The 288358-nt window shown below is 32.9% G+C and overlaps 20 protein-coding genes and 1 long non-coding RNA gene across 45 annotated transcripts; 11 read left to right on the top strand and 10 right to left on the bottom strand.

Annotated features, from left to right (window-relative positions):
• Positions 1-80926: 80926 nt before the first annotated feature.
• Positions 80927-82606, bottom strand: LOC135842606 (natterin-4-like). Of its 3 annotated transcripts, none has more exons than XM_065360153.1 (4): positions 82279-82606; positions 81528-81751; positions 81299-81442; positions 80927-81179 (listed from the first exon to the last, which is right to left on the bottom strand). In XM_065360153.1, exons 2-4 carry the CDS (start codon positions 81729-81731, stop codon positions 81093-81095), a joined length of 435 nt encoding a protein of 144 aa, XP_065216225.1. In that variant the 5' UTR covers positions 81732-81751; positions 82279-82606; the 3' UTR covers positions 80927-81092. The 3 variants fall into 3 exon arrangements, with proteins under 3 accessions (XP_065216225.1, XP_065216224.1, XP_065216223.1); XM_065360152.1 differs by having other exon boundaries at positions 82283-82604; XM_065360151.1 differs by lacking the exon at positions 82279-82606 and adding an exon at positions 81927-82173.
• Positions 82607-83962: 1356 nt separating this feature from the next.
• Positions 83963-85958, top strand: LOC135842604 (uncharacterized). Of its 3 annotated transcripts, none has more exons than XM_065360148.1 (6): positions 83963-84112; positions 84215-84328; positions 84402-84593; positions 84790-84899; positions 84978-85104; positions 85182-85958. In XM_065360148.1, the coding sequence occupies exons 3-6, from the start codon at positions 84463-84465 to the stop codon at positions 85675-85677; spliced, it is 864 nt and encodes a 287-aa protein (XP_065216220.1). In that variant the 5' UTR covers positions 83963-84112; positions 84215-84328; positions 84402-84462; the 3' UTR covers positions 85678-85958. The 3 variants fall into 3 exon arrangements, with proteins under 3 accessions (XP_065216220.1, XP_065216219.1, XP_065216218.1); XM_065360147.1 differs by having other exon boundaries at positions 83963-84133; XM_065360146.1 differs by having other exon boundaries at positions 83963-84328.
• Positions 85959-86878: 920 nt separating this feature from the next.
• Sod1 (Superoxide dismutase 1) lies at positions 86879-88660 on the bottom strand. Its single transcript, XM_065360149.1, has 4 exons — positions 88405-88660; positions 87741-87837; positions 87214-87401; positions 86879-87136 (listed from the first exon to the last, which is right to left on the bottom strand). Exons 1-4 carry the CDS (start codon positions 88471-88473, stop codon positions 87029-87031), a joined length of 462 nt encoding a protein of 153 aa, XP_065216221.1. The 5' UTR covers positions 88474-88660; the 3' UTR covers positions 86879-87028.
• A 428-nt stretch (positions 88661-89088) lies between these two features.
• On the top strand, positions 89089-132045 carry LOC135842599 (uncharacterized). 5 transcript variants are annotated; one of them, XM_065360138.1, is made up of 23 exons: positions 89089-89269; positions 90951-91000; positions 114132-114351; positions 118005-118203; positions 118481-118576; positions 122986-123211; positions 123304-123515; positions 123607-123754; positions 124591-125204; positions 125385-125622; positions 125705-126071; positions 126158-126251; positions 127509-127676; positions 127778-127876; positions 127958-128075; positions 128157-128360; positions 128439-128544; positions 128620-128848; positions 128927-129020; positions 129109-129283; positions 129367-129603; positions 129678-129866; positions 130020-132045. In XM_065360138.1, the coding sequence occupies exons 2-23, from the start codon at positions 90988-90990 to the stop codon at positions 130429-130431; spliced, it is 4458 nt and encodes a 1485-aa protein (XP_065216210.1). In that variant the 5' UTR covers positions 89089-89269; positions 90951-90987; the 3' UTR covers positions 130432-132045. The 5 variants fall into 5 exon arrangements, with proteins under 5 accessions (XP_065216210.1, XP_065216211.1, XP_065216207.1 ...); XM_065360139.1 differs by lacking the exon at positions 89089-89269 and adding an exon at positions 90436-90588; XM_065360135.1 differs by lacking the exons at positions 89089-89269; positions 90951-91000 and adding exons at positions 92068-92190; positions 94162-94440.
• A 4802-nt stretch (positions 132046-136847) lies between these two features.
• LOC135842602 (activin receptor type-2A-like) lies at positions 136848-140141 on the bottom strand. Its single transcript, XM_065360145.1, has 12 exons — positions 139850-140141; positions 139702-139766; positions 139508-139625; positions 139319-139433; positions 139001-139163; positions 138795-138925; positions 138552-138716; positions 138258-138478; positions 137964-138150; positions 137753-137890; positions 137545-137676; positions 136848-137477 (listed from the first exon to the last, which is right to left on the bottom strand). Exons 2-12 carry the CDS (start codon positions 139748-139750, stop codon positions 137322-137324), a joined length of 1575 nt encoding a protein of 524 aa, XP_065216217.1. The 5' UTR covers positions 139751-139766; positions 139850-140141; the 3' UTR covers positions 136848-137321.
• Positions 140142-140298: 157 nt separating this feature from the next.
• On the top strand, positions 140299-144020 carry Taf3 (TBP-associated factor 3). Of its 3 annotated transcripts, none has more exons than XM_065360143.1 (3): positions 140299-140389; positions 140865-140934; positions 141007-144020. In XM_065360143.1, the coding sequence occupies exon 3, from the start codon at positions 141073-141075 to the stop codon at positions 143557-143559; it is 2487 nt and encodes an 828-aa protein (XP_065216215.1). In that variant the 5' UTR covers positions 140299-140389; positions 140865-140934; positions 141007-141072; the 3' UTR covers positions 143560-144020. The 3 variants fall into 3 exon arrangements, with proteins under 3 accessions (XP_065216215.1, XP_065216214.1, XP_065216213.1); XM_065360142.1 differs by having other exon boundaries at positions 140354-140530; XM_065360141.1 differs by having other exon boundaries at positions 140354-140678.
• A 1034-nt stretch (positions 144021-145054) lies between these two features.
• LOC135842607 (uncharacterized) lies at positions 145055-146118 on the bottom strand. 2 transcript variants are annotated; one of them, XR_010558154.1, is made up of 4 exons: positions 145979-146118; positions 145763-145886; positions 145488-145660; positions 145055-145352 (listed from the first exon to the last, which is right to left on the bottom strand). It is a non-coding gene; the product is annotated as an uncharacterized LOC135842607 (long non-coding RNA). The 2 variants fall into 2 exon arrangements; XR_010558153.1 differs by having other exon boundaries at positions 145488-145652.
• On the top strand, positions 145197-149778 carry LOC135842601 (maltase 2-like). The gene is made up of 10 exons (XM_065360144.1): positions 145197-145359; positions 145465-145644; positions 145736-145890; positions 145988-146113; positions 146343-146578; positions 146685-146883; positions 146974-147229; positions 147344-147551; positions 149274-149417; positions 149511-149778. The coding sequence occupies exons 1-10, from the start codon at positions 145197-145199 to the stop codon at positions 149611-149613; spliced, it is 1770 nt and encodes a 589-aa protein (XP_065216216.1). The 3' UTR covers positions 149614-149778.
• A 6502-nt stretch (positions 149779-156280) lies between these two features.
• Positions 156281-159358, top strand: LOC135843214 (maltase 2-like). Its single transcript, XM_065361011.1, has 10 exons — positions 156281-156524; positions 156618-156797; positions 156873-157027; positions 157125-157250; positions 157400-157635; positions 157727-157925; positions 158026-158281; positions 158408-158618; positions 158781-158924; positions 159014-159358. The coding sequence occupies exons 1-10, from the start codon at positions 156362-156364 to the stop codon at positions 159189-159191; spliced, it is 1848 nt and encodes a 615-aa protein (XP_065217083.1). The 5' UTR covers positions 156281-156361; the 3' UTR covers positions 159192-159358.
• Positions 159359-159833: 475 nt separating this feature from the next.
• Positions 159834-163566, top strand: LOC135843446 (zinc finger protein 12-like). The gene is made up of 7 exons (XM_065361332.1): positions 159834-160120; positions 160308-160539; positions 160608-160680; positions 160748-160857; positions 160949-161003; positions 161096-161352; positions 161912-163566. Exons 2-7 carry the CDS (start codon positions 160363-160365, stop codon positions 162296-162298), a joined length of 1059 nt encoding a protein of 352 aa, XP_065217404.1. The 5' UTR covers positions 159834-160120; positions 160308-160362; the 3' UTR covers positions 162299-163566.
• Positions 163567-164424: 858 nt separating this feature from the next.
• Positions 164425-176204, bottom strand: Wdr81 (WD repeat domain 81). 2 transcript variants are annotated; one of them, XM_065361327.1, is made up of 28 exons: positions 176074-176204; positions 175709-175912; positions 175493-175619; positions 175253-175409; positions 174953-175179; positions 174684-174875; positions 174196-174609; positions 173930-174130; positions 173717-173862; positions 173473-173642; positions 173291-173400; positions 172978-173196; positions 172270-172895; positions 171914-172192; positions 171701-171840; positions 171394-171626; positions 171149-171323; positions 170893-171071; positions 170589-170821; positions 170388-170511; positions 170125-170302; positions 169909-169988; positions 169774-169826; positions 169483-169690; positions 169114-169401; positions 168885-169034; positions 165097-165203; positions 164425-165000 (listed from the first exon to the last, which is right to left on the bottom strand). In XM_065361327.1, the coding sequence occupies exons 2-28, from the start codon at positions 175813-175815 to the stop codon at positions 164769-164771; spliced, it is 5355 nt and encodes a 1784-aa protein (XP_065217399.1). In that variant the 5' UTR covers positions 175816-175912; positions 176074-176204; the 3' UTR covers positions 164425-164768. The 2 variants fall into 2 exon arrangements, with proteins under 2 accessions (XP_065217399.1, XP_065217400.1); XM_065361328.1 differs by having other exon boundaries at positions 176040-176189.
• Positions 166570-168560, top strand: LOC135843448 (uncharacterized). 4 transcript variants are annotated; one of them, XM_065361343.1, is made up of 6 exons: positions 166570-166842; positions 167347-167459; positions 167774-167919; positions 167993-168082; positions 168160-168289; positions 168409-168560. In XM_065361343.1, the coding sequence occupies exons 2-6, from the start codon at positions 167406-167408 to the stop codon at positions 168484-168486; spliced, it is 498 nt and encodes a 165-aa protein (XP_065217415.1). In that variant the 5' UTR covers positions 166570-166842; positions 167347-167405; the 3' UTR covers positions 168487-168560. The 4 variants fall into 4 exon arrangements, with proteins under 4 accessions (XP_065217415.1, XP_065217414.1, XP_065217413.1 ...); XM_065361342.1 differs by having other exon boundaries at positions 166572-166842; positions 167771-167919; XM_065361341.1 differs by lacking the exon at positions 166570-166842 and having other exon boundaries at positions 166897-167459.
• Positions 176205-177533: 1329 nt separating the features above from the next.
• On the top strand, positions 177534-184130 carry LOC135843444 (anoctamin-8-like). The gene is made up of 16 exons (XM_065361330.1): positions 177534-178004; positions 178098-178183; positions 178256-178410; positions 178492-178727; positions 178797-178913; positions 178981-179090; positions 179160-179345; positions 179426-179578; positions 179657-179792; positions 179936-179991; positions 180335-180409; positions 180481-180720; positions 180795-180992; positions 181067-181198; positions 181274-181530; positions 181607-184130. The coding sequence occupies exons 1-16, from the start codon at positions 177935-177937 to the stop codon at positions 182487-182489; spliced, it is 3090 nt and encodes a 1029-aa protein (XP_065217402.1). The 5' UTR covers positions 177534-177934; the 3' UTR covers positions 182490-184130.
• A 334-nt stretch (positions 184131-184464) lies between these two features.
• LOC135843447 (receptor expression-enhancing protein 5-like) lies at positions 184465-190710 on the top strand. 6 transcript variants are annotated; one of them, XM_065361337.1, is made up of 6 exons: positions 184465-184621; positions 188284-188394; positions 188466-188698; positions 188938-189070; positions 189942-190083; positions 190476-190710. In XM_065361337.1, the coding sequence occupies exons 1-5, from the start codon at positions 184543-184545 to the stop codon at positions 190073-190075; spliced, it is 690 nt and encodes a 229-aa protein (XP_065217409.1). In that variant the 5' UTR covers positions 184465-184542; the 3' UTR covers positions 190076-190083; positions 190476-190710. The 6 variants fall into 6 exon arrangements, with proteins under 6 accessions (XP_065217409.1, XP_065217406.1, XP_065217405.1 ...); XM_065361334.1 differs by lacking the exon at positions 184465-184621 and adding an exon at positions 185019-185293 and having other exon boundaries at positions 189942-190079; XM_065361333.1 differs by lacking the exon at positions 184465-184621 and adding an exon at positions 185019-185293.
• LOC135843449 (uncharacterized) lies at positions 190706-191569 on the bottom strand. Its single transcript, XM_065361344.1, has 2 exons — positions 191239-191569; positions 190706-191167 (listed from the first exon to the last, which is right to left on the bottom strand). Exons 1-2 carry the CDS (start codon positions 191386-191388, stop codon positions 190772-190774), a joined length of 546 nt encoding a protein of 181 aa, XP_065217416.1. The 5' UTR covers positions 191389-191569; the 3' UTR covers positions 190706-190771.
• A 151-nt stretch (positions 191570-191720) lies between these two features.
• On the top strand, positions 191721-195610 carry LOC135843445 (uncharacterized). Its single transcript, XM_065361331.1, has 5 exons — positions 191721-193071; positions 193151-193310; positions 193388-193693; positions 193772-195234; positions 195320-195610. Exons 1-5 carry the CDS (start codon positions 192848-192850, stop codon positions 195426-195428), a joined length of 2262 nt encoding a protein of 753 aa, XP_065217403.1. The 5' UTR covers positions 191721-192847; the 3' UTR covers positions 195429-195610.
• Positions 195611-195892: 282 nt separating this feature from the next.
• Positions 195893-229517, bottom strand: LOC135843450 (uncharacterized). 2 transcript variants are annotated; one of them, XM_065361345.1, is made up of 4 exons: positions 229320-229517; positions 213459-213644; positions 201770-201862; positions 195893-196571 (listed from the first exon to the last, which is right to left on the bottom strand). In XM_065361345.1, exons 1-4 carry the CDS (start codon positions 229378-229380, stop codon positions 196396-196398), a joined length of 516 nt encoding a protein of 171 aa, XP_065217417.1. In that variant the 5' UTR covers positions 229381-229517; the 3' UTR covers positions 195893-196395. The 2 variants fall into 2 exon arrangements, with proteins under 2 accessions (XP_065217417.1, XP_065217418.1); XM_065361346.1 differs by having other exon boundaries at positions 213501-213644; positions 229320-229516.
• Positions 229518-235842: 6325 nt separating this feature from the next.
• LOC135842229 (ubiquitin-protein ligase E3C) lies at positions 235843-241476 on the bottom strand. Its single transcript, XM_065359578.1, has 17 exons — positions 240764-241476; positions 240449-240670; positions 240145-240378; positions 239878-240056; positions 239591-239805; positions 239344-239522; positions 239095-239264; positions 238775-239016; positions 238495-238697; positions 238212-238401; positions 237899-238132; positions 237583-237827; positions 237295-237507; positions 237100-237228; positions 236897-237023; positions 236691-236821; positions 235843-236604 (listed from the first exon to the last, which is right to left on the bottom strand). Exons 1-17 carry the CDS (start codon positions 240881-240883, stop codon positions 236437-236439), a joined length of 3201 nt encoding a protein of 1066 aa, XP_065215650.1. The 5' UTR covers positions 240884-241476; the 3' UTR covers positions 235843-236436.
• Positions 241477-242080: 604 nt separating this feature from the next.
• On the top strand, positions 242081-244976 carry LOC135842230 (uncharacterized). 3 transcript variants are annotated; one of them, XM_065359580.1, is made up of 6 exons: positions 242081-242302; positions 242670-242699; positions 242817-243090; positions 243161-243387; positions 243459-243576; positions 244734-244976. In XM_065359580.1, the coding sequence occupies exons 2-6, from the start codon at positions 242672-242674 to the stop codon at positions 244738-244740; spliced, it is 654 nt and encodes a 217-aa protein (XP_065215652.1). In that variant the 5' UTR covers positions 242081-242302; positions 242670-242671; the 3' UTR covers positions 244741-244976. The 3 variants fall into 3 exon arrangements, with proteins under 3 accessions (XP_065215652.1, XP_065215651.1, XP_065215654.1); XM_065359579.1 differs by lacking the exon at positions 244734-244976 and adding an exon at positions 243649-244173 and having other exon boundaries at positions 242087-242302; XM_065359582.1 differs by lacking the exons at positions 242670-242699; positions 244734-244976 and adding an exon at positions 243649-244173 and having other exon boundaries at positions 242091-242302.
• On the bottom strand, positions 243893-245709 carry LOC135842231 (uncharacterized). Its single transcript, XM_065359583.1, has 3 exons — positions 245005-245709; positions 244755-244826; positions 243893-244538 (listed from the first exon to the last, which is right to left on the bottom strand). The coding sequence occupies exons 1-3, from the start codon at positions 245701-245703 to the stop codon at positions 244416-244418; spliced, it is 894 nt and encodes a 297-aa protein (XP_065215655.1). The 5' UTR covers positions 245704-245709; the 3' UTR covers positions 243893-244415.
• Positions 245710-247010: 1301 nt separating this feature from the next.
• Positions 247011-288154, bottom strand: LOC135842574 (protein patched-like). 2 transcript variants are annotated; one of them, XM_065360095.1, is made up of 20 exons: positions 287856-288154; positions 268440-268632; positions 258600-258789; positions 257805-257874; positions 257239-257336; positions 256485-256602; positions 254843-254935; positions 253683-253804; positions 253402-253549; positions 251107-251250; positions 250867-251025; positions 250689-250787; positions 250400-250608; positions 250118-250304; positions 249566-250040; positions 248709-249445; positions 248480-248622; positions 248288-248387; positions 247940-248200; positions 247011-247850 (listed from the first exon to the last, which is right to left on the bottom strand). In XM_065360095.1, the coding sequence occupies exons 1-20, from the start codon at positions 287910-287912 to the stop codon at positions 247578-247580; spliced, it is 3876 nt and encodes a 1291-aa protein (XP_065216167.1). In that variant the 5' UTR covers positions 287913-288154; the 3' UTR covers positions 247011-247577. The 2 variants fall into 2 exon arrangements, with proteins under 2 accessions (XP_065216167.1, XP_065216166.1); XM_065360094.1 differs by lacking the exon at positions 287856-288154 and adding an exon at positions 276868-277308.
• Between the last annotated feature and the right edge of the window lie 204 nt (positions 288155-288358).

Raw genomic sequence — 288358 nt, 5'->3', positions numbered from 1 at the left:
AAATATGTACCTATGGCCATTTTAATTGAAAAAGACAAATTTTTTTGTAAAAACAGGTACCTGGTGAAGACGTGATATACATTTTTGGCTGCCAGCACTTTATAAAAAATAATAAACAAATGCAATGTTTCTGATATTTAATTACCTACACGTAGATGTTGATATGTCCATATATATCAGTTACGTTTTTTATATTTTGATTAAAAATTGAATTATGGGTGGGTGTAAATTTTCACACAAACCAAAAAATTTGAGGGGAGAGAGGGGCGGCAAATTTGTTTCTGCCTAGGGTGGCCTAATGTTAAATCCGGCCCTGGTCTACAAGTTATCAATATTTTCATGGTCCTCTACAAACTGGATAAAATCAGTTTCAATGTCTGAATCTGCTGAAAGACACAGCAATCCTGCTAATGACGACGACAACGACGATGTTTTTCTCGACGATGACATTTTAATTGACGATGAGTAGTTCCTTGACTTTGACTTCAGCAAATACATATAAATAATAGAAACATACTAAACATCTTGCTCAGCAATCTTTGAAAGCTTGACATTGGTTCAGTTGCACCAATCCTAGAAATCATCGATGAGGAACTGTGCGACATACACGACTTGAAAATCAAATTCGATGAGGTTGCCAGAAATTTATTAGCACGCTCCGGAGCAGACGATAACATTGAAGATATTGGAATCCAACTTCAATGCAGTATATCAAAATATAAGAAATTCGCTAATTCAGAAAAAACATGACTATCTTCAAGATTTAAAATTACCAAAGCTCAATATACCTGAGTTCAACAGCGATGATAAAGATCGGCTAAATTTCTAAAATGTCTACGTAAAGAACATCCACAACAATGAATGTTAGTGAGAAATGTCAGTTTTCATTTTTATAAGAAGGCCACAAAAAACAACAACAAAAAATAAAAAATTCTGTCTTTTTAAAGAAAATGTTTTGCAGGGTGCCCAGAAATATCGAGTACCCCTAAAAAAGTTTTCCAATAAAATACTTCGGTTGGTCACAGTTAATGATAATAATGATAGCACATGATTGGTTGTTGGACTGGAGAGATAACATTCCACCAATCATATGCATCTATTTCACGTTGCCAATCTATATTTTTAATGAGAAAAACTTTCTTAGGGGAACTCGATATTTCTGGGCACCTTGTATTTTGTTAATCAATCAATTTTGGCCAATTTCACCTCAATTTTTACCAAAAGTTTACCAGTTTTTAGCAATTTTTAGAATTTTTAGTCATTTTTATGCTCATTTTACAGTTTTTCTATGATAAGTACTTTATTTTGCAATTTTTGTAAAATCCATCAAAATTTCATTAAGTTTCTGCCAATTTTTTTTACTGTGATATTATGGATAATTTTAGTAACATTTCATTCAATTTTAATAATACTTATTTCATAAATTTTTCGTAATTTACCCAATTTATTTTGATATTTTTGATACTTATTTGGTATTTTTAGGATATTTTACTCGAATTTCAAAGTGCCTATTAAGTACAATATACGTATTTTATCAACTTTCAGTTATTAATTTTCAACTATTTTCATGACACTAGCAAATTTTTAGCAGTTTGAGCAAAATTAACTTAATTATGATAATTTTTCATTAGTTTATGGTAATTTCAATTGTCAGTTGAGAAGTCAGGCTGACAACCTATTTTCTAAAATTTTGACAAATTTTCAGTAGGAATATTACTTAATAATTTTACTGATTAACTTTCGAAAATTAATGCTACTTTTGCAAAATTTCACTCAAATTTTGAGATATTTTATGATGCTTTTCTCACTTCCAAGTATTCTTATATCATTCTAGCAAAATTTGTTCAAAGTAACCTATTCTCTTAGATATTTCCAAAATTACAATCATTTTTTCAAAATCCATAAGCTCTTTTCAATTCCCAGTTTGGACAAAAAGTAAAGTTCAATCTTTTCAATTTATTTTTCTCTGAAGATTAAAAAAAATCTCTTAAAAATGAGCTTGATGAAAAATAAAAGATGGTTCACAAAAAATTATATAGAAAATATTTCAGTTCATCTACAATATTTACAAGGCAGAAATGTACTTTGGTACATACGTAGGTAAGTATGGATACATACATATAACGAGTTCTACAGTTATTCGATCAATTCCAGTAGTTTGAAATGGAATCGAGATTACCTGCCAAACCTCATCGAAGCTATTGCCTTTAATACTGAAAATGAATCAAGTAGGTAATAAGCAAGTATGTATAATAGAAAAATCTGCATTTTTATCTCGGATGTTCTAAAATTAAATGCAATCAACTTTATGATCTTGTTTTTTAACAGAATCAATTTCATAAAAATGTGTAGATAGATGTCGTTGATAAGTATTTAAACTCATATAGGCTGAATTTATTTCTCAGTGAATCTGCCAATAGAACGTTCCACGAAAATTGAAAATAATCAACAAATGTGAATGTGCATTAGCTATACCTACATTGGAAAGGCAGGTATATTCACTTACGAAGCGTTTCAATTTGGAATTGGTCCAAATTGGGTTAGTACAAAAATGCCAACATTTCTAAGCACATTCAACCATTTCCCAGATAGAAGTCTATTCCAAATCGTATGTCACCATTTGCTGTTAGGTAGGTAGGTATAGGTGTACATATGTACTTAATTGCGTGCACAGAATAATAAAAAATCATGTTGCATTAAAAATTGATTTTTATTTCAAGATGAGGCATTTTTACCAACTACTCACTCATTCCTCCCCCCCACCCTCTCTATATAACGTAAATGTGATAGGCATGTACTTTCTTCAAAAAGTTGTGCACCCAACTTTAAATTTTCAAAAAATGCAACCAAATGAAAGGCTATACCTACCTACCAAAGAAGCCACAGATCAAGCAGAATCGACATTGAAAACAACTACAAATATAGATGAAAACATTACTGAACCTTCCTGCTCGCAAAAATTATAATCTTCGGTATTTTAAAAACGCATATCTTCGCAAAAACCATATGCGAAATATAGGTAAACTTATTTTTATTTCATCTGCAATGCGGGCTCATGGTGGAATACCGTTCGGAAACACACATTCGCACGTCATAAATCATAAAAAATGTTGAGATAATTCCATTCCGAAAGGCACATTCGATAGGAAATTACCTATTCGAGTATTCGGTGGTTTAAAATAGGAAAGGAAAAAAAAACCTCATCGAAGGTTAATAAAGTCATTTCGAGCTAAGTAGCGTGTTACTTTCGCGGTCAAAAATAATGGGTCTGGAGACTGTATTCGAAACAGGTTTTTATATTTTAAATTCAATGTAAAATTAGCTAAATGCATTGGATTCCGTCTATATGTTATGGTACCTACCTACCTATAGCCAGAGCGCAGCGGTTAATATAAATGAGTAGGAATTTTTCAACCGGTCGATAATGATTTTTTTCTGCTTTTTTCTAACTTAATCAGCCAACGACGAGGTAATATATTACGCTTATACATTTGTCGTCGAAGTAGGGATAAACTTAAACTCCTACCTGTTGTCGGTCCCCATGCCATATACATGTACGACAACCACATCGTAAACCAATCGTTGTGCATGTGGGTAATCAAAGATCCAATAAAGCTTTTATACATAATCGCTAACCTAGCGTAGATAGATACACAGGCTATATGCAATACTTACACATGTTATAAAAGGGTAAAACCAGCACCCTTAACTTATTAAATAGTCTATTTGTATTCAAGCATTCTCCCGTATATTTTTTCTTCCTCCTTCTTATATGCAGCCATGTATGGTATAAGATAATATTATATACTTAATCCTTTCTGCGCATACAACGTCTTGTTTAAAAATGTAACCCTATGGTTTCCAAAAAAAAATCTAATCTCCTCGGGAGTCGTATGCATATACAAATAAGATGGGAAAACTTAGCCTTTAAATCTTTCCCGCATCTAACCCCGAGCGTTTTAAATTTATTATAAAGTCGCCTCATAATGCTATAATTGTGAATTTAGTATTTCATATTTGGATGTTGCTGGTATAGTCTAAAGAATTATGAATTATAAATTTGACTACATGGGATGGTGTATAATCTACCTATATGCTATATTTGGTACACTTTCATAAGCCTTTGGCACATCTCAAAACCCTCCCATAAGTAAAAAAAATTATTCATTTGCAGATGCACTCTCTGCTATATTATGCTTCGTTGACAGTTTCGATTTAAAAAAAAAACACTGTACGTATTCAAAAGAAGAAACCAAAAAGGATACATATAAGTAAGTAGGTAGGTATGTTTAGTGTTATGCAACTATGTATAGCTATAGTGACTGGCTTTACAGATGATGAGTCTCAAGTGCGGTTTACCGGATATTGGAATTTTTTATGTATACAACATGCCAACGAATATTAACATGGTGGAGAGATATTTTTAGAGATTCCTATCGAGACGTGAAAAAAATACTTTTTTTATGTAGGAAGATAATATTACAGTAATACATTGTGTTGAAGATACCGCAAAAGGAGAGAGAAATGCGACCATTTTTTTCTGAATACCTACCAATTTTAGCTGTAAAATTGCACTAGCTCAGTAATTTGCCAGGATGGTCTAATTATCTTAAGAAAAAAATTGAAAATCATAATCGCGATTTTTTTCAAAGTAAACTGAGTGACTTTAAAATGGGTACCATATTTAAATATCTTACGCTCGATGTGACCCCCCTCGCCCCCCTCATTTTAACACAAGAAGCATTCCAGATAGCTGATATTTTTTGGATCAAACAAAAAAAATCGAAAGAGAACAAAAAATAAATCATCAAGCCAAATTCAGAAACTGATTTTCATTCATAATTCAAATTCAAAGGCTCAGTTTCTATTTTTGAAAAATCAAAACTGATTAAATTGAAGTTGGAACGCTGTTATTCGGTTTACCTACTTGGATACTTAGAATCTTATTTTTCACCTTTGAATTATATACTTAGATTGATGATTGTTTCGAATCAGTTTGAAGCCTTTAAATAATTTTTGGATTTGTTTGTTTTGAAAAAATGCTGAATTTTGAATCTCATTCTCATAGCTACTTTTTATGACAAAATTTTTCAAAACTGGACAATCTGAAAATTTGCTGAAGGCTTCAAAAAGACACAAAGCCATCACCAATCTATTCAGAAAATCAAGAGTGAAGCATGAACTAAATTTCACATTATTACTACCTCACTTGCACTTCCTTCAATTTTCATCTTTTTTATTAAAAAAGCCCAAACCATTATATTTTCACAAATTCGTTGAAAATCTACGAAATGAAATTCAACACCAGGAATTGGGTTTTGAGGTAGCCTACATGTTTTTGGATGCACTTTCAACATTTTTCTTTATTTGGCCTGAAAAAATTCTGTACATGAAAAAAATAGATAAATAAAAAAATACAAAAAATGAACACAATTTAAAGAAAGTTCAAAAAAGGCCCCAGGAGTGCCCAAAGTTTCTCAGTTTTGCTGTCGAAAGACCTCAAACACTTTTTACCGTCTCATGAAGAAATATTTTATGCAGATAATTCAAAATTGTTTATTCCAAAATTCGATTTTTGGCTGCAAAATTCGCACAGGACATTTTTCTTTCCCCCCTCCACTTGAAAAAATCAAAAATTTTTGAACTGCGTTTTCAACAACTCAAGTAACAATTACATGGAAATGCTTTCCTTTCATTTAAGATTTTGCTACCAACTTCTAGTGGAAAAAAAATCGTTTTACCTCACATTCTGTCCTCATCCTCAAGGACCACTTGAGCGTAAGAAAATATGAATCTCATCCCACGAGGTCTCAATCTGGCCTTAAGTACAGTAATTTCAAATGCCAATACCAAATTTCCAGTAGATACCTAAATTGGGTTAAATTTTACTTTATTTTTTTTTTTTAAACGTACTTACCTAGTTTTATAATTTTTTGCACGATTTTTTCATTAGGTAAACGAAATTTTGATTCATGCACGAAGCGTGTCAAAAAATGCTTTGAATAAAATTCTTGATTCTCAAGTTTAACTTTTCTAAATTTTTAATTATTTTTTTCGGTATGGGTATATAGACAAAATGCTGATGAAAATTCAAAAAAAAAAAAAAAAATTGAAATCGTTCCCATTCAAGGAAAATTTTTCTCCAAAATATTACCTCCCCCTCACCCCAATTTCATCTCCAAACATTTTTCAAATTTTCTGGGTTATTTTGTCGTTCTGGAGCCCTCAAGAAAAATTGATTTTTTTGATATAAGTTTTTAATTTCTTCAAGATCCTTATGAATTTCGTCCCAATGATTTTTATGAAAAAGTGGTTCAAGCGGTTGCCTCTGGGATACACATTTTGCCACCAAAATTTAGTTCACGGTTTTTGAGTTTGGGGCTTGCAGTGAGAAGTGTAATTTGGAAATTTTGAAACCATAAATGTAAGTAGGCTACGTGCCTATTAATTTCCTCTTCAAAATTTACAAAAAAAAATGTACCTAATAATAATTATTGTACTGGATTCTTTGAGTTGGAGCCAGTAAAAAATGAGATTTCAGTTTTTTGACTACATATCATCAAAATGGAAGGGGCTAAAAAGATTTTCGTTTCCATTTCCAACGCTAAAACTATGCTAAAACTTATGATGAAACGAATTACTCGTATATGTTAAAAAGCACGAATAAATTATTCATGCTCCTCCCCCTAAACTCCTTCTTCATCGTTTCTACTTTTTATTACTTTTTTTCAATATCTAATTTTTCAATTTATTTTCAATAAGAAAATTCGTCTAATAATTAGCTGTGATACACAGCTCAAATTTTTCTTACCTAATTAGTTTGTATTTGTATCTAACAACAAAAATATTTATAACCAGATTGGCTTTCTGAGCATTAAAAACTGAACGAGAATTTCACATAAACAGTTGAAACTTGGAAGAGCTACCAACGCGATAATTTCTTTTGAATAGCCTTATTTTTAAAGGGAGCGTTGACCCGTTCACAGTTATTTCATTAAAAGCAACGATAAATTTCTACTGTTTTCCATTTGAGGCGACAGTTGCACGACTAAGTATATTCGTTGAATTTGTATTCTAGAATGACAAAATGTCGTTTACAATACATATATCTATCCACCATCTTTAGATGCATGTAAGTATAAATATGCGGAGATTACCACAGCATTTTAACCGCTAAAGAAATTATTCGTTTTAAAATGAAACACAATGGGACATAGAATATGGTAAAACGTGGCTGTCTCGCGAGAAAATAGGAAATGTGACATAATAGTGGTCGCATCCTATATGGTAAAATATATGCTATATTTTATAATTTGAAATAAGTACGTGTAAGTCTAGGTATGTTGTGGCGATGAGTAACGTTACTTTGGTTTTAAAATGGCATAGTTATAGTCCCTTAAACGGATAGAGCTCTCATTTTCTGATCTAGATTTTTCTAAAAAGGTGGACAAATAAGAAACTTCTCAATGGTAAAGAAAGAATTATTATACTCGGACTGTACCCTGTACCGTGTACCTAGTGTACCATTGACTGCATTTCGATATTATATCCAACGACTCGTAAATTTTAATGGCGAAACGGATTTCATACAATTTATAATCTCGAGCAATAAAACTCGATGCTTGTTAAGTTTATAACAAATACAAACAAACAATTAATCCTGTAATCATAACGTGTGTAAAAATTTACACCAAGGAAACTGAAGTTGGTATGTTAATTCTGTATTAATGTATGGGGGCAGTGAATGGGCGCTACTGAAAGTGCATTGGGGGAGGGGGTGACTGTTTTGCGATTTGGGAAAATTTTGAATCGAAGGGGGTGGAAAAGTTGGTCCTCAATCTGAACTGAAAACTGAGAAAGAGGAAATGGATCAACTGGACAATTTGAACATACTCTTGCCCCTGCCATCTGAAGGTTGAGCAACCATATCTGCGTAGATTCAGTGAGTGTTGCATAATCATTGAATGAAAGGCTTACTTTCAGCATGAAACAGTCTGTATATCATTTTTTTTTTCAAAATTCATTTCGTCATTTGAAACTAATCATGAAGAAATGAAGGCTATGGAGCTCTATGGTCTCTTGGCATAGTTGATGAAAAGAAAATGTATCCTAGTAATATGATAAATGCAATACAAATGGATGCAAAAAATGTAGACGGAATTTTTGAAAACCTTGATTCTTCGTCAAAGACGTGTACCTATTCAAGATTTCCACATTGTATGAAATTCAATTAGTCTACCTACTGCAAAAACACGTATAAAAATTATACCTATTCGATTCATCGATACGCATAATTAGCGATTTTAATTAACGTAGCGTAGATTCGAGTAGGTAAACAAGCAATAATTTAAGTGTATCGATTATTAAACCATCGGCGAGTTGTATATTTTTCGAAATCTCGTACTTGAAAAATTTCATTTCCACAAGGTAAATGTACATAAGGTTAAATAGTGATGCAACTTTGTATATATATCGTAGGTACCTACGAATAGGTGCTCTTAACGATAGCTCATACATTGTTTACTTTGGTGTATAATTTTGCAACCGTGTATTCCGTGGTGTGTTTACTTTTCGCATCAGGAAATGACCGGAAATTAATATTAAACGTCCGAAGATACTATTATCACGTCATTACGTACGATTTACGGTCTCGTAAAAAGATATTTGATATCTGATATAAACTGACAATAAAAATTATATATTATTAATTTAATTGCATTTTAATTGGCAGTTTACCTTTTAGTGCCTGTTATACTGTTATAAATGCGTTAAATTGTCAGAGAGCAAGTTTTATGACTTCTTTCTGTGTATTTCTGAGCGAAATTATTACCGGGCACGTAAGCCATACTGTATATGATAGTTGAAGTCTAGGTACTCCTGGTCTACGTAGTGAACCGGTACCATTCGTATATTCAAAACGCTACCTTTTTCCTTCAATTACAAAGTAAAAAAAATTTCTGCAGCTCTGATAGGTATGACTGACCACTCACGTAATTACGAAAAGTTTTTTTCCCTATTAACTAGCGTGCTTTGATCGGATCTTTAATTATCTAAAAATCTCTGGCCGCGATGAACAAAGTTTTCCTTGCAAGTTGGTGGCAAATGAAGACACGCGATGTTATTATACTTTCAATGTGGCACGCGGACGAATAAATATGTATATTTGAATTTCAAGTACCTACTCACTACCTTCAGTAGCCACTCATGTAATAGGGAAATAAGTACCTGGGTTAGGTGATGCATTTGAAGTAAAAATTAACCACAGGTGGAGGAATATGTTTTCACCCAATTTCTTTCGAGCAGGTTGTTTGGCTTCGAATAATTTTTCAGCTTCGTGTAATCGAGTTTTTGTATATTGTGATTATGTTCTATCGTGCCTAGAAAAAGGTGTGCTTTTACATAGTAAATTTTCAAATGAGGGTTCATGAGTATCGCGTGATCGTAATACATGCTGCATGGAGCGCTAAAACCTGAAAAAAGGGCGACTGGTGCTCACTAAGACACTGGTTAGGCAATTTCGAGATTGTGTGTAGGATAAGTTGCATACGAGCGCCTTGAAAGTAACGATCTATTTTGAAAAAAATGAAGAACCGAGTTAGGTACCTACCTACCTGCCATTACCCATTCATGTGAATTTTATTTCTGGATAAATTATTTTGTTATGCAATATTGTCTGTTACTCTAGTCTAAGGAGAATTCTGCCGGAAATTACCTACTCGTATTATGGGAATCAACTGAATCTGAAGGAAAACTTGAAAATGTCTCAAAGAGTACAAAGATTGTTGATAAAATAATAATTTAAAAAAGAAATGAAGTCTAAATAAATTTACTACTGAAAATTTTTAAAATACCAAATGAATGGGAAAGGGTAAAATTTCTGTTTCTTAATCTGACGGAGCATTCTCCTTAAATTTTGAACACTAGACCCCTCTACCACCTGTTAATTTGTTTCTTTTTCAGAAAAATTTAATCAACTCTTACCCATTTCTAACCTGCCTAATTCTGAAAAAATTTCCGAACAACAAAAAATGTAGAAAAAAGTAAAAATGTTCAGCATGCTTACATGTTTCATTAATGAACATGAACTTTTCAGGAATAGGTATTTTTGGTATTTTGGTAGAAAATGGCTCCAAGAAATGGTACCTTTGTTGAAAAAAAATTCTAATTAGGTAATTAGAATTAACATTTTTTATTTTAGTGCCTATTGTTCATTGGAAAAAAAATTATTAGCTTGGTATTTTTTTTAAGGAGAAAGAGATTACCTACATAATTTTTCAAAGTTCATTCGATTTATTAGAGATTTTGTTGAAAAATTTGCAATAAAACGTTCATAAAATTAAAAACACTTATTTTTATTGACTTTTTTTATTTCTAAAAAATTTGAAGATAAACTGAAGTCGCGTCATCCCCCCCCCCTCCAAGAAATCTAGAGATTTTCAAAAATTGAGAGAATGCAATGAAGAAAGACGAAGGGTGTTTGATAGAAAATATTTTCACAGGAGAGAATCATATTTTCAGGGGTAGAAATGGAGTAATTTTAGTGAAAAGTTTCCTAAAAATGTACAGATAAAAACAGAGTGAACACGAATGGCTCATTCCATTTTTATTTTTTTGTTTTCTGTCGTTCTCTTCCTTTTCAATTCGACTGATAGGCAACATGTTCGTCAAACTGTGAGGCTATTTTCTTTTCCTGCCTTACTTGGAGAAAGAGTTGATTCTTTTTTCTGTGATAATTGTAGGATGAAGGAGGGGGAGAGTGGACTCATGAAAACATCTTCTACAAATGAATTTTCACGAGAAAAAAAAATCCTTGAGGTTTGGGCCTCGTTTCCAACTGAAAATCTAATCGTGTGGAAAAGCCCTTAAAGTTGAAAGCATTCAGAAAACAATGTGATAAACACATTTAACGAAAAATTCCTAATTTCTGCTTCAGAATTTCGCTGAATAACTCCTCTTAAAATAAATTACCCTCCTATCCTCCCCGGTTCCCAAATTTATGTTGATCTTCCTGCATATATGAGACCCCCCCCCCCACCATCTGAAAAAATGAATGGCTTGGAGAAAGCTGTTTTTAAAAAATATAAATTTCAGTGTCCTTATCCATCAGAAAACTTTATTAGAAAGGATAAGAAGAGTTTCTTTTTAAAAAAGGGGTTAGATACTTGAAGAAATAATTAACTTAATCAACTTTTTTTCATTTAATTTTCTGATTTTTTTCAACTTCTGGAAGAGTGCTCCGAAAAAGTTTTAAATTTTTGTAAAAAAAAAATTATATTTAATTTTTTGAAGACTCCCAATAGATTTTTTTTTTGCACTTGCACTTTTATAGAAAACAATTTTGAAAGTAGGGAATTATTTTCTCATACAATTATTCGATTTGAAGAGATGGGATTTTCCAAACCATAACTTCAAAATACTTACATATGTAAATAAGACTACCGTAGCAGAGCTGGGAAAGAGGCAATTGTTGTTTAACACGTAATGCTGTGAATAGAAAGAGAGTTACAGAATATTAAAAATATTACTTACCTAATTAATATGTACCTACATATTTTGATGGAATTTGAAATTTTCAAAAATCTAGTAGGTAAAAATGTTTCAAAACGGCCAAGAGTCTAAAAAATTTTGAAATATTCATATGATTCCAAAATCATTGGAGTAAAAATGAATAAAACTGTTAGAACAAAAATTTTCTTGTATACTAATAGATGAAAAAATTGATAAAATTGTGATTGGATCATTGAAATTAATGTAAACAGTGCAAAAATTGGCAAATTATTAAAGATAAGAGTAATTGACTATTAATCGAATTCTCAAAAATTTTCAAAGTCGCTGCAGAAACTTGGCGTTCAAAAAACTTTACAACACTTTTTTTAATGAACTGAAAAATTTGCTATTGAGTTTTCAGTGAAATTTGAAATTTTTTTACAAATTATTCACATGCAATTTTACTATTTTTTCATGAGGAAATTTTCATGCTAGATTTCCAATTCAATTGACAACTTTTTTGCAATTTGAAAATTTTCACATTTTGGCTATTATTATTGATTGTGACATTTTATTATTTACGAGTACATTTTTCAGACTTTAGCCACCAATTTTCAACGCATCTATTTGAAATGTTCGAGCGCTTTAGAGCAAGGTTTTTTGAAAAAATTGACCTAAGATTTTTCAAGTCTATGGCTCTATGCTGAATTATTTAGCATCTAGCCAGACTGATTTTTGGAAATTTTCATTTCTTTCCATCATGAAAATTTCAACAATAAGGTAATTCAGAGTTCAAATGTTTTAGAAATGGGAAATGCTCATTCACAATAAAAAATGGTATTAACACCCCCACCCACCATCTATACCTCTCTCCTTCGCTTCCAATTCAATCAAATATTCTCCACAAAACCAAAAAAAAATCCACCAACTGCCATATTTTTTCATCGATATATAGGCACATCCGGAGACATTCAACTTTCAACTGTTTGGACAGCGCATTCCAGTGGCCGTTCATGGACGACCAATTTACTCGTCAACTCAAAACTCACCATCCTGATTTTTCTGGTCGTCTCCAAACATCGATAAAACTAAATAAACTCTCCAATTAAAATATCCGAAACACATCTCTCTATAGCCAGACGCCATCTCTTCTAAAAAAAAAACTCGATTCGATCTCCATCTATTCGCTATACAGCATCTTTTAATCGTGTTTTAGCTTCAACATATATACTCAAATAGAAGGTGTCCTAATGCTGGGTACGGGTATATTAGCAACAACCATAGAAAAAAAAATAAGCAGAAATAAGACGATGGTGAAAAAAAATCACAGCGAAAGACTGCGGATGAGATGAAGAGGCAGGGATTCGGATAAGTGTATAAATCAGTTAAATGCCTACTCATCTTATTTAATCCGTACAAAATTATAATACCTGATTACCAGAGTCCTAAAAGTATTAACATTGTTTTTTTACGACTTTCAATTGGTTGATACGCGATGCGTTGGTTGGTCCGGTGGTCGGACGTAAGCGTGTGTTTAAATGAAGAATGTAGGTAGGAAAGGTCATTAAAATCGGACAATTACCGAAATAATAAATACAATATATCGACCCGTCTATAAAACTCGGACCGGTTAATCGGTTTACATTACGTTTTTTTTCTCCTCCTCATCTCGAGCTCTTCTTCATCTGTGACGCTGAATAATATACGAATACTGGGGGACAGAAGACTCGAAAACCTGCGAGAGTAAGTATTTGATTTCTGAATCCTTTGATCGCATGGCGCAGATAATTGAAGTTTCTCATGGGCGCAATTAATTCAAAATTAATGGACCTGCGCTTCGAATGTCAGAGGAAAAAAGTTCATTTAACGATCTCGTAAATTGCGAAGTGTATAATCGTTAAAAAACAAACCAAAAAAAAAAAGATACATTTATCGTCCACGCAGTCGTGTCTTGTATATATTTTTTTGCTAAATTGAGACAACGAGCTGAGATTTTCAGGCATTTGACCGGAAACTGGTTCTCGCATACGACCAGAATCTGTGACCGATACAGCTTCATTTAGGTGGTACGAACAATGTAAAATCATGGACGATTGTACCCATAAAAAAATATACACGTATAGATAGGTTACCTACCTATAGCTGTATTATAATTGGCAAAACCGTATGCACCCCTTCTTAATATGCATCAAATGAACTTTATATTCTAGGAAAGCTTTTAAACTTTATGATTAATCCGAAGCTGCGAAAGCTTCTTCATTTCACCGTTTTTACGATCGTATTAAGGATACGGGATTTCCTCGGCGTTTTGAATTACGTACATTGAGCCTTGTGAGCCTTTGCACCCCCAATGCGCGAATATACAGCGTGAAATCTCGTTCTTCTCTCTCTCTAGATGGTAGGATCCTATTAAGGCTGATTTTAATATACAATTTAAATCAGCCGCGGCTGGTGGTGCGCGTATAAAATATTTAATTTCGCGAATTTCTCCATCTAGTAGGATTTTAATTACCGCCGAGGGCGGCCTCATCTAGCGGATTTTTACCAAAACCAAACCCGGCATTCATTGGTCGTAAAATGCGTGATCTTGCATAGTGCGAAATTCCCTTCGTAGTTCCATGTTATATGCTTAAAAAGAACCGCTGTAGGCTGATTTATCGCAGCTGTATTTTCTTGCGGTTGCGGAAATGACATTTAGTATTTTGGATGTATTTGTTATATACTGCGAATACCATGGTGCGGAATATTGTAGTCGATTTATGAATGAAATTGGAAGATTATTTCATCAATTTTACGAGTATGAAGACTGAAGAGTCGAATGTGTTGCATAAATGGCGCCTTACTTACGATGCTCTTTGCAGGGGTAAATGTAGGCAACTTATTGAACATCAATATCAGATCTTCCCTTGAAGATCACTCCAAAAATCTTGTAATGGAATAATTGAAATGAAATTATAGAGGAAAGTATTTTAGTTTTTGATTGAAGATTCAAGATTTCAGATTCCATAATTATGGTTTTTTTTTCAGTTTTGAATTTTATTTTCTGAATTTTTGGTTTCATTTTCGGTTTTTAATTCTATTTTTGATTTTTGAGTTTTTAATTTTATTGTATGTTTCCGATTGAATCAGATTGAATATTTTTTGAGCTCAAAATACAAACCATGGGTATTTTTGATTTATTTCAGTAGGTCCAAGCTGAAATAATAGTTCAAAAAAATGAAAATCATTCAAAAAAAATTGCAAAATTGCAAAAATTAAATTTTTTTATATACAATGGCAAATTACTCATTGTTGTTTTGCTATATTTTCAAAAAAAGTGAAAAAAAATCAAAAAAAAATTGGCATCAGAAAATGCAAAAAAATTGTGAAAATAAAAAAATTAAAAATTATTATTTTTTCAAATTGAAACAAAAATTATTTGGTAAACAAAATTATAATGGAAAAAAAGTATTCAAAATATTTCCAGGAATTGAAGCGTTTTTGTGGTATTGAGAAGTGAACAAAATAATGGAATTTTTTCCTTTCAATCGTCTTTTTGGTAAGTAAGAAAAAATTCAATTATAGTTGCACGTTCTGCAATTCTGCATAATACAAAGACATTTTTTCGCTATGAATTAAAGCGTGAGTAAATATAACCCGACGACAATATTTTTACGACTGTTTCCATTATTTTTTACGTCATTGTCAGTTGGCGTTGATAATGCAGCGTGTGTATTTGTAAATTAAAAATCTGTCATATCTTCCGATATTTTAAGGCGCGAAAATACCCACGAAGAGTTATTAAATGAACACGAGCGTTAATAATTAGCAACGCATAAAAATGGCAGAACATCTTCGACGTGAATTTAATCCGACGAGATGGCATGACCATAAGAGTCTGAGACTAGCTCAAATTGTTGTTCGCATAGAGAATTAATTTTCAAAATGTATTTTTTTTCAGAAACCAGAAAAAAAATACGAAATATGTCGACGAATACCAGGAAGACCACGCATAAGCAGAATTGTAGAGAGAACTGGGGAAAAAAATCGCAACGATTTTATGATCTAAATAAATAACAAAACTGTTTTCGCAAACTTTGCAAAGTTTTTATGTTACGTATAAAATAAAATTGAATTGTACCCGAAGTGCAATAAAGAGGAAAAAGTCCAAGTCATTGCTTCTCCAATGGCTCCGGAAACATATGAATGGGGTAACTCTGGCAGCGAGTAAATTTAGTCAGCTGGAAGCGTTAAAAATTTCCCGAAATAAATTTCACCCGAACGTTTAAAAGTCAAACTGGAAAAAAGGCGATAAAAAAGTTACCCAAATTGAATTGGGGAGGGTGAGAATGCTGAGATTTTTTGCGTTGGTTTCCAGTATTTCTTGTCGTGCCATTCGATTATGCAGACTGACTTAATTGCTGAGGGAAAATTAATTTTTCGGATTAATTTTTTGTTTTTCGGTTTATGGTTGTTTGATTTTTTTATAGAAATCTCGAGGGTGTGATAAGATGAAATAAGCTGTAGCATATTTGTAAGTATTTTTTTGCCATGCTGAAAAATTAAAAATTATTGATCGAGTTGAGAGCACGAAAATACTGAAAATTGAGGATGAAAAAATCACCAGGAAGTTGAAAGAGAAAGTAAGTATTCAGAAACTTAGAAAGTTGTAGGTTATGAATATCTCCCCATCTAGGGTAGGTACCTACTTCTTTAGACCAACACGTATAAATAATTGTATTTTCTATTTTAGAAAATTGATCTCATCAGTAAGTTTCAATGACTGATTTTCAACTTAATTCGAAAAATAATTGAGTAGTTCAAATTAATTTCAAAATAATTATTTGTACTTTGAAACAAAAATATTTTTGGAACCATCCTATCAAAGAATTGCCAAAAACGTATTAGAAACCGATCAATTGATGTTATGTTTCATGATTATTCCAGTGACTTGGAGTTGAGAAATCTTACCCACGAATGAGTTTGTCGTGTTCAAAAATAATACCTCCTGTACAGCGTGAAGCAGCTACGAGTATCGGAAAACTTGGGAACTTGAATTCCAAAGAAGGGACAGCTGTGAAGTATAGATACCGCGAGTTATACTATTTTTACGTCTGTTTTATGGAGGTTCTCTTTTCTACGCCAAACTATTTCATGCCAATGTACGTCGAATAGATGGCGTTGGTAAACTGCCCTAAAATAAGCAACTTCTGCAGTACAAGTTATGTAGAGAGCGGCACTACTAGCTCTATAGACATTAAAAATACCCTCGACACATTCGTATCCAGATTGTTCAAAATTGAAACATTATTTTTATATTTTATTTTTGAGCTCAAACCATCGTTCAAACAGTATTTCATACAATAATTTTGTTTTAAATTAGGCTCTCTGATTATCTTAGAGATCATCCGAATGGTACTGCTAGAAAGTAAATTCAAAAAATTTATTTCCAGATTTAATTATTTTCGATTTTTTTTTTTTGTGTTTGAAATTACCTAAAGTAACTTTCAGATCAGTTACCTAGTCATTTTTTGAAAAACATTTTATGAATGCTGAAGCCCATAAATAAGTCAATTGACTTAAAGTGGGTGTAGGTAAGCCTAAGTAATTAGGGACAGCTTTTTCTGTAATTATCGTACTTATAACTTAGATACCTATTCAGGGGCCAAACAGAAAAATAACTACTGCCTGCTAAAAATTTAGTCCTTAGCTTATGCTTGTGATACATTTTCGGACGTTTTTTTCGATTTTTTGCTGTGTCCATTTAAATTTTTTTTTCGTGATTTTGGTGTTTTTTTCAGTCATTAATTTCTCAAAAAATTGAGATAGTGGATCAAGGCTCGGTCTGTGTTGCTTTCAGGGTTTGAAAACACTTATTTAACAATTCATTTTACACAAGAATAATGAGGTAAGTTGATCATCACTTCATCAGAAATTTTAAAATAATTTAATCAAAATTCTAGACAATATAGAATTATTTAAAATTCAAATTTTAGATCTTCATTACGTGAAAAAATTGAATGTCGTGAAACTGGAGTGGAAAATGGGTGAGAATCAATCCTTTCTAAAATGAATGTAGGCAACCTCATTTACAAGAGTAATAGAAGGGTTGCCAACGCTATAGATAGCAGGGTAAAGCAAGTAGATTTGGATAATTTCCTTTTCCTCAGCCGATGTTTGTTGGAAAATTGAAAATAATGTCATTTTTCTGATGAATCCAAAACAGTGATTTTCTCGTCTTTCGATGGTTTAAGATTTTCAAAATTCCTGAAGTTATTACATCTTTCTCTGAATTTTCAATCACTAATAAACTTCGAATATTTTATGGAATTTAAAAAAAAAAATAGCCATCATTTTTTACAAAAAATTTTCTAAAAATCGAATGCGGATTTTTATACTAAGGTATCCATTTAGGAACATAAAATGTGAGTATTTTTCATTGCTTCTTACAAATGATTGGATTTTTTATGACAAGGCTCACTCAGAGCTGTGCAACCTTTTTTCTACCTCTACGAAGTCCATGAATGAGATTTAGACACTTGAATTAATGATCAATAAATTTTGATAGACCTAATTGGGCTACACATTTAATGAATCAATCTCAATACTCGTTAAACGCTTTTTTATTTGCATTATTTCTACTCATTGTATGTACCTGAGTCTAATCAAGAATTAAGCAATCAAATTAATCTCATATTTACAAATATATTATCATGAAAATGATTAAAAGAGTTTACGATGGATCAGAAAACAAAAATTTTTGGAGAATTTTGACCAAATTCAGTAGAAACAGGTTATTTTGAACTGAAAGGCGATCAGAAAAATTTTTAGCTTTGGATATGCCCCTGGAGGGAGGTTATAAATAAGTCCAGAAAAGAGGGCATTTTCAAAAAAATCGTGGTATTTTCGCTTGTATAGTTCTATATAACCAGTTTTTATGGCTTCGCTCTGTTCCAAAAAATGTTATTGAGATTCGGGGTCAACTGTCAACCTATAGGTCATTGACTTCAAAATCCATAAGGCCACTTTTAGAGTTGTTCTACTGAACAATTAAAAATTTGCAAATCTGGGCAAAATCATGTTTCTAAAATTTTTTCTTCTCAAATATTACGCATTTAATTATGCAAAAACATTCATCATTTCTGAGATTGAGAAATATTTTGCAACACCATGGTGACAATTTTTTGGTCACTGTTGCCAATCTCAGAAAATTCAGAAAAATAGCCAAAAATAATATCAAATGTTTTCAAATTTTTGAAATTGACAATTCCAAGGGCATCTTTGGAAGTGAAATTTTTTCTGTCAGACCCTCAACTCAAAAATGAATGTGACCACTTATTTGCAATTTAGTAGGAATCCTTTGTTGAAATGAAATTTTTCATCAGAAAAAGTGGTCGAATTTTTCATTGAGATTGGAGTAAAAAATTACCACTTTGGGTAGCATAAAAAGCTTCCACGATCGTGTAGGTATAGGATTCAATTTTTTCATTTTTATACAGTGACATGATTAGTAAAATTACCCACCATTTTGATTCTTATGAAATTTAGCACAGAAAATCACCGAAAAGGGAAAAAAGTTGGTTCAATTAACAATAACTACAAAACTTCAAAACTCAAAAAACATTAAATTTTCACAAGTGATCAATTTCAACCTGAAGGGGTTATAGCTAATCAATGGAGGAAAAACGCAAATTCTAAAATATTGTAAAAATAATCGAAACCAAAATTTGCTTAAAGATCTCTTATGACTGGCTCCTCGAATTCCAAAATTTAACCCTGTAGGTGAGGCTTGAATGTTAAAATTTTTTGAAGATTTGCATCAAAATTTTCGCTGACTCTCTAAAGGGAGAATTTTTAGCTAAAAAAAGAAAATGAATAATTTTCAGACAGTTGAGGCTGTGAAGATACCTGAGGTGACCTCAATTTTGGAAGTTATTCCATTCTCTCTCAAAAAACCTTCAGTTTTATTGAGTTTCAAAACCCAAAACATATCCATAATTTGAGTCCCATCCCCTCCCTCCCCTCAAAAAGTGAACATTATACCTTAGTTCTTTATTGCCAACTCCAAAAAAAATACGTATTTTTAAAGCAATATCAAGAGTTTTTGAAAAAATTCCAATCAATACAGAAATTTTATTTATAGTCCAGTCGGTAAAGCACTTTATGGGGGCAAACCCAAACAAAACTGCTAACAAAGATTTTTTTGCTTCAAGACCTCTAGGAGGGTGTCCTAAACAACATATCTCGACCCGTCCCCGATCCGCGTGGAGCTTTCCCCCCCACAGTGGATTTTAGCCCCCCAAAACACGTTTTTCGCCATTTACTCCCCCGCATTGCATTTTAGCGAAAAATATGTGGTTAGATAAAAGAATCTACGTCAAATTTCCGATCTAATGATGTATCAACTTTCCTTGTACGTTCAAGGGGGGTGGAACTATAGCCACTTAAAAAGGGGGGTTTCCTGAAAAATACATATAAGGCTATAGGCGCCCAAGAGGGGTGAAATGGTCTCCGAAAGCGTTCGAGTTGATATTAGCATGTAAGGTGAGTACCATAGAGAAACTTCCGCAAGAAAAATTTTAGACCCACACCCCCTCCCCTTTTTGGAGAGCCCCCCTTTCCTGAAATTTCAATAACACTTTTCTCAGCCCCATGTCGACCGATTTTGAAAATTTTTCAGTATGTTATGTATATCCTTAGTACGTATCCCCACAAAAATTTTCAACCCCCTCCCCTCATATTTACCCCTCAAAATAGCGTTTTTAAATTTTTTTATGCTTTTCAACAATAGTGAAAATTGAAGGGACTTAGGTGCTCTGGAGAGAGCTAGATGAGGGTAGCAAACAATTTGACGTCATATTCGTGCTCAGTGGTATCGAATCATGAGAAAAGGACACCCTACTCATTGATACTTGGTGATTTTCCCCAAAATTCCCATTTTCGCCAACCCTCCCTAAGACACATTTTTACACCATTTTGAGGGGTAAATATGAGGGGAGGGGGTTGAAAATTTTTGTGGGGATACGTACTAAGGATATACATAACATACTGAAAAATTTTCAAAATCGGTCGACATGGGGCTGAGAAAAGTGTTATTGAAATTTCAGGAAAGGGGGGCTCTCCAAAAAGGGGAGGGGGTGTGGGTCTAAAATTTTTCTTGCGGAAGTTTCTCTATGGTACTCACCTTACATGCTAATATCAACTCGAACGCTTTCGGAGACCATTTCACCCCTCTTGGGCGCCTATAGCCTTATATGTATTTTTCAGGAAACCCCCCTTTTTAAGTGGCTATAGTTCCACCCCCCTTGAACGTACAAGGAAAGTTGATACATCATTAGATCGGATGATCGGAAATTTGACGTAGATTCTTTTATCTAACCACATATTTTTCGCTAAAATGCAATGCGGGGGAGTAAATGGCGAAAAACGTGTTTTGGGGGGCTAAAATCCACTGTGGGGGGGAAAGCTCCACGCGGATCGGGGACGGGTCGAGATATGTTGTTTAGGACACCCTCCTAGAGATCTTAAAGCAAAAAAACCTTTGTTAGCAATTTTGTTTGGGTCCAACTCCTTACCGACTGGACTATTATTTGAACTACCTTTCGTGACATTTTTTTGAATCTTAGTTCCTATTTTTCGAAAGATAAAAAAGTGTTTTATAGCTCAGCTGAATCAAGCAAAGTGAAACAATTTTCATTTAGATAGGTACCTACCTAATAATAAATTTGTTCGTCATTTTAAAAAAAATGAAGGATGATCCTTGAGCATGGCATCCTGAAATGAATTTTTCAGTTTTCTCTTACCTATTTAACTACTCTACCTATGAGATGTATCAGAATTTAGTTGCCCAAAAAATGAATGATAAGATTTTAAAAATATTTTGAATATTTTTTAGACTTCAGGTAGGTCTCTACGACGTAACTTTTTGCGCTAGCATCGTATGTCATGATAACTGTTACACCTATGTTACCAGATATTCATCCTATCACTTTTGCCAGGCCATATCTGGGCAGTAAAAAAATATTTAAAAAACACGACACCATTAACACTCGTTCAAAGTTCTAACAAGTCATGAAGTCAAGCCTTTTTTTTTTTTTTTTTGATTAGCCTAACGTTCCTATTCGTTAGTACGTTATCTCTTAAATTTTGATTTTGAAATCAACGTCCAATAAACAGGTTTTTTCTTAAGTATAAAAAAACCAATCTTTGTTCGTTGCAGTAAAGTTGACAAAAACACGTATTTTTCAAAAAGCACATAAGTAGGTATAGGTAAGATAAAGTTACAGAGTTGAACACTTGATGCGGTCGACTTGGTGTAAGTACGAGTATAAGAACGATATTATCTTACAAAATTTTTCATCCTAATCCGAAGACATAAAAACTTTTTTACGTCCGCGAACAGATTAAATCCTTCTAGTCGTTAATTTTGTTTTTATTACGATTTCAAATGGAATTTGAAAGCCGGAGTATTTCCATAAAATGTAACCATCCAAGTGGCGATACTTTTACAGTAGTTGTTACCAACAGGAGTTTTCAGTGTTAATAAGCACGAGCATTATAATAGGTAGATACTAGTTACACTTTGTTGGGATAATTTAAAATGTATTTTACAACTCGATGACTTTTTTATACGAACGACCATAGCAACCTGCGGCTGGATCTACTCGTACTTACGTTAGTGTTGTTAAAAGGCTACATTGTTGTTGCTTTGGAAATCGAACGTCGAACGAATCACACATTTACCCTTTTTAATATGCTAATGAGGGATGATCGAATTCCTTAAACATTGTGGATATCTAACAAGGTCATTGGGGTAGAGAGATAAACCTTTTTTTAAAAAGTGAAAGCAACACTTTATCAAGGCTAAGAGCGACTATTTTGCACCTTTAGATAAAAAATTAGTTCTCTGTTGAACGATCAAAAGTAACGTTCTGCAGTTATCTGTAGCTGTAGGTTTACGAGACCTACTCGTTATTTGATATTTTTTCTCTCGTTTTGTTGTATGTGGCTGTTGGATCGGATATCTTGAAAATCTACCCTAAAATGTAAGTAGAGTTTTCCATCTTAAACGTAGTTTTATAATTAAAGCCGGAAACAGTAACGATAAATTGTAGATACGAAAACCGAACCGTTTCTAAATACTCACCAACGTTATAAGAGTGTATAGTGTATTTTTTCCCTACAGTGAGTGAGAGACTTTTATGTGGTACCCTGTCACCAAGCGAAAGATATTCGGTTAATTTTTCTTTGAAATAGTTTTCGTCATGGTTCGCTCCATATGTTTGATATATTTTCTGGTTCGTGCTACGCTCGACGGTTAGTTTATTTTGGTAATGTAACACTATTTTAAAACTTACGCCATCCCCGCAGCAGCACACGGTAGGCTAAAAATATGTAAGGGCGAGTTGACGTCTCACTCTCGAGTCTCGAAAGAAATTGAAAATTACGTTTCGCCCTGCCCACTTCTCGAAAGATTTTGACGCTTTTAAAATTAACGAAGCCGGTTTTTCGACTTTAACGATGGCGAGATGCGGTTATTAAGCTTGTTGATGGATGTTAAAATTAAAGCTTACCTTTTATAATCACATAACGCGATTGCCTTTTACATTTCTTCTTGACTTGTGGTATCGTCGTAAAATCCTGTAAAGAAATACTCGTGTTAGAATATAGGTAGGTATAGTCAGGCTTTGTAAAAATTGTGAAAAAAAAATTCTCGATTGTGGGTTCGAGAGTAGGAATAAGGTAACCATGACACTGCACGCTCGTGTGTTCCTAGTTAGTGGAACTGGTAATCATAATTACACCATACACGATGTTTATATGAATTAAAATTTACGATAGGCTAATTTAATGATAGGTTTGTGACGCCAATGTCCGTGTATTTAAAGGTTTCGAGGCAGAAAAAAGTAATCGATAATTTGGCTGTAAACGTAAAAGGTTCGTCTGCGTAAAAGGTTTTCAAATTAAGTTAATTTCTTAATTTTCTGGATTTTTCTAATTCTATGGTTGGTACCTCGTAAATTTCAGAAATAGATTAGGTGCCGTTCAAAAGAAACGTATTTTTTTCTATACAATTCCATCTACATTCTATGTACAAAGTATCAAACTATTGTTTAACTTATTTAGGTACCCAAAATGAGGTTTAAACTTTAAACAATCTTATTACAAGTGCAAAATAATGAAATTTTTTTAGATACCTATGATGAAACTCAATCTTCCAACACCAGAAGAATGAAGAAAGTTTATTTTTATGGCCATTTTGATTTTCATTTCAAACTAAAAATTCAACTTTTCCCATTTTTTCGATACTCAAAATAAAATCAAAATGAAAATTTCCAATTTTATTAAATCAAATTAAATTCTAATGAAAATTGGCGATTTTTTGAAAATATCATGAATTTAGCTAGGTACCAAAAGTTGTTTTTTTTCACATTATTTTTTGATTTTTGAGAACCAAATTTAGCCATTTTTAATCAATTTAAAACTTCTTGCAAGATTTTAATTTTTTCCATCAAGTTTTGAAATTTTATGGCAAGATTTTTTTTCGACCAGTTTCAATAAATAGGTATTTTGGGTTTTTTCGGAATTTCAATTCCGATTAATTTGGTTAGAAAATCATTCTTGAAGTGTCCCACTGGAATTCACAGGAATTGTGAATTTTTGAGTTGTATGTCTCAAGGGTATGTTCCGAATACGATTTTGAAAATAGTAATATGGATGGAGAAGAAACATCGAAAATTTCTTAGAGACTCTAGATCAGTTGAAAATGATAAAATTTTGTTTTAGGGAACAAATTTTGTAAATTTTACGAAAAATATACTGAATTCTATGTAAGTATACCTTACATCGCACTTTACTTTTAAAATGACTACTTTCAATAAGTATAGACCTATGTCCATTCTCAGTGACATTTGAGGAACATCAAAACGCATCAAAAAATTGAGAAATTAATTTCAGTAACTTTAACTTTATATAGAAAGAGTTTGAAACGTGTGCTCAATTTCCAACAATTTATCTTTCAATAAAATTTGAGCCGAACAACTAAGTACCTATTGTAATTTTTTCATAGGAAAAATACTATTTTTTACAAATAAAATTTTATAACCAGGATTCAATTCTTTCAAATTGACAAACAAGTGTTTTTCAACTGTCTTTGATAGAAAAGCATTATCTATCCACCTCACAACTCAGTTTAGCTCAACTTAGATGACTTGCATTTTATTTCTTTTAAAATTCATAAATTGAATAGGTAATTCTCTTTCATTCAAAAGGAATTTTCATTTCAACAAACTGACTCAAAATTTCAAATAAAACCGAGATCTGTGTAAAAGTGAGAGAGAAAGAGAGTTTGTTTCAATAAAACACGTAATGAATACTCGATTGTATTTGGGGGGAAGGGGTAGGATTTTCAATCCATTTTTTCAATCATTGAAAATCAATGTGATTTATCCAATCAAAACGTGCATGATCCCCTAATGAAATACAAAAACAATCAACAGCAGTAAAAAAACTAAAGTGGAAAAAAATTTCCTCCATCTCCAATTCTCCATGCAATTGTAATCCAGACTTTTTTATTACTTACAATTTTTGATTTTGTCCAATGATTTTTTTTTTAATTTCTGAATCCCAGGCCAAACTGCACACTATTGATAAATTAAAAAAAAAATACTCAAAATGACAAAATTATCAAAGTAATCCTATACCTACCTACTTTTATTTTTTTCGTTTTGAAATGTTTTTCTGGGTATGATAATGTAGGTGGATATAATTGGTACCTACATATAGGTATCCGAAATAGAGAATGCAATAAAAATCGAAAATAAAATTGCCATTAAAACTCGATTTTTTGTTCAAATCAAATAATTTGTGAGAGTTTCACTATCTCTATGCGAAATGCTGCAGTTCTTTTAAGAAAAAAATTGCAATATCCTCGTGATAGTGGGAGGAGAAGATATGAGATCCGAATGTCAATTCTGAAGGTGCCTGTGTAAGATTCATTTAAATTCTAAAAAATTCTGGTTAAAAAAAATACAGATTCATTGCAAGAAAAGACATCTGGATTATCTATGAAAAATGCATTCATTTTCAATACGTTTGGTAGGTCTTCATTATTGGAATTACCTATTTTAAATTGAATAAGAATTAAAATTTTCTTAGGTTTACTGCGGTCAACATTTTCAAATGAACTGACTACCTAGATAATCACTCACAAAATTTTATATTTACTCCTCAAGAGCAATAAATTTTAGATTAGATATACCTACAGTCTTTCGCAAAATAATGCAAAGTTAACAAAAAATAAATAAATAAAAATAAATAAAAAAATAACCACTTTTTTTCTCCTACGATGCATTATAAATCAAAAAAATATAGTTTAGCTAATACGAGTAGGGCAATTTTTGCCTAAAGTGAAACATACCTAACTGACTCATCTTTTTTTAGCATCATTTACATTTTTTTAAAAATTCATACAGATGGTATTATTATTTAGGTGTTGCACTTAAAATAAAATTGGCCCTGAGAAATTTTACGGCATTATAAAAAATTCAAATAAATGTCACGTTCATTGTTCGTAGGCATTATTATAATTTTTTCGCGGAAAACTGGCAGCAGGTACTCTAAATTGGACAAACATTTTGGAATAAGCAATTATGTATTTTAAGAGTTATGGGTCCAGATAAAAAGTTTGAATCAACTTATGTACAAGCTAGACCATAAATTTCAATGTCTCTAAATTGTGAAAATTTCCATAAGTAGATATACTTTTCTTCATGAGTGTACGCGTGCCTTCTACATTCTACAGAAAAAAAGGGGAAATCAAATAGGTACTCATTTTTTTTAACGTTAAGTATACCAAAAAATCGCATTTAAATCCGAGGCGAAATAATATTTTTGCAAAAAAAAAGTAGCAAAAAATACGCTACCAAGACAGAATAAAATGATCTAAAAATTGAGAAATGACATTCGAAATGGCCCTCAAGGTTTACTTATTTATTTTTTAGCCAAATTTTTTCTAGAATGTGTCATAAGTTTGAAACACTTTCAGATGTAGGTAGGTACTTTACTAAATTTGGATTAAATATGTACCTAAGTAGGTAATTTAAAATCCAGCTGACTTACTACACCTACATACGTACCTACGTGGTTATAAATTGAAGTACATATTTTCTCATCAACCAAGTATTTCAGTGCAGAAATTTAAATCAAGCTCACAATTTTTTTATTGTACACTTCCAAAGAAGCCATAGGCTACCCACATTAATATTTTTAAAAATTTCCTCCCTTGTTAGACGAACCATAGAACAGTCCTTGGTGAAAATTTCTGCTGCATAATTTGTGAAATTCTAGGTACAAAAATTTTAAAGTTCTTGGAGTAAAAGTTTTCATGTTGACCAATTTTGTGAAAGAAAAAAAGATCAAATCAAAGAATTCTATTGAATAATTCAAACTTTGTAGGCAGTATCTTTCCCATCAAATAATAAGCTTACTTATTCCTGACATTTTGAGAACCTTTTTCAATACCTACAATTGATCAAAAAATTCTGAAATCCAATTGTTTTTTTAATGCAAAATTATGAAAAATATTTAAGAAAACCCTAGTAGAGAAAATAAAATGGGCATCTCCAGTTTTTGATCGTTATTTCAAATCATTATTTTATTTTTATTTTTTCTTTGAGAACAAATAAGTAAGCAACCTGTCTATTTGCCTTTGGGAGTGTTTTTTTCTCCTTTTTTTTTTTTTTTTTTTTGAAAATCTGTTAAAAATGAAGTGAACAAATCTGTCATCTGGGAACATATCTGTTTACTTCAATTTGATTTACGTATGTTTTTTTGTTTTTAAATACCTACCTAGATATGCTAAAAATGAAGTGAATGAGTATAGGTACCTAAGTATATGACCAGGAAATTAATCTGTGTGCTTTAACTTGAGATTTTTTTTTTCAAAAAATCTGCTAGGTACTTGTATAAAATGAAGTAAACAAATCTGCTACGAGGAGACAGAACATGTTCATTCAAAATTTGAGTTCAAGTACCTAAGTAGGTATTTTTTTATTTTTTTTTTTTTTTCAAAAAAATGAGATTGAAATGAAGTAGACAAACGTGTTACCCGGATAAGACAAATTTTAATACTTCGACTTTTTTTTAAAAAAATGGGTAAAATGAAAGAAACATATCTGTAACTTGGAAACAGGTTTATAATTATGTATTTTACTTCATATTATTGGAGATATAGAAACCATAAGCAGAGAAAATCTAAATTTAGGAGGGGTTTTCCAATTTCCGTTCGTCATATCAATTCATCATTTTATTTTTCTCGAGGGTGTGTCTTTTTCCCTTGGACCAATTTACGGGCCCCTGAAAAAGTGCGGACTTCGGGAAACTCGACCTTTTCCCCCTCTACCTGGCAGAGTCTTTTTTTTCTTTCATAAATTCAAATTCTCATGCTCTTACTGTTGTAATATACTTATAATAAGTAAGTCACAATTTGTTCAATAAATTTTGTTGATGTTTTTCTTTGCCAAATTAAGTTGAAGTGAAAATTTTAAAAATTCGTAGAAGTCTGAATTTTACAATTGAGCATGTGGAATTTTCATCGTGAACTACCAAATGAGCGTCTTGGTTTCCAAAGAAAATTAGTACTAATTTTCAGTAATATTTTTCCATTTTTTATGGGGGTCAAGTTGAATAAGTATATTCCTAGAACTAGAATTGGGGATTCTGTGAGTGAAAAAATATTCACATCTTTCTACTCATTCAACTTGTAATTCGAGGCAATAAAAGACACTCGATGAAAATCGCAATTTTTGAAGGACAAAAAAACGTTTCGAATTCACGAGAACTAAGTATTTCTCCCAAAATACTCAAGAAACGTAATGTTGACCTTAAAATTAACAAAATCCATATTCATCGTTACTCGCAAACTTGTACGAAATCCAAAACAAAGTATAAATACCTAACTTGAGTAAATTTTATGCCAAGGTCTACCAAATTAAAATAGCTGTTTCAAAACCATCTATAGTCCAAACAAGACCGCAACCCTCGACGTAATAACGATTAATTAACAAGTAATTCAAACGATTCGTAAAATTAATCCGACAAAGTATCGAAATAACAAAATATTTAAGCAGGCTATTCGTTGGGAAACTTGGTTTTGAAAATATTATACCTACCTAATTAAAGCTTCAAGTACCATTTTGTTAATTTAGACCCTATATTTTTAATTAGGTTATTATACTTCGTCGATAAATATCTAATTGAAGCGTGAAAAACTCCATTTCTAAGCATTTTTTTTTTACGATTCGAGTTTTTCAACATCCACGTTAGGTATACGTATCTATCGACATGGCTCCATTATAAAATAGGTAGGTATTGCGACTTTGACCTGTTGAAAAGTACCAGAAAACCGGAATACGTCTGCGGATAGGCTATCCAGATGGATATAATTGCCAGTATTTGTAGACTGTCGACGTATAAAAAGTGATGGCTGCTTTTCGAGACACGTTCGTAGGGTGTGGTCTACACAGAGAGTGAAATAGCCGCGAATATATCGAGAAACACTCGCTCACGATGGAAATGATCCAAATTTCACGGTTGACAGAATAATCATTTTAGGTAAAAGTGAAATTCAGACGGTTATTTACGTATTTGAAATCTTTTTCCGAGTAAAAGATCTTTGATGGGTAGAAATTTACAACGTTAAAAAAATCTTTTAAAATAGACAACGTCGGTCATCATCGTCGTGATCGCAGTGTAGGAGTAATGCGCGGTCTTTACAGAGAGAATGATGCTTTTAATCCATTGAGATTTTTTTTTAACAGGTCAGGAATCGAGATCTCTTTAGAAAAGATACTGACTGCGAAATGAGTTTTTTTTATACGATTGTAAAGGCATTCGAACATTCGATGCGAAGGATTGAATAGATCAGTTTTACTTTTTATATTCAAATTAGGGTCTGCGTGAATTGTTTAGGCGATTAATGGTGTTTTATTGGGGCAAGTTAATTTCCCTAAACAACTCTCGGTTTCGACTGCATCGACCTTGATGATTAACAACCCTCTAGAGGACTGAAAAGGATTCTCGATGTGATTTTTTGTCCACACACACGATTGCCAAGAAAGTGAGAAAAAACGTATGTCTTATCTGGACTTGTGTATCTTTTATAAAATTCTCCAACGACGTCGTTGTCGTCGTCATAGGGGGTGAAAATACATAATTTTTGCATCTGCGTTTTTACCAGATGTCTCCAGCAGACATCTTTTGTCAAATAAAGCATATGTACTGGAATATGGCGAATGGGTGATCATTCCTCGATATTTTCGAGCAAAAATGAAAGAAAAATATTCGACGTGTAGGTAGGTAAAAAGATAAGAATCCCGCGAATGTATCGACTATTTAATTAAATGATAGCATCGTTATTAGATAATGAAACGACACGCCCAGATAATTTTTATATCGCGTTTGCGTATATTTATTCGCGTCGAGGGCAATAATTTTTTTTAATGTACCAAACGCATAATTTTCGAACGTTAAACGGCGTCATTCGAACCGGAAAAATAAACTCTGCTTTTATAATGAGCTAATTTCGGCATTAGACCAATTACGTGCCTAAAGGTGATGGAATTTTAACAATAGAAAAGCTTTTGAAAAAATTAATATTCGGGGTAGGTTGCTTTTTTTTTTATTAGCGTCTTAATGGCGGCCAAATTTCAATGCACGAAATGACGATCGCGTGGAAAATAATTTCGCATTAAATTCCTCGCGAGTTGTCGAATAGTACATTCGAGAGTTGGCCTTCGGCCCTTTATTAATAATACGAGTGTGTTCGTCGTTTTTCAAATTGGAGAATTCATTCTGCAGCTTTTATTGAATGCTCGAGTGAGCAATAATAAAGAGGTATCATCCGAATCTGCTGAATACCTTCACACTTCCAAGTACCTACTTAGAGTTGAGAATCGAATAAAAATACTAATAGTGGAGTTGTAGAAATCTACATTGATTAGGTACCTATACGATGTGATTAATTTTTTACAATAGATGTAGGTCCAAGTATCATTTTTATATCGCTGATAAACGATTTATTTTGAGCAAATAAACCAATATTGACCATATTCGAACAAATTACCTATCGTGCAACAAAAGAGATGCACTCAAGATGAAAAAAAAAAACATCCTTTTTGAAATTTATTTATGGATGGACTCAAACTGAGCAATTCGAAGTTTGTGATTTGTTAAATGATTTTCGCTATAGTATAGTTTTCACGTGTAGTAGGTAGGTGTGGTGTAGAAATAAGTAGGTATTTTATCGCCAATGCATGCCCAATTGCCCATGTGACGATGGTGTTATGAATTTTCACGAGATTTATTTCTAGCTGTTTGAGTTTACTCATTGAATTAGTCAACTGCTTCTTTACAGTTTAATTTACTATACTTACAATTCGTTGCTCTATTAGGAAAAGGTCGTAACTACATGAAAGTTGATTTCTCAGAAAACGCATTTTAATTTTTAAGAGCATTCTATCAAGTACACTTGATAGTTTTAGATGAGGTAAGAGAACATTTGGTTATTGCAATAATTTTCCTGCTAATTTTCAAAATAAACATCCTGGTAGCACTGATTTTTCATTTTTTTATTTGAGGAACTCTGAACTGAAAAAAGTAAAATTCAACAAAGGAACTTTCACCTTAAGTCAAGCTTTTTTCATCAAAAGCCCATAAGAAATACACAGGAACAATATCCTTAAGGTGATGAGGTTGATTTTCTGCAATTTGTCAGTGAAATGACGTGAAATTATTTGTTTATAATGACTTTTCTTACCAACAAATTACAAAAATCAAAAGAAATATGTTCAATCTGAGAAAAAATATCATTTAGAACCTTTTCATTGTAACGGTTTTGAAAACGTGTATTTAAAACCATTTGTTTTCGGCTATTACGAGAACAAAAAACATCGAAATTCAATTTCAAGTGTTGCATCATGTAGAGGACAAAATTCTCTTTCCAATGATACCACTATCTCATTTTTTATAAAAATTGTAGTTACGACCTTTTCCTAATAAAGCAACGAATTACACGCCCCTATATCTTTTGTCAAGTTCCGGAATGTTGTAAATTGAAGAATTTAACTTATACAGTGTCTTATATCATCACTAAAATGCCGGCATTTCGTTTATTATTGGTTTATGTAACGTATAAGGAGTAGGTACGTTTTAAGCACATATGTTTTTAGAGCCAGCATAGGGTGGACGAAAGAGGAGGAACGAAAGATATACCGGTGGGCTTTTGAGAGCTGCAGACAGACATTTGTACGTAATTCATTTTGACAGATTTTCCTATAGCTAGCTATTTTGGACAAGCGACTTATTTATAGTGGTGCTCATTTTTAGAATCCATTGGCGGATAAGTGTCGACATTTTTGAGGACTGAAATATTATTTTGAAATTATTTTTTTGAGGTTTTCGCAATGTTGATTAGGAATATTTTCACCCAATGTAAGTAGTGAGTAGATATATTGGCAGGAACTTGGCAGGCCATTTTCAGACGACGAGAAAATGAAAAGGTACCAACGTATGCGATGTATTTCGAGGGACAATTGAACAAGGTTTCCTCCAATTTTTATGGAAAAATTCAATTCAATTCAAGATAGGATTCCTCAGAAATTTTAAGGATGCTCACTGCTCAGTTCAATTTGCACTATTTTGAAAACGAAAGAAGAAAAGTAAAAATTTATAAGGAGCTCGCCAACTCTTTTGCACCGTGGTCCTTGCTCCCTGCTCCCCCCTTGCTGATCCTATCAATCTCATAAGCTGTCGATAGGTATCATACGAATTGAAAAATTGTATGTACCTACCTACCTACTTAATTATTTTTTTTAAATTTGTTTTTTGCCTCTTATTCTGAAAGTAGAAATTTTAGCTTTCTGTTCAACCATACCTATATGTACTCATAGAGATGAGAGATGAATGATTTCAGTGCTCAAAATATCCAATTTGGTTTCCTCAGATCATTTTTGAAACAATTTTCTTAGTTTGTGTACAGTTTATTAAGTAGGAAAGGTATGGCCATTTGAAAAAAAAAAGTGATGGTTTGTACCTACTAGATCAGAGTTTTGTGGGGGAAAAAAGAACAGCTCGGGAAAGTTGAACAGAAATCGGTGAATAAAAGTTCCAACATAATAAGTAAGTACGTATATAGGCACTCATTTATAGTAAATGATGTCAATTCAATAGAACACATCTGTACTTAAAGACAGCAGGTTCCAAACCTAATTCTGATCTCATTCAAACAAATTGATATTATTCATCAATTAAAATAAGCACCTAACTAAATATCTAAATTGATGAGTAAGTATAATATACATGAGGAATTTTACTCACAGAAGAAATTCATACAACAACTAATCAACTCCGATCAAGCTAGAATTTAGCTCACTACACCTGAAGGGCAAGTCATTGAAACCTCAGAACCAAGTTTTGAGCTGTCGAAGTTGAATTTTCGATTTTTGGTGTTTTTTTGAAACTTGCAAAAATAGCACATTTTACAAAAAAGAAGAAAAATTGAAATTTGAAAAGTGGCTTTTTAGACCAAAGAGACTCCCTTCCCTTCCTCAAAATCAACTGAAAATTCCGAACTGATTTGAAGAATTCTTTCACAAAAGTCAAATTTTCTTCATCTATTCAGAAAAAACGTAATCAACTTTATTTTTGCTGGAGGCTGAAGTTTGGTTTGAGAGTAATTAAATTGATGAAGGGGACTTTACTAAAGGGGCAGTGGAAACTTCGAGAAATTCCTTCATCTTCTACAGAAAGTGTTCGATTTTGGAATTTTTTAATGAAATCGAAAATGTCAAACATGACCAAAAAAAGACCTTCTGGAAGAATTCCAGTTTCAAAAAGTCATCTTTTTGTGGAGGTTTGAACTCAGCTCAAAAGAAGTGGTTGCAAAAACCAACTTTGACATTTTTATTTCAAAATCAACCTACAAATACCAAAAAATATATTCCTACAATTTTCAAAAAATGTTCAAAAATTGGAAAATTATTTTCGAAAGCTCAAAATTTGGTGATGAGGTGTGGATGGCATGTTTTGCCATTTTTACATTAATTTTTTAATTTTTTGAAGTGGATGAAAGAGCAGAGCATTGAGATTGAGTCTGTAACTCATAACTTTTCTTTTAGAATATTTTTTGTCATAATTTAGCAATTAGAAAAGGTATTTATCCGGTACCTACTCCGTCTCTACCATATGTACATTTTAACAAATGCCATTGAAATGGTTTCAAAAATAAAAACTGAGTAAACAATTACCCTTTGGAATGAAACAAAAACGAAAACTTGTGAATTTTTTCAACTATACTCGTACAGCAATTTACAGCTCCAATAATATGAAAAGTCACTTTTTCAAAATAGTTCAAATGGAAAAATTAATTTTCAGCTGAGAAAACTATAGAGAAAATTTCAACATATATAAATTGATGCAAAAATTGAAAAAAATGAAGTTCCAGAAAAAAAAAAGAAAATTCAAATGCATTATGTACAACCTAATAGGCAATCATCATTTTTCTGTTTTTCGTCTTTCGTTCAAGATTTGAAAAAACAAGTAACAATTTTAAAAGGGTTCAGAACTTTAAAATGTATAGCATTTTAAATTTATTACTTCAAAATTTTCTAAAAAGTAACTAACTAATTCAAACTAAAATCGTTGATTGATTCTTGCTTTCCTGGAAGAAGAGGGCATGTAATTGAGTTGATGGGTAAGAATTGTGGGGAAGAGGCAAGAAGATGCTCGGCTTCACCATGTTTTGTAAATTGAACCAATAAAATTATAATAATTTCGTTAATTTTTTGACAGAAGCCAGTAAAATAGGCCATTTCTAGAGATATAATTTTGAACTTTCGATTAAAATATTTCTCTGTAGTAGGTATTCATGATCGTGTATTACTCCTTTCTGAAAATCTTCCTATGTTCTAGATCACCATACCAATACATTTGCTCTAGGTTTGTTTAAAACATTAATCAAATGCCCATATCTTATTCAATTTCAACATTCATTTTGAAAATTTCGTTTTTGGAATATTAAAAACTGTATGGATTCATCAGATTTGAGATCTATGTGGATGTGATGTTAAGTAATAGGTGAGTATTTTATTAACTGAAAAAAATATCAGCTCTGAACTGAACATTTTAAATTATACATTGAAAATTAATCCAAATTTGAGGTTTCTACTGCCTAAAGCATGTAAAAAAATTATTTCAGTTATAGTAAGAAACAGAATGGTCAATTCTAGGTAACCTGGGAATTGCATGACGCACGAGAAATGTTTCTAAAAATTATGAACTCATTTTGAAAACATAACCGTCAAATTATGTATTGTTTACAACTGGCTTTCAGACGTTATCATGAAAAGTATAGCATTATGTATTTATGGTTAAAAATAATTATAATGTATCTAGGTAAGTAGAGTAAATTTTTCAGGAAGTAGTCGGTCATAAAAGCCTTGAGTAAGTAAATCTAGCTCTTTTATTTTTTTCAATGTCGTATTTATGCAATATTGATTAGGTAAAAAATACATTTCAAAAAGAAAGAAGAATTTTCCACATTTTTTAGAAAAATCTTAGGAGAATACTTGAAAAAATTGTCAATATAGAATAAGACAATACACGAGGGAAAGGGAAAAACCAATACCTCACTACTTATCTACTCATGAAAAAAGCACTCGACACATTTTTTTAAAAAAAACTATTTGAACAACTTGATCACTGCATTTTTTTTAAACTAATTTTTTCATACAACAAAATCAAAAAAGCTGACTATAAAAATAAAAATCATTATACCAGGGGGGCATATCATGAAAAATACGTACCTACATGTTTAGATATAATTAATCTCAACATTATGTTCTCTAGTAACCCCCTATGATTCAATACAACCAACCCCAAGCACACGAGAAAATGCTTTTTCATTACGATGCTTTCATTCAACAGTAATTTGTGAGCATTTAAACACGTAACCTCAGCAGGTCCGACTTACACTTAACCACAATATTTACCGATGCAAAATACTTCTATGAAAAAAAAAAAAACACACAGATTATTCCTACATTATCCATTTAGTTAATTCTCTTTCAACTTATGCACAAAAAACCACCCTCTTGCTCATAAAAGAGCAGAAAAAAACGTCCTTGATAGTTTGTTTCGAAGACAATAATTCTAAGAAAGCGCTCGACTCAAAGGGTAGGCAGGTAGTCTGGTATTTAGATCGGATCGAAAAAAGCAAACATCGTTTGAATAAATTAACATACCCACTATATCTACGAATAAAAAAAAGAGAATAGCTAAATCCATAGGTTAATTTTGTGAAAGGGTAACATGTGTCGACTTTGCTATAACGTAAACAATACTCAACACATTAAGTAATGAATAGACACACAGTTTAAGAGCAAATAAACATAATAAGTAAATAAACACTTGAAACATTACCTGAAAATATAGTCGGATAAACAATCAATTATTTATGTCGGTCTCGGTGTATGTAAGTAGATAAACGCGGCACAGTTATAATAAAAAAAATCTCGTAACAGTATAAAAAATTACGCGACGAAAAATTTGACCAATGTTTTAATAATTATAAAAGAAGAAGAAAAAATAAATAAAGAAAATAAAAAGATAAAAATTATCTTTTAAATTTAATTACAAATTTATTAAGCAATTAACGTCATATACGAGTGAATTTATTAAACGCGAAACGACTTTATAAAAATTTTACAAGAGTCGATCAAAACGTCATAAAATTGCACAAACTAATATTGCACTGAGTATAAAAATATTTTCTATGAACCGTGCTCTGCAGAAGTTAATAAAAAGATTATGCGGTAAATCCGTCCCCGCGGTTAGGTCGGTTTGCGGGGGCAACATGGCGGCCAATCGTGGACCAATCCGTATTAGAACAACGGGTGACGTCATAAGCTGTGACATGTAATCTTAACATTTTTTATTTCAAACTTCACCTTATTACCTTATAAACACGACAACCAGCTACTTTATACCGAAATTGCTTTCTTATTTGTAAAAGGGTCTTGATCTCGCACCGCTTTATTTTATTTAGACTGTACAACGACCGCGTCGTCGTTCTGGCGTGTTGTTAGCGTTTTTATCGAAAATTCCTCGAGGAAATTCGAGAGTGGGGTGAGGAGAAGGAAGAAGAGATGTAATTTGTAATGTATCGTCGTTGTGGGACTTGATTATACTCGTATAGTTGTGGGTAGATTGGTGATACGTGTACTCTCTTTATTTTAAAAAGGGGTATTTTGTGGTTGAATTTTTGAATGGGCGGTTTGTGAAACAATGAACTCAGATTATTGGTTTTTTTTCTTTCTATTGGATAATAAGCTTAGAATTGATTGGGAGTTTCTGAGAAAAAATCGATTAGAGATGCGGGGACGACGAAAGGTACGAACCAAGGTGCAAGAGAGTTGAAAGAGCCCCTGTGCATTCAACCCTTCTTCCTCCTATTTTCGAGACAATGCAAATTGAACTGAACATAATTTTTGAGGGGCTCTATACTCTTCTTCCTCCTCCTCTTCCTCATAATTTTTTTAAAATTCCAATTTCAAAATTGAAGCCTGTACAATTTTGAGATAGAAATTCAGATATTTCAGAGCCTCAAATTACTTAAATAATATAACTTTTCAGAATAAATAAGTACTTACAAAAATGAACAGAAACCTATCTTCGTCACCTTAGAGTGCAACGAATTGTGATATGAAGCTGAGAAATTATGCCTGGTCTTATAAATCATCCTCTATAAATTCATCAAAATGGGAGGGAGGGGAAGTTTAACTACCAACGAATAAAACGTAATCGCTAAATATAAATTTTTTATTCATCATAATTTTTTAAAATTTAAATTGTTTGGTTAACAAAACATTGGTTACACTTTTTTCAATTTTTTTAATATATATTTTAAAGCTAGCTTTTAAATCATACATATTTCTAATGGGTATTTGAGCTTAAAGACAAAATAGGTACATACCCACCATGGTAACTGAAAGTCGGACAAAACTGAGATCGAAAACGAAATTATGAAAATCGACACAACAATGTTGAATTTTTTCTCATATTTTTCTTGTTTTTATGAATTTTTTCCTTCAAACTATCTATTTTTCATAAACGTGAGGAGTAAAAGTTTGGAAATTCAACATCAGGGATTTTGATAGTTCAAAAGGATTCTTGAAATTTTATTTCACTGCTCTTAAACTGGACTCTTTGATTTAGTAAGCACATTATTCTTTTCAACTTGGTATCTATGACAGTGGCGTAGCCAGAGCATATCTGGAGGGGGGGTTGGTTTTGTGAGAAAGGTCCATCTTATGATGCTAGGAAGAGGGAAAAAATTAGCCCGAGCGTAGCGAGGACAAAAGCTTTTGAAAATTCTCATTTTAATATGTGAAAGGACAATGTTTTTGGGTATGATTTATCGTTACGACAAAAAAGGGGGAATGCACGACAAAAATAAAGGGTTTAAGCGACAGAAAAAATAAATACCACGGCCCACAAAAAACACGACAAAAAAATTACTTCAACGACAGGCATTTTATATTGCACGGTAAAAAAATGCATTCAACGACAAATAATTATTTTACACGACAACCGGATAAGCGAAATTCACGACACAATAGTATCTAGGAACGACTAATTTTATGATTAAAAAACGGCAATTTATACAATTAAAAACAGACTACACAGACTACACATTTGCAAATTGATAGAAAAAAAAAGTTTCATTGCACCAATAGTGCCCTTTTGGATTTAGCTGGCCTCCCACGTTTGCGTTTTTGGCCGAAGGAAATGGATTTCGCCTCGAGGGGGGGGGGTCCCGAACCCATTTCTGACAACTTTGCATTCCATGTACATGTTTACATGTTGTTTTTTTCATGAAATAAGGGCATGAGCAAGTTGATAATTTCAAATTGTTCAATACAATGCTGATTTTCCAAATTCCATGCGTGAGTTTGAAGAATTCATCAAAAGTTTTCCAATGTTTGTCTGCAGATTTGAAGGTTTTGATCAATTTGGGAACAATTGAGTGTTTGGCTGCGCTGGAGATAATGAAAAAAAAGGAAGCAGTGCTGGAATCGCCTGGAATTTGAATCACTTTTTTGTTTTGAGCAGCCCATTGATACCCAGAGATCCACTCCTTTAAAGACACATCTGGAGAAGTGGCAAAATGTAGACAGTTTTGAATTACAACTTCATCATATTCCATTGAACCAATTATGTGCAGTTCAAACACTATACCCAAGTACAGATGTAGTTGTCGCTGAAAATCATACTTTGTCGTTCTAACGCTCATACCTGTCGGGAGAAGTAGTCGTGATTCATAAACAAAAATAGTCGTGATGACTACCTGTTTAGTCGTTTAAAAGCTTCTGTTTTTAGCACCTAATTTGTCGTTAATACCCCTCTTATTGTCGTAAGACTTGCCTGTCGTTCAAACCACCTTTTTTGTCGTTCGATTAAATATTTCCCAATGTTTTTTAATAAGAAAAGATTGATTGTTTTGGCTTCAAAATTTTGGAATATGAATGATTTTTTTTTAGAAACTTCAAATCTGAAATAGAAAAGCAAAAATGCCCAAACAAAGTGACCGCAAAAGCTCACAAAATTTCGTTTATTGAGAACAGTAAAAAAACATTTTTTTTTCGATCTCAGGAGTTTATTTTTGGATTTACATGCACATTTTTTTGTGTTTGAACATCAATTTTCAGAAAGTTTGATTTTGAAAAAGAAATATCAACAGGTCTGAGCGAAGCGAGGGCCGAAGTTTTTGAAAATCAATTATAATCCATGTAGTTACCCAGTAAGTTATGGATTTTTTTTTACAAGAAGTCAATTTTGTAATTCCATTCGACATTTTCAAGAGTTAGGTACCTCTACCTACCTTGAACAGGTGCAGTAATTTAGAAATAGAAAAACTGTACTTAGCTTGAGCAAAGCGAAGGCAAAATATTTCAAAAATATGCTTTCAAGTTTCAAAAAAGTCGGCATATAAGTCTTTTTCTAGACCGAAAATTTTCAAAATTTATCAATAACGTTATATTTCTACCAGAGCTGTGGGTCCGAAACAATTTTGGGATTGAGTTTCGGTTTTGGGATCAAAATTTCCTCATTTCGGGATTGGATTTGTTTTAGTATTGTTCTTCTAGATTTTTATTTCAGTTTCGGGATTGGAAAAAATTTTTTGGTTCTGAGAAAAATCGGTTCTGGTTTCGGGATTTTCATTTCAACCAATTTTAAGCCCAAATTGACTAGGTAATAGACTCTTCATGGAGTCTAAAAAATGAGAGTTTTTGAATCCATGTGTAGTGGAGCAATTTTATTCGTCAAATTTTAACGTTGACCCTGAGCTCAAGGGGGGGGGGGTCCGAGACCCTCCCCTCCCCAACCCCCCACCTTGGCTATGCCTCTGATCTATGAAGGTATTTCTTAATTCTTTTGAACTTCAATTTCATTCTTATTTTTAGCATGGGGAGATAAACTGAGATATTTTATGCATAGGAAGAATAAAAAAAGGTACCTACCTATTCCTCAGCACCACAGGTTAATTTTTTCTAATTCTTAAAAAAAATTAAATTGGCTCAAAAATGAGGAAAAAAAACAAAATCTTACCAAAATGACCTAAAAAACTGAAATTTGGTACGTATCCTATTTTCAACCTTCCGAATCGATTGGAAGCGGTTTTGAGCCGTTTCGACCAGTTTTGGAGCCTCCAGCATATTTTTGAAAGTTGAAATTTCCAAAAAAAAATTTACCTAATAAAGTTGGAATACTGAAATTTACTTTGTAGTCTCATTTTAACAGGCTGGATCGATTGAACGTAGGTTCGAGCGCGTATAGAGCCTCCCAGGGCATGCAGAGAAAATCGGGGCCCGAGGGATATGTAAAAAATGGGTAACTAAAAGCAAAAAAAAACATGTTTCATTAGATATTTAACTATGCTATTCTCAATTCTTTTTCACGGACCCTTGGTGGACCCTCAAAAAAAGCTCGGGACTGGTGGAACCCCCCTCCCCCCTCTGCACAGGCCTGAAGCCTCCTTTCAACCACATTTTGGAAACTCTGGATTTTCAAAAAGTGCTATAAGAACAATTACACATACCTTTTTTTAAAAATCGATTTCTGTTGGCTTTATTCATTATCTAGCATTCTAACGTTGGTTTAGGTACACAATTTTCATAAGACTATCCACCTATTTGAAAATCTAGAACTTTTAAAATAAGACTGGAGGCTCCAGAATGGTTTGAAATCCCTTCAACCGACTCAGCAGATAAATATAAATTAAGGCATAAAAAAAATTTTAGATTTCCAACTTCATTGAGTGCAATATAGTGGAAATTTCAGGTTTCAAAAATCTGACGGAGTCTCCAGAATTGCTCAAAATGGCTCCAAACCGTTCTCAATAGATTCGAGAAAAGGCCGAGAAAGGGATGAATTCTAGATTACAGCTTTTTGAGTACCTACCTAATTTTTGCGACATTTGAATTTTTTCAGATTCTTTGTGCCCTTGTTTGATTTTCAAAATTCACCAAAAATCGAGAAATGCACTTGAGCACCTGAAATTTCAGGTAATGTATTTCTGCATACTCTTTTAATTTAGCCTTATAGTTTGAGATACCTACCTTGTTAGCACAAAAATTGCATGTTAATCATTTGTTTTTAAAACAAAAACAAAAAAAACTGGTGGTAAAAAAATGTTTGCAATTTAGGTACCTATTTTTCAGAAGTTTTTCTCTGTTATTAGATTCGCTCACAATCACGCCATCAAAACAATAATTTTTTGTGATTTTTTTTTCAAATTTCTTTATGTAAATGTATGCTCTAAAATCTTAAGACCCAACAATTTTGCTTATTCAGTGTCTTTACGTCACGTATTAGGTATACCTACAACCTTTTTCTTGGATGTCAAAACAGATGATTTTAGTCCTTTATTTTTCACACTGATATAAGGTACATATTTTTTCATGGATAGTTTCTATGATCCATTGGGATCGTATCATATATTTAACGGGGAAAATTTTCATTCTGAAAATGCATTATTACTCCGATCAAGAAATTTTCGAGTTGATGAAATTTTTCAATTTTTCCAAAAAAATTAATGTTTACAATTTTAAAATTTGACTCAATTGATTTAAAAGATAGAGTTCCCCGTTCGAGAATTCCGAGTAGAAAAAAATCTTATCATATTTCACTTCTAAAAATTCTAACCAAACTTGACCCATAAACCATATCTACCCACGTTCGCTCGCTTCTACATATACAAATCCTCCAACTTGTTAAAATATTCTCACACTTGTTTAGTCTTTAGTGCATAAGTGAAAATTAAATCTGAAAGATTGTATCGAACCCGTTACATTGGAATTGAATATCGGATACCTTATAGGTTGGTTTTTATACGTACGAGTGGATAACTCGGTGTAAAGATTACCTATAGGTATAGGTATAACTCATGTAGTATGGTATAAAAATATACAACCTGAACTGGAAACAGAGTTACATTTCAAATAAGGCAGTAAAATTAACAGTGTAGATGATAAGCCCTTGGACGCAGAGTCGAGAACGTGCTGGAGGAAGAATAATAAAATGGAATTTGAGAAGTGGTTTTAAGTAAAAACTGGAAAGAGAAAAATATACTATAGGTAGGTATCTGGTGTGAGAAATGGAGTTTTTCGTGTCTTTTTGATAATACAACGAGCGAGAAAAGACGATGATGATGAAGGTAAAACGTTCGAGTTAGGTATTTGGACTAAGTAGAGATTTTTTTTCTAAAACCTCTCGAAGGTTAATGCACGATGAAGAACCTTCGATTAGTTTATTATGGATTTTACAACACGTTCGATGAAAGTTTTTCACATAAGTCTCGAGATGAAATCTACCTACATAGTAGGTAATTTTGATATTATATGTACTTCATAATACAGAGTGCTGTGTGTGGAGCTCATTTCTATGAGGGTTTTGGGGTAAACATCCATACACGAATGTATATAAGTACGTTAGGCTGTACAAAATCATTAGATTTGAGATATTGTACCCAGACATAGTCGTCTGCAAGTCGGACATGTGTTCAGGACTTGAAATTAAGACTGTGTTCACGGTTCCGGCGATTTTACTTTCAAGTGAACATAAATAATTTCGAATATCCCGCAGGAAGACTTTTCCCTATATAGGGATGTAACACGATACACTGTAAAATATCGAGAAAACTGGCGGGTACCATACTTTGGCTGTTATTTGTCATCTAAAAATATCACCCATCTTTACTCTCTTAGACCTCTCGGTACTCGATCAATTCTCACTTACGAAGTAGGTATATATCGAGTGAGCGAGTGAGCTGTATAGATTTAAGGCATTATGTAACGAAATTTAAGCATCGTCGTCTGTTTGAATTGAATGAGGAGAGAAAAAAAAGATTTATAATAAGGCGTTTAAAGCGCTCGTCGTCGAAAACACGCGAAACGTTATTGCGGTTTTAATGCAATAAACAGTGCGGTTGTTGAAATTGATCTTGAACGTATTGAAAACGTTCGAAGCTATTAAATTTAATACAAAGAAATAACAGAAAAAGTTATAATGGTGTTTTATTACTCGATTGGCGGAGGTAAGGACTAAACACTTCATAAAGTTTTTAATTTCTATGTATGTATGTAGGTATCAGCACAATATACTTATAGTTGGACGTACCAGTACAATATTATGCTGGCTGATCGGTGGAGGAAATTTAAACACCTACCTATAGTAAGGTACCCTAACGGAGATTGTACGCGTAGGTAGGTAGCAAAATAAAAATGCTCGAGAATAAAATACCCTCCGTTCTCTTCATACGCGGTACCGATCTAAAAATGGAAAATTTCCAAAAAAAAATGTCAAATTCTGTCGTCTAAAGGGTTAATAAACACATCGATAAAAGCCTATAGGAAAAAAGCGAAAGTTAAAAGCGTGTAATTGCTTTGTAAAAATAAGCTCTATGAGACATAACACGTACTGTTCAAATATACAAGGCGGATGATAAAAATATCATAAAATTTATTTATAGGCGATAAAGCATCGGACCTTTTATTTATTACAAACTTAAAAACAAATAAAATGGCGTTCATAATTCGCACGTACATTTAGCTCAGTTGCTAATGAGGTTTTTCTCTGCGTTTGTAGGCTATGTGTATGTATTTATTAAGTTTGAGCAGAGAGGTAGGTAGGTACCATACATACCGCGTGTATGAACTATAGCAACGAATCGACCTTTCCTCGTAAATTTTATTGAACTTACTAAATATAATTTCTTACAAGACGGATCGATAATAGAATTATTTTCGGGCGTCAGGCGATGAACGGAATGTGGTAATTTTGAACCTGGTACGTTGAACGTAATTCGTTTTTTTGTGCAGTGCTAATAGCGTGTTTAGTGTTGTATGTATTTAAGACAACTTCGCTATATATCAGTATCCTATCGTATATTTGTACTTATGAGGCTATATAAGTATAAGTGTGTGTAATATGCTTCCCCTCAAGTATAGTGTAATGGTAACATTCGGTCGTCAATTACTTAGGTACCTACGCTGCTCTGTTTGAACTTTAATTGGTGCTTTTTGTGGTGCGTTTTGTTTTTCTTTTTTTTTTTTTTTGGTAATTATAAGACTGACTTTTTGATGAATTGACTTGGTTGTTTATATACCTACTAGACTTGATATCATAACGTCTTACGAAATACCTGCAAATGTTTTGATGAATTTGTTTACTATTGTGGCGGAGTCATTAAGTAGCCTATTCGCGGTTTAATTTGGCGAAAATATGAATCAAAATTCTAATAAGGATTTCCGCGTTGCAAATTCATCACGTGCATTAGTGAAATGAGAGAATATACCTACCTACGTCACATGGTTATTATGTACTTGAAGTAATTTTTCATGCTTGAAAGGAGTAACCTAAACTTGTATATGAAATTCCTAAACAAGATTATTATAAAAAGCCCCTACTTAATCCAAAAAAATAAGACTTATCGACTTTAAAAACTTTACGAATTTAAAATTTTGAATAATATTCGTTTGAAAGATGTGCATAATCGCTGAAAAAATAGACTAGCTATCCAATGAATAACACATTTTACACTTGAGTAAATTTGATTCAGTGATTCTTGCTTAAATCGAAAAAATCAGCGAAGAAAAATACTCATGAGCGTGTGCCACTTCTGGATAAAACACTGCGAAATGAATGCACATATTCCGTAATGACTATTCTGTTGCCTAATACCAAAGTTGAAGGAGCTATAACATTCAGTTGATTAAACTTCTGATTTTTTTTTATTTACCTATGCTGAATAGTGATATGTACTAAAATGTACCTAAATATGTAGATAGATATACTGGTGGAACTTTTTTATCCTGGCAACTAATTATAGACATCTCCCAATCAGCGGAGAAAATTTTTTTCTACCAGACAGTTGAAAAAATTGAAAAATTAAAAAAATTAAAATGCAGCACAAGAGACAATTTTAAGAGCTAATTTTTTTTTGATTTTTGACGAATTCTTGACATTTTAATTCAAAATATGAAAGGATCTAAATTAAATAAAATTGAGATGTACAACTGGAATTTCATTTATATCCTATATTATCTGCCTCACAAATCAGAGTAACAAGTGGTTTCAAGCTATATTCCAGAGTTTTCCAGCGGATGGCTTGGATTTCGCAAACAATACCTTGATTTCACCAGATCTAATCAGATTATGGTTTTGATTAGATTGTGGGTACTTATAACCGTTCATACTAGAGGAGGATAGGACGAAGAGGGATTTCCCCTGGGCTTCTGAGGTTTGAAGCTTTGTATGTATGGATTCGCAGATTTTTTTTTCGTCGTTTCCATTTTCAAAATACTGTAGTAGGTTATGAAGAAATACTTTTAAATTATAATAAATCAATAGGTACCTTTTGAAAACATTTTCTGTAGGTATTTAAAATGAAGAACTTAGAGCCTGGAGGGGCTCTCAGTCATGGGAACCATAAAATGCCCCAGAGGCCACTGACCAGACTTTCATGACCTGAGCTCTTGAGATTTATGATCTGAGATTCCCAGCCTCCTAAAATCCTACCCATTTTTTCTGCTCATGAGAAATTGTAACTTGATATACCTCGTACTTTTGAATCTTACCATATACTTAAACTAGAGTGTTATTTCTATTTTTTAAATTAAAAATCTGAAAAATAGTATTCGAGGAGAAAATGATTGAGCCTTATCAGGTCTGCGAAGATCTAATCTAGGTAATTAAAATTCTGATCTAATTAAGTCTGGTCAGATCTGATTGGATCCGGAAAATGTTTGGATCTGATCAGATCATGATCTGGTCTCATCGAAAAGGTCTACCCTATTGGATTCAATCAGATCTGAACTGATCTAATCCGATTAAAATTCTGTTTTTACTAGACAGATTTGATCAGGTAAAATCAAATCCAAGAAATGCGCGGATCTGATAACATCTGATCAGAGTACGGTTATCATTTTCCGCTGGGTTCAGACGAATGATTTAAATTTAAAGAAAATTCCTTCTTACAATAAATTCCCAAAGTAAATATTTCCCTATTTCTTTTTTCTGTGAAGACGAGGTAGGATTAATTTTTAGTCAATTCCAGATTTAAATTTTTAATGTTTGGACACTAGAGAGATCTGTTGGCAATTTTGGATAGATTTCAACGACTTCGTATAGAAATCATTTTCATGATAAAAAAAATATGAAACATACCAAAAGGACTGATTCTGCCAAAAACTCTATTTCATATTTTCTTCAATCGGAATGGGCTGCAAACTGCTTTGAAAATTTCAAAATTTATATGCCCAAAGGCCCATTTTTTTCTTCGTCCAAATTTTCAACTGGTTGTTATCGCAAAAATTTATGGCATGGCACTTGGCACCGACTTCAAAAGTGAATTTTTGATCAATTTCAAAGTTCCAGAATAAGTGAAAAAAATCAAATTTTTAAAAAAGGTACCTATATCACGAACGACTTTTTCAGAAATATTTTGTCCGGCGTTTCGACACGATCTTAGGGCTTGGAAACAATCGCAATTTGACCTTTTTGGAGCCTCCAGCAAGTTTTGGAATTCCTCCAGAAATTTCAAATCTCTTATTGGAAGGTCCAAAAATGAACTTTGAGACATATAGCTTTGGACGGTGCTTATTGGACGCCCTCTCAACTGTTTTAGGCGGTTATCGCGAAATTCCAAGGGGGTGAGCTCAAAAGTGAATTTCTGACCAATTTGAAAATTCCAGAAAAAGTGAAAAAATCAAATTTTCAAAGAAGGTATAACACGAGCGAATTTTTCGGCAGTACATATTTCGTCTGACGTGTCGACACGATCATAGTACTCGAAAACAATCCCAATTTGACTTTTTTGTAGCCTCCCTCGAGTCAAGAGGGTGCCCAATAAGCACCGACTAAAGTTATAAGTTATGACGTTTATTTTTGGAATTTTCAGAGAGATTTGAAATTCCTTGAAAAATTTCAGAACTAGCTGGAGCCTCCAGCATGGTTCAAAACTACATACTTGTTGGATGAGTGAGAATTGTACTGAATGATTTATTCACATTGGCTCACTTTGCTTTTCAAAAAAAATTGAAACTCGCTTTCAAAATAGTTTTTTAAAGTTTTTTCAAATTTTCAAAAATTTGCCAAAGGTCCAAAAAGTAACTTTTAAATCTGAAATGTTGGTTATGGCAGTTTTAGAACGTGCTCTTTCGATCTAGTTTGGCTTCATTCAAATCAGAGATGGCGAGTTCTAAACGTTCCCTTGTGAGATTTCATCAATGTTTTAATTTTTACTGATTTTTTATATTTACATGTAGGTACCCATGCCAATTTTACAGTCTTTGTAATTTTTGAGAAATTTTATATTTTGATAATGGGTATTTGATCGATTAGAAAATTCATAGGTAGGTCATTTTTTATGATGCTTTATGTACATATTTGTAATTTTGGTTGACAGCCCAATAGCAAACTCTTTCAATTTGAAAATCACAAGAAAAAGTAAGATCTGTTTGATTATTGCTTATTGTTTTCTAAAATTCCATTTTAATGGTAACATAAGCCTTGTTTTGACCTAATTCGGTGAAGATCTTCATTTTAATTTGAATTTTGCCCTGGAAAATTTTTAGCCTGGAGGGTGTCTCTTGAGAGAAGAGACCCTTAATCTGAAAATATTTTTGAAAAAAATCTTCGTTTTTTTTTGCTCCAGCCTGTACTTAATAACTTTAAACCTGCTTTTGAGAGAATGGACCAGTTCCAAAATACAGTATTTACTGTCGAAGGGTATTTGATATTTCTGCGTCGACCTAGGCTGTTTCTGTCGAAATCCTAGATCACTTTTTGAGTTCTGCTGAGTTATAGAAAATTTGAAAATAATTAATTTCATAGGGAAAATTCGTTTAGGTATATTTTTTTCTCATCTCTACTTTTCATAATTGGAAAAAAATTTAACGACACCATTTTTTCGAAATAGATTAAGTGGGAGCTACACCGAAAAAACCACGATTTTTTTCAAAAATGCCATTTCTTTGAAAGCCTGTGCCTTCCTTCCAGAGACATCTTCTGACGTGTGAGAAGTCTTCTTGTGTTAAAGCTCTTTTTTTATTAATGCTCATCAAATTTTTCAGTTCATATCTCCATTCTATCTACTTGGAAAATTTCAAAACAAGAAATCCCTAAATCCCTCTGCATCGTCGAATACACATATTTTACATCCAAGTTGTTTATATCTTTTTGAAATTTTAATACGGCTAAAATTGATGTATTATTCAAGATCACTTAAGCCACGAGTCAAATTGAGCCAATAAAAAAGCCTGCTCGATTTATATTACAATGTAAAATGTATCTTAAGGGTATAGACAAATATTGTTGGAGCTGTATAATACCTAGAAGAACATAATATAACGATGGTGGTAATTTTTTTCTCATTTTTACAAAACTTTTTGCTTCGGGGGAATAAAATAGTTATACGAGAACATTTAACCTTTGAGGTTCGCCTTAATATAAAACATTTTGAATTTTACTACGGCGATAAAATGGCTTAGAGCTGAGACGAAGCGAGGGGAGCACTTGAAAAAGCGTGTTAAATATTTAAAAGAGAGCTAATGAATAAAAATGAGCGTTTTCAAAGGGTGAAAAGTTTAGCAATTTAGCGTCGCTGTTGCGGTTTTACGAGTTAGTGGTACCTAGTCATTTTTATAACAAAAAGGAGAAAAAACCTAGTCTTTTGATTGGCTTTTATGGATTTTCATCCATGGCAACGAGTACACTACACTACACGTTCGCGAAAGATTCATTTTCATCGTGACTCGGTGTAATTCTCACGACAAAACGTGTGCTGTGTGCGGTCTAGGCGGTCTATTACGATGAGGCGAAATGCGAATGCATTCTTAGAACGTCGATAGTATAATAACATTATAGAAATTATTTTGACTTGGTGAATTTCAAAAGTTAACACGTCATTGGTTAATTTAACGTTCGACTGGGCGAGAATTATAATTTATGGATTTTTGGACGGACGTACGAACGTCTCTGGCGAGCTTCCCCCAGCACATTATGCCAAAACGAGTCGCACAAAGGGAGAATAAATAAAAAAAAAACCAACGGGGTTATTTTTTTGAAAGACTTAATTTGATCAAAAGTCGCCATACGAATTTTTTCGATGGTTTTTTTCGATAAAGACGCTGGACTTGTCCCTGCGATCTATTTTTTTTATTGGGCTTCCGTGCAGGATCGTCGTCGTCTTTTTTTATGTTATTCGCAGACAAATTAATTCGATCAGAAATTCCCGGCGTCCGGGTTTATGAGCTAATTTCGCCTATGCCAGCGACTTTTGATGGCCGGCCCAAAGGGCACTTTGCGTTGAAAATATATCCACAGCGAAAGACATTACACGATGGCAATATATTTTATGGGCAATAATGTCAGAAACGATGTACTTTGCAACAATGAAAACATATATTACCAGAACTCGTGCGGTATTAATCTTTAAGCCGTAAATTTTCCTACGAAATAGCTTCAAATAATAGCAAACTTTGAACTTTTTTTCCTTATGTACACTTCTTACTCGGAGAGTACGAGATAGGGAGGAGAAAAAAACACAACGCACGACTGGATTGGCGATCGTTTCGCGAATGCGGAAAATTTTCGATTGTCTATATAGTAATCGCGAATGAAGATATCTCATTTTACGAGTTTCTTTTTTAAGGCTTATGAAAACAAACATAATAGTAAAAATAATCGCGCTTAAAAGTATTACACATAAACTAACCTGAAAGGATGGTATTAAAAACCGCATCGGTTGTTTGCGCGCAACCAAATTCACAACTAAATGTAAGTCATGGTTAATGCTTCTGCTGGCGTTACAAAGTTTAAACAATGTAATATGCAGAGGTATCCTAAGTACCTACTAAGTATTGATAATCTGCGGACTCGTTTATGATAATGCTTCGAGTTGTGTTTTTGATAAAGAACTGTTGCAAATTGTGTCGGAAAAAATATAGTAGGTACTGGCGGATAGGTAGGTAAATATGTAGCTCGGTACACATAGCTGGGTGCTTTTGCAAACATGACGAATAAATCATTCAAATAATGGTCTAAACATGCGCACCTATACGAGAATTCGAAAACAAATTATCATAACTCAGCATGATCCTCCCTTCTTTTTTCCTCGCCTTGTCAATTTTTTTTTTTATCAAAACGGACGATTGACGTTCGAAAAGCCTGATTCACCTTCTATACGAAAAAGAGGCACCTATTTTATATAGCTAAAAGCCACCCACTAAGTAGGACAATGTAAATTTTTATTTTGAGCCAAATTTTCCTTTCTAAAGAACTTTCAAAACATCTTAAAGGAGATTAAATTAACTCGTTCATGATAAGTTTTGAAGTGGCGCAACCAACATTTTTCCAAGAAGAGGACAAAAGAAGATTATCAAGTGTTGGGACTCCCGTTCCCCTGCTTAAGCAACTGATGTTTGAAAAACCCCCAGCCTTTTCTTACTTCTTTTGGGTAAGTAGGTATTAAGTAGGGTGAATCATAAAAAAAAGGTCGGTGGATTTTGACCAAATTCAGCAGAGACCATAATTTTGAGTTTAAAGTACTCAGAAAAATGTTTCGCTCCGGAGGTGCCCTTGAAGAGGAGAAATGGGGCTTCATGAGGGGGTGTATTTGGAAAAATCGCAGTTTTTTCGTTTCTGTCGCTACTTAACTTGGAAAAATATCTAAATTTTTTACGATTTTTTGAAAGTGACAGTAAAATGACCAAAAAATTGCACCCCTGCGTTCCAAAATATTTCCTCAGTTTCAGGAATGAAATCTTTCAATATTTTTGCTAAATTAATACGAAATATTTGCGAAGAAAAAATTTTCAATGCACGAAATTATCTAAAAACGAGCGATTTGCAGATTTTCAACTACTCAGTAGACGAGTAGAACCCTAAAAGTAGTCTTGGATTTTGACGACAATAGCATAGATCGACGTAGAATCTCAAATACTTTCATTTGGGGCTGGGCCACGTTTCTCAAAACAGGTTAGGTGACAGGAGCAAAAAACCCACAATTTTTTTCAAAAATATGTACCTCCTCTTTGAGGGCTAATTTCTTCCCTTCAGGGGCACCTCCGGAACTAAAAATTTTTCTGAGTAACTTTCAACTTGAAATAAAGGTCTCCTACTAAATTTGGTCAAAATCAGCCGTTTTTTCTTTGAGGGGGAGGAGGGGGTGATCCGCCGTAGTATTTGAAGACCACGCAGAAAGAACCAGACAAGTCAAACATTTTCAAAAATGAGTTTAGGGTCGAATTAAATTCACACCGAAGAGTAAAAAAACGTAGTCTTTTTGAATTTTGAAAAAATTCGGTTTTTTGTAGTAAAAATAGCTTTTAAAAAATAGAGGAGCCAGGAGGGGAGAGAAATGTGCTGAGACCAAATCTGAGGCAAAAGGAAGAAAATTTCAACATTAATAAGTATTTGAAAGCAAACATTTTTCATTATGTCGTCAGGAGATCGATTTTCATCAAATTCAAGTTGTTGCAAAACACTAATTTTTCGGGTTTTTTGCTTGATTTTGGCAGTCTCTCATAACTTTTTTTAAAAAAAATTTAAAGCAGAGGGGATGGTCTAATAGACTGCCAAATTCTGAAAATACACGAGGTAGAGAATTCATACAAAATTTAAGATGCTCTAAATTTTTTGATATTTATCTGAATCGTAAGGTTTAGAATGATTGAATCTAATATGCTTTGACCAAATTCGGACATTCCATGAATTCAATTTGACCTGATCAGATCTGCTCACTGGTCAGATCAGAATTTTATTCGAATTAGATCTATTCTGAACTGATCAGATTGATCAGATCCAATAGGAGAGACCCTGATTGGATATGGCTAGATCTAAATAGACGTGACCCCAGATCTGAATATATCTAATCTGATTAAATCATATCTCAGAATAGATCAGACCTCATCAGATCAGATCAGATCCGCATTCAATTAGGGGAAAGTCCCCTAAAAGTGCGCAGTCTCCTAATAGTGCGCAGCGCCATATCTCGCGATTGGCACCACTGAAAAATTCGTGAGGTAGCTCATTTGAAAGAGCGTGTCGTGACGATCATTTTGATGTATCATACAAGCCATTTGGCTAAATTTTACGCGCGCAAAGTCAAAAAATGTGAATTTTCAATTTCTGATGTAATTTTTTTTTGTGAAAAGTTAACAATTTGTATTGCTCTCGTTGAATTGCAAAAATTTATGAGATAACTTATATTATATCATTTTGTAGGGAATTTTATCCTCTTTAATATTGTTGTAAAAGTTTGAAAATTCATCCTTTCGTTTTCTTGAAAATAATTTTTAAAGAAATAGAGGATATTTTTGAACCATGGATTCCCAATAGTGCGCATCCTAGAAAATCTGTAAAATTGCTTGTGTTTTTCACTACCTGACTTTTGTTTTGATAGAATGGAGTGTTAAATACCTGTAAAAGGCTAAAGGGTGTTTGTTTTCAGTGAAGAAACATTCCTAAGAGTGAAAGAATACTTGAACAATGGGCTTTCTATGCAGAAATAAGCTCACACATAACCCCTACTCATAGTAAAACATATTTTCGCAATTTTCGTCAAGTACTCATGTTTTTTATATCTGTTCTCAGTGTTCTCGTGATAATGAAACGTATTATTGCGATTTTTGTCAAGAATTAATTTTTTTGAAGTAAATTTACACATCGCGCACTATTAGGAACCCTACTGCGCACTTTGAAGGAGCCCATGGCTCCTAATAGTGCGCATTTGACATTTTTTACTCAAGGTAGGATTTCTCAGTCAGTTATCAATGAAAAATTTTGAAACTCTGGAATTATGTAGCTGAATGATACAGCTACAACATATCAAAAAATCACGATCCTAGGTAACTTTGCGGCGGAATGACAGCGATTTTGGTACTAAGTGCGCACTATTGGGAGACTTTCCCCTAGATCTGATCAAATGTGTTCAGATCATAGTTTGTGGATCGAATTACATCTGCTTTGTTCAAACCTGATCATATCCAATCATTTTCCTGTGCTCGATGAAGTTTAAATGTCTAACCAACTTATCCCTCTGTTATATGAGAAATAGGTGTGTACAGAGGGTGAGCTAGTTGGATGAGTCAGAATTCAAGGAATAGGTTGAGAAGTGAGAGAATTAAAGTAGGACACTCAAACATGACATTTTCATACGGTTTTATTTAGTTAGTACATAGCAAGCTGGACCATAAGTATGTACTGAGACAGTTGAATATTGTACATTGGAGAATACATCGTTTTGATAAAAAATCAGCCTATATTTCATATGACAGAATTGGCGCCCAACATGGGGCGCCAATTAAAACAATTTCAGTCTTTTTACATAAATGAAAATAATAGGGAACTAGCTAACATAATAAATATTAAGAGTGATATTCCAAAACTCGCTTTGTCCATTTTTATCAAAAGTTGGGTTTTCAGCAGTACCTGGTAGATGAAGTATTAACTCACATTCCTACATCATCAACCTACCAAAATGAGGTGTTAAACTCACCTAAATAGCCAATTCACTAAAAAAATTAAAAAAAAATAATGTTCCAAAACGCGCTTTGTCCATTTTTATTGAAATTTTTTTCACCAGTATTTAGTGGATGAAGTGTATACCTACACTCCTACATCATAAATCCACCCAAATAAAGTCCTAAACTCGCCTAAAAAGCCAATTTACACTTTTGAAGGGAAACTGTTTTTCCTCTTTCCTGAAAAGTTGTGAAAATGGACAAAGCGAGTTTTGGAATATCACTCTTCAATTAATGAATAAGTTTTTCTTATCAGTTCCTCTCATAAAATTTTTTGTGAGGAGATATATTTGTCATTTTAAGAAAAAATGAATTTTTTCCTCTTCTTTGATAGTATGGTGAAAAGCTACAAAAGAATTGTAGAGCAATTTTCAAATTTCAAAGAAGGATTTTGATGAAAAAAATTCTCTCTGTAGTTTTTGTTTTTGAAAACACTTAGCCAATTTGACACCCTAAAGTAAAACTGAATGCTTCCTCCATTGCCTGGGTACCTACCTACTAATTAAAGGATGATACCTACACCTGTGTGGAAAATTTCTCATAGCAATTTTCTCAGACTATTATGCACAGAAAGTGTTCGAAAGATTTCAAATTTTATTTCAAGTACAAAGAAAATTTGCTCATCAGCATAAATCTTCATAATGAAGATGGAATTTTCTAACAGGAGTGACTTATATAGGACTACAAAATGGCTGAAAATGTTCTAAAAAGCTGTGGTAATTGGAAAAGGGTTCCACAACATTAAAAGGTTTGACCAACTTAACCTCAATTCTTATCTTATATAAACTTTTGCAAAAACTGAATTTTGACGCCATCACTTGTCTAAACCGTAAAAACTTTGTTTTTTTGTGGGTAGGTATAGCTACTTAACAAATTGTGTTTTTTTTTCAATTTTTCACTGTTGAGACATAAGTACCTTTTACTTATCTTTGAAGCATAAAGATATACATAGGTAGATAGGTATGTACCAACATAAAAATTATTTATCAATGGAAAAATTGGTGTTACTATTTTATGGTGCAAAATAATTTTCGCGATGGAAAATTTAGGTAAGGAGGACTGAAGGTTTTTTGCGTAAATTTAGTTGGTAGGTACTTTTCCATAACCTTTTATATTTAAGTGAAACCCCTGCTTTAGTTTCTGAAAACGAAAAAGGTTGTATTTCGAATTTTTGATTGGTTTTTTTCCAAACGTCCAAATTCTATATCTTCACCAGGACTTTTCAATTTAAATTTTTCAAAATTACCACAAATATTGGTAATTTATATTTTCGACCATTTTCTATAATAAATCACATGATTAGGTACCTATCTATACCTTATCTACGTAATTCATTTCGGTATTTTCAAAAATCGATAATTTTTAATAGGTAATAAATATTTGGCAACTCATTAAAAAATATATCATTTACATAATGAAGAGTTTACGACTTTGAAGGTATTCAATGACAATAAAACGTCCCTTCAAAAAAATACGTTCGTATTATCATACTGTAAAAATGCCTGTTTTCATTAGCAACACGACATGGTTACAGTTTACTGACTGTGTGCACTCCATAAGTGATAAAAAGGTACAGAATAATATTTCTTATCATACCTATATAGCAAAAACCTACACCTAACCTATCTGAACTATAACGGTGACATGTTCGAGGTTATACCGCGAAAACTTTTCATTTCTATCGTATGATATTATTTTCTTCTACTAAAGTAAAGAAAAAAAATAGTCAACTTGTACTTTTTTTTACCTACTCATGTGTTTATTTTGTTACACTTTTTCACGAGTCACAGGTTTAGGTAGGTATAAGTTTTTAACCGAAATCGTTATACTGTTTCGCAGGAGTGGTGGCTTGTGTAACATAGATATACACGTATGTGTATTTTTGTTTATGGTTTTGGAAAAAAAAAATTAAAAAAACTTATACGCGCGTTTATATTTTTTTAACATTTCAGAACACACGATATCACTATACCTATACCAGATGGAGGAGGGAGAGAAAAACAACTCGACTACATTTTTTCCAGCTCATTACAATACCATTTATATGCGAGATGTATTCAATGAGTAGGTATCTGGTTGGAGGATTATACAACGACCATAAATTCTGATTCATTATGGTTTCTATGAAAACCTCTCCGTGAGCCGACAATCTTGTTACTGCCAAAGTACCGATATATCTTATTTGTCCGGTTTCTCAACTTTAAACCGGATAGGTCAAATGGCTAAAATATTCCAGTATTTAAATTAAACCTGCCGCAGCCGCGCGTTTGGGTTCGATTTAAATAAACGTTTTTCTGTGTATTTTTTAGGCTTTACATGGTTGAGATTTTTATTGCTTTGTTGGCGATGTGGATGTGGTTTTTTTTTCTTCAAGATGTCGTCCTGTGGCTGCGGCTGGCTATTAAGAATTTTTCTTCGCGATCGCCGAGTCCAGTTTGAGAAGTGATTGGTATGTATGAGATTGAGGCGTATGGGAGGAGGAACGTGGATGCTGGAAGTGGGCCAATTTTTTTTCGGAAAATGGAATCATATACTGAGGTATATGTTTCTATGCTGAATTTTTTGGCCTATTTATTTTTTGTAGATCGAAGAATGATGTGAAATTTATTAAAGGAAAATCGGTACGACGATTTTTGAAACAAAAATGAAAATATCGTCAAATCATGGAAATCAAAAGTCATAAATTTATGAAAGTTCAGTCAATAAATCATTTACTTTCATCTTTTAATATTTTTACTGACTCGAAATATCATTAAAGCAACTGATTATTCATTTCTATTGTCATGTGGGTAATACTCAACGTTTTTATAAAAAATTATACCTACTAAAGTAAAATAAAATTCAAGAATTTTCAAATGAAACGATTTTTTTTTTTGAAAGTGGAAACTAAGTACAGCACAAGTGAGAGCCTAAAGAGGGAGGACAAAGAGAAAATTCACCTCAAGACCCGATTTCCTAAACTTTCTGAGGGCCAAATTTATGACCAGATGCAGATAATTGGCCAAAAATGTATAATGCTTTATTCAAAATAAGTACCTACATATCTATTTGAAGGTGCAGCTAAGTTCAAATATTCTCTCAATTTTTGAATACGACCCTCAATGCTTCTCAACATCCAAATTTCGAAAAAAAAATTCTAGTAAAATATTTCTTAAATTAGATAGATTGGGGCTTCGCTTCTTTGGTATTTTTTGTGATTTTTTAGAACGTTATTCATTTTCTGGATTTTCAAGCTCAAAATACTAATTTTTAACATTTTTTCGCCTCACTTCCCACTGGAAAGAAATTTTGCGCTTCCCTGACATTTTATGTGACTCTTCAAAAATTCATCTTTTTTGAATGTTCAAACCCAAAACATATCATTCAAAATGTTCTGATTGTTTTATGAATTGACGAAAAATTGAACGACAAATTTCAAGTACCTAAGTATTTTAATCATTGTTTTACATTTTTTATTCACTTATTTTTGAAACTTTAAAATACTTTTTTTAAAATTTTATTTTAAATTTAAATTTTTTTTGGGATACCTAAATATAGGTACAGATGTTGACAAATGAGCACCCTGAATTCTTTTCCTTAAATCCTTCTTTGAAACATTTTTTCGTTAAATCCCACCTGTACCTCCTTCCCTTCACCCCACTCTCCCATCTCTTCCTCTCCCCATACTTCAATTAAAGATAGATACGGTTTTTCTTCTTTCGTATTCCTCTCTTTCTTCTTCCTTTTTTGTTCAGCATATTTATTTATTTCTTCTGACGAGGTAACTTTTACAACCCATCTACTCCGATTGAGTTGAAATTTGGATCAATGAATAAAAATAAGTCGGCCGAATCTCAGATAGTCGGGGGACTGCATATAAGGATTAATTGCACCCCCCTGTCGATCCTCCGGGAGAACTTTTTTCTTAAAGGGGGAGTCCTAAGGAACATTTCTAGCCCTTGTCCACAAACAAAAGTGGCCCTACTTACAAAATGGTGGCCATTTTAATTGACAGGTCAGCCGAAATCGCAGATTTTGAGTTCCAACATAGGACTAGCATAAATTTTTTAATCCGTACAAGGGTAGATCGAAACAGCAGACAAAAATTCATCACCTGTCAAAATTTCAAGTGCTAAAGTGCCTTTTTCGATTTTTGGAGAATTTTCAAAAATCAAATTTTGGCCAAAATGTGAGAAAAAATCAAAATGTTACCAAATTGAGCTAGAAAACTGAAATTTGGGATACACCCTATTTTCGACCTGCCAAATCGATTGCAAGCTATTTCAAACTGTTTTGAGCAGTTCTGGAGCCTCCGGCAGATTTTTGAAACTCGAAATTCCCACAAAATTTCATCAAATGGAGTTGGAAAGCCGAAATTAATTCTGCAAACTAATTTCAATACGCTATGAAGTCGACTGCAGGTGAATTTCAAGTCGTTTTGGAGCCTTCAGCGATTTTTTGAAAATTACTGGAGCCTCCAGTAGATTTTTGAAACTTGAAATTTCCCAAAAATTTCATCAAATATGGAGATGGAAAACTGAAATTAATTATGCACTCCAATTTTAACACCCTCTGAAGACGATTTCAGGTGGGTTCAAGTAATTTTGGAGCTTCAAGCGATCTGAAACCTTCGACAAAATTTGGCTTTTCTCCAGAAATTTCAAAAAATACACTTTTGAACTCGTCACTTCAGATTTGCAATTGACTGGCCTCAGTTGATTCAGAATGTCGAGGTTATGATAAGATTAAATTTCCAGCAGCTGAAATTATTGTCACAACACCATCTGAGCAATTTGAAATTACTGGAGAAAAGTCAATTTTTGTTGAATTCCATCACCAAATTCAAGAATTTGCCAAATATCGAAAAATCAACTTCGGCAGCTCAGAATTCGGGTTTGAACTGGTGGATCGACATACCTACGTACTTTTTCATTGAGTGAAATTTTAGTTTAATCGGAGCTGAAGGGTTGTAAAGGTTCTCTTATGAAGACAACAGTCCAGAATTACTTATAATTTACTGGCTACCTATATTTTCAAGTCAGATAGAATGCTTTTGGACATCCTTTCTTTTTGAAAATCATCATTTTTATAAAGGGAAGTGGAACTTATTTTTAGGGGATGGGAAAATTATGGAATTGATTCGGCTCATTGGTTACAATGGACTTGTGTATTTGTTGCTTCAATTGATTTCAATTTCACAAATGATAAAATTTATCAATTATTTGTTATTATTTTTTATGTTTTCAGCACTGACGAGTAGGTTAGGTACCCACATATAAAACTTGGAATCCTGTCAAACGAAGTGATTTGCTCAAACAAATCTGTGATGGGTGAAAGACCTGCAGTCTACACTTAAAATAATTTTGAGTAAATTTAAGTTAAGTTACACGTAACTATACAACTCTCTGCCTTGATCCAGTCCAGTCTCTCATTGAAATTGTTCTGCATCATTTTACTTGATTTTCCAGCAAAACGCCAAAAACTCATTAAGTAATTGGTTTCCGCATCACATTTAAAATGAACCCATTATCAATCCAATCCAGGTGGATAAAATTCATCCAGAGTCTCAATGAAACAAAGACATTAATAAGAAACCGCGTCCTCGTCATAATCACAATGATGAAGCAAAATCGACAAAAAATGCCTTTTCACCACAGAGTACTTAATTAGCCGGTTAAAAAATCATCCTACATTCGATCCAATCACCACAGGCTCTGACGCCTTTTTTTCTCGGCAGCCATTAAATTCTATTAAAATCGTGATCTCTCGAGTAAAAAAGAAAAAAAAATAACCGCTTGGAAAAGGTTAAAACGCCTAATCGATTTTAATGTTATTTTAAAAGGCGAGTTTTTTTTTCATTGCGAGACGAACGCGCAGCAGTTGTATATAATGTAAGTGACATCAAATAAATAATGGAATCTCGCTGTTATCCTATAGCCTTACGTTAGCCTATACGATTCAGCGGATAGAGATAGAAAACAAAGATAAAAAATAAAAACGCCGAGGAGTGTAAGATATATATATGTATTCGAACTGTGGTATTATTTCGTAATTGCTTCCATAGTATAGGTATAGGTATACCTGATCCTCCAATCCTCCATCGTATACAAACCGTGGACAGACGATAAACTTCATAATTTTATAGCCATGTATTTTGAAACGTTTAATGAAGACATATTCAAGGGAATCTGCGCGGCATCGAGTCGAGTCCACCATCATGAGAGCCGTCCGGTTCACCCGATGAAATTAGGTATCGTCTTCGCAATATCAATTAATTCCATCTTGGAAACGGGAAAAAATTCTAGACTTTTGTAATTAATGTTCTTCGTGCCTTTTGCGCGCTCGAATCGCGTTTAAGAAATCTAGAAAAATTTTTACGACTCGATCTCGTGCTGTTGTTAATATTATTTTTTTTTCTTTTAGGTAAATAAAATTTTTAAAAAATACCGATGTTTTAATTTCGAAGAGTGAGGCGAACTCTGTGTGACGATTTCAGTGGCATGAGGCATGGCATAGATTCGTATGGAGACGAATAGTTATAAATATTAATTTGTTTGTATTTTACAATAAATTATGTGTTTCTAGGCACACCTATCATCTAGATCTGAGGAACCAGTTCGTGAAATTTTCACCCAAAAAAAAGTAGGTACCAAAAAAGACGGAAATTTCTCGCGGCATGGCAGATTCTTCTCATTGGAGTTGATAAGTTTCAACAAACGTGTTCACTCATAATGCAGCGATTGTTTATAAATAATTTTTTATTACTTTTACACGCATGCCGAAAAGCACTTCAATTTATCAACAAGTGATAAAAGCCCCGAAGTAAGAACTTATTGGAGTTATGTTCGTTTCATTGCCAAGGGTGCTATGTAAGTTATATGTATTTTCAAACTAATGGTTATAAAATTAAAAGGATTTACTAGCCAAATTATCTGTTACAATGTTTTGCTTTTTCTTATTCTTTCTTCTTTCTATCTTCTTGAGAAGGCACGCTTGGCACCAATACAATTAGGGATATACGAGATTTTTACTTTTTAGGAAAAATATCAGCTTAACCAGAGATAAGTGTGTACTTAAGTATTAGGTGAGATAATGTCCCAATGTCCCAGATTTTTTTATGGAGCCGGAGAGGATTAAAAACCATATAGGTTGGAATGATTGTTTGATTCTTATTAGGTGTCTGAAAAATGTGACGTTGTTTCGATGAATACCTATCTTATCGGAATTTTTATTTAAGTAGAAAAATACGAGTAGGTAGACTCAAATTGAGCTAATTTTTAGGGAAAGTGCGATCTAAAAATTCTACATAAGGTATGTAAAATAAGAATGGATTTTTAAAATTTTGACAGGATGATTTCTTGAGGTAGGTAGGTTGGTATAAAGCTCATTAGGTTGTGAACAAATATAGAAATAGTTACCTACATTTTTTTAAAAATTGTCCTTCGTTATAATTAGTATTCGACTCTAACAAACATTAAAAATAGGTACATTAAATTTAAGAAAAAAACAAGTAAGTATTTTTCAGTGGTTCTAAAAATGGGTGCTTAGTGCTTATCTTTTAGGTACCTACCTAATTATAAATTTGAAAATCGTCATGAGTGTTCCACTCAATCTGCATGACGTCACTTTGAGGTAAAAATGGGATGGGGGGGGGGGGGGAATAAAGCATAAATTTTTATGAAGATGTCCCTTATGTAGGTGTTTACAAAATCTAGGTACAAAATTGAAGAAATCGATGGTCCTCAAATCGCTGGGAAAACGAAAGGTCTACGTAAAAATTACACTTAGATGGTCTTGACTGGTGCAGCAAAAAATGAAGAAAAATTTTATTTTGAAAATTGATATTTCAGAGTACCTTATGGATTTTGAATTAAATGGCACCGACATTTACTTGAGCTGCTTGAAAATTATGATCCATCAAAAAAACGAGGTTAAGTATAGGTAAGCATTAGAAAATAAATAAAATAAAATAATTTTAGCTACTGAATGCAAGCCACGTTTTCATTGTATTTTAATCACTATTTCAAGAATTTATTTCAAGAAGAAAGTAAAAAAAAGTTGAAATTTTAGAGGCTCGTGAGCTTGAAAAATTGGGAAAAATTGATCTTGGAGCAAAATTACATTTTTAGTTTAAACCTCGTTTCCTAGATTAAACACATTAATTCATAGTTTTTTTCTCATTTGGTATAGGGTTAAGATCTCGTATAAGCTTCCCCATATTAATCTTGGAAATTTTCTACATAGTAAAAAAGGGAATGAAGTGGGGGGAAAAATCACAAGTATGCTAGTGATCTTGAAAAATTGAGTAATACATACTTTGGTATGGGGTCATTCGTTCATTGAATATTATATACTTGCACTTTGATTTATTCTTCATATTGAATTGATACATAACCTGAGTGATTTTATTATAAGAAAAAAATCTCCAATTTTGAACTCATGGAATTGGAAATAATTCGCTGTTGAGTATGCAAAAGAACAAACTAGGACAATCAATGGATTTTTGGTTACAAAAGTTTTTCGTTAGGAACAATATGAAAGGAGAAGCAGGGCCAAGACCAATGTTACTTCAGAGCATTCTTGTTGCATTCTTTTAAAAATAAGGCTCTTTTGTTAACGTTAAAATGCATCGTTCAGCTGCGACCTCTGAAAAAATAATGTGGAACTATTCTTGTTTCGGAATACTCATTGTGTTAATCAGACTGCGCTAGTGCTTAAAACTTGACGATTTTTTTCTGTTTGAATTTTTGAAAAACTGTGCAATAAAATTTTTTAACGAGAGTATTTTTTGAACGTATGTTTTTTAAAAGGATAGAATTGAATTTAGAATATTTTTAACGACGATGAACTTGGATTTCAATATGTTGATTTCAAAACTTGACGTATTTTCAATAAATAGGTAGTTAGGTACCTATTTAAAAATAAATTTTTCATTAAATTTATTGCAATTTGTAGCAAAAAATTCCAATAAATTTAGTGTCGAGTTTTAGCTTCTCAATGTCTGACAACAGTTAAGTAGTAAATATACCTAATTAATTTTCATCAAAAATTGAACACAAAAATGTTATCAAGTAATCTATGAGTGAATTTCGTTCAATTTCCGAACAGAGTAGTAAGGTAAGTAAGTACTTAATAAACATTAAATAAATTTCTTCAGTACAGGTAGTAGGCTATAGGTACATGCTACAGGTATAAGTACCTATCTAATGTAAGTACATACATACGTATGTACTTATACGAAAGCATAAATCAAAATTGACTTGTACTACCTCACTAATGACAAATTTACGCTCAATAAATCTTTTTATGTGTACTTTTTTTTTATTCGCCAGTAATGTATAAGACCTCTGAATGAGAACGCACGTCGAAGAAGAATTTTTACGACTCATTCAATGGCATAATTATGATTAACGTTCACAATTAAAAACCCAGTCTAGAAAATTTTTCGATCAGTATACTTAAGTAATGGAGACTTGACAAAAAAGGCCACTCCAGAAGGTTGAAATATTCCTATATAGAGCGCATTTCGAATACGTAAGTATAAATGGGCTATAGGATAGGTTTAAAAACGAAGCAATATATTATCGTTTGTCAACGAAACCCAGAAGCCATACTGCCATTGCCATGGTAACCTGCGCGAAAACCTCGTTCAAAGGGAAGCAGACCACCCGAAAAAGTCAAATCGATGAAATATTATTTTCGTAGTACGAGCTGTAGCTGGTTATGGAGTTATGGCGGTGACGAAAAAAGTTATGGTTACCGAGTTATAGGCGGTCGAGTTGCCATAGCGACGGCAGCTGCGCTCTGTATCTCGGCCCAAAAGAACAAATCTAACGTAACAGTTGGCTGAAGCGAGCCGATGACGTAATGAGGAAAAAAACCAGCGCCTGGTTCATTGATACGAGTACCTACGAGGGAGAAAACTTGGCACTAAGGATGGCTGAATGGTGAATACGATAAGTAGGAAAATTGGATAGAAAAAATAATATGTAGGTAGGTAAGTCTAGAGATGGTAAGATTTCGTGATTAGGACCTGTTCCCCACAGAAGGGGGAGAACAAGGGGTCAGTCATCTCCCTCCTCGAAATTTTTGGGGTATGAAAATAAGGGTTGAGCTGTATTCGTTAAAGCTATAAAACATTCTTCTCCCATCCCCCCTTCAAAAAAAAAGTATCAAGTAGATACCCAATGTTACAATATTTGCAGTATATCAAGGTCGGAAATTGGTGATTTTTCCCTGCGGAAGTACCTACCTTAGTAAAGTAAATTAAATCCTCCTCACCCTTCTTATAAGAAAACTACTTCAATTGATTGTTCCAATTCAAACGAAAACGAAATTCTGATTTAGATATGATAATTATTTCAAAATTAAAATTAAAAGATCGTCAAGCCTATTTTTTCTGCAAAAATACTTCATAATTTTTATGAAATTTTGTTTCATTTCCTGTCTGCTATCATCACCTGCCCAAACCAAATTTGTTTAGAAAGTAGGTAGTGAAATCAAAGTTTCAGGTACCCCAATTTTGAAAATCATGAAAATAATCAGGTATCTCACAAAATGCTCCAATATTGATTGAAAAATTTGGTTTTGTCAAGTACTTAATTGAAAACTCCATAGTCCCTAAAATTTGTTAGGAAGATTCTGAAAATTAAAAAAAAAATCAACCCGCAGTTCTACAATGAATTATTTTTAAAACTGCTCAAAATTATTGAAACCCGTGGACGAAAACAGAATAAACGTAAAATTTATAAAAATTCACCTGTTTCAAGTGTGATCTTTTTAGAGGAGATTTGTTTTGCAGAAACGATAATCCAGATGTAGGTACCTACCTATGTAAAAATGAAAAATGAATAAAATAATTTGACGTTGATCTTTGCTTGCTTGTAAGAACGATAATTTCAAATGGAATAGATGACAATTTTAAGGCAGAAGGTATGCAATTTTATTAACATACTTATTTCAATTTGAACTATATGTATACTCAGTAAAATGAAGGCGCAACTTGGTTCGAATTATTGAAATCGAACGCGTCGATACGATATGAATGTGGGCATTATTTTTGTACAATCATGTAGGTTGAGTAACCTTACTCATCGTTTCCCTTTTTAGGCAAGTTTAACACGTCGCTCGTACTGTTCATTATTTATTTTTTCAATTCACTCAGAATTTTGATTTTTTGCAATAAGTTCATTTCATCGAGTGAAAGGGGGTTTTCAACTTTTTCAACAGATACGTAAAAATAGAGGTTAAATGGGTCAACTTCACCAATCAAAACTTTTTTTCATGGTTTAAATCAAAAAATAGAATTTTTTCGCGAACTTTTAATTTTTTAAATCGACTTTACGAAATAATGCCATCCCAATTTTTTAATATGTTGTTCAGCATGAAGAGTTATCCATAATATATTTTTTTCGGAATTTTTGAAAGTCGGAACGATATAAAAACTACGTTTCGAAACTTTTCGAGCCAATTTTTTGTACGAAAAAAAGTGGGAACTTTGATTTTTATGATATCCCTCATCAATTGCCTGTCAAAACCCGTAACTATTGAAAAAAGTTCCATTTTGGTAGTTATCGCGGTTATCGAGTAACCAACTGCTGAAATGGATGATATTTCAATAAGTTCACTGAAAACGTTGACGCCCCCTAGCAGTTTTTAAAAAAGGGCTAGAGGACTGCGATTTGCGCCATTGGTCATCCCTTCAAAAGGTCTTTCCACAGGAAAAATTTCAAAAAAATCGCTTACCCCCCCCCTCCCATAAAATTTCTTGGTCGAATTGATGTAGGATGACCCCGTATAGACCATCCAAAAAACATCGAGTTCATTAGGATATTATCGTATCTATTAAAAAGTTCTCATTTTAATTTGTTCCTTCAAAATAAGAGCCAAAAATTTCAAAGTTTTTTATGCGTCTTTTTCAAGTTATTTGACGATCATTTTTCGCTATCTGTGATTGTGAAAAATATCAGAATTTGATCTTATTCTCATAGAAAGCTAAAACACAGGGTTTTTTCGACCACCTGCATCGGTTTAAGTATGGCAAGGAGTAGACCAAATATTCAGCCCTGATTTGATATTACTTAAAGTGCACGTTATGGGGTATTTTTGGATGGTTTCTTGTTTTTTAGACTCAATTTAAAATTTTCACGGACAAAGTTTACCAAAATTTTAAAAAAAAATGTATGTTAAGTCTCCGCTGAATGAAAGAAAAGTCGTAAATCATGCATATATTTTTTTGTTTAAAAGTTATTTATGATTTAGTTTCAGAAATTTAACATAATTCGTTTCTAGTTTTCAAAAGTTGAAGAAAATATGGAAATTCATCAATTTTTTCCCAAAGTTTTTGAAAACCCTAAAATACCTAGGTACATTTCAGAAATTGAAAAATTTTTAAGATGAGTTTCCAAGAGCTTAAAATTTTAGACAGGCCTCTTTCTCTCCCACCCCAGCACACTTTTTCACTTTTTTTTGTTCCTACATAGGTATGTAGGTACTTGAAAATTTTCAATAACGTTTTCGGTCAGCTTTTCAAATCTAAATATTTGGTTCATGTAGAAGGCGAAGGATTGGGCCAGAATATGGTAGGTAAGTAAGATGTGAGAATGACAAGTGGTTTCACGTCTTTCCTGTAATCTCAACATTCAGTAAAAATTACAAAAAGTTTTACTTGATGAGGGTTTTTTTGACATCGATATGTTTTTTGTGCATGGGGTCTAGCTTTACAAAATTTGCATGACGCTGACTTTTGAAAATGAAAAAAAAAAAAATTAGTCAACTTTCTGACATAATGTCAGACTTTTAAAAATTTGAAAAAAATTTGAATTTTGATCAATGTCCAACATTTAAAGCAATGTTATATAGAAGTACAATATTTTGTCTAACTTTTAAGAACCTGGAAAAAATTATGATTAAAATTCTTGAAATCATGCACTTTATAAAAAGAACAATTGTTACCAGATTCTAGAAAAACTGAGGGGAGGGGGGAATTGGCTAGTTTTAATCAGTGACTTTTAAAAAACGTGGAAAAAATTCTATGAATTTCTGACATTACGTCGGACAATTGAAAACTTTTTTAAAAAATGTCAAATTTCTGAAATTTCTACTTGCATTGAAGTACCTACACTTTTAGATATCAACTGACTTGTAAGAACTTGGAAAAAAAATAATGAACTTATTGAAATTATCAAGAATATAGCATTCTGATATTTAGCCAGACTTTTCTGCTTACTTTAGTACTTAGGATTCCAAACACGAAGTCAACTTGAGCAAAAAACATGTCTTTGATTTAAAAATTTCTTTGGAAAGGAAACTCTACACTCATTTTTATTTTATTTTTTGTATTTATTTCATACTATATTCTACGTATAGGTATACAACATCATTTTTTGGAATTTCTTTTCAACACCTACGTATTGTATACCTACCTACTCGTTTTTTAATATTTTTTTTTTTTTTTTGGCACAATTGAGATTTCTGATACGAAGTGTTGTATCGATCGCTGGCTTGAGGTAAAGTAAAATATTGTCGCTGAAGCTTTCATTTGGACCTAAACTCGGAAAGAACGAAGAAGAGGCACAGAATTGATCATTTAAGTTATGATATGTGATATTTTTTCAATCATAATTTCGTTCAAGTACATAGTAAACATTTTCTATGAAAATGGTGAAAATTTGTAAGCAACTTAAATGTAACCATTTTCTCTCAATATCTTTATAGCCAGTCTGGTATTCAGCATCGAGACATCACTTCAGTTCACAGTCCTCGTTCTTAAATAGGCACTTTTTATGAATGGGAATTGGGAACCCAAATAAAACACTTCGAATAAATTACACGACTCATTCTGTCATTCATTCGAATCAATTCGATTCGCACTTTGCGCGATTTTACGTTAAAAAAAATAAAGCAGCAAAAGTGTCAAACACCCCAAAAAAAAAACACACAACAAATTAGCGAACATAAACGGATAACTAAGTACTTACCAGGGATAAAAAAAACTCTTCGACCATAAATCGTCTAATTGACTATTAACCGCTAACGTATTCTTTATTAGGGTAATTACATGGGCAATATTAGATGATAAAATTAATTTACACGCCCATAAACCGAAACCATAAATAACTTTTAATGATAAAAATTACAGTTACAAAAAATTACTACTTAAACGTTTTTACGCAGCTTTGAGAACGAATAAATACACCGAAATTATTGCTACGATAAAAATCATTTAAATTTAACGGCTGATCTGTAACAATGTTCACGTTTAAAACTCAGTTCTATCTTTAGTCTTGTATAAACATCCGATAGTAAAAAGGAGTTAAATGATTTCGATAGTGTACCCCCTCGTATATATGGGCATGCGTATCTACTATTCGACATTTCCAGCTATTCGTTTTGTCAGATCTTAGCCGACCGAATCTCGTAGCTGCTTCTTCATTGGCGCTTGACGGTAGAGAATTTTTCTATAGGGTGAAGTGGTTCTTTTGTTGGTGGTAATGGTTTGTTCCCTTATACGAACTTCTGATCGCGAGTGTCGGAACGGGGGGAATGGGATGTAAGAAGTGCTTCCAAGTTTTGAAGTAGGTATACGATATAGGCTATAGGAAGTAGGTATCGTATGTATTTGAATAAATTATTATGACGATATAGTAAAAGGTTTTACTCAAAGGTAGTTAATTCGGAAAAATTTATTCTAGTATGAAACCTTCAATGCTTCGAAAAGCAGGACGCAGAAGCAGAAGCAAAAGTTATTCAATTTTAAAATGCACCCGAATTCAAAGAGTCGATTAGGTACAATACGTATACATATAATAATTAAATGTTTCCTATTTTGATGTAGATAAAAAAATAAGGGGACTCTTCGTCTTGTCATTCTCATATTTTGACAAAACTTCGACAGATGAAAATAAATTAAGTAGGTAATTAGAAAAATCTTAAACTAGGTACCTACTTGAAATGTAAGCTGCCAAAATGATCAAAAAGCATTGCAAACAAGTCGAAATAGGTAAATTCTGTTCTGAAAACATCCATAATATATTTTGTAACAAGTTTTAGGTCATCGAGCTTCTGATTTCATCTTTTTAAAACGCAGCTCACTGAATCCTCATGGATTGAGATTATTAAGCACTTCCTGAGCTAAATTTTTTTCAGAGTAACTTTCAACTCAAAATGAAGGTCTTTGCTAAGTTTAGTCAAAATCCGCCGACTTTTTTGGGGGAGGGGGGGGGGTTAATCTATTTTAAGGGATATGTTTGGAAACGTTTTTTCAAAACTCAAAAATTGATGGTACAAAACAAAACTAAGAATTTACGTGGAAGCTGAGCATTGTTTGACTTCCCATGGTCGTTTGAAAAATCTTAATAGTAGATTTTTTCTCTAAAATACTGACTTTATTTGTAGGTATACTTGCCAAAAAGAGGAAAATATCTGCAAAAATTGAAACTGGCAAATGATTTCTCAATTAATTGCATAGTAATGATTTTTGAAAATTCTGTAAGTTATGACTACGTGATTTAGGATTTACTTTTAATCTCTCTCCCCCCCGTTCTCCTCCTCCTCCTCCTCACCATCAAACAGAAGTTCTGCTTCACAATCAAGCGCACTTACATAATTTTTACTCGCACCTATTAGGTACAGCAAGAGAAATCCATATTTTTTGAATTTTTTTAGCTTTCAAAAAAATATTGCAAAGGTACATTTTAGATGAAGTCCATTATTAAAAGAGAATTCGAGAAATGAAAGTATGAAAATGAATGATGAATTATTAATCAAAATATTCGTTAAACTTTCAGAATTCAATTTTAAAAATCATTTATTTTTAACAATGAATCTTTTTGTAATTTAAATATTCTTCCACGATTCATTTTTTTCTGTGGGAGAGAAGAAGAGGGTCAAAATAGCACTTGCTTTGGTCCTGTTCTGGCTCTTTTTGCAGAAATATCATAAAATTTATACTAAATTCAATTGAATAAGAATGATAAATATGTTGCATACTTCAAAGATTTTATGTGACGTGAGAAATTGTTGAAATATAATCACTTCAAAATTAAATGCAATATGAAAAACTCTTGCAAATTGCAAAAAAATTATTAAAAATTCACAATTGATTGAAATTTGGATATTGAAATTGAGGATTCTTATAAAATCTGTCTGAAAAAGTAAAAATTGTACCTACGAACATTAAAAATTGTCATAGGCAGATATGACATGATTGAAGCAGATAATGATTGGATCTGATCAAATTAGAATTTTGATCGAAGTACTTATAGCTCTGTTCAGATCTGATCAGATCCTATTATTTTCACTTAGGTAGGTTCTTAAGATGAAATACATAAAAAAAAATGTTTAGAACACAAAAAAAAATAGGTACAAAAGTTAAGATTCAAAAATGAATGAAATATTAATAATTTATCGAATCAATTTTTACTACATTTTGAACAATTTTTGAAACAATGTACATTACAGGCGATTTCTACTATGTACATAATTATCAAGCAATTTTGAGGTAAGGTATGATTTTCAATTTTTTTCATCAATGTTCACACGAAGTTTTCAGAAATTTCATAAGTAGGTAAACCCTTTTCACAAATTTGATATAATCCTGATCATTTTTTAAATAATGTATTTTGAATATTTTGACTTTTGAGACACAAAATTTTCAAAATTTAATATGCGATTGAAAAAATGATTACTTAATCTAATTAAGATAAATTTTCAAATTTTCACTCAAAAATTCTTCAAAATAAAGCCTTCCAGAATAACAGAAATTGCACTCTACAGATAAGAAATTTCATGTTACCTATCAATTTTTGTCTCAGAATCGATCTTATCACTTTTTCGTAAGACCTTTAGGCTGGTTTTCTCAAAAAGCAATCATTTTTACTGAAAAAAAAATATGGGAAATTATTACAAACAAATCGATCAAAATTGAAGTGTGATTTGAAAAAAAAAATCACATTCCACTGATGGAAAAATTTTTGCCTTCTCTTAAATTTTTTTGGGGGACTTGCTTTTCAGTTTTTTTCAGTTCACCTACTGCGATAAAAATTGGAAATTATTTAAATTTTCTTACCTACTTAAAACTTTGAGCTCGACGAAAAAAATGAATGAAAAAAAATTAAGTAGGTATTTTGGGGCATAATATTTTCCATCAGCAAAATACCATTATAGGCAGTGGTTTTCTTTCTTTTTTTTAAACTTTACATATTGGCTCAAATTTTCTTTCCATGCCTCTCAATAATTCAGTAGCTAATGCTAATATTACATTTCATGAAATTGATCTACATCAAGTAGGTAAATCAGGATGGATCATTCAAAAAAAAGTCAGCGACTTTCGATCAAATTCAGCTATAGACCTTCATTTTGAGTTGAAAGTTGGATACCTACGTACAAAAAATAGAAGAAAGCCAAAATAATAAATTTTTTAGATTTCTCGAAATTAGCAATAACGATCAAAAAGTTGCCACCACTGCGTGTTAAAATAGTCTCCCAGTTTTTGAAATTATATCTTTCATAATATTTTAACATAATGAATGTGAAATATTTGCAAAGGAAAAATTTTAAAAACACGAATTTATCCAAAAATTATAATCATTTGCAAATTTTTAACAGGTCAGTAAGCCCCTTGAAAAAAGGTCTTGAATTGTTACAGCATGCATTGGCGCAGAATCTCAAATAGGTATACTTTCGTTTGGGACTGACAATGAGCTATTTTTCCCAAAACAGATTAATGGCGATTTTTTCGAAAATGCCTCCCTTTGAGGTCCCAAATCTCCACCCCAGGAGTACCTTGAGAGCTAACATTTTTTATGGGTAACTTTCAACTAAAAATGAAAATCTCTGCTGAATTTGGTCAAAATCTGAGAACTTTTTTTGGAGCGATCCAGCATAATAAAATGTATATTATGATGCATTCTTTTGACACGTTTTTTGAAACCGAAACTAATAGGTACCTATCTATCTACATTCTGCTACAAGTAAGAGTATAATATGTGTACTTTCTATGCTCCGACCACGCAATAAAATACTTTCTCATAAAATAATATCTCCTACGTGAGTTGGTGTAATTCATTTCCAATTACTTACTTGAAATTCTATTATTCTTTTGCAGAACCTACAGTCAAAGCTAAGTATTTGAACAATGCTTCTTGCCCATATAATAGACAAATTTCCGAAGAAAGAAACACAAATACCTAATGGCAAATACGCGAAATTCCAAGGTTTTCAAATCAATCGAAAGTAATAAAACGATAAAATATTCCCTTCTTTGTCCCTTGGTCGTGGCACTTCAAAAGAAATCTCACCAAGTTGGCACATTTACAGAGTTTCTGGTTTTTATCAAAATGTATATTTAAAATAGAAATTTATGGCCAGTTGGAAAGTGGATTTGTAAATAGAAAAAAAAAATTGTTAACATATTGTAAACGAACAAAAACGAATATAATTCATCATATTTATATACGAACCGCATTGACGTAAAAATCATTTGCAAAAAATAACCATAAGTAGTAGATAGGTACCGCTTATACGAGAATACCTAGAGGTATCCTATTGTGAATGTTTTTTCCTTTATAGCTATGTAGGCTAATAGGCTTTTGGAGTTTGAAATGCGAAAAGCTACGTATTCTTGGCGAATTCGATACGTGAACTAATTTATACTAAGAAAAAAATTTTTATTGCCTCTCGAGTCCCTCCTGGGTCGTCATATATTATGGATAAATCTCGGTTTGTATCTGTTCGCTGATGTCAAATAAGAAATACGCTCTCACAGTGATACTAAAATGAATCAGCCATCTTTATATCTTCTCGGCTTGATAAACAGGTCCTTAATTTAACTCGTTTTGAAAGAAACCCCCCATTTTATGACTTTATATGATCGTAAAAGGGCACCCCTTATTTATACTTTTCTTATTAATCCTGAAAGAGCTTCGAGTTAACGAGTATTTGTATATAAATGTACGCACCAGAAATACGCAGACTCGTTTTTACAAATAATAGGTATTTCTGTAGAGCCAAGATTCTCATTGGTAAATGTGATGAAAAAAAAACTTCCTGAGAGAGGATGAAATCGATTCTACAAGGGTATAAGGTTTTGATTTTGTAATATTTCTATGTCACTTGTCTATACCCTGTAACAATTTATCAATATTGGGAATCACCCTGTTCTGCAATCTTTACAATAATTCTCAAGAAGTTTCTACTTGGGAGAGAAATGAAAATGGAAGGTTCGACAATGAAAATAAAAGACTTCCAGCTGCCTAATTTCCAATAGGAAGATAGGTAGGTAGGTACATATATATAATTTTTCTTGACAGAATAATTTACAACCTTGTTCGTTATTTTATGATCACCATGTCTGAAGAGGCATTTATGAAAAAAAGATGGCCACCATCTTGATAAAGATTTAAAGGTAAATTGGTTAGAGATTTTTTTCCAATGGTTATAAATTTAATTTAATACATATTTCTCCTTGGGAAATTATGACAGTTCGAAGAACCGGCACCGCAGTCCACGGTTCGAAACAAACCAAGAGCCAAAAACTGAGAACTTTAGCTTGGGCCACCCCTATATACAGACTGGACTTGGTTGTAACATTCCTGTTATCTAATAAACTAAAAGGATATAAACGTGTATAGCAGTAAAATGGAATCTCCTAATCTCTTGAAAGAAATAAACATTTGTCGTAAAATCTTCAATAAAAGCAGATCCTAACAACATTACGGAAAAGAAAAATTTTCAAAAAGGATGCGCACGATAGAAGACAAAAAAAATACTATTCAATCCTTTGAGAGGATTTTTTTCGGCGACAAACCCGGAAACATATTCAAATTAGTTTTTTTTGACTTGGCTAGATTTAAGAAATCACCCTAGGAAAAAAACACGTTGTTTATACAATGTGTTCCTGGTTTGTGAAAGGGAAATGATTTTTTCGTGTAAACATTCACCGTATCGGCGATGTGCTTTGTTCACGGAGCATTTTTAAACAACTAATTTGTGTGTTTGGAAATGGTTTTTTGTCTGTGTGGCTTTCACGGTGTGTGTAAACGAATTGATCGCATCTGACGGTCTCGTCGGCAAGATGGATGGGATTTAATTGAACGTTGATTCGTGAGCGAGATTCGTGTTGTAGTTCGGTATATATTTAAATTTTATCCGGATGTTTGGTTTTGCGATATGGTGAGTAGAAATATTATACATGCTTAATCTGGGGTGAACTGAGAATACCGAATTGAGTTATTTTTTTGGTCTTTGCTTATAAGAAAATTAAGAACGTGATCTGTAAATTTATGGAAGTAAGATTTGAGGCGAGAAAACAAAAGGGTAGAATTGAGTAGATAGGTACCCATACTCCAGTAATTTAATTGTTTACTCACGTCACTACCCACATACGTATTTGTTTCAAATCTCCTTGTTATTTTTCAAAAAAAAAACAAAAAAAAACTTAATTTTCTTCACTAGGTACCTATTTATGGTCCGAATTTGTAAAATCGAAAGCTAAAAATTATGCTAAAATTAAAACTACTTAGGTGAATCTATAGTTACTCACCTTATACCTATTAAGTATCAACAGAAAGTTTATTCAATTTCCAGTTGATCTCGCTAATGCATCGAAATTTTTTGTCAGTATCATTTACCACGAAAATTTTGTTTTCTTATTTGTGCTTGCCTATGTTAATTTCATCAACACGACGTCGAATGAGCCTGTAGGTACCTAATGGTACAATTTACCTATAAAATTCGTTACCTAAGAAATTTAAATTCGGAAATTCTGACCTGAAAACACTTGGGAAACATCAGAAAAAATCGCAGAAAAAAGATCTTTGGGTAAATTGAAAAATCAGTTGATTGTTTTGAATAAGTATAAAATATGGTATGAATGACTATTCATATTCATTTTGATCCAATTTTCTATGGTAAGTACTTTCTTTTTTCACGAAATTGATTTTTTTTTTTTTTTTTTTTTGAAAACCACCTTTGAAGTCTCCATGAATCATGGGTGTTTCGTAGGTTGAAATTTTAATTGGGTGCTTCGTATGACACTAGGTATGTATTTTCAAAGTCTCCACAATTTCTGTTTTTTTTTGGTCGAAAATCACCTTAGACGTCTCCATAAATCATGGGTGCTTTGTAGGTTGGAATTTTAATTTTTTCTTTTTTAGGTAATTGTTGAAAATCATCTACGAAGTCTCCATAATTCATGAGTGATTCGTATGACAATATTTTCAAAGTCTCCACAATTTCTGCCCCTTTTTATTGAAAATTACCTTCAAAATCTCCATAATTAATGGGAGCACCGAAAGTTGAAATTTCCATTTTTTTTTTTTTTTTTTGAAAATCACCTTCGAAGTCTCCATAATTTATGGGGGCTTCGTAAGTCAATATTTTCAAAGTCTCCACAATTCCTGTTTTTTTTTCTTCTTGAAAATCACCTCTGCATTATGATGCAAAGTGGGGGAAAAAGAGGATGGTTTTATGGTCTAGATTGAAAGTCGAGATTTTTACAAAATTTCTATTGTGTCATTCTTCACTTTTTCTCCGCACATTTCAATAATTATCACAAAATTTACATTTATTTTAAAATGTGTTATATTTCCACACCATTTACTTAGCCTATACCTATAGAAAATTCACATTTTCTTCATTGTTTTTAAATTTCTTCAGATGAACCGGAAAAGATTGAAATTTTATTCTAAGAGCTTTCAATTCGATGTTTGAAACAACCTTCCTCGCTCAGCTGAGATTGCTAAGTAATGCCAATATGACCATTTTCTGTTTTTTTTTTTTTTTTTTTTTCTATTCAATTGGAAAACTAATAAATTGACCTGAATAAGATACTTTTAAAAAATAATTCTCCAACAAACAATGATTTTAAAATTTAAAACTACCTACCTCTCTGTTTTTAAAAATATTCATCTATACTTTTGGTTCTTTTTATACCTACAAAATGCACCAGTTCTTTTTGACCATAAGTAGATATCTGGCAAAGTCTCTTTGAATGAGAAATGAAATTGACTTTGATTACCTGGAAGAAAAAAATTCGCCAAGATTAAATTTTTTCATTAAATTGTTCTGTTTTACAAAAATTCAACTCTCTTTTTGCATCACCCTCTTCCCAAGCACGGGCATATACCTAAGTTTAAGGAAGATAGAAAGATTTTTCCTCCGAGTTATCGAGGTTCAAATCCCCCAGACCATAGATGTAGTTTTTCTCTATTTTCACTATTAACACTGAAAAAAGGAATTATGAGCCTTGAATTACATGCACACTGCACAGGTACTTTTTCGATGTTTCTGACACCTAGAGAGCACAAATTATAGAGGCAGTTAAAACCCAAAAAAGTTTAGTGTTCCATGTCTCAAAATTTGAATTCATTTAAATTTCCCTTTTTTTAAATTCACTTTTGTTATCATGACTTAAAAATGAAAACCATAATTAGGTATTTAATAAATAAAGATATAACCAACTTTTGGCACTTTTTCAAAATTTTTTACAGTTTAATCAAAACTTCCAAAGATAAGAAAATTCATCAAAATTCAAATAAAAGTACTATTCATGAAAAGAACAAAAAAAGTACTACCATCGACTGATTGCCTATCTTTTTATTTAAAGAAGTTAAGTATGCCAAGTTCGATAAATCAGAAGCTGCATCAATTCAGAAAAATTGTATGAACAACCATATGTATTGTTATTTCATCAAGTTTCATATATCTCTACATTTAAAGGGGCAAACTAAATTTGAAATTTCATAATTTTTCAATCGATTTAATGGCACATCGAATTGAAAATTTTTAAATATTACTCACAGATCCTCCAGAAGAACTCACCAATAGATAATTATGTAGATGTATCACTTCGTAAAATTTTATACTTTGAATCATAACATGAGTACTATGGGCGGACACAAAATCAGATAAATGATTAAAAATTCAATTCTTTGAATTCTTCAATTTAATTTCTTTCGCAAATTTCTAGTTTTCCAATACTCCTACGTCGCGTCGATTAGTTTGAGTCTTGAAGATTCGACATCTTTTCAAATTCGTCGAAAACATTTAGGTATTTCGTATTCATAATTCGTGAAAGATTTCATCTAACCAACTCGAATAAGGTACCTCATTAAAATTCAACGCCTTTTAGGCACACTTCGGTATTTCAGAAATACGAACTCATCTCGCGACATTCCGATTAAAAGAATTCTTATACGCTCAAGAGAAACCCAAAGGCCAAAACGAAGAAAATTTAACGACGTCGTAAATTTTTAATAGTAAAATTATAAAGGGTGTAAAACTTGACGATTTAGGTATTTAGGTCGTCGAGTTATAAAATTAATTCGGTTTGAAATTAAATGCAAATTTCAAATGACCTTGCACCATTTTCCACGTTCATTTCTTTCAACATACCAAAAAAGCTGTAATATTTATTCCAAAGCTCTCGAAATTCCGTAGCCCATCAGCCTATATTGAAATACATACACTAGGAAAAAAAATTATGAAGGGGTGACGCCAGATGAGTATGTCGCCATAGCAACGAAATAAGAGATTCTGCGTGTATAAAAATGGACAGGGAGCATGGGGTACTACCCGCTACCCCCTGAGCATTTTGGAAGTTGGCAAAAGTTTGAAATTTTGAGTGACAAGTTGGAAAATTGGCAATGTTGAAAACCACTTTACCTTAATATATTTTTCGAGCGTAATTCTCCAAAAAAATCGCCCTCGCTCCGTACTCGGGCAATATTTCAAGTTTCTCAATTTGAATTTCAAAACATTCTTCAAAATCAAAATCAAGTTACATGTCATCATTTTTCATCCATATCTTTCAACTTTTTCAGTTTCTTAATAAAAAATGAATTATGTACTTATCATGATTCATGTTATTGGAAGGCATGAAAAAATGCAGGATTTACCTTATAAAAAACGCTGCAGTAAATAACTAGCTATTAGTTGTTGGAAGATTTGCGATTTTTTAGTTGGCATTTTTCAAGATATTCCCCCTTTAGTAAAATTGGTTTGCTCCGCCCCTGAAAATGGAATCTTCGATGCCGAAAAATTACCGACTAAAACTAGCGTCGCCGGATGGTTGTTTCTATGGTAACCAAGATGGGATCTTGCGAGATATAGGAAGACACTCTCTCATTAAATGTCCAAATCATAATTTATTAGTCAGCCTCGCAAAGGTGAGCTGCGCCTTATTTAATACCTAACAAGTTCTTAGAACTGGAAATCATGTTTTTAGAAAAACCTTTTGTGTTTTTCGGGGAGCATTATTATGGCGATGAGCGGGTTTTCAAAGCTTCATTTTGTACCAGTGTCTTTTTTGTTTAGTGCATTAGACATGTACATAGGTAATATCTTACCTACTATATATCTACTTATTTTTATAGGTTTCTATTTTTTCATTTTTTCAGACTTCAGTGGGGTAATTTTAGATTTTTATTCTTGATTACTTTATCTATAGTAGGTACTTAGGACTTACCTGCATGTCATCCATACGATAACAAGAAAATTCGATTTATTTGTATACTACCTCCTGAATGACGATACTTTTGATACGAAGAATTTCTAAAAATGGAATCGAAAATTTTCTCATCCACGTAGCTTGGTTTCTCGAAAAATAATATTAATTCAATTTTCAAATTAGTACCTACCTACCTACCTACCTAAAATTTACCAATTAAAGAACATTGGATGACTGGACCAATTTGTAGATCAATACTGCAGGTTTTCATGAAAAAAATGTTGAGCTCTCCCTTTTTTTACCCTCTCTCAAATATACGACTCAGAGTATGTAATGTACCATACCTACAATATTTGAGATTATTTTTGAAAAAAAAAGAAAAAAATGACTTTGGAGAATAAGTAATACCTTTGAAGGTGGTTCATAAAATAAATATTGTTGAAAAACAATGTTAACAAGATGAACAATCACATTTCATAAGGCGATTTTTATATCTATTCAGGATAGTTTTTGAAAAACAGCGTTAGCTAGATACAAAATCGTAGCTCTGAAGGCGGTTTTGTTTTTTTTTTGTTTTTTTTTTGCTCAAATTAGTCCTGTTTTATTTTGATTCTAGCTCATTTTCGATCGTTTTTATGCAACTTCAACAGATGCAGGTATGTTTGACGCAAATTTTGCCACATTTTTCTGAAATTTCATCAGTTTTTGGTTCGTAATTTAATTTTTAATGATTTTTAATGTCGATTCAACACATTTTTGTATATTTTCTGGTCATTTTGTTTATTTGATCATTTTATTAAATTCAATAATTTTTTGTAATTTTCAACAATTTCTTAGTCATGTCAATAAATTAATTTTTGCAGAATTTTTCTTAAATTTTTCTATAGTACAATTCATCAGCTTAAAGGGTTTTAACGATATTTTTGCACATTTAAGAGCAATGTTTGCAAAATTTTAATCAAATCTGCCTTTTCTTAATTGGCGAATTTCCGTGATTTTAATTATAATTTTACAGTTTTTGTGATACCTATCTATTTTGTGTATTTTTTGCAAAATAGCCTCTTATTTTGATATAATATGTACTAGATCTATTTGTTGTAATTTTCAGTAATTTGTGCAGGTATTCTTAGAATATAGTTAGGTAGTGTTTCTTCCTATTAAAAAAAAAAAAAAAAAAAAAAAAAAACTGAAAGATGTGGTTAAAGTGCTAAAATATAACAACAACAAAATAATTCCTAAACTGTTGTAGTAGGTACCTTTTTGCACTTTTGTGTGCTTAGATTTTCATGGAATATTTTTGAAAAATTTCGCTGTACACTGTTAGGTGATGACTGATGAGTAATTCCACATTAAATTATAATTTTTTTTAAAATTATGATCTTTTTTCTAAATGAGTGTTAATTTGCTGTTTTTTAATTAATTTGAAGTTTTTTCAGTTACATAGGTTCCTATACAATATTTTTAGGTGGGAACTATAATAAAAATTTAGCCCAAGTCCTTAAAAAAAATCAGGGGCTGGGGTAACCGCCACCTCGTACCCTCTCTTGTTAGTTGTTGCCATCAGCAAAGTACATAATATGTATTGATTTAAAAGGGACAGGTATACCTATAATAAATATTTCAATCAATTTGATAATCCTCTATGACTTTGTTTACTTCATAACTTTTTTTTGTTTCCTGCCCAATTTTTCGTCATTTTGATTTATACCTACCTAAATAAGAAATATTTGCTCAAAAAGTGTCGTGAAGGAATATTTATGATTGATTGTTTATTTATTTGACTCAATAGACTAAATTAATTAGCATATAGGTGCTCATTCTAGGTACAAATTATGCATTAATGATTTCTAATAGCAGGTAATTGGGAAAGAGATAGGTTTGAATAAACAAATGATTAATTTCAGAAAACATATCCCACTACCCACTCCAACATTCTATTTGAATTGTTCGATAATCCCAAGTATGTAAGTATCTGCATACGTATTACCTAGGTACATCATTTTTTAGTCTACCTTACGTTCAAGATTAAGTTTTGAACGATAAATAAACTTAATTCATCAGTTCTCTGTTGACCAATAGCATCGTCTGAATTTAAATATACAATATAATTTTTGTAGGTACCAAAAACACGTGTAAGTAATCTAATGATCTAGGCATAAGCAATAATAAGTGATAGGTAATTTATATTCGCGAATGTTTATTATCTGCCTCAAACTTACAATAATTGCAAAAAATCATATGCCTACTAACAGCCTATCATATCTTCTTTCTTCTTCGCAGATTTTTTTACCAGTGCGAATTCCAGTTTGGTCCCCAATAACCATAGCAACACCAACCAAAATTCTCAGATGGTTTCCTTCACGTCTACGAGTGGATGAACTATTCGTAACAGGAAATGAACCCGAATAAACTATCCAACGTAAGAGAAAACCAAACGGAGCGAGGTTGCTATAGAAACGAAAAATGGAATCTAGTCAAAGTACAGCACGATGCTTTCAAGATAATCTTCGTTGATAAATTAATATCTACATAGAGGGTCATAAAAATACAAGACTTCGGATAATACATCGTTTTACGATTTTTACGACTTTGTTGGAGTTCTTCTCCGAAGAAAAATAGGGGAGAATTCCAAAACCCTTGTGGAATTACAACTAACGTATTAAATTAAAAACAGAGGGATTTTCTTTTCTTGAAAATAATTTGAAAAAGATCTTTTACTGCGTTTTATGTTGATTCTGAAACAGTATTAGAAATCATACACGCCTACCTAATATTGTGAATTTTTTCATATCGGAAATCAGAGAGGAAATCTTAATGTTGGTGACTCATTAATTTATGACGTCATCGAAACGCGTAAGTGTTAATTACTCATTGAATTAATAAACTAGTCATATACCGATAAAACAGAATTGCATTTTATTCGATTAAATTAAGCAGATAAGGTACGGGGAAAAAATTAAAAAATAACATAACAAATGAAACATTATTGGATAATGAAATGATACAACATTAGAAATGTTTCGTAAAATACACACTAAGCTATATCGATACCTCAAAGATTACATTTGTACTGCTACTTCATACTCATGATGGCGTACTTCTTGACCTCCGAATGGAATGTATAAGCATCCATGACTCGGATGTATCTGGTAAAACAAATTTCCAAATAATATTAGCTTGCTTAAAATACACATTTAATTCAAAAATACATTCAATTAGGTAATACAGACAGGTAAGTAAATTAGGCAAATTGTGAATTACATACCTTTCCAGGAGTCAAAGAACCCTCGTGCATAATGCGACCTATGTACAATTTTTCGCCTTCTCTGGTTGTTCCTGCGACAATAGCATTGTGTGGTACTTCACCATTTCTAGCAAACTGCCAAGCAACGTTTGCACTACAAAGAACCTAGAGAAGAAAAAAGCATTATGAAGTAAAAATACCACACTAATTAAAACTTAAGCTGATTAAATTTAAGATGATTAATTCTTACTTCGTATTCGTGTTTGGTTGTTTCTCCTCCTGCGAATGGTATATAAGCTGCTCCATGATGTGGGGCAATTTTACAAGGCACAAGATCACCTTCGTGGAAAGCTCTACCAACGTATAATGGTGCACCATCTATATCTCTACCTGCCAAAACTGCATTAGGCGGAACACTTCCATGAGATCCGGATACCCAAGCGTATGAACCCATATCTGGTCTCCAACCGTAACCTAAAATTAAAATTAATTTTACATAATAATTTGCATCTTTTCTATATTCAATCTATACTCAATTTGTGCTTAATGCAGTTAAGAAGACCCGCCCTTCAAATCAGCTCACTAATCCTATCTAAATTTAGTTATTAGAAACCTTAGAGTTGTATCTGAACTTGAAACATTTACTTACTCATTTTTTCAATAAATTGCTCGATTAACTATTTAAAAAAATTGCACAAATATACGACACGCAAGCAGTTCAATTTGTTTCTACACGTAATGCTTAAATAGTTGGGTACTCAATCGCAGTAAGAACTTATTTCTGAGATATGGTAAACACAGTTATCGCAGCCCACATGAGCTCATAATACACTTTCAATGCATACGAGAGGGGCTGAATAAATCTGACTTTATCTATATTATTATCTCTATAAAAACCCAACGTAGAACCTAAACCTATACGACACATAGATATATACACTTAAAACCATATGAAATATATCGCGAAAATAAAAATTAGGTAAGTAATTAATTACTCATACTCACTCGTTACGTCGAAAATCGTTGTCAAAGTTAAACCTTCGGTGCACTTGATGCAATAGTATTTAACACGTATTTAACAGAATTAACGTTTAAATAAGATTCGCAATCGGTTGAATAGTCTATAATTTCTCACCTCTCGACACTAACACTGCCTAGGTAGGTAAATGATGGCAGAAATATTCACTGCAGTCGAGCTGCAAATAATGAATCAGCTGCGAAGCTGTGAAATAACAAACAGTTCTGTAACGTTAGTTCGATAATTGAAAATTTTCTATTGTCAAATGATGATAATGTAACCTTTCTAGAAGTTTTTTCTGCGTATGTATGAGACTACGAATACTTAGTCATGTTTGTACGTGGGTAACGTGGTGTTCTGGGTATTTATTTACAGCCGACTATCTCGAGCATAAATTCTTGTCAGTACTGATAAATTCAAAGTAAGCAGGGTTTTCTGAAAAATGGAAAAGTACTTACTAAATGAAATGGGATACCTATCAAAGTAGTGATAAGACACGCTGAGCTGATAATTTATTCGATGTAAAAGTAGGTAATTTTACCTACTAGCATTTTTTATGCTTATGGGACAATTTATTTTTGACTAAGTAGGTTACCTAGGTAGGTGTACACTTTAAATTTAAAACATAGGTGTTTCAAAGTTTGCGGCTTATCTCAAATTTCCAATAACCTACTTTCCTTTGAAATATTTTTTGAAAAATTAGATAATAGGTATACTTGCATAACAGATTCTCAACAATTATTATTATTGTTATTACAGTGAAACAAACATTAGTTAGTAGGTAAAATAGACTTATACTTACCTACTCAAGATGATATTTACAAATGTTCCATAACTATTATTACAACTTACAGGTAGGTAGGTATGATAGATGAAGACCTCGAGAAAATTTTTCGGTTACAATTCTTTGAATGAAGCCGTGGGCACTGGATATTAACAGAAGATACTGAGGGATTGTAGATGGGTAATAGGTACCTATCCAAAAAGACATAAGCAAATTTTCGAACTCATTCGAGGTCCCATGACTCAAAAAAATGACTTGAGTGAGTGTGTGGTTGTTCGAAACGTGAAAAATGGTCTTATTCATATCTTTTACAATTACAAACACGTGTTTTTTCCACAAAGCTCTGGCAGGACTAGCAACTAACCAAACAAAAGTGGAAGAAGCACTGAGCTTTTAAGCTTCGATCAAACTTCTAATTGTCAAAACTTAACTCTAGAGTTTTGAAGTCAATTAACGTAAATGTACTTACGTGGAAGAAGACGCTCAACAGATTTGAACTTTTGAGCTTATTAAAACTTCTTATTGCTTGAATATTTGACGCGGGAGCTTTAATTAATGTCAATTCAATAATCAAATAATCAACGAAACATCTTTTATTTTAGAATTTGAATCAAGTATAATAATAAGTACATACCTAATAATTATGTCAGTCTATTATTTATTTATTATTTAATGAAAAAATCATTGAGATTTTTGTCATTTTGCATTTTTGGTTAAGGTACGAAAAATTTTCGTATCAACAGATTAATTTGTAAAATCCGTGGGCGTGGACCCGTGCCATTATTATTATTTATTACATTTACATGCAATTTGAATTTTCTTTCAAGGAAAAATTGTTTAAAAAATTAATTTTTTAATAAAAAATAAAAATAAAATTTTTGTTAGTCAGATCAGCTGATTTATGATGGGCACGTTCACGTAACACTGGTAATTTACCGTAATTTCATTTTTACCCAATCCGAGTGAAATAATTCATTGATAACTGGAGTCCATTTCTGTGATAAAAAAGGAATTTTTTTAATTAATTGCAAAAGTAATCCTCTCTCAGAGAAAAGTTATTACATATTATTCAATATTAATTACCCCAGACGTTTCAATTGTTCACCGCGATTATTATTTTTTACTGAACTTTCAGGATCAAATGGAATGGAAGTGATCAATGTAGATCAAGTGATCAGCTGATCAATTTCGCAGCTACGTTTTACTTCCTCAAGAACCACTCCTCAGGCTGTAAAAACCAGGAGACCAGGTCAGTAATCCGGAGTATGTATCACTTTTTGACAAACAATCTCATATTTTAACCAATTTTTATAATTTGTCAGGTACCTGAGGCATTCTAATAGTTCGTTCTGCTGAAGCTCATATTTCTCCATACTCAGCGGTATGGAACGATACGACGATGCTAGAAAAAGACGTGATTTGCAGAAAATATTCGTAAAACAAGTCTTGTTAAATAAAGTGTTTGTTGGGCGATATACTGAACGAAGACTGATTGAATCTTTATCCAAATATGCGTACGTATCTCCAATGTTTTAATCCATATTATGATCAACATCAAGTTTTCTTTTGCACCAATCAACTTTGTTTCCTCATATCTAATCTACCTACATACATCATGTTTCAATTTAAATGACTCTAATTAAGTACTTATACGCAAAGATTTCTGTAAGTGTGCGGCAATTTATCTGATTTGATTTTAATTTGTTACAGCGATGTTATCGAAGTTGATCAAAAAGACCATGAATTTAACAATACCCTTAATAAGGTTAATGAAAAGCTGGGAAGTTGTTCAAATGAACGAATGATCAGCTGTATTTCAGGTGAAAACACATCAAGTTCACCCTTTTAGTTGTAATAACTGTTGCCGAAATATTAATTGATAAATCTCTTTTGTTTAGGTGATCAAACCGAAGGGTATTCCATTTTCACTGATTTATCTGGTTGTGCATTTGGTTCTTATTGGTTTATGATCAAAGATGTAATGTTTACCGATACTTCTGTATCCATTATCGTTAAATGTTTACGGTAAGTAATATTTTTCAATTGAAAAAAAATTTGCCATCACGAAGAAGCTATCTAATTTTGAAACGTTTATTTTCCAGAACTTATGAAGTGGACGTTGAGCCATTAACAACCAAATATCTTTCAGAAGTTTGGAATAATTTCGATTACTCGAAATTCATATCTAGTGTTTTACATAACATTGCATCCGTCTGCACTAAAGAAAATATTATCAGCACTTTTCGTTTTTTAAGCGCAGTATTTTTATCTTTAGCTGTCGGTTCTTATGAATTATTACAATTATTATTAAAATTCTTTCACGAACTGAATAACACGTTTCACATCTGCGTGCCCGTATTAATCGCAGCTATCGAAGGTCTGACCAAAGCTTTCGGCGGTTTACTAATTTTTTTCACGTATTTATTTAAAAAAGAATCGTCACAAAAAATGCCTAATTTTAATTTACAAAATAAACCGAAATATTTGCAATATAATCCGAATACGAGTAATAAATACGCTTCCTATCAAACACCCAATCGAGGTTTCCATTACGAGGATAGTAAAAATAATTTCTACTACAATCAAAATGTGCGCTGAAACTGGGCATTTTTCTGTTTTGTTTATGAATTGAATGTTGAGTGTGGACACATTTTGCTGTGAGCTAAGAAGTCAATAATTTATAATTTATGATCGAAACTTCAATCAAAGTATAAACTTTTTTACAGTGTCATTTATCGATATTATTTCGATCAAGCATTTTTGTTTCTAAGTTGATTTTTTGAGTGCTTTTTAACGAAGTATTATTATTTTGTTTTGTAAACTTTGTTACTTATATTTTTTAATGTAAAAATTTAATAAATTGTTTTCGTCACAAACAATGATCACCTTTTTTGTCTTGTACTATACATAATCGACATTTCAACCAGAAAGTCGTGGAAATTGATTTTCAGCCGAGGTTAAGTTGTAAAAGTGATGTTGGCTCGTTGAAAATTTGTTTGATTATTCATCAATAATTATTACTTCGGTTCGCTTCAATGTTCGAAATTTTTTATAAAAAATCATCTGTTCTGATTTGAGAAAACGTTTGAAGAAAAAATCAGCTCACTTAATTTTCAAGTTCTAACATTTTCTGATAGTGCTGCGACACCAGCAGCTTTTTTTCATGTACAAAATGAAAAAATGTTCAGCTGGATTTCCTCCCATTTTAAAATAAGACTCACATACCCTATTACGGCCATGAAAATAATTTATGTGATGGGAGCGTAATTACGTACATACATCGCTGTCTCGCAATTTGGAAGAAGCTTATTCTGACGATTTATTTTTTCAAGCCTATAGCCAATCAAATATTAGGATCCCATTAAAAGTTCGAATCCTCATGTTTTAAAGCAGAGTGAAAATTGAATGAAATGTGGATCAAGATCTCAAGTACAAATATGCACCCGAAAGCAGAAAAATATCTCGGAAACATAAATTAGACGAAGGAAAGCAAAAAACCTATCAATGGTCAAAGAACACCGATGGAAAAAGTAAGGAAATAAGGACTAAGATTACAAATCAAATAATAAACGAAAAAATTTTGTCATTCTTTTTAAATCGTGTATTATTAATGTATACGTTTGTTTGAACTACTCCAAGAAATATCAAGGTGATCAAGTAAAATTAAAAATGGAAAATTTACTCGTATATAATTAGATGTTTACGTTACTTACGATTACGAAACTCTACCTGAACTTAAAAAGCAAAAAAAGGAGAAGGAAAAGAAAATGTACAAATTCGAAGAAGAACGAAACGAAAGTAAAAATGATGAATACGATTGTATTTTATATAACCGATGAGGTAAAAACTACAATATAAACATACGAACTAAATTTGGTATACGTGAATTTTTAAGAAGGAATGACCACAACAATAACCGGATTAGGTTCGAAACAAATAATAACGCTATTTATTTGGTAAGTCCAATAACGCCACAAGCTAATCTTGCTCCAGCGTTACCGGTGGAAAGGCTCAATTCGTGTCCACCCTTTCCTAAATCGTCGGGGTCAGCGTGAACCTAAAACAAGGTGAGAAAAGGTTAGAAAACACTCGATTACAAAATCACTTCCAGAGTATGCATTCAAACTTATTTACCACTATAGTTCTTCCAACTACACTGAGTGGACCACTGAGGGAAATAATGGAATCCTTGATATTTATTTTGGCCACTCCACTACTGTCAGCTACTACGTTTCCTAAATCGCCGACATGACGTACGCCATCTTCCGGAGCACCGTGCGTCTTACTGAAAGGATTGAAGTGCGCACCGGCACTTGTACAACCTACGATAAAGTTCAATAAACATTAAAAATTCTTGCATGTAAAGATAAACATAAACGAAATAAAAAGCGTTGCACACGGCACGTCGAATCTTGTATGAACTTCCCACCCGCCGGCTTCCGTATGCCGATAAGCAAAATAAATGAATCCTATATGAATAGTATTGTATTCAAATGAAAAATGAAATGCTCGAATATAGTGTACCCAATTACCATAACTTATCGACAACAAAGTCAAGGTCGAGTGAGCAATTATGATATAATAGAAAAATCGTCGAATGTGATAAATGACAGAAAATGTATCCTTTCACACGACTTTATCGAAGTGAAAAAGAAACCAACCGTTGGTATTATCTCCAAATTCGTGAACGTGGAATCCGTGTAAACCTTCTTTCAATCCACAAATTTCACCGGTAACTTCAACGGGATCTTTCTCGCCCTGAAATAAAATTCAAAATAGGTTAATCGCAGATAGAAATCGATTATTCAGATAGGGAGGGGTTAAAAATTTCTATTGAAGATGAATATTATCGTTTATGAAAACGCTGAATTTTACTATTTTCTGACCAGTGACCAGTGTTAACATGCTATAATGCAGATGACCCTGGTACACTAAATAAATAGGTACATTCTTATCTCTCCCATTTTTAAACCTGTTTGAACCATGCACAGAACTATGCTAATTTACAGGAATGTTCTAGAAGACGTATACCTAATTGACGTACATTTTGTTTAAGCATAGAACATACCTACTTTAAATAAATGTAATAATTTCAACGATATAAGTTAATGTAGATTCAGAAAGAACAGAATTTTGTTCACAGAGCAAACAAACTGAAATCACCCACGTGAATATTGATTTTTTTTCCTAATGACTTCGAACCTATACGAGCGATTATTTCACGTGGAACTTGAAAATTACTCGATATGAAATGCAGCATTTTGTGAAAATGGAACTAAATTACAATGAAGAATCTAATTTACACAATATTGCGTAAATACTTACGTTTTGTGTGAAATATACCGTCCCCTTCACATTTTCACCGTTCAAAACACATACGGCTTTAACTGGCATTCTACTTTCAACTAAACCTATTTTGACAGAAATAAAAAGCACACCCCCGAATCAAAAACTACTCACAGTAACTTGAAATTTAACTTAATCAAAAGCAGACGAACTTAAGCCTAATTTGACGATCGAATCGCACAGCAAGACAGAACTTTTTCTGAGCTTTCAAAAAACTGGACGAAACTGGCGGTAGATAGCAGAGTATTTATCAGTACAATTTCAGAACTACCAACATACCCGCGTTATCTTAGAATTATTTTTTCACGTGCAACACTGTTTTACTGTATTCTCATTGGGTGATTTTGAATATTTATCTGATGTCATAAGGCGAATATCCAATCATAAATCGGCTAAGTTTGGTACACGCTTCAAACTCTAGGTTCTCTTTCGACAAATTGTTATTTTTCGTTATTTTATTTTTCCTCGTTTATTGAACTAAAGCATGAAATTCGCGTAAAAATCAAAGTTCAACTTGAATTCATCGTTAACGAACATAAATTAACCTAATAAATAGTACAATCGAACACTCTAATCAAAAAATAATTAATTTTTTTCCAATTTTTTCCCCACTTCCTGCTATAAAAAATCAAAGTAAACAACAACAATCAAAAAATCTATGTCAATTTTGTAATCCATGGAATTTATTTGCAGTCCGTTTTTTGCATTCGTCAAAATAGCAAATGTGCAATTTATGCAATGATTATTTAATTGGTGAACTGATATTTCTAGTTTGATTATGGTTTATTTTAATTTATCATTTCTTACAATTGCTTTCGAGTGATTCTCATGTGTGCTTGCTGAGGTTAGTATTACTTTTTTATCTCATTTGGCAAATTACGTATACCTCTCTCCACCGTGCTTAGCGCATATCTACAAATTGAAATTGCATTGCATTCTTATTGCACTTTCAAAACAGAGGCTACATTCTCCTATATTGCATTTAGTAAGATTTAGCATATGATAAGAGTGTTATGTCATGCGATACGGGTAGTTGAAGTGAAGCGGAAAAACCATCTGCTCGACACACGACACATAATATGCTGTTTATTCGATGAAAACTAATTTGAATGTATCAGTAGAACCCCACTGAAATATGTTGAGCATTTGAAAGGTCGAGAATCCAACCTACCAATTATTATATTACCAGCATTCATGTAAGAATTGAATTCAATCCGATGGTAGATAATTATCTGCTCGTCTAGTCAACTCTATTCACTCCTGAGAAAATTCTCTCAATCGGCTATCAAAGGAGTTTTTAAGAGTTTGATGAATTAATAGAATTATATTACTCCAGAGGAGTAATTGCAACTTCTCAATGAGTAAAAATTGTTTGAAATTTTTCGTCGTAAATTTCAAATCACAATGCATAATGTGTAACGATTGTTCTATTGCATTGCATTACGTATAGAAAATGTTGAATTTACACCGTAGTTTATTTACTATGTATGCCATATGCGTTCATATAGTGAATTATTGATAAGTAATATTCATCGATTTATAATTTTTTATGGTTAGATTGGAGTAGCCGTGTGCAAAAAATTTTAATTTTCGGTACGTCGAATCATTTTCACTCAAAAATTAACAACATTTTTCGGCATTTATGTTCAATTAAAGATTAATTGAGGCAATTTACAACGTTTGAGAGTTATTTTAATCGTAAAGGCATCGAGATTTCGTCACCCTGTCCCATTACATCCGACTCAACCAAAGTAAACATTTTTTTCAAAAAATTCTCTTCGTCATATCAATGGAAAAGTTATTTTTGACCGATAAACTTTTCAGCTCTAAAAGGCCAAAAAGTTCGAACTTTTATGGCAACGCTTTTGTCAACAGATGGTTCAAATTGGCAACACCGTAGCTTGTCCAATGGTAATGAATGAGAATTGTACCCTTAAAAGTTAAGGGTGTAGGTGCATTGGTTTTCTTCACCCCTAAGTTCGACCGAGTATGTATGTACGTTTAACATAACAAATCGATAGATAGTATACTCCTATATTTTTCGTGGATAGTTGTGCTTCTCTCTGTTAAATTTTCTTTTTTATTAAACAAGAATTTCCAATATTTAAAAAATAATGTGAACCGTTGAAAATTATCTGTTCATTACACGTCGAATTGCATGAAGTAAGGTGTAGTTGATTCTGTTTATTTTACTTCCAACGCGTCCTAATTAGATAACTGCACACTTCACTCTGCCTAAACATATGATTAAATCGTAATTCTACGAAATTTCCATCAGTTATGATCCATGTATACGATTGATTTGTCATAACATCGTATTCAACTGTGCGAAATAATAATGTAGTGCTACCTTATTGTTATAAATTGAATTTCTTTGATCTGGAATGAGTCATCGTTTGTAGTGGGAGGTGTTCGTGTAGCGTGTAAATAATATCGCGCAAAACACGGCAGAAAGGCTCCAGAGTACTATAGAATTTTTCTCAAATCGAAATTTAACGTTACTCTTTATTTTTAATTTGTTACAGATGCTAGGAGACAACATGAAACGGACTCGGAAAAAATATGGATAAATTGAGTAAGTTGAAATATTAGAATTTCATCTTGGGGTATTCTCTAACAACTTCCGTAATAAGTAATTTAAATTATACGTTTTAATTAAACTCGGTCAAACGTTTAATGATGAGGGTTCAAGTGCTTCACTTATTGACCGCGAAGGGAGGTTTTAAATAATTTGTAGGTACCTTACTTACCTACCTACTTATTTACAGCTTATTTTCTTTTGGATCAGTACGTTTTAATGTGGAAGGACATTTATAGATTTTCAAAAATTTACTGATGAATGTATGGAATTTCTTACACATGCTCGATACCACAACCTTCCAGAATTTGATTAATGGGATTTTGAAAGGAATTCATAACGGATGTTTTCGTGCGGATGAGAAATGCTTCAAATTTATGAAAAATAAGAGTGATGATCATTCAAAGGATCCCATTTATTTTAATTTAAATTGTTGGCAGCCTTTCGTTTGATTCAATAGTTTTAAAAATAATTTTTAGGTTTTCCATTCATTTTCCTCTTGAAAAAAAAAATGAAAACTTCGACTTGGTGTATTGATGGAGGTTGTCTAGTCAAATGAAAAATCCACTGACACGAGATGAGATTGAGCACTCGTTCATTTGAAAAAATATCTTCACATATGGATAGACAATATACCTATTTGATTTGAACAATGTTTATCCTGGAGGAAAATTGATTCAAACTACTTTAATTAATGAAAAATATGAAACTATTCCAGCATCGAAGACCCCTTTCATAATGACATCCGGATGGAAATAAATTCAAAGAAATTCTTAAATAGTATGGAATTTGAAACAATATTATTTGAAAGTAATGAAAGAATCACCATAGGATACTATCGCTGCTCTCATAAGAACTTGCAGTTCCTTGCATTATGGAGCGAAGAAATTATACAGTTTAAAAAGTTGAACACGTGAGATCAATTGGTAAACGAATGTGACGTCTTTTTTCCTGATTATAAAGGGGAGTTTTTAATTTGTATGGAGTGTAGAATCTATTTTTATACGGATGCCTCCGAGAGAGTAGCAGATGCCCGTATGTTTCATAAGAGCGCCAGAAATTAGTTGTTTTTATGTATGTAATGAATGAACTGTGCTCGGACGCGTTCGTGTTTTCAAAATAATCACTAGAGTAGGACATTTTGTGCGTTTGTGATGTAGAAATTTCAGTTCTACGTAACTATTGTAGTAAGTGATGAGAAATTTGTGACGTGTAAGATGCTGATCTCGATACTTTGTACTTAATTGTCCTTGAAAGTGAAAGGGTTTGGTTTTTTGGCCCTTCGAGTGGTCGGTGTTTTGTTTTGTTTTTTTTTTCTATAGTGATTAAGATGGTTCGATGAAGTGGGAGGATATTAGTTCTATCGTCGTGTTGTGAAGGAGTTTTCAAACCGAGTAAATGCATCGTATATTGAATGACTCGTCGAAAATTTTTTCTTCAAGTTGACCTATCAAGATGCTCGTTGAAAATAATTTTTGGCAATTTGAGTGATAGTGAAAGTCTGTGTCTGTCTGAATTAATCCTACTGTGGGTAAACTATCTAAAATATTGCGAGGGCATGAAATTTGAGATTTTTCGTTACCCTTTTTTGATTCAGTATGGTCATAAATGACATTAATGCCTGCAATTTTACAAGGGATCGGCGACCGTAGTGCCCCCTGCTAATTTCTGACGAAATTTTTTATAAGATACACCTCGATTTTTCTAAGACGAGTCTAATCTGAAAATTGGAGGAGCTAGTGCCTTGGTTTGTAGAATTTAGAATTTATCAACTTGGTTTCTGACGAAAGTTTTCACAACGTTTCAAGTAATTTGTGTCAAATCTTACCCAGTTTTGCCCAAATTTTATCAATTTTTGGTGGTTTTAATTGATTTTTATGCTACTTTTATGATTTTTTAATGATACTTTACGTAGGTAATTTTTGCTAAATTTTAATTTCATTTTGATAATATTTAATCAATTTTTGGTTATTTTCTACAACATATTTTGCTGAAGGCTGCAGATTGGCTCGAAAATTGTGATAATGGGATCAAGGGGTCGACTTTAGCTTATAAATTTTGATTAATGCATTTCTGCAGCTCAAAGTTTTGTTCTGAAGTATAGATGAAATACTCTTTCAGTGAGCCAAATTTCAGCTCATGCGATGTTGTTAGTTGAGTTTTTAAAAAATCAACTTTTCATCATTATTCTTGACTTTTTTTCTTTTTAATAACTTCTTTAGTTCTCATTTTTTAAAAATTGGGATACGTTGAGAAAATCATGAGCTCCTCCCCCCTCTCTCTGTTTTCAAGGTCAATACCTCCCTTCAAATCAAAAAATGCCATTCGTTTTGGACGACAACGAATGAAAATGACCCTGAATCCCTTAGTATCTCTCACTCATACACCTCATCATAAAAAAAAACCACACTCTTTTATCCATCGCATTAAAAAGACAGAACCAGAAATGCCCGATTCTAATGTCAACATTATTAGAAAAGGTTCCCACCAACAGGAAGAAGGTATCGAAATTTGTGAAGTAGTAAACGAGAGTATCCGGTAATGAGACAACCGCTAAATGAGACCGGTTAAAGTTGTAAACATTACGGGTGCAGTGTAGCGAAATTATTATAATGAGTTGAAAGAAAAAGTTCACGATGATGTGTTATCGAAAAAAGTTGATTTTTCTGGTTCACGACCCGACGACGAAGACGACGACGACGCCATTATCGAACCGTGAAAACTGTACCACAATTTTATGTTATCATTTTCGAGTTACGAAAATGTATAAACATTTTTATTTTTTCTGATAACAAATTTGAAAAATGGATGTTTGGAAATTTTGAAATATGAAGCATTTTTTTACGCGATGCTCTTTTTTTTTAAAAAAAAAAAAAAAAAGCTCATCAAAATACTCTCGAGTAAATATTTACGCTATAATATGAAAAATATATCAATTCAATATTGGTATACCTAATCGAAGAAGTTGGAAAAATTATCGCCGGATACGCTGCTCGAGCGATAAGAAAACCCTGGGACTTTTAATACGTATACTCAATTACGTATTCAGATAGAAAATAGTACTTAGTATAACTTACGGTCAATCATACAAATTTAGTACTCATTACAGTGGTTACGTAGTCAGTTTGTGATTCATTTTTTTCTTATGTACTTTTCAGCAGTATGTTATATTATTAGTTCGATGAAGTGTGCGATGTTTTTCTCGACTACTTTTCTGATATAATAATTTTCGCGTATCTGTACATTCTCTCACATCGCCATGTTTATCGCGTTAATGTGTTTCGTGAAAACTCTGTTCGATTATTCGAGCAAAAACGTATTTAATAAGAATAAGAAATCGCGTGACGATGTCAAAGCAGCCAAAAAAGCCAAAGTTAAAACTACCTCTACAAAGAAACAAGCCAAACGTAAGAAGAAATTTATTAGGTTTAGGAAAGGTTAGTACATTATGGTGAAATTTCTCCTATTATTATCGTACTTATATGTACCTTTACCGCCTTCTTGTGTAAAAAAGTATAATACCTACCTACGTTGTTATGTTGGTTAAAGAAAAATCCATTGTTGTTTCCTATACCTATAGGTACAGAAGGTACAGTTACCCTTGTGAAATTCATCAACTTGTGGTAGATTGATGTTTGCTCATTTCATACTTGACTCATTTAGGTTTTTTTTAGGTGTTGTATGAATGAGAAAAGGGGGATAGGGGATATCTGGTACCATTTTGTGTGCCCTATGGCGTATAAATAGTAAAGCTACGTGACTTTTTGAACGTAAGTGCTTAAAATACCGAAAGATTTTTGATTTTTTTATCGTTGATTCTGTACGATTTAGATACCTCGAGGTTTCACTTCATTGAAATGAAATCCTAATTAACTCAAATTGATCTTATACGTGGTGGATGAATGAATCAGATGGCTTTAAAGGGTCAGTGAAGTGTTGGTAAAAGGTAGCCTGATTACAAAGGATGAAAAAAGGGATTAATTTGAATGAAAGTGTATTATATATTACATAATTGTGTAAGTTCTAATTCGACTCTCTACACAGAATAAAATCTTAAGAAGTCATTTTGAAGTTGGAGCAGTGAAGGGGGTTTTCCACAACGTCGTATCAATTCAGACTGGTTGTTTAATCAGTATTGACCTCATCGTGTACCCAAGTCCGAGGTTGATTTCAATTTTATCTCTGGTGTTGTTACATTTATGGAAATTATTAACTGGTTTTCCACGTTTCGATGTTCTTATAACTGACTGTTAGTTTATGAGAATTATTTAAATTGTGTTTTCGCGCATGTGTTACTTTTTAGGGGAGAACAAAGGGTAGAAGTGGAAGTTGAGATGATGAGAATGTTAAAAAGAATGGATTTTCAGTCTGAAAATTTATTAGCTATGGATGATTTTTATCCTCAAGCTCAAGGCCTAAAAACAAACAGAGTTATTTGAGGGGTTGAAACATTTAGTGTCATTCGAACAATCTACCAATGTTTCATATTGCTCTTAAAATGTTATTACTATTTGTCATAATACGTATTTTCATGACTCTTGATTCGTTTAAAATGCTTGCGTGACGCCAGTGTTGAGAAATCTCTCGTATAACGCCTGTAATAAATTTAGAAAATTGGAAAATGTCTCCTAAAATGACACATAAAGGCTACCTGTTGAATATTTTACTTATTCAAACAATAGCAGGCTGTTTTTATCAGACTGCGAAAAAAAAGTTGTTGTGTGTTTTGTTTGTCTAGTGGAGATATCATCTTTACCACTGTGGAAAATTTTTAATTTCCAGTTTGTATTCTGAAATGAATTAATTTTTTTTTCTTTGTGGTACTGTAAGGAACTTTTCAATGATGCGGCTATCCATTTTGTTAATTTTTTTTCTACAAAGTGAAGACTCTTAGGGTATTCCACATTTTAGCAAAAAAAAAAAAAAAAAAAATAGTCTGCTGTCCAGTCACAAGAATTTAGAGTTCTGTGGGGCTTTGAATTTTTCAATTACTCCAGAAAACATAATTTCTGGTCATATTTTAATCATAAGCCATTTTCTGAAGACCGAAAAAAAAATCATAAAATTTCACGAAGTGCAAAATGGACATCTAGTCAACTACATACAACTCTTAGAATCTTTTATTTTGGTCATATTCTAGCAACCTTTGCGTTTTGAAGCTCACTTTTGACGTGAGTATTAAAAAAATGTATTTTTAACAGGCCATTATTCAAAAAAAAAAAACAAAAAAAAACATGAAGTCTCCAAAAGCTCAAATACGAAGCAAATGAGCCTCAAAGTGATATGAATAATTATGATGATCGGGATGAAACTAACTAGAATAATTATTTCCAGAATTGAAAATTTTCATTCGCACTTTTGAACATTTTTTACAATGTTTTTCGAATTATTAAGGCTCTCCTTTCTCTGCTTGTATCAAAATTAAGCTTGTAAAACGTGACTTTGGTTGAAATGTGACTAGAAACAAAATTTTCCTATGCTTTATGTGACTTTTATGGGTTCATCAATACAATTTTTGAGATACTTTCAGGGTGTCTTTAACAGGTCCTTGTAGTCAGGAAAAGTACCTTTCTTTCGTCTGAAGGTCCTTTTTCAAAAAAAGTCCTTATTGTCCGAAAGTCGTATTTTTGAATTCACATTTTTGATCAGAATTGAGCAATGAAAATCTCAATTTTCCACGTTTTTGAACGTCAAAATATTCAACTTTGTTTTCTTATTGATCCTATCCTGGATGATTTAAAAGCTGTAAAACAGTATGTAAAGTTAATCATTTTGTTAGAATTTTTGTGAAAATTTTACATTAAAATTGGAGTTTACTAGATAAAGAATTGAACTAAATTGTCATTTTTACAAACTAGGTATTATTTTTTGATTACCTATTTTTTTAAAATTGAAATTGTAACTTTTTAACACTTTTTTCATGGTTATCCAATATTCTCTTCTTTGGCTGTCGACAACTTGGTCTTCATACAGTTGAAGACGTTGAAACGTATCTTTTCTGGTACAAAAAACTTGTTTTTTTTTTATTTTTTCAGACAATTTTTAATTGATTTTTGAATTCAACTTTTTTTTCAATTTTAAAATTAGATTTGACGTTTTCAAATATTTTGACCAAAAAAAAAACCTGTATCAATATCAGCCATATTTTGGAGCAATATTTACCAACATTTCATCAGAACACTTCTCAAATTTAAAAAAAATCGAATCGATTGTTCACAGTTGTAACACTTCGATGAAATTTTAAGAACCACTTTCTTCGATGGTTGATTTCCTAGTATATGTTGTACTATTCTCAATACCCATAACATACGTAAACGTACCTACTCTTACCATAAGTGCGCTCTAATGTAACAATTCGAGTTTATAACTCGTATAACAAACGTCATCATCGTCTCTTGTCGGTATTTGGAATAGAAGTTATTTAAATGAAACCATCGCAGCGCTCGCGCCGTATGATCTTATACATGAACGCGAGATGATGGTTAATATTACGAGATTTTTTTTTATTATATTATTACAAGCGAAGCCGAGGTCTCAACAGGAAATTATTAGTTGAGCGAACAATCATACGGGAATTGTCTGAAGCGAGCCGGTACTTTGAGGGGGGAGGGGGGACTTGTACGTAGATGTCTGTGTAATTTTTGCATACGTAGGCGTAAATTTTATCGATAAAATTGCATCAAGTTGAGTACGATGGCGTCGTCGAGTGTTTTTCATGTCATAAAATGAACAATAATGCATATAAATGTTGATCGTTGAATGAGAAAGTGTTGATGTGGTGGTATCGAAAAGATTACGAAGTGTGATTAATGATGGTTTTGTTTTAAATCGAGAACGAAATTGGATTTATGGAACAATGCTGTCTGACGAGGAAAAGTTTTTTTTTTTTTTTTTTCAAGACCTTGAATACGTGAATTTGTACGAAAGCGAATTGTAAATTCATTAATGCAATTGTACATAAAAAAAAGTTTGATCAATAAAAGTTGAAAAATCGAGTATGTATTTTGGTTTTCGCGGTTTATTCTTACGTTTGTTTTGAAAGAGAAAATGCTGATGCAATTGAAAAATCGGATTAATGAAATTTTATTGGGCCTGCAGCACCCCTAAAAACTAATGATTTGAGTCGAGTTCATTTCATTTGTTAAATAACCCCCTTTTTATCGTTCGATATTACTGTAAGTTCCTTATTTTATTTGGATTTGGAATAAACCAGATTATTCTGGTGGAAGAAATATGTAGGCTTTATTTTTTCAAAATTTCACGAGTCCTTGCCTGAAATTGGTGCAAAAATGGCTTCTCAAGATAGGTTGGGGGGAGGGGGATTCGTCTTGAATAATGTTTCGAGGCAATGATCAGATGAAGTAATGATTGCTGATTGGTTGAGGAATCAAGGAAGGAAAAGTGAAACTAACAACGCAAGGGCAAGGTACATATTAGGTTTGATAGGTACTATTTTTAAAATTTAAGCTTGGTCAAATAGTAATTGGTGGCTAAAAATCTATTCTATGTATCTAACGTAAGATATATTTTCTACAATGAACACACACATAGACTAACATGCTTACCCATTATCACGTCGTCCTGAATTAATATGTCGTGTCTGTAGCAAACTGCGATTTCAAATTAGTTATGTGTAGAATTTGAATGCAATTTGTGGTAAAATTTTACCAACGCGATGGTGACGGTGAAAAAGAATTACATTTACGATGCCAGAACGTCTATGGGATTTGTTCCAAAATAAATAAGAACGTAGTTATTCGAAGGAGTTAGCAAAATGTGACACTTGTACGTAAAAAAATAAACCTAGTCATCGATATTCGATTCGTTGTACAGATTGAAGGTTTTTTCGATCATTCATGTATCAAAAATCCATATTTTTATCCAATTTTGTTACATATAGGGGTTTGGCAAAGGTGTAAGCGTAATCCATCAAGTTATAAAGACCGCTTCAACATTGAAAAATTATTCAATGACAAAAGATGAGCGGATGAATTTAATATATGTGAAGCGTTAAAATCGGAACAATTATTTAGTGAAAGTTGACTGATAAAGATATAAGCCATGACACTGATTTCATGTCAAAGTGTCGCGGGTCATCTGCCACGTTCTCGTAGATCTAATTATATCTTCAATTTCTTTACAGAGCTGTAGGTACGAGTACATCAAAGAATAAGTCTCATATTCGGTACTTATGGTTTCTTTTCTTATACTTTGTGTACTTAAAAACTTTGAAAGGATCCACGCTTCTTTAAAATTTATACGTATTCGCCACCGCCTAGTTATTCAAATCTACTACGACCGTGCTTGTATGTATTTCGAATTCAAGGAAGCCACAACGATGGTGAATTTTGATGGTTTTATACGTAAATAAAAAGTTTAACATGTGAATGAAGTGCTGCCTGATCACGATTTCAACGAGTTTCCTGTCAAGTTAACGGGTGTTTTTTCGATACATTCGCGTACGGAATATCGAGAATTTTTCTTTTTATTTTATTACACTCTTGTATTCTTCCGTAGAGATTTAGGAAGTGCGTATGTGAGTAGCGAGTACGTATACCTACTACGTAAGTAATAACGAGACGAAGGTTTTATTATCTTTGTGATTGGAAGAGAGGTTTTTGGACAATTTTTTCTTCTCATCGAAAGTGGGATTTTTATTTATGTGTTCCAGGTCGTTATTTTATATGGTTGGCCAGTTAGATATGTACTTATAGTGTTGGACTTTTGGGGTAAAGGTTTGAAATCGAGCCAAAAAAAGACTGGAAATATTTTATAAAATGAAGGGCTGAAGTAAAACCATTTTTAAATTAATGTTTTTATTGTTTGTTTGTGTATTTGTTTGTTTTTTAAAATGGAAAAGTTTTATAAAAATGATGTGGGCGAGGTAATTACGAGTATCTGAGAGGAGCCATAATTATATTTTGCTAGTCTGTTGAATCTGAAGCCTAGTGTACCATTACCTCGATTTGTGACTGTCATCAAAATTTTGATCAAAATCGATTTTTTGAAAGATTTTTCAAAGGTTCAAATGCAAAAATACGTTCTCTGTAATAAATAGGTAAATAAAAATGAAAAATGAAAATCGAGAAAAATAATCAATTATTACAAGTCTTTTTTAAAAAATTTTTTTGTCCCTGCTTTTTGAAGAAAAAAATGTCAATAATATCAACATGAATAATTCACGAAAGTATTCACTTTTTTGTTCTTTTACAACTGGTTGCACTTCCATTTTTTTCCTAAAGGTAGCAAAGCCCTGAATTTGGCGAAAATTGTTGAAGTTTCCAGCAGAAAGTCTCAGCTTTTGTCAAAATTACAAAAAGTGTTGTTTCTTGCCAAAAATTTCTAAAAATTATCGCTTGCTTGCAAAAAATTTCAAATGTCTTACTTTTTTCCAAAAATTGATCAAAAGTCTCGCTTTATTGCCGAATAATCTCAAAAAGCCTTGCTTGTTGCTGAAATGTCAAAGTATCACTTTTTGTAAATATTTTCCAAAAGGTTGCAAGAAAGTCTCACTTTTTCAACAAACACTGCAAAAAATATCACCTTTTTACCAGTAATTTCCAGATAGTCTTGTGTTTTAGCAAAATTTGACGGAATTCTCGCTTTTTACCAAATTGCAGAAAAATCTTAACTTTTTTTCTAAAAACTTCGAAAATTGTCAAAAGGTCTTATTTTTTTGTAAAGAAATAATACTAAAAATTATCGCTTTTTTGCAAAAAAAAAAAATCAAGATGGTTCTAATTTTTTTCCAAAAGTTGCTCCTCAAGTCTCGTTTTTTTGCCAAAGATTGTCAGAAAAACACAGTCTTGCACTAAAATTTCCAAAAATTCTCACTTTTTATGCCAAAAATTTGGAAAACTCATCTTTTTTGTCAGAAATTTCCAGAAAATCCTTTTTTTACTAAATGAAAGTTCTGGCTTTTTTTTCCACATTGAAATGTTTTGCTCACGTCTTGTAACGTTTTTGTTTACTAAAGTTAATTTTTTTGTAAAAAATTGAGTTCGAGCCCTGTATTTCGGGTAATTTTTGTTATATTTACAAACGTTTTTAAAATATTGTACTCCTATTTCATTTTCGACGATTTTTATGTTAATTTTTTTATATTTTGCTGTTGACTTCAGCTTGGAGCAGTTTTTATGGATTTTCCATGTTCAATTTTTGCTATAATAATTTTTATACATTTGTGCAGTTTTTAAAATGATTTTTAATTGTACGAGTTGTTGGTTTATGTTTCTAGTTTTTTGGAATTTTCAATGATTTTATCCATATTTTATGTAGTTAATCTTCACAATATCTTCGAAACCCAACTTTTCATAATAATTTTTGGTGATTTTTCTATCAATTTTTGGAAATTTCAGTTGCTGGTTTCAAAAAATGGTGACTGTTCTTTGCTTTATGCAATATTTTTTCATTTTCTGAAGTTTTTTTTGTCAAAATTTACAATTTTCTGTCAATTAAAAAAAAAATTGATTTTATTTGTGAAATTTTCACTAAATTTTGACAAATTTCCACTTCATCATTCTCAAATTTTTTTTGGTAATTTTTGATTTTTTTGCACAATTTGTTTCAATTAAAATATTTTACCGACTGTTTAGTAATTCTAAGCAATTTTTGTCATTTTCAATGGTTTTTATGTACCTATAAGAGTATTATGTCAATTAGCGCTCATTTTGGATGATTTTTTTCTATGACTTTCAATTTTTTTTCAATGCCAGTAAATTTTTGCATTATGTTGCACAACTTTTCCTGTTGTAAATTTTTTCTCTTCGATTTTACCAATTATCTGACGATTTCAGTCACATGAAAATTCTGCTTTCAAAAAAAAAATCGAAACAAATCTAATTTTTTCTTCTTACTCAAAAATGGAGAAACTAAAAAAATTGAGAGAAACAAAATTCTGCTGTATTATTTATTTCAAGTACAGAATCGTTAATTCAATTTTCCGCGATGAATTTGATTTTTTTCAATTTTTTATTACGAAAATAATTGATTTTTTGGAAAAACTGAAAGTTCTTGATGTAAAATGAAGAGACTTCGTTTTTGAGCTCAAAATTGAACAATTTTTTGAATCCTTACATATGTGCCATTTTGTTTTTGTGTTTAGGTTTAGGAGTGTGGGTGAGGAAATTCTCAAAAATTTAAATATAGGATTCCAGTTTTAAAATTTTACCATTCACGTACCTAGTTTTCTACGAGTTCTAACCAAAAGAAATTCGGCATTTTTGGGTCATCCTTTAGGTAGTATTTTTAAAAGCAATTTAACAAAATTTTTCTCATCTCGAAGAGTTTTTGTCATCTACAGCACTGACTTGCACATACCCACTCGTAGGATACCCTGTAAGTGTAAGTCTTAAGTATATTTTAAAGATGAGCAGGATGGGCGTAGGATAAATAAACCATAATGACAAGAAAAATATAGCGACAATGTCGATCCGTAGCTTATGAGTTATTGCTTACACCGTGCGCACCTATTTTTATTTCTTTATCTATATAGCTCAAGCGGTAACCGTTGGATGACATATGCATTGTACAAATATATATAGGGCTTCGTTCATGTCTATTTGCTCGCATATTACTCAAGTTACAGAGAGGAAAAAATTCATCCAGAATTACTTGTCGGTCGTCGTTAATTGATTCAATGTCGACGACAAGCTCGTTTCGCGCAGACGAATTATGTATGGTGCAATTGGTTATCGTGTTTTTTAAAGTGTAGAATGCTGTAGCGAAAAAAAAATGAAAATGAAAATAAACCACGAGACGACAATTCGCATACAATAAATTCCTCACACTCGTACTCGGCGGCCAACCCTTTTTTCTCTGGTGGCATTTCGCATATAGTTAGCAATTTTTAGTACATTCGTACTAACTGGGCACCACTTAACATTAGTTAATATTCTTGGATCAACGTTGATTCTGAGAGAAGTGAACGCCTTTCACAGTTCAGTAAGTTCGACTGTGTATGTTTGGACGGATCTGCGACTTCGCGCTATGCAGTCTGCTTCGTATACGAGGTGTTTATTTGCGATTCTATTCCAATATCGCGATGTGTGCGGTGTGATGTGAATTGATCTCGTCCTCTCAGACTGAGACTGATCGTCGGTGATTTTCGGTCCACGTTGAAAATTCTCATCAGTAATGCGAGCAATTTTTAGTGTATTGGAACGTGTGCATGATACGTGCAAGTGCGTTGACTCGCCGTGTATTTTGGATTACAGCCAGAGATTCCAGTGTTTGGAAATACTCGACGTATAACAGTGTTGCTATTTTCGCCTTCGATGGGCTTTTAGAAAAAGTTTCGTGTTTGGTGTTGGCTACGCCTCAGACGAATTAAATTTCCATAATGAACCGAGTTTTTATGATGTGCGTGTATTTTTTACTCGTATAAATACCGGTAGTTGGTCGAGTTTTAGTGTTTAAATCCATAATATTGAGCTGATTTTGTGAATCCTACATATATGATTGTGTGTGTTTACATAAAGTGTGTTTTCTTGGCCTTTATACGGTTTAAGGATTGACGACCTGACGAGGTGCCGAGTAAAATATGGTTTTCATGGGTATGTTTTTTCAATTGCCAGATTTTTATTTTGTTTATTATTTACAAATAGGTATCCATGACCTGGTTCAGAAGCTGCAAATTTGGGCTGGAGTTGAGAAATACGTCGAAAAAGTAGTAATAACAGATCATAAATATCGATTGATCGATGACAAAGCATTATTTTTCTCCTGAAAAGCATTTGGAATAACACATTTCAAGTTTTTATGGTTTTAAGGGTTCCATACGTACTTTCTCACCGAAATGTTTATTGAATACCCTAAATGTAATAAATGAGGAGGGTGAATGGTCGAATTGTGGAGAAATTGAGGTTTTAAAGAAGTACCTATTCGCTATGGTAGTCACATGAAGCCGAAATTACATGAATTTGCATACGTTTCCACGTTCAAGATAATTAAGCTTACTGTATCATCTTTGCTATTCATGATATTCTTTGTGAAATGACCCTTCTTACCTTTATGCATAATTTTCATACCTAATACCTACTTCTGACTAAAATGCATATTTTACTCGTAGGAATGAATTACCTATTTTGTTGAATTTAATACTTATTTCTCCTCAAATTTTGTTGCATTTTATCCAAATTTATAACATCTTGTATGTATTTGAAAAGCGAGAGAGAAAAAAGGAGAAATGAGCACAAATTTTCATAAATTTCCCACAGTAAAAAAATACAAAGAGGAATTTCGCTCGAAATGTAATTTTGATTGCAACATTCAAGACTACGCCCCCCTCCCCCTCCCAACGTACGCCAAACCTTCGAATTAGTAGGTATACGTATTATGATACATACTTATATGGATGGTTAAGAACAAAGAATTTTATCTGAGCTGTTAGAAATTGCACAATTTTTCGTTTCTTTCAGCTTTTTTGCCCTTTCATACCCTCTCCTCTCTTCAGGCCCTCTCCCATTTTGCTTCCTAAACAAACCAATGGCTTCTCAATTACCATTATTTGAATTTCAAATGATATCTTGTAGCTTTTCATTATTATTGCTTTTGAAAATTTCAACTGAAAATGTGTTATAAAAATAATGAAATTCAAAGCATTTTTCAAATAAAAAATGAAAATCATTGTATTGAAAAACATGAGTCATTTTTAAATGAATTCAAAATTATTTATTTATTTTTTTTGAAATTCTATGAAAATGACTATAAAAATATTTGAAAAAAAGTATAAATTTTTTAAAAAGTGCATAATATTGAGTGATTAAATAGGTCAAAACATGAAATCAGCTTGAATATTTGGCTTGTATTTGAAATATTTGATAAAATTCAATTAAGAATGTTTGAGAAATCAAATTTCAGGTCGAAAAGTGATGAGAATAGTTGAAAAATCTCACAAAATCATCGAAATTTGAAAAATTATGCAATCATATTTAATTGAACAAGTATTATTTTTTGGAACGCCCTCGCCCTCAAAAAAATACTTGAAAGAGAAGTGAAAGGTCTCAAATCTTGAAAAATAAGAAAAAATATTTCAAACTTGGCAGACAAAACACCCTGGTATTGAAAAAAATTGAGTTTTTTGTAATATGTAGGTATTTTATCCCCTTTAAATAATTATTATAAAATTTTAAAAATCTTGATGTAATAGTCTTGATTTTTGTTTATAGAATTTTAACATGTGTTTTAATCTCTTTTTTTTAACATTTTAGAGCATTTTCGGAATGACTTTAAGAATTATTGCAAAAATGTTGAGAATTTTTTCCTATATTTTAAACAATGAATGAATGAATAATGAATGAATAAATTTTTATTTAGAGACGCCCAGCAACTTAGGCTTTTTTGCGTCTGCTGTTTTTGACACAGATTACAAATATTAATTCATTTTGCACAGATGATTACAAATACATTCAACAATATAACAACAAATATAACATGAAAAAAATAAACAGGAAATATATAACATGCAAAAGAAAAATAACATTGAAAAAAATTGAGAAAAAGCACTAAGGAAAAAATAATGTGTTTAAATATCATTGAATAAGTTAGACTCTTTTAGAAAAATGAACAATTTCTGGCACAGATTTTCATCATCAGCTTTCAGATGAGCATATTTAAAGTCACTGCCTAATATATTTTCTACTTTTGATTTGTATAGTATGCATGAGTCCAGTATATGTTGAATGGTTACATCTGTATCACAAGTTGGGCATTTTTTCAGAGATTTTTCTGAGAAGAGTGAGCTGTGTGTAAATGTGGTGTGGCCTATGCGGATTCTAGCTAAAATTACTTCTTCTCTCCTGCTTAAGCGATATGAGGTGACTGGATTTGGTGGTATGATGTTTTTGTACGATTGAGTTTTTTCTTTTTATGTTAATTTTAAGCATTTTTACAAAGGTTTCAAAAGTTTCTGAGCAATTATAAATATTTTGTAACTTTTGAACTTTTTTTTCTTGCCTCATGAATTTTTAGCTCAACCTGCTCTCCCTATACTTAGTACACTTGAATTGTCACCAAGGTCCTGATTTTGGTTATTATTAGCCAAAAAATCTGGTTTCTATCAAAATGTCCTGAAAAGTACAGTTTTTGCCAAAATTTTCAAAAGGACCTAATTTTGGTCAAAACTTCCAAAAAAAACTTCCTTTTTTGGCCGAAATTTCCAAGAAAAAGTCCTATACGGAAATTGCCAAAAAGTTCAAGTATTTTGCTAAAATATAAAGTAGAACCCATTTTTTGCCAAAAAATTGCTATTCAAGTGCTATGATTTCCAAGTATTCAATCAAATTTTAAAATTATTTCCATCATTTTTAAACCATTTTTGCGATTTTTTTTCAACTTTTTCACTGGTTTCAACATTTTTGATGGATTTTTAATTATTTTTTTACGATTTTATCCAATTTAACTTGACAAATTTCTTCCTTTTTTTTTGTTTTTGAAATTTTAGCATTATGTTGTTGAAAAGAATGTTATTTTGTAAATTTTTGTTTTGTTGAAAAATTCAGCTAAAAATTTTAAGCCTGAGTCGATATTTCTGTATTTCTCTCGTGGGAATAATTTAATTACTTTCCCTTGCGAAGAGTTCACTTTCAAAACAGTTGAATAAAGCAATTCTACACAGAACACAGAAAATTAGAAACTTTTTCGAAACACTGAATTATTTGTTATACCTATCTTCAAATCCCAAGCTAATTAAAACTATTCGAAAAATCTACATTTATGTGCCTCTTCTTATAACCATACACACAGAAGCTCATCTCTCCTATCTTCTTTAATAATCTATACTTACCTAAACTCGTACCGTGTTTATTTGTATCCCAGTCATCAAAAGATATAGATACAAGATGCGAAGGAAGTTGAAATCCCCTGATCGTTTTTGATCATTCCAACTATCACAATCATAGATCTAGATGAGCATGAAGCAATAAGCATTCATATACAGAACCGTTTATGTGTAATATTTCGGAAACGAACATAACCGGTTCCCATTATAACCACGCATATTGGACTTTTATTATCATTACCAAAGAAGGACGAGATTGATGGAGGTTTTCGTCTTCGTCTCCGTCTAAACGCCACGGTGTACTTTCTGTGCCATTTTTATTTGCTGGATTTTTTTTTGCAATTGCTATATCCATTTGCAAGATTTTTTCACGTATGTTGAATGAATGATGGAACGATGGGTATTTCTATAAGGTCAACATAGAAAAAGTGATTTATATCAGTTTTGATGGATTTGCGCGGTGAAATTTTTATTAAACTTGGGTAGCCTATATCGAATGATGAGGGACGACAGAGAAAAATACGTTGTACCAAAATAAACAAGGTCGTGGCTCGTTGTATTGGGCGGATTGTATTGTAACGTATGTCTATGTACATATAACTTATGCGAAATAGAATTGCAATTGCGATGTGTATCCATAATTTTTGGTGTTCGTAGTATTGTTTGATGATGAGTATTATGGCTTTATTATGATACCTACTGTACGTTGTTTTCGTATTTGTTTAATGAGGTATATTTTGTGTAGGGTTTATACAGGATGTCCAAAAAATCATAAAATGTGTTTCTGTGTTTCTATCTTGAAAATCTGATGGATTTTTTCGTTTTTCGACTTTTCATATGTCCATATTTTCATTAATTTTTTATAACATTTTTCCAAAACTGATGAGCTGGAAGGGCTTTGAGTACATTTATCGAAGAAATAAATAGATATTCGAACTCAGCACCTTTGAAAACCTAGCAAACGACACGTTACTCGTCATTTTGAATTTTTTGGTATTTTGACCAGATTTAAGGACACTGGTGAGGGATTTGGAAAAGTTGGATCGAAAAAATGAGCCGATATTTGAGCTCGACGCCTTCAAATTAGTTACAATCGATGTATCACTTCATTTTAAAAATTTTCAAAAATTGAGAATTTTATTAAATGCTTCTGTGTCCTGCCTTTTCACTTCCTTCTGAAAGTCTAGAAATCCAATTTTTGGTAGTTAAAAAGAGGTAAAAAAAAAGGGGGCATTTCAAACTTGGGTAATTGATATGAAAAATGAAGCCTTTGCTTTGAAAATTCAGGTTCGATTTTTCGAATCTTCCATTCTATTCTCTCTGAAACTCATCGAACAGAATTTTTTCTAGCTAGATGAGTCTTGAGATTTTTTTGTAGTTTCGCAGAAAGTCTTAAAATATTAAAAAAATTACCACAGAACCTACGTCGGAAGTCTCTCTTGTGAAAAATCAAACATCTTTTATTGAATTAGCTCGTTTAATTTTCCCATCAGAAGTGAGTGTTTTGAAAATTCAGCACTTTTATGTCACACTGTACGATCAGCATTCTGAGAAATTGTGTGATGGCTGAGGCTGATGGCTGGTCAAACGCTAAATAGAAACTGAATATCCGGCAAGGTGTCTAATTACAAAATTAATCACTGCCAAGGTATATAGGTTTCTGTCTGCGATGTTTAGTGATTGACATATGCATAAGAAATTTTTATTACTGTATCTGGGTATCTGGTTAAGTATATTATAAGTATGCAGAACGCATCGCTACAGAGTATGAAATGCTCAACTGGTTGTCTCGGTTCGCTTAAAATAACGCTGATACTATACCGTTATTAGTTAAATGAGATTTTCAAATTGAAAGGTTATTTTTTTCATTATTCAATGGTTATACTCGCTGAATTTTTCGTTCCGTATACCGTTACACAGTCATTGATTTTTTTTTGTTCTGCGTATGTCTGGTCTGCATGGTTTCTCGACGATGCGATGATGAAATTATTACGAACTGTCGGTTTGACATTTTGCCAAAGAAAAGTTGAAATTTTTCTAGACCATGTTGAAGGTGAAGGCTTGAATGGTGTAATGTGTGTGGACTGCGAAGGAAAGATATTTTGTGTGATTTTTTTATTTATTTTTCGTTATTGTGACATTTACAATAATTTATCGTCGTGTTTTACCAGACCAAATTGGAATTATAAAATGGCACTGGCGTAGGTATCTTAGACCTACGTTGAATGGGGCTATTTTCATGGGTAGAATGTGTATACCTAATGTACTTACATGAAATTATATAATTTATACTTGAAAATGTGTGTATGTGCATTGTGCACTGTGTGCAGTGTCGTGAATGGAAATGAGCGCTTGTGTTGATATGTAAATTGTGCCTAATACTCATGCAGTATGAGGAAGTGTCGTTGATCTGGTTGAAATGTGGTTAGAAGTACATATAGGTGGGTTCTGTTTTGTAAAATGTATCGAAGATAACAAGTTCTATTTTTCATTCGCTGTTTAATTTCAATATTATTGATGATGTTTTTTGGAAACCAATGAATGAACAATGAACATGTGGTGAAAAAATTTTCTGTGCTAAAATACATGTACAGATGGGTCGCAATTTACAGCAGGGAAGGGATAAGAAATTTTGCCAGAAAATCTTCGCCAAATTTTCCTCGCACCTTATTACATAATATTGGCTGCAAAAGTACTTCAACTGAACACATATTTTTAGGAGTTGAAAATTTTAAAACACTATTAATATTCAAACGATGAAATCCATGTTAGTACTAGGTATATTTTATTTGATACAAAAAAGCAATATTGAACGTATTTTCCTTCTGAAATTTTTGCCAAAATAAAATTTGAATGGAGAAGCATAATTTTAATGATGTTCATTTTGCATTCAAGTTTCATACCGGCAAGATTAAAATTTTTCTTCTTCGCGAAGCATTTTCATGAAACGCGTGTCGTGTAAAATAGCCAAGCAAAAAATTCCTCGCAATTTATTATGTGCTTGCATTTTTTTTATTATAATTTTTTTGGTTGCGTGATCAACATCCAGCAGTTGACGAAATTGTGGTGAAAGTATAGAGTGCCTCGAAAAGAATGCTCTTTATTTTGTGTTTGTTTTCTCAGAGAAGAGGGAAAATGGACAAATTAACCGAGGTCAAGTTCAACTGTATATTTTTAAAAATTCGAGTTAATTTTTGATTACGATTTATTTTTGAAGCTTGGCTCTTTTTTTGAGTTCAGTTGAAACGCAAATTGAAGTGTCTATCATGTCTGCTTATTTTGGAATAAAAAAAAATACGTAGTCCGAAGCTAGTTTGACAATTTTTTGATAATAAATTGTACTGATTTGACAATAATTATTAACACATTTTGAAAATTTCAAAATTGTGTACTTTGGTAGAAAAATGGAGGTTGGAGTCAAAGAACCGATATTTTTTTCATGATCTTTTGACACCATCTCATAATTTTTTCCTACCTCCCCTCCCCCACCCCCATCTTCAAAGAAAAAGTCGAATACAGCTCATTCGAGCGTTTAACTGAGTCATTGTGAGTCAAATAAAAATCCTGTAATCGATCAAAATTCTGGTCAATTTTTAGAATAAGCCATATTTTTTTCTCCAACGAACGTATTTTTCACTTTTTTTGTTTTTTGTTTTTTTTTAAATGTTGATCCTCATTGAAAAATCCATAAATCCATAAAAGGAGGAGTTGCGAGAAGACCATTTTTTGGCTCCAGACACTTATCGACTCGACCACTCTTAAAATGTTGCCATTTAAATCTCCCAAGTACGAATCCGTGGTTAGTTGACCCAAAATGACCATTTTTTGGGCTACAGGGTTCCCAAAGTTGTGAATAAAAAAAGAATTTTAGGAACCCCTGAGTATTATTTTCAAAAACTTTTTCCACGTAAAATATATGCCTGAACCCGATAAACGTTATGCGAGTTGATTTTTCTATTCTCGACCCTCGGGAGCAGAAATGGGGAGGGGTTGATTTTTGGAAAATTTTAGAACCACCGTTTTGAACCTACACTTACCCCTTTGAATCCTGCTAAAAAGCTTTTTACAGTTCATTTATAGTATCTGAAAGGCCTTCATCCTACCAAATTTTGAGCTCAAAAAAATATTGCGCTGGTACATAACCTACTCAAAAATCCAATTTTTCATAATTTCGATATTTTGGGAATCCCTGGAAAGCTAGAAACCGGCGATTTGCGCCAAACGTGACGTTTAGGGGTGTATATTCAAGATCTATATAGATGAAAAAGTTCAATTAAGCTTCCTCATATATTCGTAATTTTGAACCACTTTTTTAGAGGTTCTCACCCACTTTAGGCACCCCTAAAAAAGGCGTTTATACATATTTTTTCAAATAAATTGAAGTATTTACATTTGAAACACACTAGCAAGAGCTCGATAGTTTTTCATTCAATTTTTCCTGCAACTTTCAAAATTGAGCTCTTTTGGATTAAATTCTGAGATTTTACTTCGTTGAAATCGTGAAAACGTGATTTTTCCAAAAAGAGCTGATAGTGCTTTGGATGAGAATCTTGGATTTTGATAATTCAGCATTTTTTTTTAGAGTCCAAATTATGGATTTGAGTTTTCAGTCGAGTTGGAGTCAATTTTGATTCAAGTTTATCCCGAGTTTTACAGCTCGAAAAATGGAAACTATCAACTATCAACTTAAGTAGTCATCATGAAAATATATATCTAGAATGAATTCAATAATATACTCCCGAGAATCAACTTTCCAGCCAAACAGATTATTGCTCTCAAAGTTTTCATACCTTTCGAGGAAAAAAAATAAAGTTTAAGCCAGAAAAAATAGAAGATTTAAAAAGTTTCGAGAAGTATCCTGTCATTTAAAAAATCGTTGTTTCATTTGTCAGCCATCAAATCACTAAGCTTGGCTGTGTTTTTTTTTATCTTTATGAAGCTTCTCATACCTTGAGGAACCCTTTTAATCGACGCTAGGTGACACCATGATGAGGATTTCTTCTCCGCAATACCATGAAGGGTTTCCAAATAATCCAATTCAATTTTAAACCACCTACCCAAGTACCTATAGCCAATAAAGGAAATTTATTTTTTGAAAATTTGGCAACGCTGATTCTCTTTATCTTATTTTTTTACCCACCTTTGAATTCATTCGATATTTTATATTGGTAGTTGGTGAATTGAAACAAAAAATATGTAATGCTGGGGGGGGGGGTAGAGGGGAGAGTTAAGGTCCACTGACATCCTGGTAATGGTCTGCTGAGATCAAAACTCAAGAATACAATGCTCATCTCACCAATATTCTACTTTGAAAAATCAATTTTTGAAGAATCACTCCAATTCGAACTACTATTCGTTGAAAATATTTCATATTATCTACTCGCATTCAAGTATTCGTACCTACATCCAAAAATGACCAAAACACCCAAAAAATTGCGTTCTGAAATTTTTTGTGAAATTTTTCTGGTCTTCCTATACTGGTAAAATATATCGTATTACGTTCTTCGACTCCCTACGTCGTCGTCGTTTCTCTGGTCCAACTTTAATAAGCTGAAAAAATCATAATTTTCTCACTAATGCCTCGACAGCGAAATGAACGAGCGACGCGACGGTAATACAAGACGGTCTAAAGGGACCGACTCGGTGAGGGGAGGGGGGTACCTGCGAAGAAAAATTCATTATAATATACGAAATCGCTCGTATTATTTAGGAATGTCTCTTATCGCTGGTAATTTCACCCCCTGACGTTTCCTTCGCAGTATATTTTTAGCTGTTAAAGGCTCAGTCAGCCTTTCACCATGTACGAGTATACGTAATAAGAAGGAAACAAAAACAAACATTAAAAAGTAGCCTGGAGCTCTAGAGTTAGAGTTGTTGTACATATATTTGAAAATTACACGCGAACTTGGCGTCCTCAGACGAACATATGTTGGATAATTAAATTAGATGAATTTTAAAATTACTCATTCTCTTATGTACTTATGAAAGAGGTGCCCATAGGAGGATTACGTATATAAGTATTGAAAGGGTTACACACGTTCGTGTTTATACATTATATGCTTTATTATGAAGCATGTAAACGGAAATGTTGAATGAAACGAGCTCTTCATACATCACCGAGAGATGATACTCGTAATTTCATCGAAGGGAAACGAATGGTAATTACGACCATAGAATTGAAACAGAAACAGAATTTAATTTAGAAAATAGTGAACTCGTGTTCGTGTAAAAAAAAATAAATAAACAGCCTTTCGTTTTGAAAATCTTAATACGAGTTGACAAGCGAGTCTTATATAGAAGATAGTGGTAATTTCCTTGCAAATCATAGCGTTGGTGGCCAGTCGAAGTTTATTTTGAGAAAAAAGGAAGAAAACAGGAAAAAAGTGCAACAAGGGACCGAGGGAGACTTATTTAAGAGGCGAAATTTAATAGAGAAATTCGTTTTACACCGTTGTCATGGTTACGTGGTAAAGTTCAGGGGTGTATCATTGATTGGTAGGTAATACACATTTGTGCGTATGCCGACAAATATATCTGCGGCGAGAGAATTTGCCTCACATTGTGGGTGGTATAGCGGCACGCTGCCGCCGGCACGGTGTCGTCTTGTCCAAAGACGTGCGAAATTTCCGATGGTTCGGTTCGTGCGATGATGAAGAATATCATCTCTGAAACTGAAACGGAGATGTCTCACAATGGTGATCTCTCTGGCGGCGTGATGCCTGTCTTGTTGTCTATGTAGGATCTTCTCGTCTATTTTGTAACTCGAAATGAAGTTTAAATTGGCAAACATGTTTCAATTGAATTGACCTCGAAGAGCGTTACAGTCTGATAATTATTTTTAAAGGTGCCGCTGCCTGCAGCCTGCTTATATACCACGCGATGATTGTCGCGAGCTGTATCAGAAGTTTCCGGAGACGGTAGGGTACGACGAGTACATATTATACGAGTACGAATGCGGTGCCATGCTGCATAAGCTCGATGGTAATGTACTCTCACACGTAAACCGAGACAATTCTTAGGTAATTTGTAATACAATTACGAACGTATCAAGGTAAATATTGTACTCGTAGTAGGTACTCGACAACTACACAGTTTTACCTTTTTTGAGCACGTACCGAAGTGATTTTTCTTTCGGTGCGAATACGAATGCCATGTTTGACATATTAGAGGGAGAGGTTCGCCGTTCCGCAGAATCCTATGTACTACCTATTATGATGAATATTGAATATGTTATATGATGAAATATTTTCCAACATCCAACTCGAGGAATCTTGAGATTTTCGCCCAATGAGTAGAATTATTATACCTTACTAAAATTTGATGTTTTTTTTTTTTGTTTGTTTCTCGCAGGTATGTTAGATACAACAACACCTCGGACGATCGAGGAATACGGCGGAACGGTCATCAGCCGTATTTCCGACTATAATTCCAATACCTATGAAAAAGACGATACCAGTAAAGATGTCCGTAACACGGATGACGCCAATTTCTCCTACGTTAGCAGTATTCTTTCGCAAGATATAGATTTCATTCAGGATACCTCCGATTACCAGTGGTTTGCAGATTACAGGTGAGCCTTATCAGATTACGCTGAATCATTGGGGTCTGGTGGAAAATTGAATTTACAGTTGAAAATGCCCTATTCAGATTTTGTACTCGTATATCGTCATTCAGTGAAATTTAAAGTGCTATTGCGGTTTGCAAATTTTGATGTTCTACCTATTTTTCGAATCAAACTTCAAATTTTTAAATCATTTCCTGCTTTGCAAAATTCTAGTGGAATTTCGTTTCTTTTTTCTCCCTGCCAATTTCAAGGCGTCAATTTTCGAAATTCATGGAACTTTTCAGATACATTGCCCTCGATCTCAAATGACTTCATCTTCCCTGCTTCGGTAGGAATATCAACATCTCCCTGTATTTCTGCAGTTTTTTGTGTTTTTTGTTTAAATTTGAGAGATGGCAAGACATTGAAGAGTCACATCTAAAAAATAAATAAATATTCGGATTCAGCATTTAAATGACTAAGAACCGACGTCTCACACCAAGTTTTCACAATCTTTCGTGATTTTTTCAAAATTGGAGAAAATCCGGAATGATATTGAGGGGTATTTAGTGGTAGTATCCAAAAAATAAATGAATATTCTAACTCCGTATACTCCGTTTTTGGAAATTTAATCATGTTTGTAGTACTGGTAGCAGATTCGGGGGTCGGATTGAAAAAATGAATAGATATTCGAACTTAGTACCTTCGAATTAGTAACAATTGATTATGTAACTTCATATTGAACGTTTTTTTGAATTTCGATTAAAATGGAGAACCTTCTTACCCACCTTGTGACGTTGAGATCCTATTTTGAAAATTAGTTCATTAAAAAAAGAATTCATACGATAGAAAAGTGTTCTGGTAACGCTGTCAATTTTTTCAATCTTTTAAATACCAGATTTCAAATTCTGTACTCATTCATGGTGAAGAATTAAACTTCAACAATGAAAGTTCAGAGTTTGGGCTTTTTTGATAATGAATTTTCCATACTCTCTTTAAAACCCCACTCACGAATTTGCTCGAAATTTAGTTAGTCTCGAGATATGAGCCATCTTGAGTTGAGCAGTTCTGCAAAAAATCGTCAACGCTTGAAAATTGCAACCCCCCTTTTCTCCTCCCGCCACCCATGCACAAAGTTAGGAGTGAAGTTGTGAGTAGAAAAAAGTAGAGTGAAATTAGATGACCCAATTTCATTTTTGGTTCAATTTAGTGTGAAATGATCGAAGTCACAAACGAAAAATTGAAATGATGGAAGTTTTTTTTCTCATCCCCTCCCCTCCCGCCACAAAAAAATCTTGAAGCGTCCAAAGATATTTTTGAAAAACGAAAAATTGACATGCGGAATTCCCTACCTCCCCCTTCCCCCCACACTACATAAAAAAAAATTTCCGTCAATTTTCGGTGCCCTCTAATGATTTTTATGCCAATTATAGGTTTTTTTTTTATTATTTATCGAAGTACATACGTTACCTATTTAATGAGGTGTGTATTTCTGCGGAATTTAATTTTATTTTGATAATGTTCAATCAGTTTTGTAATTTTTAGCATTTTTTTTTTCGTTTTTATTTTGGGCATTTTTTCCATTTTTGTAGAATTTCTCTCGGATTTAACACTGTTAATTCAATTTTTAAGGAGTTTCATAAAATTTTGCTAAATTTTGTAGATTTTTCAACGATTTATGGTCATTTTCAATAACCATAAATCCTCAGTATCAACAATGTTCCTGAAACTTTATGCAAATTTGATGAAATTTCTTTCCATCAGTGTTTGGCAATTTTGAATAATCTAGAAAATTTTTACCATCTCCTTCGATTTTTAAAATATTTGATCACTTTTCAACGTCTTTGACATTTATGTTCAAACTTTGCTATATTTCTTTAACTTTCGGTCATTTTCGCTCAGTTTTTATGGAAATGTCATCAGTTTTTGGCGATTTTCACTGATTTTTATGCCACTTTTACAATTTGTTTATGATGCTTCTTGTAATTTCTGCAAAATTTCGTTTATTTCAACAATACTTATTTGATTAGTTTTTGGTCATTTTTTTTCAACTGAATTTTTTAATTCTTTAAGGAGCATTTTCCGCTCAAACGGGATGTTTTTTCAATTTTTTGTCATTTTCACTCTATTTTATTGAAATATCGACAATTTTTGGGTATTTTTTTCTATTCTGATGCCCATTTTGCAGTTTTGTAATTTCTGCAAAATTTCATTCGCTCCGACATGATATAGGTGTATGATCAATTTTTTGTAATTTTTTTCAACAAAATTTTTCTATGTTGTATCTATCATTTTCTCAAATTTCGCGATGTTTTTTTCAATATTTTGATAATTTTTTTCGATTTTTATACAAATCTTGCTATTTGACTATGATACCTTTTATCATTTCTGCACAATTTAATTCCATTCTGACAATATTTGATCAATTTTTTGCGATTTTCCAGACATTTTCAGTGTTCTAGGAAGGTGTCTAACGGCCATAAAAGTCATGAAAAAAGTCCTGAATTTTGCTCGAAACACACTTAATTTTTTTTTTTTAATTCATAAAATTAAAAAAAATTAAAAAATTGAAAATTTGTTCAAAAAATCAGAAAGATGAAAAAACTAAAATATGACCTTCTTGCCTACAAATTGGAAAAAAATTTGCTCGCTGTTTCAAGTTACTTATTTAATTTTTTTTTTTGGGGGGGGGGTATTTTCATGCGGTTAAAATGTGAAAAATAAGGTCTTGAAAAAGTCATGATGTTTTGTCTGGGAGTTTTGTTGGACACCCCTGTTTATGCCTTTTTTTTTTTTTTGGCATCAATTTCGCGATGTTTCTTCTACGTGTATGTAGTCAAAACACCAACCTCACAAACCAAATCTACCCCCCCCCCCCCTTACGGGTGTAATAATCTTGTAATTATAAACACCCAAAAAAAAATTCAAGTGTTTTCTGAGCATTTTAAGAAATTGTCACAAACCCTTTGTAACTTTAATAATTGGTCTGTCTCTGTACTACAGATTCGCTAAGAAAAAACTCTTTAAAAAAATGAATATAATTTTTTTAAATCTTCAATTATTTTTTGTAATTAAAAAATTTGAAATATTTTCAAATCAAAAAGATACATTATTAGTTCTTAGAATTTTTCTATGACTATAATCCATAATAATTTTTTCCCTCTCTGACTTACGAGTATTTGCAACACTTGAACAAGCTAACATCCTACCGTATTTCTTCTCAATAAATTAAACGTTTTGCTATAACTTACCACAAATGCCAACAATTACATTACATGAACTATAATTTCCTCCACAATGATTTATTATCCATAACATAACTCAGCATCATAAGTATTCGCAGTACTATAGAATAATTAAATTCTACGTGTAGGCTAATAATTTTAATACCTTTTTCAATCGTAAATAAGCAGCAATACTTGCTCTTTCATTGTTGTAAAAAATGTAAAAAGAAGGGAGAATGGCAATGGTACCTAGACCTACACACTACACACTACACAGGCAGAGAAAGTTTTTGGGTGGTCGGGCAAATAGACAAAATTTGCATATTATTTTAACACGTACTGGTTAGAATTTTACAACGTGGGTAGGTTTCCAAATTTAAATTGAAAAATGAACAAAAAAATAATCCAAAGTTACTAATATTTTCTCACAATATACGTTTACATTTGTGATTGCAGTTACCGAGGCGATGCTAATAATATTTGCAATAATATGCATACCAGTATATTATCATCGTTATGTACATCGTATGGATATAACGACATGGCCAGAGACCTGGACGCAAATTTGGCTCAAGTGGACATGGAAGATTTCCGAACCGAAGATATTCATAGCTTTTTACACAGTTTACCACAAATTTGCTGTACCGATGCTCACGTAAGAAATACCACCCTTTTGTATAAGAGTACTTTTTAATAACGTAATACTTACTCCGTACTCGTAGCTAAAGCGTTACTTTGGTGTATTTTTTTTTTTTTTAGAGCTTTTTAGTAAAATTATCTATGTGTTAAGTTTTACTTACTACGTACGTGTAACTTTGGTAGTTGAGATCATAAACGTATTTCTGTAGCTAATATTTTATGACATGACAGTAATTCGCGTAATTTTTTGCGATTTTTATTACATGTGTTGTTCGATTTTGTAAACGTTGTAGAATGAAAAAGGAGGAGAAATGTTTGCCAGTGTAACAGGATCGATGATGGTTAGATACGACTTCGATTCTTCCATCAGTCCTCGTAGTACTTCTCAGGTGAATACAATACTGTGAACGTTTTTTGTATTATAAAAATTCGAGGACTGGAAATTTTTTCTCCTCAGTGCCCAACCACTGACCACTGACCCTGAATGAGAGCGACGTATATGTTTTTCACGTCGCATTCTCTTCGTGTAAATATTTACGTATGCCTGGTGTCGCATGTGTATGTTGGATTTTTGTATTGTTTTGGAGGGTCTTAAGTGAGCTTTTGATGTATGTTTCATTTTGCATGAGGATGTAATCCTGGAAATCTAAATGTGCTGCTCGACGTATAATTAGTCGTATTTTTATAAAAATCGTGTATTTGTTTCTTTTTATCCTGCGACTTGGGGAAAAAATGAGTAAGTTGAAGGTTGTTAGGGATTTAAATGTGAAACGTAATTTTCTTATACTGACAAAAAATACAAAACATGGTTATGTGAACATTGAAATGTACCTGCTGCTAGGGTCGTATCAAGTAATTCCATCAATTTTTGAAACTTCTACAGCACTGGCTCGTGATTTCTGAAAAATTGGAATTAGACACCAAAAAAAAATACAGAAAGGAGAAAACTGAGGTACTTTCATTGCTCGTAGATTTTTTTGATTTGTACTGAAGAGAATATTATTTGTCAAAAACTAAAAAAAAAAATTGAGAAATTTTTGATATTTTTGTTCCAAAAAATTTAGAGACACGAGTATTTCAGTTTTATAAAATTATGCTTCATTTTCCTTTTCTCCAAAACTAATATTCTTTGTTAAAAAAATTTTTGAAACCAAAAAAAAATCATTTGAAATTTTTTTTTTTAAATATACCAAAAAAAATCATTTAAAAATGAATTTTTTTGAAAAAAAAATGAGAAAAAACTTATTTTGGGTAAAATATTTTTACGAATTAGAGGACGTTTATTATCATCTTGAACGATTTCATGTATTTTTAAAATTGCTGATCAACTTTTAACAATACGAGTACTTAATTCTAACCACATTTTCACAAAAAAATAGGATTTTCATAAATTTTAAATGAAATAATGAAAGTTTTTCAACTTTTAAAATTATCTTATTTATTTTTAAACCATTTTGGCGAAATTTTCTACACAATTTCAAAAAAAAAAATTTCAACTTTTTTTACCAGCTTCAAAATTTTGATGGATTTTGAATTATTTTTTGTAAAATTTTATTTTGTTCGATTTCATTCCATTTATAAATCGACTTTCTTAACTTTTTGTTTTTGTTTGTTATTTTTTATTATGTTTTTTTTGTTGAAATTTTTGCATTATGTTGTTTTAAAAAATTGTAATTTTGTGAATCTATTTGGAAGACTTCAAAATTGTTCAAGAAAGGTTTTTTCGACGCCTTATTTTAGTTTACCAAGTAACTTCTCAACTCTCACACTAACAATTGACTAGACTAGCCAATTAACAGGTACATTAGTTTTTCCAGGATTACAATAATGTGCATGGTAATGGTATATTTTAGTAGGTAAAAATATGCGCGCGATTATTTAACGGAATGCATGCGGTGTTAATCGAGGTTGAAATTTTTCACGCTTATTAACGCGCATTCGCGCAAAATAACGGTAATGGTAATCGGGATACCAAATATAGATGCTTTAATCAGAAATTAGTTGTCATATCGAACCTTTATTATTACCGGTAAGGTATACGAAATCAATACGAAATCGTTCTAGGAAACATATCGGTCGCTTCGACGGCGTCGTCGACAATCTAATCTTAAAAATGGTTCAAACGCACCCTATTTTCGATCCAATTCGAATGGGCAAGAAGTAATACTTGGTAAATAATCGCGTCGATTTTCTGTTCTTTGTACATGAACATGAGTTACTGTATATTGTATTCGGAGTTATCTTGAATTCCCTAAGTAAAAGGGAATCGACGCGATAAACGACAAAACTGTACAATGATTGCGATGCAATATATAGTGATTCATCACGAAGACTTGTTTCTTTCTTGGAGAGGAGTAATGGAGCGTGCTCTCGAGGCACAGATTTTGGGCTTTTGTTTATGTTAATGCGAGATGGTTAGAAATTTTAATGCGAGTTTGATGACTCATTTTGGATTATTGTACTGGTGGATTTGCATGTTCAAGGTTCGTGATGTTGTAAATGACGAGGGATGTTAATGGGGCAATTTTGGGGTGTGCATGTTTGGTAAGCCTTTTCGTGTTGCACTTCGGTCGAAAGTTAAGCTCAACTGGAAAGATGAATCGATTAATCAATGTTCATATTGAGAAGTGAGAAATGAGAAGATCGGTGTTGTATCATTCAGTGAGTGGTAGAGTTGCGGGAGGAACTTTGACCTTGTAGCTCCAGCTGCAGGTACATGATTCATCCAAAAACATAGGTAATTGGGATATTTTTTTGTCATTGTCGAATTATCATCATCAGCACTGTCGAGATGAACCGAAAAACAATTTTATTCACAAAATTTTAGGGAGAAATGTGTGTCTTTTGATCAGTCTACAGACAGGAGTACGAGGTTTCAGTATAAATGTAAAAATATTTTAATGCTCGTTTTTTATCAAAGTTTTTTGAAATGTGTCTTTATGATCTTTTAACTCTATCATTATATTGAAGTATGCTACACTTGAGGTGAGTGAGTTCAACCTTTCGAGTTTTTATTTCAAATTTGTAAAAATTCTTTCAATTTTTTGAAGCATTTAAAAAATATGACGTACATATCAACTATTATTTTCTCAAATGACATACCTAATTTTAAAATTTTGAAATTTTGAATTTTTTTTTTGAAAATTATTTTTTTTTAAGAAAATATTTTTGATTTTTTTCCGCTTAAAAGTGCTTTGAATTCTTTAAAATGAAAAAAAAAAAATCAATTTTAAATTCAAATTTTTACTTTCTTATTCTTTAAATACTCATTTTTTAAATTTACGACGAGGCGTTTCAATTTTATTTTTTTATTTCGTGTGCAAAAAATGTCATCGGTCATCATTTTGTGCAGTAAAAAAAAACAATTGTTTAAATTTTAGTCAATTTTTTTAAAAATTTGAATCTTTTGAGTTTTTTTGAAATATTTATCCTTGAAAAAGCCATGGATTAAAAATACGCTCTTTTGGTGTCGTTGAGGAATCCCCAGTTTTTGCATAATCTTACTTCTTTAGCAGTCCTGGTCATGGAGTCATATTCGTTATTCATGAGTTTTTTTTTGTTTTGTTTTTTTTTATGGCAAAGAAAATTTTAAAATGATTTTAAATCTTAGTTTTTTAAAAACGTTCATGCATAATCAGAACGGAACTGAAGCTTGAAATTTCAAAGGTATTTTTAAATAAATACTAATTTTGAATTTTTTTTGAAATTTTCCTAGGTAATGATCCCATTAAATGGTATTTGTATAATTTTTTTGTTTCTTTTCATGGTTTTTATCATTTTTTTAGTTTTGAAAAAAGTTTAATCTTTTTAGTTGATTATGGCTCTTTTTGAATACTGAGAAAATGTTTCGGTTTTTTTTTCTTATATACCTTAAAATATCGTGTATTTTCTTTTTCTTGTTTTTTTTTTCAACTGTTCATCTGGTCTTGGTTTTTCGACAAAGTAATAATTATTATAATATCAGGTGGTCTTTTTTAGTTTTTTTTTCCTTCAAATTTTTCATACAAAATGTCCTTTTCCCAAATTATGTCCACGTCCTTTTAATCCAAGCGAAAAACTATTTGTGGAGAGGGGGAGGGGTTGCTTCCTCTTCTTGAAATTTTTCAGCTTGTCGTGTGTTATTGGATGACTTCTGAACGATATTTTATACTTGAGCTGATTGAAAATTCTAATGGTAAGATTCATTTTTGAGTGTTCGAAAAATATTTTTCAACGTAAATTTTTTTGAGAGGGAGGGGCGTTTTTGTATTATTGATGACTTTTTAATCCAATAAAAAAATGTTACGCAATTGAAAAAAAACCTTTCAGTTAATTATACGAGACTCGACTTGGTGCTTGAAAAATTCGCTTTCGAGTTTCATATTATGCAAAGTGTAAAAGGCTTTTCAAGCGAACAATCGGCACTTCCCTCATATTATGTAATATCGCATGGAAAGGGTCAATTGTTGGCATTTCAAAGCACTATGAAATTTAATACCCTATCCATTTTCTCATGTAGGAGAAAAAAAAAGCTTCTAATAAGAAAATCTTCGTTAATTAGTATAGTTGATACGATAAAAGGGCACTTTGAAGTAGAGATACTCACGTCATTTCCACCGATTGTAGATCGATTTCGGTGCACTAACCAAGTACATAACTGCTTTGTGTGAAGGAACTAACATTAACTTTTTTTTTAATCCCCCTTAATCCCTTCTTTTATAAAAATATGACATTTACGTCTATTATTGATATCGATTAATTTAGAATACGAAAGCGTTAGCGAATTTTTACGAATTTATTTTTCAATATTGATTTACAGGAGGATTCGAACGGATCTTTGTACAAATCAGAAATTCTATTTTCTCCGGTGAAAGAATTGCCAATGGTGAATTTCAGCATAGATTCTTTGGATTGCGAAGAGCACGATATTATGTTAACTTGTCAAGCTAACAAAGATAATTACACGATCGCTTTTGAAGGATCAGTACTGATGGAAAAATCGACCGATTCACGCCAAAATGAAACTGCGCCGCAGACCGAAGAATGTAAGTTTTTATACCTATTTATTTTTTATGTACTTGTATCGTAAAATTTTACTCGCTGTTCGGTTGTTTAATTATATGGCTTCTGTTTACAGGCACTTTGGAAAGCGTCGAGAAAATGAGCTTAGGTACGACGAGTTCTGAAAATTCGGTCAGCCATGTCGAAAAAACATTTATGAATAAATCGCCTTTAATATGTTCCGAATCTCCTTACACGACGTGGAGTAAATTAAAAGAAGACTCCGTCGAGAACGTGCTGAAAAAACAATCCTCGGGGAATAACAATACCACTTTTACGTCGTCCATTGTATGTTTAATTCAGTTTCCAGTACTACTATATGCGCTGAAAGGTGCCTTCGAGCTTTTGTGATGATGATTTTTTTATGTTTTTTTTGTAGGTTTATGCTGACGTTAATGCCAGTTGTACATTTTTAAAGTCTCAAAGTTTACCTAATTTGAATCCAGTCAGAAGGCAGTTTCAGTTGAGTAGGTTGATCAACTCGACTCGACAGGAGGCGTTTTTCGATAGCAAAACTTCACAACCAAGTGAGTTGGTGGTGGAAAAAAATGAAATTTTAGTCGAATTGTGTGTAACGTCGATGAAAATTGAAAACCCTTATTGACTTTCTGTACCAAATTATCAATGTATTTCTGATACTTGACCTGCTAAGTATTTTATTCGAGTCTAAAAATCTGAACAAAAGTAGAAAAAAAAAATTTGGAACATTTTACGATGATAATTTTGAAGTTATGAATCATCTCATTTTCGTCATGAAATTCAAATTTCATCAAAATTTTTCTTCATGTAATTTTGAAACTCTTCATTTTTTTTTTTTTTTTTAAATCTCAAATCTTGAATTTAATTATTTTTCTAGTTTTTTTTTCAAGTTTAGAATCCTCGATTATTCAAATTTCATCTAAATTTTTCTCCATATAATTTTGAAACTCTACATTTTTTTTAACAATCTCAAATTTTAAATTCAATTATTTTTCGAGTCCCTTTTTAAAATTTTTTTTCAAGTTTAGAAGAATTCTCGATTATTTTTGAAAGTATAGAATCGTTTTTTACATTACAAAATGCTCTCTATTTCGACAACGTTTTACATGATTTTTCTGTGTTTAAAAAAAATCTAAAAATTATTCACTCGTTTGCCTATAAAATGTCAAGTGAGTCGTGTTTACGAATGCACTGGCTTTATATGGTCATTAAAGATTACTGTACGTGCCTCTCAAGTGGCCAGTACCCAACGCATCTTATCGATTAAAACTAAATCGACGTTGATTATCGTTTTTATCTCATACCTATCGGCTATCGTATTGTATTAAAGCTCGTACGTAGATTTTTATCTCACGCGTAATGTTTTCAATTTTTTTTTTCGCAGATCAATTCATGAAAATATACAACTTATCGAGATCTCGTTGCGGACGTAAGATTCACCGAAGCGTATTCCAACATAACGCCAATTTCGATCTGATTACTCATTTCATTAACCAGAAACACTTGACGAGTTACAAATCCCTAGACGAGCAAAGCAGCACGGGCGGTCTATCGTGTAGATTTAACAAAACGTTGGATAATTTGAACGAATCGAGTTGCGAAAAAGACGGTCAGCAGGCGAGTAAAAAAGGCTGTGACGTATTCGAGGATAGTTTATTAGTGGCAGATCGTGTAGCGGAGATCGACCGATCAGTAGCTATGAGCGATAGTTGTAGCAGTTTTTCCAGTCATTCTGGTAGATTAGAGATGCTAAAGAAAGATGCGATGAAATCGAGTAATAGTAATGGACTACCATCGGATAAACTATCCGGCGGTAATTTCATCCGCGATAAGTATTTCGATAGCGCTAGGCAATTCGAGAAAGAGCAACGAAGAAGGAAAGCTGCGAAGAAATACGTCGGTGGTATGAAACCTATAAAGATCATGGATCGAAGTATGCAAACGAGCTCGTCAGATGGAGATAGCGCTATGAGTCCGACATCCAATCAGAATACCAGCGTAAGTGTAGATTACGTAGTTGCTTCAGCATACATACGGTATTATCGTCGTAGAGATTGATTATGAAATTTCGATCGATTAAAATAATATGTATTAGTACTTCGTACCAAGCTGCTAATGTAGAAAGTGAACGGTGTTTTTAAAAAAATGAATTTATTGATGTGTTGTTTTTCTCCACAGGCTACCACCAATCCGGTCTACGTCATGTACCCGAATTACACGTTGCCGGATTTATCGTTTTTGCAAGAGCACGCGACTGAATTAGATTTAAAGAACGTGTTCTTATGGCCGCAAAAATTCTCACCTTCGCCTACCACCGAACATGCTTCCGCGTTTCCTCAGCTCGTTGAAAATACTCAAAAAGAGAAAAAGAAACGACCCTGTTCCTGTCCGGATTTCGAATCCGTTCGCAATAAAGGTGAGTAATCGATTGCTAAGAATCACTGCAGAGTTCATTCGATCGTTTGACGAAAGAAAAATTAATCTTTAATTGTTTATAGATTACCAACATATTCGCGATTGGGAATCGTTAATGTTCTTGTTGCCTCGTGAATATTGCCAAGCTTTAATGAAAGATCCTCAATGGCAAAAATACGCCGAAAAAATGAATGATTTTGGAAGATCTCTGATTTGCACCTCAGCGATGGAACCTGCCGATGAAAATAAAACCGATTGTACCTCGAACTGTAGCACAGGCACACAACCATCGTCTGGTTTTCGAGGATCGTCGACGTTACTAACCGATTCCGGCGGATCGGCTTGTAAATACGAAGATCAAAGTAAACGACCTCCTTTACCCAAAGGTATCTTGAGGAATCCAGTTTTGCAGAATATTAAATCGAGGAAAAATCTGACCAATACCAAAAGGTGAATTTTTCGTTGGAGTTTTTGTTGTTTGGCCGAGTCTGATTAATTTTTAATTATTTTTTTTAAATCAATTTATTCGTTTACAGGTATAGCATGTTCGAACTGAGAAGAGATGATAAGAAATCTACTACTGAGAAAAGAAGATCTCTACCTTCGCAGTTCTCTTCAGCTCAGCAAAAGGTAAACGTAAACTGGATTGTCTGATGAATTCTGCAAATACTGCATTTGGCTCAAAACTCCTGTACTTCTCCCTGAAAATTCGTTAAAAGCAAAAAATTAATTTTGTTGGTTATCTGAAAAAAAAATCCAAACATTAGAATTGGAAGTGCATTTTGTGGCAGGAATATTTCCGAATGCTGAAACATTTTTATGGAGTAAAAAGAGTCAAAATCTTGGCAACCTTATGCTCAGAATGTTGCAAAAATTTGAAAATGTCCTGTAAAGATACTGCAATTTTTTTTAGGGTAATAATATTTTTTAGAAACTCGAAATTTTTTCAAAAAAAAAACAACAGAAATGAGTGATTGATCACTTGATCAGCTTTAACTCTTGGGATCTTCTTTCTAGATTTTATTATAGGTAATTACAAAAAATGTATTTTTGAATCCAAATTCCTAAAAAATGTCCCAAAATTTCGAAATAGTGATGGGAAGTCACAACTCTGGAAATCTTCCAAAAAATACGTCCCCAGCCAAAATTTAAAATGCTATTTTGCATTTTTCGAGTTTATGTGAATTGAATATCTGGATCAAAAATGAAAACAAAATGCTAACTAATCAAGCCAGAAAGCTGAAATTTTGTGCTTATTTTTGAACGCTCGAATCGAACCGTTTTGAGCAGTTCTGGACCTTCCAGCAGTTCCAGCAGATTTTGGAAAGTTGGGTATAAAGTAAATCTTATCTTTCCAACTTCATTAGGTGAAAATTTCAATTTTTTAAATTTTCTGGAGGCTCCAGAACGGCTCAAACCGGTTCAAACCCGTTTCAATCGATTCAAGGGGGAGGGGGGCTAAAATGAAGTACTACCAAATTTCAGCGTTTTGAATCAATGTGGTGGAATTTTGTGTTTTTTGATTTTTTTTTTGCAGAAATTTCATTTCTAAAAATTTGTAAATTTTAAAAACAACTTTTAATATGAACAAAAAAATTTCTGTTTTTTGACTACGTTTTTGAAAAGTTTGTCCCCCTCCCCCCTCCTCTCTTGAAATACTATTTTCTTCACTAATGTCCGAATTGAACCTCTTCCTTATGCTCTCATTAAAAGATCAAAATCAGTGAACGAGTAACCAAGAGGTTCGCTTGTCTGCAATCCTCGACTCCTTCCTCACATTCTACCCCTTCCTCTTCCTTAATAAATATTTTAGTGAAATTCTCGATGCATCAGAATCAAAAATAACCGCGATTTTCGATCAAAATCTAATCCGAAGTGAATTTACAGAAGTCAACGGATAAAGATTATTGCTCGGAAGACGAAGGAGTGTCTAGTGCCGGAAGTCATTGTGATAGCCCAGGTCCGCATTCGGATCAAGATGCCAGAAGACTGGAACATTTGTTAGAGGCAGCGTTCCACTGGAACGAAGACGAAGCTGCCCAATTGAGATATCAGGTAATTAATAAAGGCGAAAAAATCACTAAAAATTTTGTTAAAAATATTTCTACTCTTCTATGAGCGTATTTAATGCAAATTTTTACAAATTTTTTCGATAGACTGTCAAGAAAACTGTTAGCTTTGCCGACCGTAATAATAAAACACCTCCAAATTCTCCCAATTCGTCTATAACCGGTCAGCACAAAGCTCAGTATCAGGTTCGTTGTCTAATTTTTCAGGATGTAAATAATTCTTCGCGACACAGTAATAATGATTAATTAATTTACGATGATTTTTAGATGAAATTACATTCGGCTTTCGATAGCGCCATTCACGAAGAATGCGAATCAGAGAAACACAGCTTCTGCGAGCATTTACCGGAATCATCGAGAACCGGATCGTATAATTATAAGAAAGGTACGTAAACTGAATTCGAGACGATTGAGAAATTACCTACGTATATTCGTCTAATTTTAGTGTATTTTTGTCGTCTCGTAGAACTGATTGATTCCGTTGAGGAGGCAACTAAACGTATCATCAGCTCGGCCGATTGCCAAGAAACTGTTAACGAAGTAGTATTAAACCAACTGTGCCCTGCACTTTATGCCATACTTAATCATGGACTGAAACCAACGCTGGAGACAGCTTTTGGAGATATAAATAATTCTGTGTGGCAAGTTGTCGAAGCTGCTGCTCAGTTAGGTAAGTTGTAAAAACTTCGCAGTCGGTGCTTTGATCAGTCTGTATGGAGGATTTTAATGATTTTGCGTTTGTTTTTAGGACCAATGACGCGTGCACTGCATGAGCTAGTCTTAAAATTAAATAACGAAGATGTCCTTACCGAAGGGCTACTGAAATTTAACGCTTTTATTTTTGGTTTACTGAAGTAAGTGATTGATATTGCGAGAATTTCGTTAACGAATGTGTAATTTTCTAATGTATTTGTAATGGTTTTTTGCAGCGTACGCGGCTTAGATACGTGGTTTAGTTATTTAAGAACTAGAGAAACTATTTTAAAGAAGCATTACGTTGAACAAGGTATCATGTTGTCGTCATCCAAAGGCATTATGTCAGATAGGCAACTTACCGATCAACTATTAGCCATTTTGAAACCATTAGCTCATCTTACATTTGAACTAGATTTACTTTATGAGTGCAGAATGTTACATAGAAGTTTAATGCAATTAGGAGTAAGTAATTTTATGAATTTCCTGTTGAACTTCGAAGTTTAGTCGATTTTACATTACTCGTGTATTTTTTTTCTGTAGCAAAATTCTCCTTGCCAAGGAAACAATAGGACTTCTTGGGTGCTTCGAAAAATAGTCCGGTCTTTGGCTAGTAAAGAAGATGAGCTAGATAGTAGTAAGTTTTCACGAGATTTTTCTCTCCATTATATCTCTATTTTTTGGATGAATTTGTTTTTAAATAATATTTCGACTCGAATAATTAGGCATGAAAAGCTCTGGATCGAGACCAAGATCATGTATAGATTCGTCAAATAACGTCAACTTTAACGATATGGCCAGTACTGTGAAAAAACGATGGAGTGGAATACAAATAGGATCTAAATTAGCATCAGCTTTTGAACGTTTAGGTATCGAAGATGAAGAAGTATATTCGGACAGGTAAATTTCATTTTTCGATTTTTCGTCGTCGTAATAATTTTTTTTACTTTACGTATCCAGATATTAATGATCCTTGTTTTTAGTTTGGATCGAACTGTACTCGCTGATAAAACCATCGACGAAAGTACATTACACGACGTTACCTCTTCTACCACCGAAGGCGATGCGAGTATGGCCTACGATATGGAAAAAGAATCCGAAGAGCTTGAATTATGCGTTAGACGTGAAATGAAATTCAAACAGCTGCAAAAGAAATGGGAAATGTTGGCTGAAAAAAGATCTCCTGATAGTGCTAAGGATACGTTTACGAATAGAATCATGTTAGTATATTTATTATTGGTAAAAATTGGAGCGATAGTGGGATATTTTAATACTGATTTTGTATACGTTTCAGGGAAGACAGCAATACTCCTGCTGTTAAGTCACGTATTCCTAGACCGGTCACGTCTCCGGTACGGCCACCGTCTTCCTTGCATTTTACTATAGCGTCTTCACCAAGATGTTCAACTCCTGTGAAACGATCTCCTTCGTCACCCAGTTCAAATATTCCAATGGCTGTTAAGAAAACAATTTCACCAACGACGTAAGTTTATTCGTAAATTAAGTAATATCCCTTTAATGAAAAATTATAAGATAGATAAAATTCAAAAAAAGATAATCCAATCAGAAATTTTGAATTGGAGATATGTTTTTAAAAACTTATGTATTATTTTACTTTATCATTCTATATTCACAGTGTAAAAAGAATACCAGAATTCGAACCAAACAACAAAGTCAGCTCGACGAAAACGAAACTCGCATCAGCCAGTCGTACCAGCCGTATAGATCAAAATGTGCCATCAACGCATCCGGTCAGACCGAACAGTCTGCCTCAGCATAGTCAACGTTACAATAAACCAAAATCCACCAGCGAACGTAGTAAAAGACCCTCGTCGTCTTCAAGTCGTCATCATCAGACGACGATGACTAAATACGTGCGAACTCTGGGCCATCGTCTTCCATCGGACAATGGTCATTTATCGTACAACGAAGGTGAAAAATTAAAAGTAGTATTGGAGGTTGATGATAAATGGATACTATGCTGTCGAGGAGATCAAAAAGGTTTAGTGCCACGTTCAGCAGTATTGCCTATTTCTGGTCATTTATAAAAATAATTTTTAAAAAAAGTTCCTTTCTGAATTGATCGAAAAAAATTGAAAAAAATTATATTATAGGCTTTATCTATTTATCCTTCTTGTAAGCCTGGTACCTGCGTCCAACTATTCCAATACATATCTGTATGAAATACTGAAAGGGTATAAATTATATGCGTGAGCATTTTATATCAAAAGCTTTCGATGTATTTTTTTTTCATTTGTCGATGTATCGCTTTGTTTAATGTTATGTGTATACCTTTTTTTCATTTTTTGGTTTTGTTTTTTGTTTTTTTGTTTATTTTTTTCTATGTTTTTATTTAGTTCCATGTACCATAAGAAGTCGTAATACGGTAATTTAACAGGCACAAATTTTTATTCAGTCATTAACCTTTAAAGTTTAGTTCAATATATATATTTTTTTTAAAGAGTCAAGTGAAGGAATTTACATATTCCGTGATTTTGTTTATCGACATCGAGTATTTTATATTGTAACCGGCTCGTTTATTATTGCGCTTTTGTAGCCATTAGATTTTAATATTAATTTTTTTTCTCTTTTTTTGTTGAAGTAACCTACATTATAATTTTTATTAATCAGCTATTACGAGACACTAGACACTAGACTAATTTAAAGAATTTTAATGTGAACCCTTTATCTTTGTTCCTTTGTAATGTTTAACCTTTGAAAGAGATTCATCGTTACGTTATGCTATTCTAAGAGAAGTTGTAGACCTATATTTCCTGGTGTATTTTTTCTAAATGGCGAAAAACACGATAATTTTTTCATTCTAAATGAAGTAAAAAAATTCAAAAATAAAATTTTCTAGTATCGATTCGATCGATTTAGTTTATAATTTTGGAGGAAAAATGTAATTTTTTCCGATTATGTAGAAAATCCTCGTGTTTTTCATCAATAGTGTCGAGTGAGGTGAATAAAAAAAGTAGGTAAATATGGGTCTCAATTTGATTACGTTAAAACTTAATGTGGGTGCATAATTATTGGTTATATTAATCATTCCATATATTTTGTTAAGTTTATTAAGATAAATGATGCGTTGTTTTTTTAGGCGCGTCGCTTGATCGCTTGTTCGTTAATAATTTTGCAATACTTACTATAAAAATATAGTCGATGAATTTCGGTTCCGTATGCTTTTAGGATAAAAATAAAAAATGATGATCAAATTCGGCAGAGATTTATTTTCCTGATATTTGATCATCAAGCACGATTTTCTAACAGCAAACGGATTTTTTTTCATGCGAAAAATTTTCGTCTTGTTGACATCAGAAGTAAAATTATCGAAATTCAAATTACCGTACAAAAGTGTGTTCTGTTTTTGGTTCTGTTCAGTCGATCTGTCTAATCTGTTTAATTTTTCTTTTTGTACCTTCATTATTTTTATACTTCAACAAAAATTGAATTACTCTAATTCGAGTCAATATTTTTTATCGTATTTTTAATTTTTTTTTGCCCTCTTGTTAAACGTTAGTAAATTTGTGAGTGCTTTATTTTTATTATTTTCGTGATTCTAAAATTACCAAATAAAAACAGTATTTTCTTTGAATTATTACTGAGAGTACCTATGTAAGTGGTAATATTATTTTTATAAAATAAATGCTTTTAATAAAGTCGGTTTGTTTTATTTTTTCGTATCGTTTTGATTCCATCGATCCATCAAAGAAGCTGTAGAAATTATTTCGTTTTCGAATGTTGTTCATTATAGTTTTTGCGCAAGCGAAAAAACTATATTGTTTTCACTTTTTCTTCCGAGTTTTAACTTTTTTGGCTTAATGCTTTCTCATTTTCCATTCTTCCAACTTTTTTGGCTTTTTCATGATTGAGCGACGCGACCAGTTCGTAGCGGAGTATTTGGTAGGTCGTCAACTCGTCAACTTGTCACACAGTTGAGTCCAGAGACTGCAACAAACATGCCGCGGTAGCGGGTATGGTTTGTAATGCGTTGTGTCGTCGTAATTTTAAACAAGATCGAGGACCCCCTTATTTTCTTATGCCATTTTGTAGAGAATTTTCTCCTCTTTCCAATGGTGTAAATTTTCTTGAAATTCTCATAACTTTTAATGGAGAAAATTGCGATTTTTCGAGCTGTAAGAGGTAGCTAGACTGAGGTTACTGGTTTGTCTACTTTATACTTTGAGGCGCCGTAACTTTTGAACCAGATCGGGAACCCTATCATTTTATGGTGTCTTTTTATAGAGAAATTTACGCCCTTTCCAATGATATAACAATTTTTAAAATCCCCAAAATTTTTCATCGAGAAAATTGCGATTTTACGAGATGAAAAATTTAGCTACTTGCTATGGACATGGTCTATTTTTTACTTCAAAGAATCAGAACTTCCAAACCAGATCGCGGACCTCATCATTTTATGGTGTCATTTTGTGCAGAATTTCATGTGCTTTCTGATGATATAAAATTTTTTGAAATCCTCAAAATTCCTCATCGAGAAAAATGCAATTTTACCAGAGTTGGCGCGATTCCAGGAGCTTGAGAATCGGATTCCAAATGGTGTGATTCCACAAAATTTTGAGTCCCGATTCCGCTCATCAGATTCGCCAGATATAGGAATCCGAATCCGAATCGTAATTTTCGATTCCGATTCCTTTCGCGACTCCGATTCAGATTCCACTCACGACTCATCTTAGGATCCTCTCACAACTCCAACCAGATTCCTCTCACGACTCCAGCCAGATTCCCATCACAACTCCTTAAATTTCATAAAAATGAAGCATTGAAGATGAAATGAACATTCTAACAAACATTAGTAAATAAATATAAAGGCTCGCCGGTGTTATTTTTTTTGTAGGAGTGGGGGGGTGAGGCGTGGGGAGGGGGCAATTCTAAATTTTTCGTACATTATTGTGTAATATGTCGATTGATATGAATTTTTCGAACATTATTGTGTAATATGTCTAATAATATGTTTTCGAAATCGTAGAATCCGAATTTGGAGTAATTTTTTTTGTAGGAGTGGAGACTGGAGGGTGAGGCGTGGGGAAAGGGAAAATTTCAAATTTCTCCTACATTATCCTTATCGTGTTATATGTCGAATAATATATTTTCGAGGTCGTAGAATTCGAATCCGGAGTCATTTTTTATGGTGAAGGTGGAAGGTGAGTCGTAGGTTCGCATGGGTGGGGCCCTCTCCCCAAATGGTGATACTTGAATAGCACTCGACCCTAAAAACTAGCTCAAGATTCGAATTCTGCGACCTTGAACACATATCAACCAACATGTTACACAATATTATAGGCAAAATTTGAAATTTCTCCTCTCCTCTTGCCTCGCCTCATACCCCTGCGAAAAAATAACCCCAGATTCGAATTGTACGACCTCAAAAACATATCAATCAACATATTACACATTAATATAGGCAAAATTTGTAATTTACTCTCTCTCCCCTTGACTCACCTCCCACCCCTACAAAAAAAAATATCTCCAGATTCGAGTTCTACGACCTAGAAAATATATTATTCGACATATAACACGATAATGTAGGAGAAATTTGAAATTTTCCCTTTCCCCACGCCTCACCCCCCACTCCTACAAAAAAAATTACTCCAAATTCGGATTCTACGATTTCGAAAACATATTATTCGACATATTACACAATAATGTAGGAAAAATTCAAAATTTTCCCTCTCCCCACGCCTCACTCCCTACTCATACAAAAAAAATAACTGCAGATTCAGATTCTACGACCTTGAAAACATATCAATCGACATATTACACAATAATGTACGAAAAATTTAGAATTGCCCCCTCCCCATGCCTCACCCCCCACTCCTACAAAAAAAATAACTCCAGATTTGGATTCTACGACCTCGAAAACATGTTATGCGACATATTGCGCATCGATCAGGGTCGAATCCTAATAATACTAATTAATTTTGTAGATTTTCTGACTTACCCCAAAGTGGGGTAAGTCAGAACAAGTTACATTTTATTCGATTGTGCGAAAGCTACTGCGACAATCGCGCTGAAATTTTCACCATAGGTTAAGAACCCTTATGGGAACCTACATACCAAATTTCAGCCATATTGGTTCATTAGTACGAGAGTAACAGCTGATCAAAGTTGAAATTGTGAAAAAACGTTCTGACTTCCCCCAGTGCACCTTATGTAAAATTTTCAACTCACCATGTTATTAGTAAAACAATGATAAATTCTAAATTCATCATTCAGATTCACTTTCACAACCACTTTTCAGCGCCAACCGGCAAAAATTAGATAAAAGAATATTTATGAAAATTACACTTTTTTGTATTTGTGCTTTTCAATTGAATTTGGGTGATTTCGTTCATTGTGAGAGTCTAGAGAATTGTAATATCGGAGTCGAGAGAATCAAAATATCGGAGTCGCGAGAATCGAAATATCGGAGTCGCGAGAATCAAATTACCGGAATCGCGAATCATATTACATTTGCGATTCCTGCTTGAAAAGAGTCAGATTTCACATTTTTCGATTCATCTGTCAGGTGAATCGAAAATGGAATCCGATTCCGGAATCGGATTCATGCGATTCTCACGACTCCTTAAAAAAATCGGAATCGCGCCATCTCTGAATTTTACGAGTTGAAAAAGGCCATATGGCTTTTTTTCAAGCTTTTTCATCTCGTAAAATCGCAATTTTCTCGATGAAAAATTTTGGGGATTTTAAAAATTGTTATATCATTGGAAAAGGCGTAAATTTCTCTACAAAAAGACACCATAAAATGATAGAGTTCCCAATCTAGTTCAAAAGTTACGGCGCCTCAAAGCAATACCACCTATAGTAAAAGGCCTGAGCGCTGTTTTGTGACGTCATCGCTACTTGGTAGTACTTACGTATCTAACATATCATAATACACTATAGAATTGAATGAAAAATGCACTCAAACGAATTAAATCCTGCGAAAATTTTATTTTTCATATTTTATCTACATGAATAATGAATTTATGATCATGTAGGAATGATTTTAATGAAAAAAAATGAAGAAATTAGGTTATAAACAACACTGTTTTTCAACATTAAAGATGAAAGTTATACATAAACTTGACAAAATTATACCTTTTGGCGGATATTACAACACTCACTGGTGAAATATAATTAAATAATCGTCGAATCTTGTCAAAATCCCACTAAAATCATCTAATTGGTTTGAGATGTTGATGGTTTCTTGATTCTTGATTAGATAACCTTATCCATCCATTGTAGTTGGATGGTTGTATTCACAATGCAGATTTAAAACGCATTTTAGATTATATGGTTCACTATTCATTTCACTGCGATGTTATTCCAGTAAAACACAGGCACTAATACACATCAGTTTTCATTTTTATGCACTTCACAAGATATCTACACATCCGAATCACACAATGTCACAACACAAACAGATCGCGAAAAATTCACTTTTGTACAAAAATAAAGTAATCCAACACCACCAGTAGTTGAAAACAACAATATCTCATCCCTACACCACATTTTAGAACGAATATTAATTAAAATGTCATCATTTTAATAACGTTTTTAACGAAAGTTTTACTCTATTTCACGAACTCGCCATTAAATGTACGTTAAAATTCAAATGGTAAACACAGTAAACACAATCGAGCCATCTACTAGTGGTGACGTCAGAAGGTGATAACGATTCAGCGCTCAGGCCTTTCTCAAAGTATAAAGTAGACAAACCAGTAACCTCAGTCTAGCTACCTCTTACAGCTCGAAAAATCGCAATTTTCTCCATTAAAAGTTATGAGAATTTCAAAAAAATTTACACCATTGGAAAGAGGAGAAAATTCTCTACAAAATGGCATAAGAAAATAAGGGGGTCCTCGATCTTATTTAAAAGTTGCAGCAGTTTACAACGACACAACGCATTACAAACCATACCCGCTACCGCGGCATGTTACCTGGTTTAGTTTTTGTGTTGCAGTCTCTGGAATCCGACGCTCTAAATTCAAACAGCCAAAAAATAAATCGCAAAAACTATCTTAGAGCAGCGGGTACGCTGGTCTCTTGTTTTTTTTATAGTCAAATGTATCAAATTGAAACACTGGGTCAGGGGAATCGAAAACAAATAGTTTGCCATGTTACAGAACATTTATTCCATTTTCAAGTTTTTTTTTAGATTTTTTGTTGTCTTTTGAAATTATTTGGTGTGTTTTTATTTCAAACAGTTGCAAATGCTTCAGTGGATGGATAATGTTTTTTTTTTTTTTTAACAATCATTCCTCAATTTACTATTTTTTTATAATTTGAATTTTTTAAATTATTTTTCAAACAGCTTTTTTGAACACATCTGATATTTAAAATGTCTGAAACCTGGTTTTAAAAAAATCTTATTTTTTCCCAAGTTCATTGGCATGAAAACATTTATCAAGTATGATTAGTATATGAATCATTACGTCATTACAAAAATAATTAAAACAAAAACTACGAAGCGATAATACTTTTTTCACTTAATGTACAAAAAATACAACGAATCAATCGCGTAAATTAAAAACAATGAGTCATATTCCAACATCACATAAAATTTGTAAAAATAAATAAAATAAAATATACAATATTACCCCGAGATAAAATACATAAATAAAACACAAGCGTTTGCAAAATGCTTGCAAAAAAAAATAAAAAAATTACTTAAGGACGGATTAGGTAATAAAAAACTAGACTGGAAAAATCATAATCAAATTTGCAGCATTGATTAAAAATCGTCATGAAAGTTTTAAAATAATTAAAAAATGACTATTCAGCTTAGGATTAAGTTTCTTTGAAAAACGCTCAAGCCGCGAGTGTTAAAATTTAAAATACTACACATGGCACAAAGCAAAATAGGCGAAATAACACATTCTGAGTTCGAGGATTTGTTCGTAAAATATTATAAAACACACATAAGCGTTTAAAATAATTAATCATCAGCGGATAAAAGTTTAGCTTCTGTTTCGCACGTAATCGTTGAAGTTAAAAGTCTAGAAAATCTTTCAGCCACCAATGATGCGGTAACTCTAGCTTCAGGCTCAGCTTCCCAACAGTCTTCGATTGTCTTACAAATATCCGTTAAAAGCTGTAAAAAAATTCATATTCAAAAAACTGTTGAAAAAAAAAGTCCAATGAAAAATACGAAAAGTTACCGAGTGATTCTGCCACGATTCTTTAATCTCAGGACGTTTCCTCTGATTAACCACCACCTCGAGCATTTGTTCAATGGACGGATGTTCACCCAGTTCTTGTTCAAAGGGTAATTTATATTTTGAGGTGGCGTCCTATAGGAGTAATTCATCACGATTAGAAAAATATCCACCGAAAGTTGGATAAAATAAAAAATAGTACGGTGGTTACCTCGTGAATAGTACATCGTGATAAGATCTCCCACAGTACTAATCCGCACGCGTAAATATCGATACGTTGAAACGCGGCGATTGAGAATGTAATCGATCCTTGTAATACTTCCGGAGCCATATAACGTCTCGTACCAACCTATAATCGATGGTAAAATCATCGTTGAGATTTTTACATTTGTTTTTATAGGGGAATAATGCGGTATAAATACCTGTCCGTGATTACAATCGTCGAATTGAGAATTTCTAAAAATTATCGCTAAACCGAAATCAGCTATGCAGGCGGTGAAATCATCTTTCAACAGGACATTGTTACTTTTAAAGTCTCGATGAGCAATGGATGGCTTCGAACATTCGTGGAATTTATCGAAGATTTCATCGTGTAAATAATCCAATCCTCTACGAAGTAACGTAAAAAAAAAAAAAAAAAAAACAATTAAGAAAAATACATATCAACGAAGACTTTTTTATATTAGAGGGAAAATAGCACTTGGGTGGGAATTTACCTAGCCATGGTAAAAGAAATGGAGCAAGCCTGCTCGTAAGAGAGGGTATTATTTTTCAAATGCTCGCATAAAGATCCTCTTTCGTGATAGGCAGTTATTAACCAATATTTCGGATGAGAACCGTCGTAATGTTTTTCAGCTCCGTAAAATTGTAGTATATTTTCATGGCCTGATTGAAGAGCTTTCAGTACTTCTACTTCGGTTGACCAAGACGATTTAAACTGTGAAACAAAAATCGAATCGTTGATAAAAGTACAGAATGGATTATTAAAACGAAAACAGGACTTGAAATACCTGAGCAGGTACTATTTTCACAGCTACTAATTCATTTTTAGGTTTATACATCGCTTTCCATACTTCTCCAAATCTACCTTCGGCTTTTTTCATTAATAATTCAATTGGTAGAAGTTTTTCAATCGATGATGAATCTGTTTGAGATCTTTGGTCAAACTGCGAATTCTGGAATGGAAAATACTCCAGGTTAATACATCAAAGCGACGATCGCTGATGAGATTGAAATTTTCCACAGCAACTTACCCTGTTGAAATAACACAGCTCACGTTTTCTGAACGAATAAAGAGAATATAATAATACTGCGATTAATATAAAACAAGTTGATATCACAAGTATGTGGACCGTAATTGGAACGGAATCAGTCTCAGATGCGCCTAAAAACAGTTTACAAGTTAGAAAAGTGATTTAAAAATATTTTCAACAAATTAAAAATTAAATTCATAACCTACTTTCGTACTCGTTTGGTGATTTTCTTTGTAAAAAAGGCTCGAATGAGAAATTAGTGTTACACAAATCTCCGTCACAGCAACAATAATAAAAATTTGCAGTTTTTCTTCGGCCAATGCATTGTGTTTGGCCGGGGCAGTCTCGGTCAAACGTATCGAAACAACCCTAAAATAATGATCAAAACAGATTACATTAAACAATTTTATTAAAATGTACTCGGCCTACAGGATTTGATTTTTTGTAGGCCGAAGAGCAGTAAGTAAGTAAAGAAATGTCGAAACGACAAAAAAACAATTTTCAATCATTTTTTATGTTAATACCTTCTTCTGTACAGTTATTCGTCCAAGAGAATCATTCGACCACTGGGCAAAACAATAATTCACTTTGCCGGGTTTGCACTTTTCAATTCTTCCGTTTTCCGAGTCATTATTCTTTCTGCAATGAAATTCAATTCAATTTGTGTTGTGTATAAATAATAAATATAGAGGTAGAATTGATTTATTACTAACGGTTCATCAAGTAAGGTGGTAGCGCAATTTAAAGGATCCAAACATTGGTCATTATCGTAAAATTCACATTGAATTGGGCTGCTTTCAAATTCGATAATGCTGTTCGTGACATAATAAGCTGCAAAATATCACAATATGATAATAATATGTTTGATAAATTGTGACTTTTTGAAGTGAAAAAGGAAAAAACTTACGACTCAGGCAAATGATAAAAATGAAAAATGTGTTTTTCAAGAAGCCCATATCAAGTCATGTACATCTGAAAAGTGCAAGTGAAATAATAATTAATATACCAAGTTGGTCATACGACTACAGGAGATATTTCACAAAATCTTCGCTTACAAATTTATCTAGGTACATATGCAGTGAATCCTTGCCGGAGGTTTTCGAACAGCTATGAATTTATCCGCAAAAATTCGTATTTCTCTAGCACAAATCGACATGATTAAAGTTATAAAAATCACGAAAAATATGATGCCACTCCTCTGAACTGCTTATATTTTGTCTTTGGTGAGCAGTTCTTCAATGATTACATTTTTTTAAACCTCTAACAAGAGACAATTTTTTAATTCAAAGTTTTCAAACTTTCAAATAATCAATTTTGTAATCAGCAAAACTTTTCAAAAAAAAAAAACTTCAAAAACACAAGCAGCCTCCCACACTTTCAACTTTTGCCAAGTAGATTGAATTTTTAGTAACGACCTCTACAGAATTTTCTGAAAAGCTCGTCATTTTTTCATAATTTTTAGTAGCGACCTCTGCAGAATTTCGCTCGAACTATTCAAATTCAACGAAATAATAATTTATCACCAGGCCTGCCATTCTGCGTTTACAAAAAAAAATGAAGCCTCCTGTTTTGAATGAAAATCTTCCTTAGGAAAGGTGTAATGAAAATTCTCTTATTATTAAATTTTATCGTGTTAATATTTAATTAATATTAATTATTTTTACTCTCTACTGTGTTCAGTTTTCTGTGCGGTTATAATTTTATAGGTATTCTGTACCAATAATTGTTTTTACTGAGTTAGTATTACTTGGTCTTTTATCATGTAAACAGAAAAACTAGCATAACACGAATAACAATTCCTTGAAAATTGTTAATTATTGTTTGAAAAATCCGTAATAACTCAGCAACCCTCATGATTTCTACCCCAAGTATATCATATCCCTGGTGAGTTTTTACCAGATACGATAAAATCCAGTCTCTTACGACGATTGTGTTTCATAAATAACTGTATCCGCACCAATGATTGTAAAATACTATTTGAAAAATATACCGCACAATCTCGATAGTTTATGAAAGTTCAACGTTCACTTATATTTACGAGTAATTCTAATTCAGAAATTTTGTTCGCAGGGATGAACTCCGACAAACCGTTGTTTCGGCGAACTTATCATCGTAGGCCTAAAATTATATAATCCAACAGGTAATTGATACAATTATGGTGTTTTTCGACACATATTCGGTGGTTTTATCAACTTTCAATCTTATATTTCAGTTTATTCAACATGAAGTTGATATACGAAGCAGTAAGATATTGACCATTGATAACCGATCATTCTACATGGGTGATTCCGAAATGGAACCTTGGACTCGTCAACTACTCTCAATAATCGTATCGCAAATATGCAAAACAATAGGATGGCACAGTATATCGACGACATCTTTACAAATCTTAGTAGACGTACTACACCGTTATTTGAAACGACTAGGTACCAACATTCACGGATACGCGGAACATTTCAATCACACGCATCCTGCTTTAGAAGAGATAAATTTAGCATTTTCCGAGATGGGTATCAACGTAGAAGATTTAAAAGAATACGCCGATTACGTGTCGTCGATTCCGCTCAAACTCAAAGTACCAAAGTATCCGTTAGAAAAGAAATCTAATTTAAATTTCTTAAAACCAGGTAGCCGAGAGGTGGTCACTAGGCCGGTGCATATACACGAGCATTTACCAGCCATGTATCCAGAACTGTTAGAAGAAAGTTACGGTAGTTTGGAAACCGCGACTGATGATACGTTACCAAATCTTAGTCTGGATGCGTCTAGTTCGAGCTTGTTTAAAAAGCCTGAAAATGATATTATAAATAATAAAAGAATAACGCAGCTAATATCCGAAGAGATGGGAAGACCATTGCGTGAGTTGAGTTGCGTTATGATGACCACCCATGGTTTCTTATCACCGGCCAGAGAAGGTAAAGTGGCTGAAGCTCGAGTACCCAAGTTGAGCAACTACACGAACGCTAATCCAATTCAACCCTCATCTTATCCTACCGTACCGCCGGAAGTTAAAGGTGATAACAAGAAAGCAAGTCATCCGGTGAAAACGGTGAATAACGTGAAAGCAGATCGTAAAACACGCGACGAAGTTCATCAGAATGGTAAAGAAGATTTCGACGATAGTAAAATTAAAAAATTGACCACTCATAAAGAAGTATCTAAATTGAAAGCGTTCAAATCGTTCCACAATAAAAATACCGATAACGATTCCTCGAAAGTAAACAGACCAGAGAAAATCAAAACACCAGCGCCAGCTAGTAGTCCTAAAGAGCCTAAAATTCCTAAACCTAAAATAGAAAAAATACCGGAGAAAATTCCCGAACCGGAAATCATCGTTGAAAAAAAACTAACCACCGAACCGAACAAACAAAAGCTCAATATATTTAAACGGATCACGAAAGTGAAAGAAGAGCGAGCCGAATCACCTGTACCAAAACCTAGTAACAAGGGAGCTGACATAAATGCTCAATACTTCGAATGCATCGAAGCGGTAGTGAGACGTACTCGCGAAAAAGACGAAGTCGAGAAAATCAATCATAAAGAAGAAAAACTCAAGTCGGTAGTTTTTGAAGAACCGCCTCCTCCGGTGACTCCTACACTCAACAAGCATCTTAAACGTAAAAAGAAAGCAAAACACGAAGTTCCAGCCAAAAAGTTCAAAGAAATTAAGCAAGAACCTGAAGAAATAGTCGATAAACACAAACCCAAGATGCTAGAAATCGAATCCGAAGTACCGTTTTATTCGATGATGAACGATATCCATAAAACTCTACCACCTTCGTTAACTCATAATCCTCTTATACCAAAATTCCCTCCAAATCCATTTTTACCACCCGGTTTTGGTCGAATGGAGAATAACGGTCCGCATCCCGAATGGCCAAATTCGCCACTACCGCCAGCAGCCTTAATGCAAGCGAATGTTGATAATAAAATTAAACCTATTACTAAAAGCATCGCCATCGTCGAACCAACACTCAGATTAGAAAACGATGCTGCCACCTCGGTTGATAAAAAATTGAAGAAGAAAATGAAAAAAGATAAACGTGAAAAAGATAAAAAGAAAATCAAGAAGGATAAGTTGAAGAATAAAGAAAAATTAGACAAGAAGAAAGATAAAGTACTGAAAAAGATCAAAGTTAAAAATAAGAACAAAATTAGAAAAGAAAAGAAACTGAATTTGGAAAAAGAAGAAATTCCTGTTGTTGCTGAAGATCCGTCCGTTCCTAAGCTGAAATTGAAATTAGGCAATGCGAATTCGCCTCAATTATCGCCGAGTGGTATTCAATCGCCGAAAATAGTCATTAAACCGATAGTCAAGCACGATGAGCTACCAAAAAGTCCGGTTCGTGTGGAACGCGATCCTTCGCCGGAACTAGCCAAAATATCGGCTCTGACGAGTAAACCGAATAAACAAAAACAATCCAAGAATACTTCCGAAACGCCTAGTACCAGTTTCTCCAAACCTGTGGAACCTATAACAATTTCCAAGAACGATAAGAGCTTCGGTAACGCTAAAATTAAACTGAAAAATAAAGATAAGCAGAAAAACAAGAAATCCGAAGAAAAAGTCAAAAAACCGGCAGCGTTTTACTACGACGACGATGGCAATCAAGTTTGGGTCTGTCCTGCTTGCGGTGCTCAAGATGACGGTAGTCCGATGATCGGCTGCGATGGCTGTGACGCTTGGTACCATTGGGTTTGCGTTGGTATCAAATCAGCTCCCGATTCAGCTAAATGGTTTTGCACTTCGTGTGCGAAGTCGTAATGTACATTACATTTTTAATTTACCTAGTTTGCCTTATGAATCAGGTATTTCATCATAGCATTTAAACTCAGCGAGTTTACCTGAGGCACGATTTTCTCAAATTAATATCTGCAGATATTTTAGTCAGAATGATTGTTTAATTGTACCATATTTTATGTATTTTTAATCACACTTGTTACGAATTTGTACGTTTAATTTTAATTTCTTGTTGTATATTTTTCGTTCATGTGAACCATGATTTTTGTAAATTGATTTTAAAACATTTTTACCATTCTTTTTAAATTTCATTGTAGAAGTTTTTAGCATTTTTTTCCTTTCATTTTAATTGTACGATTTTGTTTTTAAGTTGAATTTTTATTTTGTATTCTAAATATTTTTCTTTTCTTTTTAAACGTCGAACTTTGCGCTGTTCAGGGCAACGCCACTTCAATATCAGAATTATATACGTGTTTATATGTTCATTTTTGTATTTTTTTTGTTGTTGATAATTTTATTCACTTGTAAAGATATCGGATGTGAGAACCAAAAAAATTTTCATTTGAATTGTAAAAATTATTGTTATAGGGACTTGATTGTGAGAAAATTAATAAATTAATGTTATTTATTTTTCAAACGTATTTTGTGTTTTAAAAAAAATTCCCGATTAAAAATATTTTAATCACCTAACCTTATCCAATCATCGTGATTATAAACTAAAAGAGAATCGAAAATTTATTTTAAAATTTTTCGAACTGGTGAACGTAAATTGGTCTGTAGCTACTTTCACTTAGGTATTCATTTTGAAGTGTATTCTGAATTCAGATGAGAGCATCTTGATTTCAAGATGTCATGATTCAATTCATCTTGAAGTAATAGCGTTTAGTTTTTAGTAAAACGTTCATTTATAATTTGGAATAACACGAACATAAATATAGTTAACTGAAAGGTGGGAACTTGGTAAGCCAACGTGCAATTTCGGTAAAAAAAAATAACTGACAAAAAATTAAACAATCTCTCCTTAAATTACAAATTCAGCGCTTCTCGAGTTGATCACCAGATTCGGAGGATAGATCAAGCGATTTTTTTCATCAGTAAGTCAAGAACGTAAGTAAGTACCTAGAGGTAAGTACTTACTGTAAGCAAACAGTTGTTCAGTTATCATAAATAATTAAAAATTTGAAAACATAATTGAAAAAACACGAGTAACAGTAGCCTATTACTCAATCACAGTGTGTATTATCGTGAAATAAAGTAGGTAATTAATAAATTAATATAGATAACAAAATACTATACCTACCAACCTCACGTAATAAGCTGACTGCTGAATTATTCCGTACCAGGTACACAATGACTATTTCAACTTGGAATATTTTTTTCAAGTAGACGAAGAATTATCACGTCCAGATAATATGAAACAAAAACAACCTCGAAGTTCTCCCTCTCGCCATGATTAGGATCAAGCATGATCACAGGATAATTTTCCGTCCATTTACCACTTCAATTAAATTATCTAAAGTGGCAAAGAAAAAAAAATATATTTGAAAATATATAAAATACAGTAGGCGTACACGTTTTCTTTGTATGTAACATGAGGTAATTTCCGTCGATACAACGGTTCCATTATATTGCCACCGAAGTAGTTCTTGTCTGTCTTCAAAATGAGTTTATTATTGAACTTTTTGGTGTTGGTTTGTTGTTTTTCATCTCTTCATGGTGCAGAAAAAAAGAACCAGTTGGATTGGTGGCAGACCGAAGTAATTTACCAAATTTATCCGAGATCGTTCAAAGATGGAAATGCAGATGGAACCGGTGACCTGAAAGGTGAATAATAAGTACTTATTTTATTACATTAGGTACTATGTAAGTATAAGTTATATATTAATTAAACAAAATGTCTCAAAATAATATGTATTATTTCATTTCTAGGAATTATTCAAAAATTACCATACTTGAAGAAACTAGGCGTAGGATGTCTTTGGTTATCTCCTGTTCTCAAATCTCCAATGGCTGATTTTGGATACGATGTGTCTAATTTTAGAGAAATTGATCCCATTTTCGGAACCATGGACGACTTCGATCGTTTTCTTCACAAAGCTCACGCAATGGGTAAATATCTACATATCTACATACATTAGTTGGTGGTGCAATATCCAAAGAAAAAGTGTGATTTGTACATTCCTACCATTTCGGTTCGTAGGTTTTAAAGTGATAATGGATTACGTACCTAATCATACGAGTGATGAGCACGAATGGTTCACAAAATCTGTTCAAAGAATTCCTCCTTATACCGACTACTATGTTTGGAAAGACGCGAAATATATCAGAGGAAAACGTCATCCACCTAATAACTGGGTAAACAAATACATATATGCATTTATATTTTAGAAATTCAGCTGTACGATTGCATTGAGATGTGATATTTTAACTTACTTATACCTACCTATTGCAGATTTCACGTTTTGGAAAATCAGCTTGGGAATGGAATGAAGAAAGAGGGCAGTATTATTTACATCAGTTCACCGTCAAACAACCTGATATTAATTACAGAAATCCAGTAGTTTTTGAAGAAATGAAGGTATATTAAGCTATGAATTATTATTTTTCAAAATTTTCACCTGAAACAACACCAAACGGCTAACGGTACTAGTTATATTATCATCTGATAAGAAGACCAAAACTTTATTTATTATTGTTTTCACATCAGGGGCGCAGTATAGGCAATTTCTCTCACATATACCTACTTAATCTTTTTATGTAGGAATACCTATGTGAATAAGAATTAAGAAATTTATTATTTTTTTCAGAATAATATCATATTTTGGCTCTCCAAAGGCATCGATGGTTTGAGAGTCGACTCGGTAAACTTCTTAGTCGAAGATGAACGACTTTTAGACGAGCCACTGTCAAATGATCCTTTCGCATTGTCCGATGAATACGAATATTTGAATCATATCTATACTCTAGATCAACCCGGTGGTGTTAAAATAGTCAAAGAATGGAGGAAGATTTTCGACAAATATTCTACGAAAGAACATCCCAAGTAAAATTACTCACACCTCGTGATATTACGATTAGTCGAATGAAATGAAGTGTAGGCTTTATACACGTGTTCTAAAGATACATACGATATTTCATAATAATTACAGAGTGATGTTAACCGAAGCCTATTCTAATGCCAAACACATGGCATCATATTACGGATCAGATGCGGAACCTGGGGCGCAATTACCCTTTAATTTTCTCTTAATTACTCACGTCAATAGAGAATCGAACGCGTATGATTTTCGAGATACTATTCTAAGTTGGTATACAAATTCTCCTCCAGGATCTTGGGCTAACTGGGTGGTGAGTTATTTTGAATGGAATCCAAGTACTTACCAATCTAAACGTTTTCCAGCACATTCCCTATAGTTAATATATTGGAAATTCTTGTAGATTGGTAACCATGACAATCCCAGACCAGCGACTCGTTTCGGTCATTTCTTAGTAGATGGACTCCACATGTTGCAAATGTTGTTACCTGGAACGGCTGTGGTTTACTATGGAGATGAACTTGGCATGGAAGATGCTCTCATACGATGGGATGAAACTAAAGATCCAAAAGCTATCAATGCCGGCAAATTACGTTATCATTTGGCATCCAGAGATGGCTGTAGAACTCCTATGCAGTGGGATGATACCATTAATGCTGGTAAACATAGAATTTCATTACTGACAATGAGTCAAGATATATTTTCATTATGCACATTTCAGTTTTCACAGGCCTCATATACCTACCCATAATCAAAATTTTGATATGTTACAGGTTTCACGACTGTCTTGAAACCCTGGTTACCAGTTAATCCGGGATATTTTAAAGTCAATATTAAAAATGAATTGTTGTGGCATCCTTATGGTAATATTACTCATCTCAATATATTCAGAGATCTAGTCAAACTTCGAAGAAACATCGTCTTTCAAAGAGGTGATATGGATATCTATGTTCTGTCAGAATGGGTTCTTGCCTTAGTTAGGTATGTATGTATCAAATAGGTACCTCAGTAGCATATTTGAGTCTATACATAGGTATATGCACATTTGACTGACCTTTATATTAATCTACTCACTTAATTTGGCAAAAAGTCCGATTCAAGGGGAAGTTTTTGAAGGGCGAAAGGCAGATTACTTTGCTGCTTTAAAACGCGATGCTGTCTTATTCCTTCAAGTTACAAACTAGGCAAATATACTTACCCGCATGCACACATACGTAGATATTACGTTTGTACAATCTACAGGTAGCTATAACGAGTGGAAATTCGTATCTCTGCAAAATACGTTTTATTCTTTCATTCCGTTACCACCCCCCTCCTCACCTAGTCATTTTAGAGCTAATTTAACAAATACAGTAAAAATCGCTTATTATTATAACGGTTAATGTTATTAAAATCGTCCGGTCCCGATCTTTTATATCTCATTACATTGAAATTCCATCGGTTATTGTAATTGAAGCATCGGATAATGTTATAATTTTTAAGTGATTTTCAAGCATTTTTCACATTTTTATGTAATTTTAAAATGTTTTCAACACTTTTTCATCCAGTTTTTGCCTAATTTTTTTGAAGTTTCAGACTTTTTTCTGATTGACATCATTTTTTGTTACTTTTTTCATAACTTTCTGAAGTTTCAACCTATTTTCAACACTTTTTCTCCCAATTTTTGCGAAATTTTAGTTCAATGACTACATATTTAGTAAGAAAATTGGCCATATAAAAATTTTTGGAAAAAAAACACTTTTTTGTTCAATCGGTTTGTGTTATAAGTCGCTTAATGTTATTAAAATGGCCTGGGACAAACGTTATAACATTAAGCGATTTTTACTGTAATATCGACCTAAAGGTAGACTTAGCAGTTAGCTGGCAGATTCAAAGAGTTTTGTTCGATGTAAGGAGAATTTAACAAATATAACCAACGACCGACGAGATACTTCATAAATAATGAAGTCAACACATAATTACGATAAATGTGACAAATTGGATTCGATAACAACACAAGGGTTTTGCTTTTACCATGACTTACAAAAATGATACGATTTTGTGCGTATTCAAAAGTTGTGTTAAATAACTTTAAAAAGTGAAATAATTTCAAAAACGGTGTTCTCACTTCCAAAAATGGGTAGATACGAGTACATTATAAATTTACAAATCATCACCAAAAAATTTTCTCATTTTTTTAAAAAAATTTTTAACGTAAATTTTAAAATTGGAACCCTTAATAGAAAAGTCATAGTTGAAGTCAGGGATTTAAAATTTTTCCTGCAGTCTTTTGAGGACCCTTTTACAACTTTCTATTCTATCAATAAGGTACCTTTTCTATTTTCCAAAAAAAAAAAAAAAAAAAAGACGAAGACCTAATGTAGGTAGTACAGCTTTGACCCTCATAATTTTTGTCGTGAAACTCTTCTTCAAGTCTCCAGCTCCAGAAGTCCAGAGTGTATCAAAATTTTAAGCGTTAATTTCCCAAATAAGTAAGTTTAGCGATCAGAATTTGCGTTTTTTGGCAAAAGATTTATAGAAAGTGATGAATTTTTTTCGACTCATTCCCAATCTACGCTTAATAATATTAAGTTAAGAACCATAATGCATGGATATTGAACATGTATATTTTCTAACAAATATACCTGATCGATCTGTTTGAATTTAGTGGCTACCTACCTATCTATGATTGTTGTTACCCATTATTTATTTATTTTTTTGTAGATCGTATCCAGATCACGCAACTTTCGTTGTAGTTGTAAATTTGGGAAGTGAAATTACTATTTCTAATTTAATAGATTTTCGTCCATCTTTACCAGAATACATGTCAGTTGCAGTGCCCAGTGTAAATTCTAATCATAAGCACGGGTATGTACTTTTTATTCCTCATAATGATGAGTACCTACCTACCTAGTTAATTTTTCAACCTAGCACTAAATTGAGATTTATTTGTACCTACAGAGAAATTATTTCAACGCGTCAAGTTCTCTTGAGACCTAAAGCATCAGTTGTATTGACTACCAGCGAAGAAGAAGTGGAAAATTCTATTGTTCACAATAAATGATTACTTATACCTTACCTATTTCTTACGCATGTGCCTGACTGAATTTGGCATCATTTTGCTCACCTGTTATGTAAATTTTACAACTGTTTTTTTATTGTAAATTATAAATTCCGCTCTTGACTCTTATTACCTTAAGCTACTCAATAAATTATATAGAAACAGATACTCAAATTGTATTTCTTGCCAACCTACATGTTATACACCGGTAAGTATCCGTATATTTTGATGAAAAAAAACTTAGTGCCCATCTCATAATTATTATGAATTTATTTTACATACTGATGATACCCTAAAACAATTGAAATGAATCATATCCAGCTTTAACCAAAATTATACGTACGATAGGAATTATGACGTTCTCCTACAGAAAATAAAATCCACAATTTTCTGGAGGCTCCAGAATGGCTCAAAAATACGTGTTTAGTAGGTAGATTGAAGAGTAGAAATGACGTAATTATTCTCACTGATTCCTTTCTTTTGAAAAATAATCAGGTAGGTACATCATGAAAAAATTGCAAAATTTTCAAAAGCAGATTTCCCGAGAACTTTTAAAAATTTAATAATTGGCTTCGGCTTTCACGTATATTTTGATTACAAAGTTTCATTCAACTAACTTCTAAGGCACATGCTATTTCAATCTAGCTAAATTATTACACCACCCATTCTAATCTACACTAACTTGCGAAAAAATAATTTAAAAAAAAATCATGTGAAATGAGTTGCCTACCTAGTTTGCCGTAAATAGCTACGCATCGCTAAACATAATATGTTTCAATAGAATAGATTAGGGCTTAGGTTCTATGAGTAGGCAGTGAGTAGAGGTACATTTTCTTGATTTCATGTTAACATAACAAAGCATCCAAAAAAGTCAGGCCACCTAATCTCGCTCATTTTTTTACATTTAAAGAACTTCTCTTCGATATTCTTTTAGGTAGGTACCTAAAATAAAATATCATTGCAGTCCATACTCCTCAAAACAATACAGCGAGTCTCAGCTCAAATTAACACCTTTTCGCCAGTAACATAGGCACCCATCCAGAGTATATGTATGTATGTTTGCCTACCCTGGAATTTGAAGGGACTGAATTTTACTCACATGAAAACTTTTTGTTTTCGATTTCGCGTGGCAATTTCGAAGTTGCGTCATTCAAGAACCATGATGGATAGAAAGTTGTACTTTGCGGCGACGAATTGCTCATTTTGTCTGAAAAAATGTGCTCAAAAGTTGCTCATTTTTACAATTTTTTTTTTTGAAAATCTAAATAAAAACGTTTTTTTAACGTATCATTATTATTCATGTTTCTGGAAGAAAAAAAGGTGCGTTTTCTAATGGCGCAAGCCCCACTCCTCTATCTTAATTAGTTTTTTTAAAAAATAAGAATTTAAACTTTGAAAAAAATCATTTTTAAAAAAATGCAAAAAAAATGTTTGCCTTAAAAATTGATCAAAACCCATTGGCAATAATGACTAAAAAATTGGCACAGCTACGTTCCAAAATACCCATTTTTTCGGTTTCAAAAATGATATCGTTCCAGCTTAATTAATGCGAAATGTTTGGAAAATAATTTTAAAGCACGAATTTTCCCTGGAATAAGCAATTTGCAAATTTTTAACCACTCGCGATCATAGAACCCCAAAAGTCGTCTTGGATTGTGATTGAATATTTCCTAGGTCGACACAGAATCTCAAATAGGTACTATCTTTTGGAGCTGGGCCATATTTCCTGAAAAGTTGAATAGGGGCGAGAATAAAGATCACAATTTTTTCGAAAATTACCCTCTTTGGGGACCCATATCTCCTTTACAAGGGCATTTCCAGAGCTAACATTTTTTCTGAATGACTTTAAACTTTAAGTGAAGGTCTCCACTGAATTTGGTCAAAATCCTCCGACATTTTCCCCCGATCCATCCATGTACTATTTACTTACATTGGTGTATTTATCTATGGACTATCGAACTACTTACCTATTTTTGCATAAAATAATTTTAAAATGAGTAAATACCTACCTATGGTAGCCTACACGTAAATGTGAGAAAACTAAATTTTCTTCATGGTTGAAGAAAGCATAATGGGCTACCTACGTATTGGAGGAAAGTATGTACCTATTCTACAAGTAATATAAACTGTCATCAATCCACTGGGATTTGGAGTAGTTTGAAAAAAAACGTACGAGTAATTTTGCAATGAAAAAATGTGGGTATTGCTTCGATAGGATTTTTACGCTAATTGTTGACGAATTCCAAGTAAGTGATACAGAGGTAAGTTACAACACACCTTGCACCCAAAACCATTGTAATTTGGATTTAATTCAACAAATACGAAGGTACTTCAACGAAAGCAATAAGAATTGTAATCTTACTGTACTAAACAGATAACATTGCACGCGCTACGAAACATACTGCGGATCTATCATTTAAGTATTTACATAAGTTTAATCCGTGTTACAATATTAAAACAAATTAATACGCATTTAACAAGCGATTCGCTCGAGGCATAAGTGTTTTTTGAAATATCAAGGTGGTATTTTGACATTAATAAGATGACATTTTGCGATTAAAAGTACTTGTTGATTATCAATCCGACAATTATACCAGTATACCTACGCCTAGGGTAATTCTGTTTACACTGTTTTAAATTTAAAGTCAATGATTTCATGCACAGTTTTTCGCACCAATGATAGAAGATTTACGAGGTGCTTCACAAAAGTTCACCTATAGGATAACGTGCGAAAAATAAAACCATAAAATCATAAAATATTGTTTCAATTACTTTTATAAAGAGTTTCATCGCGTGGCAGAACCATCATATACGAGATTTTTAAAACTAAACGACCAATTTTGTTCGGCTGATAATTCACTTGCATGGTGAGAATTCTTGAAATTGACGATCTAGGTCGGTACCTACAAAAGGGTGATAACGTGCAGAAAATAAAACCATCAAATCATAAAATATTGTTTCAATTACTTTTATAAAGAGTTTCATCGCGTGGCAGAACCGTCATACGAGATTTTTAAAACTAAAGGACCAATTTGTTCTGCTGATAATCCATGTGCAATGTGCATGGCGAGAATTCTTGACATTGATGATCTAGGTCGATACAAAAGAGTGATAACGTGCAGAAAATAAAACGATCAAATCATAAAATATTGTTTCAATTACTTTGATAAAGAATTTTATCGCGCGGGAGAACCATCATGCGAGATTTTTAAAACTAAAGGACCAATTTGTTCTGCTGATAATCCATGTGCAATGTGCATGGCGAGAATTCTTGACATTGATGATCTAGGTCGATACAAAAGGGTGATAACGTGCAGAAAATAAAACCATAAAATCATAAAATATTGTTTCAATTAGGTACTTTGATAAAGAATATCATCGCGTGACAGAGCCATCATGCGAGATTTTTAAAATTAAACTACTTACCAATTTTGTTCAGCTGATAATCCACGTGCATGGCAAGAATTCTTGAAATTGATAAATGATAATCTAGGTCGATACAAAAGGGGAAGCGATGATGAATAAAATATGGCTTGTTTTATAGAGATGAGAGTAAATCTTGAGACTGAATGATTTAAGTCCTCAATTCCATATAAATAATGTAGGTATAGATGGGTAATGAATCTTCAAAGAAAAAATTAAGGACGTTTAAATGCAAAATTGAATGCTCACAGTTGAATGAGTAGGTACCTAGACATGCCTACTTTACTTTTTAATAATCATATAAATATTAATTGGCGAGTAAGTTGATTTTTTAAAGCCATTGTGGGATTAAAAATTTCACAGGTAGGTATCCAACATGTTCTTATTATTTATTAGTAGGTACATTAAATGGCAATAATTTTAAGCCCACAAAAATCTATTATCTTCTATCTATCTATACCTTAAAAGAGCATCACAAAAAGACAAATCTTGAAGGAAAAAAGCTTTAAAAATTTCCTGGTCAAAGCTAAGTGAAAGCTTGAAAGTTTTAAATTATGACCAGATTCTTTTGACTGTGAGATCTCAGCAACGGCTCAACCAATTTTGATAAACGACCTCTCGACAGAAAGGCTTCAAGTTCAAAAAGTTACCCCATATACTCAAAAAAGCTCAATAATCGATTATGCCATAGTGGGTGGGTACACAAAAGTACCTACATTGTACCTCGAAAAATCTCCGCGGAAAAACAAACTTTGACAAAAAAACGTTCAAAAGTATGAGCAAAAGCTCAATACTTTGTGATATGCGATATTTAACCCATACTCAGTGCATTTCACGTACCTAACTATACAAAGAAGTACATACGTATATTGTACCTTGAAAGAGCTTCACAGAAAGACAAATCTTAAAGAAAAAAAAGCTTACAAAAGTTTTCAGTCGAAGCTAACTTTCAAATGTTGATAATAAAAGCTCAGTGATAGCTTAAAATTATTTGGTGATTGATATGGTATTTAGCCTATACTCAGAGCATTCGACGTATACAAAGAAGTACCCACATATTATTATTTGTACCTTGAAAGAGCTTCACAAAAATACAAACCTTGAAGAAAAACAGCTTACAAAAGTTCCTGGTCAAATTTAATGTGTAAAAAAATATATAGATTGTACCTTGATGGATCACCGTAAAAACCCCATTGTAGACTGTAAAAAACTTTAAAAAATTAACGGCAAAAGTTCGGGGAAAGTTTGAAATTTCATTATAAGTCAGGTTTTTGTCACAGCAAGATCTCTGCAACAGCTGAACCATGAGCTAAAAAAAAAGCTCAAAAACCGTTTACTAAATTTTAAAATGTAAAACAAAATTACAACAAAAAGTTTATTTTATGAAAAAAAAGATACCCAATACATTTTTGCAATTTTTATTGAAAAACAGGACATTATTTTGATTTGTGATGAGAGTGATTGAGTGTTTTTAGAATACATTTGGAGAAAAAGCGACGCTACGAAGGGTAATTGTTGGTAGTAAAAGTTGAAATTAAGTAGGTACCTACCTATTGGAATTTTTTGCGATAAAACAATATTTTTTTCTGTTAATTTTTGAAAAAGCCACATAATCTTTCATAATTTTTGGTGAAAAACAAGAATCTCAATGTTAGCCAAGAGCTGGACTTTTTGAAAATTAGACGTATGTACCTATATACCTAAGCAAAGAAAGATCCTTTCAAGACTTTTCAATAATCATGTACTTACCTATTTGGAAAAAAGTAAAACTTTTTATTAATCATCAATTAACAACTTCTGGCAAAACAGGTAGATTTTTGAACAATTTTTGGAAAAAAAGTAAGCCGAAGATTTTTTACAAATTTTATTGAAAGCAAGATATTATTTTATCATTTTGACAATAGAAAAAAATCAAGGCTTTTTGACGATAATTGTCAAAAAAATGATACCTTTTCGCTATTCTTTATGAAAAAGCGAAGCTCATTTTTTCAAACTGTATACTTAATGTGCTATTGAGAGAATATTATAATTCTTTGATTCCAAAAAAGTTCGAAAGCTGATTTCAAAGTTGAGAAAGCGTTAAAAATATTGTATACAATATGCATAGAATTCAATGGTATGACTCAACGTACACATGGAATTATATGCTTCTTGAGAACATATTGTACCTACTTTAATTCACACAAAGTTCAAAAGTTGTTTGCAAAGCGTCGAGCTGCAAAGAAAATATGAATGACCTGCCACATTCACAGCCCAATTTATAGGAAGGACACTATTAGATCCAACACTGAAAAGGTGTTTAATGATCCACTTAACTTGCCTTAATGCAAAAAACGCATGTGTTGTCTGCACAAACAGCTTCATAAAAATATTGTTCTTACCTACGTTAGTTCCATAGAAAATCCAAAAGTTGCATGAAAAGTCAAGTGAAAGCTCAAAATTTGAATACATTTTTAAATAGGAAAAAAGTTGTCATGATTTATGGAGATTCAGGTATCTCGTATCTCAAGAATTATGATTTGAGCTGAATGGAATATTTCAAAGTGATTCACAATTCGGAAATTGCATAATTAATTATCATTATCTCTATAAATCTGAATATTTTCACGTCAATCAGCAAAATCTAGGTGAGTCGCCGCAGTAATACTCAAGTCGCCGCAGTAATACTCAAGTCGCCAGTAACTTGAAAATTATCGAGTCTTGTGTCTTGATAACAGCAATTCAAAACTTGAGAAAGAAATTAATGTCGCATTAATGTCAATAAAGTATTATTTAATTATTATAACAACAAGTTTCAATCATTATGTGAGCATATAGGTACATATTGTTCTTGTACATAGGTAGTAGGTACCTACATTTGATAGGTATGTAGATGTACTTCATCACTTTTTCGAAATTTATGTAAAAACATATCATCATTCACTCTTTTTTTGAATGAAAATAATTGTAAGTATTTTCCTACATTAATTAGCAGTAAGTATCCAGCGAATTAGGTAGGTAATTGGTTTCCAACTTCATCAATCAATTAATAAGATTATGAATACCGCGGTAACAAAACGAAAAAAATACGTAGGGACCAAGGTACTTGAAGTTCGAACTTAATCCCTGCTTGCTGACTCAGGATGGTCAAATTTGACAAATTTGTTTGTTTACCACTTGACTCGAATAATACGTACACCTGTTATACTTTTATCTCAAGTGGTGCATAGTAGTAAATGAAATTTATAAATGCATATAAAATTCCCGAATGAACAGCTTTCACCTCACAATCGTAATCGTGCTTCACTTCAGCACAGGTGCTTTCGATTAACGTGACTATTTTTTCAAAATGTCCAAGTTATTAAGTATTCTAGTAGTAGTTTTGTGCTTTTCGACTTTACAATGTGCGGAAAAAAAGAAGCAATTAGAGTGGTGGCAGACCGAAGTTATTTATCAGATTTATCCTAGATCATTCAAAGACGGAAATGCTGATGGAGTGGGTGACTTGAAAGGTGCAAAACACTGGTTCTATGAAGGATTACGCTTACCTAGGTACCTATATCGATTAACTCGATGAAATTTTAAAACTGAATTCAATTTCATAGGAATTGTGGAGAAACTGCCTTATTTGAAGCAACTTGGTGTAGGATGTATTTGGCTATCTCCTATTTTGAAATCTCCGATGGCTGATTTTGGATACGATGTGTCGAATTTTAGAGAAATTGATCCCATTTTCGGAACCATGAATGATTTCGATAGATTGCTACGAAAAGCTCATTTAATGGGTAAGCAGGATATTTTTATTAATTTATTTTTCGAGCCACTTTTCTAATTTGTATTTTTACTATTCACTTATATAGGTTTCAAAGTTGTAATGGATTACGTTCCAAATCACACCAGTAATCAACACGAATGGTTTGAAAAATCGGCCAAACGGATCCCACCTTATACTGAATATTATGTTTGGAAAGATGCTAAATATATCAATGGAAAACGTGAACCACCAAACAATTGGGTATGTGAATGACTGAACCATGGATCTTCAAATTACTGGAATTGGTTTATTTACACAAGCAGCAGTCTAATTTGGGATTATTGATGTGATATTTCAGCTCTCATCTTTTGGCAAATCGGCTTGGGAATGGAATGAAGAAAGGGGTCAATACTACTTGCATCAGTTTGCTGTTCAGCAACCAGACATCAATTTCAGAAATGCAGTTGTGTACGAAGAAATGAAGGTTGGTACTTGGACTATATAACTGCTCACTCCAATACATATTACCTACCTACATATACTTACCTATCAAAAATATACACTTTCTTCTATGCATGTGCAAGGATTAGTTCATTATTTTTACCCATTAAGTATTTTATCTAATGATTTCAGAATAACATCATTTTTTGGCTGTCAAAAGGAATCGATGGACTAAGAATTGATTCAGCGAATTTTCTAATTGAAGACGAACAATTTCTAGATGAACCGCCATCAGGAGACACTTTTGCGTTACCTGATGAATATCTTTCGTTGAAACATCCTTATACTCTCGATAGACCTGAAAATGTAGAAATTATAAAAGACTGGAGAAAAATCTTTGATCAATATTCAACGAAACAAAAACCCAAGTGAGTTTAGCCTACAAGTAGGTAGCCTACCTGCTCGAGTCAATGTACATAGGTACTCATAACTGATGAAATTTACCTCTTTTTTTTCCAGAGTTATGATAACCGAAGCTTATTCAAATGTTAAGAACATCGTACCATTTTATGGAACAGAAGCGGAGCCCGGAGCACATTTACCGTTCAATTTTCTAATGATTATCGAAGTGGGCAGAGAATCAAACGCTCAAATGCTAAGAGATATGATTTCAAGTTGGTATGATAATGCGCCTCGTGGAAGTTGGGCAAACTGGGTGGTAAGTTTATTACATATGTTCATTCGTTACCCACATTTATACCAATTCGTTTTTCCATTCTCGTTCAATGAATTTAAATTTTCTACTTATATCTGCATAGATTGGAAATCACGATAATCCTAGACCAGCAACTCGTTATGGTCATTTTCTAGTCGATGGGTTACACATGCTGCAAATGTTACTTCCCGGAACAGCTATTGTGTACAATGGCGATGAACTTGGAATGGAAGATACTTTAATTCGCTGGGATGAAACTAAAGATCCGAAAGCACTGACTGCAGGAAAATTAAGATATCATTTGGTATCTCGAGATGGTTGTAGAACTCCGATGCAGTGGGATGATTCTATCAATGCCGGTATGTCATGAAACCTACTTGTGTGGCTTTTATAACTGCTTTTTGGTATCAAGGGTATAGCATTGGACAACAGTACCTATCTGCACAAGAAAAAAATCAAGCATAAATGACTTCTTTTTTAAATAGGTTTCACCACTTACTTACAACCATGGCTACCAGTTAATCCAGGATATTTCAAAGTTAATGTTAAACATGAACTACTAAGAAACTCTTTCGATCTTAACATCACTCATCTAAACATATTCCGAGATTTAGTCAAACTACGGAGAAATATTGTTTTTCAAAGAGGCGATATGAATATGTATGTTTTATCCGAATGGGTCTTCGCTTTAACTAGGTAGGTACCTAGACCTACTACCTAATGGGTATCCAATATCTAAATATAACCCAGCCATCAATTTTAACGACATTTCCATTCTGACGTACATCTACATCAGTCCATCTCGAACTGTATCAAGGATGAATTCGTTTAATTACTTGAAATTTTTCTCCTCAACAGATCGTACCCAGATCATGCAACTTTTGTTGTGCTGATAAACCTAGGAAGTGAAATCGCCATTCCCAATATTATAGACCAACGACCATCTTTACCAGAATATATGTCTGTAGTTGTTCCTAGCGTAAATTCCAATTATAAGCACGGGTGTGTACTTTTCTATTTTATTGATTTTTTGCTACTTGCTAGTCTTTTAAAATTAATTTTAATAAAAATATTATTGTACTCTTTTTCAGTGAAATTGTTTCAACTCGTAAAGTTTTCTTGAGACCCAAAGCTTCAGTTGTATTGACTACCAGCGAAGAAGAAGTAGAAGCCGCAAACATTCATCCTAATACAGATGAAAAAAAAGAAAAACGTCATCCAGTTTCCAGTCTGTTTGAAAAACTTGGATATTCCGAGACCGAGTTATGAAAATATATAGGTACCTACGCGTACACTTGAAGCATACGATTTCACGTTGATGATTTTAGTTTGAAATTAATGGATATTGTGATTTAAAGTTTATATAATTTTATTTCTTTCTTAATGCCACTCATATTTTTTCAATAAAGAGATAATTTCTAAAAAAAAAGTTACAAGTTTGTCATTTCTCATTTCTCATTTTTCAATTTTCATCTGATTGTGACGTCTTGTGAGCTGATCAGTGATCACTGAACACTGAACAACATTTCAGCAACTCAAAAATGCAAGATTGCAAATTCGAGTTGGCTGTAAGGTCGAGATGTCGAGAACGATCGTAGAATCAGAATCTTTCATCCGGTTCATCAAATCAACCAATAATTAATCAATTCATCGTAAAAATAAAAATTAATGATATTCATTAATCAATAAAGTGAATTTTTTTTAAAAATTAAAAAAAATCAATTTCGCAGGCTATTCAAAGCGACACCTGCTGCTCAAAAAATAAACTATATTTCTATAAACGTTCTACGATTTTACACATCAATTCAGCGATTTTATCGTGCACCGTAAGGTGTAAAAATACAGATCACATCGAACTCCCTAAATCGAATAAGTCACCATCGAAAACACAAAACTGTCGAAACAACGTTATCCAATCACAACAACTCCGAAGTTCTCCGACTCGAAGAAAACTGACGAAGTTTGCGAATTAAAATCGTATAAACAAAAGAAAATAGTGTATTCATTAGCAAGTAATGAAAAATAACGATAATTTTCACATTCGTGCATTAATGTTTGACATAATTCGGCTTCTCTTCTCTCTTATTTAACCGCTGTTACGATTCGCCCGTTTAAACCCCCGAACTTGATGCGTAATTGTAAAAATCCGCGGATCCGCAATCAAACACCGTCAAGAACGAATAATCCGTTTTAAAAAGGCAAGTATCTTTGATTACTACATTTAAATAAATTCAATTTATTCGTTAGTTTGTTTCACGCTATCCTACTTTCATATTGCTCTAGTCATTGTGCTCCAGCGGCGCGCAATCTCGCACCATGTTAACAATATTGTTTCAGACTAATAATTTAACGCGTTTTTATGTATTATTATCTTTTTGATTTTAGTTTATGAAGAAGTCTTATCTCTAAAAAAATACACACACACACATAAACTTTAACCATGAAGTTTTACACCTGTCCTATGTGTTGTAATGCTGGGTTTACTAATCAGCAAGAACTCAAAGAGCATTTGCAGAAAGCCTCTAATCCTATTGATTGTCCAGCTTGTTTGAAATCGTGTAAAAATGTAATAAATTTAATCAAACATCTCGATCAGTGCGCTGCGTTCAAATCCGAAGTGAGTATAATCATGTCTTGTGGAAATGGCGGGTAAACATAAACACTTAACTCTTTCAATGTTTACAGGATGATCAATCCAGCTACAGAAACAGTAATAGTTTAAACTTAAACGATCGTAGTCAGAATTCTTTACTAGATGGTAAGTTTTCATCGTAACGTGATTTATTTGTAAATACATTAGTAAAAATTCATTTTTTTGTGTACAGATGACGACGACGATGTTGAAGGATATTTCTGTACCGTTTGTGATATCAAGATACCGGATGTATATAAACATATACAGCAATTCCATAGCGGCCAAGAAGTCATTTTACAGGTAACTAAATCATTCTTTCGTCACACTAGAAAATTTCGCATTTTACCAATGCAGTTATTCATTTGCTAATGTGAAATTCTTTTATCAACAGGACGACGATGACGATGAAGTTGAAACTTTGAACCAACCACAGTTTTACAATTCCGGTAAAAAATTATTTCTTATTTGAAACTGTCATTACGTGATTTTCAACCGTTAGCAGATAAGCGTTACCCGGCGTATTTGAATATGTTTACAGATAAAACTGATAAGAGTGGCGGTTACGATCAGAAATCAAACTCTTCGCCAAACAAGAGAGAATACAAACGTAAAAATAGCGAAGAGTATAATGGAAAGGATAGCAAAGAAGAGAATCACAAAAATAAGAAAATTAAGAAAAAATTCAAGGAAGAAGATTTAGGAGAAGCTCTCTACTGCGTTAAATGTGATATTAGCTTTTCTTCGGTATCCGAACACATGAAAACTTATCACAGTAGCTACGAATACATTACGCAGGTATTATTCTTCGTCGTTAATCTACGATTTATGTGCAATTTTTATCGCAAAAACGACATTACGGTTTTCGTTTGATATTTCAATTCAACCGGTTTGCTTTATCGATCGCTTGTTGCGAAATTTAAATGATTAGTTATCATTTAATGCAGTTTATATGCGAGTAATTATCAACTCGGGGAACGTATCTAATTAAATGAGTCAAATCGATAATTCATATTAACGAGTAATGTCAATTACGTGTCATTGGGAATTTGTTTTATTTTTTAGTGAATTCAGTGTTGTAGTTTTAGGAATTGTGAAAAATAATACTATGTTTTTCGATACTCGAAGTCGAAAACCTTTTTTTCTTGGGTAAAAATTGAGTAATATCTATGGTTGAATTTCTTGATAATTTTTTATAATCTTCTCACAGTTTTTATATTCGTTCAGAAACGCATTCCAGTGTATACAGCTAAGATGAGTAATTTACGAGAAATTAGTGCAACTGATAAATTCTTTATTTTAAAAACTAGATAACTTATAAATTGAACTGATTAATGATTCATTTTTATTTTCGCAGGACCTCTCGATAACAGACCTATTCCCAGAATCTAAAACATCAAATGGCTCATTAGCTTACAATTGTTCCTGCTGTAGAAAATCGTTTGTACGTAAAACAACTCTGATGAAACACTTGAAACTGAATGTTTACAAAGATACGAAACACAAACCGAGAAAAAACTGTTGTCGAAGAAAGACGGTCGATGAAATCAAAGAGGAGACATTCGACGACAGTGCCAATTTCTCTGGTAACAATTCCGGTACAGATTACGATATCGATATCGAAGAAAACTCAACTATGGTAAAAACCGAGCCCGAAGAAGATGAAGAATTCGAAGCAGCAACGCCGGTGCAAAACGAAGCTACCTTTCCGTTGGAAGGAATAAATCATATATTTAATACATGAGATATTCAGCCCCCTATCCTATGTTTGGGATTTTTTTTCTCTATTTCAAAACATACGCCAAGGTTCCATCGTTCATATTGAAGGGAAAAATTTAATTTTAAATTTAATATAAAAAATTTTTAGGTTAGGTTTTCTTCGGCAACTGTTTAAGTCAGTTTTATTTATTAAGTTTACGTTATTTTTATTTATTTTCTTTTTTCTAATTATTGTAACGAGTTAAGACACAAAAATTCAATAATATTTACCTTGGAAAGAGTTGAAAACGGTTGTAATTCTCTCTGGGCAGTATTACAGGAGTTGAGCGACATTACCATTATTACTGCTGATCTCATTCGGATATATAGTCGATGGTGTATGTTTTTTTTTCTTTTTTTTTCATTAGCGGAGTAGTCGATATAAATGAAAAACTCGATCGAAATGGGCAAAATTTAATGTAAATTTCAGTATTATTAATTAATCTGTGGAGAAGATAGATCCATGACTCACGTCCAATTGCCCCGGTACCGATTACCCCCTGCGCTGTGTGATTTTCTCAGGGAAATTGTTTAAAAAATTCTTAATCTCTATGCGCAGTCATTTTCGAAATTTGTAAATTTTTGTATACGTATTGTACAGTATAATTTGTGTTTACGTAGTCGTTCGCTGTTCGCGATTCTGGAAATTTACTGGTGAAAAAACTAACGGACGCCGTAATACGAGCTTTTTCGCCTTATAGCGTGATCGTTCGGTGTGCTTTTTCGACGTTCGATGAACCGGAGTATTGTATTTTCGTGCTGGAAACGGAAATTGGTGTGATTTTGGCGTTTATAAAATACGCGATGGAAGGTAAGAAGGGTACTGGTTCGCAGGTTGGTATTGTGTCGTTACCAAAATATTATATGTACAGTCAACGGGCGAAAAGGTATGCAGATTTCCAACTTTTTATAATAAGGATTAGTGTTTACGATTGAAGCGAATTTCGTTTTTAAGTTTTACGTAGTCTTAGTAAATTATAGTTGACGTTTCGAGTGTTGATGAGTTCGTTTCTCAGATAATATGTTAAGTTATGAAAAATGAAATCAAACGATGTATGAACCCCCTTTCCCCCAACAGTAATCCTAACTTTTGACGTTTGATACGAAAGAAGGGTCTGGAGTAATGAGGATATTTTTTGAAAATTTCAAAGTACATAAGTTGACGTATTTATTTTAACTGAAGTACTACAGCAATTTTATTGGATCATTTGATTTATTTATTTTTCTGTGAAATAAATTTTTTTTGAAAATGTCTGCTTCGTTTAACCGATTTTGTACCTACATGAGAACATTTTAGCTCTGTTAAATTTTCTCTCCTTCGCCTTCCTTTGAAAATTCCTCAGAAAAATAATTCAGATAGTTTGAAAAAATTATACCGAGTAATCATAAAAAAAAAATCTTTGAAAAAAACAACCCTTGGCCCAATTTACCTCGTTATTTTATTTTTCGTAAATTTCGACGACAGAATTCGAAAACTATCGTATATTGTAGTGTCGTCTTATAATACTCCACTAGTGAAATTTTTAAACCGAGTATTATTAGCACGAGATATACATAGTGGCTTGCAGTTGCAATATTTTCAAATAGCAGAAAAATTGCTCAATAATCAAAAATGCAATTTCTAAGACGATAAAAAAAAGGATAATAAAAGCGATTCATACGCTTTGATTATATTTTTCCCTGTACAAGCTTAAGTTATATAAATACTTCACAGTTGAACGCGTATTTATGTTGTTTATACATATAGTTTATTATTTTTAATTACTACTACTACTGTGTACTTGTACAAAACCTCAAAGAAAGTTTCGTTTTATATTACTACGAAGTACTACCCTTTTATCATTAATTTTTATGAGAAATTATATAAATTTTTTCTTCTCTAAACTTACCAATATCTCTTGGAAGTGTTCAATTTCAATTCTTGAGTATATATTAATTTTTCCTTTTCGTTTATGTAATTTCAAGTACAAAGTCACCGCACATTAGGAAATTTTTTTGTATTTTTGATAAACCGTTAATTATGTTAAAGCAATGTTTGAATTTATTTATACATTTCAGTACGCAGATCAATATTAGTAACTATTTTTGGCTGTTTTATAAAATAAATACGGATAACGTTGAAAGAAGTTTTATTTATTTAACAATTGTTTTCTACATAATAATTATTATTTATTCATTAAAAACAGGAACCGAGCTTATATGCGAAGTAAAAAACAATAATTACGTATAACTTGTAGGTATAATACTTTCTTCACGTCTGATATTAAAAGATAATCTACAAAAAAATAAATAAATAAAATACTAATTGTCGAATCACAGGTATAGTACAAAATAAAATGAATATAAAAATTGTTTTTTAAAAACATATAACACTTCGTTTACATTATATAGTAATAAGTTTAAAAATATGACTAGATTTATTGTATAAAGTGATGATGTTCGAAATTATTGATTGATTAACACAGCAAGGTGATATAACCGGTATCAGCTCCGAGAAGTAATAATCGATTTAATGGTAAGACTGTGGTTGTTGTTAAGACCCCTTTGAATGTATCAGATCTAAGCTTAGTCGATGAGAAAGAAGCATCGTTACTGATACCGGTATGGACTCCTATTCTATTAGCAGTCGTTCCGGATATTAATTCGTCGTCGTATTGGGCCAAGCAATGGACTGGTTCGACAGGACCTCTGAAATAATTATAACCACAGAAAATGTTGAGTATAAATTTTTACAGGAAAATAAAATACAGTATAATGATGAGGGTACGAGTTGAGAAAACTTACTTGAGGTTGAAATTCAATTTGCCATCGGAAACATTCCATACGCAGATGGATTGATCTAGAGACGAAGTAATTAGTCTGTTTTCACTGATTGCTAATAATTGCAGAACCTGAAAAAAATAATGCTTCGATTAGTACGAGGTAATTTTTCAGCAATCTAAATCGAGCTAAACATTATGTCATTTTTGTAATTTTTTTTCTCAAATTGGGAAGGGACAAAGAGTCACCGAGTTATAGCGAATGAACGCTCTCAAAAACCAAAAACGAAAACCCAGCGACGTCAATTCAAATTTTATGAAATTTCAACAATGGTTTTCGGACTAGAGTGAGGAAGAGGAAAAGGAGGTCACAAAGGTTGGATTGAAAATATGAGCAAATATTTGAATTCGGTGCCTTCGAATTAGCAACAATCAACACGTCACATTATTTTTAGAGTTTTTCTGAATTTCGAACGAAATTGTGGACTCTCGTATTCCCCAGGAGTGTTGAGATCCTATTAAATAAGTACCTATTTTGAAAATTTTTTCGTTAAATAAAAATGTGAAAAAGTATCTTTATGTACTACAATTTTTTCAAATTTTCGATCGATAGCCTTCAACTTTTGTATTCATCAAGAAAAGTTCACCACCCATCGTAAAAATTCAACTTTGAACTTTTTTGATTCTAATATGTAATTATTGATTTTGAATCATCAATCTATTTAAAACGTGTTTTCTCTCAACTCCAATTTTCTAGAAAAAAAACAATAGTTCTTCCAGATTTTTTTTGAAAAAAAAAAAACAAATTCTTCAGAACTTGATGAATTGCATTTTAAAGATGAATTTTGAAAATTTTGATATTTTTATTAAACCGCTCTAACTAAGTACCTAATGAAACCTGATTTCAAACTATCAATAATTATGAATTTTTTGAGCCTTACTTCAAATTAAAATCCAATGTAAAAAAAATTGCAGTGAAATCTGAAATATTTTTAATTTTTAATGTTTGAAACATCTGAAAATTTACAAGTTTAAAATTCAAAATTTACGGTTCCGCAAAATATTACTGAAATTTTTATGTGTTTTCAAATTAAAAACCAATTTCATAGTTTTTAATAATAATGAAAAAAAACATTATTTTCTAATTTTAAAAAAAATTCACATTAAAAAAATTAATTAAAATAGACACATAAAATTATGAGATTTTAAAAAGAAAATTGCAGCAGCATATTTTCTGAGTAGTACGAAATTTTAATCACGAATTCCTGATCAAAAAACAATGAAGAATTGAACCACATTTCCGTTTTTTGGTTCAAGGTAGAGAATACTATCACAACCGTTAATTCGTACGTCTACCTGAAAAGATGACTAATACTCCTTACAAGTTACAACTTGAAACTCTACACAATACACTTGAGATCAGAATAGATTAGGTAGGACAATGCAGATGGTAGAAAAAGGTATGATTATAATAGATGGAGAAGGTGGGGGATGATGTTTATCTTAGAAGAAATGTCAAAGGAGGATTCAAGGAATGAATAAGTACACATTTTGCTTGTAAACTGCTGTAATAAAGTCCATGATGCACCAACTCTTTCAATTTTTATTTTTTGTTTTTGTTTTTTCAATTTTTTTAAATTGACGACTTCATTTTCTAAATTCGTTTTCTTGGTCCAATACTCATGTTTAATTGTTTATCTATGTATTTCATCTAAATGAGTTTTATTCGTTGTCGATTTCGATTTTCATGATCAAAGCATTTAAAATGAAAGTGAGTAATTTTTTTTCAATCTTTATTTTCATTTTTTTTAGGTATCCACATAATGTACGTACTACGTACTACGTAGATTGCAGCGTTTCAAGAGCAAAAAAGGAGAAAGTTCAAAATTTTAATAACCAAGTTGAATGAACCAAATTCAATTCTGTGCCAAAGAAACTGAATTGTACAAAATTTTGATAATAATTTCACCAACTGTTCAAACTTTGAACTCGAAAGTGGTTATCATTTTTATTTCGGGTAGGTAATCGTGAAAATCAAAAGCAAAATAGTCCGACTGAGGAATGACTAAATTCATGAAATTGTCATTTACTAAAATGTCCTCTCATTTCCATTCGCACGCTCTTGAATTGAATCACTGATAAAAACTTGAGTAATATTTCTTCATGTTTAAACTTGAAGCATATGGTACAGACTGTAGATTAGAATCCCTTGAGCGCGCACAAAATGACGTCATAGTCGTCTTATTAATCCTGATGTGGCTTGTTATGACTCCAGATTATCAAAACATCAGATTAGAACAACCACTTTACTACCGTACATCGCTCGGGAGATCAATGAAAATGGACAATTTTAGAGTAGCAGTGAAAATGAATCGTGCACCCATATCGGTTAGTTTTTTTGGTATTTATTTTATAGGTAGCTGGTAGATATTATATTATAAGTATGTTTTTTACGCGAGTTCTCAAAAATATGGTTTTTGGAAGTTTTTTGGATCTTTTTCTTAAACACTTTTTAGATTCCAGGCACACTCTTTCAAAACTTTATCTTCTCTCTTCAAGTAAAATCAGTAAAATCCAAACTACATTTTCAAAAGCAACTACACTAGCAGATTCTTGTGGATTTTAAATCTGTCAGAATTCGTGTAAAAAAAACAACAAATTGTCTAACACGAATTCAATGTATTTTATCATTTTTTCAGAAGTTGATCCTGCTAAAGAAGCTTGTAACGAAAAAGAAAAAGGTGCCAAGCAATAGCATACAAAATCTATATAAAGTTATTCGTCAATATGAAGCTTTAATCGACAACTATACAAAAAGAATCAACGAAATAGAAGATAAATTAGTTCAGTGAGTAGATGTTTTTATTTTTCAAATTTTTTAAAGATTATTAAATTTTTACCTCGTGTATTTTTTCGTTTAGACATAACACTTTGGAAAATAAAGTTTTAATTATGAAGAAAATGATCGAAATCGAAACGCAATACAGATCCCATGTCACTAAATATCTGGGGTAGGTATGCAATTAATAATTTGACGAAAGCTCAATTTATTTACGTTTCTAAGTCTCGTGTATTTTTTTTTCCACAGATATCGTGAACGACTTAATACCATGAGATTGGACGAATTTAGAAAAAAATTGAATACAATAAATCAGCCGATTACGTTGAGCTCTCATACTAATCAAAATGTCGATGTCACCACGTTAGAATTTGAACACGTAAGCATGGAGAGCAATATTTATGCACAAACAAATGCGATTCATTAACTGAAAACAATTTTTAAACGCTAAGTCAAATTTATTCATTTCGACAATTCATACGAATTTTTTTTTCGCAGACATACGGCACTGGCAAAGAAAATTCCGGAACTGAAGAAACTGATGATGAAGACGACCAAAAAAGTGAAAATAACTAAGTAGATGTGTGAAATTATGGAAATTTATACCTTTTTTTTATCGATATGGTTACGAATATATATAATATTTATGAGTTGTTAATCCTAATTCGTGGCATTGATAAGATTTTCATTTCTGAGATTCTACAACTAAAGTAACTTTTTTTCTACGAATAAGGCCCATATTGCTTGGGTCAAGTATTAATTTTTGAAAATAATTCTTGGACTGGAACACTACAGGTTCAACCTACACCATCTAAAATTGAATCTCCGATCAAAATTCAATATTTCGAAATTCTAGAACCTTCGACAGTAGCAATTTAAATTTTACACCGAAAAATTCTCCACTTTCGTTCAATCTGAAACTAAATGCTTCAAGAGATAGGGACACATACGCTCTTCTTCGAGTAGGTACTCACCTCGCCTTCGTGACCTTTCCAAGACGATATGATATTTCCAGTACGTAAATCAAGCACCGCCATTATTCCAGACGACTGTCCGATCGCGACCCAATTACTACTGGGTGATACAGCAATACACCTGATGAGACCCGTAGCATTAACGCAAACCTGAAATCAGTCAGCGTGAATAAAACACACACCAATAAATTACGTAAACACGCCAAGAACCGAATTTTAAACCACGTACTTTCAATTCGGAAACATAAGAAGCTGTCCTAGTATCGAGCACGTTTAACGAAGCGTGTGTATTGGCAGCAATAATGGTGGCATTCGGAGCAGGTAACGGTACCAGGGTATTGACTGGATATCCGTTCCTTACTACTGAGATCAATCTGCCAATAAAAGGATCCCAGAGATGAACAACCGAGTCGCACGATGCTACAAGACGAGATCTTTCGCAGAATCCCAACGATAATACCGATTTATGATGATTACTGTAAGTGTATTGGCATTGCGAAACAGCATTTCCGTCTCCCTATAGGAATAATCAAATCATAGGACGTACAATAAATAATAAAATAATTCGCAGGACTTCAATATTCCAAATTCTTCGTACTTGACTTCTCAATGACCATAATTTAACGGTTTTATCTCGACTTCCGCTCATGAAGCTGTTTTCATTATCCAATATTTGTAAACTTTTCACCGTATTCGTGTGGCCGACAAATCCTTGCAATTTTATTTGCTTGAAGTTGAACTTGGTGTCGTTTGATGATCTGCCTACCTCGTACTCCCAATAAGCTAACCAGTTTCCACGTAAGTGTCTGAAATGCAGTAAAAATACGTATGAAAATATATTTTTAAATTGAATTTCGTACATATGATGCTGAGTTGTGTGATATTTTACCTCGATTCGTCGTGTATTTCTTTACATTCGTCCGCTGCTTCGATACTGGAATCCTTCAAAGAGGAAAAAAACACCCAATTAGAAATTATTTCAAATGTACATTTTCTGATGTAAATATTCGAATCGATTATTTACCGGAAAATGAATTTTATTTCCACTGACTGTCGCATGTGATCCATCATATTCTTCTAACGCTTTGATGCCTTCTTTGATGTCTAAACAAAAATGGAAATATTTAGGAAAAAAACAGAAATCATAAATGTGATTTCAAAAAAAGTCAATTGAATTCACACGACTCTAAATAAATACTCACAAAACGACAAAAATAATTTTCCGTCCAAATTTACTCACCAGACTTCGAGTATCCAGACAACTGTCTTTCTTCTTTATAAATAGCGCACAATTGCTGAATAAAATCCAAATTAATGAGCGACCGTTGCATGAAAGATTCGCCGAAATATCTCGTAAATACCGAATACGCCTCGTAAGCCAATTCCGGCGTTAGTACGTTACATAATTCTTCCATAACCTGATCCAAATAATAGACGGTTAATTAAATCAAATTTTCGAGATGAAATTTCGTAATATTCGAAGAATGACGGCCCATATCTTACTTTAGTTTTAAGTTGTTCTTTATCTTGCCCATTTTGCGGAGTAGGGGAAGGTGAATTAGGCGATTCGGCCGAATCACTATTGACAACTTTTTCATTATCAGATGGATTCGGAAATTTACCGTACCTAAACCAGAAAAAAAATTGATTATTGTTTTTTTAAAAATATTCGTAGAGCTATTTTTAAAAACAAGAACCGCGTACTTCGAAGCATTAGCCGAGTCTTCATTGTCGGACATTCGAAGTTTATCAAAAGCTACAAAAAATCGTTGCAACGATCGTGATATCAAATGCCCTAATCTCATGCCAAGAATATACAAACAATCTATCAGTCTGGATGCCAATAATGATCTAGCAGTTGATCCGGAAGGAAACAGAATCTTCGTAGATGCCATAAGACGTATTGCAGGATGTAATACTGATTTACTAATTGGTTCCTAAAATTAATTTAACATACGGTAAGTTACGATGTGAATTTCCAAGTAAAATATAATTTCAATGAACCCACTTGTATCAAATCTTTCAACGTATTAGTCGACAAGAAGGTGATCACGTATTTGAATAATGTTATGTATCCGATAAGGCCACCTTCTAAGGCAGGCGTCATTTTACTATGTTTGCAAGCTGTGATCAAATCCGCCATATGAGGTATATATTGCAAAATAACGAATTGCTCTCCATAAACACCTGTAAAAAAAATACAAGCAATTGAACTAAAAACATCGCAAACAACAAATCGGCAACCACCAAGTAGATCAACTTACTCGCGATATTAATCAAGCAGTTGATAACATGCGAAGATTTTTCTTCGGCGAATAAGTCACCGGAATAGCACAAAGTGAGCATTCGTAATAAATTTCTCGTCAAGTATTTCGCAGTCAGCACAGGTCCTAAACGATGAGCCAACCAAACGACCGATTCAGCGCTTACTTCGGCGATCTATTGACAAATAGAAGTTAATATGAGATTTTATTACATTAAATTGAGTTATTTAGGATGTTATTCGTACTTTGCAACATTCGTTAATTCCTTTTTCCACAATTTGACTGGATTCGGTAGCAGCGTCGTTGGCTAGATTTTCCGATGCTGGTATTATCTCTTCGTAAGTGTTATTTATGACTTCGGCGTTAGCGTAAGGTTTATCGTCGTCTGATAATACTTCTCTTTCATCCAATAATACTTCGTGTAAAGAAGTCAAGTTATCGGTATCTGAATCAATTTCTTCAACTTCGGGTATTTTTTCTACACAAAAAATTTTTCAATGAATATTTCAAAGTTTGAAAAAATGATAAGAGTTGAAATCATCAAATACTTACCAGGAGGTTCTTGATTATTCTCAGAATCGTTCTCAGGTTTAGCAACTGAGAATTCAAATTGACTTGAGTCCTTGTCTTCGTTCGAATGAGGTTGTTTCGTTTCAGATTCGATTTCAGTAACGAGGAAATTATTCACTTCACTAAAACACCAAGAAAAAAATTTTAAATCAAAAATTCTCACAAAATATCTCGATAAAATAATTTAGTATTTACTTCAATCTTTGCACCGGGTTCGCGTTAGATTTAATTTTATTCTCATTATCTTGGTACCCGCCGACAGCTTCGATTAAAAATATAACGAAGTTTTCCAAGAAATTCTTCAAACCGAACCCTACAATCAGACGTAGCAAAAATGTTCGATGATATAGCTTGAGTCTTTTAGCTTCGTTGTATCTTTGTTGTTCTATAGCCAGCGAATCGTCCTCTTTGAACTCGTATAATTTCATGGTTGGTTTGAGCAAAACCGCTACAGATTGTTGAGGCCCAAGAACTCTGCATAAAAGAAAACAATTTAGTACATATTTCAGGAATTCAATTCTCAACAGAAAATTTAAATAGATCACTCATACCTGGTACATAATTCCAACAAATGCCAAGCTGTAGTGACATCGGATTTTTTATCTTGTAATAAATTTAGTACAACTGGTAAAATGAAATCCATCCATCTAGGATTCATGAGTATAGCGTATTTTTCCGTATCATCTAAAGTTTGTATACGTTTAGACAGATCTGTGATTTTATTTTCGTTGATACGTTTCGATATTAATTGTACAGCTTCGTCGAACGATCCGCTAACACTGGATTCGGTTTTAATATATTTTAATTCTTCTTCCAAAGATACAAAATCTTGGAATGTTTTTATCGAAGCATAAAGGTAGACAAACGACGACGGTAAAGGTAACAAATACGACGATAAATTTGAGAGTAAAAGTTGATGAGCAGACGGAGGCGGTATGCCGAATTCAGTAACAGGATATGTTCGTATACCGGTGGACGTTTGTACTCCGGTGATATTTTCTGTTTGCAGAAGTAATGTGACAACGGATCGTATACATTTTGGAATATCCTCCCGTTTGCCACAAAGCACAGCTCGGCAATTTTCTAGACGTCTTTTAAAACAAGGTACTTGGAGATTGCTACCCATCGCGCGTAATTTCGATGGCATAAATAGTTCAACCAAAATACAGCCGAAAACCTGAGAAAAATAAATCAGTACTCGTATAGCGTTAAAATTATTGAAAACATTAAAAAAAAAATCAACATTAGGGTTCATTTACCAGCATTTCTTGAGCTCTCCTGGTTGCTACGACTTGTTTATACTGAGTTGAAATATTCTTTTCAGATTCGATACGAATATTTTGAAGCGTAATTTTCGGCTTATTGCAGGTTTTTGTAACGAAAGTGTATGTATTTTCGAACGAAATCAGAGACTGGACAGGATTGTAACCTTGAGGAAGATGTAACATGATTGCTTCTGAATTGGCTGGCGATGTGTACTGCGATAAAAAATACACGATAAAATTATTTTTCAAAATGCAACTCTAACGAAACGACCATATTTTTCTTTCGTAAAAACAATATGAAACTTACACTGAGAGAATTTCGAGACCTACTGAGAAATTTCGAAACTCCTAAAGAAGAATGATGAGCATCAGATTCATCGGGACCAGAACTGTGATCATCTTCATCAATATATGCTCCTAAAATGACGAAAAAAAGGCATTAAAAAACCAGCTCCATAAATCTCAATCTTCATTTCAAGTATTACTAACTTGGTTTTAATAGACGAGGAGGAGTTTTCGATAAATACGGAGACGGAATGAATTTCTGAGGATGTGGATGAGTAAACAATTGCATAACTCCACTAGATGTCAAAGAGGTATGATTATCGACCAATTGCAAACAAACATTTTTCGCTTTAACCGCAGCTACGCCTGATAATCTGTGCAATTGAATCAATTATAAATCAAAATGTAGTTTAAATGACTCGATTACTTATGATGATACAAAACGTACTTATATCCGAATGTTAAATCAATCCAATGATGCAAACGTTCCGATACACAAGTACTTTCCAGCGCAGCTCGATGACAATTGATAAAATCTTGCGGACTGTTGGCCCAAGCAGGCATTTCCAAGTCGGGAAGATCGGGATGAATAGACTGAAAGAGTTCCATATTTTTATTATTTGTTTTTCATGAGACAAATTAGAACTTTTTTCGGACTTACCTTGAAAACATTAGGATCGCTGAAGAATTCCGGTATACATTCATCAGGGGTCCATTGTTGAAGTCTTTGAATAGATACAGGATATTCGGCAGGTACCCACTGAGATCGAACATACTTACATAGGACCGTTTTAGGAGTAATCCGAGCTAAATATACGTAATACGTTATCTCTGATAAAATATCAGAAACATGATGAGGTACCTGAGTAAAAAAATCATTGGTTATTCAAAAATTCATCGAGCCAAGGTGTGAAAAATTGAACATACTTGGAGTTTGATATCACCGCAGGGTACATCGAAAGTAAGGTCGAGTTGCCGATCACCTTTATTCAGACGGAACTTTGATCTAGTCAAGTCTCTCCAATTAAGACCATTTCTAGAAGTGAAATCGGAAACCCATGGAAATACGTAATGACTACGCGGATCGCCGTATTTTCTGCCGGCTAATTTATTTAAAATAATTAAATAATCGTAATTGCTTAAAGCTCCCAAGACCCATTGTTCGCAATAATGTCCGATATCTAAGACATCGTTTTTCTCTTGAGAAGGGTATTTGCTCGAAATATCTGATGAAATTGAACTGGAACTCGTTGGTGTTCGTTTGCCCATTTGTTCTTTAGGAACTCGATCGCTCGAAGGTTTAGGAGGATCATAAATGTTATCGCTAAGTTTTGGAATGACCTGAGGGAAAAAAAACACATTTTCAAACACATCGTAATCAAAATGAAGATTCGTGTACGACATTAAGCACATACTTGGATCCATAAATTATTTGATATCAGCACATCTGACAGAGTTATGTCACCTAAAGCTAAACCTTTATCGTGCATATCTCGCATCACACGAAGTAATTGATAAGCGATGAATAAAGGTTTGTAATAATTTTCACCCAAAATAGCAGGACTAAAATTAACACAATCTTGTAACGTGAAATTGTTCGATGTTTCCTAAACACGAAAATAAATTGAATTAAGAATCTTACTGAAAACTACACCGAAATATTATTGAAATTTGTATAAATTACTTGTAAAATATAAAAAAAGGAATTTGTTTCGAAGGCAGCGCAAGCGGGTAAAACATTCGGATAAGGCTCGTACGATAATACATTCGTAGATACAGTTGGTGTTATGTGTAATCGAGTTATAGGACATCCGTAAATTCTTGTAATTATATCTCTAACGGCGGTATCATGAGGAATAAGATTGATACAAGAGGAGAATTCCTTTGAATTCGACTGTGGAGTGTATCGAGCTGCAAATAAAATTCGAAATTAGCTCATATACGTAGTATAATGTAGATTCGGTAAATAAGAAACTTTACCAACCGTTGAATTTTTTGAACGATTCCTTCCATAAATTTTTATGATTTGTCAACGAAATATACTGCAATAATTGAGAATATGTCAGATCATCTTCTGAAGATTGCAACTGAGTGCGCTGTCTCGGTAAAGGGACGACTTTTTTGTCACTTTTTGGTAAAACCTGTAATAAAAATGCATGAACAATTTTACAGTTGAATAAATACGGGAACTGAAATATGACCAGAGCGATTCAGTAATACTAACGGAGATTATAATATGACACCATGTCTGACCCAAAGATTCATTAAGCTTCAATTTGGCTTGTATTTCACCGGATGAAAAGCTATCATGGGATATGAAATCATTCAAAATACTGCTTCTTTTGAGTTCACTGCAAGATAATAATAACTTGAAAATAGTTGTTATTCTTTTGAGGCGGATCCAATTCCGAACATGGGATAAAGCATGAATCACACTCACCGTAACCAAACATGATGTACGCTGGCTAAATACCGATCAGATTTGTCAAGTTCCCTAAGATAACACTTGGGTATCTTCAGTTCTTCTGTTATATTTGATAAATACATTTCGGACTTTCAAAGGACTTTATTTAATGTAACACTTCCAAGAATTGATGACAGGTACTCCTCTCATGGTAGCTATGTTCTGTGATACATATATCACCTAAACAGATACGAAATACGGAAATTAACAAAGAGAAAGCAAATTGACGCAGCGGAAAGAAATCAAAGAAAAGCGGACTCGAAAATAGCTACATTCACCAAATTTTTGAATATGGTTAGAGTCTTACCACAGTCCTACGACTGATCTGCAGAAATACGTACCTTTGAAGGAAAAGCAGGAATGAAACTTTGTTCTGATTTCAGTGATTTGTTCAGAAAATTCAACGAACTGATAAAACGAAAAATATTTCTCGGCTTCCTTTTGAAAATTTAAAATCCAAGGTTAGCTAATTTGTCAAAGGTTGTGAAGTACAATTGCAAAAAAACACGTACGTCAGATTGCGTCACACTACGTCATCAAATCTGAATGAAACTTTTTACTTTTTTTTACAAAAAAAATTTTAAAAAAGTTGAATCAAAATGAAAAAAAAATAATTCAATAGATGACGTGTTCTTTTTACACAGATCTTGGCAGATTTTCGAGAATCTGGATTTTGGCAGATTTATAAATCCACAAGAATCTGCTAAGCTATGGGAGTTGGGTAGCAGCTTTTGAAAACGGATTTTACTTAGGAAAAGAAGACTTGGGGTTTTCAAAGATTGGTGAAAGTACTCTCAGAAATGTTTAAAAAAAAGAGATTTAAAAAAACATCCAAAATCCAGATTCTCGAAAATCTGTTAAAATCCGTGTAAAAAAAACACATCTTAATTCATTCGAAAAGGAAAAACTCTTGAACTTATTTTTATTTATTCTGATTTCCATTTTTGCACACCAATTTCTGATGATCATGTTAATTGAATTGAACCAATTTCTTACCTACCAGTGTTCTAAATTTTGTTTTTTAAAAATTGTTTCAATGCTACGCAAAATAAATTCATTTCATTGATCTATTCCACAAATCATATATTTTATCATTTTTATTTTTACCTACTTACGCAACGATGTTGCAATGAATTTTTGAAAAATCAAACTAAATTAAGCATGAACTCAAGTACTTCAACAGATGAAAATTGATGCTTCAAATTTCAAATCAAACTGCAAAGTGTGAAATCTCATTCTTTGAAAAACAATCTAGCTAGACTAAAAAATTGAAAATTAATTTTCAATTTTTTGACTAAGCATTTTAATTAAAATACTTAGTACGCCTGCACCTAAGTACCTACATACAAACAATTTTTCCAAGATTTTCAAAGTTAGATTTTTTCTCATTTTAAGAACACGTATGGTATGGGACATTAAAATGAATAAAATGATGGAAATTTACTTTTTTTTAAAAAATTCAGTTCTTCCAATTTTTCATTTTGAGCGTCATCTGATCCTATACTATACCTAGTCATCCTTCATCATTTTAATTTTTCTTTTCTTTTCTAAAAAGTCGTAAGCACAGCTTTGAGTACAGCTACAGCTCAATAAAAATTAAAATTTGTCAGCTTGAAAGTTGAAAATTAAATTGCCTATCAACATAAGCGAGATTCCCCCGCCTCAGCGCCTTCACTCCATCCAACCCAGTGATACCTACATATCCTACATATTAAAAATCTGTATGCGGTAAAGAATTTTCCTTGACGAGATTTTTTTTCTAAATATCAAATTTGTGTGTTACAAAGGTCAACGTTCCTATGTAAATACTAAATAGACACATCGACGTACACAATCGACAGAATCCCTTGGGCCCATGCGTTGTTTTTATTGCGTTATTTTTGTTAGTAGTGGTTTGGCAGACCAATCAGAGACTTGAATGCGTTTTTCTTCATTTCCTCTGCCAATTTTTTTTACGCAACCTACAGTATCAACGTTATTTGATCCTGGGTAACTGCTTTTCTCGAGTCGCTAGAACAAACAAACTTTGAAATTAATTTTCCGAATCGAGTGTTGGACAGTTCAATGATTGATGCGCTGATAACATGAAGTTTTTGAATCTTATCGGATTGTAATTGAATTTTTTCCTGGAGATGTATCATAATTACATTTTTATCAAACATATCTTACCTTTAACTTAGTAACTTATCAATCACTGGAAACATGAACGATAATCCATCCGAAAATGTGATAAGGCTAAGATTGCCATCAGCCAAAGAAACAATGGAATATGGTGAGTGTTTTTTCATTTAAAAATACCTCAAATATGCATTCGTTTCGTTTATTAAAATCATGATTTCATTTTATTTAATCATTTATCATACAGCTTCAAAATTCATCAGAAGGACCATTCCTCAAGCGGAATATTGGATCACCAATCGACATCGTTGGATGCATAACATTCCCACTGAAGTAAGTAAAAAATGTTTTCAAACACCATCACTATGTATGCGCATTGCTTTTCAAGATCATCTTAATTTGCAGGAATGCGATGTAGTCGTTACTTTCCGAATTGGTATTGAAGATACGATTTTGATGTGGTTATTGACTCGTTTGAAAACCACAGGATTGAATGTTCGAGTCAGACACAACGCTGTGACCAATTGTTACCAATGTTATTTGACAGCTCCTGTCCATGTGTAAGTTTTGTGAATGTAAAATCAATTGACTCTCAATTTTTCATTTTTTATGAAATTAATGCCGTCGATTGTTTTTATTAGATTATTGAAATGTGCTGAAGAGCACCATTTACCAAAACGACTAAATTCTGATTACGGCGGTGGTTTAAAAGAATTCGTTCGTTCTGAAGAAAACAAATTTGAAGGATTTGACAACGAAATGGAATTTTTCACGATGCAGGAAAGACAATGGCTGATTCAACGATTGCTTGAAACATTACGAGCTCACTCCTATGAAGAAGTAGAAAACACCAAGTTTATTGAAGGCCAAGCAATAAGTAAATATTCATATCACTCGCATTTTTTTATTCATGGTTACTTGCATTGATTTTTTGAATAATTTTCAGTTCCCAAGTGCCTTTCAAGCGGTATTATTTCTCAAATTTATCCTGTTCATGAAATGCAAACACTGAAATATTTACGAAAAACCTGGGTTCGTTCGGTGTTCAATCGACAACCAATAGGTAATGATTTTTTATTCGAATTAATTTTTCAAAACTGGACCTGTGATGTAATAAATCGATTTTTTAGACGATATTGAAGAATATTTCGGTGTGAAAATAGCTTTATACTTCGCTTGGTTGGGTCATTACACGAGAACGTTGACCATTCCTGCTGTCGTTGGGTTAATATTTTGGATGGTTAGTTTGGAATTGATCAAATGAAAGCTTAAATTTAAAGTGTTATTTATGACTTGTATTCTTTTTTAGGTTAGCTTTTGTCGTCTGAACCAATCCATTGCTGATATAGGATTCGTGCTGTTCTCTTTTTTCAATGTAATATGGTTTAATATATATTTACAAGCCTGGAAGCGTTACTGCGCCGAATTAGCTTACAAATGGGGTACTCTAGATCAACGTGATGAACTATTATTGGAACCCAGACCTTTATTTACAGTATTTGATCTTTCTTTTTGAAATTTTTATCGTCGAGAACCTACAACTATGTATTATTGATTTACCCAATTTTATTTTAGGGACCTTTGGAAGTAAGTCCTGTAACGGGTCGATTGGAACCGCAATATCCGTCGTGGAAAAGAAACATATTTCGATACCTCGTTAGCCTTCCTATTATTGGTATTTGTATCAGTATTGTCGTCGGAATAATGGTACTCAGTTTCAAGTTCCAGGTTAGTTAGTATTCAGTTCTACATAGGTACACAGATTCTGAAATTATTATTTACTTAAATGAGTATTATTTTTTTCAGGATTGGTGGGATAAAAAAATCATCAGCGGTAGTTACTTTCAATGTTTTACATTCGTACCTAAAATTCTTCTTGGTATTGTGATATCTTTCTTGGATGAGGTATACTACAAAGTAGCCAGATGGCTCAACGATAAAGGTAAATTTGAGCTTCAAATGAAATTTTTTGGTTTGAAGTGAAGCTATTATAATTATTAGAGTTAGCTTAGTGTTCTAAAAACGTAATCGCATTTATAATCGTTATTTATGTGTCGTTTGCTGTCTTAATTGTTAACGGAATAGAAAACTATCGACTAGATAGAGAATTTGAAAACAACTTAATCGTCAAAGTTGCTACGGTTTGTATATGTTACGACAATTATAACTTAACGCTTTGGCTTAAGCGTGTAATATGGCAGCTTTCATAGCAATACTAGACGATTTTTCACTGCAAGGCGACTATTCGTTGTAGAAATACACTTATATTTAATAATTTTTTCGAGACGTCCATTGCTATAAAAATTATCTGAGGAGCAAACTACGTCTGTATTTTGAGTTATTTTCTCAATAAGTCACGTTCTCATATTTCGAGTTGGATATAATAATGGAAATTCAACAGTGCACTTGAATTAATATTTTTTCTACTAGTCTAATTTAAAAATGTGAATATTTTTAACTTTATTTTATTCTTTCCATTTCCAGTTCCAGTTCGTGAACTCGTTTATTTCCTTATTTTACATCGCATTCTATTTACAAGATCAAGAAAGATTGAAAGTTGTAAGTATCTAATCGATAACCTCAATTTTACATTCTGAACAAAATTTTAACCCATTTTATTCAAACGACAGCAACTCGCCGTGCTTTTAATCACACGTCAAATCATTCAAAACATCAAAGAATCAGCGTTACCATATTTAATTGAACAATTTCGTTTGGCTAAACTGAGCTTTGACATATTTGGCGCGCTTAGTCCTTCTGTGTCGAAAGAGAAACGTCAATTTAGCGATTACTTTAAAAGCAAGGATAAAAGGAAGCATACCGAATCAAGTACCATACCACAAGCTGAAGTAGAAAGCACACTTTTCAAAGTAAGTTTCAACGAAATGTTGCCCTATGACCTAGAAAGTTCTACTGTCGATATTTATTTTATTTTATTTTTCAGTACGAAGGTACTTTTTCGGAGCATTTGGAAATGTTTATACAGCTTGGATATGTAGTTCTGTTCTCGTCTGCGTTTCCGATGGCGGCTCTGTGCGCTTTTATTAATAATTTAATTGAGATAAGGAGCGATGCTTTTAAAATGTGCTTCATATATCAGAGACCCTTCGGAGAACGAGTGTCGAATATTGGGATGTGGCTGGTAATGCGTTAATTTTGATGTCAATATCTAGTGATTTTTGCGAGCCATACTAATCTTGAAGGCATTCCTTTCAGAATACTATGGAAGTTATGGGTTTAATAGCTATATTGGTCAATTGCGCGCTGATTGGGTTATCTGGTCAAGTTCATAGGATGTTTCCAGATATATCGAAGACGCAAACCATTTTATTAATCGTAGCTTTAGAAGTATGAGAATGTTACTTTCTATTTACCAGTAAATTTGCCACATAGACTCGGTTTGAACCGAATTTCTCTTTTCAGCACATAATGTTATTGATAAGATTTCTGATATCCTGCCTGATTCCGGATAAACCTCAATGGGTCGCTACAGAAATGGCCAAAGTGGAATTCGCAAGACGAGAAGCAGTAAATCGTTTGTCTTCGGCTACAACAACCCCTCCTTCATCCGGCACCGCTATCGTGATTCCAAATAGTAATAATTCCAGCTGCGATATTCAAGATAATATATTTACCGAAGAATTAAAGGTTCCACTTGGAACTGATAGCACAAGTAGAAGGTAAAATTTTTTGAATACAATACATGATTAGTAGGTAAATCATTTTCTAAATTTTTCGTATTTTTTATTCTTTCAGAAGTTCGTGCGATTCATTCCACGCAGCTGAAGACTCCGTGTCCGATTTCAAACCAACAGACACCATCGAATCAGATTTATCTCAGTCGATCGACAATATTGATCGATTATTGCAAAACATCGATGAAGAACAAGAAACTGGCAAGGTGATGAAACGTGGCATCTCTCGCGAATCCGGAAGCTCGAGCGATTTTACCGGCGCTTCTGTATCATCAGAGCCAGGCATCCCTAAAAAGAGTTTCATAAATAAAGTCAGAGATCACAAATCGAATCCAGTGAATTTAGTGAAATCTACTAAAGATTGGGCGGTCAGCACAGACGAGCATTTGAACAGACAACCTAGCTCGTCATCTCACGCGGGATCTTGGTACAAAAACCTCGGCTCTCGTAAAATAGCGTCCAATTTAGAGAAAAACTACGGCACTCATCTTAGCACGAGTTGTATTCCTTCGGCTCAAAAAGAATCCGCTTCCGAAACCGTGCTACCTCAGCTTCCTTTAAAAACTAAACATCTACCGGATGAAAGGCTCGATTCGGCCGGTAGCGAGACATCTTCTGCTACCGAAGAAGTTTCGACCGATCCGGTGGAGAAAAAGAAGAAGCTGAAATCCGCTCTGATCAAAAGAGCCCGTAGTGTGGCTGTGTTTTCGTTGAAACTTAAAGAAAAACGTGCCAAAGCCGAGTTGAAAGAAGCAGAAAAGGCCAAAGAGAAAATCAGCCCTAGAACGGAAAACATCATGGTTGGAGGTGAACTGTCGTGCGTGCCGATTGAAATGCTTATATCGATCGACGATGTTAATTCGAAATATCCTCAGTATAAAAAAAATTCGTCCGCGTCCAGCTCTAAAGCCGGAACCCCCACCGTACCTTTTGCGAATCGTTAGTAATTTTCAAGTCAGTACATGTCGTTACAGCTTTCAACAAGAAAAAAAAACGACGCGAAGTGTTAGATTATTTATATCAGATTTGAGGAGATGGAATTCCGGTGACGATGAGTTACATATCGATTTTTATTACCCTATGTGGAAAGTCACGCAAATAGCTAATGGGAGCTCATTATAGGTATGATATTTCACGTATAGGTAGTTTTTCAGCTCGGATTTCGATTTATCGGTCAATTGAATGAATTCGAGATTTGCCTCTGAATTTCCTTTGTATTTTTGAAAATCTTGCAAATGATAATACTGATGACTGTTTGAAATAATTTGATTATGAATCAATCACCTTGCTGGTATTTTTTTTTTCACAAAATAAGTTTGTTTCCTGATCAATTTCAAATTTTCTACGTGGATGGATTTATTTTAAAAATTTATTAAGAACAGAGAAGAGTAAATTACTCTTCCGAGTAGTTATTTGTCCTTTTGAGTAGGTAACGTCCTATCAACACCCATCTAATCTCCCTCATTTGAACTAATACCTATATTCACCCTAGCATATCACATTCAAATTGCTAACATTTCGATTGCCTCACTGCACATCTCAAACCGTCTCTTCTGTTAGATTTTTTCTAAAATCTAGCTAAGTATAGTTTTTTATTTTTACGTGATTACAAATTTCATTGTGCCTTGCTGGTCGCGCAATATTATTACTTTGTTAATTTTATACTACCTGTCGATTATTCGATGTATTAAATTATTAATACTCGCTTTTTATCGCACATTGTAGGCTTTAGAAAAAAGCTGAAAACGTTTAAAGTGATAATAATTATCAATGTATGCTCTGCTAGTCATTATTTACTTAAGAGTTTCAAAAAATAGGTACTTAATTTCATTCGTGCTGTGAAAATCATAAACAATGTCGAGCATTAAAAATAACGCGCGTCTTTTATTGACATCGATAAACGATGATGATAAACAAGCTAAATTAATTCAGTTACTTCAAATTTTCGGTGTAATATTGTATACAGTCTGTCACAAAAATTTTTCTTCAAAACAGGCGAGGATGAATTTTGACGAGTCTTGAAAAAATTATCTTCATTGATTTCAATTTTTTGACACCAAGAAATATTTTTGAGTGATACCGAAAAATACTTCACCGACATATAACTATCGCTTTAGAACACTCAATAATTTATACTTTTCATATTTTCGTATTGCAGGTCTTCTAATAAGAAGGGGTAATATTCGTTTTTTAGAAATTAATCTGGGTGCCTTATTTACCTATTTTATATTTTTCGTTATGTTATGCTTTAAGACTGTTGATTTCTCTCTCTCTCTTTGTTTTTTGTTAACGCCGGCGTTTTTTTTTCTTTTTTTTTACTAACGGGGTTTTGAAGAAAAAAATAAATGACGCTGGATCTGAAAATTCCTATGTTATCAGTATTAAAAAAATTTATCCGATCGTTGAAAACGTGATAAAGAATTACTTATTTTTCATATTTGTATAATAGGTGTTTACTTTTTGTTTTGTTATATGAGAACGTATCAATTTTAAAGAAAATTAAATCTACTTTTAAAAAACGCTTACTAGATTACTAAGTATCGTTGATTATTTTACATTTTTATTAAATATATCTTTACAGTTAATTCGAGTGTTTTTGTACACAATACCAGGTACCTCTACCTTAGTACCTACTTATGGCATGTGTGTTTTGTTCAGTTACGTACCATCGAAGAAAATTTTTACGTCAATATCTCGTTGAACTTCAATCTTGTAAATGACAATTAACATTTTCTGCTGATAATTTTTTCCCCAATATATCTCGCCGCTCACGGTATATTTTTGAATTTGCGTTGATAATACGCCCAATTTATCACGTTTATCAACCTAATTAAATGAATTTGTAATTATCAAAGGTTCCATTTCAAGTATTATACGTTTCATTTAACATCAAACGTATCAGATGCATGGAGTTTCGAAAGACTTTATTGTATAGGATTTGTGTTTTTTAGTTCCTAGTTTTTATAGTATAATTTGTAGAAATATACAGTAATTATCATGGGTTTGGTAGACAAATTGGTGAATAAAGTGATTGACACGGATGATCGTGAGAAAACTCCGGAAAAGGAATCTCCAGGTAATCTAATATTTTTTTGTTAAAGATGTCTCGTGTTTTTCAAATCCATACTTATGTCGAACACAAGAACGACGAATTTTTTAATAGAAATGAAACCATGTTGCGATATAAGCCTACCTAAGCCTCATTTGAAGAAGTGTATCGATGAATAAGATGGTATTCTCCTAATTTTTATTTCAAAACTTTCACTTTGAAGGGTATTAGGTAAAATGCACATCGTGTTGAAAGAAGTATAGGCATTTCAAAAAATTCTCCTTCTATAATTATAAATCAAACGATCTCGAGGCTAGCAATAAAAGATGTGAGATGTTTTCGACTTACGCTCAAATAAAAATTGAGAAATTTAACGCCATGTTGCGAAAATCTATGATTTTATTCGATTTTTACTATTGAGGTGAAAAACAATGTTATTACAGTGAACGCCGCGTATAAGACACGTTACATTTGCTCGTGTGAAAAGTTTTTGTTTAATAATGTCTATCGGCCTCCTCGATTCGGCTTTTTCCGCGATCTCTACCGCTTCTCAAGGAATTCTCGGAGATGCTGTGAAAAATGTCGCCGCCGATATAGTTACCACTGTTACCAGTGTTACGAATACTACTACCGAAATTGTTTCGCCAACAAAGCCCGAAGAACAACCAAAAGATGAAATAAGTGGAACTTTTTACGCAGGTAAAACAGTGGTCAGTAAAGAAAGCGATGCTTAGGTAGGTAATTAGTATTTGCTATTATAATGCTGGAATGTGGAAAGGATTGTGAATTAAGGTCTCGACGTAAGAAAAAAGATAGGAGCTTGCATGGTTTGAATATGACGAAAAAAATAATGAAAATAACAATTCCGAACTGATCACAATATATTCATATTGTCAGTTTAGGTGCCTATCTCCTTAGAGCCTTTTAAACATGTTTAGAAGTTAGAACACGTTTAAAACAAATGAAAAAAAAACAAACGTGTGTTTTAAACCAAAAAAAAAAACCATTCAACATAGTTTTTTTTTTTTTTTAAACTTATCTATTTTTTTCAACTCCAATCTCCTAAAAAAAAATAATTTCTTGTTGAAAAAAAAGTAGAATTGAATAAACTATTTTTAGGGACAAGTTCAGTGTTTTGATTTAAATTTTTTGGTATTTCTTCAGCCTTATGGCTATTTTATGATGTCACATCTTGAAAATTGATGACTGATGAACCCAAAACAAATGAATTTGTGTTTAAAACACATTTTAAACGTGTTTAAAACGTGTTTAAAAAACACATAGTTTTAAACAAGAGAAAAAAACTGTTTTAAAACCAAAAAAAAAACGTTTTTTTGTTTTTTTTTTAACACGTTTTTGTACATACAACCCTGCCTACACCTACTTGGTGTTTTTATGTATTTCTTGGCTCTGAAAATCAAAATCTGAATATAGATCAAATATATCTAGGTAGGTACCTACTCAAAATTTTGTAGATGAATGTCAAGAGAACTTCAATTTCAAAAAAAAAAAACTAACCCCACATTTATCTGTCTATTTCAAAGCATTTTTTCAAAAAAAAAAAAAAAAAAGCAGGTAAGAAGGGAAGGGGATAAAATATTAATGGGTAAACAGAAAGATTACCATTTTGGAACAAAAGAGCAAGTTTAAAAAAAAAAAGTACCTAGCACTAATTCCATATTCATAAATTTGAATTCTTTTTTAAAAAATTTATTTTTATGAACAGAAGCATGCGCATCGCAAATGGGAAAATTAAGCAATGTAATATAGGTCGGAATTATTTCATAGGATTTCTAAGAAACTCGAGAAGGTACCTGATTACCTGTACTTGACTTCCCAGAGTGAAATTGATTTTTAAATAATTTTTATAAACATTCAAATGTTTTTTAAATTTAAAAATTGGTACAAAAATGAAAGTTTTTCTGTTTTTGTGTTTTTTCTATCAGTTTAAAGAAAATAATCTTTTATCAACCCAAAATCGTAAAACTCTTCAATTCTTCTCAGAAATCGTAATACAGCGAACTTGAAAAAAATAATCTTGCGTTTATTAGGTAAAACTGATCAGGAAACTTTCTTCCTTTTCAAATTCTAGGAAAATTCTTGATAATTTCGTAAGAATTGACTTCATGATCAAGAATTTCTTGCATCTACTCCACAATGATTCAAAATTTCTGTTTAAATGTTTTGAACTTTTGATACAGAAACAGGATGAAAATTCCTCAACATTGTACCTATGATAAATTTTTTCCCGGACATACATTGATATAGCTATACATCCTGAATGATGAATAATGATGCACGATTCATCAGTAATGAATTTCAGGAATTTTATAGTTGAGATACTACTTTCTTTTCAAATTGTCTATACCTACCATCCATTACCAGAGATAATTTCTAGTCAAAGTACATATTTCGTGTTGAACTGTCTGTCATATAGTAATTTGGTGAACCTTTTTGTTACTATACTTATTGCTGAAAATTACTGATAAAATATTATGTTTTGTAACTCAAATTTTAATTTTATTTAAAGAACGCTTTCATTTCTTTGTATTTCTGCATGTCAAGAACTCGGATGAGAGTAGGTAAGTACATTGGGAAACTGCAAGGCATCCTATTAGGTCCATCGAGAGGTCAGAGAGGTGAGAAGAATCTTCATTCAGTTGATTGCAGTGCTCTGATAAAAAAAAAAAGAAACAAAAATAGGGACTTTGAGTTGGAATAAACTTGATTAAAATAGAAAAATGTCATATCAATTTCAAAATAGATTTAGTCAGTTTTTGAACATTTTACCGAGTTTTGAAATTTTGCTATCTGAAGAATTGTAATTTCTAAGCATGAATTTGAGAAAAGCAATCTTCTGCATTTCATTTATTTAACAATTAACATGTGTTTGTCTACTCTAGCTTTCCAGATAGGCTAAGTGAGACTGTTCTTTCTTGTGAGCCTTTTTTATAGGAAAATCGTGTTCATGCAAAATGCATATGCGTATCGCTTCATAGTAAAAACTAGAAGTCATGTAATGCCTCTGCTTATGCTTCAGACACAGTCGTAAGTGTCGTAAAATTGATTATTACAAAGTTTTTGGGTAGGTAAGGTAATTGAAAAATGAAATAAGGAACCTAGGTACGAAAATGAGACATTATAGTTTATACCATTGTATTATTTCACGAACTACTTTTCTGGCCTTGACCTCCAAATTTCGTTAATATAGGCTACGTAATTATGAGGTACATTTTTGCAGGAAAAAATTATATTGTACGCAGAGAGAGAGGTGCCAAAGAATTCCATGCCATAAAATACCTATTTCCCATCTAAAACGTATTATTTTTACTCGCTCAAACTAACACTGCGTTCTCTAACGAACGGTAAAATGCTGATAAGAGCTTTATTATCTATTTTGGTACGTCACCGCGCCTGAAACATCGTGTCTGGTATTACTTTGAAGTTAGTTTAGTATATTATACAGTCGTAGTATTCATGAAAAACCTGTCAAGGATAAACCACTTTTTGTACGCCGATAATTTACACAAATGTAGTAAATTCGTTCGAGTTCAGTTACTTGATTATTTACGTTGAATTCGCCATCTTTTACTAGAGCAGAAAAATTCGTGTTGTTGTGTTCGAACGTTTTTAAAACTTTGTATTCAAAATGACCACCGAAAATAAATCTTATTCTTCCATCTATGCAGAGCTCAAAGCCATGGTGATGAATGCCATCAACGATGACTCGAGAATGGTTGGTCAAGCATTTAAATTTTTGGAATCAAAACTCGGTGTGAAAAGAGGAGTAATATTAGCTGGTACGTATTAACGAAACAAACGTGTTTCATTTGTCTTCATTTGTACCTAATTTCTCCTTTGTTTGTCGTAGGATGCATCGCATTTTTAGCTTTATATTTAGTCATCGGATACGGCGCGCAATTCCTGAGCAATTTAATAGGTTTCATATATCCGGCATATGCGTCGATTAAAGCTATTGAGTCACCGGAAACTGGAGATGATACTAAATGGCTCACGTATTGGGTTGTGTTCGCGTTATTCGCCACGTTCGAATATCCTATCGAATTCATTCTGAAATGGATTCCGTTTTATTTCCTTATTAAAGTAAGTTCTCTTATGTGGTTTTTCACCTAGTGATAAGAATTGTTTATCAGGGCATCGTTCTCCAAGGTTAATGGTGCGATGCATTGAAAGATTATTATGTAAACTGTACGATCGAGTGGAAATTTTATCCTATATTCGGAGCCGATACCAATCATTTCTACTACATTGATCGTTTGTCCTTCAATTAGGCAATACCACACACGCTTACATGAAGTATTAATACGCAATTTGTTTTTCAGTGTGTGTTCTTCGCATGGTGTTTCATGCCGGTTCTAAACGGATCCAATACAATCTACAGAACGATCATCAGACCGTTCTTTCTAGATATCGATAAAGATCTCAGTAGTTCAGTTGCAGCTGGAATTGTTAAAGGTAAAATTGCTATAGAGATTTTCCTCCACTTTTTAATGTATAAACTGAATTTTATTTCTTATTTCGATGATTTTTTTTTTGTTTGCTAGTGATAAGCATTAAAGCGTTTCAGATACGATATCGAAATCAAAGTTCGATTTATAAATTTGTCTATGTTTTCACTTCGTTGAGTGTTTAGATGTATCGCTTCGGCAATGATTCGAGAGTCGTAAATCATTTTCTTTTGTTGATGTGTCACGAAAACTTTGATAAATGTGAAATTTTTATTAGGTACCGACTTGATAACTTTCGTATGTGCTGTAAATTTTTTTTTGATAAATGTTTGAAAATTTTAAATCGCGAATTAAAATAATTTCATTTTTCTTGGAAGATAACTTTGGCGAGTGAGGCCCCTATTTTGAAACATTTCAATGCCAAATTTGACGTAAAAAATTAATAATTCTGTACCTACCTAGTTTTCCAATTTTAATTAAATAACGAAGTTCGTGTTACTTATGGCACGAAATCTCTCGAGAGTAATACAAACGCAAAATGAATTATATATTTTTCATTCAAAGTCCATGTGATCGCAAACACGTTTTACACGTATTTTGTTAACGTGCATTTAAAATTAGCCATGGAATCACGAATATAAATACGAATGAACGTATAATCTTCTTAATCAGTTTATTACACTTAGGTATTTTTCTACAAGTTCCTTTTATGCAGGTATACTTTCGTTTGATAGGTATTTCCTTTCAAATATATGTGCCTTGAAATTAATTTTTCTTTAGCTCCAAATAACTCCTGTAACTGCTGCAGAGTTGAAGTGATGAATAATCGATGTATGCTTCGATTTTCTTAACACGAGTTTTTACTTAAATTATTTCAGTGACCGCGATGATTACGAAATTCATATTCTCTTCGGGATTTAGCTTAGGAGGAAATTTAGTTGGAAGTTTGACATCAAATATGGTTGGAAATGTTGCAAATAATATGAATCCGTTGAATTTATTGAAAAAATAATTATGTGGGTACGAGATGATGAATATCGGTTGGTATGGAATTGTAAAAAGGGGTTCATATATGAACATATTCATCCAGTGAAAGAATTTAATACGTCGACATTGATTTGTAAATATAACTCTGAATTTCAGACAGGTGTAGCACGTATAGGGTTAGTTAATTTCATGGGTTAGATTGAATGATGAAAACGTTGAAAATGGATAATATCTAATATTTCTTGATTATTTGATGGCACTTTTATGTGTTACAGTATAACATTTATTTTAAATCATGTACTCAATTTAATGAAGTTCATTTGATACTTAACATGTTTGATTTGTAAATAGCATTAACATCGTGTTGCATGTGCGTAGAAAATTTACGAATGAAATTTTAACACGAGTTTTGTCATTGTTTACAGGTGCTGAAACGTTGATAAAGAACGAAATTTCGAAAAAAGATTAAACTACGTGTCTGTTACCTAGAAAGGCATTCGAAGCGCTGGGCGTGGAGTTTATAATTTTCATCGTGTCTTTTGTCTCAAGTTTTTTAGTTTCTTTTTGTCTTCATAATTAAGTTTGTGTAATGATAATTGATAATTTCTCTGATTTTTACTTAATATGTTTCAATTTTAAAATAAATCTATTGCCGTTTAAGCGTTAAAAAGAAATAACAACTTTATTCAACAACGTTTCTACATAAAATTATATCGAAAGACTAATCTTCGGCGGGATCTTTAATTAATCGTACAGCGCCACCGGCACGATCAGTGAATGTGAAATTCATGCTGCGAATTGACCATATATTTCCATCTTTGACAGCGTGAACCTGTAACAAGCCGTTGCTTTTCTTTCCAGTTATAGGTATGTTTACGCGAACCTCGTCATCTTGTATGCCATTTCTAACGGATGGGTAAACATGACCAGCCTGCACAGGGCGACCGAGTATATCCATCAATTGGGGGAATTGCTCTAATGATCTGACCGCAGTTAGAGAATAATCCGATGAACGAAGTTTATATTGAGCATAAAAAAATTGAACACAGAAGCCTAAGCCTCCTACTAATGCTATACCACCAATGTAATAGAAATAAGATCTATACGGAGCGTTCACCTGTAATGCATTGAAATGATTACTTGCCGGTAATTGAGAAATGTTACAGTTCGAGAGAAGTATAAACTCACCATTCGCCAAAACAGCTCTTTCGGCTGGACCTTTGATACTTGAAAATTTATATTTATCCGTCTTTTCTTTTCTGGGATTTTCCATCTTGCAGCCGGCGATGATGAGCTTACTGGAGGTTTATAGGAGCACAGCAAGCGCGTGAATCTCATTTAGATAAAATTTGAAAACACTTTCGAGTATAGATGTATTGAAACGAGAAAAGAACATTGTATAATAGTATGCGATTTTTGAAATTTAATTTGCTACATTCTTGAAACAAAACTACGAATTGAAATTCGACAGTGAATTTGTGTTATCACACTTTCTTGTAGCTGATAATATACTGATAATAAAAATAAATACAAGGAAGCAGCAAAAAAAGGTTTCAGAATGTAGATAAGTGACGTAATTTAATTAAAAACCAATCAAATTGTAGTATAATTTCACGTCGTTTTTTGATTGATTACTTTATGATGACGTCATAACAAATTTGACAAATTGTCGTGTACATAGTACACGAGTATGCCGTTAGGCGCGCTATTTATCGAACTGTGTCTGTGATCCTAGTTTTAAGATGTTGTTATGAAGTTAGTGATGTTGATATTTAGAAAAATTTCATATCGATATATCACGATATTTTTCCAACAGATATCGATATATCGACGATATATCGATATCTTCAATATTGCCTTAAAAGTACCTATTTTTCCCATTTGTATACTCAGTCATAGACGATACTAGGAAAAAATGGCGGACAGCTTTTATTGGTTCTTATCAGTAAAAAAGAGGCCAATTTCGAGCCGATGTCGCTTCTTATCAGTGAATTGCGGGCCAAATATCCTGAAAAAGTACTACTTTTTGCTTTTTTTTCCGCGGTTAAATATAATTTTAGATTAAAATGCAGCAAAACTAAAGTATTTTCGACGGAGAATTCATTTTTTCTGGTCAGTTTTCTAAAATTTCACATATTCAAAGAGAATTCTTCGAAAAGTGCCACTTTTACGCGATATTTGGCCCACAATTGATGAAAAATGTACTGATAAGACCAAATCCGCCATGTTGTGACGTCAGTCTAGTATCGTCTATTCTAGTTTAATTGCGAACTAACAACTGCAAAAAATTTGGTACGACAAAAAATTATTTTATAGATTTTTAAAAAAGTGAGAAAATTTTTTTTTGAAAAAAATGAAAAATTTTTTAAAATTTCTTTCTAATTTCAATTTTTACTCATATTTTTGGCTGTTTTCGTGCATTTTTTCCTCAATTTTTGACGATACGATATATCGTCGATATTGATTTTTCATATCGATATGTCGATATTGGATCTCATATCGATATATCGTTTAAGATATCGATATATCAACACCACTATATGAAGTTGTTAATAAACCATCAAAATGGTAAGATGTTCGCGTACTTATTTCGCTCATTAATTCGCAATTAACAATAATTTGCTCGTGAGAATTCTATTCTCTCGACACAAATCATAGATGTTTATTTTTTATTAGTGAAAAGTGCTGCAAAAACACAACCCTTCATGATGTTTGAAATGTTGGTTCAGCAAATTTTTCTTTATCATTTTCAAAATAATTGAATTGAACTTCTTGAAAATTTCGCCGGTGTTCGAAAATGGAAGTGTCTCCCGAAGAGGAGAGCCACAGGTTCGATTTACTTGCCTCAGAGCTACCCTCAGATTTCAAAACTGTCCTGGTAAAAGACAACGAAGAAAAATATGAGCTACGCGCCAATTTAGAAAATGAAACTCATATGGTCCAGTGGATTCGCGAATTCGGTAAATGTACGCAGACACAATGGAATTTTCGACGCTCACGATATGGTAGTCGAATCATCTCGTAAGTAGATATGAAGGCGTATGCTGTTTTATAAGCTTGTTTGAAAGTTTTATCTGTAAAATTTCATTTCCGTGTACAGCAGAGAATTTGTATGTCACCAATCACGTTATGCCAAGGTACCAGCGGACGAAAATGGTTGCAATAAAAGAGGTGTTTCGAAGAATGCAGACTGCTTGGCTCGATTAAAAATAACCATCAATGTCCAGGCAAGCAGACGTACTCGTGATCAATTTGTAAAGGTGAACTTCCTATGGTTACTCGTCAAAATTTCACGACAAAAACAAACTCTAACAGTAAAGCGATAACTGTTTTTCAGAACGGTTTGTGGGCAACCATTCGTATTGATAGAAAGCACACGCATACACTGAAAGAAGCCAAGATACTGAGATTTCTACAGGATAAAGATGGCACTTTGCGTGATTCCTTTTTTGAATACTTCGGCGATGGTATGGCTGCTTCTGAAGCGAAACATTTTCACGAACATCAGCTCAAGCTAAACAACGCTAGTGAAAAAGATTTTGCTAATGGAAGCTCCAATCCTACAATAGATACAGTCAGCTATTGGTTTAAACAATGGCGAACACAGAATATAGCTACGAGAACGCAAGAACAGTTGATATCAGTGAGTATATTCTTATTCTTATCGCATAAGATGTTTAAAGAAACAATTTATTGATTTATTTATTCATTTTTTTTTCAGAAACTTGAAGAAAAGAGGAACATTTACGCTGAACTCGGCATCATCTTAGAATACACCATTGCTCCATTCTCTGTTCTAATGCTAACTCCAACCATGTTGAGAGCGCACAAGTTATCATCGAGCGCTGACCTTGTGTTCATCAATACTACCAAAACAATGAAAACATGCGACGCCGATGCATATTCCGTGACATTCATTTTCACTCCTTGCGCCGTCGGTGCTGTTCCTTTGGCTATGTTCATCACAAAAGGACAAAACAATGAATCATATTCAGCAGCGTTCAACTTGATTAAAACCGCTCTACCGGATGGTTTTGGAAATCAAGGATTTCCAAGTATCGCTGTCACCGATAACGTAGCTGTGGAAATCGACGCATTTGAAAATACATGGCCTGATACGAAGACTTTATTGTGTGTATTTCGCATGCTACAAGAAGTATGGCGATGGCTGTGGGATTCTGTGAATAAAATCAAACCTGAAGACAGAATTCAGCTCATGAATAGCTTCAAGAAAGTTATGTACGCGGAAAATTTGACAGAAATGGAAAACGCGTACAGCAATTGCGTAAATTACGGTACCAAGTATGACAAATGGATCAAGTTCATCGCAGAACATTGGAAATACAAGCAGAAGTGGGCTTTATCGTACAGAAATGACGATATTCGCCAGCACCTTACGAATAATTTTACTGAAACGAGTATACGCATATTCAAAGATGATGTGTTCGCTAGAGTGAAACCGAACAACGTTATCACTCTTGTACATGTAACGGCAACTCATTTAGACGACTATTACGATCGTAAGATGCGAAATTATGCCAACTTTCTCGATAAATGCTCATATTCATTTTTGAGAGAGAACATGCAAAAAGTTTCGTATTTATGCGCTGATGATATACTTCAAATTGATCAATTTTTATATCTGGTACCGAGTGAAAAAAATCGAGACGAATTGTACACCGTTGATTGTCAAGTTGGAAGTTGCTCGTGCATGAGTGGTAAAAGTGGCTCATTCTGCAAGCATCAGGCTGCCGTTTATCAATATTTTACTGTTTTTCTAACCAACTTTCCTGCTATCACGGTGAAAAATCGTCATAAAATGGCCCAAGTTTCGTTAGGAGACAATGCGCCAGAAATATCTTTTTACGAAGACTTTGAAACGTTACCTTGCGCTGAAAATATTGAATTATCTGCTGCAAATGATTCCGTCGTATCGCCGTCATCGTCGATGTTAGATGTATGTATGATTTCCGTTGAAGATGAAAAAAATGTTGACCTGGAAGAATGTTTAGAATACGTACGACTCATTCAAAATATTCAAACAACTGTAGGAAATAAAATTCGACGTTATTCCACTTCACGGGACATCGCTGCTTTGAATACATTTCGCGAAACTCTTCAAGATATTTCATCGGAAGAAATGTTGATGAAGTTCCTGCATTCGGCTTCAATGCCCGTCAACAGGTACAAAATATAATTTTTTCGGTTTGGTGATCCATTACTGCTACTCTGTATCGTATTTTCACTGTATCATCTTCATGTTTTTTAGACTCAAAAATGGTACGAAAAATAATGTTCAATCCAAGTCTCCTAATCAAAAAATTCGCCCAACTTGCGGAAGCCAGAAAATTATATCAGGACGAGTAACTAAAGAGTAGATATATGGATAATTTTATCTGCTTTTAAATTATTGATGACGTGCTGTGATTTTAATTTATTACCTACTTTACGACTTGTCATTTTTATTTTTTTAGTGTTGTAAGCTTTATACTACTTTCGTATGTTCCTTTTTCCGTCATTTTGTTAAAGAATGAAACGTGATTATATTATTGAAGTTTTTTATTTTCATTTATTTATTTTAGAAGAATGGATCAAATTGAAATTACCAAGATGAATAATGTTTCATATTAATCATATTTCCTCTTTAAAAGTGTATTTGAAGCCACTTCAGTTTTTATCAACAAATTTGTCTCGTGAAAATTTTAATTTTAAGCGAATTGAGCTGGACTAAGGAGAAAATTATCATTCTAATGAACTGCCAAGCGTTCATTTTTTCCCCATTTCAATATTTTCGGTCAAGTTAGTTTCGATAAGTTTCAATACGTTGAATAAAATGAACGCGAACTTCATATGTATTTAATAATTTGAAAGAAAAACTAAACCTACAACTGTACGTATCATATACCATACCATTATCATGAATGCGTTGCAAATAGCATCCTGTAGTAGGTTGTAATATAATTTACAAGTAGAATAGATAACCTACTATATCACAAGAAACTCAATCACCATTTAATACATTCAGGATTTGAAATTATTTTGAAAACATGGATCAGTAAATAATATTTTTAATTTTTATGCTTAAGAACAAATCCAGCTTTAATAATTATTAATTGGGAAATAAAACATACTTATGCGTTTAAAATAAAACAATTAAGAAGGTAGATTCTCGATCTACCCATACACACTTACTTACTCTCGTATAGGTGAAAAATCTTCACACATGATTAAGTACATGAAACATTTACAGCGTAAGTAGGTATAATACCTATGAAGAGATAACTTAGGTAATACCTATTTATATGGAAATAACCGAAAAAAAAGCAATTATAAATTAAATTTACATTAGAATCGCGCTCGTTTCCCCAGTCCACTCCATTTTAACGACGGATCATGATGATTGGTACCTTTTAACAGTCCTAAATCCGGAGATTGCACGTAATTGCGAATTTTATACGAAGGTTTATAACCTCTGAAATAATTTTCCGCCAACGGACTCTTGATTTTTAGTGGCTGATCGGCTGTAAAAAATAAAAGAATTTTTAACGACGTGTTTACTTTCGATATGTACTTTTGGTTGGCGTTGTTGGTTAAATAAACAGCGTGAAAAATACTCATATGAAGAAGAAAAAGTTTTTAATTTTTCGAGCATGATTTGTCATCTTTTTTTGACATGTTTAAATATTAGTTCGTATCAAACCATTGATATTATCGCGTTTTATACATTTTGTAAGAGGAAGGCGTTACGTATCGATTAAAAAGTTTTAATAAGTATAGGTACCTAAATAAAAGCCTTTGAAGAAGAAGAAAAAAAAATCCGTCATTAAATTAAGCGTTTAGATACCTAAACTCTGTGAAATAAGAGAAAAGACAAATGTACCTACCAAATGTTTTTCCCCGAGAGGAATGAAAAAAAGATGGAAAATTTCACTTTTACTAGTAATACCTGCACCGTTTGGGAATTGCGCTTTTAACAACAAATTAAGCTCTAAAACGGATGTAATTTTTACGCAGACTTAACATAGTCTTATATTTTGTCAACTATACAAGTTTATACTTATATTTATTATGGCTCTGTTATCATTACGATAGTGTAACAAAGAACACTTAGGTATGTTTTCTACTTTACGCGGTAATCTCATTGTTGATATTTAACTTCTGGCTTAAAAAGTTTTTTCAGCGTTTATATTTTATATATAAGTATTTATAAGAAACAGCAGCCTGTTAGCCTGTTGTGTATGGAACTACCTACCTATTTTGTTCTGTATATAACCTGTTCGAATTGCTAACAGGCTGCTGTTTAGTTTTCTCTACGCTTGAAATAAGATTATTAAAAGATATTAATATCATCAGAAAGCTTTAACACATATTAGATTAAGGAGGTTTTTGTCGCGGTTAATTTTACCATTTGTAAGTATTAGGTGCCCGTGTTATATAGCCCACGTTATCTCTGGAAGGCGTTTCACGTTTGAACAAAAATGACGTACCGAAGTAATAGCTTAAAAGAAACGGTTGCTGGAAAGCATCGCGTCGTTTTATTGTAGGAATTTTTCTTTTCTCGTGAAAGGATCGTTTATTCTATTAAAAAGACGCTGCGATTATAATTAAAGCCTACCTAGATACTACACTGTTCACAGTTAGAAGTAAAGTGAGAATACTGAAGTATGCCTGTGATCAACTTCGAGTAGGCCTATACCTACTATGCCCTGGGTGTTGATTGTACAATTTTAACTTATCTACAATTTCAAATAATATCGACATTTTTGGTGTACCTACTTCTGTATGAAGGACTTCATGAGTCCGTTGAGAGGATGCCAATCCACGAAATTGAGGTACAAAAGAGTTATTTCTACGTGTGAAAAAACGTCATTCAAATGCAATGCCTATTAACCAAATTGAAAGGGCAAAAGCTATTCTAAAAAGTTTTGAACAAGTTTTCATCCACAGGGATATAGATGAGCAAACTTCGAAAATGCATAACTTTGTCTTTATTTTATTTTTTTATTCAAGTAACTACCTTATCATTATGAGAAAGTTATGTTCCCACCCAGGTGACTAATTCTTTTATATATTTCTTGATTTCTTTGACAATTTTAATATATTTTACAATATTTTCTCAAGTTTACAATTCCTTGTTCGTGTTTTCAAATTTTTTTAATTCAATTTTTCAAATCAGAAAAGGTACCTACAATCATGAACATGTTCATTCAATGGGATATTAAAATTCAATTTTATAAGACAAAAAATAATATTTCTTCTGATTTTTTCTCTAGTTTTTTAAAAATTTATTTTCATTTTTATTTCATTAAGTTAGGTACCTACCTATTATTACTATATTGATTCAAGTGGGTATACTCTCGCTCAAGTTTTTGAAATAGCAAATAAAATACGGAGTACCTATACCTATGTACGAGTATATAGGTACCATATTTACGAAAAAAAAGGCATAGGTAGATATTTATTAAAAATCATTGGAATTTTTTCCCCAACTAAGTAGCTAATATTATTCTTGACCGTAGTTTTTTCAACTTTATTTAATTGCATGTTTTGTATTAAAATGCTATATTATCAATGGTCATTCCATGTCAACTTAACCAACGTTTTTGAGTCATATCTTTCGATTTCGCTCAATTTTTTTTTCGTATATACCCATTCAGTTAGTAAGAACCCCGCAATTAGTTTGGTCCCAGCCTCCTCAGGGGGCGAGTGGGGGAACTTTCATTATTTTCACATTGTCTCGAGATACACAACTTTAGCAGCTCACAAAATGCTTAAAAAGTTCTAAATGCAATGCCCTTTCAAACTGAATTCCACATTTTGAAAGGGCATTGTATTTAGAACTTTTTAAGCATTTTGAAATTTTCAAAAGTTGAAAGTTGAACATTCAAATTGAAAGTTTAAATTTCAAAGTGGCGCTGTAAGTGAGAGCTACCATTTAAAATTTTGAAAAAATTTACATACATGTACCTTTTGATGTTTTTTTGGAATATTCAAGTTTCGAGATGGGATCTCTTGATGGAGGGGAAGCACCCCCACCCTCAATTTTGGGCGAAACTTTCGAAAGAAAATCTGGGGCATGTGATATATCGAATTCTATGTTTTTGATGACACTGAACACGAATATGACGTCAGATTTTTGATAGGACCCCATCCATGGCCCCCAGCACCTCCCCAAATGGGGTAAAAGTATAAAAAAGTGTTTTGTTCTTGCGACACATGGAATAGTATGTTTTTGGTGACGCTGAACACGAATATGACGTCAGATTTTTGATTGGACCCTCCACGGTTCCCAGCACCTCCCCAAAAGGGGTCACCCCCCCCCCCCCCCAAAAAAAAAGGGATTACATTCGTGTGAAACATGAAATAGTATGATTTCGATATCGCTGAACACGAATATAGCCATCGTTTTTTAAATCGACCTCACCCATGGCCCCCAGAACCTCCCCTAATAGGTGAAAGTTCAAAACGTGGATGGGGTCCAATCAAAAATATGACGTCATATTCGTGTTCAGCGTCACCAAAAACATACTATTCCATGTGTCGCACGTACAGAATACTTTTTTGAACTTTTACCCCCTTTGGGGAGGTACTGTGAGCCATGGATGAGGTCATATCAAAAATTTGACGTCATATTCGTATTCAGCGTCATCAAAAACATAGAATTCGATATATCACATGCCCCAGATTGTCTTTCGAAAGTTTCGCCCAAAATTAGGGGTGGGGGTGCTTCCCCTCCACCAAAAGATCCCATCTCGAAACTTAAATATTCCAAAAAAGCATCAAAAGGTACATCTATGGAAATTTTTTCAAAATTTTAAATGGTAGCTCCCACTTACAGCGTCGTTTTGAAATTTAAACTTTCAATTTGAAAGTTCAACTTTCAACTTTTGAAAATTTAAAAATGCTTAAAAGGTTCTAAATGCAATGCCCTTTCAAACTGTGAAATCAGTTTTGATCAAAGTATCATAGTTTTGGAGGAATAGGCTGTCGAAGTTAAGTACCTCGAGACGATGTGAAAATAATGGAAGCCCCCCACCCGCCCCCTGAGGGAGCTGGGATCAAACTAATTGCGTGGTTCTTACTTACTGGATGGTTACATATATTTATTGTAAAAAAAGTTTAAGCGAAATTGTAAGACATGACTTTCAAAATCTCCTTTTTTTGGTTGAGTTGACATGGAATCCATATTTAATTTTTTTCGTCATTTTTTTGATTTTGTGAAAAATATTTTCTTAAATTGATCCGACTTCCGAATTGGGTATTTTGTTCTTTTTCTGTTTTCTATTAAAATTCAAAATTGTTTATTGCAACTTTTTTTTAAACCTACCAACAATAATAGCTATGAAATAATTAGTTGAAAAATTATTATTCTTAGGTAGGTATTGTTTATTGTTTGTTTTTTCTCAACATTTTGGAGAAATGGAAACACTTTTGATAATTGTCAAACAAGATACAAAGTGTTAATTTTTTGTTTTTTTTGTTTTTTTTTTTTAATACGAACCTGTAGGCAGCTATAATTATTAAATTTCATTTCAAATGTTTTTTTCATTTTTTTTTTAAATCTTATTTTTAAATCGTAATTATTTTTTTGCATTTTTAGATATCAACTCAATTTGTTTTTTGATTTTTTTTTTTTGTACAATGGATTCTAAAATTACAGATTTCATCCCAACTCCTTTAAAAGTTAACGAAGGCAACACGAGAAGACAAAATGTGCGAACCGTCATGGTGTCATGAAGAAGTTTTCCCCTTTACCTGCATTGATTTCCATATCATTCGTGTTAATAAAATTGCATAACCAGTTCGCCGTAAAAACGTGAACCTATTGCTTGTCCTTTGATTCTTATAATGCAACGAATTTTCGAACATGAGGTCTTGGTTCGTGCTCAGGGTTTTTAAACTGGTCGTTAATACCAGTAATCATGAAACTTGAAAAAGATTTACTTACTCAATTTTATTAAAAGTCAATTTAAGATTTTTAAATGAAAAATTGATTGACAAAAGTTTGCAATTTTTATTGATATTTTTTAATTTTAATTTTCAAAACAATTAAAAATTAAAATTTTAAAAGATTTTTTCTGGCAATTCGTGATTATTTTTCACAATTCATTTAGATTTTTTTAAAAAGCTTGTAGTTTCTACATATTCATTTCGAATAATTTGAAAGTACACGAAGGTAAATCGTAGTTCCAAACCTATGCTATTTGATTACTTTGATGTATTTTTTTTTTTTTTTTTTACTTAAAAGACATATAAGCAGGCCAGAATGTACCACGACAACTAAAATAGTTTCACGCAAAACCATTATTCAACTTTTTCTTCGACGAAAGGGCAAAAAACGAGCTGAATTTCTACTGGCGACGAATTAAAGATTCCGTGATTTCAAAATACACTAACAAAACGCTTATTAAAATCTTCAGAACACGACTACAATGTAATTTATAAAAATAAAAGCCTCGAAAGTGAAAAATGTCGACGATTTGTTCGGAATAAGGTTTGATTGAAATTTATGAAATGAAGCTGGTATAAGTAAGTATATTTGCTACGTTGCGCTGCGTTGTTTGAAATAATCCTCGACTTTTAATTAAACGATGTTTTTATAAAGACAAGACGAAGACGGCGACGACGACGCGACAATATAAATGTAATGGGAGATAAGTATAAGTATACGTATAATTCATAGATAGGCACTCGTGTAGGTATTTGTCTTTTTACATACCTTCGATTTCGTTGACGACTGCTTTTTCTTCGTCGATTGAGTCCATATTTGAACTTAGGTTGTCGAAGAATTCCTCTAAATTGCTAAGTACTCCTGGAAACAAATTCGTATCGTTTAGAATATAAATTAATAATCTGGTGTAGGTATTTTGGTGAATTGCGTCTGTTTTTCGTATAATATTAGAGTGTGAGTGTGTAGTGTGAATTGCTGAAAATAATTACCGGTGTTTTTTTTTGTTTTTTAGAGGGTTCTATTGAGAGTAAGTTTTTTTTGACAATTTAAGTAGGTAGGTATTTAAAGGCTTTGCTCTTTTTTTTTTTATCTAGGAACAAATTCTTTTTTAAGAATGGAAAATATCATATCACCCATTTTTAGGAGATGGTTGTTTGGAATAGGTAGGTACCTATTGGAACAGTTTACTACTCATATAAGTATAACTGGAAAATTTCACCCAGTAAAAAAAAAAAAGTAGTAAGAGAAACCAGATTTAACGTCCACAAAAACCTTGACCAATCACTCTGAACTGCCACCATCACCTAGATATACCTCTACGAGAATTTCTCCACTCATAGGTAGAGCTGAATTTTACTTGACACGTTTATGACAAAAGTAAAACCATCTGTGCCAAATTATAGGATTAAGAATTAAGCGAATACGTGCCAAAGAAACTTATGACGCCTTCAAGGAACCACGAATATACCAGTTGAATGACTAATCAAGTTAAACATCTCAGATACATATATAGGTATATACCTACTTACTCCTACGTCACTCCACATCTATAGGCTTTTTGGTTTTAAAAAAAAGGTCCTTCTCGGTATGAGTAGGTACGTATATACTCCTAGATATTCGACTCTATTTTCTTTACTCCGATACCATCGACAAATTCTATTCAAAGTGGAATACCAATACGATTAAATTTCCAAAAAGGTTTCACATTTTCACAACTTGGAAGTTGTAAAGTCAAACGGAAACTACACAGTCTTTAAAATGGTACTTTTATATGGTAACCATACAATACGATTCCGAACCTCAAAATGAACGTACCTACGTAGGAAGAAGACGTGTTGAGCAGAAAATTTATGCATTCTTTTCGAACTCAAATTTCAGCACAACAATTTTCAGATATATATCAAACGAACATAGAGAACAGAACAGAAAACACATAGAAATGGAGCTTATTACATAATGTAATCACGTACCCAAAGTACCATTCACGTGTTTCAGCGTGTTCGTTGTGAATTTCATAATTAATGTATTTTATGTACTACACATAGTATCTACTATGCGGCGATGAAGGTGAATTTCAACGCTTTTGTCACTTGATGTAATAATGACAGTTTAAAGCAATCTAATTTTCACCCCCAAAAACTCGACGACTAAACGCGTCTAAATTCGAAGATAAACGATACCTATCGTTTTAATCTGTACGATTCGTCGTTTTGAATTTTAAAAACGGACTCGTAATAGTGTTTAAATTTTTCATACGTGTTTGGAAATGTTCACCATCTCGAAGGTTTTACTTTCATAATCAAATGAGTAAAAATGTAAACTATACCAGCTAAGTAACATAAAAGTCTCGAGAAAATGAGAATTATTACCCTTACGTGTCTTTTTTTGAATTAAGTAAATTTATTATTTAATATGAAACGTACACACAATGGACACGAGTTTTAGCACCAACGATGACAAGATTACTTAGTTTTGTTTTGCGTGAGCGGTTTTTTTCTACCTTATATACTCTTTCATTAACTCGTATATTTTAAAATTTAATCGTCGCACATTGGCTCGATAATTCACTTCATTTGTAATTTTCTCATCTTGTACATGGAGTTACTACTGGTAGGTATCTATATAGTTGTGCTACAGCATCGGAGATTAAAACTTGGTGAAATTTGTTCTCATATGTTAGGGGCAGAACCTACCTACATTATTGTCAAAAGAAAGGTTATAAATTTAGATCACGCGTAGGAATAATAGAAGATAGAAGATCACAGGTGTATCATGCGAACACACAATTACCCGGAGTTTAATTATACTTCATTTGTAGATAAAGGACACAGATTAGGGTGAAACGAGGCACAATATCGTGTGTAATAATTCCAAAATAATGAAATATTTCGATTTTACCGGATTAATTTTTCAAACGTTGGTATACGAGTATAGTAAAGTTGACCCAACGACTTTCGTTTTTCCCCCCAAATATTCACCTGCCTACACAAATAAACAAACGTTTCATTTACCTGCCTGTGGAATCGATAATTATTCAGTCATTAGACGAAAACTATGGTAATTTGCAACGAGCCAAAATATATTGTACATAAAGCATCCCACACTTTGCGTGTTGCATCGCTATGAATTTTAATATGTACGATAGATGAGACGTTAATAAAATTGTCGTGATTTTGTCGCAACTAACGCTGATTTCAGGCGAGAATTAGGCAATTTATTTGGCATGTTTTTAAGCCTCGAGTATGTTTAATGAGGGATTGATGAGAAGTAATAGGCATCGATTGGAATAAAAATGTATTTATGACTTTGTAGGTACGTGAATGGATACCCAACTTTCAAATCTGAATTTGAGATTTTTTGAGAGTTCTTCAATAATAATAAAGTTGAAGGGCTAATGGTTTGAGAATTTTCAAAATCGAAATTGCTCATTACAAAAGAGACATTTGCTATAGTAAAAAAAATGAGAAATTTGAAAACCTCATTTCTCTCTTCTTATCCTCCTTTTTTTTTATCACAATGCTCGTTTAACATATTTTTGGAAATGGACCTAGCAAATTCATTTCATTCAAGTCGAAGAGCATCACAGAAGAAAAGAGAACTCTCGTGAAAGTGAAGCAAAATATAAAGGTACCTACACATAATGAATTAATTAACATATTTGTAGCTTTTCAGATTTAATTACTTCTCGTGAAAGGGTTAGATATTATGGAACATGAAAGATAACCATACATTTAGTGCCTAGGAAGTTTTTTCGCACGATGTTGACGCTAATTTGTTCATACGTGTGACTTATACACGTCACTGAGACCTTTACTACAACACAAATGTATCTATGTAGTTTCACTAGGTATCCCAGCGGCGAAATTTTACAGATTTACTTTGCATACAGGTATTCGTGACATTTGAAAACGAATGTGAAAAAATACGGACACCCACGTTGAATGTGTAACACGTTGGAGTGGGTAGGTAGTCTAGATACCTACATGATTATCACTTGACTGAATATATATATTTTTTACGAATTTTCCACTACAATACGAGTGAAAAATTACCTACCAGCGATACCGGCGGGTATAAAAGCTTATTTGAAAATGAGTTGACGTTTTTAATAGATCTTCAGATATTAGTTTGAGATGATTTTCCAAGTTTGAGGACCATTAGAGGAATAAGTACTCATTTATAAGTATGCACTCGTATATTGAATATTTTTTAAAATTAAAATAAAAGTAACACTAAGTAAGGGTACCTAAGTTGTTTTTCAATTTTTTATATTTTATGGAGCTTGGCAAAAAATTATGGATGAATGACCTCCATAAGATGTAGTTGATCCTTAGTATAATCCCCTTCCAAGAAAAAGCTCAATGTTTTGAAATTTTTCATTTTTTTCATTTTTTGTTTAGCGGAACTTTTGATAAAATAATTGGAAAAAGTTCATATTTTCTACGAAGAATGAGTAGAACTCGTCAGAATTCAATTCTTTTGATGAAGAGTTTTGAAAAAAGTTCACTCGTGACGATATTTTTGATAAAAGTTGCATTTTTATAAGGAGTCAACTCTTTTTTTTTTTTGGAGAATAGTCTATCCATCTTTGGCGATAGTAATGAAATAAACATCAATCAATTACTTACTTGAATCTACCTGAACTAAAAAAATTGATGAATCAGATTTTTAAATATCTGGAAAATTATCAAATTTTCAAAATTTTGAGATTTCGGGAAATGAAATGAAAGGAAGGGAAGGGAAGGGAAGGGGAGGGAAGGGGTAAACATTAACTAACGAAATTTCTCAGTTTTCTTATTGGAGTTTTGACCATAATTTTTTAGTGGGCTTCTTCAGGTTTCAAATTAAAAAAAAAAAAAAAATGAAAAGTGACCCAAGAGTTTTTCAAAAAAAATCCTGCATGAAAATCCACTCAGATTTCAAGAATTTTATTATTTTGAAATTTTGGACCGGTGGGTATTTGACACTTCTTCTCTCTAACTCTAAGTTCATTGAGGGTACCTACGGTACATATTGTTACATGTCCCATAATTATATGTATGTACATATGATAGAAATTAGAATGGGCAGACTCATTCATTTACTCTTTCGTCTTTCCTCCATTTTTACGTGTTTTTGAGTGAAAAATTCCAAGGCCAAGGTCAACATCGTGACATCAGAACTTTTTGAAGTCTTCAGAACTCTTGGAGTTCAAATTTTCCAACTCTTTTTACTCTTTGTTTTTTCTTTTTTTCTTTTGAAAAAGAATGAAACCCTGAGTTTTTTAATGACTCGCGGAACATATCCTTGCGTATAAATAATTTCCCCCTTTCCCCTTTTCATTCCTGTAAGATATGTAGGTATCCAAACCGATAGAAAAGTCAAGTGGATGGGCTAAAATCATAAAAGGAACACAAAAATACACCATTAGATGAAATTTTAAACGTTGAAATACATTTTACGATTCATGATCTTTTTTTTGGAGAAATTTCTAATTATCAGAATTTGACAAAGTCAGAATAAAAATCTAAAATTTTGTTTAAACACTACATAATTGTATGTATTATCGCTCAAAATTACTGGTAGTAATTTGAAGCATTTTTGAGATCCTACAGCGAATTTTCGGGTTTTCCAGTTTTTGAAAAATTCTATATCTATTAAAAAGAGTCTAATTAAATTTAGTGTGTCTAAGAAATTCTGCAGATTAACCGTTCTCAGGACAAATTCGTCGCCGGGCACGATTTTTCGAAATTCGTTTTTTTTTTTTGGTGCCCAGATCCATTATTTTTTTCTGTAAAGCTTAATAGAGTATTTACGGAAAACTAGTTATGCAATTTTATTAACATGAAGGACTGGTACCTAGCTACCTAATAAAGAAGCAGAAATTTTACTAGTCAATCAACTCGAACCAAATTTGAAGCAAATCTATTTGCGTGATTTTTAATAAGCGAATAAGACGTTACAGATTTGAAATCTAACTCGATAATTTAAATTTTAGAAACTGTAATTTGAACTGCTGGGGAAAACTTAATTTTCTACAATAAATACAAAAGTATTGCCAATTTCAAAAAAATAAAATTGGGCAAGTTTTTGGCTAATTTTTTACGATTTTTCAAAATTGGCGATACAGGCCGAAAAGTTGGCACCATTGCATTTCAAAATATTTTCCCAGTTTCAGAAATGATATTTTTTGATGATTTGGTAACAATAATACCTACCTAATTCATGTAAAATTCTTGATTTGAAACAAAAATATTTTTTAAACACAAAATTTCTTTTAAAAAAAAAGCAATTTGAAAATTTTAGCCGTCCAGCAGAGCCTCAAAAGTGGTCTTGGATTTCAATGGAAATAGCTCTGGTCGACGCAGAATCTGAAAAATAAGTGCCTAGGTACTGTTTTTTGGATCTGTGGGTGGCCATCTTTCCCAAAACAGGTTGGGTAAGAACTAGAGCAAAAAAAACTACGATTTTTTAAGAAGTGCTCCCTCTTAGATCCACAATTTCTCCTCCAGGAGCACCTCCGGTAACCTCCGAAAGTAAGAAACTTTCTTGGAGACATTGCAACATTTTGGGCGAGGGGGGGATCCGTCCTAAAACGATATAAAAGAATTCCAGCTGCATCATCAACCTGAATTTGGACCAAATTTGTAAATTTTTTTCTACGTTTTATAACACTAGGCAATGACAAATTTATTTTCGGGATGAAAATGGGCTTAATCGATACTTCAGACCCCAAAACAAAAAAAAGTGAGGTTTTTCAATTTGAGTGGTTTTTGTGGTGAGGAGAGATGACTAAAGTTGCAAAAATAGTGAGTAAGGTTTTTAAAATTTGAAAAAATGCAATCTTTATGAGCAAAAAGCATGCAGATTTCCAATAATTCAAGGACACCGAGTTTGAATATAGGTACCTACGTTAATTTTCTGGATTTGACTCCTCAGCAGTGCCCTCCATTATCCCAATTTTGAAAAAGATGAGAGACAACAGCAAAACTTTACGTCTTTCAAGTCATCTCCGGCCCATCGTCCTTCAAAAAGCTCCAAAAAATGTAGATAATTTAAACATTAGGTAGGTATTTATAAACATTGCACCCATAATATTATATAAGGTCAAAAAACTTACTGGAAATCTCCAATTTCTAAATAAACTTTCGCGCACGTTTTTCGTAACGAAAAGCAACTCATTTTACATCCTGCTTTAGCCAAATTCTCGCATTAATTTTTCTAATAACTAGATAGGGTACATTGTACGCCCCTTTATAGTGGTAACTTCAACTCTCCGGAAAATCATCCGCCTTTCTTGCTTTATGTGAATAGGTACTTCGACGTCACCGAATATCCTTCAATTACAAACTTTCATTAGGGGAAAAACGAGCTTAAATGTTGAAACAATCACTTATCCAATTTCAAACACTATTTGAAAAGGGTTAAGGCGAAATTACTTTAGATTGTTCGATACTATGCAATTCATCTTGAACAATAGTCAAGTTTCCTTGTCAAAAAGAAACTTTCAATCATTTGGGGTAAGTTTGAAAATCGTAGGCATCCGATTTGTAAACTGTAAACAAAAATTTTTACCGTTTCGAATGAAGACGTATGAAGACATCTGTACGTGGGAAATTCAACAATCTACAAGATTAAGTACTACTATTCTCCAACTATAAATTATTTTCCTCAATGTACACATAGCTATAGGTACCCAACTATGTTACGTAGGTATACAGCCACCCGTGTAATTGAATCAGAAATACATAAAAAAAACACACCTCCATTTGATACGTAAGTATAAGACTCGTGTCAATAGGAAAACGTATAGTAATAATCTGCGAGATCTTTACTAAGAAACTTATATACCTGTTGAGATAAATAAAAACGATGGAGAGTTTTTTGAATAAAAATATTAAGAAAAAAAAAACGACGCAGGTCTTTTATACATTTTGGATTATAAACAGTGTGAAAATTCACTCGACAAAGTTTTCCCCCTTTGAACGGTTGATATAATGTCTTAATCCTCTCGTTTTATACAAAAAAAAAAAGAAGAAAAAATCTAAAAGAAATTTCTACACTAGTGGAAGTGAAGAGAGGAGGTTGAAGAATAGGATTTTACATTAGGATTATAGGGGCTCAAAAAAATGGAATTCTTTCGAGCGTTGTGGTACATGAAAGAAGTTTTTTAACGTTTTTTTTTCTCGCAACGTTAATTTTCAATTTCGTTATTTAAAATTTTAAATATCGTCGTATTAATAGCTAAAGTGTTCGATTTCGTTCGTTCGAGTAAAATTAATTATCAATTTCGAGTAAGTAGGTGTGAGAAAGTAGGCCGAATTGAATTCTTTTCTTACGAATTCGCACGTTTGAATGGATGGTGAAAAATTCCCACTTTCGTTTTTCACACACCACGCGGTAAACGTTTCATTTAATATTATTCTCGTTTGACGTAAGGTTAATGTATTCGTCTGCCTGCCTTATAAGTAGCTATGCTACCATTCTTGATAATATGTGAGATGTTGCGTATACTATGACATACACGAAGGGTAGAAAAACCTGCTTTACTCGCCGCGAATGAGCATGATGGTTTAGGAGAAGAAAAAGAAACTCGATTCGAGGATGAATAATAAAATGAAACCATATTATACAGGTAACAAGGTATAAAAGGCGTTTGCAGAAATGTAATTTTCGCAAGTTTTCTCAAAATTTCATTATACGTGACAGCCGGATCATTTTATTATCAACGAATTGCCATCGGAATTTCCAACGATGGCAGATTATTTTTAAGGATGCTTTTTGTCGCATTAAGCTCCGGCTCTCATTGAAAGCATGTTTTTTAAACCCCCCGTGTTAGGTTCGGTTTGCTCTTTATTCGAAACTGAGCCAATTTTTATTTCAGGTACGCAAAGATAAAAAGATTATGGCGATTTGGAATTCGAGCGTGTTTTTTTTTCGTCTTCAAAAATAAGCTGGGGAAAAATGAATAATCGAAACTTCGCCGACGAAAACCATCGATAAGTATTGAGGGAGTAGGTGTACTTGAAATACTTGTTGGAGATAACAAAAGAACACATCGTCTTTCAAAAAATACCCTGAGATGTTTTTCCTAACCGTACTTAGGAAGTTTTTGTAATTTTTTATGCTCTTGTTATGATACTTCTTATAAAGTAAACGAGTAAAAAATATCGAATAGGTATTATCTTATGGTCCGAATGTGTAAAAATATTAATTTCCATAACCGCATCAGAGATGATTTTATGTTTTTTAAAAAGTTCCATCATTGGTCAAGCTTGCAAGCTGGATAGTTTTTCACAAGAGGTTTATATTACTAGACTGAAAAATATTATGTAGAGAGCTCTACATACAGAGAGATATAAGAGCGTTGATGTTTCTTCTTGTGGTAAATCAAGTTAACGAATAATATTTGTTCGTATAGATAGGTACCTACCAACTTTACGAACGTTGTTTTCGAAGCCCAAAAACCATGTGTCCAATTACTCGTGAAAAGAACGCAACTCGTCGCTTTTTCTTAATGAGTATACGAAAGTTCATAGGTTTGGTTTTGTTTTATCAAAGTACATATTTATGTGTAGACGGTAGACAGTATTGTATAACAAAGTAAAATATTTTCAATGTCAAAAATTAATTAGTCAGATGTATTACGTAGACTTTTTTGGTTTAACTCTCTACGACGACGCGACGGTGAGAAAAAACATATCGTAGAAGGCTCACGAGGTAAAAAAATTGGGAAAGGTGTGTTTTTGTGAAATAGGTACCTATCTACTATCTACCTACCTGCTGTTTTTATTTCGTTTCGTATTATTATGTAATGTTATATATTTTTTTTACTGCTGCAAACCATTTTTTCAGGTGATTACAATTTTTGTTTATTAATTAAAATTGCTCTTTTAAGGGATATAACTTTCACGTTGTTAATTCTTTGCATCATTACAAATCATTAAAATGGGTTTATTCCTATGGTTGGAAAAATATTCTTTTTCATGCGATGCAATTTTTAAAATTTCAGTTCAAATTACCAGAAAATAGGAATTTTCCACAGTTTTAAGTTTTTGTATAAGTACATACTCAAATTTGGATTAATCATCATTATTGAACTCTGTTTTTTAGAACCTACCTTCCTCCACCCATGGAGGCTTTTGACTATGTACATATATTGTATATGTTGGTACAGATTAAAGGGGATTGAGGAATAAAGACATTTTTTTATCATTCAACTTTTCTTTAATTAAAAAATTGTGTTTGATGGTCTTGAAACTGCGCATGACTAATGCCTATAGCATACAAAAATTTAACTCCTCCTCGCCCATAATTTTAAAATTCAATAATCAGGGTTAAAAAAATGTGCATGAGGCCCAACTTCTCTTGTTCGATTTAATCACGTAGGTGCCTATATCTTCAGTTGATCATACCAACACTGAAATATCAGCACAATCCCTCCTCATTATTGAAACTTTGGATCCCATCCGCTCATTTCATATTTTATTCAAATTTTTCAAAGTGATCTAGATGCAAATTAACACCAAAAGTCTAGATTGTATTTTTTTTGGCAGGGAAAATTTTAATTGTGCACGGCCCACAAGACAAGACAAGGATATTTTTTTTCTTTTGTTCAATAACTTACCTTAAATTACTAGTGATTTACCCAAAATCATATCAATAATTTACCGAAAATTGCCAGCTAGTAATCTATCAAAAACCAAAACATTACCAGTAATTTCCCAGAAAATTACCGGAAATTTACCAAAAAATTACCGGAAATTTACCAGAAAATTACCGGAAATTTACCAGAACATTACCGGAAATTTACCAGAACATTACCAGTGATTTACTTCCAGAAAATCATCAGTAATTTACCAGAAAATTACCACCATTTTACCAGAAAGTTACCAGGAAAAGGAATTAACCAGAAAAGTAGCGGGAATTGACCAGAAAATTACCAGGAATGGACTAGAAAATTACCAGGAATGGACCAGAAAATTACCAGTAATTGACCAGAAACCTTTCAGTAACTTACCAGAAATTACCAGTAATTTACCAGAAAATCACCAGGAATTTACCAGAAAATTATTAGGGATTTTCCAAAAACCGTCAGTAATTTACCAGAAAATTATCAGTAATATACCAGAAAATTACCAGTAATTTACCAGAAAATTTCCAGTAATTTACCAAAAAATTACCAGTAATTTACCAAAAAATTACCAGTAATTTACTAAAAAAAAAAAAATCACCAGTGAGTGATTTACCAAAAATTACTGATAATTTACAAAAACAAAGCTCAAGTACCAATAATTCTTCAAAAATTACCAGTAATTTATTTAAAGTTACCGGTAGGTAACTACCTACCTATACCTACAGGGTCAACAGGGTGCCCAGAAATATCGAGCACCCATAAAAAAGTTTTCTACTAAAATAGAAAAATACTTCGGTTGGTCACAGTGAATGATAATAATGATAGCACATGATTGGTTGTTGGACTGGAGAGATAACATTCCACCAATCATATGCATCTATTTCACGTTGCCAACCTATTTTTTTAATGAAAAACTTTCTTAGGGGGGCTCGATATTTCTGGGCACCCTGTAGACCTACCTACCTAATTCATCAAAAATGACCTTATTTTATTGTCAAACATCAATGAATATTTGTTTCATAATGGGGGATGGGCTTGAATGAAATTTCCTATGAAGGTAAAATAACATGGTTAAATCGTATTTCGGAAGTGAAAATTAGATTTGGTTAACGTTAATTGTTTAAGAATAAATTTAATTTGAAAATCGCTTTCATCACTTTGTACTATGGTTGTATTCTTAAACGGAGCCCTCAAATGTTAAACAGTAAACACAATTTAAGAGTCCAACTTTCTATTAAAGTTGAAATTGAAGATTTAAAAAAAATTGTCCATGTAGTTTGATGATACCATTAAATTTTTATTCCTCGTCAAAACTTTCATTCGGTTCTATATGTTAGCTTCATAAGCAGGCTCACTTGTTGCGAAAGGTCAAAACTATTCACGTTCAAACTACCAAATTCTAGCTCTATAACGTAGGTACCGTACTTACCTACACCTATATGATTTAAGCATGCCTATATACTTATTTCAAGTTGAGAATATAATATATTCAATTCATTTTTTTCCTCAAACGCTTCGTTCGCGACATGATTAAAACTGGCACTTCCTTTTTATCGTTTTACATCGTCACTTTTTCAATTTATACTTTCACAAAAAAAAAATAGCCTGTGTATCGCCAAAGACCTGAATACATATAGGTTGAAAATGAAGCCAATATTTGACTGGATATGTCTCTATCGAGCCCAGTCATCTTTTGCTTCAAAATTATCAATATACCTACGTTGAAAAAACATTTGTGGAACGGGGAGATTTTCTAGTTGAACTGTTGTGTTTTTGTTTTTAATGATGGTGATGATGATGATGCGAGTACATATGTGTTTCGGAATCGTTTCTTATACACACCTACACTGATATAAGGAGTGAAGTTAGGAAGTCCCCTCTTACCGGGGTTTAGCCAGATGATGTCTGATTCTTGATCATTTTCTGTACTACCAGGTGCTGGTATTACGACTCTGGCACGATAATGGTCTTCTGGTACATTGGGTGATGCTCTGAGATGAAAACATTGAATACAATTATAATTAAAACCTGAAACATATGAAATAATACGACGAAACCATTTAAAATCTATAGGTATTTACGACGAATAGGAATACAAATTTAATATTATTAAGCTTATAACGCGTATGGATGGTGTATGTATGGTTTTACTTATCTACTTATACGAATAGGATTTTTGATATTTTACAAACGTTACAATATATGTAATACTCGATGAGTTTTCTCATATGGTTGAGGGAGAAAAAAATGAATTAACTTTTCACCATCGTCGCTATAAAAAATTTAATTTTCCTTTAACGGAATAAACCCGTTAACAGGGTATGTTTTTAAATGGAAATCAGACGCGTGGGGTAGGAAATGTTGAGTAAAAAAATACGACTCTGTTTCCGGTTTAACATGTATTACATTGTACATACCTAAAGGATGTTTTCCGGCTTTTTGTTTTGCCATTTAACGCGAAATAATAGTCACGTTTATATAGGGCAAGTCTACCGGGTATATTCGTATTTACCGGTATAATGCAATTTAAAATCTTTTTATATCATGTCGCTAAGTTTAAGAAAGGCTATTGCACATCTTTTATAGTCTTCGTTGTTATTTTTCCTCCCTATCACACTACGACAATTTACAAAGACTCTTTTAGCGGTTTATTTAGACGACATGTACGATAGCTCGAGTGTCAATGAAAAATTTTATTTCGACAACTTGCCTGCTTTTATTTTTACGCAAGATTTTACAGAGTGAGGATGTGTTAATGTTACGTTAAATTTTTTCCCATATAATTTTTCGTAAGTTGAAATCTTGAGAGTGAATAAGTACAGATGAGTCATTATATTTTGATTGGTATTTGAGGCTAGATTTTAAGTGAAAGTCTGATTCGACACCAGATTAGTGTGAAAATAAACGTCGAAGCTGAATGTTGACCAGAACTTCTTCAAAAAAGCGTTTTTCTGACAAAAACATACGAATTTCACTCGTATTTACGGCAAACCGGGTAGGCAATTTTATTAACTTGTCTTAAAAAGTACACGCCACATGAAGTAGGCAACTTCTTCGCCATGCATGCTGCAGAATCATCACTTCATCAGGAGAGAAGGCACATACTTGTTTCTTAACGTTCGGAATAAAATTCAAATGAAGGATTAGAAACCATGGATCAGGTTCATATTTTGAAAAATGAAAGAAATTCGAAAAAAATGAAAATAATCATCTCGTATAGTGAAAAAATATCATCAATTTTGAATAGAACTGATAAGAAGAGACAGAAAAGGTTGATAAAATATTTTTATTCTGATTTCTTTGTAAATTGAAAAATTTTCAAGTTTTACAAATCTAACCAATTTTGCAAATAAAAAAAAAAAAAACGAGAAAGAAAAAAATGAAACAAGGAAAGATTCATTATTTTACAAATAGGGTTGCCTTTTGACTTTTATTCCTTTCCTATTATTGAAAGTACCTAATGAATAATGATATTACAGTGTTGCTGTGTACAATACACTTATTCGTCAATTGATAAAAAATGAAAAGATCATTCAAAAATATATCTCCACCAAAATCTCAGAAGCTAAAGTGCATTTTTCTATGTTTGGCACATTTTTTAATAATCTTTGAACCAAAAATGCAAAAAAAATTAAAATTTGGCCAAATTGATCTAAAAAACTTTAATTTAGTATTTCACCTATTTTTGGCTCTCCAAATAAATTTGGAATGCTGGTTTCAAATCCTCGAGTAGTTCTGAAGGTACCAGAATATTTTTGAAGATTAAAATTCTCATAAAATTTCACAAAATGAAATTAGAACCACAATTTTAATATGCTGAGGCAACTGGAGGTGGTTTCAAGGCGTCCTAGAACCTTTGGCAATTTCCAAAATGAGCGAGTGCTAGTTCGGAAAATTATTTTTCTCCAGCGATTTCATTGAAAGTTTGAAAAATTTACTGTTTCTCTATCGTTTGACAAAAATGGTTGAAATTCAGTTTGATATAGTGTAGTATGCCTTCACCCTCTAGGTGGACATTCTCGGAAAGATTACCTGGTTAGGGGAATCGTCGTAACGTGGGAACTATTTGTGCATAAATCATTATGCACATAAATCACTTGGTGTGTGTATCTTTACACAATACACCCGTTTTATACATAAATCTGTCAATCATGTATAAAAGGGGTGAGCTCAGATCTTCTGGATCGTGGCTTCTATGTTTAAGACTTTGGCCACGAGCCTCACTTGTTTTCTATCGTCTGCAGTGTAAGGTATCAAGTGGCATTGTGTCTACATAGTGTTGAATTAAATGTATAATCTCTCGATGAGATATTTAACTCGTGTTTAACCCACTATTAACGTGGTAATTCTATATTGATTTACTCATTCGTCAGTAGAGTAATTAACGTAATTGTAATTATGACCTATCGCGAATACCTATTTATCTCTTCTTGCGACTACTTGAGATGATTCTGGACATCATCAAGTAGGGCGTGTGTTACGTGTGTCTCTCATGAACCAAGCATCCACTGACAGCCACTATTATTGGAGTAGGCTAAGGAAAGAGGTGGAGTGACAATAGGCAGTGTTCGGTAAGTAGGTACTTACATGGTGGTGTCTCCACTGGTTAATTACAAGTTTAGCACAATTAGTTAATATTATCATGTATCCACGGGCCTAGGGCACAGATCCTGACTCGTAGATAGGTCTATTGATTAATACCTATTTGCTTACCTTGAGATGGTATAGACGTCATATTGAACTACATGATCGGCTACAATCTTATGGCAAGGATCATAGATTGGTATATTGGGACAAAGGTCGAGAATATTATAATTAAACACATTAAATATAATGCAATTGATGTCTTCTAGTACAATAAACAGTATTATTGGAGTAATGCGATGTTAGGTGTTCATTTCATTATTATTCTAACATTTTGTTGTTTTCGTTAATATCGGATCGGATACCCATGTCTAATAACATTGGTGGACATAGGCTAAATTCAACCCTCTTAGGTAGTTTCTCATGTAATCCCCCTTTTAAGTAATCACGCTTATCTGAATCATCCCTTCCTAATCATTCCAACTTCAACGATAACAAGTTTACACCTGAAAGTCATTGGAAGCTCGTTTAAAAGGACCTGCAATCGAATCTGAATTCCAAAAATTGTGTGTAAATCAAATTTCAATTCCCCCTCCCTCCCTCAGAAATTTCCATTTGAATTGAAATAGAATAATATTATAGATAATCAGTCCGACCTTCAAGAAATTGGAAAAAATTAGCAAAAAACTTAGTTTCCTTGGAGATGAGATTTTAACCCCCATTTTTTTCATTTTTGGCTCTTGGATTTGAAAAATTCATCAAAAATTGAAAAATGCACTTCAGCTCCTGGGGTTTTAGCTGGTCATATATTTTTTCATTTTCTTTCAATCGAGTGTTATCCAACTCAAAACTTTTTGTGCCGGTTGGGATACCTAACCTACCTCTCTCATTGGAAGAAAAAATGTGTGATATTGACATATTGAATTGAACAAAGGAGTAAGTTGCATGTTACAAATAAACTATTTGTTCGGTAGATGAAGCATGAAATAAATATTGGGTTCAGTAATTTTTTTGCTGAATTAAATCCGCAAATTCGTTTTTTGCTGAATTAAATCCGCAAATTCGTGTTTGTATTTGAGTGACATTTAAGACAAGTTATGGTACGCTCATCATGCAAAAATATTCCATGTGAATAAGTATCTAGCTCTAGGTAGGTACTAGGTAGATATAAAAAAAATAATCAGTTGTTCAACTGACTATGTAATTATACTCAAAACAAGAACAATAACCCTTCAGAAAAAATTACAAAATTCATCATCTGAGTATGATAATCCTTCAGCCTGTGATAGACCCACCTATACAATAAAACCCATGTTTGTTATAAACTCGCTGATAACAAAACTTATGTCAAAGACAGAAATTTTTTCCTCCTTCATCCATTCTTTTTCTACTTTCACTGTGCAGTGTGCATTTGAGCAACGCGTAATTTGAAAATATTATTAAAATTTCATCATTCGAGATTCCTGGGAGTAATTAAAAAGCAAACCGCGTGTCAAAATGGTAGCCAAATCGTCGCGCGAATATACAGCATAAAAGTCGTTAAAAGTTGATGTGCATCAAGGTCTTTAAATTAAAACTTACAACTTACTCGAAACGTGTAAAGTTTTTGTATAGGTACCATAAAGTTACCCAGAAGCATGTAATGTTACTATTCCGCAATCCGAGAAGGTATATTATCTTCTTCGGACACGAATTAAACTCGAGATTCGAGTAATGTTCGATTTAATCGCCGCAGTGTCCCACTGTCCTGCCCACGCCGCAAAAGTGATCGTATTTCCGGTCAGGTAACCGTCCCGTCCGTAAGAGTGATTTTTCATATCGACCTATTTATAAAGGAGTACGCTTAATAATTACACCATTTGAGGTAAAGTTCAAACTCAGATGCGGAAACTAGCAGCAGAGGATAAAAGGTGTCGATAATTTGAGAAATTTCATTTGGCTCATTAAACTCGAGATAGGTTTCGATCGTTGTAGTATTTATCAACGCTGTTGCGTGATATAGGTTCATAAATAATGTGATCGTTAGTTGGGTGAACCTAAATTTCCATAGCTTAGGATACACATGTCATTTTTCTGCGTTACAAGTTCAATTATTCATTTTAAAGATAGATTCGCCATATAGACGTCGTGTGTGTTTTTGAATAAACAAACTTTTTCAAAAAATAGAACTGCTATATCGTGTTCTTTTTTAAAAAATAAATATGTAGGTACTTTTTTTTAAATGGAAAGATACTCCTACATAAATTACAACACCTACGCCGGAAATTAATAGCTAAGATCATCTTCTTTTTTTTCTAATTAAATAGAAGAAGAGTGTATAACTTTAAAGTATACAAATACCTATGAGTATATGTAAAGATCCGCCTACTTTTATTGGTTTATTTGTCTATTTTGAAAGCATATTTATTTTGTAACTACTTTATTGAGCTTTGGACAAAAGTAAACAACTTGAGTAATTAATTACTTAAGATCAATTTTTTGTCGCGCTAATTTTAAAAAAAACGTTTCCAAGAAGGGAAAGGGAGGAGATATTCTGAATCACAGCCAAAAATTGCTGAGTTAAACTCAAAGGATAAAAAAAATGTTCAATAGACTATTTCAAAACGTTGAACAATAAGAGAACTATCGATAAAAATAATTTTTAAATGAACTAACAAATTTTTAGCATTCATCTTCAAAGCTGTTGGTTTTTATTATTTTTTCAAAATCACTCAACATTTTAGCCAGTTTAATAAAATTTGAAATTCAGTGATGCCGAAAGTTCCTCCTCAAAGATGAAGAAATTTGACAACTATATACCTACCTAAAAGAAAAATCCATCCTGGCTCCTCTGTAATTTTGATTCCTCTTTTCAGAACTTTTCATACGGAGATATTTTATCAACTTAAGAAAACGTTTTAAGCAATTATTGCCAAGCTTGGACAAATATTTACTAAAGGATGAGTCGCCATATAAGACATTTTTTGTGTCTCCCATTGAATTATTGTCCCAAAAGCGAGCATCTAGCTCCTCTTGAAAAAATCAGACACCCGTTCTCCCAAAAAATCACTGTTGAAAGAAAAAATGTGTGATATTGACATTGAATTGAACAAAAAGAGTAAGTTGCATGTTACAAATAAACTGTTTGTGTGGTTCATGAAGTATGAAAAATATTAGGTTCAGTAATTTTTTTGCTGAATTAAATCCGAAAATTCGTGGTTGTATTTGAGTGACATTTAAGACGTTATATTGTACGCTCATCAAGCAAAAATGTTTCATGCGAATAAATACCTATCCAGGAAAGGGTACTTCAAGTGACCCAATTTGAGATGCCTGTAACTACCTATGTAGTTGTGCTGGTACCTTATCAAGAAATTCGATTTTGAATTTTTATTTTTTCAATGTTTAATATTTTAGGAACCTCCGAAAAAGTAAAAATTCGCAGTTTGTAGCAAACATGTTGTTTGCACAAATGCATATTAGCAGTATTGAATTCAAAACTTGATCCTAAATTGTATGGCTTGTTGAAAAATGGCTCTATTTGGGGTAAAATATTCTGATTAGAAAATAATTTTTTTTTGTAAAGTGTTCACTGACTGTCTCAAGTTTTTCTAGAAACCAGCTTTGATTAATTATCAAAATCATTTTCTCCACGTTTTTTAAAATAGGATTTCGACACTCCATTAAAAGCTAAATACTTAATTAAAACATTTCAATCCAAAATTTCCAAGATCGAAATTGTTGGATGTTTTTAAAAAGTGGAAATCTGATATTACTTTGCTGATCTGACCAGATCCGATCTTCTTTTTTCGAAGGTTCTGTCGCAGAAATTGATAATTTTTTTTTTATAACTTGAATTGTTGTCTCAAAAGATCTAATAACGTTTGTGAATGGGAACATGATGAAATAAATAAATAGAATCCTAAATTCTTCATTCAAAAAAAATCGAAAAAATGTTAAATGCAGGGTAATAGGTATAAAAATAAATATGGGAAAAACAATCTTAAATTATTTGTAATGAATTGATGGAATCTTTTCTCGGAATAATATCTTGCGATTTGTTTTGTTAATATGTTGAAAAAATCGTTCAAAATACCTATAAAAAATGTAACTATATGTATATCAAAAAATTGAAAAAAATGATGTGTCCAAAAAATTGATCGAATACCTACCTATTTTTTTTCTTAATAAAAAAAGGATTAACTTATAATTTTTTTTGCCAATTCTAGATTCTTCTGACCTTTTTTTCCCCTTGAAATGTTATCGAAATATGGAGCCGAAAACCCTTCTAGTGGTATTGAAATTTTACATTGAAAATTCTGGGTACAAAAATCTACGGATGAGGCCAGTATGATAAATTTTGAAAAAAAATAGTTTTTTAAAAAGAATATAGAAAAAGATCTTTACTATAGCTTTTTTCAAATTGTTATAGATTGAACTTTCATTATGAACTTTCAACTTTCAGCTTTTAAAATGTCAACTTTTAGCTTTGAATCTGCAATTTATTCTCATTAAAACTCCGCAAGCAGATTTGCTTTGACTAAGTATGAGTTCACATGAACTGGAAGTTTAAAAGTCCTTCAAAGAAATTGGAAATTCATGAAAATTAATAGGTATGACATGACGTTAATCCCAACCCCTTGGAGGTTTAATATGAAATAATGGTGGTTACAATAATATCGAAAAGAACTTTTAAAAAAATTGAGTGAAATCGCAAGACCTTGCTTCATTTTAGTTCTAGTTGATAGACACTATGCACAGGACCCTGTAATCATTTCTGTATTCGTTTCGTTATCATTAGAGTTAATAAAATTGCATAACCAGTTTGCCGTAATAAAGCTATCCAAATTGAAAAAACCATAAATCTACCCATTTTGACAAAAAAAAAGAAGATAAAAAAATTGAAAATTTCAATTTTTCTGAAATTTCAAAGTTTTGAAATTAGTTTGTTTAGAGCATGATTTTTGGCTAGAGAGGTCGCCCAAAAGGGGAGTCAAGGGTTCCCAAAATTGGGCGATTCAGTTTTTTAATGAAAAAAAAAAAATGATTGGAAAAATTGACGACATCGATCTTTCATGATATATTTTAAGAAAAAAATTTTCGACCAAAATTGCCCAATTTGGAGGCGAAAAATCATGAAAAACAGTTTTTCGCATTTCTGAAGGTAAGATAATTACATTTTACCTACGTAAGCATGGTTGAACTTTTGGGTGAGATATAGATAGAATATTTTATCGTAATTACACTTCTAAAAGAACTTGGAAAAAATATCTTTGAAAACCCGGAAATGCAGAAACAACCAAAATACTCAATTTCCTGTGACCCAGCCTCAAAAAAAAAACGTTACACCATTCCAGCTTCCTTATTTAGAAGGACGTCGAAAAATGACCTGGAAAATCAAAACAAATGATACTTCCGCATCTTTTAGTGTTTATTCGCAAAAAATCCCAATCTTAGCTTAAAGTTAAGTTGAAGAAAAAAGCTAGACAACGTCATCGTACCGAAGATTAACAATTAAACAGCTCAGACGATAAATAAAAACCACAAAATTGTCGTCATCATCGAGTGAGTAGGTAGGCAGATAATATCTATCCATTTCTTTAGTAAAAACGTTCTGACGATTTACCTGCATCTGGTTCTGAATACGAAATTATACCTATTGAAAACGGTTTTAGGTTTCTTATATTAAGTAGGTAGGTAAATATACCTACAGGAAGAAGTACACCCAAATTAAATAAAAACTTTCCACGTGACAATGAAGCAAGCTATAATTTGGAAAAAAAACCTGATACAAGACACAAACTTTTAATGAGAGTTGATGTGCATATATCAAATAGGTATCTTCGATAATATGAGCTTTGGGCGGATAATATATTTCAGCTCTAATGCCAAAGCACTGATTACGAATAAAGTAATTAGCAAATCGTGGGCACATTTTTATTGAAATTTATAACCCACCGGTTTGGAATTTTATCAACTGATGACATTGATTGAAACTTTTTAATTAAGTAACTGATTAAGAACGTGGAATATTTTTATTAAGTTGTTTCGATTAAGTTTTTGTCACATCGATTTCTCATCGTAGAATGATGTCGTCGAGCTCATGCTCGGCAGTGGGACGACTGGCGTGTTATTTATATATACGAGTAGAACAGGAAAGGCGAAAATTAATAATCTATTCGCATTGTTTTCCATTCATTGTTATAATAATCACTATGATAAAGAATTTCTAAATTTTCGCTACGTGGAATTTCAATCAAAGTGAAACAGTATAATATAGCCTATCAAAAAAAATAAATTCACGTTTGAAATTTATATTCGTTTTTTTTTTTGACTTTTTTATGTGTAGAAGGGGGGCATCCTCGAACCCTATTTTTTTTAGAAATGAAACCGTAACATATTATGCATTATTATAGTACAAATGGAGATTTTTGTTTTTAAAAAATGGTTCGTATAGCACTAAAAAGAATATACCTAGCGGAAGGGAAGAGGATGAATCAAGCAGAAAAACTTCTCAACTTCTCGCATTAAAGAAAACCTTTTCTACTAATATTGTACTTATACTATAACAACCAACACATTCTATCTCATCGCGTTTAATAAATTACGTCGCTATACTGGCTCACAACAGACTGTTATGGTCTGTACAGTGTACATTCCCTTAAAACGGACAACTTCATCACAACAGCTTATTCGAGTGTGAAAAAAAATGTCACGCGAGGTTCGCAAGTAAAAAAGTAAACCATTGGGAATAGAATTCAAAAATATGAACCGTTGGTACCTACGTAGATAACTTTGATTCGAGAAATTTTTAATAGAGTGAAAACAACACCGGTGTATCAAGATAATGGACATTCTCAGCTAGATTAGGTATATCAACTTGCTAATCTTTCTGGCCTCCTTGGTTATTTTGAGATTTCGTCTAAAAATATGGGATTAAAGTTTTATCAAGTTGTAAGCCATCGTGTAAGTATTTTTTTCTTCTTTATTTTTTGACCATTTTCGGGCAAATGTCTTGAAGTGTTATTAATTGGGGGGAGGGGTCTTAATTTTGAATGGATGGGTTCGAAAATCAAAATTTAAAATTTAAAGTCTCAAAACTAATTTTCTGCTGATTTTCATCAATCAAATAGAAAAAAACCTAGAAAATACCCTCTGCTTTTAAGATGCTGCCTCTTGATGAAATCTCAAAATTCTGAGTTTTCGTTTCGTTGCAGAAACTGAAAAGCGAAGAAAGGAAAAATTTCATATCAAATGATCGAAAAAAAAAGTTTAAGTAAGTAAGTACTTAGAAATAGACCATAATACTCTGCTGGAATCTCAATATTTTTTATTTGACGCGTATTATTCTATACGTCGAAAATTATTTCCTCACTATACATATTTGTGACCAATTTACTTACTTCTTTTATGGAAAGTGTTATATGGCTCCCTCCTCAGTCCTCACCCCTCCAATCATAAGCTTGAATACAATTTCGAGTAGAAAAAAAGCCTACGTACTCGTACATTCGAATATATTTACGTGGAAATAATTTTTCGCTCGAACGACGTATTTTTTAATATTGAAAAAAAATACACATCCATGTATAATATTTTTCAATCTATTTCCATTCATTTAGGAACAAATCGTCCCCTAAATATATGTACGAGTACGTATACGTTGTTTGACGAATGAAGTATACCTACAGATAGCAAAAGCATTTGTAGACTTTGTTTGCTTTAGAAAAAAGTTAATTTTTATTCAAAGGTACACAATATAAACAAGCATATCGGCCAAAATTGATTTTCAAAACATTTGATCTATGCCTACAGCCTACATAGTAGTAGGTAGGTACCTACTTCAGTGTATTAATGCCTTTGATTGTGTGAAAAATTAATAAATATTCTTCATTTTCTGTACACCCAAGTTGTGAGATAATTTGTTTTCTGCAAATATATTCATTCGTTCGATCGATTCAATAAAAAACCAGGTGAAGTCGAAAATGTGAAATTTTGTAATAATTTTACTAATGAAATGGATTAATTTCTCTCTCTTGGTACCAGACAGTGATTGGAAAGGTAAAGAGAAAAAAAATTGGAAATTTTTAGATAACTGTACTCATTGTCAGTATTATATTTGTTGCTCAATTATTCAGGATAATATGTACTCACTTCTTTCCTAAGAAGAGAAAAATGAAAAGGAAACTAGGGAAATTATTCTCGTTGACTTTACATCATCAAAGGTGCTCTAAAAATATTTGTGGGCTTTTTCCATTCTTCAAAAATGAACAACACATGTATTGAAAAATTCACCTTTTTTTCTTTCTATGCATAAGGGCATCAGTTCGTTGACATTTGGGGAATGCCAAAGTAGGGGAAATTAAATTTTTAGCCGTTTTGAAAATTTTCCTAAGCATTGTTACGAAGAACTAAGTTCTATTGTAAAACACGTTGCGTTGTAAAATTTGAGATTTTTAATCAATATTTGATCTTTCCAACAAACGTTCAAATTTTGAAATTTCAAAAAGGCTGAAAGGAGAAAGAGGGAATAAAACGTAGGTATGACCAGACGAAAATTGTTTTTAGAGGAAATTTGAATTGATGTGAGAAACTTTTTCGTTATTCTCGGTGTTTCATCAGCCCCTTCCCCTCAATTTTGGAAAAGTGAGAGACGATCGTCGAGGAAGCCAAAAGCCAAATGAATCAATATGACATACTCGTAATAAAAATGACTGATTATCAACTTCTTTCCCTCATATTTAATTCAATATTTCAAAATTTCAAAAATTGCTTGATGTTTTGAAAAAGTTGAGAAAAATGTTGACAAAAATATAGTAGTAAATTTTCAATAATTTTCATTCCAAAAATTTTTCGTTTTTTTTTTCAAAAAAGCGTACATTTTCTCTCTCTGGAGACTCAATTATCTATTTTTGACTATTTTTCTCTCTCGATCCCCTTTCTCGTTAAGAACGAGATTTGGAAAAAAGGTATTAATATTGTCCAATGCTCTTATGGAAAAAGGAGGAGAAGTTGAAGAAAATGAGTTGAAAAATAAACCAATACATATTTGAACTCATGCACCTTCTCACTCATGTAAATCAATTTGGCGCTTCTTCTTTAAAATTATTTCAAATTTTGATTAAAATTTGAGGTTTCTGTGTTTTCTTTGGGTATTAAACTTTCATTTCAAAAATGAATTTGTTGAAATTTAAGAAGAAAATAAAAATGGTCGTCGTCGTAGTCATTTTTAAGAACTTTGAACAATGGCTTTTTATTTAAGAAATTTTTGCACTTACGACAAACTACATACCTACCTATCACGAAAAATTTTAATTTTATAGATTTGCTCCGCGTTCAACTTATCTTCGGATGAGAGGCTTCGTAGTATCGCAATTATGCAAGAAATCGCATAGATGTTGAATAAATTGCATACTCGGTTTGCCGTAAATAATGTGTGCATTGTTTTCGTCCAACCTACATTCCATTCCTGCAAACTGGAACTAAAAATGAAATCGGGTGTTCTGATTTTTTTTTTACGAATTCCCTTCGATGATCCTCCAGAATTTCTACCAACATTCTCAAAGAGTAGGAGACAGTATGGGGGAAGAGAGTGAGCCTCGCAATTTTCACGCATTTATAATATTCTAGAATTGAATTTTTCATCAGTTGTGCAAGTTTTTTATAAGAATTTGAGAAAAAAAAACGTAAATTGAAAGTTCCCTATCTCAAAAATATCATAATTGAAGTCTGTTTTTGCCAATTTGCAAATTTTAAATTGTTGCTCCATCCAGAGGCATTTCTTTTGATTTTGGGATTATTTACCTTGTGATTAAGCATGGGAGAAATTTGGTTGACAAATCCTGTGTGGGCTTTCTCTTTCATAAATGACACAAAAATTTTTAAACTGAACCAAAAAATCAAATTTAGTCCATTTTCCGAAAAAATTTGAAAATTTGAACATTTTTGCCCTATTCCCCCCCCCTCTCAACCAACTGGAGCCTTCGGGGATTTTCAGATTTCACAGTTTTCAAAAATTTCCTTAACAAGGCTAAAAAAATAAGATACAGATTCTAGGTATTGGATGCTTTTAAAAATTTGAAGAATTTATTCATCTGCCATGAGAGGGCTCAACACTAGGTAAATATCTCTAATGAAATGGGGAAGTCAAAGATAGGGTTTAAAAAAAACAAAGTTGCGATTTTTACTTGAATTTGATGAAAATTTGGCATATTTGAGGAAAACTAGCCAAATTTAATTTTCTGAAAATTTGACAAAAATAAGAACAAAAAATAAAATAATATCCAATGTTGTGTCTGATTTTGATACGTATTTTTGAATGCTTTTGATACCTAATATTTTTCTATTTGGAGTAAATATATTTTTCTGTAAATTTGGGATACCTAGACCAAGTTCATTTTGTAAGGCTAAGATATTTCTTCTCATATTATTGTTAATGAATTCACGAAGTGAGCTAAATTTTATACATACGTATAGTGCAAGTCATTATTATTTTGTACTGGGGGGAGGGGGGCTCGAAATTTGAATTTGTAAAACGTTTATTCAAAATTCAAATTCGAAAACAAGCACTGCAGGTATAAGTAGAACATCATAATAATATGATCTCAGGAAAAAAGAATGTCCCACCTCTCTCCATCTTGATCAATACACAATATTCAGACGAATTTTTGAAAATCACAACTAATACACACGATCGCGACGTATTTCTTTGTAAAGTCGAATAAAAGAGAACCTTTCAGTAGTGAGTAGAGCAGCTGCTACATTCTTGAGTGACATCAGGCTTGTCTTTTGTTGTGTAACGGATACAGAAACGTACATAAAAATGGTACACTATTTCATTTTATTTTACTTTTTAAAATTTCTCGCTCGTCTTACAAATGCAAATTATCAGCGTAAATAAATGGCATTTTTTATGAAAGTAGACAATCCTGTGGGTATTAATTTCTAGTTTTTAAGAAAAAGTCGTAGGTACAATAGGAACAGGAAAATGTATTCATAAGTAGTATCCTCACGACATAGACATGCTGGAAGATGAACTTTCAAAACTGGAAAGTTCATTTTCGAATTCCACTTATATTGAGTTTATCTTACTGCTTCAGCAACCTTATCAAATTACAGTTCAAGTAATCACTCTTCTAAAGATACTCGTGTCAGAAAGATGATTTTTTAATTCGATTTACTTACTCTCACCTATCTCGTACCTATCCTATATGTACATTCAGAAATTGCAAAAATATGTCTTTTTCATCAGTAGGTGTACCTACCTGCTTTCACATCGTCATGGATATAAATCGAGTGAAACCTACATCTTTACATCCTATTGTAATTCTTCAAATGACTTATTAAAATACTTCCACCCTTCGTATAAAAAAAACTTGACAGGTAGTTAATTTTTAAGAAACGTATACGTCTGAATTTTTCATTGCTGCATGTTCTTATACATATTATGTACCAGTTACCTATAAACTAGACAACCTATCACTTATACTCAGTACCCATCCTGAAGTACATTCAGGTACACACAATGAATGTCATATTATCACCTACGAAAAACAACAAATCCTGCGTAAATTTAATTCCAAAAAACCGAATCGTTACACGACAATTTCAACGTTAAACGTGGCGTTGTGAAAGCAATAAAAAGGCAGGTATGGTGGTGGGAATAATGTTGCATATTTTAATACCCGAAGGCATATTTTTTTTCTATTTTGAAATATTTTCGCGTTGAATTTTCGTCTTAATAAAACGCCCAAGAAGGTTAAAAAGATCGTTTGTTTCAAAATATTTACGACTCGTTTTTTTCTAACTCAACGTGCGAGCAAATCAACGTATTAAAATATTATCAACTAATCCAAAGAATTACACCAAAATCAACATTTGAATTAAAAATAATGTTTTCATCGAAATTTTTGGAAAATTATCGATCCACATTTTTCAGAAATTTTTTATCCAAGTTTTCAGACTTTTTAAATCATTTTTTTTTTAATTCAAAAATTTAACTCATAATTTGTATATGATTTCTGACGTTTTTCCATGGTTTTTTTCCATTTTTCTTACGAAATTTCACTTCTTTCCACTTAGTACATAAATACTTCCCCCTCACACAACTTTTCCAAAAAAAAAAAAAAAAAAAATGGACAAATGACATTTCGCATCCCAATAATTGTATCCTGGCAAGTAAATAATTTTTGTAAAAATTTTTAGGGGAAGAAATTATAAGAATTATTAGGTTATGAGAAGCAAAATTTGTAGATTTGGTGAAGTTTTTTTGACATTGCAAAACGTCACTGGAAAAATTAAAAAAATATAAATAAAATTTATCCAATGCTTCACTTGAATTAGATTCTTGGTCTGATTTAGGTACCTATTTTTTAAAAAACAATGTAGGCACAAATATACTCGTAAGTACACGCATAAAGTTGCATATTTAATCTATTGAAGGAAATGGTCTTTTTTCGAATCACCCTGTACATTGTTAGACGTTTGTTATTATCCACCATCTATGATATTATATTCATCTATAACGTATCATTAGAGATATGCTACCTATAATCAATAATTCTAAATATTTCAAAATAAAAGTTTTTTACGATGAGGTCATCAGTTCATTACACATGGATACAATTGAATCGTGTGCATTCATTCTTATCAACAAAAAAAAAGATTTCGTAAATGGTGGACATTTTACTTGTAAACAATTTTTTTTTCGAAATAACTCGTAGGCACGATACGTATTGCACTCTTAGACATATTACGGATAATTGTGTTGTTTAGAGGTAAGTTTTCATCACTTTTCCATAATGCACTCGAAAAAATAAAATAAAATAAGCCATGATTAGGTATTTGTCTCCCCTCCTGTTCATAAAAAGATATCCGAGCATAATCAAAGAATAAGAAGTCACACATAAATAATTTAGTTTTGTATTTTTTTATTTTTCCCCATCATTTTTTGATGAGAAAGTTTTTTTAAAAAAAAATATCAAATTGTGCTATAGGAATTAAATTTAAAAAAAAAATAAAAATTTAAAGGCCATTTAAAAATAAAATATGAATTCGTAAAAATTACCAGAGCAGAAAAAAAAATCAAGCTGAAAGCATACCTATAATTTAAAAAACACCGAATAATATTACAAAAATAATTACCTGTAAAAAATATGACAAAAAGAAAATACAGTAAAAACCTCGTGGAAAACAAACGTATCATTTTAAAAAATAACTCGAATTTCAAGGATTGAAATAAATACTAAAAAAAGTACGCCGGTAAATGAAGAAAAAAATGATCGTTACGACACACATATGCTTGAACTGACGTATGGTAGTAAAGAACAGGGTATGTAACAAGTGTCTCCTTATTTATACAGATCGTCTTCGACGTTTTTAAATACTTAGTTGGGGTCTGCTTCTGCGTCACCCTTATACTATACCTACATAGGGTATATATTTTATTTGACAGGTGTAAGTGTGGGCATTTAAAGTTAACGTTGTAGTAGGTGAATTTCCTACTTTTTTGTTGCAGTTGATGAGAAACGTGTGATTTCTTAGAATTGTGAGAGTATACTCGTACTTTGGTAGCATAGCCTTTAGTTCAGTATATACATTCGCAGATACATATTTGTTTAGTTCTTATAAAGTAGTTGTACTATACTCTTTTTCTTCAAAAAAAAAAAAAAAAAAAAAAAAAGGATAAATGTTATATATATTTTTTTGAATCTTGGATGAAGCACTTCCCCAAATGGATTTTTCTCTCAAAAACAGTAGGTATGTTATATGTATAATACTCGAATGGTGGGTCAAATACAACTTAAAAGTATCTTGATGATTCGAAAAATATGTACTACATGTAAATATTTGAAAACAGTGAAATTCAGTTCTAAACACTAGGTACTTACCTACTAAAATAGTGAAAAATTATGAATGAATTTCTCAAATAAGTAGGCCTTGTTTTCCTAAATAGCCTCTGCCATGCCACACAAAAGGTACTTGAAGGATTTAAACTTTAAAAAAATCAGCATTTTAATGGAAAAAATATCAACTTTTTAAAAAAATTTTTAAGCAACCTTCACCATTTGTCTTCTTTTCAAAATTGAACAAATGAGAGGGTAACTTCAGATACGATTTTCGAATTTTAGGAGGTAATTTTTTACACCCTACTGCTTTAAATTGGGTACCTATTTACTCGGAAAAATTGATTTGGAAGGGGTTGTGTGGTGGGGGTATATGAGTAATCGTTTACCTCGAAGCTTTCCCCAGCTCTTATCATGAGTCATTTGTGATTTTGCTGTGCCCTCAAGAAGTCATTTTGGAATTGTGTGAGTTTATTGAAACTATTTTTATTATTTCAGACTTTTTTTTTTTTTTTTTTTTTTTTAGTAATTTTTGCTCTTTTGAATAAATTTTCAACTGGTGATTTGGAGTTTAATTTTTTAAAATTCAGTTTAGAATTTTTTGGTGCCAATTTCAAAATTATTTTTATAACGACACTAACAACAAATAATACAGCACTTTCTACCACCTATGTGGGAGAAATTCGTTCTGTGTTTAGTCAATGTACTAAGTAGTTATGTAACAACGCTCTCTGTAGCTTTAGTTCATAACAACCAACGAGTTGAGAGAGAACCAAAATGTGAAACCAGTCATCATACCACTCCCTAATTCCCTATGCGTTGCATAGATACAGGGTGCCCAGAAATATCGAGTACCCCTAAAAAAATTTTCTACTAAATACTTTGGTTGGTCACATCACAGTGAATGATAATAATGATAGCACATGATTGGTTGTTGGACTGGAGAGATAACATTCCACCAATCATATGCATCTATTTCACGTTGCCAACCTATATGTTTAATGAAAAACTTTTTTAGGGGTACTCGATATTTCTGGGCACCCTGTATCTGCGTTCCAGAGAAGAGATAGGCTTATACCTATTCTCTTATTTACGTAAAACATTATCAGGAGATCTGTTTAAGTAAATCTGTTCCAGTATTCCGTAAGTATGAACCAGTTCCAGTGTTCCTGTCAAGGATTCAAGGATTGTGTGATCTAGTATTTTCTAATATACTACAGTTCCTGATGTCAGATGTGTCGCTATGATGTACTCAGGCCCAGCAGCAAAGGTGTATAAGACTGGTGAGTCTGTATTGCAAATCTCAATTCATTGAGTATCCTAGATGGACCTTATTACCTCATCTGTTTATTGATCCCTCCCTGAGGTGATGTGTTATTTTACACTCCTTTACGAGACTATACTCTCAGAGTCATTCCTTTTGTAACACTTTACTGGTTCATGTAACTAGAATAGATTATTCTAAGTGTAGGTGTGATATTTAAATAAACAGTGCATAAAAGAATAATTGAAGGCGTTTTTATTTTTTTTTTTGTATTATCAATTTTACCATCATTGCAAAATTAGCATCATCTGGGGATATTTTTAAATGGTTATATTTTCACTCAAAAGAAAAAAAATCGAAAAATGGGCAACGTCAACTTGTTAGGAATACTTACAAGTATAACATATTCAAATTTCAGCGAATTTTGTTCAGTAGTGTTGGAGAAATCCTGTGTCAACGACATCAACTCGCATAATTTCGATAACTTTCTAAAATGGCAAATACTTCGATAGTAATGTTTGTTTGCGGTGTTGAATGGTTTCATTCACTGAAACAAACTTCAAATTGAAATATTGTCCAAAAAAAATTTCGTTAAATACACAATTATTCGATTTATACTGCCTTACATGTTTTGGTTATGCTATATTTAAAAAATGCAATATGTAGAGCCTCTTGAGTGAATTTTTTTGGAATAATTTCAAGTGAATTTTTTGTGGTGGTTTCACTGGTTTGAAATAAATTAAAATTTTTCAACGTTTTTTGTGTGGCGATTTCAAATTGATTTTTTAGTGCTGAATTCAATGAATTTTTTAAAATTGATTTTTAAGTGAATTTTTTATGATTTTTTTAGTGTTGAATTCTAATAAATAATTTCCAAGAGATGACAGCTATATATTACGATTTTTTTGAAATAACTTTCAGTGAATTATTTGTGGCGATTTAAAATAAATTATTCAATGGTGATTTGGTATGAAACTTGTTTGTGAATTGTGATAGTTTCAAATGAAACTTTTTTGTACCCATTATTTTTTAATAAATTTATTTGGTGATTTTTAGGTGCAATGCGCAGCTGTTTAGTTTTTTTTTTGAATTTTGAATTTTGGTTTAAGTTGAAGACCCTTTTTGCGCCTTCTAGGAGTGGTAACATTTTATTTTGAAAATTCATTATTTTTTAATTTTTTCAAAAAGTGGGTACCTACTCTTTAACTTTTAGTACACTTAAAATTGAACCTTCACCTTTATAAAGTTCGATTTAGAGCTTTTTAAATTTTAAAATTTGATTTAAAAATCTCTTTAAAAAGTATCCTCTGTGAAACCTCCGCAGATTCTCTGCATTTGCTTTGTTTACATTCGCGCTAATAAAATTGCATAACCAGTTTGCCGTAAAAACGCTATCAAGCTCCGCATAGATTCAAGTTTATTTTTAGCTGCGGATTAGTGTTCAAGGACTGTAATATCGTGTTCAGAATTTTTGAATCGGTTTTTAAAATAAGAAAAATCGGAATGCTAAAGTACTCTCTTCATCTCCTACATTTACATTAAAAAATTAGAATAGTTTTTTCTTGACATCCTTTGTATAAAAAAAATTGCATGAATTCTAGATAGAAAGCATCTTTTATTAGAAATCGAACCCTAGTAAAATCAACTTGCTGTCTTCATTCAATCAAGAATCGAAGGTATCAGCAAAGACCAAACTGTATAAGGTTTATGTGCATAGCTATGTGTAGCCTACCTATATAAGCTGCGTAGTCAATATTATCATAATGTCAAGATATTATCTATCGCTGAAAGTACTCGCGACCCCGTCTCGAAACTAAATTTAATTATAAAATACCTACATCTTTAGTTCACGTTGTTCTTCATCTTGTCAGTTCGACGAAAGCAACGCAAACTGGATGCTGTAAGTGGGTATGAGTAAGTATAAAGGCCTACGCGAGAGTTGAAAAAAATGATAATTTTTGATTCGAGTCACTCGAGCATAAAAGATTTGATTTTCACTTGCTGCGCGAAAAGAGTCAATAAAATTAACTCACTGAATGGAGAAATTGTGACGCGTTATGCGAGCAACAGATAATTCTAGTTATATTGATAACCAAAACAAAAGAGAATATTCTTCTCCGACATGTACACTCGATGGATGTATGAGTCATATACGAGTACCTATGAGGAGTAGAAAAAAAAAGAAGACGAGTTTATGATTAATGGGTGATGAGTTAGCTGGACCGCTAAATGGAACCGAATGAAACTTCAACAAACTATTAGGGAGGTAATTCCTTGTCAAGCGTCATCTTTCCAGGCTGCTGTGTTATTTGTTACTCGGCTTGTTTTTCTCTTTTTCCTCGCTCGTTTCGGCGTCAAAATCGAAAAACTTCACGACTGGAGAGTTCATAAAATCGAGCCTGAATCTCGATATTTTTTTACACTCGGATGCGTCGGTAAAAATACAAAATTCATCTCGAATTTAAGGCGCAGATAAAAACGCGAATACGAGCGTTGTCGTTTATATACAACTACCTACCTGTGTGTAGTCATTTATCACGTGTTATGTTACGAGGGCAGGTATTCATTCAACAAAACGTCGCGTGAGATTTTCAAAAAAATAATTGCGTGAAAATAAATAATATGAGTTAACATTTTAACGTTTGGAGTAATGCTGTACCTAAATTTTCGGATTTTTTTTCTCTTTAAAAAAAATAAAAAATAAAAAACACAATCTTGGGACTTGAGAAATTTTTGAAGTTGCATTTTGCAGACATTTTTGATATTAGCCCAGATGCTGCCGCAGAAATTGAAAAATAATTTTTAAAGAGATTCGATTCTTAAATATTACGACGTTTTTTTAATTCTTCTTAACCACAAAAACTTATTTTCTGTGCGAATCTATTTATTTAAAATTATTTTTTTCTGTAATGAATTCTTACACATGAACATCAATAAAGTAGAAGTTTTCCAGGACACCCATCTCTCTTTCATGAAACTGCACACGATGACTAAGTGTTAATTACAAAGTAAACAATACAATGAAATTATATTTCAAGCAAGATAAATCTAGAAAAATGACTTAAAACAGCATCACACTCGTTTAAAATATACTTTACGATATCTATAAAAATTTTATTTCATTTTAACATTTTTATCGTTTGTGGAAAATTTTATTGAACTCGTCATCCGCAACTCGTTTAATCGAGAACAAAAAAAACTAGTATTTTTCGACTGTTCGTAAACAAAATCCTATCGTAAAGCTCGAATAGGGAAATTCGTTGATTTGAATTTTTTTTAGGTCATTTTTTTCTCCTTCGAAACACCGAGAAAAATATTTTTGGTGATGATTTTAAACGATGCGCCCACTTTATGCGCATATTTTGTTTATAAGCGATATCAAAACTGATCCTTAAGCGTTAAAGAATCTCTCTTTAGGAGTATAGCTATACTTTGCGAAGCAGCAGGTAATTAAAAAGCCCAGGATTAAATTTTTATAAACCGTACACGCACCTACTTGAAACGTTTATTTTTTCATTACCAATTCAGCTAAGCTAATAAGATTATTCGTAGGTGGTAAAAAAATAATTTTCAAGTGCATACTTATTTTTTTAGGAAGGTAACTTTTTGCTCTTATAAGTCGACTTCCGTCAACGTTGAGTAGGTATTCCTGATGTTTTGAAAAATGAAAATAAACTCATGTAGGTGAGTCATTCAAAATAAGTGACATTTTGCTAAAAAAAAAAAAAAAAAAAACTAGAAAAATGGAAAAATGTAGAAAAGAAATAGTAATAATATTCATGCCAAAAATTTGACAATTTTGGTTCAATTGATGTTGAACATGGGAAGGGAGGAAAATAATAAAATCCTCGAATAGCCTCCGTTCCACTGTGCCTACTCAATTTATTAAGAACAGACAGATTGAAAACTCATCGAGGAGCTTTTCTTTACAAACTCAAAATGCCATTCATGATATCCATTTAAGCTCTCACACTTCTCTATCTTAAATAAAACCATAGGCAACAATGATGACACGACACCATCTGAATATTTCAAAACAAGTTCAATTTTAATACAATGAACCTAACCTAAATAATAAAATATTCAATAAGAAACTAGTCCAAGGATACTACATATTATTTTTGTAAATGAAAAAATAATTATCTGAATAATTGTACTGGTGTTATGATTAATTAGTTTTGCACCAACACGAAGCAGGATAAAAATCGACCGAATCGAAATAACATCATCTTTGTAAGTACGTGAAACTGACAAAGCCTACGTAATGTGACTACCAATGAACTCCATTTTCCTGGATCCCGCTGTCGAGAAAACAAGATACCTACCCTGCTTCGTAATATTTCACACAACAATTAAATTATTTTCATGTCATTTTCATTAATATTCTCCAACGCAAAAGAAACGAATGAATGAAAAAAAAAGAGAAGGGAATACGCGCGTTGGAGTATTCGTACGTATTATATTAGCATTAAATTCATTCAACGTGCACGTGTTTCTTTAGCATTAGGTATTCATCATGAATCAGTGTCTGCTAAAAGTAAACAAACGAAGTCAAACACCTGATAAAAATTAGGTTTATTCGATTCTTCGATACAAGTTTAATTACTTATACGAACGGTATCAAGATTCGCCCATAATATCGCTCCGTTATAAAATACTTTCATTTTTTAAAAAGAACTCTCAATTTAAGTAAAACACCGAAAAAAATATTCAGCTTCTCGAGTTGATTTTTTTATACACAAATTCAAAATATCAGAATACCTATATTATAAAATGAACGCGCAGAATTAAATATAAATACACCTCGTTCGTTCGAATTATTTACAAAAAAACGAAAAGAAAATGGCATGCATTATTTACAAATATACATATTATGAAATACAAAATATTCAAAATCATTTTACTACGTAACAAAAAAAAATTTCAATATTTAAAGTTTACACATAACACAATAAAAAGACACGCACAGGGAATAAAATTGGACATATTCAAATAAAACAACGCATTTCACCGCCATTTGCTATTTTCACGAGGAAAATCATCTAAATGTTACCCAATACATGGATCATCTCCTTTAAAACGGGCATTTATAATGATTAATGATTCGAAAGTGATACATTCCAGATTCCAGTTCAACCAATTAACCGAAAAATTAACTTAATTCAAATCCAGCACCGGATTGCACAGCATAAAGAATTCTATCTCTTAAAACGTTGTAGTCGCTGAATTCGGGCATTTTTAATAAATTCATACAAGTACTCGAAGTAGGTAATCGATCAGCCGAACCAGCTTTTTGTATACAAAATGGAGGATCTAGTTCCTGTAATCGTTGAATTAATTCATAGAATACGATTATAAAATATATATTCGGATTATAGGACGAATAAATGGATTGAAATAACGAACCTTGAATCCAAATAATGGCTGCCTAGAACAACTAGTGACAAATTTCAGCAACAGTCTGCGTTGATTATCATCGAAATCTTCCACAACTTGCCAAAATATTTTAATGGTAGGATGATTTTCGTTATATCCACCTGCGAAAAAAATTTGAAATACTTCAATATCACTAGTTTCACTCGACTGATTCGTTTTTCCGAATCTATAATTACCAGAATATTTCGTATTTCTTTTCAAATCGCTAATATCGACTGGTATTTCAGCACCGGAAATTAATATTTGTAATTCTTTGTTACTAAACATATGTAACCATTGAGGTTGAATAACATCGGCCAAACCCTGCGATAAAATAATTTCGAGATTAAAGTATAATGAATCATCGAGCACGCGAAATCTATTTAGAAATGTTACTAACGTTTTTAAAGGCGGTATTTTGAGCTCCGATTTGTTTATTAAGTTTATAATCAGCCACCAAATGAATATACTCGATTTTATTTTCATTCGTTACGGGAATATTGCCTCCGTTTGGTTTCAGTTCGATGATCTGCAAAATGAAGATGTTATTTAATCATTGAAAATAATACTTTTTCAGCGATTTTACTATACTAACCTTTGTTTCGCCAAGTTCATCGGTAACAACGGTAAAATCTAATCCTAAATCGGACACATCTCCTTCGTAATTCTTCAAAAACAACAGATTTTTATACATGACCACATCTAACGAAGCCAAATGATGTATACCGACATCCGAATGACGATTGACTAGCTTAGACAAGAAGAAATCGGCTAAAGGTAATTCGACTAGCAGATTTTCATACATAGCCTGCAAAAACAGAATCTCAATTAGCAAACCTTCGTTCTGGCTGAAAACTCGTAAGATATGAAAATAAGTAATCACCTTTCCCAGCATTCTTCCGATGAAATAATAATGTTTGACAAAATCAGGATGTAAAAGAGCTACGTGAGGATTAGGATACAACTGATTATCGTTGGTGAGCCGGAAAAATCCTCGATTCGGATCAAACGCAGTTTTCAACAATTCTGATAAAAATTCTCGAAATAATCCACCGCCGTCGACTCCTGCTTCATCGAGTCCTACAGCGTTTCTCAGCAGAACTCTCATGACATAACGTAAGTCAGGTTCTATGGGGGCAGAAATTAAATTAAAATTCACGTTTGAGAAAAATCCTTTGTTTTGAATACGATTGACGTACCATTAGCGGGAGACAGTTTATCGAAAGCATCTTCGTATAAATAATTTCGTCTAACGCTGACGTCGATACTTCGACCTCTAAATGCGTACGGAGCCTCTCCTTGATGTTCAAGTTTATCTTTCAACACGTGATTTTGAAACACCACTACTCTTTCTTGGAACGGTAACAAAAATGGCATTTCTTTAATGACAGTCATCGTTCGTAATTCTCTCGTTGATAAAGGCGGACCTTCCTCTGAAAATAAGCAAAATCTCGAATGATTAATAACGTGATCGTCAGAATTTTCCGAATTTTATGGTGAGGTGAAACGAACCTAGATCTTCACGCGTATAACATGGAAGTCCTCGAAAAGGTCTCAGATTATGTCGACGTGCAACACTTCTCAAGTCTAATGGTTTATCGAATTTCAACATCGAAATACGAGTCGAGATCCACATGCCTTCAGCACAGAATTGTCGTCTTAGATCTCGCGAATGTAATTGTCTCAATAATGCTACAGCCACCTGAATAAAATGATAAGAAAAATCGTGAAATTCTTCTAATTTGAACAGACATACGAGTATTTCAGTATTTTACAGTAATTTCCGATAGCTTACTTTGAACAACCGCGTCCAAGTATTTAGAATAGCACTATCTTTGGAAAATTTCGGTTTAATATCGTGACGAGCGTTTAATTTCAAATCCGGTCTACAATCAGGGTACGCTAATTCCACCAAACCAACGCACATTTCCTTTACCATGAAGCTAACTTGAGATATTTCTTGCAATGTGAACGGCATAATGGATGTTTTTCCCGTATCTAAAATAATACAAACACATCGTTTACATTTGTTCATTTTTCAAAATAGTAATTCAAAAAGTATATCGTCTTCTTACTAGGTTCGTCACTGTAGAATTCGTGATCATGTAATGTGGCAATTAGCAGCATCAGCAATGAACAGAAAGTGGTAAAAAGTGGTAATATATGCTGACATTCGTTGGGCGATAGCTCCACTCCTTGAGAGATGATGTTAATATACGAGGCAGGGTTTCCAAATATGGTTTGTTGTTCTTTTGTGGTAATAATTTGCCATAATTTGCGCAAGAATTGAGATGTCAACGCTAGTGAACTCAGCATCCTGAAATAAGAGCAAATAATTGTTGACAGCATTCGATTCTGCGAATCGATACAAAAATCTTTGGGCCAAGATGCTCACTGGTATTCGTGTAAGGCTGACTTTTTCGCTGATAATAAATGATAAGATATTTTTGCCAACGATTCTACAATAGAGTTCTCGTAACTTGAATTTTGATACTTCGATGCTTTCGCAATAATGGCTTGTACTTTACTGTATCTGTTCAAATAAACGGCAGCTTCTTCCAATATCTGAAATTTTTGAATTTCATTTTACAATCAAATATTAAATAATATAAAAATTCATTCAAGTAATAAAGTTTCCGCTTACTTCAATTTCAGTGCTCGAAATCATCGACTCTTGTTCAACTTCATCTTCACTATCACTATCATAATCTTCGTTTTGTCTATTACTATACATTTCTGCAGTCCCAAGTTTGGAGAAATTTTGACTTAAATGAGACAGTAATTCTAAATAATTACTGAATTGTTTCTCGTCGCAATTTTCCACTGTAAATGATCGTTTCAATTAAACATATTTTCAAACAAATTGAAATTATCGATCGATCAATACATACGGTAATTTTCATCTTCCAGAGAGATCAAAGTAAACAACAACCAACTACTGTAATGGTAATCGTGTTGCGTCGATGAGACATTCAAAAGAGCATGAATCAGTTGCGAAAAAGGGAAATTTTTGAACTTGGATAAACACGGTATGACAAAATATCTCACAGCATCCGAGAATTCTCGATTAAGAAAATTATGCAATAAAGATTCCAGAGCTAAAGAGCTGCAAAAATTAAACAAAACGAATTAATACTTTCATTTCAATAAATTAGATCTGAATTGATGACCGTCTTACTTATAAGAAGAGTTCACATTTTTCTGAACAAGTTGCAATGGCCTTTGAATAAAATCCAATATTGAACTAGCAAATGGTGTTGGTGGTTCGTATTTAGGTTCCACCATAGGTGGCATGCATTTATCAACAATATCTCTAAAATGTTGATAATATCCGTTTCGCAACAAATAAAAATATATCTGCAAAACAACAGTATATGAGTACGAAATTCCCAAATGAAAATGAATCACACAATTCTTTATATTGGGAATAAGTTCATTTACTTACGTCGGTTAAATATTCAGAAACATTATCACATTTTAGATATTTCATATACACTGAATCAGTGGTAAATACTTCGATCATTCGTAACGGAGTCGCAAAAGAATCCTTTCCAGGGACCAATAATTTCAAATGGAAGTATAATAATTTCTTCAGCTTGTAATTCCAATGATTAATTTTATTGTAACTGGATGTAACGATAAGATCTTGCTTCAATAGCATTTTTTGAGATAGAAATGTCTGTAAAAACAAAATTATTAATACAAAATATTCTTCACGATGTACGAAATTAAGCGACGATGATTACTACCAATCGTTTAATATCCTTGCTTGGATGATAGAAGAATATTAATTTGGAAGTTAGTATAGATAATGATTCATTCTCGTCCGGTGTATTGGTTCGTAAATTTTGAACTTTTTTCAAAAGAACATCGTATTCTTGTCTTTGTTCTTCTTTGAATTTCTGTCTCGCTAAGAAACTTCTGATAGATGCTTGAATACGAATAGCACATTGCAATCGTCTACGGTTTTCCTAAGAAGAAACAAACATGCATTCGGTTTGGTGTTCGAAATCAAGTAAGTAAATGAGGAAACAAAAGTAAAACAAGCGGAGTATCTGACTCACCTCTCTTTTCATGCGCTCTTCGTGAACTTTATGCAAAAGTTCATCTTTCTTTTGCTGTACACTAGCACCAGACAGATTCTGCTGAGGGAAACGACGATATTGCCCTTCAAAGCTGTACATGATTAGGTCATTCAAGAAACCAATTTCTGAGTGAATTTAAGAGTAAAAGTCGCAAAATTTGCGCAAATTTGTACAAACGTGGAAAAATTCTACGAAATTTTGATTTCAGGCTATCGATACAGTAATGATGAAAAGAACCGAAAATACTCTTGGACTGATTACAATGATGAGCGAACTTCTACATAGACAATTCGATGCGAAATTAGTTCGATAATTAATCCCTATAATTAATAATTTAAAGATTTCAAACAAAAGATAATTATTAAAATATTTTCATTACTAATCAAAAAAGTCTTGTCATGAAAGTAAAACAAAAGTAGAAGGCTTTTGACGTATTGCGGGTTGCATATCGGTTTGCCTGAACTTTATCGGTTTGGTGGGCATGCTTATCAGTGAGTATCAAAATTTCATATTTTGAGCAATTTTCACAAGGTGTTTTTGAAATTTATAGTTTTTATTTAGTTTTTTCTTCAATTTTAAACACTGTTGAATCCTGTGATGGAAAAAGATCCGCTCTTTGTCGAGGTTCAAAGACGTTTTGTCAACTTCTTTAAAACTCGACGAAGAGAGGATCTTTTTCCATTACAGGATTTAACAGTGTTTAAAATTGAAGAAAAAACTAAATAAAAGCTATACATTTCAAAAACACCTTGTGAAAATTGCTCAAAATATGAAATTTTGATACTCACTGATAAGAATGCCCACCAAACCGATAAAGTTCAGGCAAACCGATATGCAACCCGCAATACGTCAAAAGCCTTAGGGGCGCTAGTGTGCCAATGATAAGAAGTGATAAGAAAAAAGGTAAACATTCCAAAATTTCAATTTGAAGAAATGAAAATTTCTCTGCGGAAAGGTTGAATTTTACGAAATATTGCAATTTTCGAAGAATTTATAGTTTGAGAATGTCCATTTTACGTGAAGTAGTGAATATGAAGATTGAATGAATTTATCAATGACTCGAATTTGCATTTTTTGTTCTATTATGCCATGCTCATTGTGGTAATGATCGCTGAAAGATTTGCTGAAAATCACATCAATTGATGGATTTTAAAACATTTCCTGAGCAAATATGAATCTCTTACCAATTATCTCATTATTTTAAATTCAAAAATAAACGACTTTTCCTCAAATAAAATCATTTAGCCTACATTTAGTTCAAATTTACCGTTTGCAACTACCTTGGCAACACTATGTTATTGTTTACTTACCTGCCCACACACCTGTCCCTTCATATCATTTTCAACCGACGCAATTTCATTTTCAATTGAATTAAATTGCATTGATTCGTGATTTTAAATCGGTAATAGTCATTCATTGCACTCTCGTTTTCAGAGAGTGACAGAAATCTTTGTCAAGTCGCCGGCTTCTCAACTTGTGAAATCTTTTTTTGGACCTTTTTGTTAGCATATTTTAAAGGTAAGGTTATTTTAATCAACGTGATGATTTCTTTGTGGGAATAACCAATTTTTGCGTGGTTCTGAAAGCGTGCTTAGACTACTTGCCACTTCGCTATCATTCATCAAACTAATTTTTTCACGGGCACTGGTATTCACTATTACATTAATAATCGGTGTAATTATTTCACTTATGGGACTATACACTTCTTATCACACATTAGTATAAAATCTCGGTATAATGTGAGATCTATCAAGCTATAAATTACTCGATAAATTGAAAGAAAAATGTTTAAAATTTTATCTCTTACTGCTCCATTTCTGTTTCCATTAAAAGTAGTACATTTATCGTGTACATTTATTGCTACTAATCATAATTTATTTTTCAGAAATGTTCCTTGGATTTTGTATTTTAAAGGGTAAAGCTACATTTCTTTCCTAGATGCACTAGCTTACTCACTAGCTTTGTCGCTGCATTGTAATACTCATTATCGCGTCTTGTTTCGAAAAAAAATTCTAATTTCACGTTTTTGCAGGAATTCATACCATGATACACGCTCCGGCTAAACCAAAGTTGCTCGTCATTAGCGGTCCTTCCGGTTCCGGCAAGTCAACTATGCTTCAAAAATTATTCTCCGAGTTTCCGGATAAATTTGGCTTCTCGGTTTCTCATCAATCGCGAGCTCCTCGAGCCGGTGAAGTTGACGGTGTGCATTATCATTTTTGCACCAGGGAAAAAATAGAAAAAATGATCGAAAACGAAGAGTTCCTAGAATCGGCTGCTTACACGAATCATTTATGTGGAACCAGGTAATTGATATATGTTTAAGGTGCAAAATTACGCTGTAGATTTGAATTAACCGGCGATCTCTGTTTGCAGTAAAGCGGCTGTCGAAAAAGTATGGAGTGAGAATAAAATTTGTGTTTTAGACATCGATACCGAAGGAGTAAGGCAGTTAAAGTCCAAAGCTGGTCTAGATCCGTTGTTCGTTTTCATTAAACCACCTTCGTTGCAAATTTTAGAAAAAAGATTGAGGGATCGGAAAACGGATTCTGAAGAAAATATACGACGACGGCTTAAAGTAGCCGAATCTGAACTAGAATATGGTATGCTTATCTAATTACTACTGATTGAGTTTCGTATTTGAATTAATCACGTAATATGTTATCATCTACAGCCAGTGACGAATCGAATTTCAATTTGGTGATAGTTAACGATGATTTGGAAAAAGCATATACCCAATTAAGAGATTTCATTTATGAAAAATACAAGAATATTCTTTCGTCGAAAAATAAGTAAGTTTTGTGTAGTTCGTATCTCAAATTCATCATTATTGGGAATTTCATTTTGTTGTTTTTTTCTCGCAGATCCTCGTGAAACGCTTCTTGCCTTCTCTGATTGATTATCTCGCGTACTTAGAAATCGATACAATTACGCTTAATCAGCTTACAAGAACGATGTGTCACTCGTCTAACTAATCGTTATTGATTTTTTATTGACTAAATTACTTATGTGTTTTTGTGTGAATATGTTCGTGTCTGGCCTGAGTTCACTTATTAGATATCTTTGTTGCTTCGATCGTATCTTAATGGATCAGTATTTTCATACATCTATGCTTCCTTTAGAAAATTTGTTTTCTTAATAATCAACGTGTTTCCTTAAGGTGAAAAAAAATCAAAATTTTAAAATCTGTTTTTATCTAATCGAGCGTAACAATTCACGACACTTTTACCACCGCCAAGCTTATCATCATAACTAAAAAAAAATCTTTCAACGATGTATTTCTCTAAAATGTAAGAAGTATTAAATGTATAATAAGTAAATTAAGATTTAATTATACAGATTTGTATTAATTTTTACATGTCCACGGAGTAAATTATTTATTTTTTACACCAACGTTTTTACATTGATCTCAGGGAGTTTTGAAAAGTATTACTAAAAAATGATTTCCGTAATCGATTCTTATACCTATTTCGAAGGTTTTAAGCATGGCCACGAAGGGCAGTTTTTTGTCGGAGGTGATGTGGTCGCCATAGATGTTTCGCCATCTACTTGGAATTGTATTAGTACCAAAAAATACGTTAAAACGGCGCCAATTATCTGAAAATCAAATTAATCTTAGGTACAGTCGAGCCTATTTTTTACCTGTGAATACAGATAAACGTACCCTGACCAGTAAAGCTAAATTAATGGTGAAAAATCCGTAAGCTGTGATCATTATGTCTCTGCTGTTCAATTTCAGCGTAAAGATTTTTATCTGCGGTACATACGATAATTTCATTGACCCTTGTGTCTAAAGAGCTCTTCATCGTTGAAATTATAACTGTTTAAACTTAGTGTTTATTTTTATCTCAGTATCAAAGTAAACGATGACGTTAATTAATTGCTTTAGCCGATGATAATTTTTTATTTTTGTCATTTTTATTATTTTTTACTATGTATTCATTACCAGGATTTGATTGGCTATACTCACGACAGGTTGTATATCGAAATCGTACGTAGTGACTGTACTCAGATGACGAAGATGAAATAGTGTGAAATTACCCTGAAAAAAATTTTTAGTTTTGTAGGTAGGTATTTATACAAATCGTGATATTGTACGATGCATTTTGTTATTTATTAGACCGATGCAATATATAATTTTGATTGTTACACATTTGTTAAAATTTCCCAATATAAATTTCGATAGCATTAAGCATATTGTATGATTTCTTTCAACTTACTTTAGCAACCGCTCTGTCGCAACGATAACACAAGTACACCAATTTCACCAGTATAATCATAACTTCCAATAATCCAGCTGCGTGGGGCCATATATGTCCTGAAAATACTTTCTGAGCGAACATACTCCATAAAGTGACGTATAAAAATAACACCAATTGTACGTAAATATCGATCATAATTAAAAACAAATCGACAGCAAAACATTTCGAAATATTATCCAAGAAATTTGTAGCGAACCAATGGTCATCCATGAGTAACTTGAGCTTTTCGGTTTTGTATTTTTTGTTAACGTCTTTACTGCATAATTGTTTTATTTCTTGGTTTATCTCGTCGTATTCTTGTTCGCAAATACAGCAAAGAACGCCAACCACATTTATGATAATTATTGGTCCGAAGTAGGCTAAATTATAAGGGTAATACAGCTCGGGTTCTTTGATATAGAATCCGATATTCGAGATTATTATTTTTACTATGATTGAAAAAGTAAACGGTAGCAATGAATAATAAGTTACTGATAGGTTTTGTTTAATGCGTCGATTGAAAAGTATTTGATTAGCTTGATTAAAACAAACTATAGTTGATTTATATCTCAATGGGACTAATAGGATTACCAAAAGAGCTATTACTGTGTGAGATAGAAGGAGGCCGAATGCGCTGCAGTAGTTGCCTTGGGAGCATAATGCCTCCGTTCGCATCATCGCTGATTCCAATAGGTATTTTGTAACGACGTAGAATGTCCATGATTCGATTATGAATTGAGTAAAGGAAAGCAATATGCCTAATTTGCTTCCTTGGAATTTACCTGCATCTGAAACATTTTTTATTATTAGGCCAGCAAAAATTTGAGATTTTCCATCACGTGAAAATACCTACCTATACTTTTCAACTTGTCAACTCGGTCGGGTTTGTGATTCACCGTCCCTAATTGATTCGGAATGTCGACCTTATAATAGGATCAAGCTTTCAGCTGCCAAAGTTGATTAAAACGCCTCCTGGAGCAATTTGAAATTGCTGGAGAAAAGTTGAATTTTGCTGGAGGCTCCGGATCGCTCCGAAAATGGTGGATATCGATTTGGGAGGTCGACTTGAGGGGTTAGATAAAGTTTTGAATTAATCGATGCAAAAATTTATAATTTTGAATTTTTTTTCAAATTTGAGATTTTTCAAATTGTACAGAAATACATTTTCTAACTCATTTTCTCGGAATTGGTGATTCACCAACCAAATTTATGATAGGATTAAATTTTCAGCAGCCAAAGTTGATTACAACGTCTTCTGGAGCGATTCGAAATTATGCTGGAGAAAAATAAACTTTTGCTGGAGGCTCCAGCGATTGGCTGGAAAATGGTGAAAATCGATTCGAGGGCTCAACTTTAAAATATAAATTATAAGTTTCAGATTTTTTAATTCAGATTTGCTCTTTTTGTAAGAAATTGATATGCAACATGGGCTATTTTTGCCATTTTCGAAAATTCGCCAAAAATCGAAAAATCAGCTTTGGCAGCTGAAAATTTGGTGCTGAGGTCTGGGTAATAATAGACCTATGCTTTTTCAGCGAGCCAAACTTCAACTCGATCAGAATAAATTGAAGAGTTGTGAAGGTTTCCTTGTAACAATTTATACTCGTACATATGGAGACGGACTATATTTTGTAAGCTATCTTGTAAATCTAAATTGAAACTGCTCAGTTACCTCTTCAACCTTAAGTTCTGATTGATACTTGTTCACTTACCATTATAAAATCGGCTCCTTTGCCTCGATGGTTTGTACTGAATCGGTAATAAGCCAAATAATTTTCCAAAATAATAAATGAATATGATAGAATTCAAATGCTTCGGTATACGATACTTCGTTTTCAACATAATTCCAGCACAACACTCTCTTGTTTCGAAATGACATCCTACATAAAGTAAATTTAGAAATAGCTATACGACCTCCGTCAGCTGTAGGAAAAAAAACATCGAAGCTCAAAAATGTTATCTTAACGCTGAATGAAAACCCATCATTCATTATAAAACGTTTATTTTGTAACTAAAATAAAATGACATTAATTACGTATTTTTTGGCTTGAAAGATTTTTTTAGCGACAACAAAACAAAAACGTATACACTGGGAATTACACACGATGAAAATATGTATAAAAATAATAATTAAAAAAAAACTCGTATAAAATTTATCCTTAATACAAAATTAGTTTACCATTAAGTTCTTGTAGAAAAAAAATTGAAAAAAAAGTATATAAATACGTATAAAAAATAAATGCACCATTCAATAAGTTATTATGGAACCAATTTTTATATAATTTCTACACATGTACATATTCACATACGTATTGGCGTAATTTACAACAAAATATATAAAAAAAATCATTCGTATATACAGAACACAAGTCATTTATACAAACAAAAATATAAAAAAATAAATAAAACGAACATACACGTAAAAAAAACGGCGGGATATAATCAAATACTACACAAAATATTAAAATAAATAATCATAAAAAATTGTCTAACTGGTAACGAACAACAAAGTGCACACATGAAAAAAAAATTGGGGAGGGGAAGGGATAAACCTACGAATGTCTGGACGAACATTCAGTAGATGTGGTAGACGTAGAACTAGTCGAATCTCTTCGTCTACTATGCCTATGATTATGATTGAATGACCTATGAATAGGGGTATGTATTTCTACTTTAAATTTAGCGGTGGCCGTTACTTTAGTGGTAACATGACTGGACGGGGTTGATGAGGTAGTTGAGGACGGAGTAGCTCTATGTACACTGGCTGGCGAAGAATTACAGGAACTTTCATTTTCATTACCACTATTGTTACCTGATGGCGACCCCTGAAATTTGAAAAAAATATTCTGATTAGTAAAGATTGGAAATAAGGCACTGATGGAGTATGAAATTCTGTAAGATGAACGTTACTTACGTTTGGTGGAGGTGCAGGAGGAGCAGGTTGTACGTACGACGTAGCTTCGACAACGAGCTCTGGCTCAACCACTATTTCGTGATTGGTCGAATGCCACGAACCTGGTTCTTCTGATATTGTGGTCAGACTTAGAGAATAATCATCTCTTTGACGACGTGAAGGTGCTGGAGCCTGCCTACACGAAGTTCTGATCTTTCGTTGTTCATCTTTCGGAGTAGGAATAGGAGTACAAATCCTATCTGGAAACGTTTTAGGTTTCACCTGCGAAAAAATGATCCATAAATTAGTACAGTTGTTTGACAAGATGAAATTTTGCATCAGCAGATATTAGGGAATGAAAATACATACTTCAGCAGGAGGTCCCATCAGCAGTAAAACCATCGGAAAGAATAATAATCCGTTTAAGAATCCTATTCCGATTAATATCAGTAACACGTAGAAGAAATACCTGTAAAATAAATTAATTTACAAATTGTTATCTTGATGATTTTTTTTTCAATTTTCAAAATTAGGTATCTAAAACCAAACTTTTGTACTCACCTAACGATAAAGTCGAAATCATTGAACGCCAGCATACTAACAGCCAACAAAATGGTAAAAGCAACATGTAATATAACAGGAAACATATGTTTAATAGCTAATTGCAGTCTTCTTTCACGATTTCCGATAGCGGTAATAAATCCCTGAAAATACATAAAAATGAAAATCACCCAACGTCCAATCATATCTCTAATTAAAATTGAGTGTACTTCAAGCACCAAATACTTACAAAAGTTGTATGAATGATGAAATGCACATTGACACCAACAGCCACAATCAACAAAACAGCCGGTACAGCGCTCAACTTGATGCCAAGAATACCAAACGATCCTAGTAACTGTAGCACCATAGCAGCTCCTCCAAATACAACCACCGCTGCAGCCCAAACGTTGAACAATAGCAAGAACACGGTGCAAAATACGATGCTCAACGAGCACAATATGGCGATGCCGAGGTACCATCTTAGATCTTGATACTGTTCCCAAAATAGGAACGGAATGCCAGATGGGAAACTAGGTAATCCTTTGGCTTCGAATTTCTGACACAAGTCTCGAACTTGTGATATTAGCTTAGTTATATGGAATGTATTTCCTAATCCTTGCAGATAGAATGGAATCTGCGTATAGGTTAGCGGCGATGATTTGGGTATTTTGAGGTCGTAGTCGTTGGGCACATTACACCAGGATTTCGGTTCTGGTTTCAGATTAGCTTGAGATGCGCTGTAGGCTAAGGCGTCGTGGCAGACCCAGGCAGATAGGTAATTGTAAAATGGGTCTGGGCTGATGATTCCTTGATGGTTAACGAGACGCGATTGCGTCATCAGTGATTTGTCGATCGGGTTCTCGAGGTCGCCGGTTTGTACAAGAAGTTTGTAGCCTAGGACACCTTCGTCGGTGGCGTTATTGAGCCAGCCTTCTTGGTTTATAGAACCGTTTGCCCAGTCGCGATCGAATGCTTTCTGAATGCCTATACAAAAACAGAGAAGAAAAAGATATTATAAATAAAACATCAATAAAACGTGAAAAATTAATAAAAATTATTTTCTTAATGAAATTCGAATATTTTGCTGGCATGATATCAACTCACCTAGCAGCCAATCTCTGAACAAACTCAGCCAAAACTGAGGCAACCCTCCGTTATCATTTTTGATAATATTAGGAACTCTGGTAAAAGCGTCATGGTACTCGTATAACAACTTCTGATTAGTCGGATACTCGAAATCTCCCTGAGTAATCACGTACATATCGTAAAATCCGAAATATTTCTCTTGAGCAGCCAGGAACCCGTGTTCGTTGGTACTTTGAGGAACAATATCACTCAACTCCAATCCATCTACTACTTTGCTCACGTACCACACGCTTATTAGTATTACCAACAAGAATGCCACCACGGTGAAAACTTTGACTGATTTTTTACACAAAAATTTAGCGTATCTTTCAAGTAAATTATCCCATGACCAATATTCACTTTTATCTAAGAAATCTCCACCATTGGATTCCGTGTCGTTATTATTGGTCGACAGTAAACTTTGTGATAAGGGAGGACTTTCATTATTTTCATCCTGTAAAAAAAAATAACTCAATTAATATTTCGTGTTCAGTTTCGATTTTACTCTAAAACACCATATGGAAAACGTACTAATGAATTCGAAGATGCTAAAACCGTAATGGTCTGTTGGCCATCCGGAGGCAAAGCACGTGTAATCGCTTGCTTTTCCCTCGACTTGTTACTAGATCTTCTTGGCACAGGTGGCGAAACACTCTTCACATATGGCCAGCTATCGTCATCAAGCTTGCAACAACATAGAATATCTGCTCTTTTGGAGCTGTAAACCAAATAGTTTTCGTTCCATTAGTTATCATCATCGCATAGCAAAACTGTACTATAGTTAATAGACAAAATATTTCTCAAAACTCTTACCTCCTCCTTTTTAAATCAATACTAATAATGGCTGGAAATACTGATAAAGTAGTGACTAGATTGAAAAAAACTAGAATCCCAGCTTGCATTGAAAATACTCGCAAAGCCGGAACAGGAATAAGTGCCGCTGCAAAAAACGCGCCGCAATTGCTAATCGAAGTAAGTAAAACGCTCAGACCGCCTTTTCTCAATACAGCTCCGGTCTGTTTCTGTACAATCAAAAAGGTCATCTCGATTAGAAAAAATTCTACTCGGAAAATTAACACACTTTTTTGATCAACAAACTTACTTCTGCATTATCATCTTTCGAAGGCAATTGTTCGGCATAAACGCTCGTTAAAAGGAACACATCTACAACACCAAAACCTAATCCAAGATATGGTACAATCTGTGAAAATAAAAAATCACCCGTTAATAATGTTCGGAGAAATGTCAATTCCTTACGAGTCAAAATGTCTAAAACTTACTTGGGTAGTTGAAGCATTAAATGCAATACCACACAAAGCACAGAATCCTAACGCAGCTGCATTCGTAATGGTTACTAATAATACACCAGCGATTCCTACTGCTGTTTGTGATAATACAGGATGATTCCATTTCAGTAATGAAAACGCTACGAAAATTAACTGAAAAATAAAATAAAAATCATTAATCGATGTAAAATCAGCATTAGGTAGGTAAGAAAGAGGTATTCGAAATCAACTTACCATAACGAGGTAACCAATGAAAATTTTTTTAAAATCTATTTTTGAAAAATGACTTAGAATATCGTTAAGTGTAGCAGTGGAAAAGGAAAATATATTATACTGAGCAGTTTCATTAGGAAATTGTTTCAATTGCCTTTTGACTTCCTGTTGGGAAAAAAAAGAAACTTATTAGAATTCAGCAAATTTTATTAATTAATATTCAGTTATCATGTGTATTGAAAAATTATATCATGCAGAAGTCGATAAAATGCCTAACGAGGGAAGGGAGGACTCAGGGGGAGAATATCATTTTACAAATTTCAAAATGCGATTTTACTGATGATGAAGGAGAAATCGAACTAGTAGAAAATTCATGGTGCAATCAGACCTTGATTGAAAAAACAAGTAGGTAAAAACTCCACGAAGTATATATTTCGGGTTCTAAAAGTCTATTTCCCAAATTTTTGATAAATTTTTGAAAATCAAAATGTGAAAAAAAATTGGAATTTTACCCAACTGAGCAAGAAAGTTGACGACCTCTGGTGAATACCTTATTTTTAATTACTCCTCTCCTCCGTCAAAATTGATTAGAAGCGATTCAAAGTTTTTTTCAGTCATTCTAGAGTTTTCAACAAATGTTTGGAAAATACATTTTTCGAAAAACGTTACCAAATAAGGTACCTAAATTATTATAAAGCTGAAATTTTAAAAAATATTCCAGACTATCAACCCTGCAAATCGATTAGAAGCAGTTTCCAATTGTTTTGGAAAGTCCAGTACCATTTCTAAAAACGTCAGTTCGCCAAAATGTTTCGATGAATTTTTCAATTTTTTTAATTACAAAAATGATTTTGGAAAAATGTATCTTTTTTGTAATTTGAGCTCAAGTTCAATTAGGTAGATGGATTCTTAAGGTTTTTTTTTTTTTTGAAGCTGGAATTTTCCTAATACCGCTGGAGGAACTAGAACGATTCCATTTTTGAGAAGGAAAGGAAGGGGGAATGACGTTTTTTTTCAAAAATTTGCTGAAGGCTCCAAAGCAGGTTAAAACGATTCAAAATTTTCAAATTTACGTAGCATTAACCCCCTCCTCCTCAAAACATTTTTTAAAATTTAAATTTGACAAGATTTAAAAAATTGCTGATTCAGCATGTAATGTGTCAAAAAAATGTAAAAATGGACAAATCTGCATTCCGCACTAATCAACATAAAAAAATTTTAAAAAAGTAAAAAATGAATTCGTTCTTTTTTCAAAGAATTTTTTTCCTTTTTTTTCTCTCAACAATGACATCATTTTTTATGACCTCCACTTCACAATTTCCACCTACATTTCTTTTCTATCAATTCAAAGGACAAAGATAAACAATAAAATGTAGACAAAAAACGAAACTTTTCCAAAAAAAAAACAACTCGATAACAATCCAGATTTACACATTTTTGGCTAGTTTTAGTAAGTGAAAATACGTAATTTTAGTTCAAGAATCGCATCGGTACCCCCCCCCCCCCCCCTACAGGCCTACACATCCTTCCATCGATATTTGAGGCCACTAGAATCAAATGTCTACTTCTCCACTTTTTTTCAAAAATGAGTTAAGCATGGTTTGGTATACTACAACATGTGCCGCATCCGATGAAAATGTCAAAATTTCAATTTTGTGTAAGGAAGTATGGTTAAACAGCGTGTAAAGTTGGGGTTAGAATCAAAAGTGTACTATTTTAATGGAGAAGTCAAGTTTAGAAACGAACCTGGTGGAAATTGAATGAAGGACTAGTGTTATGCCTTGAAATTAGGCTTGAAATTGAATAAATTCATCAAGTGAGGACCCTTCCCCCAAAAACACCTTTCATTTTTATTAACAAAAATTAATTTTTTTTACTTTGAAAAAAAAAGGAAAATTATTTCAATTTCCAAATGAATGGTCAAAAATGCAATATTATTTTAATTTCTCAAACTTTCCAAGCTTTCTTCAACTTTTAGCACCATATTACTAGAACAATTTTTGATTAAGTGCCCTAAAACGATGTAAAAAGTGTACGGTTGGAGACAAAACTTAACTTCTCCTAACTTCAAACTGCCCAGGAACTTTTACGGCAACGCGTAGGGTAAAACAAACATGTGGGTCACTATCGTCATGTTGGTACAAAAATATTAGACATATTACCTCGGTATTTTATGTTACGATAAATGCTAGGGAGGTTTTTTGCGTTTTTCTCAAAAAGTTCGAAAATGGAGAAGTAGAGATTTGATTCTAGTGGCCTCAATTTCTGCATGACAAATTACAAAATAAAATAACAACACTTCCATAATATACTTACATCTGAAAATTTACGTTGCCAAGTTTCTAAAACTAGGGCAGCTTTTTGAGGCGTCCAATCGATCTTTTGAACTTTATAATCGTCGGAAAAATAATCATAGAGTTCTTTTTCGCTCATCAATTGTATCACAGTTTGTAAACCGTGAGCTCTGCAAAAACAAACGAGTATTGTAATTAGAGCGGAATAAAGAAAATACTAATTTAGTCATCGCCTCGTCAGTCTACAGTCACCGGAGACAAACGGTAACCGTAGGAGTAGGCTTTATAGAAAATAATAATTACTTGGTAATATGTCCAGTCTTATTTTTCTTGGCCGCTCCGATAATTAAATCTTCAGGCCAATGCATATACTTGGTAGCGAATCCGTAACATCCGCCAGTAAGCTGAGCGCCTATATCCAGTCTCTATAAAAAACAGAAAAAAAAACGTAATAATTTAGTTTACATCTCAAGGTCACGTAACGGGTCCAGTTTTACTTTTTGTTTTCCTATTGTCTTGGCGCTTTCTTTATAGGTGAATAAAAATTCTCAATAATAATAACAGTAGTAGTAGCAAAACCTGTAGCAAGGTGTGGGGCGGAGGCGAATACGCGATATCTCAACTCGCAGGTTAACAAACCATCGGGTGGTAGATTTTTTTCCTGAATTTAAACGACGACGTTTAGCCCGCTTGGCGTTTTTCGAGGAATTTTCTAAGAAAATACCACACTGGTTTGGTATAGCCTATTATGGTTGGTCAGGCTACAGGCCAGTGAAAGAGAGACATAGACGCATTTAAGGTATATACTAAATGAATACGTCACGTATCTAAGCCATCGGAGAAAAAAAATTAACAAAAGATCTCCCGCACTGCGTCTTCCTTCTACACAGAACCACGCACAAATATACCTATAAGAAAAGATTCCAATTGTGTGTCGTTCAAACACCCACACCATTAAAATGCCACCATGATATTTGGTCCTGATGGGTCCGCTAGTGCGAGCCCGAGCCGAGTCTGCTCTGCTCGTTCTTCTCTTATAACACCTTTATCGAATAATCTTTTGAAATAAAAACCAACGCGATACGATACGCGTTTTACCTCTAAACAAAAATTCTCCCGCTAAGAAGATATTTGATCTCTTCACTTTTGACTTTTTACCCCTCGCGATGAGGTGAACTGCTGTCATCTTTATACCGCGCGGTGTCATTTCATTTCACTTTACAGCGTAGACTTTTTGTTCGCGAATTAAATTACCTACCCGCCGTCATCGCGACCTCCTCTTCGTAACCACCATAAATGCGCCTGTGTGCGATATTAGTACCTATATATGGAGCATAGTGTACTACTTTTGCAGCTTCTTTAAAGCGAGAATCTTTCTTAATCGATCATTCTTCTATTGAAGAATGAGCGAAAGGACAAAAGAGGGGTAGCGTAGATAGATACATAGATGAAGAAGTACTCACTCGTGAGGAATTTTTATTCGGTGCCGTATCCGGGCATTCTGGATCTCTTGGATTTAAACATGGTTTTTCTTGATAACCTGTTGTTATTCCGGCCTGTAAGTAAAATATAATGTTTTTATCAGTACACATTTAGGCAAATTCAGTATAGTTTTTTGAATTCAGATTCTAATAGGGGGAAGGAGAAGTTGGAAGGAAGGAAATACAATGAGAGAAGAACTGAAATCTCATTCTAGTTTTATAATCAATTTCAATTTTCAGTTTTTTTTTCACTTCTAAATTCGACTTTATATTTTCAGTTCCATAAATTTTTTGCCAGAATTGTTTCAAAAAAATATTTGTAATTTTTGATCGAATTCGACAGTTTACAGCAAAAATTAAATTTACATTTGAGTATACCATGGCTCAGAAAAAGTTTAGGTAGGTACTTATCTTTCAAAAAAATGTGATATCTCAACCAGCAGAGAATTTTTTGGACAAGACATAGAAATCAAAAAAGCATACCAAATTTTAAAACTGGAATGTCATTCTCAGATTTTTAGTGAACTTTAAAAAATTCAAATTTGACCAATTTTTCATGAAAAAAAATCAAAATTTGATCAAATTGAGGTAGAACGCTGAAATTTGGTTAATATCCCATTCTCAACGTTTCGAATGGACTAATGACGATTTCCAACTTTTTTAAAGGCTCCATAAAATTTTTAAATTTTCTAATTTTTGAAAAAAAAGTCATAAAAAAGGTTAAAATAGAATTCAGCACTTATGACTTTGGATTTACTACCTTGGTAAACTTATCGATCGATTTATGCATACATTTTTAAAATCTGTTTCTGTTCAGTTCAAATTCAAAACTTCCTCCAGCAATCAGGTATTTTTGAAAAAAAAAATAAAAAATTCTTAGTTTACTTATAAACGTGATTTTACTCAGCTGAATCTCGGTTAGTACCTTTTTTTTGACCACCAAAATCCATTGGAGGTGGTTTCAAGTAAATCTGGAGCCTCTAACAAATTTTTAAATTTCTCAGTTTTAAAAAAAATTGAAAAAATATTGATTTTTCATTTTTAAGAACTGAAACAATTTTTTACTTTTATTATATTTGATTATGAAATTAATAACAAAAAATTTCTAGACAAAATAACATTTTTCTGTCGAAGAAAAAATTCTCTCTACAGAAGTTGGCTGGATACGGGCATGATGAAATTCCAAGTTACTTACTTTTATTACAGAAAATGAGCAAGGATTGAAATTTTTAAAAATTCACCAGAAATTGAAAATAAAATTCAACATAGGGTGGTTTGAAAAAAAAATTAAATTTGACAAAATGGTACCAAAGTTTGCTAAAATTGAAAAATAGTCCTTTCATGAAGCATATTTTCCAAGGAAAATGACATTACCGACGTCACAAATGTTGTAAGTCGTAATCTACGCTCAATTATTCAAAAAAAATTAAAATATTTTTTGAAACGTTAATGAGCCAAACTACTTTTTTTGTAACGTCAATGAGCCAAAATAGGAACTAATGATGAAAAAAATTGTACTCGATATTCTTAAATTCAAAAAAATTTCCAGCGCTCTTCTCCACATCAAAAAAATCTACCACAGCCTCTACTCAATTTCAAAGTTCAAACAAAAAATTAAACTTACCCTTTTCATAATCTCTTCCAACGTTTTTAACGGGAAATTCGTGCCACCGGCTGATTTGACGTATTGTAAAAGATGTCGAGGATTTAAATTCGTCCATTTCAACTTGAACGGAATATCACTGCAAAAAAAAACCAAAAGGAAATTAGTATAGAAGAAATACTTTACGTATTTTTTTGGCAAACTGTATCGTCTTGTCTGTGTTCGTTGAAAATATTAGAAATAAATTAATGAAAATGGGTTCAATGTCGTCGTAGTAACTTGGCTTCTTCAAGTTTAGCTGTTTTACCAACCCCTTCTCTCTTCTCTTCCCTTTTACTATTATTCGAATACTGTACACTATTCGTATAGAAAAACGAGCGACTGCCAAAATTCCGCGTAAAGGCGCTTAATTATCAAAGAGTATTTCCATTCTTCTACTTAATATCACCTTCTAGACGTGAAACGAGCCGAAATATGTAATAGAAATGTTAAAAAGAGATTCTGATGATAGAAAGTTTTGATATTTATAAATAACTTTTGTCCCTTCTCGTTCCATTCTCTACGGTTAAAAAATATAAGTATAAGGTACGAGTATAGTATACGTCTTAATAAAATTTCGTACGATTGAATCCATTATATTGCAGACAAATAAACGACGATTAAAAACTTTTTTTTGATATTTTTAGTTCAATAGGTGAGCAAAATGATATTAAAAATTCATCTGATAGTGATGAGGCCTACTACAATGAAGAAAAAAAGTTGAAAGAATACTTACGGAACAAAAACCGGATCATCTGGTCCCAATAACTTCGATCCTTCCCAAAAACAATCCAAAGGAGTGATAATCGAACATGGTATAATATTTCGAAAAATCTAAACAGAAAAAAAAGCTAGGTAACGTTCCTGCATACAAAAAAAAAGAATACGTAATACATAAATGTATCTACACAATGCAGAGAAGAAATAAACCACATCAGGTGCGACTAGACTATAGATAACCTACCAGAAAAAAAAAAAAAAAAAACAACCTTTCAACCACTACGACAATTTCATCCGATCCACCCAAAATAACGTCCACCAACATCCCCAATAAAGATCAATTTACGATCTGCTGCAATATTGTTTACCATATCTTACTTACAATTAAAACATTAAAATGCAAATGAATACGTTGTTGGTTGTATATAGTCTAGGCACACCTTACATCCTGGTACTTTTCTTCCTACACACGCGGCAACGATGGCGGGTTTCTTTCAACGCGTCTTCCACTCTTCCCTCCTCCCTTACCTACCCTTCCACACGTATATGTAATTTAAATACGGTACATGAAATGTTAAATACCTGATCGATATGATACATGTCGAAGCTGGAAAAACTCGGTGAGCTACAAATATCTTTCAGTCGCCATTGTCTGTAAAGGAAACCAGAAATAGAACAATTATTCAACATGAAAGCAACAACAACAATATAAGCCGCCGCCGGACACACACAATACACATAAAAGTGTGACAAATTGATAAAATCGTCCTCTTTTATTTCAAACAGGTAATGCTCGACCGAACATAAATACTTGCCGGACAATAATACCACGAACAATGTCTTCTTTTTGAGAAAAAAAAACGACTTGAAACGTGCGCTAATTATAATTTTTAGGTTTTTTTTTCTCGTTGAAGAATGAGAGAAAAAAATACATTTTCTCCCCATTGAAATGAGCTTATTTTTGGTCTGGATATTTTTTCTTCTTTATAAAAAACTTAAAACATACCTATGCGAGATTTTGAATCAATATAATGAATCTAAGCTCCCCTCTACTCCTCCCCAAGGCTCAAAGCTGCATTTTTTTTTCATTTATTAAATAAGTAAATATGCCAAAAATAAACATGCATTCGAATCACAAAATCGATACTGAAAAAATACCCCGCCATCTTTCAAATCCAAACCACCTCAGGTACAAATAGTTGGTTATCTCTTGAATTCGAAATAAAAAAGCAATTCAGCTGAGTCAGCGTAAATTATGAGTGTCGGCCTAGAAAAAGAACTACCTGTAGACGACGGTTAGGCGCACGACGCAACGTAGACGTAGTTCGGCGGCGCTTTCAATTAAGTAACAACTGAATCAAAGAGAGAGGTACTTACTCATTGAACAAGTAAACTGTGACCGATGACGCGGCTTTGATTACTTTCAAATGAGCTAATAAAGCTCCCGAATGTAACAAAGATGCCGGAGGATCCTTTGGCGTTTGAATGACTAGCTGATGAGTATTGCTGGCTGATTCTCCTAGAGCGTTTTCGATGTATTTCCTTTCACGCTCTAAACGACCGCCCTCTGAAAACCGACAAAAATACAATGTTGAGTTTAGGTTTTCGAACGTCTTTTCACAAACTGTAATGGGATTATAATTATTAATAAGAAAATATCGTACGAAGAAACTGCAGGGTGTGGGCGAGAACTTGTTTAAAATTGTAGTTGGGATAGAAGATGTTAATGAAATTTGGCGTTGGTGGTTTACTTTGAGGTGCAAAATACCGATGGCATTTAATTGGGGGGGGGGGGCCATATGTACCTTAGATTTAACTTTTGACTTACAAATAAAAAAGGTTCCAAGTCAAAATACCTATTTCATTTTTGAAAATAAGAGAAGATATCGATATTTGAAGTAAAATAAATTAAATTTAAATTTAAAATTCTATTTTGAAGATGATCTAAAAATACAAGAGAAGATTAATGTACGTGCCATAATTGAAAATTGATGCAAAAAATGGACTTCGGGACCTAAAAAATGTATTTTGTTTCATTTTGGGATTCGTTCTTCTAAATTTTCATTTCGGTTTCAGGATTTGTTTTGGGATTGAAAAAATTGTTTCGGTTCTGGGCTGAATCAGTTTTGGTTTCGGGATTTCCATTTCAACCAATTTTAAGCTCAAATTGACTAATGGAGTAATGGACCTTGCAAGGGTTTAAGAAATCGGAGGTTTTGACGTGAAAAATCCAATGGATGTAATTAGTTTAACATCTTGAATGCATATTTGCAGGGCTTGAAAACCAGATAGATATCACTCTTGGTTTTGGTTTTTGTTTCATGTTTTTTAAAAAAGTGAAGGTTTTGGTTTTGGTTTCAGTTTTTTCCTTTTCCTTTTTTCTCCATTTTTTAGAGGAAAGAAGGCCAAAAAAGTGATCACTTTTTCAAGTCCTTTGTGTATGTGACTAGAAAGCAGCACTTTAGCAGTGCCAAATTTGTCAACTTTTTTAGTTTTCACCTTCAGCATCAGTTTTTACGCATAATTTTTACCAAAAATGCAGTATTAATTAGGCTAATTATCTGAAAAATTCCAAAACCAATACAGTTTTCAATCGGTGACACTCTCAGTTTTGAATATGAGAAAATAACGCTTCCAGTTTTGGGTTTGGCTTCAGTTGTGGGAAAATAACGCTCCTGGTTTTGGTTTTGAGCAATTTTATTTTAATTGGTTTTGGGAGGTTTTGGTTTTGGTTTTGGTTTCAGTTTACAAGCCCTGATATTTTGCTCAATTCAGGGAGGAATTTTCATTTTAATCTGAATAATTGACGATAAATGATGTAAGGTGCACCGGGGCAAGTCAGAATGATTTTTCGCAATTTCAACTTTGACCAGCTGTTACTCCCCTTCTACTGAACCAAAATGGATCAAATTTATTATGTAGGTTCCCATAAGGGTTCTTAACCTATGGTAAAAATTTGAGCGCGATTGACACAGTAGCTTTCACTCAGTGGAATAAAATATAAACTGTCCTGACTTACCCCAATTGGGGGAAGTCAGAACAGGCTAAACTTTGCAGAGGCGTAGATCACAAACCGAGCGTCCTAGAAAAATTGCATAAACACAAAATTGTAGAGAATTTAATTCTCTTTGAGATCACTCTCATTATATTTTCACTAGGACGCACGGTTCGTCCGCTATATGCGAAAAACTAAGAAATAGAAAGTCTGTATTTTAGACCAAATTCAAAATAAGTTCAAAACAACAACAAAATACAATTGAACCAAAGACATCTAAAATGAAACTGAATCGCGAAAATTTTTATGCAGTGATGAAGTAGGGGTAGTACCCTCAAGTCACCTTTAGTGGCACTTCGTCAGATATAAACCTCTAGGCGCTAGAGCAAGTTTTCTAACTTACCCCGAATTCCAACTTCCCCCGGTGCACCTTAAAATAATGATTTATCAAAATAAAATCGCGGAAAAAAGGCAAAAATTGAAATCCCAAAACTGAAACGATTTTGTTTCGGGTTCAAAATTACATTGGTTTGGGGATTTTTTCAGTTTCAGGATCAAGAAAAATAACAATTTTGGTTCCGGGATTGGATTTGAATCGGGTAAAGGATGAACCAAACTAATGAGTCCAATTTGAATCGGGATTTAATTGGTTCCAGTTTTCACGATAGACGGGATTCCAGCCCACTCAGGAATTCTGAGAAAGAAAACAGCAGACTTAGCAGCAAATCAGTCACTAAAGATTTCACCTGTACCAGAAACACCTGTCCCTGTGTCTGATGTGATGGAAAGCCTTACATTCGATGATAATTGATAATTCTCAGCCAAAGTCACACCTCCAACCTTCAAGATTTGCCAAGAAAGCAGACTTATTACCTTATGCTGTGAATGCACAGGTCATACCCTCCTCACCCACTCTTATCTCTTCAAGAAAGAATCCCCTCCAATATGCTCTACATGTAAACCCACTTGACAATAGATTCACCGATAAAAAAAGCCAGTGAAAAAGCCGGCTCAAATATGACAGTAAATTTGCCATTAAAAAACGCCAGGAAAAAGTCAGCTGCTGTTTAAATACCTAATGCATTAAATCGCTGAATAAAAACCTGAAATCTACAAAAAATTTCCAGCCCTAGCGGGGATCGAACCCAGGACTCCCGCTTAACAATCCATTGCTCTAACCACACAGCTATCATTGCAAGATGAATATTTCCGTTTTCAAGCGGTATACATGTACCACACTTCGTACTTTTATTCAATTTTTTAAAAAGAAGTTGTGAATACCCATTGCACATGTGCACTATAATCGGTGAATAAAAAACAGCTGATTTGTGAGAACTGGCAGTTCGGCAAATAAAAAATTCTGTCATTCACTGGTCAAAAACGGCTATTTAAATGGCTATGTTTTTATAAAAAGTAGCTTTTCCTAACCGGTGTTTTTTCTACGGCAAATTTACTGTCATTTTTGCGCGCCTATTCAACGGCAAATTTACAAAAATCAACCGGCATTTCGGCTTAACCAGCAAATCTCTTGTCAAGTGGGAAGTCCAACTCACTATTTCCCACATCCTGCTCACCTGTCAAGATCATACCAATTTAAGAAAGTCTCTAAACCTCCCCAAAACCCCGCTAGAAATATCTCAAAACTCCCCAGTCTTATACTCTCCTTTCTTCAAAAATCCAACCTTCCATTAATGTAACAGCATAAAATAACCCGTGCCTCTAGCCTCATAGCTGTACATGGATGGCACAGTGACCAACAGGTAAATCGTTTTTATCATTTGTTATCCCCAATACAAAGCTCGAAATTTTGCCAAATTTTGTGTCATATTTCATCCTGACTTCCAGCATGATTTTACAACTTGATAAAAAATCCTCTCTTTGCAGTCTAGATTTTTTTTTTCAAAGGCATTCTCTTTTATCAAGTTTTCATTTTTGTTCAGCTGAGGAAATACGATTATGATATTTTTTACTACCAAAATCGTTATTATGATTTTTTTTCTTATTAATTTTTTTTAAATGTTTTCAAAAAGTGCTTTTGACTAATTTTTTTTACTTGCGTTGTTGAATTTCTTTTTTTTCAATTTGCAATATAAGTTATACCTATTCATTTGTTTTGTTGGAAATGAAGGATTTGAGCCTTTTCAAAACTTTCATTCTCCAAAATGATTCTTCTTCGAAAGTTCAACTTTATGTGATTTGGCCTGTTGGGCAGAGTACTCTATTACACTCTTCAAAGCAATTTGTTTTCCCAACATGGAAAACTAGAGAATCTCCAAAGGGTTAATACCGACTCAAATTCCAAAAAACACCTCTGATATAAAATTGAAACAGCCATGTAATGATGGCCAAGAAAAAGAAACGAATGTTGCAATCAGAAGTCAACCAACGTTTAACATCACCTGACTCCTTTAATTTCGATTTTAGGCAAGAAATTATTTTTCTCAACAACGAAAATTCATCTTAACAATACGAGTAGGTTATAGTTATAGCTCTTTCTCAAACTCAAAACTGGCAAAAATTGACGTTGTTGAAAACTGGATTAACTCTCTAAGTTTCGCAAACGTGAGATAATAAGACAACACAAGCTTCCTAAACATTTCTTCTCACAGTGAATTCAGTGACACTATAGGCACAATCCAACTCTCTTCTTCTCTAGACCAGACATTCGCTCTGCAAGCCACCCTGTACACATAAAACATAAACAAAACAGATAGGTATCCAGAGTACGACAAAATCTCGCTTATAAATTGCACGTGTAAAATGATACAATCAGCATCGAATACCTATACAGCGAATCGGCCTTCGACGACTAGGTATAGGTTGGCCACGTCCGAGTCCGAGTCATTTCGAAAATACATATTAATTAAAAATCATCGCTGTAGATAGGAACGTTCATTACCATATTCCATGCTGGCTAATAACCAACGGTTAGGCCTAGGCGCCTCCTTACCAGACCCCCGCTGAGCGAAAATAACATTTACGAATAGCGAAGCCGGCTACGCAAGTCCCCGTAGTTTTGTCCTTAAATGGAATGTTATTACGACCAGATTTTTTTCTTCTCCAGCGCTGTTTACACGCAGATTGAGTTGATTAAAGTTGACCGTTTAATTAACGCGCTTCGCTTGGCCGTTTATACGGCGGCTACGACGCGGCGCGTGTTCGACACTCGGAGCGAATGGAAAATAATTACAAGCTCGCCGAGCAAAATTTAACCTACAATATCACGTACAAAATTCTTGTAACAATTGCCGCGTGTAAAGCGCGCCTATAAATAGCCTGAGGGCTAACTTCAAAAATATATGTACGTCAGACTTTTTCATACACGTAGATATGCTGAAGAAGAATTCCAGTTTCGCTGGACAACATTTCTATAGGTACTACCTTACCTATATAGGTACCTGTATACATGCGTAAATGAAATACGTTAGAAAACAGTTCGGTTACCAATTACAAAGAACCATCGATTATTCGTGGAATACCGATTTCAAAACCACCACGATGAAAAATCCATCGACAAAAAGGTTTCCGCTTTCTATGCGAAGATCCTACCTATACTATAGGTAAAGACTACCCATTCACTTATATCTCGTAGCTGAGTTGAAAAAAATGATCGTTATTTCGAAGAATTGCAATCGCCACCTCCGACGAATATCTTATGTTAGATTAAATTGGATTAGCTCGAATCAAAATCCAACGAGTTAAATCTACCCAGTTGATATATATTCGCGATAAAAATTTACCTATACTCGGTGAATAAAAATAATAAAATTTTATCGACATTTCACGCTAACTAAATAGTGCCACTTTTTTGAATAAAATTATCTCGCATATACGATACACCATCACCATCCCCTTAACTAACAACGGAAATGTAGACATGTAATGTGCGAGATGGGTGTAATAAAAAACCTCCCAACGAGTATTTTTGCCCATTTCGAATGATTTCTTTGACTATTTAGTATGCTTATGTATTTTCTTCTCTCATAATATAAAACGAAAATCATCTAAAACATCTTCATAAAAATAGATGAATACGAATAACAGTGCGAATTTCATGTCAATGAGAACAGGGGAAGGGAGGGGAAGCCATAGACGCACCCAGAAATTTTCTCTTCAAAGAGTTCGAATCAACTTGAAAAAAAAAACTTGGAAAAAATTTGATTTTCACTTTCACTTGATTTTACAGCATTTTGTTCGACTTTTTAGAACTTGGAAAAAATGCGATGAATTCATTGACATTATTATGTTGAGTGGGAGTTTCAAAAACGTTTGAAAAACATTTTTGTTAAGCTAAATGATGTACTTACAGGTATATGTCTGGTAAATTTCTTGTCAAATACCTACTGGGAATTTTTTGGTAAAACTGGCAGTTTTTGGTAAACTACTGGTAATTTTTGGCGAATGACTGGATTTTTTTAGGAAAATTTTTGTCAATTTTTGGTAAATTACTGGCTATTTTTTGATAATTACCAGAGCTCCAAAATACTCTAAATATGCTCTTAAAAAATCCCTAAAAAATGCCAAAAATGCTCTAAAACACGAAAATAGGGTTTTAAAAAGAAACAAAAGGGGGAGGGGAAGAGTTTTTTAAATCCTTGAAAATTTGATTTTTCGAAAACTTTGTCTTTCTTTTCAAGGTGATTTCATTTGGAAAATTTTGTGAAAAAAAATGAAAATATTCCCTTAAAACATTGAAAAATTCTCGAAAAAACCTGAAAAATGCCTAAATAAATACTTCTATGTTTTTATGGGTAGAATAATATGCGAAAATATACTAGAACAAATTAGACTCATTTTAATGGGAATTTTATGAATCGTAGATAGTTGAAAAATTCCTCATCTCCTATGCATACAAAAAACAATAATTTATGCTGTAGGATAAAAATTCGAGTCCTAATTATTGCATGAGTACCTAATTTGATAACTTTTGAAAAATTTGAAAAAAATTGATGAATTGTCAGAATTATGTTTGACTTTTAAAAATTCAAAAACATTAAAGTAGGCTTTTAGATTTCAAGTTTGGCATAATTTTTTCAAAAAAATTTTCCTTTAGTCACTCTCAAGTCTCAGGTATCAACCTCAGCAGCTAAGAAATCGATAAAAAAAACAGCAAAAGAATTTTTTAAAACTCAGTGGAAAATGATTGAATTTGATCAAACAGATCCGGACATTCCAATGAATTTAATTTGACCTTGATCAGGATCGGGATCAGATCTTGCAGAGAAGATTTGATTGAATTTGACTTGATTGATCTGACCATTCCTCGAATCCAATTATTGAATCTGAAAGATGTAATCAGATCAGAGTTTTGGTCGGATTGGATCTGTTCAGACCTGATCAGATCCAATTATTTCCCCTGAGACGAAATCTGTAGTGATTTTTGGACATTATTAACACTTTTAAGAAAAGAACATTGACTTTTTAGCAGTCTATGACTTTTGGATCAGCTCCAATTTTTTTTTGCTTACCTAATTGGGAACGAATGGAAGCTTCCCAAGCCCTCCCTCCATCTTCTGAGGTCAAGAATTTCAAAATTTCCAACTTGTCATGACAACATTAGATAAATATCTAATTAAGTAGCAATGTTGTTAATTTCAAAAAAAAAAAAATCGAACGAATGGTATACAACGATAGCCGTGTACCCCCCTCCCCCCACTTGAATAAAATTCAAAATAAAGAATAATTTTAGGGAGATTTTTAACATAATGTCATCACACCTCACCCCTCAACGGTTCTAAATTTTAAAATGAATGAAATTTTTATGGACATGATTTGTGACGATCCAATTATATATTCTCAAATTGATAATCAATAAAATGCCTAGGTACTTGTGATTTTCTTTTAAATTCGATAAGGTATACGTAACTAAATGATTTAAAAAAATTACCATCCATTTACTGGTCTACTATTCTGCTGCGAAATTCGCCATTGCTTTAGTTCAAGACTCCAAAACAAAAGTATCTCTAATTGAGTAAGTTTCATCGTAATACAAAGCAATATTAACTAAAAGATTCGTCGTAGTTGTGCAATAGGAAAAACCCACTGATCTAGGCAAATAAAAAAAAAATCTTTTAAAATTCTGAATATTGTAGAAAAATAGTATTCGCACTTGACAGCAAAGTAGTCGCCATCTAGCGGTCGAAACAGAACTACAACGAAACTAGGATATAATTTTTCGTTACATGTATTCTTATGGGAGATTTGCGATTTTCAAAAATTAATTAAAAATCGTGTAATTATCGTAGAAGTGTAATTTTTACTTCAAATGAATGTTTAATTCTTCTACTTTTTGAGAAAATTTATTACAATCTCTTAAACATGGTTTTTCTTGCAAAAAAATTGCACCGCATTTACAACGTATTTGGATTGTTTATTGTATCCTGAAATGCTGAAAAACATAGGAAGTGCAAAGCAATTTTTTCACAAGAAAAACAATGTTTAAGAAATTGTAATAAATTTTCTCAAAAAGTAGAAGAATTAAACATTCATTTGATGTAAAAATTACACTCCTACAATAATTACACGATTTTTAATTAATTTTTGAAAATCGCAAATCTCCCATAAGAATACATGTAATGAAAAATGTTATCCTAGTTTCATTGCTCGTAGCAGCGCGTAGCAGCGCTATCTATTGGGACTGTCAACTGCGAATGAACACACATACACAACATTTTCCGGAAAAATGAAACACCAGCAAGTAGGCCACCACTGAGTAAACTAACAATATAAAATTTGTCTACTAGCAGATATTTTGAAACGAATGGGAAAAAAATTCAAAAGCAAAAAACATCTTGAAATTGTGATACTGTTTACAAAAAGTAAAAGAGCCAGAGCCATAGCCTATCCATAATAATTCAACATTTTTCCTGTTTAACAAAAATTTCAAAAATTGATAAAAATATAATGAAATCGCCTCCATTTTTAAATTAGACAACCAAACTAGAAGAGATTTTCAAGCACAATACAAGAAAACATATAGATAGGTACTAAAGAAAGTTCTACGTACTCTACGTCCACACAACATAGAGATCACAAATTCGGATATCAAGTTACATAAAATTTTTCACGGCAATAAAAAGGTCATAAACACCGCGGAGTGAGCGACAAGTTGACCAAAATAGTAGAATAAAAAAATGGTGAAAATAATTGGTTCCATGTCTATGGCTATGGCATTGGTATGTAATGTACCATCTGCGTTCAGCATATACAACAAGAGATACTTATATAGGAGAAGAAGACATTTAAATCGTAAACATTTCTATTTTATATTCCTACACTTGAATATTGAAAATACAAACGAAGACTATGATACAGTTGGTGTTGAGACGCGAAGAGGGCAAAGACACAAAATTCTTCAAAGATAAGACTCTTTGAGAAAATATTCGCCGCGATTTATTGCCGATGCTCTTACCAATCCGATACATAATACCAAATCACAGATAGGTATATATAAGATTGAAACGTAGGTAGGTACGTTATAATACGTGGTCGCACCCGCAACACATAGAAAATTACCGTTTTTTAATAGCAGATAATGGTGAATGGTTTTTTATATATTTTATTTATCCGTTGAAGAAGATTTTTTTTTTCTTCATCGACCATCGAATCGAGGATCGTAGAGGAGCGTATAGAACTGTTGGGTTGTGAGGCTTTCTGGTCGTTCATTCGTATTGTTGGTAATTTACAAATAACCGGTGTCCGAGTGTAGGTAACACAGGCACACACCGGTGAGATGGAGGAGCGAGGGAGAAGATGGATATGGCGATGGTCAGAATACTTGAAAAATGGTGGACCACCTAGTCCGTATGCGTTCTGGGTGGTCCTCGAGCATTGGCGGACTTCTGACGGGGTTCTGCTTTTCTTGCAGGCATTCACGTTGTTATATTATAACTTCATCTGCTTTTTTTTTCTCTCTCTCTCCTATATACCTTTTATCTAAACTACCTGTCCTTCTTCATTTATATATTATGTAAACAATCGGACAATTAAAGTTTGATGCGTCTTATTCGTCTTGTTTACCTACCATAGGTAAGTATAGGTACGTCTCAATGCATAGATCTACCTGCATGTGCTTATAGGTTTTCAAAATTTTTATAACGCTAAAGGGCTCGTATATATAGTTTTCCTTTTTAGGGTAATAGAATATCCCCTATTCCTAGAGTCTAGCTATCATATCTTTTGCGATGTAAGCGATAAGTTAATGTAAATCCACCAATACATACCTTCGATCCACAATTGATCCACTTTTGAATGGATGATTGCTGATTTCAGACCAACGCATAAGCAAGCTAAGGCTAGTATAGCTACGAACAGCACTATTCCGGCGTTTCGATGTACATAGCTGCCCCAGTCAAATAACTTTTTCTGCACTCGCTTACGAAACCATAATGCTGATCTGTCTCCTTCCGCGTTACCCTGTAACAAGAGTTGAAAAATTGGTCAAATGAGTTGCACATAATATGATACTCGACGAGAGCTTCCAGTATTGGACCGTATTCTTACAACTACTACACTTAAATACTACAAATACAACTGAATCTTTCAACCGTAGGAGTAATTTCAAACATGTCATCGAATACGTAGACCATAAATCAGTACACGAAACACCTCTCTTGATAGAACCAAGCTGCACGAAAAAAAAAAGACACCAACCTCTACACTCAACGTTGTTGGCGCAGTAAGTAGATACATTATAATGAAGTACACGATGTGTAAAACGAGTATTATTTCTGTTAATTTGTTAACGAACGACGAACGTGATAAAGTACTGAGAATGAGAGTGAGAAAAAAAAGTGAAAAATATCTTTGTCAAGTAGGTACCTACGTGAAATAAAAACCTTTTGAAATGAACACGCATTTCTTCTACAATAATACTTACCAATAGTACGATCAACTTCAAAAAAAAAAAAAAAAAAACGTCTGGGAGATGCACATACTTTACTGGATACGGTAGATAGGTAAATCTGATGCCAAGTATTTATCACATTTCTCATTTACAAGTATCCATAATAAATTAATGAAGAGACCAGACTTAACATAATTGTCCACGTGGTCTAATAAATCAATTTTTCCGACAGACTGTTATTTCCCTCGAAGCGCAGAGATAACGGTAAGATTTCTTTTATTACACCGACAACCACTTAACTGGTTATCGGAAACCGCATCCATAAGGGTATCACGAAAACCAACCCCTTTTCTTCGATATAGTCTACCTTTTAACTAATTTCATTATAAATGTGCAGCAGAAAACACGCATCCGAATCCGAAATAATGGCGCGTTTTCAAGTGCATCGCGCATCCGTCATTTCAAACTTAATTACGGTGAAAAGGATTTTTCAAAAGATGCCATGTACTTCAAAATTCGTCAACTCACAAAACCACAAAACCAGAACCGACATCGTTCACAATGGAAAGGTGTCGCCATGTGGGATGCATTTTCGTTTGAAAAATACCAATCTACACGCGCAGATTTATGTTTCCGCGAAAGTTCAAAATGTCCTGCAGGTTTTATTTCTACACGGCCTCTATATATGTTTAGGTATCTAGCCGATAATCGAAACCGACACTAATTAACACTTTTAGATGAAATGTCTTCAACGAACATTCCGCAAGAAGGTCGACTTCCGGCAGAAATTCATAATAAGACAAGGAATTCGTTTTATGGCTTTACAGACGACTTATATGCACTCGTATGTTGATTATTTCCATTTCCAGTAAGGTAGGTAAGGTATAGTCTAAGTCTTGTGTGCATTCCACTTGGAATTACTGGGAAGTCTATTTTGAGATAGGGGCACGATGATTTCAATGGACGCAGATCATCCCTTACCGATACAGATTCAAAGCTGATGAAACAAAATCATGATTACATTTACGAATTTGCAATATAGGTACTCAAAGCTGAACACATGTCTAACTTAGTAAGGTAAAGTACCAGTTTTAAATCACCTTTTTTAAAAAATTCTCTGTAGGGCGTAAATTTAAACATTTTTCAAATTTTATCATCTGTGCTTGTAAAGGGAACCTTCCTCCACAAAATATAGGAAAACATTTTTTTTTCGTTCGAAACTGGAGTCTGGGGGGGGGGCAGTTTCGCAACCCTCTGAAAAACCCGGAACCGGGCCAGTAGCCCATTTGGCGGTTGCGGTTTTTTCACCCTATTGTAAAATTATGCTCATACAGGGTGCCCAGAAATATCGAGTATCCCTAAAAAAGTTTTTCATTAAAAATATAGGTTGGCAACGTGAAATAGATGCATATGATTGGTGGAATTTCATCTCTCCAGTCCAACAACCAATCATGAGCTATCATTATTATCATTCACTGTGACCAACCAAAGAAAATTTTTTAGGGGTACTCGATATTTCTGGGCACCCTGTACATCGATAGAAGGCAGCTTCCATAACAACCCATCACTGAGAAAAATTTCAATGTTTCACAGATAAAAAGTTACAGGGAAAAAATCCAAGACCCAAAAAGTACCCATCATGGATCAAAAATTCCCAATCCACAAGCGAGCCCTTATAAATTGAGGATGCATTTTAATTGCAATTTTTTAAAAATTTTTCCAACTCAACAAACTTACGTTAACATTTGGCTCCACCAAATGTTTATATTATTACCTATTACATTTCATTTGGAATTTGAAAGAGTAGCTAAAAATTCAATGAAAAAAATGAGTACCACTTGCGGATCAAAAATTTACGGGCCCGGTTGCGGATCAAAAATTTTAGGCCCACTTGCAGATCAAAAATGAATTCACGAAATTCCAATCAAATGCGAATGATTATCATTGCACATCATTAAACGATAAGTTATACATATAAGTATGTAGCCTGGGTTCGATATGCATTGACATAAATTTGGCGAATTATTCATAAATTTGATCGTGTTGGAACAAATGCCTATCGAATTGCTCACTCACATTCTCCACTCATGAAACATTGAAATTTTCAAAGAAGGCACTGCTCACTTCCCATTGAATCACTTTTTCAGAAAAAAATTGCACATTTTATATTTTTTTTGAATTTTTGAAATTACACATCAAAATTTTTACCCAAAATTTTTCACACAATTATCTGCAATTATTACTTTATCTACACCCAAAAAACTTTTTTTTGTTGAACTTGTTGTTTTTGTGCTGTATGGATGTCAAAGAAAAAGATATCACTTCGTATTTTCATTTTTCACAATTTGGAACGCCACAAAACGAAGATCCATAACTGGGTACGGGATCCTCAACTGGTACTTTACCTTAATTGAACTCATTTTGTGAAAATTTTTTGCAGAAACCTCCAGCAAATGTAAATATGCATCAGTATTCAGTATGTTTGATCCATTATTCATACAGGTCAAATATTTGTATACAGAAAATACTCGGTTCAGATTACATCTGATGAGATTCAATTAGGTCTTCCTTAATGGGCCTGATCTAGCCTGGCCAATCAGGTCAAATCAGATTTGTTCAGAACTGGTTTAATCCGATCAGGTCATCTGTGTTAGATCTGATCAGCTCCTAACGCTCCTTGTGAGGATTTTCAAAAAAATCTACTCCGATCAAACCTTTGACCAGACCAGATCCTGATCAGATCTAATCATTTTTGGCTGAGTTTTCACTGAAGACTGTTGTTTTCAAAATTTCAGTTATTACCAGACATATTGATACTGTTTTAACTGTTACAGTGTTACATATTATTTATTGGTATCTGGTTTCAATTACTTTGGCTTCCCTCTTGATTTCTTAGTTTTCAAGGAAAAATGATTGGATTCAATCAAGTCCGACCAAATCTGGAAATTCGATGGATCTAATTTAACCTGAACTGGTCGAATCAAAATTTTAATTGGATTAGCAGACCTGATCAGATCCATTAGTGGAGCTTGAAGACCTGATTGCATCTGATCAGACCTGAGCAAAAGGATACTCCCCGGATGCAATAATTATGATCTCAACATATCGGATTAGATCTGTTCAGACCTGACCAGATCCAATCATTGTTTACCCTCAATGAAGAGTCCAGATTGAGTTCTAACGTCCTTGGCTTCAACCAACTAATCAAATATTACAAAAACATGCCGAATCGCTGAAGACAGGCGCCTTTACATCTTTAGGAAATTCCAACAATCATTTGATCTCTGCCACTTTCCAGGAAACGCTTCCAAAACGTGCATCAAAATACTGGATATGTAATACCTAGATCTACACATCTTATATAGTTTTCGTTAGATGTTCTATTTCTTCCTTAGGGTTCCACGATTCATCTCATCTTTAACACCTTTCATCTATCGCCTGAATTTTTCCCTATTTTAAATTAACGCACCTACGTAAGAGGTACCTACGTGAGCAGGTGTGAACGCACCCGATCACCAATTCTACACACAATATTGTATTTCGGTTACAAATCTAAATTCTGTTCTAGTCGAGTTAGCACACATCACACATTCCAGGATTCCATCTGTGATAGGATTCGCGCAAAACGTCATATTTTCTATACATATAATTTCGAGACAAATTTTTCAAACTGATGAAAATTCTGGTTAGCACGAGATGATAGAGAGAAGAAAAAAAATGCATTTTTTACTAACGGAAGCGGTACCATCAATCGCATTCACCAACACCTCCCCGCGAACCTCGCGCCAAACATAAACAGCACGGAGATGAAGAGCGAAGCGCATAGCCAAGGTATGGAAAAAGGCGGCAGGCAGATGATTAAGACATTAGATTAGGATGCGGAGAGCAGGATGCGAGAGAGAGGAACGCACACTGAGAGAAATAGCCGATCTAGTGATGAGGAAAGAATGAAACAGAGTGAGATGAAGGTGTGGTGCGGCGAAAGAGGAGAAATAGAGAAGAGAACATGGTAATGGTACATTACATAGAGAGACGGTGAAAAAGAATAGAATAGGTTGCCAACCGGCGGTCGCGACACATGCGCTTTCCTCTCACCCCGTCGTCCAGATACGTAACTGCGCGGGTGGTCTACTACGAACCAATGCCGTTGAAATAGAAGCTTCGTTGCCACATATCGTCTCTACGTAGGCTGCATCCGTCTACGTAAACCAATGATACGTTTTACGTTAGACGTTAGGTTAGACTCTAGGGCGATTGTGATGTAAAGCGGAGAAACCTAGTTATTTTTCACGTGTCTTTTTGCGTTTTCTTGTATTCAAATTAACAAACTGTAAATAGGCTACATTGTACTATGTAGATAGAGATACTCTCGATGCGTATTGATTGCGGAGAGCAATACGTTATGATATATGATTCACCGTTAATTTCACACCAACATGCGATCTTACTCTTCACAATTCACATACTTTTGATGGTTATGCAATTACAAAATTATCTCAAACGTTGCCCGAATGTTAATAAGCTGGCGTCTGCTGGCGTAGGTATAAGTAGGTAACCGAAAATGAAAAATATACTCTTCACTGCTTCAAATATTTGCAAGCAGGTAAACATTAAACGAATGCTAAGAATGTGCTCAAAGAAAATAAATATTTACCTAGGTAATATGTAAAAAAAAAAAAAAAAAAAACCATTGAAAGTAGAATACATGATCTAATCAAACCAGATCATGCCTGATCAGATTTTTAGTCATTCCTTAGATCCATGCAGTTAGATCTGTTTAGACCTAATTAGATCCTATCATTCCCCCCTATAGAAATTGAAGAAGTGAAGAATGGGCACAATCCAATCAATATATACCTACAGATTTTCTTTACTCCAACTGAAAATACATAAGAGAGCTAAAATATTTTCTAAAATGCAAGAATTCGACCAAATTGTAAGCACCTGTTTCATACTTAGGAAGTTTCACTCAATTCAATGTAGTTTTTAGATGATTGTTCACATTTTAAAAAATGTTTTGAATGTTCAAAATTAGCTCATTCATATGTACTTATTATTACTTCTTTTCTATTCTTCGAATTTGAAATCAGTTCTCAACAGAGGAGGAGGAGAGGAGGAGGAGGTTGAACAGATGAATTGGACGAATAAATTTTCAAAATTTGACGACTGAAATTTCAGAATTGGTCAACTTGAAGTTTTGAAAATGAATTCTTCAAAATCAACAAATTTCGATTTTCAAAACTTTTTTGGAAACTTGCTTTAAAAATCACTTTTCTCCAAACATTAAATTGCTTCTCACTCTCACTCTTTCCATTTTTGAGATAAGCTATTCTGTGAAAGCAATGGCATCTTTCTTGTTCGCCATAAAAAGTTACACCAGAAAATGTGGTCAGAAATTTGAAATTCGGCAATTCGGTAACTTGTTCCTAAGCACCTTCAATTTCCAAATTAGACTGTTTCAGGAAAATCGAGTAAGTATTAGCCATTAGGTACAGCCCCCTCCCCCCTCCCCCCCTAACGGACTGTGTAATGCAGAAGTAAAGTATCATTTGGACTGGGCCCCGGACTCGCCCGGAGGGGCACTTCTGAAGCTACCCTACTGAGCCTACTTGAGTCAACTAGGGTCAACGTGGATGGCTGAGACGAGCAGACAATAACTAAATTTTTGTTGGGTGACTCTTTCCCCTTGCTTCCCCCTCGCTAGCGATGTCTGCACTGCCCAGTACCAAATCATCTTTCAAGACCTTTTCCTTGAATCCAAAACAAAACATCAAAATTGTGATGTTTAAGAGGAAGTAAGCACCTCACCTATCCAGAAATGAACAAGTGTTTACATGTACTCGAGGTGGCATGGCATCGGGCAATCACTCATCGCTTCATTCTTTTATCAATAAGTACCTACTTTGATGATAAGCAAAACAATAAGGCACTCCTCTTACCTACTTTTTCACCGGTCGTATTATAACTCCAAAAAACCGAATTTCTAAAACACAAGAATTTATCGTCGCAATAGCAAAGCATTCAACTGATTCAACAGGTGGAAAAAATCCAATTTCACCTCTCGAAATGAAAAATCTTCAATCACCAGATGAACCTGAAATAGTGAACATTGCACTATTTGGCAACGTCGCATAGCTAAAACGCTAGGAAACACAAGATTCGGCGAGTTAATTAACTGAACACGGCGTTAAGATTGTTCTAGGAGCTTATCAAAGGAAAATCAAGCGCGAATGATTAAACGAAACAATTCGAAACATATTCAATCCGAAGAACCCAAAGAAATGACTGTAATTATGTGGAGTAAGTACTTTGAGCGTACCTATTCAACTCGACGGCGTTATTTTCAACTCTAGACAAGCGATAAATCTTCAATACGAGGTAAAAATTCCACATTACTATAGATGATTGCACGAAATTACGACCAGATGATTTCAGATTCCGAATTCAAACATGTGTATCTACAAGATGAACGCAACTACATGATCAAAAACATCGTATATTGGCCTACTTCGAGCATTCGACTGTTACTATCTTGCGAATTCACACCATAACCCACGTTCGAGAAACGGGAATAGGTGATTTACATGAAAGTAAAATAGAAATACACGAGATGAACACTCCGTGCGATATGTATAAGTAGTAAGTATACCTGTTCAAATGGGTGGAACAGGTATATAGATATTTGTATTAATGGAGAATACCATTACAGGTAACATCGTTACACTACCAATAACTTGATGTTTTGTTGTCGCTTCGACGGCGTGAAAATATCAATTTTGAGAATCGATTATCTATATCACGAACGAAGTATCTAAAGAAGAATTCTATGTACAGCGCAACGAAAGGAAAGCATTCGAATAGCAAGTACTTGTACTCCAACTCTGATGTTATTGAACACCACAAATGAACTTACATCGAGTATTCTATTCCGGTTATTATGTAATGTTTCATGAAGTGAGAATACAAACGATAGAAAATTTCGTTGGCAGTCAAACAAGTTCAGCGTTCGGTTATCAACGAGTGTGTTTAGAAACCATTCTTTCGCGTAAGTTTACTATCACATGGTTCGTTCGAACTAAATATTCGCTCTGTTTTCGGCGTGTTTACGATGCGAATTATCTCGATGAACCTAATAAATTTCAACGAAACTCGCCCAAAATGTTCTCCCTCACTAGACCCCTCCTATGAGATTTTCCCCTGCTTGAAAATGAGCAAAATTTCATGCTTATATCCTGAAATGCAGGTTACTGCTTACTGTTTGCCACTGGACTATTTCTGATTTGTTTTTTACCCACGTTTGAAACTCAAAAATGAAAAATCGTCATCTTCCTGGCTTTTAATTTAGGTACTTTGCTTGAAATATGATTCTTTTTTTTTTGAAAAAAAAATGGCACATACGCGCCATTTTAGCGACTATTTTCTATAAAAGTTTCAAAATTTTCGGACCATCCCCTCCGAAGAACGAGATAATTTAGAATTTACAGCACATATGGGCACATTTCTCGCATTGGGATGGGAGGGGGGATGGTTTTACATCAAAACTTTGGATGAGTTTCATCAAAATGTGAGAAACTGTCGATTATACAATCTCATCCTGAAACGTTTTTTGCAGGAAGTTGAGAACTGAACACAGCTGTCCAAGTGATCACTGGTCAACGTTGGAATGTATTCGGTTAGAAAGTTAGATAACACATTCGCGCCAAGTTCCCGAAGATTGTTACCCTATTGTCGGAATACCACATTCTTATCATCATCCGGGTCAAGACTAACAATGTAGTAGGTAACTGATAACATTTTGAACAAACCTTTTTGATCTCACGAAGAGCAACGGCCGCATCAAGCCAACTAGGTCTCACATAGAGGTCGGTTTGATGAAGATCCAACACCATATCTCCACCACATCACTTTTAATTGTATTTTGCCGCATTTAGAACACCGAAAATAATATTATCGCACTTCACTTTGCGCAAATAGTATCGCGAACTTCACAGTGTAATGTTTACAAACAAATCGTAAATACGAAAGCGACGAGCAGCGAAGAAAAACGCCAACGCGAAGCAACGTGCATGATAGTAAACGAAGCACGATACGGATCTCTCGTCTCTCTCGATTCTCGCAGTCGCGATTCCAACAACACACCGGTCCAAACCACGAACACTGTAACCTCGAACAAGAGCAACGTTCGAATACCTAACTAAAAACAGCGCCGAGCTGTAGCATCGAAACGCTGTAAAACGTACAACAGGCGGTCCCTTCACATTAACCAGTTCTCCCTCCACTAACAGCCATGACCGCCATTCAAAAGAGCGACCACACAAGAACCGATGCCGGCACAAGAGAAATCAAGATACAAAACATCTTAGTTCTTACGAGCTTACTCACTGTCAGCATCAACCGTCAGACCACCCGCAGCAAGTACTTTCTATTCTAAATAAACCAACTCCTCCGGGGCCACCACAAGTACCCTCTACCCAACATCTATAAACTGAAAGAGGTTACACCAAAAGGATAGGTAGTAGATGATGTGTTCTTTTTACACGGATTTTGGATTGGTAGATTTTCGATTTTGAGAATCTGGATTTTGGCAAATTTAAAATCACGAGAATCGGAGAATCTGCTAAAATGTACTGCCTTTGAAAATGGATTTTAGATTTTACTTAACAAAAAAAGGCGTTTGAGGTTTTGAAAGTTGCTGAGTGGAAATTCAAAAAACGTGCAAAATTCAGATTCTCGTAAATCTACCAAAATCCGTGTAAGTAAAAAGAACACACCACAAAAACTATAAAAAAAAATAGATTTTGAAAAAACTTCCAAAATCCAGAATTCCTGCAGATTCTCGAAAATCTGCCCAAACCAAAATCCGTGTAAAAACTTGAGGAGAACACGAAATCGCCCACCAGCAGATGTGACGTCATCTGGAAGAGTTTAGGAAGCAGGTTTGTATGACAGAAATTGCGTTTTTCAACTTTTCTTAAAAATGAAGGGGTTGGGTGAAATGTTATCACAAAATTTAAAGACATTAAAAGTTACTATCGACTGGTATACATTTCAGTGAATTTTGTGCAACAATAACGATTTTATGGTCATTTTTATTTCCAGATTTTTACTGTACGCGAAGTTCAAATAGTTCAAATTGAATAAGTTACTCAAAATAACCAAAATGTTTAGAATTTTATGTTCTTTAATTTGATTTTTTATTTGAAGCGTTAGCTTTTATCATTCAAAACTTTCAAAAGTTATCAAAATTCAAAGAGTTGTCAAAATGTGCTGCGCGCAATAAAAACCTCACTTTGAATTATTATGGTTTTTTATTCGAAGTGCTAGCTTTTACCGTTCAAAAGTTATTCAAATTCAAAGTTACAAAAAAAAGTGAGCAAGTTTCGAGTGATTTTAATGTTTTCACAACTTTGCTCGTTAATAATTTAACTTTTGAACGATAAAAGCTAGCGCTTTAAGCAAAACCCCATATTAAAGAGCACACAATTTTAAACTTTTGGTATCTTAGAACACTTATCTGTGTGTTCACTGAAACTTTTGAATAATTTCAATTTAACTTCGCATACTTACAGTAAAAATTCGAAAATAAAAACATTTGTAAAATCGACATTATTGCACAAATCCTGATAAAATTTATACCAATCGATAGTAAATTTTATCATCTTTAAATTATGTTCTAATAAACTTTTTCCAAAATCCCCTTTTTTTGTCAAAAAAAATCGAAAAACCGTAAAATATCATTCTGTTGTCATTTTACCAAGGCAGGATCTTCTTTCAAGTGACGTCACACGCATGGTGCGGGAAGAGGGACGGTGTCGCTCCGTTTTTTCACGCAAAACTGGTTTCGGTGTAACCTCTTTCAGTTTATAGATGTTGCCCTATACCGACCATGTAGGTAGGAAGAGGTACCTAAGGTAAATCCGGGCAGAGTCCTTTTTATCCTATACATAATATAATTTTTTCCAACGTTTTTTTCTCTCCTTCGATTTATGTATTATTTTGGCGCTAAAATTCTTTCATATTGATGGAAATGAAAACCAACAGGAGATTATACCTACCTACACGTCTACGACCACGAATAGTACGTTTTAACAGTTGGTTCAGGTCAAAGTGGAATAGATAGATACATTCGAAAGATTGCCATACCCCATGCAGTACAACTATGTCTACATACGATACTAATTTTACAACATGCGCACGTGCATTACGCTTACATCTCAATCAGTACAGTGAAAAAGCTACCGAAAATCTGGTCAGTTGTTTAACAACTGATCAACTGGACCAAATTTTAGACAACTGCGTCGAACGTCTCCAGTCTCCTCGCTTCACTTCGAGATATTTTCGATCATGATGCTCGACGACGCTAAAAGTAACCTAAAAATATAAAGTGCCGTTTGGTCTAGTTTTATGCAACTCTGTTCAATTAACAACTTACTTTACGCTGGCACTATTTTAATCAATGAATGAATGAAGTTGGAGTAGAACTGACGTCAACGTATTCGCATTCGTAAATCAGACTAAATAGAAAACATAGTACTCGTCATTTCTTGCAAGTAAATACTGAGTCGAGTCTACCCTACAAAATTTAAAACAGCAATTTACTGTAATGATGATGAAGTAAGTTGGCGTTTACAGCAGATATACCTATTTACTTGATGAATTAAACTTTTCTGTTCTGGCAAATGGCTTGCCGCATTAAATTATGCCACCCAATTTTTCTGATAGTTCCGTATAACCAATTAACGAGCACATTAGGCTTTATTAAGTTGTTCTTGTTTTCATTTCACTGTATAAATAAGTATTTGAACCATAAAAATTTTAATTCGAGTTATTTAAATAAATGAAAACTGTGTTACTGTACAAAATGCATTATCAAGAATCATGTTGTAGGCAGCTGGGTACGAGGGCCAGATTTAAATATTTTGGTTACCCAATGTCCCCTCCCAACCTTCTCGCCACAAAAAAGGGTAACATAGCAGACAGATTTTTGACCAAAATAGAAGAAGTCGTAAGAATATAAAAAAAAACTATCAATACAAATTTCAGTAGCTGAATTTTATTTTTCAATTTTTAATAATTTTTTAAAAATTCAGAAAATGCCTACATTTTTCGTTTCAAAATATCCAAATTTTATAAAACCGAGATAGAAAGCTGAAATTTGGTTCATTCTATATTTTTGACCTTTCGAATCGATTGATAATGATTTTGACTATTTTAAGTCCCTCCTGCAGATTTTTATATTTTTCTGCGAAAACTGTAAAAATCGACTCTAAGTTACTCCAAAAGGGCTTGACGCTTGAAACTTATCATCAATCAATTCGAGAAATCAGTACTAATGACAGTGATACATAAACCAGACCCCAATTTCATCAAACTTTGATTTTTGCTCCAGGAAAATATCCATTCAAAGTTTATTCAAAAACTGGCTACAGGTAGGGCTTTTTTGTGGGGGCACGTGGATGCCCCCAAAAAAAAGTTTCAATTATAATATTGAATGATTGTCATAAAAACTGAAAAAAATTCAGCAAAAAAATGAAAACGTGCCCCCACATAAAAGAAGTTACCAAAAAAAGGCCTGGCTGGCTAAGTGGCTATTGGTAAATTGAAAAATAAAATTTAACATCAAAAAATTAACTTGGTGTAGTATTTTTGGACACCTTTTCAATTTAAAAAAAAACACAATATCCACAATTTATATGCAGTTGATTAGAAAAAAAAAAAATATTTGAAGTCGAGAAAATTGAAAAAAATATAGGTAGTAAGTATTGAAATTGATTTTAGCCCTAATTTTTTCCATTTTTAAATATGTAATTAATTACGAGTTGTACATAGAACAAACATAATTTACAAACTTTCTTTTCTGTCAACTAGAGATTTATCCCAATTAAATTAACAGAAAATTTAAAAAAATAAATAAAACTATAGAGATTTCAACTTTTAAGAAATCAAAAAAAAAAAAATGAAAAAAGTCATGTTTTTTGCCAAAAATTACGCAAACGTTTTTTCTTTTATAAAACACTTAACCTACAAGAAATTTTCGTGTCTTCCATTATTCTTCATCAAACATTCGAAAATCGTTGATTTCCTTCTTTCAGAATTTTTATTTTTTATTTTTTTTCAATCATTTTTTCAAGTTTCCGAAAAAAAAACCATTTTGACCTAAAAAATGTAATTATTATCTTCCCCACCCCAGCCACGTTTTTCTCTCATCGTCTTCAAAAATTTTGCTTTTTTTGTCAATCATCATCAATATCGGCTTCCTTCTGCGTCCCTATTTGTATTGGCTTACGTATAAAATATGAATGGAGTTTGTTTTCAGACAAGAATGAAGCACTTATAACGCAGAAAAAAAAAACAACAACAAAAGTCAATAATTACGTACAATGTTCATGTATCGCGTATACGCAGAGATGGAACGATTACCGATTATAATCGATTATAGCCGATTATAATCGGCCGATTAAAATAATCGGACAGCATCGATTAATCGGCCGATTAATCGAATCTTGGCGCTACCTATATTGTACTAATATTTCAGGCTTTTTCATTGGTCAATGGTTAAGTTGCAATGGGCCAAGGTACCGATCGTTCCGCATGACGTCATGTTTTGCTGTGTTTGGCCGTCGATTTAATCGACCGATTAATCGCCGTCGATTAATCGATTATTTCCGATTATTTTGAAGAAAATCATCGATGTAGCATCGATTATAATCGATTCCATCTCTGCGTATACATGATACCTACATGAATATATCTACCATCAATAATCAAATTTCGCTTAATCTACGAAATAATCGCCGTTTAATATACCCGTTGAACTAACGTTGGGTGTGGTTCTACATCCTTCTTGTACATATATCCGCCCCTATCAGCTTTATCTTAAAGTTAAATGAAAATACAATACGGCGATGTACACAAGATCCATCATAATTGATAGATCCAGTGGCCGTTTCCCTACAAGTAATGAATAGAATAAAGTGGTAAAGTAAGCTACATACCGTTATTATAATATGTACATAAATATACCTACGTACGTGGATTTTTTTTTAGATCAACTTCTCGTATACCTATTACCTACCTATACTATAAGAACTCGTAGATACTCGTACATGTACATTGTACATTGTACTTTGTATGAGCATGTAAAAATACCAACTTTGAAAGATTAATACCCTATACTTGTGTAGGTAGTTGGTTTGTTTCAGATTTTTTACCATGAAGAGTACCTTCTGATCAATTTATTTCCTGGGATTTCAATAGAGTCATTTTATGTTATCAGGCTGGAAGGACGAAGGAGCCAAAAATGATAGATACTCGAAAATAGGATCCACATTTTGAAATCAAAAGGAGGAGGAGTATCAATAATTTTATGATCGAAATCATTTTTTCGGTTAGTATCTATAAATTTAATAAGTATTGACAATTTTTCGAAAAAATATTGTTTTTTTTTTTTAATAGTACCTAACACGATTTAAATTATAGGTGTTTTTCAACTTGACAAAAATCTTCTATAATGAAACTCATCAAAACCGTGGACTTAAACGTTCATCTCGCTGTCACTATACACACACAAAGTTGATTTATTAGCTTACGCTTTTACAGTCATAAAATAGTTTATAACTATAGTCGATCACGAGATCGAATTATAGCATCGCATAAACCGTGAAAAAAAATGCAAATTCACAATTCGACCCAACATACTCGTAGGTATTAACTTAATTCATTTTGATTCTTTTTAAGATTTAAAACTGTTATATTAGATGAGATGGTTCAAATGGCGGTACTTTATGCGCTGAGGTATAAATGCTGAAATGCTGGTGGCTTCCAGTTTTAAATAACTGCCTAACATCAAGTTTGTAACGATCTACAAGCAGGTTGTAGACCATTCGTCCGATGTATTCACATAATTGGGTACGTATTGTTGTTGTTTGGTTTTCCTTCACGATCGCTCTTTTATTCGACGTGTCTATACACTATTCAGTAGTAAATAATATTGTACCATTCCAAAGTTGGCATTTGTGAAAAAAAATAATTGAAATAGCTCGGTTGAGATGTGTTAATTGATAATTCCGATCGACATGTACGCGGTCCGCGGATTCCTTTTTGACGCAGTTTTTTTCTCCACTTTTCTTGGAAGCCCAACAAATGACTCGAATGTTTTGAATAATTTAACTAATTGTTTTAATCGTGTGTGCGATGCTTACAGGGGGAATAAAATCAAAACCTGGAATACCTAACGCATTATCGGCCTACGCTCTTCCAACTATTACAACAGGTAGGTACTAGGTACCCCTTTAAAAGAAGCCATAGGCGTTCTTCGTTTGTATGTGTAAAGTATCTAAACGTATAATGATGCAGTATACACGTTATTAAAGGCAGAAACGTACCGGTTATTGATTAAATAAAGATTTAAATAATTGCATCGACGCATCCGGAAATTCATTTCGTACCGCTCGGCATTTTTTTCTCCATCTCTCGTATGGATATAGGTACATATACCTGCTCAGGTACCTTCCGACAACAACAATGCAATCAGAAACCCCTCCCATCGGTGGTTTATTAAATTTCAAAAAGAAAATTCTGACAGTTTACAAAACAATACCGCCGGTGAAGATGAAATACGCAGACGCCAGATGAAACTGGTTTTTATTTAAGATTACGACTACTAGTCTAGCTTAATGAGTTATATTATGGCTCAGCATGATGAAGTATTAAAGCTGAAATATACCTTTAAACATATCGATTGCAATTTTCCGGGTGGCCTGTGGCCAACTAGTAACGTCAGCTCGCTCGTATCAAAGATTACCTCAGTTATATGGTCAGGTGCTGACCAAGTGAAAGGGCAACATGCTGCGTACACGTAGAACAATTACGAGATGGAATTGAATTTTGGAAAACTGTAAGAAAAAAAAACAACGTTCATTTCACGAGTAACACGGTGTAGGTCTGTGTGCGTTTTTTTTTTTTTTTTTTTTTTTTACTTCTCTCTAATAAATATCTTGGATGTAATTTCGCGTACACAGAAGCCATCCAGCTGAGACAACCTGTCACGTAGCGAAGAAACTTTTGTACGCAACGGTAGCAAGCATTTTAGTAGCATTAGTAGCCAAGTCTTTGTTTGACTTTTCTTATATGTACAACTGCTGAGCATTTCAGATCAATTTCAATGCCTAAGTAACGTGCGATCTGCGATCACAACCCAAAGAGAGACAAATCGAAAAATATCGCCATCGATGTATACCAAATGAGCGAAAAGAAAACGTAAGCTAATTTGGTTAGTAGAATAGGTACTACGTAAATTTTCGAGATCCATTTTCCAACAGGAGTCAAATACGAGGGTTTCCTTTTTAGATGAAATTAACACGTTAAAGGCAAAAAAGGACCTGTGTAGTAGGCCAGGGTTTAGATGCCATATGGTGACCGTGGTGACCGAATCCTTCACCTTTCGAATACGTTGACCGCCTGGTACGAATACGTCGATCGATCTGTGGGTTCCCATAAATCACATTCGTGTTCACGATTTCGTAGTAAGTGTATTCTTTCTTTAAACCGGTTTGGCAACCCTAACGTTAAAATTTTTAATTCAAGTTTTTTTTACCAGGTATTTTCCTCATTCCTAGATGTTGCGGGATTACGACATTATTAACAAAAAAAAAATCACTTGTTTGCAAACAACAAAAAAATTTTACCATCATTTCCATCTTTCTAGGAAAATTAGGTGGTTTATTAGGTTTTTTGGAATAACGATCGTAAATTAATTGTTGGCAGAATATTCATTAGAAGACTGAAATTGAGATCACCTACTAGATTTATGATGAGTATACTAAGTCAAGTTCACTCGATGAATTAAAAATGAAACTTATCAACATCAAAAGCAGAGCAGCATAGTTGCTTCATTATTATTCACTCCGATTTAGAGATAGCTATTCCAGATGAAGAATGAATCACGTTTGATCGGGAACTCCTACAAACTATAGAATATACTTCCAAACAAACACGTATGCAGTAGAAGTAACATTTTGTAAAATTCTTCGGCAAAGAGAAACATGAATTCGTGTTCTTCTTCAAGCGTGGGTGTTACAGAGGGAAAAGAAAGGGGAATTTTTTTTCTAACAGGTTTAGAGAAAAGAAAAGATCTCGCAATAAAACTAAAGTACTATAAATAGTATCTGGAGGTTTCCCAATTAACAGGAAAACGTTCGAACTGACAATCAGAAATTGAAAGATCATCTGGAATTAAACACCAAACCGACAAAACGGAAATAATGGTGCTGAATTTCGTTTTTTGATTTTTTTGAAAATTTTATAAAATTTCAACTCTGTCGATTTTTTATTTCAAAAATCAAACTGAGACGTTGAGCAGTAACCGAACTCTCAAATCGATTTTTGAATAGCTCATCATTACAATCCCAATGCCCTTTTGAAGGGGGGGGGGGGTGATTCAAAATTGATTAGCAAGAAATCCTCGTATGTACATTTCATATAGCCCATATAGGTATTTTACATAGCACTGAAGGGCAGAAAACAGAACTGTCTGAATAATGAATATTAAAAGTATGTTTTTTGGTGTATTTTTCACTAATTACTCGGGTATTTAAATCGGTTTTTTTTTCTTGTATTGTAAGGATTCAAATATTTTATCTTTATTATTATTTGACGATTTCAAACGATTTTTGAAACGTTCTTTTTTGTTTTATTCATGATGTGAATTAAATTTTTGGTGCGTAGTTTTAGTGATTGACAAAGTTCAATGACATTTTGCAAAAAAAGAAAATATTTCATTGAAAAAAAAAAAAAAAAAAAAAAATGGAAGAAATCGAAAATTAGATTTTAAAAAAAGCGAACCAAAACCAAATCAATCTTTGAACATGTTTTTCTCGAAACCAAATTTTTTTGAACTTTTTTCAAGGCCGTCAAAATGAAATGTTTAATTTGACAAATGGAGCAAAATAATCGCCAAAAAAATGGATTGTAGGGCAATTATATTGTGATTTCGCTGAATACAAATCTAAAATTTATATTACGATTTTTTGATTGGAAAAACGACCTATCATTTTTTTTTTCATTTTTGTTGTATACATTATTTCGCTATTGTATTTTTAAATTTTTAAAAATGAGCAGCTGATTTTTCTCATTTTCTGATTAACAAACTTTACTTACCAAGTGATTTATACCCCCCTCCCCCTCATCACCTCTCCCCCCAAGACTTTGAAATGAAAGAAAAATGTGTAAAACTTGCAATAACATTTTTTATAATAAGCATCATGAAAATTCATCAAAATTTTTATGAAAAAAGAGGAAAATTCAACTTTTTGGTAGGTTTTAACAACATTAAAATACATTTTCAAGAAAAACCGATATTTTTGTAAAGTTTATTTATTTTAGAGTCTCCTATTCTTTTTTTTCAAAAATAAATACCAAAAACAGCTAGGTAGGTAACATTTTAGCCATTTTAACAGCGTTTAATCAACCATCAAAAAATTAATTTTACCATCGACTAATTTTCGATTTTTTTTTTTTGAAATATTTTCCCATTAGGTAACTATTTAAGTCCTTTAAAAATTTTCTTTGATCACTAAAATGGGTCTACATTCGCGTTATTTGAAAAGTATGAAGGGAGAGAATGAAAGTTGTAGAATATACATATATAGGTAGGAGTGATGGAGTAAATACATCATATATGTATGTAGTAAATTGGTATGAAATTCTGATTTCATACATGTTAATTTCGTCTCTTCCCTTTCTTTCCCTTCTCTTCTCTTTTCCTTTCCTTCCACGACCCCCAAATTTTCAAAATTTAAAAAAATAGACAGAGAAAAAACATAAATTTGGAGAAAATTCCAATTACAAAAATGAGTATAGGTATATAGGTAGGTGCAAAAGAATATTTCAATGAGGTCTTTTCAATTTTTTAAATATTTTCCCCAGTCAAAGGTAAGGGCGAAAGATGTCATATTTTAAAATTTCAATCCACTTCCCAAAAATCTGGCTCCATAAAAAAATTTATTTTATTAAAATGGAATACCTACCTAAATATATTTATTTTAAAATAATCACTTTACCCACCTCGCTTAACTCTTCACAATCGCATCAAACCACCAAACATCTCTTTCAAGCATCTCGTACCTAAGTATTTCTCACAGATACAAATCCCAATTTAATACTGACTCATCTTATCTCCTGTACAAGTATAATAAGCGCATGTTTAATGGAAAGCCGTTGTCAAAAACGCATTTAAAAATATAATAAATTTTATCTCACATATGTAGACCGGTGATGATTGTCGGCGAGCTCAAAAGTAAGCAATGGAAACACGTGAAATAATTTTAAAGTGCTAATTTAAGTTGAAACGCATAAAGAAAACAATTTGTACTTGTAGTTTACATCCTGAAAAGAATCAAAGAAAGGCTCAATATGCGTGACTATATCGTACGAGTTTATTATTCTCTGTAATCTCAGCACAGACTGAGGCAGATGCTGCACTATGGTAATAATTCCAAAGAAAACAACGTTTCAAAAAAAAAAGCATAGCCTAACGTTATGCAGATAAGTAGGTCCAGGATAAGTAAGTACCGTGTAAGTTTCGAGTATGTGTGGGCCATGGGGTAAACGGTGAGAAACAAAATGAGCATAATAAATCATTCAAGAGGGTGAGCATTTAATAGTGATGAAAATGGTGAGGGATTATTTCAACGTATAAGAGACTCGTTGAAGATGGGAAACAATTCTTATAAATGCTACATAAAACTCATCTAAAAAATTTTTCAAAAAAATTTAAAATTATTTAAAAATTTACCTGTATAAGATACGTTGTTGATCGATACTTTTCATTTCCTTTTTTCGACCAAATCATATTTTTTTCACGATGGAATCACTTACAGAAAAAAAAAACAACACTAACCCAATTTCACGATCACATAATCACTTCACTTACACAGCACACATCACGACGAGAAAATATTTCGATAAGAATTTTCACGTATTTGAATTGAAACATCGCGAAAAAATTCGATTAAAATGCGAAGAAAAAAACGTCGGAGAAAAAAATAACCAAACACCGAACTGGTTTTTACTTTTTAGCGCGGTTATCAGTCAAGTTGAGCGTTTCTAGAAGACTACAACAATGTTCAGCGCGCACGTGTATCATTGGGTCTGGTTAGAAACTTGTTCGTTGGCTACTGTATTGATAAAATGTAAATCTTCCCGCGTCTTTTGTTTCTTTTCATGTTCGCCCCCCACTCTTTGAGATTTTTCGATCATTTTTTTCAGCTTTATCATTATGCCGTATAAAGATAGCGG

Source organism: Planococcus citri, chromosome 4 (genome assembly GCF_950023065.1).
Source record: "Planococcus citri chromosome 4, ihPlaCitr1.1, whole genome shotgun sequence".
NCBI lineage: Eukaryota > Metazoa > Arthropoda > Insecta > Hemiptera > Pseudococcidae > Planococcus > Planococcus citri.
Note: the sequence above shows the minus strand (reverse complement) of the source record. Positions and strands in the feature narration are given on the sequence as shown.

Bases quoted from the DNA above. Each gene is read 5' to 3' on its own strand.
- LOC135842574 (XM_065360094.1), bottom strand. From the start codon at position 276,951: ATGGTGTTGGATCTTCATCAAACCGACCTCTATGTGAGACCTAGTTGG. The intron at 253,550-253,682 runs GTAATTATTATT...TTGTTTTTGCAG, and splicing joins AAGACTGGACATATTACCAA to AGCTCACGGTTTACAAACTG. The intron at 248,388-248,479 runs GTGAGTACAAAA...TTTATTTTACAG, and splicing joins GATTTCGACTTTATCGTTAG to GTATTTCTTCTACGTGTTAC.
- LOC135842601 (XM_065360144.1), top strand. From the start codon at position 145,197: ATGAGTTTATTATTGAACTTTTTGGTGTTGGTTTGTTGTTTTTCATCT. The intron at 145,891-145,987 runs GTAAACAAATAC...TACCTATTGCAG, and splicing joins GTCATCCACCTAATAACTGG to ATTTCACGTTTTGGAAAATC. The intron at 146,884-146,973 runs GTGAGTTATTTT...AAATTCTTGTAG, and splicing joins GATCTTGGGCTAACTGGGTG to ATTGGTAACCATGACAATCC.
- LOC135843445 (XM_065361331.1), top strand. From the start codon at position 192,848: ATGGAAGTGTCTCCCGAAGAGGAGAGCCACAGGTTCGATTTACTTGCC. The intron at 193,072-193,150 runs GTAAGTAGATAT...TTCCGTGTACAG, and splicing joins TATGGTAGTCGAATCATCTC to CAGAGAATTTGTATGTCACC. The intron at 193,311-193,387 runs GTGAACTTCCTA...ACTGTTTTTCAG, and splicing joins CTCGTGATCAATTTGTAAAG to AACGGTTTGTGGGCAACCAT.
- LOC135842604 (XM_065360148.1), top strand. From the start codon at position 84,463: ATGGAACGATACGACGATGCTAGAAAAAGACGTGATTTGCAGAAAATA. The intron at 84,594-84,789 runs GTACGTATCTCC...AATTTGTTACAG, and splicing joins GAATCTTTATCCAAATATGC to CGATGTTATCGAAGTTGATC. The intron at 85,105-85,181 runs GTAAGTAATATT...TTTATTTTCCAG, and splicing joins ATTATCGTTAAATGTTTACG to AACTTATGAAGTGGACGTTG.
- Sod1 (XM_065360149.1), bottom strand. From the start codon at position 88,473: ATGCCAGTTAAAGCCGTATGTGTTTTGAACGGTGAAAATGTGAAGGGG. The intron at 87,402-87,740 runs GTTGGTTTCTTT...ACTTTATCGTAG, and splicing joins ATTTGGAGATAATACCAACG to GTTGTACAAGTGCCGGTGCG. The intron at 87,137-87,213 runs GTAAATAAGTTT...ACCTTGTTTTAG, and splicing joins TAGTTGGAAGAACTATAGTG to GTTCACGCTGACCCCGACGA.
- LOC135843448 (XM_065361340.1), top strand. From the start codon at position 167,235: ATGTTTAAACTTGAAGCATATGGTACAGACTGTAGATTAGAATCCCTT. The intron at 168,083-168,159 runs GTAGGTATGCAA...TTTTTTCCACAG, and splicing joins CATGTCACTAAATATCTGGG to ATATCGTGAACGACTTAATA. The intron at 168,290-168,408 runs GTAAGCATGGAG...TTTTTTTCGCAG, and splicing joins CCACGTTAGAATTTGAACAC to ACATACGGCACTGGCAAAGA.
- LOC135842231 (XM_065359583.1), bottom strand. From the start codon at position 245,703: ATGATGCGAACGGAGGCATTATGCTCCCAAGGCAACTACTGCAGCGCA. The intron at 244,827-245,004 runs GTAAGTTGAAAG...AATTTTTTTCAG, and splicing joins GCGACAGAGCGGTTGCTAAA to GGTAATTTCACACTATTTCA. The intron at 244,539-244,754 runs GTGAGTATAGCC...TATGTACCGCAG, and splicing joins ATTTCGATATACAACCTGTC to ATAAAAATCTTTACGCTGAA.
- LOC135842599 (XM_065360135.1), top strand. From the start codon at position 94,263: ATGTTTATCGCGTTAATGTGTTTCGTGAAAACTCTGTTCGATTATTCG. The intron at 123,516-123,606 runs GTATGTTTAATT...TTTTTTTTGTAG, and splicing joins CCACTTTTACGTCGTCCATT to GTTTATGCTGACGTTAATGC. The intron at 123,755-124,590 runs GTGAGTTGGTGG...TTTTTTTCGCAG, and splicing joins TAGCAAAACTTCACAACCAA to ATCAATTCATGAAAATATAC.
- Wdr81 (XM_065361327.1), bottom strand. From the start codon at position 175,815: ATGTATTTATCAAATATAACAGAAGAACTGAAGATACCCAAGTGTTAT. The intron at 173,643-173,716 runs GTACGTTTTGTA...TCAATTGCACAG, and splicing joins GATTTAACATTCGGATATAA to ATTATCAGGCGTAGCTGCGG. The intron at 171,841-171,913 runs GTAAATACTAAA...TTGGTGTTTTAG, and splicing joins AACCCGGTGCAAAGATTGAA to TGAAGTGAATAATTTCCTCG.
- LOC135842230 (XM_065359579.1), top strand. From the start codon at position 242,672: ATGTTCCTTGGATTTTGTATTTTAAAGG. The intron at 243,091-243,160 runs GTAATTGATATA...CTCTGTTTGCAG, and splicing joins AATCATTTATGTGGAACCAG to TAAAGCGGCTGTCGAAAAAG. The intron at 243,388-243,458 runs GTATGCTTATCT...TATCATCTACAG, and splicing joins CGAATCTGAACTAGAATATG to CCAGTGACGAATCGAATTTC.
- LOC135843450 (XM_065361345.1), bottom strand. From the start codon at position 229,380: ATGATACGTTTGTTTTCCACGAGGTTTTTACTGTATTTTCTTTTTGTC. The intron at 201,863-213,458 runs GTGTGTATAAGA...ATTTGTTTCCAG, and splicing joins CACTCCTTATATCAGTGTAG to GAGTACTTAGCAATTTAGAG. The intron at 196,572-201,769 runs GTATGTAAAAAG...TATTTTTTACAG, and splicing joins AGTCGTCAACGAAATCGAAG to CCGATCAGCCACTAAAAATC.
- LOC135843214 (XM_065361011.1), top strand. From the start codon at position 156,362: ATGTCCAAGTTATTAAGTATTCTAGTAGTAGTTTTGTGCTTTTCGACT. The intron at 157,926-158,025 runs GTAAGTTTATTA...ATATCTGCATAG, and splicing joins GAAGTTGGGCAAACTGGGTG to ATTGGAAATCACGATAATCC. The intron at 158,925-159,013 runs GTGTGTACTTTT...ACTCTTTTTCAG, and splicing joins AATTCCAATTATAAGCACGG to TGAAATTGTTTCAACTCGTA.
- LOC135843447 (XM_065361334.1), top strand. From the start codon at position 185,095: ATGTCTATCGGCCTCCTCGATTCGGCTTTTTCCGCGATCTCTACCGCT. The intron at 185,294-188,283 runs GTAAAACAGTGG...CCATCTATGCAG, and splicing joins AAGTGGAACTTTTTACGCAG to AGCTCAAAGCCATGGTGATG. The intron at 189,071-189,941 runs GTAAAATTGCTA...AAATTATTTCAG, and splicing joins TGCAGCTGGAATTGTTAAAG to TGACCGCGATGATTACGAAA.
- LOC135842602 (XM_065360145.1), bottom strand. From the start codon at position 139,750: ATGGGCTTCTTGAAAAACACATTTTTCATTTTTATCATTTGCCTGAGT. The intron at 138,479-138,551 runs GTATTTCAAGTC...TTTGTTTCACAG, and splicing joins TGAAAATAGTACCTGCTCAG to TTTAAATCGTCTTGGTCAAC. The intron at 137,478-137,544 runs GTAACTTTTCGT...ATTTTTTTACAG, and splicing joins AATCGTGGCAGAATCACTCG to CTTTTAACGGATATTTGTAA.
- Taf3 (XM_065360143.1), top strand. From the start codon at position 141,073: ATGGGTGATTCCGAAATGGAACCTTGGACTCGTCAACTACTCTCAATA.
- LOC135843449 (XM_065361344.1), bottom strand. From the start codon at position 191,388: ATGAGATTCACGCGCTTGCTGTGCTCCTATAAACCTCCAGTAAGCTCA. The intron at 191,168-191,238 runs GTGAGTTTATAC...AATGCATTACAG, and splicing joins AAGAGCTGTTTTGGCGAATG to GTGAACGCTCCGTATAGATC.
- LOC135843446 (XM_065361332.1), top strand. From the start codon at position 160,363: ATGAAGTTTTACACCTGTCCTATGTGTTGTAATGCTGGGTTTACTAAT. The intron at 160,681-160,747 runs GTAAGTTTTCAT...TTTTGTGTACAG, and splicing joins TCAGAATTCTTTACTAGATG to ATGACGACGACGATGTTGAA. The intron at 161,004-161,095 runs GTAAAAAATTAT...ATATGTTTACAG, and splicing joins ACCACAGTTTTACAATTCCG to ATAAAACTGATAAGAGTGGC.
- LOC135842606 (XM_065360151.1), bottom strand. The intron at 81,443-81,527 runs GTAAGAATTAAT...TTTCTTCTCTAG, and splicing joins CAACCAAACACGAATACGAA to GTTCTTTGTAGTGCAAACGT. The intron at 81,180-81,298 runs GTATGTAATTCA...TTGTTTTACCAG, and splicing joins GTTCTTTGACTCCTGGAAAG to ATACATCCGAGTCATGGATG.
- LOC135842229 (XM_065359578.1), bottom strand. From the start codon at position 240,883: ATGTACAGCTTTGAAGGGCAATATCGTCGTTTCCCTCAGCAGAATCTG. The intron at 239,523-239,590 runs GTATGTATTGAT...GATCATTTACAG, and splicing joins TCTGGAAGATGAAAATTACC to TGGAAAATTGCGACGAGAAA. The intron at 236,605-236,690 runs GTTCGTTATTTC...CAACGATTACAG, and splicing joins AGCCATTATTTGGATTCAAG to GAACTAGATCCTCCATTTTG.
- LOC135843444 (XM_065361330.1), top strand. From the start codon at position 177,935: ATGAACGATAATCCATCCGAAAATGTGATAAGGCTAAGATTGCCATCA. The intron at 178,914-178,980 runs GTAATGATTTTT...TCGATTTTTTAG, and splicing joins GTTCAATCGACAACCAATAG to ACGATATTGAAGAATATTTC. The intron at 181,531-181,606 runs GTAAAATTTTTT...TTATTCTTTCAG, and splicing joins ACTGATAGCACAAGTAGAAG to AAGTTCGTGCGATTCATTCC.